This window comes from Pezoporus occidentalis, unplaced genomic scaffold, assembly GCF_034315485.1.
Source record: "Pezoporus occidentalis ecotype Australia unplaced genomic scaffold, CSIRO_AGI_Poc_V1 ctg89, whole genome shotgun sequence".
NCBI classification, from domain to species: Eukaryota; Metazoa; Chordata; class Aves; order Psittaciformes; family Psittacidae; genus Pezoporus; species Pezoporus occidentalis.
The window spans coordinates 3,358,764-3,585,751 of NW_026916253.1; the positions used below are offsets into that span (position 1 = coordinate 3,358,764).

Consider the following 226,988-nt stretch of genomic DNA (forward strand, 5'->3'; position numbering starts at 1 on the left):
GCCATGGGCAGAGACACCACACACTGAACATGATCACCTAAGACTCTGTCCAACCTGGCCTTGATACAATACTTAATTTTGGCTCCAGATTAATGGACAAAGCCCTGTTTTAGACACTATCATCAATAAGCTGTTGAATTTCAAGGAAATTAGTTTATGCAGAATGAAGAAGTTTTTTAATATAAACTGGAGCAAAATACCACTTTCAGTACCCTAGTGGTGCTCTGTTCTGGTTAGACTTCTGCAGAATTAGGAGGAGGAGGCAGGGAAGTTAATTTTGCCTTTCCTTCTGTCAGGAGTAGAGAAAAGACTAGATCCTTGAAGGCACTCTTCCAAATACTGCATTAGTGGCTTCAGGCATTCATTTTTCCCAGTTCCTCTTTGCCTACCCATACGCTTGCTCTTCTTAGAGAAAAGGTCTCCTGCACTGTAGTATCTGCTCTTTAAAATGGTAGTTCTGGGTTTCTTTGTCCTGTTTCATTTCCTTATTTCTTCCCCTTGGTGATTTTACTCACCTTTTAAAACCAATTGCTGGGATTTAGAAGAGTTACCTGCATTGTATTAAACCTCAGCAGAAAATAAGACTCTGTTCCTTAGGAAGAAAAACAAAACAAAACAGAAAACCACAGCAAACATGTTTGTATTTGGTTTTTTTTGTTTGTTTTTTTAACTAAAACACTCTCTTCTCCTGTCTTACGATCTGAAAGAATGAAACTTCTGCACTGTGCACAAATTAAACTCATTTGCAAGGTGGCTATACTGGCAGACAGTTGAAACGCAAGCCACAGGAAGGACACTGGCAGCCAGACTGGAAGCAAGACCAGCTTTATTGCACACATAGATAATTCTGATTCTCTCTGCATCGTATTTGGCTCTGCAACTGAGATAACACAGGGGTAGACCTTAATATCTGGGAGACTGTTTAACACATTTCTCTCTAAAACAAGGTTTGTCTGACCACTTATCTCCCAGTAAGATTTCTCCCCATGCTCAAGAGCATCCTCTCTCATGTTGAAGGCTTGGTTTTGCACTTTTGTGTCTTCAAAATCCCCACTGTAGCAGTCAGGGGGTACAAGAGACATAATACTGCAATGTGTGACTGGAGAATATGGCACCACAATAAGAAATCCTGAGCTGCTAGGATTATGCCATGAAGTGGGGAACAGGGTCTAATGCTGAGCAACTAAGGTCACCATCGGCCCTACTTAGTAAATCCTGAGCTGGATATATGATTTCACCATAAGTTTCAGCTGATTTCCTAAATATCTAGAAAGCCTCTATATTATACGTGCCATCACAAAACCAGAAATAACAGGAAATGCTGATTTATCAGCACAGAAATGTTTCTAAGTTCAGCTTGATCTGATTTTCTGCTGATTATTCCCCCAGATTTTTGGAAGATGAAACATTGCTGGCTTGAGATGCTCTGTGACCCTCTTCACTTGGATGGAATAGCATTGGCTAGGCAAAGAACAACAGAGTTCATAGGTATATGGGTGAAAGTATTTTATACATTGCAGGATCACCTGTTAGTTCAAACTAAATTGTTTTTTTCCCAAAATTACTATACATGGATCCCTAGCATTTCATCACTAAAAGATACATATGCTGCCTTTGTCTGATTAATAGCTATGAGTCTTTAAATTGGAATTAAGATTACAATGTCCCTTCAAAGTACTGGATTGAACAAAAGCATCTGCCTTTGGCATTTTCATCATGAAACAATTCTGAGTAAATTTTCCCTCAAGCACTAAATGTATACTGCTGTATTGATCTTTGGGATCTTGAAACAAAAGTGTGATTTTCCCAAAGCTTCTGTGAACTAAGTTATTATAAAAGACAAGAAAGGTAAAGCATTACATTGCCTCATTACTCTCTCCATTGACATTCACTTTAGAGTAAGAAAACCTCGTACATTCACAATGTCCAAATCAAGCATCAGACAGTCTAAGGTAGCTACTCACTGATCTTCACAAAACTTTATAATTTTATTTTTTGAGTGGTTTGTGTTTTGGGGGGCTTTTTGTTGTTTTGTTTGGTGTTTTGGGGGTTTGTTTTAGGTTTCTGTCAGTATAGACTGACATTGTTTCATTTGAAGCAATCTGCCCATCTGCATTTATAAGTTGCTGCCACAGGAACTATTATCTCATAAAGATATATTAAAACAGCACTATAAAACTGCTTGTAAGACTCCATTCTAGTGGGGGTTTTGGCTTGTTAGTTTTTTGAAGATTAGTGGTCAATGTTATGATCTCAGTAACGTTTCTCTAATATCTGTGGCAGCTTGAAAGAATCAATTTTTTGTATATTGCAACATATTGTTTTGTTTCAATAACAGCCAACTTCTCAAAGACTTTCAGTCTGTTTGCTCATATATTGGTTTTTTGCTAACCCATGGCCATGAAGGCACAGTTTACACCTGTCTGCATGTCCTTTGCACAGTGCCCAGCACCATGACTCCTTTTTGTTTCTCTAAGACGTGTGTGCCCTTGTACTGTGTAATACCTGCACATATGAACATACAACCAGTTGTGCAATGGGAAAGCATCGCTTCCCATGCAAGTTCCCCATGCTACCACAAATTTACCTGAACCCTTGCAATACATTGTACAGTTACAATACAGAACATGTTCACAAATCTTAATTTTTTGTTCATTACTGTTCATGTAATATATTCTTTACCCCATGCATAACAAATCCCCCAACAAGCTTGTAATATGTTTATATAAATATTTTCTCAAAAGATTGATGCCTTCAGGATTTTGAAGATTATGATTTGTATCGTCACACTGATTTAAAGTCAGATTTCCCACTTATTTTTTCTAAGAAAATCCTCTTTTATTATTTACTGTTTAGATGGAGAGTATTTTCCACTCTGAGATCTTGCATTAAAATTTTAAGCCACTGGTGTCTCAAGATCTGCATTTCATTGATAATGAAGAAATTGCTTTCTCTTACACAGACATTATCTGAAATGAGTTCTTACAGGCTTTGCATGGGCAAAATTTCCTTTTTTTCTGCTTGAAATAGCCCTACCCTGCTTGCAAGGAAAGAAAGACCAGCTTCTTCCTATGCTGCCTTCTAATGATAGAAACTATCACTTCTTCAGCTTTTCCTTTCTTATACTGTTCCATTATGTGGCTACAGTTGGTCTGAGAGGATCGAGTGACAGCAAGGTTGCCATGGAGCCATGTCTGCCACGGCGGTGAACTTGATGGTGTGACTGTTCCTGGCCAAAAGTCATAAGAAGGGGCTCCCAGGGTCAGCCTTCAGTGCCAGCCACAGAAGACGAGATACACAACTTCCTGTCCATGCACAGCACTCACCTAATCTCCACTACATCCAACTGGAAATTTAACCCAGCTGGCTCCTGGCTTCAATTTAAAGCCAAAGTAATAAGCAACTGCCATCAGATTATCTAATCAAAACTTATATTCTGTGACTGCAGCACTGTTTCAGTTAGTCAGACCAGGTAAACTACCTAGTGTCCAAAGCCCACTCCCATGAGCAAGATCTAAGCTGGGAGCTTAGGAAGTAACAGAGGGCTTTGTGCAGCAACCTGCAAGAGGACAGAGACGATAAATACCAAGAGCTTGTGAATCAGGGAATTCAGTTGTCTTTTGAACTGTAAAGAAATGGCTGGTTTACACAAATGCTCTCTCCCCAAAAGACAAAATACAGCCTTTGTCACAGGCAGTGGAAACTGTGCCAGCAGTACAAAGTGCACTATGGATATAATATGCCCCTTCGCCTTTTAATGAATCAACTGACTAACATTTTAAAAATGGGTCATATTTATAGGCATTTTTCAAAGACTACCAGTTTGATAAGAGTGGGACTCTGTTTATTGCAGAGACACTCAGCCCTTGTTTCCAGAGCATGTACCTGTTCATCCTTTGCCCAGCTGCCTCATGCTGGCAGCCTCCCTGCAGCAGTTACACTGGGCACAGGTATCTACAAAGTGACTTGGAGGCATGCATAAAAATTGGGCTGAATGAAATTCGACTTGGGCAACACAAATAATATCCACAGTCACCATCCTCTGCTGCCTATTCAAATACTAACATTGGCTTTAACTTCACAGTCGCAAATGTAGATGTGGTTTCTAAGAAGTGGTTATTTTACATCTCAAACTGTTTTGCTAATCTACCCTTTGGTTCTGTAAAAGTTGAAACTTGTGAGGACAGCTTCACTTGGTTTCTATCACCATTAGCAGTGTTAATGCAATTTGTGCAAAGGAGGTTCAGAAAGGAAGTTCAAAATAATGTGTGTGGTTTAGAAGCTCAAATAATGTGTGTGGTTTAATTGTGTGTGCATGTGTGGTATTTTTAAGCATCCTGTGCTGCAGGTGGCATCTGTCTGCATCCTAGAAAATAAAAAGGCTCATACAATTTCACTAACACAGTGCTACAGCTGTGCCATTTTTTCTGCCTTAAGCCCTGACAGTCATCTTTGTTTGCTTGCATGCAGGGGCTGTGTTTGAACTGCTGCCTGGTTTGCATGCAGGCGGGAGAGGTGACTTCTTTGGTTTGTTTTCATTTTCAGAAGATGTGGTAACTTCATTGTTGCTACTGCTGCTGACAGCAACAACTCTTCTAATCCAGGCTGGTATCATAAGATGGCCAGAGATGAAGAATTCAGCTTCAGAAAATAACATGGGCTCTTACTGAGTTCCAGAACTGGGAAGATGCTGAGCAGAAGCCAAGAAGGTGCAGGCATCACGCTGGGATGCTGTCAGCTTGTAGCAGTCAGCCTGCTCTCCTCCAGCCCCAGCTTCCTTCTCAATGAAAATACTTAGGGGTTTATATGGAACATAAGGAGTCATAAAGCAGGTATAAACCAGAAAAATTCCAGGATTAAACATGACACAGCAGTGCTCTTTTATGACCTGACTGTATGCTGATTTACTTCCTACTAAGTGCATGTTTCAACTTTGCAGCACCCCTTTTGTGACAGCACCCTTTTCACTGTATGGAGTGGTAGACAGACAGCCAATAACATTTGCTGCTTTCCCAAGACTGACAGGAGGCAATTTTCATTTGTTTCCAGAGATACAAATAAAAGAGAAGGAGAAACCTCTTCAGCCTCAGCCTTCTTTCCAAAATCACGTTTTAGGGCATTTTGGTTCCAGCCACCAGCTCATCAGCAGCTCAGGGCTGTACACAGCTCCCTCACTGAGTGAGGTTTTCCCAGTTTCACTTTTCTGCATAAGTATGGAAAAGCAAATCTCTGAGTCACACCACAAAGCAGGCCCGATGACAGGCTGACTAATGGTGCTTTGACAACATCCAATAGATTTTACACAGATTAAGGTCTCGTCAGAAATTTGTCAGCAGTAGTTTAGGAAACACTTACTGAAGATTTGCAGAGTTAACAACTCGGTGGGTGCTTGCTGTTTGGCTATCTACAAAAACAAACAGCTGGCACAGCTGGAATAAGTTGTTCCTAATTTAGACTCTGGGCATGTCTGTGCTCCAGGCACAGCAACGACTGTGCTGGGACATACTGGAACCCCAGTTATTTTTAAAGCGCCTAGCTTGATACTGGAGGAAGCCATCTACAGCAGCACAGAGCTCACCATGGATTCATTTACACATCTTTCTGACTCCAATACTAGGGCCAACAAGATTAGCTAAGCCCTTTTAAAATCAGAAAAAAGGAGATATAAAGGACTTTTAGCAACAGTCTGATTCAAAGAGAAAACTCTCAGTTGCTCACATTAGGAGCAGTGACAGGCTTCACAGATGAAGACAAGCTGTAGTGGACAACAGGGAGGCAGGAAGCCAGTAAATGCAGCAGCCACTGTGGGGAAGGGTCTGGCCTTCACTGAGAATCCTTTATGACATTGCAAATGGAAAATGTCACATGGAAAAGAAGGCGACTCCTATTAATAAAGAGTCACTGGAGTAATGTGCAGTAGAAGAGGAGGAGGGATTGTGTCTGGACTTGTTTATCAGTGAAGAGCTTTATATGATGCAACAGCTCTGACTTACTGCTTCTGGAAGACTTCTGACTTCAGTGTCAAAGTTCAAGAACCCTTTCCACATCCCCAGTGCTAGCTGGCAGAACTATCCCTTTGTTTGTAATAATTCCTTGTCAACAGTGACTTGTTTTATGCATGTCACTCTTGCTCCTTAGGGACTGGTCAGACAAGCAGGACAGGCAATTGCCCAAGGCAGTCAAATGCTCACTGCGTCGTAACTTCTGGCTAAGAGGAAGGACATAGTCCCACTTACCTAATAACCTATTGACCGATCCTTAATCTTAGATTTGTTCTTTTCACTAGCTTGAGAGTCAGTAAGATTAAAAAGTGCAATAAACAAAAATGTAAAGTATGAAATGAAAATATGCAGTAAACTTCAGACTTCCACCAAGAGCCATACTGCTTGCTGAAATTGCAGTCTGTGAGAATAAGACTTGCTGAGAAAAGCAGTTCCTTGGAAGAGACTGCTGCCTTGTTCAGAATATTTAGGGCCATGGGTAAGGCACAGATCAGGGCTAGGAACTCAGAAAACCAAAATGAAGACTAGAGAGCTGTACATTAAGAAGCTTCCTAAAGCTATGCCAAGCTGAGCCGAAAGCAGACTACAGTAGAAAATGTATCCAACTATTAACTGAAGAGGAGCACAGTCCCTACAGTACACTGAAGAAAGAGCGAGGAATGTCATTCCTATGGCACAGTATAAGCCTGCCAGACTCTAATGAGACAGGCTGACTAACGGGGGAATGATATGGGAGATGTTCAGCAGGAGCAGGCCTCAACCTTGGAACTGAGCCCAAATTCTGTAGTGGAGAGTAATAATGAGAAAGGCAAGATCACAGGAGACAGCTCTAACAAAGAGGCAAAAGAGATAGGTAAAGAGATGAGAGCACTTACCAAGTACATGGTTTCTCAGTCCTTTGCTTTGGCCTTGACTTCATATTCTCATGAGTCTCTCTGCTATTGTCTCTGTAAGCCTGAACCCAGTGAGCAGGGACATCCTGTAGCTGGGCTGGTGTGGCACACTGTATACAGTACACTTGCTTAATACATTCACAGCCATTATGCATGGGTAATTTTAATTACCCACAGGCATTTCTCTTTTACATATCCCTAGCTGCAATTTTACTGAAATCATTTTCTTTTTTATTGGTCTCTTACATTGTTAGAGTGCCCATGATTTCCCCAAGGTTAGATGATGAATGACAGCACATCATACAAAGACAAAATACAGGCATTTGCCAACTATAAAACCAGATTTCTTTCATTTGATATGTTTCCTTTTCTTGTGCAACAATGATAAGCAACCTTGATGAGATGAACAGTACAAATAGAAGTTAAACAAGCTCTCTTCTGAATCCAGGACCACACAAAACCAGGTTCAGTAAAGATACTAGATTTCTGCTAACACGATGGATCTTCAGAAAATGGATTAACCATTTTAAAGACAATTTCAGACATAATCAGCTGTGTTCAATCCTGCAATTAGTTGTGTCTGGGCAGCCAGCTGAGTCCTTGAGAGGTTCCAGTGACTTCAGGAAAACCAGTGGGAATGTAGAGAGACATAACCTTAAATCTCTGTACTATCAAATGCAGGCTCAACTCATCAGCAGCTTAGGGATCTCCTTTTCCCCAGGCCTCTCCCTCAAGCCAGGCAGCACAGAGGCCCTACCAGTCACTCACAAGCAGGCAGTGTGCCTCTTTCTCTCCTACCCTTTCCTCACACCCTTCCCTCTCCATATGAGTGTTTGGTAGCAGCAGTAGCTCCTGGCCAACCCCATGCAGGAGGCAGCTTTTGTACAGACAGTATTTTCTGTTCAAACAGTCATTCCCAGCTGCTCCCAGGGAACAGAACATGAATATCATTGCTTTTCTGGCTGAAGTTATGTAATCTTAGCCAAGCTTCCATCTGACCAACAGATCTTTCTTTAAAAAGCCAGTAAAGAAGCAGCAAGCAATGTGTGGGTGTCCAGGCAGGTACCTGGTGTGGCAGTGTTGCCATACCTGCAGATGAAAGGAGCTCAGGGACGTTCCAAGAAAAGACAGAATTGATCCAAATGTGCAAACAGATGTTTCCTCTAAAACACATGCAGACTGTATGGGCAGCAGTGATTTGGACTCAAAAAAAAAGAAACTTAAATTCAGATTAGAAAAACACTGTAAAAGATAGACGATCAACACTTTTAATATGTTAAATACTTCCAAAAAATCCAAGTATCAGAATCTCAAGGTGAACATTATTAGGTTCACCAGACTGAAGATAACCATTTTGGTGGCAGAATGGAAAGATATAGGAATCCAAGTGCTCTAACACTACAGAAATACTTCAAGTCGAATACTATACATCTGGTGACCTACACAACTCTGGAAGGAGTGCAGGTAGCCAATTTTATCTTCATAGAATCACAGAATGGTTTGGGTTGGAAGGGACCTTAAAGCTCATTCAGTTCCAACGCCCCCTGCCATGGGCAGGGACACCTTCCACTAGCTCCAGATTGCTCCAAGCCCAGTCCAACCTGGCCTTGAACACTGCCAGGGATGGGGCATGGGATGGGGATCTTGCTTTCTTCACTCCTGGCTTGTTGCCCAAACAACCATGCTGAGGGCGATGAGCTGCCACTGCAGTTACTTCTAACTCCCTTTTTCAATATGTTATCCAAAACTCAATGAAGTTCACCGAAGGACTTCAACTCATCCAAGGCTTTTGGTTGAGCCTTGTAACCTAATTTCTTCTATTAACAGGATGTAAAGAAAGTGAGTCTGTTGTTAAAAACAAAACCAAACAAAAAAACCCTCAACAGAATAGATTTTCAAAGCATCAAATTTAACAAACAGGGTTTTAAAAAGAAGGTCTAAGCAGAAAGCATAAATAACATGTAACCCAGAAAGATCTTAGCAAGGAGTTACGTGCCTGAACTTTTGAACTCAGTCTTTCCCCTGTGCTGTCATAGAAATGACATGATTGATGGACTTGAAAGCTGCATTTCAAATTTTGCAGATGAGATTAAATTAGAGAAAACATCCAAACCATTTCTAATACAATGGAGGTGTTAGATTGATTACACTCTTGGATTAACAGATGGTAATTGCAGATACACAAAGATTTTTAAGTCTTCAAGCAAAAAACCTGCAGAAGAAATAGCTATTATTTGGAAAGGCACTGGAGCAATCTACCTCATAAAACAGATAAAACTTACAGTGTAATATTGTTAAGGTTTTCAGCCAATGTACATATGAAATGAAAAATAGAAAATCAGATTGCTTAAGGAATAATGGAGAGATAAAAGGAGCGACAGTTTTATTGTGTGAAGCATTGGTTAGAGATCACAGAGACTTCAATCACCTAAATGAAAAAATATTTTCACTATACCAGTAGTGAGCAGAGAAAGAATAATGTAATTAAGGGTGTACTCAGACATGCAGTGTCAAACCTCTGCTATCACTTGGAAAAGCCAACACTAAATAAGGCTGTTCCACAGAGGGAGTCGAGTCTAAGGTGTGTGACTCCCTAGGTACAGCCAGCTCAGCACAGCTCGCTCACCGAAGAGCAGTAACTCAGGTGCTTGTGCCTGTCTTGCAAGTACAGGATTGATGGCTTTGCATCTTGCAGTATTTGTACTCTTCACGAAGACCAGACATGGTATCAGGTTAGCACAAAGTATCCAAATAGTGTGCAACTCTTTTGCTAAGTGGTTTTTTTTAGACAAAAGGGAAAAGGGAATCCCCAGCATTTCAGCATTACGTGGCAAGTGAAAAGGATCCAAATGTAATAGCTATAAAATCTCATGATTGATCTAATGTTTCTGTGCTTGAAGTAGGCTTTTATATCCAAGGTTCTGCCAATCATACAAATTGCTGACAAAACCATGAAAAGCAAAACTAAGGGTATAAAAATGCAGTTTTTCTGGAGTGATCATAATATTGATAAATAGACAGGCTGGGTGATACAAATGCACAAGCCTCCCCATCCCAGGTGCAAGATTTCTGTTCTCGCCTACACATACATAACCATGGCTGATTCTCTCACCCATGTTCCTTTGATTAAAACTATTTATTGGGCATTTTCTAAACTCTTCATCAAAGCAGTGCATATGCTGTGGAGAAGGGAAGTGATCAAAGAATTTGCAACAGCTACTACCTTGTGTAGTCCTGGAACAATCACAATCAATATGGATCATAGTATGATCCAGCATTACTGTGACAGACCGATGTTGTGAAAGCTTAAAGAAAGGCAATGTTGGATCAGTTGTGAGAGCCAACAGGAAACAGATGCTACTCACCAGATTTTTTTAAATCTAAAAACTGGTGTCCCTTTTTTCACATGCAACAATGATTATGAAGTTTTAAATCTTGGCCTTGAGCATCCTGGTCTAGTGGAAGGTGCCCCTGTCTGTGGCAGGGAGCTTGGACCTAGGTGATCTTTAGAGTCCCTTCCAACCCAAACTATTCTGTGATTGTATGATCTGTTTATTTCAAAAATGCTATGTGATTTCCAAAACCTTCCCTACCCTGGTATTTGCAAAAACTGAAACTTTCATGCTATTCAACAGGGGTGCTAGAACATATACCAAGGTTTTGTGTAAAAGTAGGAGCATGCAAGCTTCAGGAGTTTGAATTCAAGCATGGCCTTTATTTGTTCACATGTGGACAAATATGGAACCTGCTGAGAGAAAGCTAACTGGAAAATACCAGCTTAAAATACAATCCTAAACTTACATGCCTCAGACAAACATCTGGAATGTAGGAGATGCGAGTTCATACCCTTTTGGGGGTGAAGAAATCCTTGTCGCCACACCAACACCATGTCATAAGAAGAAAATTGAAGTGGGTGGCATTTTGCTGGGGACATTCTGTGGTAGCAGGGTGACCCATGCAGACCTCGCCTCCTGCTCTGTGCCTTGCCTGTCTCTGCAATAAGAAATACCTGGGTTGAGACAATGCCTGAAAATCCTGCCTAAATCCCCCTCTCTCCTGAAATCACTCCAGTCTGCTAAAAATATTTTAGCAGTATCTCAGTGGGAAATGATTTCTTGTGCAGTTTTCTAAGCACGAGGATGACACACCTGCACTAAGGACTTGGGCTGTAGATGTTAATCAGGAAAACCTCCTGCCAATGTAACTGTGTCAAGACCACCAGATCATACTCTAACACCATGGATTTCTTCACAGCGGCTAATGGAGGGGTGTGCACATGTGTAGGCGCAGCATTGCTTTATTATTTCCAAGGTTCAGTTGGGAAAAAACCAAACAAAACCCACCAAAGTCTTAGATGACTGAAACTGATGTTTATTTTTTGTTTTCTGTTTAAATATAGGTTTAATACAATTTCCCCCTGTAAAACAAACTCACAATCTGGAAAATAGGAATCTTCTTATCCTCCTTTATTGCTTAAACCAGACCTTCTGGAGACAGTTCTTACTTTGCAAGAAAAAACATGTTAACACTGACAATAAGACTGAGATCAATGTTTTATTAAGAATAGACTCCTGTTACAACCTGCACAGATTATTTTAAATCATGCCTTTGTATCTAAATTACAATTTTCATTTGAATAGTATTTTTGGATAGAGAAAGGGATTTGTTCTCAGTGTCTTGAGTCCCTGTTGGAGTACCAGAAATATAGCAGGAGCTGTCAAGAAAGTCTGCATTCTTATATTAAAGCTATTACTCTGACCAGAGCTTGCATATATGCAAAGTACATATACTTGTAGCTATCTTTATTTCCATTTAGATATGGTCTATAGCAAAAGCACCTTTGTCCTTCTAGCCACTGCAGTAGCATTGAAGAAGTTTTGAAACAGGAGCAGACATAAAGGATTTAATTATTCCTACCTCAGCTGCATGTTCACACATTTCTCTCTTGAGAAAACAAGAATTCTGCACATACAGTTGTTTGCAAACTAATGTTTTAAATACATTTCTGAGTGGAAGTTAATTTGCTTGCACATTTGCAGTAAATTATAGCCAAACCTAAGCTTGGATTTTCTGAATAAAGCAGTGTGTTTGAGACGCCTATGTATGACACAATAGCAAATATTAAGTTATGTGCACTCATGCCATATCAGAGGGCAGGTCATTATGGGAGTCTGCACAGTAGGAAGCCATTTCAGATAACACTGTACTTGAAAAGTTGCATAGATTTCAGAGTGTAAAACCAATAGGTATTTACATTTTTACTTATTTATAAAAGGCATCTAGATCACATCTAATATATTAAGCATGGCTAGCTGCTCATACAGTTACAAGTATCAAGCCTGTGGTCTCCTACCACAACTGCATGGCTGGAATGGAATAGCTGAAGAAAACCTGCCCACAGATTAGCTCCTGGTTTATTTTGGGAGATGGACAAAAAACTGCGCTCTGCAAAAAAATCACTGTCCTTGCAGGGGAATCCCTTCATGTTATGTGCTGTACTGCTGCACAGATACCAAAGCAATTGGTGACAGCCAGCAAGGTCCTACACCTGGGTTGGAGCAATTCCAGGCACAGCTACAGGTTGGGCAGAGAAGAGATTCAGAGCAGCCCTGCGGAGAAGGACTTGGGGCTGTTGGTCGATGAGAAAATGAACATGAGCAGGCAGTGTGTGCTCGCAGCCCAGAAAGCCAACCGTATCCTGGGCTGCATCAAAAGCAGCGTGACCAGCAGGTCGAAGGAGGTGATCCTGCCCCTCTACTCTGCTCTTGTGAGACCTCACTTGGAGTATTGTGTGCAGTTCTGGTGTCCTCAACATAAAAAGGACATGGAACTGTTGGAACAAGTCCAGAGGAGGCCACGAGGATGATCAGGGGACTGGAGCACCTCCCGTATGAAGATAGGCTGAGAAAGTTGGGGCTGTTCAGCCTGGAGAAGAGAAGGCTGCATGGAGACCTCATAGCAGCCTTCCAGTATCTGAAGGGGCATATAAGGATGCTGGGGAGGGACTCTTCATTAGGGACTGTAGTGGCAGGACAAGCGGTAACAGGTTAAAACTTAAACAGGGGAAGTTTAGATTGGATATAAGGAGGACATTCTTTCCTGTTAGGGTGGTGAGACACTGGAATGGGTTGCCCAGGGAAGTCGCAAATGCTCCATCCCTGGCAGTGTTCAAGGCCAGGCTGGACGGAGTCTTGGGTGACATGATTTAGTGTGAGGTGTCCCTGCCCATGGCAGGGGTGTTGGCACTTGATGATCTTAAGGTCCTTTCCAGCCCTAACTGGTCTATGATTCTATAATTGGAAAGGTGCAACCTAGGCAGGCAAAAAGATCTGTGAGGTTTGAGAATGACTGCTTAAAGGGAAACTGGGGCAGTTGCATGGAGGAGTGTAAGGCCACAAATCCATCCTGAACTGCATCAGGACAGTGTTGTCACTGACAACCAACTAGAGATCTCCTACTTCCACCAGTGACACAATACTTCAGTTCAAAACACATGAAATCTGGGGAACAAGGCTGAGGGGGCTGTCTTGTCTGTGTGCAGATGACAGAGCCACACCACCCTGCTAAACAGCTTAGTGAATGCACAAAACTTGATTTGAACTGAGAAGTGCCAAAACATCACTTCAGATTTTAGGACTACAATTTTAAAAGCCTGGTTGAGAATTATATCAGAATATGGAAATTACATGCATAAACTTAGTTGCTTTGCAAAAGTGGCACATGCTTCAAAAGCCTGCTATTGACATGTTTTCTGTGCTGAATTCTCTCTTGAAGTTGGAAAAAAGAGAGCTCCCAAATACAAGTTTCTGACTTCCATTCTGCTATACATACTATATTTGTGCAGATTATCATAAATGCAAACTAACATTTTCATAAGTGAGAAAGATTGTATTAAGGTCATGGAATGGGTATTTATAGTCTTATTACTCATCAGTTCCTGGTAAATAACTATGGTATAACAACCACCAAAAATAATCACATTATGTGACCTTATCACACTTCTACTAGTTACACCATGGAAAGTGATAACAACATGCTTAAAATTTTATCCATGGAAGCTCTTAAGAGAGGCCAGAAGAAGGACAGAGGAGGATGGTAAAGTACAGATCTGAAGGCACAGCACATTCCACTGTCTCTCTGTGTGAAGATTAGTGGCCCACCATGCCCCAGTGGAATTGCTTCACAGTTGTGCTGTTCAGAGAGAAGAAAGCAAAGAAAATAAGGAAGTGCCATTTGGATTTGTATAGTGGCAAATAATATATCTCAAAAACTTCTAGGCTATGATTCTGACTTGGGTTATGATCATGTGAACAAACAGTTCTTCTGGTCTCTCATGGATTTGAGATATCTCCAAACAGACTCTCTGAGGAATGAGATGCTCACTGTGAGCAGTGAGGAGGTGTCTCCAGCTCTGCTAGTTATATTCTTCATGAGATGCTTTTCCTCCCTTCCACAGCACCCTCCACCCCCATTTTCTCTCCTTCTTTGCACATATGCATAGCAAACGACAAACTTTCTTCATCCTCCCATTACGATACCACATTGTTTTGCTACTTATGTGGAAAGATGGAGCCAAGAGGCCAAAAGTTTAGCTTCACTCCACAGCAGAGAGATGGGGAAAACAATAAATTTATGGCAAATCACGAAGTGTTATCCTGCAAACTGAAGAAGGTGCAAAGAAGAGCCATCTGGCAGTAACTCCTTCCTCCCTCTGAATCGCTGTCACATTTCAAGATCAGCCTGTGTTTTCCATCAAAAATTATGAACCCATAGGCCACAGGCTGGGAAATATCTATAGAGTAGGTGGAATGGAGGGGGAGGGGAATGCAGGAAGCTTGAATGCTTACTTGATACTTTATTTTGTCTTGAATTACTTCCAATTACTTCCAAATCTGCTGCTTCCACTTCTCCTAGGAGATGAGCTGGCAGCCAGCAGGTAGGCAGGCAGGCAGTCCATCCTTTGGCCGACACCTTGAGTGCTGGAGTTGGGAGGCAGGATCAAACCCTAAAATTTCCTGAGGGTCCTTTATTTCTCTAAAGTCATGAGACCAATGCAGTCAGTCTAGTGCAGGAGACCTCTCCTCTAGGGGAAAATCTCCCCCCCCTCCAAGCAGCAGCTATGCTGACATTTGGCTCTGTATTGCTGCATTTGAGTAAACAAGCTTCTGCAGAGAGATGGGGAGGAGAGTGAGCACAAATTCAGCTCTTTCAATGAAAAGAGAATTTCTCTGTGTGTAGGTATGTGACTGTTTAGGCCCCATTTGAACAGAGCGCATTGATAAGCATGTGTACCCATGACAACGCAGCACTTAGACCTGGATATTCTACATGGGGATGATGGGTTAGGACATCCACAATGAAAAGAATCTTATAATGAGGGATGACGGCAAATCACTTCCATCTGTGATTTAAAAGAAAACCTTGCCATTTCATTCTACATGCTTGATCTCCTTTAAGTACCTTCCCATTTGTCCTATAAATGAATAATTGTTTTATTTTGAGTATGCTGTTCTTGCAGGTGAGTGGAAAAGGCCTGTTCCCTTACCAAGAAGGAAAAATATATTTGCTGCAGTAATGTCGACAAAGCAACATTTATACCCAGCAAACCCTGGGAAAGAAAAGAAAATGGAAAAATGCTAGGTAGAGTAGCTCCACGTTTACTTTGCTGTTCTTATTCTTCTGTTAACAATCCAAAATTCTTGAATCTTTAGGGGTAAAATACTGGCTTAACTAGCAAAACAAACCTACACTGTAATCACAGTCATGACCCAATTATTTCACTCTGCTTGGCAATCATTCCGTTCCCACAGGTGAGGGCTGCAGTGTAGAGCACTTTCACTTTCTGGAGTGAAAAAAAAAAAATAAAAAATGCACAAGGACAGGATTATGCCCTTTTTTTTTTAAAATTTTGTTTTCCTATACATGCAATCTCCCTAAGAACTGTCTTGATACAAGTCCTTGGGAGGATGCAGTAAATGGAGGCATGTACTTCCATGCATTTGCTAATGAGTCACAGAGGACTTACATCATATCTTAGTTCCATATCTCTTCCATAGGACCACCATTATTTCACTATTTTCTTTCTTATTTTCTTTTTTTAAGCACAAGCCCTAAAGTCTTGATCCAATTACTGTGTTTAAATGGACTTGCTCTTATGTCAGAAGCTACATCACAACATAAAAAGACAGAACATGTCCTTTAAATGCTATGGAAATACTGCCCTAACAAAGATGCTCAAAATGCCACAGAATGTAGAATGCACTTACATCTCTCTTATTCGTGCTGAGATCTTTGAATAGTTTTCCTATTGCCATTTATTTTATTGGGGCAGCATTTACTGCAAAATATTCATGCTAATTTTCAGGCCATTGCCTCAGACCGATTTATATTACAAGTTCTTTCTTTTTTTAAGCCATTCATGCAGGCTTTTCATTAAAATAGAAGAGAATCTATAATGGATTCAATATGTAATGCAAAGATTAGCTTTGAAAATAGACTTATTTCTGCCCAAGTCATCAAATATTACACGTACATGAGTCTAGGTTTGAGAAAGCCAAGTGAAATGAGAAGCTCTGAAGATGATACTGTGGGTGCTGGGTATTAGAGAGATTTTTCCATTTGTTCAAGGTCTCCTTTCTACTTCTGTACTTGGATCTTCCTTCCCAAATCTGTATATCCTCCGTTTCTGTTTCTTGCAGTCTCTTTGCTGCCTCTGTTCCCTGAGACTCCCTGAGACTTTGGTGATCTTGTGAAAAATATGGTTATATGGCCTTCAGTACTCTTGCAGTATCAAAACTGGTAACTAGCCAAAACCTTTCATCCTATTCAGCAAAGCTTCCACTGAAGTTAACAGAGTCAATGAGTGATTTTGCCTGATTTGGCCTTAAATGCTGCTTATATTAAAATGGAAAGGAAAGCAAGGAGAGTCTGTCAGTTAGCATCCCCGTATTTCGATGCAAAATTAAGAATCAAAGTCTTTTCTCAAATTAGAGCAGACATGCATTCTTAAGAATAGGGCAGAACCTACCAGCAAAACAAACAAATGAGTTCTGAAAAGCTATTTCTAGTAATAATGAGCTGTCAGTCCATCTGGACAAGATTTTTAATTTCTCAGGGACATTTACAGGCTAATAACTAAATCAACATGGGTAACAAGAAGACCAAGGAACAGAAATCTTCAAGGCATCAGCTACAGTAAATGTAAGCAAATGGGAAGATATTCACCGAAATTATTTTTCAGCAAACAGTTTGTTATAAAGGATCTGCCCAGGGCATAAGGTAAAATTGAACACTTCAGGAGTAAACCCACCAGTGACATACACCTGTTTGGTTGTCTAGCAATGTATAGCCAAAATGAGCAAAAAAATATTCATGAAGAATCTGAGCAGTTAGTAATAACTGGCCTACAGAATTTCAAGGCTGACACTATATGCACTAGTGAGCCAGGCTAATGCCAATTAAGTGTGCAGCTCTCTGACATACTACTACAGGGGACCAAACCATTGCTCAGTTCATATTTGACAAATAATTGATCTGGCAACTTTATTTATTTGGAATAAGGTGCATAATGATTCACCTTCCTCCTTCCCATCTTTATTTTTAGCTCATAGAGCTGCATAAATGACTAGTGGATATATTCATGGAACATTTTATTGGATCGATTTTTCAAAAAGGCTTATAGACATCCAATGTTTTTTCCTTTTCATTTTATTGCTCATGTCATGCCACTACACTGAGAGTTATGGATGGCCAGGAGCACAGGAATCGGAGCCTCTGGGAGCCCCCAGCCTTCTTGGTTACAAACAACAGCAGCAAGCACCTCTTCATTAGCAGCTAGGAGAGGACTTACGACACACAAGTGGAAACCCTGACTCCATCTATCAGGATCATCCCCCTTTTGCCTTAGGAACACCCAAACCTCTGCAATAGCCTTGCAAACAAGAGAATGTATATTCGCATACTGCCCGGGTCTCAAGTATTCCAGTGACTGAAATTTTAGGATGCTTAACACTCTGCATTTATTTTTAACGCTACTCTGTGTAAAATCAGAACCATTCAAAATCTTCATGTAAAGGTGTTTCAGTAAAAGCTTTTCTGGTAAGATGAGAAGATTCCTGTTGTTTAACCCCCCACATCTCCACTGTATTTTTCCTGCTGTTCTTGCTGCTTTCAATGCTTTCTCTACTGGCTCAGTAAAGCAAAGCATGATGTTAGTAGTTGTTTAAATATATTTTGGGGAAAAATATAAACCCGCTACAAAACCCTAACTAACAGGATTGCTATAAGCCCTGAGGAGCTGCAGCATTGCCTCTGCGTGTAGGTGGCCTGAGCAAATGCACCAGAAACCTAAATAGTACTGCAGAGCTGAGGATCAAACTCTGTTCAAGTGTTCAAGCTACATCCAAATCTACATCAGTAGCTGTGCCTGCTTTTCCCAGAATGGTTTTCTGCCAACTGCATGTACCAACAGCATGTCTCTGCAGTCAAGTCTGGCCAACCCTCCAGAAGGCCCTGCTGACCAACAAGGAGAGACTGCGCTGGAAAGCTCTGTTAGCCAAAACGGGCCATTTTACAAACATTATCATTTAGCAGTACTGTTAATCCTCCTGTTCATTATGAACTAGGAGTCTGTACTGCTTGGGAAAGGCTCAAAATGATTCATTCCAACTGACATCTTTGCATGACATGCTTACATGTCACCTTTCCTCTGCAGGGAGTGAGGTGAGGACCAGATCAGAAGCTGGAACTTCAGTAACGGGCAAGTTCCCCCGAGATTCTCCTCTGAAGCCCTAGCACAGCAGGTACTACATGAAGAAGCTTGCAGGATGCAGAAAATCAAACAGCAGTACAAACCTTATCAAAGCCCAGCTCAAAATTGGTGAAGATTGTGCCATGCTCTTTTTAAAAGCCTTCTGTTCTGCATGGCGGAGATTACAGTGACGTTGGGTCAAATCCTGAAGCAGATCAAAGCTCAGAGCAACTGTTCTCACACATAGACCCTACTTCAAACAGAGAAATCAGAGAAGGAGAGCAAGTGATAAAACATACTCCAAATGCCAAAATTCATCCCCTAGCTACTGCTGAGCCAGAGGCGCAGATTAACTTGCCATGACATACAGGGAGCCACAGCATCACCAGAAAAAGCAATCCAACTTCAGTGTTTGATATTGCTTAATCAGAATGAAAGATGTTTGGCCTGTCTACCATGTGGCCCCCAATCAAAGATTCTTCACACTTTTACAGCAGGCCTACTCATCTTTCTTCGTAAAACAAATAATCTCTCAGTCTCACTGTAAACCACCAGTGACACTTAGTATTCTGATCACTCCATGCAAGTCCACCTGGTATATAGCGTTTTAAATCCAAACACTGTTATGGCTATGCATTTTCACTAGCTCCATCATACAACACAGTAGCTCTATTCACTAAGAAGTAAATCTAAATTCCAATCCTCAACTCATGAGCTTTATATAGGCATTTTATTTTTTTTTTAGACTTTTATGCATCTTGAAGCCACATCTGTCAAAACACGTTAACTAAACAATGGGATACTTAAACACCCGCTGCAATATCAAGAAGCTTTTTCTTCTTCCCATTTCACTGGTTACAAACCTTTTTGATCTTAAACAGTGACAAAGGATCATTGAAAAAGGCCCCACTGTCTGGTAATGCCTGGAAAACACTATTTATCCTAGACAGGTTATCAATGCATCATTTAGTTCAAGAGGATTATAAAAAGGGATGAAACAACCAGCTCCAGAGAGACACACCCCCCTTGGCTCATTGCTTGTGTGCCCCCACATTCCTGCAAAAAATGATCCTACCAAGATTTCTATTCTGATGCTATATGGATGGAGCTGTGCAATGCACCCTTTTGCATGGCAGTGGATGAAATCTCCAGCCCTACTTCCCCAAGCATGAGAAGTGTGATCCCAGGCCAAGAGGGACCAAGAAGCGTACAACACTTCAACAGCAAATGGAAGCAAAATACAGGGTCTACTCCGCAGACCACTAATATCACCTGGAGTTTCTATAGAGTCCTTTGTGGTTTTGCTGTTCTTTAACCTGATAAAAGCAGAAGGATAGATGTGAGCCTGGGTATGCCTAATCTGCCATGTCTAAATGGTTTCATGATAAAACGATAATAGTTTCCTGTAATCCTAGAGGCTCTCCTTACACCTACCTTACCTCATTTACCACTGCCCAGGTTTCCTAGTTGTAGGTACTGGCCATAATTCCCCATTAGCCTCTATAGCAAAAAGCAAACTTTTGTGTCACATAACTCCTTGCTGTGATTTATAAAACTATCTAACTTGTTTTCTTCCTCTCGTATCTCATGTAACTTATTTGTCTTTTGATCACAGCATCTTATCTGCCTTTTATTTGCTGTAGCCATTTATCAAGGGCTTACAATACCTATTTCTCTAACTTTGTTGATGCGGGTGCCACCACAGTCAAAACCTAGGTTTCATCACAGGCTGGCCATACCACCATGATTCCTACAGAAGAACAGAAGACAGACACCCCTGTGGAGCAGTGGCATCCCTGACCAACAATCCCATGGGGTACCTTCACACACCTCCCACCTCCACATAAGCAGCTTGTACACATACACCTCGGGTGAAACATCTCCAGTTTGCTCTGTAGGACACCAAGCACTGGGAGATGCCCACCATGCCTGTTCCCACAGAGATTAGCAAGGCAACAAGCATACACCCACCAGCAGCCATTTTCTGCAGCTGATGAGAGTTCGCTTTGATGTTTGGAGACTGACTCAGACTCTCTCCCTTAGCTTGTCCATTGTAAATGAGTTATACTGGTATTTTGCTGCATGACAGAACATTTACAAGGGTTAGATCATTCAGTACGTAGAGCCCTCTGGAGATGCGCTTAGTTTTATTACTCTATTGGCAATACTGTTGCTGCAATAGTTGCACTTATTTCCAATCAAATAACGTGCTGTTCTGCATCAGTCAGCAACAGCTTTTTGAGGCTGGTTTTGGCTCTAATTTGCTACTTAACATCAGCTTTAAAGATGTAATGAAAAGCAAAATAGTGACAAAAATGTTGTTTAACATTTAAACAAGGTAACAGAGAAAATGCTTCTTAGAACACATATATATTTATATACATGTACACATACCAGGGGGCATAGAGATGTTTCAAGGTGTGTGGTCAGTAAACCATCTTCCAGGCATTAGCTCTCCCAGACAGAAGGACTTTGTGGTGTGTGCTGAGAATGCAAAGCACAAGCTCTTTCAGAGGCTTATTCTGCGTGTGTGATACTGAAAGTTGTCTAAAACTAAAATCCATCTAGCTATGTGTTCACATTACAAGATCTCTTGAAGCTTCTCCATAGTACAGAGATGTCAGTTTTGCCATCCTGAAAAAAGCCAACAGGCACCTGCAGTCAGGCTGCCTAAGATACCCTGCACTTTGACCAGCCAAGAGATGCTCCCCCAGCTGCCTCAGGCGCCAGGAACAAATCTGGCAGTTTTGGGATATGAAAGGACCAACCTATGTGGGAATTTGCTGCCATGCCAATGGCTCGAATATCCTCCAGGATGAACTTCCCTGAGAATCTGCAGCCAGCCAGGGAAGCTAGGGACAGGGCCATCATTAGCACACATGACCTCTGGGGAATATAGAGTCCCACACAGGGTGAGATGGCTCCTAGGGCATTTTTGCTGGAAGGAAGATGAATCAGACTGAAGTGGGACACTGGAGGATGTATCCCACTGCAGTTGTGAGAGGCCAGGGGCTGAAACAAGAAGGGGCATGTCAGAACCTGTGAGTTTGTCTCCTTTAAATTCTCCAAAAAGGTTTCCTCATGCACTGGCTGAGCCCACAAAAATTGCAGTGTCAGAGAGATGTGGATGGCAGGGCAAAAGGAGAGGTCAGGCCTGAACAAGGAGAAACAAAAGGCAGTATTTTTTTCTGCAGCAGAAAAGCAGTGGGATGCTTTAGGTACCGAGTGACCTGACAGGAGAATACAATAAGCATTATTAAGTATGCAGTAAGGAGGGAGAATAATTTCTTCTTTTCAAAATCAAATTCAAGTAGAAGCAGCCTTAGCCAAAGCCACTTTATATAAATTGACACAATTCTTCCATATATCACAATGACCAGTTAGGCCAGAGGACTTTCATTGTCTTCAATTTCCTCCCAGCTGCAGTCCTTTGGCTGCAACATGCACAACAACAAACACAATATAGTGGCTCAGCATGAAGACAAGGGCTGTCTGTGATATTTACCAGTTCCCTTCTGCCTCCTAAATGGCAAAATGAGGGTCAGATTATCTAATTAGTCTGCACGGACTTAGCATAGACCTAGAACAAGGGATGGAAGAGACTTTAAGACATGCTTATTTCTGTCTGATTGCTGAGGAACTCTGGACAACCAGGAGGGAAGCTGGTAGCAACCCCCTGGTGCACCCCACCATGGGTTCTTTACAAAGTGCCTGACCCTACTAGGGCAGGCATTGAAAAATTGCAAAGTAGGCTGAAACAAGGTCAGGGAAATCACAAAACACAGTACAATTACAAAATTTGGTAAGTAACAGACTGATCAGAGGAAAATCAGGAGTGTCATACTGCTGTACAGCAGAGGTGAACCTAATGATCTCCATCAAAGGGTCAACACCATGGAGACAGTTAACAATTAAGACCTCTGATGGAAGTAACTATGTTCAGCTATGTTAAGGGAAAGGAAAAAAGCAATCCAACCCAATCTCAAAGTTACTTAAGTTAGATCTTTCTGATTGCTTCAGCCCATTAGTTCCTGAGGTAAAAGCCTCTAGGTCGTTATTCAGAACCAGTCAGGGGCATCATTAGGAGTTCACCTTCGAGAAGTCATGAAAGAGGCACAGGACAATTGGAAAATGACATTGCTCAGTAATGGCAAAAGATGGTAGTGTGAGGAATAAAAGGGCAGTCAAGAATGCTGGAACAAATAAACAAGTGATTTGTAAGGCCATGGAAGCCATGAAGGAGATAAACAGCACTGTGCCCGAATCTGTCACATAAAAATAATGTCAAAACAATATCATTTAATTTTGCAACAAGGTAGCAGACCTTGTGCAAAGAGAGAAGGATAAATATACTTCATCTAGTAAGTCTCTGACACTGTTTCACATGATATTTTTATATAAGCTATGGATACACAACGTATATTACACTACTGTAGGTGGACGTAAGAAAGACAGGGTGACTTAAGCCAGGGAGGAGTTATTGATTGTTTACTGTCAAAATAGAAGGATGCACAAACAAAGGTAATTCCTTGGGGATTTGTCCTGAGCCAGCTCTGTTCAATGCCATATTATAGTGAACTGGAAGGTAGGGTATAGAGTATTCTCAGTACATTTGCAAATGACCCCCAGCCAGAAGGGACTGCAAATGTGCAGGAGGATAGGATCAGAATTGCAAATGGTCCCAACAAGCTGGGGAACTAGTGCAAACAATAGGGTGCATTTCAATTAGAGCATGCAAAAATACTCCACTGCAGAAATACAGGATGGAGGAAAATTGATAAGTTGGATGCTTTTTAGAAAAAGAATCTAGCAATTATAGTAAATTACATGGAGTGGGAACCAAGAATGCCACAACTTTGAAAGAGACAAACATACATGAATATATAAGGGGACAGTCTGCACTTTGTGCAGGGTAACAAGGCTTTTGTTGGGAAAGTTTAGGCAAAGCGTGGGGCATTGCCCTCCAGGAGAAACCTGGACCACTTGATGTAAGAGTCTGAAGGAGAGCAGCAGGAAAGGTCAAAGTCCAGGAAATGGGCCTACATAGAAACTGTGAATGAGTATTTCTGTTTAGCCTAATGTTCTGGTGCAAAGACACAAGGAATTAAATGCTTTCTTTGTCCACAGCTGACAGAATAGGAAGCAGTGGGAACCCAGCGTCGCTGGCCCTGCACAAAGGAGGCGGCAGCAGAGCTGGTTAATACAGACACTGCAGAAGGGACCTTTTCTTAGAAGAAAAAGAAATCAAACCCTCACAGGTAATCTGAAACCGGCTTAGCATGTGCTCACACAACTACTTCAGACTTCAAACAATCAATCCTATGATGAAAAAGGCATAGCCAAGATCCACATACAATGATCAGGGAGTGTTAACCACTGAATACCTGAGTTCAAGGTGTGCCAGTCAATCAAGGGGGAAAAAATAATGCAAAACATATCCTACCTCAAGGATAAAAAAAGCTCCATGATTTGTATGTTCAGGTGATTGCAATATTATTAGATGTCATCACACTGGATATTCATAGATTGCCCTAGGCAAAGGCTTAAAGTGGTCAGAGAAGTCTCTGACTGCCCAGCAATATAATTTTATTTGTTCTTAATCAAATTTTAGGATCAGACAAGCTTGTGTAATTGCACCTAAAATGCTCCCTTGCTGGACATCTATCCCTTTCAGCCTCACCTCTTATTGTCTAACCTTGTTTCTTAGGGACTGCTTTTGCATTGGCTGCACAGACCTACTCCAAATCCTACAGAAAACAGCTTCTGAAAATTCAGGCAGTGGCAAGGAGCCACCTCAAACTCCTGCAAACCATCAAAAAGGTCAAGCTCCCACCAGCCCAGCCATCACTGTTCTGGAGCTGTATTAAACCATCTAGACACAACTGTAACAAGTCAAACTCAAGACAAACCTTGATTCCCAACCACCTTGCTTTTTGCTGCTTGTAGCTATAATGATAATATTCACCCTGAGGAACTCCCACATCTTATTCTTTCAGTAGTACATAGCACTGTAACATTAATGAATTAGCAGTAGAAGAAAACTACTCATCTGGAAGAAGGCTTCTGGAGCAACATAAAGCTGCAGGAAACCTGCCTGATTTGTCTTTTGGCAGGTTCTGCTACTAGCTTTAAATTAACACTGCAAGTTTTAGCAACTGATTCTCAGTTGAGTGAACCTGAGCGCACCTGTAATTGCATGTTGAAGTTACACAGACCTCAGTTTTCTGTCTTAGAACAAATTAGTTTTATTTTTAGGGTTTGCCTCTACTTGAATCCAAAGCTCCAGCCACAGCATTTTAATGTTAAACACACAAAGGTCAAAAACCAGGAAAATTATTGCAGCAGCCCTTATAAAGTGAAACATGCATTTTACAGAGCTCTGTTAGTAATGTTTTGTTCCGCTTCTTTGTTCTTTCACAATTCTGTGTGCAAAGAGCATTTCGACATTGTCACTGTATTCTGTCAGTGCTGACTAGGAACAGCTTCTCTAAGCTTACACAAGCGTTTTAAGACTATGACGGTTTTTTAGTATGATCTTCACTCCCCCTATGTCAACTTAGCAGTGATTGGCAAGAACTAATTGGGTTCTTTGGGTTTTCCTTACCTCTTGAGTACAATAGCAGGGAATTATTTGTTTTACCAGATTAGGGTGGTTTAAGACATGTCATAAGAGCTAAGGAAATTTTTAAATTATTAAAGTTTCTGTATTCTTAGTCATATATGATGAACAGAAGGAAACATAAACACAGGGTAAAAATTTTGTGAAAATCTAATAAATTTTAGAAGTAAAATTAATAACTCATCCAATATACTTGCTACCATTGCCAAGAATAATCTGGAAGTCAGAGTTAACGAAACTCTCACCTCAACTTATACGTGCCTCAGTCACTGTCAGAACCTCTCAAGTATATCAGATTTTCCAGTCATCTCTAGTTAAGAGTATTTTGGAGACAGAAACAGAATTTTATTCCTCCTAGTCTTGATAGCACAGAACCTGCATTTTCTCTCATCTTCTCTTTACATGTCAATGCTCTTTCACCTACCAGCTTCATGGTCCCCACTGCCTGCTAGCCTTTGTGGCACTCTTCCAGAGGGTGGCATTCACCATAAACATTCAGAACAACCTTCAGACTGTTTTTACTCCCACCAAGCAACCTACCTGATGCTAAAGAAGCAGAAAATTGGGCAGTCATTCGCAAGTAATTTGGTTAAGCTGGAGTGGGTTCAGGAAACCAAAGCAGCAGGTCCTGAGACCCTTCATATCTCCAGCATGTAGCTTCATCACCTAGAACAAATCTTCCTGTTTCTCAGGGAATCAAAGCTTTCTGAAGAGAAAAAAGCATTAGGTATGCTTTTAAATAATCTTATGGTCCATGGAGCAGCTCAGATCCCAATGTGCCGTTAAACGCGAGAGACCATAGAACAGCATACCTCAAAGCACACCACTGCCCCTACCTGAAACACCATGTTAAAGTCCTGTCATCCTCACTTCTCTGTCCCAAATCATTGGAAAGTTTCTTAAAGTATTTGAGCTCATTTTGGGAGGAATATCGCAGATGCCTTGAAAAATGGTATCATGCAAATCTAGCAATCTCTGTTAGGAAGCACCTTAACTATGCACCACTGCTCTGCATGACATAGGTCTAATTCCCATTTGAAATGCATTCAGCTTCCAGCACAAACATCAGATTCGATTACCATATGACTTTTAAGAAATGGTAAAGCTACCAACTAGCAGAAGTCTACCTGAGCTATTTCAACTGGTTTTGCTTAAAGCAATAGTGCATGTCTTCCTTCTCTATCCATTACAAACTTCATCCACCTCCTGTAAGTTACAAAGTTGAGATCTAAAAAGGCAAACCCCCCCTAAGTTTATATAGAAAACCACCTTGCCTTATAATGTGAAGATAGGAAGAAGCAAATTTCCAGTTCAGCAAGTTACCGACCCATCTGCAGTTATTGCATGTTAAAACTCTATGTGCACCAGGCAAAAAATTTGTCCCTAAACAATTTTAAATTTTTTTTCATCCTGCAAACTGCCAGAATACTAAGCAGATTTTTAGGAAATTGCTCTCAGTGGTAAAAATGCACCATCTGATCTCCAAACAGAATTATAAGCCTGAAACACAGAGGCCAGATACAGCTCTCTAATTAGGAGTAGGTAGGGATTTTCTGGCAAAACATACAGCCCAGCAGTTCTGCTCCTCTCTTTGAGGAGCAGCAAATTAGAAGGCTGTCTCCTCTACTGCCCTAAAGCCATCGGGACTGGGTGCTTAATACTCATCTACTGGTGTGTGGCTCAGTCCCAGTCTCCTCAGTGTGAACTGCTAACTAAGTGAAATCATTTTAAGTCACCACGAGGTTTGGCTAAAACAGAGGGTAGCTTTTGACTATGGCAAGTTATTTAAGAATAATAAATCATACAGATTTGCCATTTCTTCTGCAAAATGCGAGAAAGGCTATCTGCCAATCTCTCCCCTGCTCGCAGCACTATCAATATCCTACTCTCTTGACTAGACTTTGGCCAATACATCACAAACTGATGTTCGTAGTTGAAATTCATTGAAAGAGACATGTCTGTGTTGCTTCTTTGGTAGGAATGAGATTTTCTTCTGCAAACTGAGAGCTGATAAAAATTCCCTTTGTAAATATCAAGGTTGCTTGAAATTTTTCCTTCTATTTTTCTTTTATGAATGTGTCAGAGAATTTTTGCGCAGGATGTCTGAGGGGAGGGTTATAGAACAGATAATGGCAGAAATGTTGGGGTGTTTTTCCTCCTGAAGCAGTCTGCTCTTTATGGGAAAGCTGAAAACATTTTCATTTTATCTGGTTCTGAACTAAAAATATTTATTTTTTCAGCTTCTTAAGGCTTCCACAAGAAATCAAATTTTTTTTTTCCAAAAGATAATCATTTTACCAAAGCAGGCCAGTGTCTCCCAAAGGAATGAATAGCAGCCTGTTACTCACAGCTGCGCCTCTCAGCCATGCTCAGCACATTCTGCACATCAGAAAGAGAGGGAAATGTGAAGAACTATTGATCGCCACTGCTTAAATGCACTGAAATTCAGAATTTAACAAAAGCACAGTTCTGACACTAGAAACTTCTGTATGTTCCCAAGAAAAGTGCTTGGTATAAGCACAGTTTGTGGAGACTTGCTCATGGTGCCCCAAATTTAGTTATTTTCCTCAGAAACAAACCTGCCTTGGTCCTGTTGCAGGTCATAATCAGGACCATCCAAACAGGCTGTCAGTTTATGTTCAGCTTGGGAGATTTTTATCATGTCAATAAAGAATTAGATGGTGGCACTTGCATGCCAAAACAAATGCGAATGATATACAGTCAGAGTAAGCCTGAAATAATGCCTTGCTAGTAACTTAGCCATATTCTTTTAATTCTTTCTAGATCTCTGTGCTCATGGAAGTCCCAAAAGAGAAAATCTAAATAAATGAATCATAAATATAAATGTTCTTTATGTAATTGGTAAATGATGCAGCAATAAGTGAGCACTGCTTATTCCTACACAAACACAAATTAAATATGGACACTGCAGCAAAGACATGCACTTTGGTACTCCAAATTAAACACAGTTCAAAGATTAAGCATGCTTGTCTAATGGAAGGTGTCCCTGCCCATGCCTGGGAACCATATGAACTTCAAGATCTCTTCAAACCCAAACCATTCTGTGATTCTGTGATTAGAATCACAGCCCACTCCTACAATTTGCATCTCTTTCTCTCATACCAACCCTTCCCATCTAGGCACACCCACATACCAAGGGTCCCAAACTGGAATTATGGATTAGGTATTTTCAAGAAAGCAGACGAAGTACATTGTTCACATTCAAAGTAAAAAAGGAAAGGGCAAGATAATCCGTCAGCAAACTGACCTCTTATTGGGATCATACTCAGTCCCATTACTGCTGTGACAACTAGCTCAGCTGCGAGCCAAATGCCTGGAAAAGGCCAGCCAAAAATCCATCAGCAAAACCTCATTTATCACTGCTAAAGCTCAAACCAGTGCTGCCATCCAAGGCCTGCATCCGCAGAGCCAGCCAGCCCCTTTCCACAAAGGCCAGGCTCCAGAGCACAGGTCCACGCTGCAGAGTGAGCCTTCAGGGCTCGTCACAGAGCTGCTCCGGACTGGAAACAGCCGTGTTTCTATTCAAAGCAAAATCTATTAAAGCAGAAATAATAGTGCAGGCTATAGTAATTTGCAAAGTTCAGAGGTTAGCGTGCTGTCACTGAGTCACTCTGAGCCTGCTACACAGCAAGGACCTGCAATGCATTGATTTTAATATTTTACCAAATGAACTTCAGAAATTCATCAGACGGATTATTTGGTGGAGCCTATAAAGAGTAGCAAGTGGGGGTTTTGAGAACATCCTAGCCTTTTTTTTCAACTCTGTACTCTGAGGAAGCACAATGCAACCATACCTTTCTTTTAAAACATCTTTCTTAGAGACCTCAGTGCTGGTGGAGGTGCTGGATTGACAGCTCCACAGATTCATTCTGCTGTTTACCCACTGAACAGGCATAACGCAGGCAGCACAGACTTCACTGAGCCTGCCCTATCCATGTGCCTTTGGCACTTATTAAAAAATTTAACACCTTCAAATACAAAGTATGTGTTGCAAAGGGAAGCAGGCCAGAGCACCCAGTGTCTCAGCTGGCAGCAGTGACCCACTTTATTGCAGCGTTAATCCCACACGGATTGACATCCTATGGGCATTCCACACCCCAGTGTTTTCACCTGAGATCACAGGCAGTGGAGAGATGCAGATATTCTATTTCTCAGTATTGCTGGTGTGCTAATGTTAGTGTTGATGCACTGCCAAGCCCCAGGGAGGGTTTAGGATTGGTTCTTTGTTTGCATCAGACTCAGACCACAGTGAGTCCCTCTCCACAGACAAAGCTGCAGCAATGTTCCTGAGAGGCAATAGCATTTCTTCCCTATTTGCCCAGACACAGAGCACCAAGGACACAGTGGAGAAGCAGTGGGACGTGGCCTGTCAGGGCCAGGGATGTGGGTGCACAGCCATGTCCTTGCTCCTTGTCCTTTTCAGAAGAGCACTGCTGCACCACTGCCCTCCTCCCTCATCACACTGCTCAGGCCACTTCCAGACCGTATCCCAAGTCTGAGCAGGACAGAAGGGCACAAAAGCCACACAAATTCATAAGTCTGCACTCTCAGCAAGTACCCACGTCTACCCCCTTAAAACTGTGTCAGGCAATTTGCCCAAGGGACCTTGTACATAGCAAATTCTCAGATTCACACGGTTTTATTTCAGCAGAAGACTCACAGGCATTACAAAAGCAAGACAGTGACGCAGGAGTCGGCAGACAAGAGCAGGAGATGGAAGTCTGCTATTTAAATATCTTCTGTACGCTGTGTGTAAGCAGATACAAACTCAGCTTCCTCAAATTGCTTTACTAACCATATTAACCTCCGGGACTCCCCTTTGTTTCCTGAGGTGAGTGAGTAATAACTCAGGGATACAACAGTAATGGCTGAGCTCACTTTCCAGTGAGTATTGTATGCAATGACTGCTATAGCATGCCCTACATCTAAAGCTGTGGGTTTCAGAAATGATGTATTATTAGCCCTGCATCTGAAATAACCCAGTAATTACTTAATGCTTTATATTTACATGGGCTGTACATTATGTTTGCTCTGAGAGAGGGAAGGAGAGCTAAGCAGAAAAGGAGTTTGCAATAAACCTACAGTAAGCAATAAAGAGCTATAAATGGTAATCTGTCAATAGCATCAGCTTCACTGAGGGCTTGATTCAGGAAAAGAGGAGCATTCTCAGCTCCCAACAGATCTAAACCAGCCCAGATTGGATGTAGTAGCTAGCAGGATTGAGCCCTTCCTGAAGGATGAGCTATTAAATTTAAACATATATAAAATCTTATTTGAAAGATCATATTCATTATTAACAACAGGAAAGATGATCCTTCAAATAAAGCACCACTGTGCTGGAACTCTGCAGTGAGCTCTAGCTCTTCCACAGATTCTGTGCGTCATCTTGAATGACTTCCTCAAGGTCCCTGTTCACATCTTTACCCTCACAATGGGGATAATTCCTCTCCCGTACTGGGATGTACTGTCATTCTATGAGTGGGTACAGTTCTTGAGTAAAAGCAGACCCTCCAGTTCAGCTGTAAAGTAAAAAAATGATTGGTAGTAATAATTTCTGAGTATTTCTTCTTTGTTTCTATCTCAGTAATTGCTTCCTACAATACCATACATCACAGTAATATTCTATTACAGTGGATTGGATTTATACAGTGAGAGAAAGGGGCAAGAACCCATTTTATTTCATTTGTGTAGCAAATGAATAATTCTGCAGGGTTCACCATATTCCCTAAGAAGCTAAGACTAAACCAGCTACTTGCTAGGTTGTCATTTTAATGTTTGGTCTCTTCTGAGTTTGCTCACTGGGAAAAGAAGAACAAAGTCACATACACCGACTTGTGGGTGCTCATCTGTTTTATACAACAAAAAAATCTGCAGATTTTAATAGCAAAACTGTCTGCCCTGAGAAATAAACAACCAAACCCTAGTAAGTAAGCATGTACATGCACATGTGTGTGCAGCGTAATGTGAATGCAAACTCAAAGAGGCAGAGGGTAACCAAAGTTTGCAACCTACTTGTTTTCCAGGTCTTCAATTTATGTCACATTGAATGCAAAATGAAACAGCTCTTAGCTGTGCACGCTAAAGAATGCCTCTGAACTTAGCTGTAACAGGTAAAAGCTATTAGGTCAGGAATTTTTTATGCATGTGCAATGGTGGAAAAACCCACTGGAGAGAGTACTCTGCATGAGCCAGCAGCTGTGATAGAGGGTGGAAGGGTAAGTAAGACAAGGAGCACTACTCAACCTCCCACCAACTACGCACTGCCATATGGCATACGGTACTGCATAGAGAAACTTGTATAAGGATATAGGAAAACTGGGAGCTATAAAACTGTGAGGATATTATACAAGGATTACCATGTTACACGTATCACGGGCTACTTTTGACAAAAAGGAAAAAAAAAGAAGAGAGAAAGAAAGAAGAAAACCTAGCCAAAGCTAATTCCCTTAATTTACATACAGTTGTGTCTTGCAAGTAAAATACAAGATTCAGCTACTCAAAGCTTCTTGTGATTCCAAGAGAAAAGCTGCTTGAGTGGTAAAAAGGTCACACAGGGGTGAGCAGCAACCAGAGCAGAAGGAGAAGCCATGATAAAAATAAGAGTCTGGGGTAGGAGGGAGAGAAGGGCACAGATCCAAGATTATAAAACCCAGGCAGATCTTTCATTAACATGACAATTGCCTCCTCGAGGGCCTGCTGCCTGTACAAATGGTGCTGGGACAAGAAGGGCTGGTAGCTCACAGCTTCCCCGTGCCCATGGGACCAGGGTGGGCAGCACCCAAAATACACAAGCAATCAGCACGATGCCAGGGCACAGTCAACTAGCCCAAGACTGATTCCTTAGTACTGGCTCACCTATTCAGGGGTTATCTCAAAGTATAAACTTCCATGCAAAATAAGTTACAAAACAAAATCACTTTGGTCCTGGTCTTTGGGCTGCCCCACTGGTGCCCAGTGCTCCCCATGGGGATGAGCCACCAGTCAGCCCATCCTTCGTGCACTCAGGCAGTCTCTAGGTTGAAATCCAGCATGATATTATTCAGGACTTTGGTAGTACAGCATAGGAGTCACAGCCCTGGCTCCCCTGACATCAGAGATCACGATAGGAGTGACAGCTTAACTGTAAAGCAGAGCTCTCCTTTCACTCCTTTTTAGTAAGTCACACATATGACGATGACTACAGAATAGCCAGGAGAGGTGACAGGACTCCTTTCTATGGGATCATGCAAAGGACTTCCACAGCAACAGCACTGTAGGAAACCCTGTGGGAGATGCCAGCATACCAAGTTACTGAGAGAGATTTATCAAAATTATAGGAAGAAGGAACTAATTAGCAGTGAGTGGTAGGAGCAGAGGAACTTTTTTTAAAGGGAAGACCTTTTAAAAGGAAGACCTAGTTTTATACCTATGGCACCTCAGTAGCAAGCAGAAGGGAAGAGAAATATAGAAAGTATGTGGGACTGATGAGAAATTATTTGAGAATTCATACAGCAGGGCTAGGCATTTAGTTATAACCAATAAACAAGAAATGTGTTAGCTGCTCCATCCCAAGAGTCACTGCACAGAATGAAGCCTCTCCGGCTCCAGCATGTCTTTGCTGGGGCAGGGATTTTCTGCAGGCATAGAGACAAGAAAAGGAGCATTTCTAGGTGTAGCACCCTAGAGAGGGTGCCTGTATCTTTTCTCACCAAGGAGGGGCAATAGCTGCAAATACCATCCAGTGCTCGGGGAATGAAAAAGGGATCGTATTGACCTGACCAATCAGCCAAAATCAATCTGGGCCCTAATAAAATGTGTTATGGATTAACCCAATGCACAGCAAACACAAAGCAAAGAACTCACTGACATCAGTGGCCTAGTTGCACGTGACATTTCCCAGGGGCAAATGGAGGAATATCTTCTCAAAACACCTATTAGTGGGACAGTCAGCAAGAGTCTGCACACAGTTAAAGGGGAAGCAAACTGGGGCCTTCGTGGTGAGATAGCAATGGCGATACTGAAAAGCTGCCTTCCCAGTGTGCTCTGGTCCCAAGGCAAGGCTTCCTGACAGTCCATGGACAGCACTACAAAGAATTGAAGAATCTGGCTTAACAAAGAGAAAAATATTTCTTGGAAAAAAATCCTCAAGCCCACCCCACACTAAAAGCTGTGCAAGAAGATACCATTAAAATAGCTTGTGGGAAAATCTTCCAGTTGGTCAGCCCAAGCTGGGGATCTGAGTAGCCTGAAAAGTCTGTATATATTTAATTTATTATTTTCACCATGGAAACGCTCAACAAAACTGACCTTTTCAGTTTCAATAAAACTGGATTTTCCTGTAGGTCCCCGGTAAGCTGCTGCAATAATAAGTGGAAATGCTAAAACCTGGGGTTATTAAAAACAGAAGAAGGGTACAATGGCGTCCAAGCCCTGCCACCCTGGATCCAACCGAAATTGTTCTGCCGGCAGATGCATACTCTCCTTCAAGCATTTCAGAAGCATCACCCCATTCCACCTGTGTTTTTGCTGATGCAAATCTGGAGCATATGCTAACTTCCAAGAAGTTAAGCCGGGCTTTCTGGGTCCCACTCAGAGCAGGATATGACCAGTGCTTCGCTGCTGACACACTGCAGCTATGTTCATCTAGGGCATGCCATTTATGGGGTATCTATCTTTGGTACTGCTGACTATTCTGGATTATTTATCCTTCCCCATTATGCTCTTCATTTACTTGGTCATACACAGAGCACTAATACACAGTCTGCAGGCACCAACAAAGATGTCTTTCTTCTCTCTCTGAGATGCTGTTTCCCTCTGGCCAGGGCAATAATAGATAGGGGTGCAGATGGGGGAACAGAGCAGGATGGGGGAGATGGAAAAGAGCATGGGCTATAATAATTCATGGAATTATTTTTTTATTATTATTACCATTAGTAGTATTTCAAACCCCAAAGTTTCTTGTACTTTTTACCAGGGAATTTTGGCATGCCTGTCCTTCAGACTATGACCAGTCTCAAGAGCAATAGCTATAAAACATGGCTAGAAAAATATTGAGTATGTTTGTTTAGTTGTGTGCTTTGTTAAGTATCCCTCCTTTGGCAGCAGTTGAACAAAGAAATTATTTCTCCCTTGTGTTTAACTTCCTTCAGGGGGTGGGCAGCCTGTCTTTGTTCAGGAAGGTATCGTCAAGCCTGATGAAATGCAGTTATTCACATCTGAGTCAATGCTCCTGGAACCAGGTCGTTTTGAAGTATCCTGATCTATATTTCACATGTCACATTTTTAGAAAAATATAGATATGGGTAGACAAAACGTAAATGCAGCTTTTAATAACCCTCTCAGATCCCAGGCAAACCACATTATTAACAACAGCTACAACCACCTTCCAGTGTGTCACTCTCTTCCCCCACGCTGCACGCTGTATTAGCTCAAAAGGCTGTATTTTCTCTTGAGACTGGAAATGAGTTGTTAACACGCCAGGTGTATTTGATTCAGTTATTTCATGTGTCAGACAGACAACAATATCTGACTCCAAACAGGAGCCCTTGCACACAAGCAGGGTGAGGAGTTGCTGGGTGGCTGCTGATGGCACAGAGAGCCCCAGAGACACAGCCCCACTTAAGCAGGCTCACACACCGCTGCTCTCTGTGCCTCCCTTCCCCTTCCATAAGACACGTGAGACTGCATTAAATCAGGACTGCGCTTTGCTATGCTTTCAGTAAAACACTGCCTGGCTATGAATGCAGTATATTACAAGGACAAGATATGGCAATTATTGGGTATTAGCGATGACATTTCCATTTGACGTGTGCTTTGAAGCAGGCTTCCATGCTCACTACCTGCTTGCCTAGAAGAAAGGTGCAGAATCAGAACGAACCTTTTTTCTCAGCAGCTTTACTGTCCCTTTGGACTTCCCAAAATACAGATCATGCAAGTTTCTGATCTCACGTGATTTTCTTTCTTTTTCCTTTATACAGAACTTTTGGTCCTCCTCATTCCCACAGTGAAATTAATCCCTGAAGGCACAACCTCAGCTGAACCTTATTCAATATTTGTTGGCTGGGGCAGCAACAACAGAACATGCTGCTCATTAGAGAGGCCACATCTTTCAGTGGCACAACTCTGCTTTTCATGTAAAGTGACATGAAAAGAGAAATACCTTCTGCTCCCAGGTACCATGGACCAGACTGCGATGGAGCACCACTTTGTATAGATTCCTCTTGTCTCTTCCCACTGCCTCTTGATATCGAGGTCTCCCAGCCAACAAAACCAAAACCCCTTTTCCTGTTTCTCACTCTAATTTCTGGAAGCATTTTACAGCAAAATGGCTGAGGCAGTTGGCATGGGAATAGCTCTCAGCTATACGATTGCCTGAATGTCGCTATCATGTCACTGTGGTTACATAGGTGCACATGCTGCAGCAGCTCCTAGAGTGCAGCTCCATGGGATGAGATGGTCCATTCCCTGGAGAACTTAACAGTGCAGTAGTGTCATGGCACCCTTGGGGCTGCTGGGATGTCTTCAGGAAGGTCTGGGTTCAGAGAGGCCGAAATAAAAGCAGCTTTTAGAAGAGTTAACTCAAAATTTTAAATTCACCAGAATGAGTAGCTTTACGTGGCCAGCCAAGAGCCCCATCTCTGCCTGCCATGTCTGCACTTACCTTCAGCAGGTAAGCTATCAGGCTTTGCCAGTGCAGGGCAAATTACAGAGATAAGGATTTAAATGATTTCATATCCCCAAAACTTAAAGACTGTTCCTGCAAAGCTGTAGCAAAGGCAGCTGAAGAACAAAGGAAATAAAGGAAGCAAGTGAAAAGCTAATCCTGAAGTAGGCATGAGGATGAGCCTATCCAGGAGCTCTGAGGGACATTTTATTTTAGACCTTTCATCTTTTGTTTTGTTCTGTTTATTTTAGACCTTTCACCCTACCATTGCATTTGCTAAAGGCACTATGGAGGATTACATGCAATACATTTCCTCTACTGGTGACATTCAGACACCTCTCCGCCATACAGCCAGCAGAGGTGTGAGCAGGAAGCTGGATGAGAATGCATCAAGAGATTGCTCATCCTCTTGGAAAGTCCACCTGGGGCAGTGGTGTGTCATTAAACCTCACACCAGATGGAGAGACCAGGGCACTGTGCACAAATCAGGAATGTGGTTGAACTGTCATAGTTCACAGTTTAGACAGGCAACCCAAGGCATGAGGCTGGAGGCTCATGCTCTGATAAGAAACGTAAAAAAACAACCCAGGGGTCTTTAAAATAGGCATGACACCCAAGGCAAACACCATGGCAGAGAGAGGGAAGATTCCAGAGCCTGTACATCCCAGGCTGCGTGCACTCAGAGAAAGGTTTTTCGAACAACACCAGCCTCTTTCCATAGCAGAGATGTTAGCACTGAACTACCTACCAGCAATCTGGCAAGTGAGTCAGAGCTAATTTTAAGCCAAGTGCTTGTGGGATGGGGGTGGGGTAGAGGAGAAACCTCTTCACAGTTTATTCTGCAGAAATGAAAGGTCTAACATGGTTCTTCCTTCCAGCCCCGCTTGGCAAACACAGCATCTTCAGAAATAGGTTTCTTCACATACACAGCCAAACACAGTGCTGAAGCCACCCCATTGCCCCTGAGGTACACAATAGTGGGCTGGGCCCCTCTGTCCCTTAGGAAATGGGATGACTCTTGGCTTCCCAAGACAACTTTATATGAAGCTGGGCTCAAAGAAACTGTGCAAAATCAAAGTCTGCCTGGGGGAAATTAAGCAGGCCCCTTTCTGCACGTCATTAAACCCAAATTTGAAGGAAACAACCTTGTGCATTTCAGTTTCTTTCACATCACTAGTTCTTCAAATGATTTTTAATTACATATGCTCAAATAGAAAAAGAATGGCAGTAAATAGAATGCTGTAACTAAACATTTCTCCCTAACAGTTAGCAGATGAAATGCCAGCTATACCATGCAATGGCATAAAATCTAAACAGATTTCCCTCATATTTCTCCTTCAATTTGATTCAAGAAAAAGAGGACTCCTATTTGCAGCCTATCATGGATTGCTCTGAACACTGCTTGGTTTTTCCTTTGGGTTCCTTATTATTTATCTAATTTTCTAAGCACATTTCTCAAGAATCATCCATGGACATGTTAAGTTTTTATATATTTACTCCAGTTTTAACTCAATCCCAGTATTCCTATAGGAATTGAAGCAACAGAACACGGAATCCTCACCCTTGCTGATCTTAATGGTTTTGAAGTGACACAGCTCTTTGGATGCACAAAGAGAAGACTCCAGACATTTGTTCTACACTGCAACCCATCCTTCTCACCCCTCTGTGTAGTCATTAGCTCTGGTCATCTGTTACCTGCTCCCTGGGTAAGTTTACCATGCTGCATGACAGGGCAGATACAAAGAAGGTGGGGGTTTATGTGATAACATATTGTTAGCATAGACAAGGCAGAAAGGATGACCTGGGCTAAGAGGAGCCCTAGGTGAGAAAGTCTGAGTCCTTGATAAATCCAATTACAGCCACTAACACCTGCTGGTGAAAAGGCCCACACAAGGAGGGCCACCACTAGGATTACAGTGGGAGAACCTCTAGCAGTGTTTTGGCATCTTAATGCCAGCTGCCATTGGAAGTCTGAGCAGCCCCTGCTGCCACAGGCACGTTCCCTGAAACAGAGATTTCAAAAGTGCCCCAAAATAAACACTAATAGCTGCTGGGTCTATTTGCTGGCCCAATGGCCACTGCTATCCTGTGCCAGACAGCGGGGCTGTGTTCTGCTACCTTCTCTACTTTAGCTTGACTACTTCATTAAGCATGCTGAGGAAAAGACACTTCCTTTTATAAATTAGGCTATTAGCTCAGATTCACTTTCTCTCTTCACTTAATGAAAAGCAAGTTTCTACAGCATGTCAAATAAATAGCTCATAAGTACAACATAGTCAAGTTCTTTTAATGTATTTCTTGGAAAATGGAGAGTTCTCATGGTAGGCTCAGGCTCTCATTTGTATCCATCACAACCCCCAGCAAAAGGATGACCAGTATCTTTGTATACCAGTGCAAAGCACCACCTCCTTCTTGTTACCAGCTGCACCTTCTTTCAAAAGTGAGCAAGGGGGAATGGCTTTAAACTGACAGAGGGGAGATTTAGATTAGATCATAGGAAGGAGTTCTTCCCTGTGAGGGTGCTGAAGCACTGGCACAGGTTGCCCAGAGAAGCTGTGGCTGCTAGTCTGATGAGCTTTAAGGTCCTTTCCAGCCCAAGCCAGTCTATGATTCTGTGGTTCTTGCTCACTGCTCATATCCCCTTTACATTTTTTTTTCAGTTTTTCCTATTGATCCATTTTTCTCTTCTCTCTCTTCCCTTCAACTCCTTGCTCCTCTTTTTTATTCCTTACCCCATCCCACTGAAGCTTTCTGGCTAGATATATTACCTACTGTGGTGAGAGGAAGCAGAGGATGAGAATTCAGGTTGCACTATAAAGCAAAAGCAATACTATGTATGCTAGATACCTACAGAAACAGCAATACATAAACTTAGTATTCTCCCCTCTCTGTGCTAAATTCCCAAGTCCAGAAGCCTCCCATTACCAACATGATTTTAAATAAAGCTAAGGAGAGAATTAAATGGAAAATAAATTGGTCATTAATGTTCTGATTCCAGAACACTCGGCTCCTTTCACTTCAATCGCCATACCACAAACCTTTCATCAGGCTCTGGCTCTGCAGATGTTTTGCTATTTGCCTGCATGTTCCCCATTCTTCCAAAGATGATACAGACACCTTGTATTGCCAGATAAGCAACACATGTCATTCTTCCTTGCCTAAGATCAAAACGAGTATGTTAATTCATTTTCTATTGCAGGCTGCAGCACAAATAAGAAAGGGAAAGGGAAAGGGAAAGTGTTCTGCTCTCGGCATTCTGCTCAGAATCACACATCACCCCATGGGCAGACTCTGCCTTCCCCCACACACATGGTTGACCAGTCTCTTGCTTTCATGGTAAACCCTCAGATACTTCTGCATAAGGTGGGCATCAATAAATTACTACTTTGAGATTACACGATTTTATGTTCTTTAGACCAAAAGCAACTGACTCCTAAACTACCTTCTATCCACAGCCTTGTGGGATATACCCTCATCAGCTGGTGTGCTGGCAGAGCACATCAGATGACATTATTCCCAACATAACCAATACAATATCATCAGTGAAGTGAAAGTGTTTTAATTGAAAGCCATGTCAGAAAAATCAGAGTGATACTGAGAGAACAATTTTTCAGCCCTAAAGACTATGAGAATAAAAATGTAGAAAATAGTTGTTCAGAGGGTGAAGGAGAACTAGCTAGGAGATAATACTGCAAGTTTATACCTTCTGTGTATTTACTTTCTGTTTTACAGAGAATCATTTCTAAACTGGCTGTCACCCGTGTGTGAATTATTGCATCAGGCTCAGGAGGTTGTAGATACAGACAGACTAAACACACGTACGCTGCACCCATACATGCTGATACGTAACTTACTTGCACTGCTAAACGGATGCAGAGAAAGTAAAAAAGAAACATGCCTCTCACATTTAAATTAAATGTCAGAGAAGGAAACTCTTCCTGCCAATGAAAAACTAGAGAATATTCATAGAATCATAGGATCATAGAATAGTTAGGGTTGGAAAGGACCTTAAGATCATCTAGTTCCAACCCCCCTGCTGTGGGCAGGGACACCTCATGCTAATCATATCACCCAAGGCCTCATCCAACCTGGTCTTGAACACTGCCAGGGATGGAGCATTCACAACCTCCCTGGGCAACCCATTCCAGTGCCTCACCACCCTAACAGGAAAGAATTTCCTCCTTATATCCAATCTAAACTTCCCCTGTTTAAGTTTTAACCCGTTACCCCTTGTCCTATCACTACAGTCCCTAATGAAGAATCCCTCCCCAGCATCCTTATAGGCCCCCTTCAGATACCGGAAGGCTGCTCTGAGGTCTCCACGCAGCCTTCTCTTCTCCAGGCTGAGCAGCCCCAACTTCCTCAGCCTATGTTCATACAGGAGGTGCTCCAGTGCCCTGATCATCCTCGTGGCCTCCTCTGGACTTGTTCCAACAGTTCCATGTCTTTTTTATGTTGAGGACACCAGAACTGCACACAATACTCCAGGTGAGGTCTCATGAGAACAGAGTAGAGGGGCAGGATCACCTCCTTCGACATGCTGGTCACGCTGCTTTTGATGCAGCCCAGGATACAGTTGGCTTTCTGGGCTGCAAGTGCACACTGAAGCCGGCTCATGTTCACTTTCTCATTGACCAGCACCCCCAAGTCCTTCTCCTCAGGGCTGTTCTGAATCTCTTCTCTGCCCAACCTGTAGCTGTGCCTGGGATTGCTCCGACCCAGGTGTAGGACCTTGCACTTGTCATGGTTAAACCTCATGAGGTTGGCATCAGCCCACCTCACAAGCGTGTCAAGGTCCCTCTGGATGGCATTCCTTCCCTCCAGCGTACCAACCAAACCACACAGCTTGGTGTCATCGGCAAACTTGCTGAGGGCGCACTCAATCCCACTGTCCATGTCACCGACAAAGATGTTGAACAAGACCGGTCCCAACACCGATCCCTGAGGGACACCACTTGTTACTGGTCTCCAGCCGGACATTGAGCCATTGACCACAACTCTTTGTGTGCGGCCATCCAGCCAGTTCTTTATCCACTGAGTGGTCCATCCATCAAATTGATGTCTCTCTAATTTAGAGACAAGGATGTCGTGTGGGACAGTGTCAAATGCTTTACACAAGTCCAGGTAGATGACATCAACAGCTCTACCCCTGTCCATCAGTTCTGTAGCCCCATCATAAAAGGCCACCAGATTGGTCAGGCAGGATTTCCCCTTAGTGAAGCCATGCTGGCTGTCACCAAGCACCTTGTTGTTTTTCATGTGCCTTAGCATGCCTTCCAGGAGAATCTGCTCCAAGATTTTGCCAGGCACAGAGGTGAGACTGACTGGTCTGTAATTCCCTGGGTCATCCATTTTCCCCTTCTTGAAAATGGGGGTTATATTTCCCTTTCTCCAGTCGTCGGGAACTTCACCTGACTGCCATGATTTTTCAAATATGATGGACAGCGGCTTAGCAACTTCATTCGCCAGCTCCTTCAGGACCCGCGGATGGATTTCATCAGGTCCCATGCACTTGTGCATGTTCAGATTTTTAAGATGGTCTCGAACCAGATCCTCTCCTACAGCGGGCCCAAGGTCTTCATTCTCACAGTCCCTGAATCTGCCTTCCAAGACTTGGGTGGTTTGGTCAGAGCCTTTGCCAGTGAAGACCGAGGCAAAGAAATCATTCAGTACCTCAGCCTTCCCCAAATCCAGGGTAGCCAGGTAGCTCTCCCGAGAGCTTCCTGAGGGGGCCTACATTCTCCCTAGTCTGTTTTTATTTGCTAGGCACCTGTAGAATCCCTTCCTGTTATCCTTAATACCCCTAACCAAGTTAAATTCATGTGTGTTCATATACATGCGTACACACAGAAACACATGTACCTCTACATGCACTGTGGGAGAGAACGAGGGAGAATGAGACATGGAAAAACCCACTAAGATCTTCCTGCTGCCACTAAATCACAGTAGTCCTGTTAACAGGAAAAAGATCCAGTACACAAGCAAATCTCTCAAGATGCAGTCTAACACGTATCTTGTGCTTTCTATTTAGATGTACCCTTGGACTACTGAATTACAGATTTAAAACACGCAGAATCAGCATAGGAAACTATGGGGAAATGCAGAAACAGGTTCCTCCTGAATACTCAACTGAATTACTCTGAAAAGATTAATTAAAATTGAATTATGTTTTGACACAAAATCACCTGTTTTCTAGTTGTTGGTATGTCTATTACCTGGTTTCCATTAGGAGATATTATACTCTGTAATGAAATAAACTTCAAGGATACTGTGGGAGCAAACAGAAAGTTTATTGTATTCTGACAGCAGCAGCAGTGAGGTTACTATGCAAGCTGGCGTGCTTAATGAAAAAGGGTTGACATAGTATCGCTGAGCCCCTACCAGTGATCTCTGTCATTGCTTTTTAAGGTACAGAAGGACAAATACTTGAATGTTTTGTTGATTAGGAAACTGCTTGATTTGCAAAGTGACAACCTAGAATGAGGTCTTCATTCAGTCTCGCCAAAAATCTGGGGAGAGGGGAGGGAAAGGAGGGGAGTTTTTTCAACCCTAAGAACAGCTTTATAACTAGAGTAGGAATTGTTAAAAATGAAAGGCCATTCATTAGCCTTTCCAGAATATGGCTGTGTTTTTGCCATTAGTACTTGGGGAAGCCATCCAAGGGATCACCTGTATTAGGAACCAGCGTGAATGAGTTACATACAATAGTAAGAGCATTTACATTGCAATTGGCGCCTCAGGTCTGCCACTCTATAAAATACTGCTTCGTGCTTTACCATATCACACTTGGAGCCTAACAAGACATCTGACCATCCAAAATGCATGTGAAGGCAGAGTCTGGCCCTAGGTGGTATCAAGAAGAATTTCAATGCAGTGAGAATTAACAGCAGCACAAAGAGTCACTGACCACTTTCACTGTACAAGGAAAATCAGTTTGAGAGAGCCAGAGCAAACATTTTTTGTTTCTCCTCTATTTCTGCATATTCTCTGGTATTTACAAAACCAAATTAAAATCCCCAGAGCCATAAGCCTTTGCCACAGAAACTGGCACTCACATCAGAAGGATAAATGTTTGTGTGTTGGCTGCTCAGCGCACTAAAACAGGGTCCACGGAACAGGTACTAGCCACATCCTATATCTGTGCTTCCAGCTACACAGCCAGCAGCCTTGCAGTGGAAAGTTAACATGTAAACACAGGCTGCTATTTTAGGGCAATCTCACAAATGCAGCAGCTTGTATTTGCTCTTCCTTTATTTCCAGAACAGAGAGAATGCTTAAATCATTTTTCTTTTTCCTCCTGTTTTCTTTTTCTTCCTAAGTGCCTGGTCAATTAAATCTTGCTCAAACAAGTAACTCTTACTTGCCTTATTCCTATAGTGACAGTTGACAGTGTTCAGACTAAAAGATGCCAAAATCTGTTTTTCCCTACATAGTAAAATCAAAACCAAGCAGACTACTAAAGGATTATAAGAGCTGATAATGCTTTGTGAATCTGAAGGGTTACATTGCTTGGTTCAAAATAGAACTGAAATCCTGATTCTACCCTGAGCTTTTGCCTCCCCTTTTCACAACGCTTAAAGGGCATTCTTCCCCTTGTCATATGGATAGTTGTTCACACAGGAGTTCACTGATATCACCTTGGTCATCTAGTCCAGATGGCCCAAAGTGATGAAAATCCAAAGGTGTTCCAGAAAGTGACCTTGGAGATGCTTTTGTGATTCAAAATCTGGGGAAGACTGGAAGCCTCATGCTGGAAGCATCACTGCTTTAGCTCTAAAGAACACCAGTGCACCTAGGCAGCAGCTAATTTCTAAAGGACAACAGCGGACTTTCCCCAGTTGACAAGACATCTGCTACAGTATTCCGCAATCCCCAATTTACAAAGGAAATAACAGCTAGTTTGCATCATGTATGTCAATAGCCAGGATTTTTGTCTTTTTACCCTTCAGATTCTATTACCTCTAATGAGACACAATGACAATGCCTGTTCAGAAATGAAAACTGAGAGGGAATAATCAGGGGAAAATCTACAGGACAGTTTCCTTTCTTTTTTAATCTTTTTTTTTTTTTCCCCTAAATTTACCTGCCAGCTTTCCTTGGAGAAGTTGGCCAAACTAAAAATCAAAGGTCTGTGCTGCTCTCATCTGTGTGTTAAAATATATAATACCTCTGTCCAAACCACACCCAGCTCTGTGAAATAAAAATTAAATCAACAGGGTTTTGCAACACAAACCTCTCGCTTTTGCTGAGTACTATTTGAAATAAAGATGGATCATAATGTGAGTCATTTATCTCTCCTCTCTGATGCATTCACACACACGCCTACCACTGCAGGGGGATTGAGAGAAGTGACCTGAATCTCAAGCACCCTTGGGTTTGCAAGCAGAACCCAACCAACAAGGTTATGCAAAAACCAGACCTAAATCTACAGCTTCCCCTTTACCCTTTTTGTCTCCCCTCAGCATTTCAGCCAGTGAAAATACAGGAGAAACAAAGAACGATATCTTATAATGAAACTGTGTACCAAAAAGTGGTTCCAGTCATTCCCATTTCATAGGAGGGATATCCAAGCAAGCACACTAGGTGAAATCCCAATTGACCACACTACTTGTACTTATTTTAGTTGCTTATTAAAAACAGCATGACAGATGTAAAAGAAAGATAGAAGGAAAACTCAGAAACATTGGCTTTGTTCACAGGCTCAGCCCACCTCCCTGTGAAGTATGCACAAAATCAATTCTTCATATTGTATGGTAAAAAAAAAAAATAAATAAATAGAACTCGTAATAGTAACATGGAAAAGGAAAGACAGCAGCAGCAAAGGGAAAGAGAAGAGGTGGGAGGGAGGTCTGGTCAAAGGTGGTTTTGTTTTTGCAATAGGATGTGGGACAGATGGCGCAGAGGCATGCTCCCTGGTGTAAAAGAGCAGAAGACAAAAGAGGCTGCAGAGAGAGAAGGTCCATAAGGGAGCAGAAGCCAGGCCTAATGTGAGGCTAGGAAAAGTATTATATGTTACACTCTGTAGTTATTTTGGTTTGGTTGATCCTCAGAATAGTTCTTCAGAAACAGCCTTACATGCCTGCGCTGTGTTCCCTCTCTGCTGAGTCACACCACCAACTTACAAAACATATAAAATCAAGAAGAATGAATGCAAGTGCCAGGAAATCTGCCCCTGTTCTTGGAAGCCTAAAAAGAACCTTGTTTATGTTACCTATGAAAGAGCTGTGACACATTTCCTCAGTGATGGAGCGATCCCTTTAGGATCCTTTTTGCTGGCCAGCATTAAGCCTATTTCTCCCCAATTAATCTTTCCAGTATGATTCATTTCACTTACCCCCTTGGAAAAACATGCTCAGGGTCATCCCAACCACTGCACTGCAAAGTCCATCACTACACTGACAGATCAGAGTTCCATTTCTAGCCCAAACATGAACAATAAAGAGCTGCATATGAGATGCATACAGATTCTCTCCCTGAGGTTTAATCTCTCTGGAAATGACAAAGTTAATCCATCCAGGAGACCCAAGTCATTTTTAAAGAGCCCCAAGCCCCAAATGCCAAAACTGGATGGAGTGGAGACCCAAAGTTAGAACACTGCATGGTTTCACTCACCATAAATTACCAAGCCCTTCAGGTTCAGTCCTTCAGAGTGCCATCAACAATTGCTCCATCTCAACCACCATTCTTCCAGGAAGGACAAAACAGAAGCAGTAAAATACTCCAACCCCCTGTGACCTTATATGCTGTTGGGGGGTGGGTAACTCAATATGCATCTTTGTATGTCCTGAAGAAAGAATCCCTTTCAGCACCTTCCCAGTGTAATGAAGACAAAAGCCACAGCTCCTGGTTACTCCAGGTTATCGATGGAGTTTCCAAAGAGTAAAAAGGCAGTTTTTGGATTCTGAGTCTGGTAGGTCTGGCTGTTCTCACTTAGACTAAATCACATGCTTCTCAGGCTTCCTTGTCAAAATCGTATTGTTCCTTCTGGGCCTTTTGGCTATATTTTATGAAATAACTGATGTTCTCTGTCTCTAGGGGACAATTTGCTGTTGCTACCAAAGGATGAACTGTATGATCTAATACAGCTCTTCCAATTCTGTCTTTTGAGGTTTTTATAATTTTTCCAGAGATTTTCATTTTGTTCCCAAAGAATGGTTTGTGTACCCAACAAATTGTCCCATTGATATTCTTCAGCCTGGTAGATACTTCCTCTCTGTAGAAACTTTGCCACTCCCACCTTCCAGATACTACCCATGCAGAAGCATTGCTCCAGGAGCAGAGTGTATGGAATTATTTCATATCTTCTTATTTTTGGTAAACTCCCACAAAATTCACTTTTATTCTGCTTTCTTTTATCCCTAGCATTACCTACCACTGCTCTTTTCCCCGTTCCATGACCCTAGCTGACACTAGCATTCCCCAACCTGCCAAGCTCACCTTACTGGCTGTCTGCAGCATAAGCAATTCTCAAGAAATAATCTTGAGAGGAAACCCCTGTTTCCAGTCAGGCATACCCCAAAGCAGCATCGGTAAAATAATATCAGATCCTGGGACTGCTCATAGAAGAAATTTAACTCTAGTCCAAGTGTCCATGTAGTTCCACATAGTTGTTTACCGTAGTTTCACTGATCATCTGGGATGCACCTATTTCAGCTGGGCATCAAAATGAAAGGAGCCTGCAAATGAGCTTGCTTCCCAATGAGTTTACATATGGGACTCAATTCCAGGTGCATTAGCATCCCATTATGAACTGCTTTTCCAAGGAAGAATCCAAAGGGAATGAAGGATTAGAGATATGGGAGGCAGTCTGGCCTACATTTGCTTTAGACTTTCCTATCAGGCTCTTAATTTGCTGCTTTGTTGCACTCTTCTGGACGCACCATTCAGGGAGCTTTATTCACAGGGTCTGCCTTTGGGTCTCTGTGGTGCTCCAACACTGGGGGTGGGGGGAGGAGAGGAAGGTGTAAGGAAAAAAAATGAACACTTAGGTTTTTCTGGCCTGAGGATTTGTCTGATCTGAGGAAATCTGCCAGGTTGCAGATAAATACATATATACACACATATATATATACACATTCCCCTCCCCCAAAACCCTCCACTGCGTTTGCTGCTTCTGTAGGAGGTTGATTTTGAAATATCCCTTCCAAAGCTGGGATGGATGTTTCCAGTGTTGAGGTTTATTAAGTTCCTATGGCAGCTATTTCCAAGGCTGCTTTGTCATGTATTTCTTTGCAAGAGACTTTAAGAACGGCAGAGAGGCTTTGCAGATAAGGATTTGAATTGCAACCTTTAGACTAGAAGTGTAATAGGAACATCAGGGAATTAAATAAAATTATATTTTTCCTAGATGTCTGCTTAAAAAGGAAATTCAGGATTTTATGGATGCCCCAGAGACAAACTATTACATTACATTCCCCGCAGTTCTTATTTGAGTACTGTCTGTTTGAGCACCTCAAATAGCTCAGAATCATTCATAAAGAATGGGCAAGAGAGACTGTGTCCCATCAATATTTCAAGCTTGGCTATCAAATCAAGAGAAATTCATGAGTTCTGCTCCAGCTCAACATTTGCAGGTTTGATACTATTGTTTGACAGTTTAGGGGGGTTTCCCTCTTCATTCTCATTGTCTTTAATATTTTATATGTTCTCCCAGTTGATGCTATTGTAATATTTATTAATTTTCTTTCCTCTTTCTTTTTTTCTTACTTGGCTGCACTAACCAGTTTCCTCTTTTCTCTTTCAGCAGGGAGAAATTCACACTCATTTGCTATTTGTGGGGTGATGACACAGTGTGAAGAAGCAGTAATGATGACTGACTGATAGAAGACACCATATGTTCTCTTCATTTTTCTCTGTGATATTTTCTGAGATGAATAAAGACTCAATATAAGATGAACTTTCCTATAATACTTAATAATAAAAAGATTTTTTTTTCTTTTAACATAATTGTCAGAATGGGGGAAATAATCTTTTTTAAAAGCATTCAGATAGTATTACTATAAGTACCAGGCTCTAAATCACCAAGATAAATAATTTTCAGTCTTTTCCACCAGAAATATGCTACATGTGTCTAAGCACCAAATCCAAATTTATAATTAATTTCACCCCCCAAATGTTTTCCAGCCTTTCACAATGCATTTTGTAAATTGCATTTACTTATGAGAAAACAAAGGTAAACAATTCCTTTGCATTTTAAAAGAAGTAAGATTATAAATAGGATTCTGACAATTTGTAACATATGATAACCACAAATCCTGACTATAAGCACAGTGCTAGTATCACTAGATCACAACGAAAATAGTAGATTCTATGCTGGGATGTTTCCTTACACCCTGAGTGGACGAGTCTGTCCAACTAATGCAAAAGATCCCCTTCAGTAAGTATTACATTCGCTTTAATATGTTTTAATCTCAGAATAATAAGAAATCTCATTTCAAATGAACACCTGTATGAAAATCTTTTACTGTTATAGCATAGATACTTACCAGGTATATTTTCTTACATATAATTATTAAATTTTTTCCATTCTGTCCTTTTATTTCATTCTACTGTCTCAAAACCAAGGCTTTTTGATTGTTGCTCCTCCTCCTAACTTCATAATAGCCACTAACTAGCACCAGCCTACAGCCAGAGACATACATATAACTGCTCAATTTATTAGGCAGTCAGCAGCAGAAACAAAGAAGTAAACAAAAGGGATTCACGTTGCCTTCTGTTCCATTGGAGACAGAGTGGGGAAAAGATAAAAATCAATCCTCTCAAATACAAAAATAACCCCCAGAAATCCTTGTTTTGAATACTTTATTTATCAAATTTCCAAGAATGCTTTGCAAGTGATGGAGACAAAAATTGAAGAAAAACTTAACGGTGAGTCCTGCCAGGGCTCTTCTTTGAGCTTTGCTTTCAAGGTCATTCATTTAAAGCAATTTTCATAACCCAACCTGAATAAAGGATACAGAGCCAGCTCTGCTCACTCTATTCACAAAAGAGAGCACCATGCATGTAGCAGGTGCAAGTTTCCTTATGTCACACGAACAGAAGCCAGCCCTCGGAGGACAGTATTATCCTTGGTCACCTGCCATAGCAACAGACATCTAGGAATGTTTGACATTTATAATCTGTAACTCGATGCACTTTCCCCAGTTAGACTATTTATTTGTGCTGTTAAAGCATATGCACCCTGCATCAGAAAGACTATGACAGAAGATGCTCAAGTCAATCGATGATTGCAGTTTTCACGTAAGGAGCATGCGTTATTCTTCCACTGAACTTCAAGTGGCATGAATGCATCTCCCCCTGGAAAGCTGTATTGTGTGCACTTTTCTTTCCTATGACAACAGAATTACATAAAGTCTGATCTCAAAACTCTCAACCAAACATTCCATTCATCAGCAAAGACCTGGCTTACTTAAAGACTACAGAATTGGGTCCCTAATCAATACTTTAATAAATAACACCTACTTAGTGGGAACAATTGATTGCTAGGGAGCAGACTGAGTATAATGTATTTCTGTTAATCTAGTCAAAGGATAAATGTCACAGTTTATTTATAAGACACACCTGGAACTATTCAGAGGCTTGTAGGTAGGATCCATCTTGACATGCATTTAGCACTGTATGTGCACAACATCCTGTTAAGGACAGGGACATCAGCGTAATACACTGGCTTTTTCTGCTGGCGATTCCTGATGCTAAAGCTCAGCTCCACGACCCCTGGCACAAAGGGCAGCCTCTGGGACCCGCTGCTCCAGGAGCTGAGGAGTGGGCACAGAGCACTCTGGGAGATGTGGGAGGCTATGGGAATACTCTTTCATTTCATCTAACTCTAGTGTTTCTTGATTTCATCCAGTAGCCACTTCATTACACTAAGCAACAACAAGGTGTGCCGGAGAGGCCATTCTGGGAATTATAGGTTTTACTGCTTTTACTCTTACTAGACTGCTCATTGTGCTGTGGGAGAAAAGCCCCTCGGTATTTTAGAGTGGAAAATAGCCAACAGAGAGTGCAAGAGGTACCTTCTGTGCAGTTAATCCACAGTCCACATCCCAGCTCTAGCCAAAGAACCTCAGTCTCCACCGTGGCCTGACCACAGCACACAATTTATTGCTCGGGAGCATCATCACTTCAATTCTCTTCCAAGTACTAATTCCATTTCTACCTATGGGGTTTGTGTTCACAACAACCTTCTTTTTTGGGAGTAAGTGTGGGCCACCGATCTTCCCAACTAGACTCAAAATACGCATATTTCCCACGGTATTGTTAAATTGCAGACCGGAGGACATGCCCAGAAGGATGCTTGTACCCACACCGGGGATCGGGGATGTGTCTCCCTGCCCCTTTCCTCCCAGGAAACGCCCGCTCAAGGACGCAGAATCTTTCCCGGCGCCTTGCCGGGACCTTTCCTCCTTTCCCCGCAACTTCGCGTTCGGGGATCTCAATATTTGGGTCAGAGACGCCCAGGCACCCGCTCCTGATGCGGCTTCCCGGCAAGGAGCCGTCTGCGCGCCTGTGCGCACACACAGGCTCCACTCGCAGCCCCGTGCTCCGCACGGCGGTAATTTGCCCTTCAGACAATGCATAATTCAGCAGCCTTCAAGGCGGCCGGCGCCGCCGAAACGTGTCAAACTTGAGAGGCGAGCGGCATCCCGGAAAGGCGGCGGCACCGGCACCGCCCGCGCTGTCCCCGGGCCGCGGCGAGGGACGATGTGCCGAGGGCGCAGCAGCACCGGGCCGCGCTGCGCTCGCCGCCGGAGGCCTCCGCACCGCTCCCGGAGGTGCGCAGCCGGGCGCGGCGGGTGGGGACCGCGCTGAGCCGAGCGGAGCGGGGCCGGGGCGAGGCTGGGGAGGGGGGGCGGGAGGCGGGGAGGGGGGCGGCGGCCTCCCGTCTCCGGGCGGGCTGTCCCGCTTCGCTCTCTCCTCCCCGCCGAGGATCTTCGGCTCGGAGCCGTGGCTGCGTCGCGCAGAGCGGCGGCAGGCAGGCAGGCGCGGCGCGGAGGATGCGCTGAGTGCGGGAAGACAGCACGGCTGCGGTACAGGTCAGTGGCGAGTTCCCCGTCCCCGGGCAGGGCTGTGCCGCCCCGGCACCCCCGTTCCCCCGCATCCCCCGGCTGCTCCCCAACTTTTCCCCGCTCCACTTCGGGAAAGTGCCCAAACTTGCGGCGGGGCATCCCTTGTCCCGCGTTCCCCCCTGACCCCGGCGGCGCGACCCCCTCACCTCGGGGCTGCCCTCCCAGCCCGCAGCGTCGGAGAGAGCGGGCGGCGCCGCAATTAACAGCGCCGGTAATTGCTGGGGTTGCGGGGCAGGTGCCGCACCCGGGGCTGGGCTCGGTGCGGGCTGCCTCGGGGCTGTGGCTCGTCCTCCCTCCCTGGTCCGATTCCCTCGCTCGGGCACGGGGCTCCGAGAGGCGCCTCACAGGGAGCCCAACTTCAGGTGAGGGATGGAGCCGGGGATACGGGGCTGGCTTGAGTGCCTGGAAGGAAAAGAATGGGATCCAAAGCAAACTAGTTAGTGAATGCCGGCATCTCCCTAGGCTGGAAATCCAGATGACCCGAGTTCAATCTGTGTGCAAGCAGGGGCGGGTGTTAAGGCACTTTCTTATTACGGGAGTTGATCTCCAGTAATGGGGAAACGGGGTTTGTTTTAGGTGCTGTTGTACCACATTCCCTTATAAGTGCACCGCTCAGCAAGTCACACGTTCCCCTGCCCAGTGACACTGACAACTCAGACCTTGCAAAATGCCACCTTACCCTGAAGAGGATACACATTCAAAACACGGCAACCATACAGCAAAGAATAATTTTGCATAAGTGTGTTAGTACTAGTATGATACCGCTGGGCAACCAGACAGCCCAGGCACCACGCTGGCATCTGGGGTTCCCGGAGTTGGCTGGGAACAAGGTGATGCCCCGTTGTAGCTGCGTGGTTGTTTTTTTTTAAGCCTTTTGGGGGATTAGGAAAGCCCCTTATTGTAACTGTATTCTAATGTTGCTTTCTGGCTGCAGCTGACTTGTGTCGTGGGCAGATTAACACGCTTAAAAAACCCAGAGATGCTCACTTTTTTATGTTACCCTGCTTACCCTGAAATGCTCATATTTTATTGCAAGATTTAAAAGTTGCAGCTCTTCAGAGAATAGGCTGTATATACAGTACCAGTGGGGGGGGGGGGGTGGGGGTGGGGGGTAAATGGTAAACCCAGATGGCCTGAGAAGTGAAAATACAGTCGCTAAATCCATTTTGTTTATTAAAGATGGTCACCCTCTGATGAGAAAGCTACCCCCAGCTTATCCCGGGAAGATTTCCTTTTGTTAGATGCCTCGTGTCTCATCAATTCCTTTCGTGTCCTCGGGATTTTCTCTTTTCCAGGAGCAGGCCACAGCAGCTCTCTGTGTTAACAGAGGGGATAACAGTTAAGCTCTTCTTTTGAATTCATGAGCTTCCAAATTAAACTTTTGCTGACACCTGCTACCTACCCTGGTTTAGCAGAATGACAGCGTCACCCAGGCTCTGCCACCAAGTGAAGTAAATCACAAAGAGGTGCAAAATGCCCTGGTTAGATCACACAGTGATTTGGGGGAGCTCTGGGAAACCAGGGCTACTGGAAATCTAATCAAAGTCTGCTTCTAATGGAGCAAACTTTCCAACAGCAACCACAGGCAAGAATTAAATCCACAGAGAAGACAGCAGCGGAGATTAATCATCATCATCATCAATTAGCTGATGGAATCAAACAGAACCAAATGAGGGTAAACAAAAATCTGGCTCCCCCTCAGATCTAGCCCCACCTTTATTTATCCAGTGTCAAGGATCCCTCTGCTTTCCAGTGCCAAAAAATTTAGCAGGTGTCATAACATAAGGTCAAGACTTAATTATTTATATGGAGACATCAATCATCATGTGGGGATGATTTATTTATAAATCACCAGAGCTGTAAAATGAGACAGTGAATTCTGATTTTCTCCTGCTCATTGTGAAAGGGGACCAGGAAGGTCCAAGCTGTGGCTGAGTGACCTTTGGAGCCTGCAGAAGTTTCTGCTTGGCCCCACATGGAGGGCTTTCTGTGCTCTTTAAATCATGTAACCAAAATGTCACTAGGGAAATCTTATGCATATTTGCTACATCTCAGTAATGAACATTTACTGATTATGGATTATCTGGAGAATTTAGCTTTTTAAACATTATTCAAATTTTTATGTTTATGTAAGCTAATAAGACTAAGGAGATTCAGTAAGTACTCTTTGCCTTACGGTATTTGAAAAGTATGTCCGTTGGGCTTAGCTCAGCATCTTCCAGAATTGCTTTTAAAATACTAAAATAGAATTTTTCTGCCTAAAAAAAAACCCACCACCCTATCTGTGCTCAATATAATGCTCCTTCCTCACAATTAATGCCAAAAATCAATTTTCTAACATGCTTTTTATGTTTCTGCTGATCACAAACAGAATGGCACAGTAAAAGCTTTTACTGCCATCTGATTAGTCCACAGTTGTGGTAAGTGAATAGCTTGGGCTAGTCTGACTGCAAGGTTCCCGAGCTGAATGCAGTGGATACAGAGAAAAGCATGGGGTGCAAAGCACCAGGAATAATCCTGCTCTGAGTCATTCAAGGAAATCTTTATCAACCATATGAGCAGAAGCAGGATCAGACCCATAGGTTTTCTGATAGCTGGACAAAGTAACGAATATGTGCTTGGGATGTTCCTGAATCTCCTTCTCCTCCAGGTTTCTGAGGAAAGGTTAATGACAGCCAGAGTTTCTCAGAGATTTGTCATTTATTTATCTGTTCATAGAAATGGTGCTGCTGATCTTATTTACATGATTGAATTTCAGATAGGGAGGTGATGATTAAGTTAGACTGAGTCAACCTTGTCAACCAGATAAGGTCCTTTCCAACCCTAATTTTCCATAATACTGTGATCTCAAGTTCCCTCCCAACCCAAACCATTCTGTGAAACTGTGTTTTTTTTTTAAAAAAAAAAAAAACCAAAAAAAAACCCAAAAACTTAGAATATAGGAAGAGAGAGATGGAAAGGGAAGCTACAGTGAAGATGAGTACAGCTAGGATGGAAGGTTTCCTTTGATCTCCTCTCATTATCTCAATAAAACTCTGTGTAGCACAAACCCATAAGCTTTACCATTCAAAAGGACTCTTCGAAGCATGAGGAGTATCCAGGGCAGCTCGTGATCCTTCTGAACTTCATGGCAGGACTCTACCTTGGCAAGAGCAAGTCAATAAGCAATCCTGCACATCCATTATACTGTTCCCAGGGATCTTAAAAGATGACCGTTTATCACTGTATTTCAGTGATAGAAATACTAAAATAATATCTCACTGGGTTTGCAAAACCATGCAGATTATGGGTGAAAGGATGGATGAGCTGACATCTTCAAGAAACAATTAAGACATTAAGAGTGGGGGAAAATATTTTTAGACATCAACCAATCAGTGAGAAGACTGGAATTTAGAACAGGATTCAGTTATGAAATGTTCCTCAAGCACCCGCTGGATCTTACCCAGAGCATATGAAAAATGAAAGATTAATAGTATTTCTCATAGGCAAGACCAGTCAGCTACTTGTGTATTTTTATGGTATGCTGGGTACATTTATAGCAGTTAGTAATGCCAGCAAACGTTCAATATGAAGAGTAACAGATGTATCATGAAACAAGGCACTGGCAAGGCAGGTGGGAAACGATTTCCAAAATATTGCAGCAACCAGGCTGCAAGGAATGTAGTAAGATGGTAAACATAATATAATAGACCTAAGCAGCTTTAACCAAAGCCAGGGTTAAAGCCTCAGGTTGAGTCCCACTGATGCAAGACTGAGCCTGACTCACACGTTACACAGAGGAGGAAAGCCAGGACTTGCTGCATGCAAACCCCAGCAAAAGCGTCTTCCACACCACACCATCCCCTGTGCTTCAAAAGGCGAAAAGTGACAATGAAATCACCGTTGAGCGCAAACAGGAGAAAGGAGAGGAATGAAATTGCATTGGCTCAATAGCAAGAAACAAATCACAGACTTCCTTCATCAGACAGATGATGCCTAACTAGGGCACAAAGTGAACCACGAAGGAAGGTGCCAGATTTCACAAACTAGTCATGGCAAAAACGGTGAATTTCACAGCTTGAAGTGAATTCATGTTATAGGATGAAACAGCATAAAGTGATTAAGAGTTCTGACTGATAGAAGTAATAAGCATGTGAGCCTTAGTCATCACACAGCAGCTGACATTTCTCCCTGGCTTCAGCTGAGCCATAGGAGCAACACCTTCACCTGTCTGTTTCTGATGTTGAGTGAGGGCTAGTGGGGGACATCCACAAATAAGATATTTCCAAGAGTTTTCTGTCTCCAGGGGGCACAAGTATAGTAGTCTAATGGGAGTTGGAGCCACTGTTCTGAAGGCACAGTCTCCTCTCCCAGTGCCACAACTGAAATCTGGAGCTGTGGCCTCAGCGGTAGAAAGCACGCTGTGAGAAGAGGTCAGGAGACAGCATGGCCCTGTATTTACAGCATCACCCCGCTGGTGGAAGAGCAAAGTGGGAGGACAGCTGAGAGAGATTGGAACAAGGGGGTAACTTGCAGCACACTCCCTGCCATGCTGGGGACAACCTTCCAGGTCTGACAATGCCACTCCTGGAACCGTTAGGTGCTGGCATGTGCCACCTCATGGTAAACACGCCACAGCATGCATCCCTAGTAGTAAGCAACCATTAAACAGCCCATTCATTGGCTTTCTTCTGAAAGCCACCCAATTACCATTCTTTTGGGGATAAAAACCAAAGTCACAAGCCTCTCCCACAGGTGCTGTTACCCTACCTTTTCTGGCAAAACATTTCAATAGTTGTTACATTGCATTTTCAAGGAAAACTCTTAATAGGTACTGGAACACCACCCTAACTTTTGTATTCCTACTTAGACAAGGATAAAATTTCTGGAGAAATATGTCACCATTATATCTTAATTCTTTTGTTTCAATGCAAGCCCTTCTATCATAGTTCTTGAAAATCAGAGAGCAAAATGGAAGCAAAGTGAGCTAATACCAACCAGGATGAGGCCAGCCCAGAGGATTCCTCCTCTGGCAGCATAAGCCTCCTTCTAACTCACCCAGTTCAAGGCACACCGTTGGGCAGGCTCTGCCAGGCCCCGGCATCATGCCCCAGAGCAGAATGGCTCTGCAGGCTGCCAGGAAGGTTAACAAACCCTAGCACTGGCAGACGGAGCTGAAACTGCAGCAGAGTCATGAACCCTTCAGAGAGCAGAGCGTGCCAGCTTCCCTCTGTTTATTGAGGGTGTTCCAGCATAGTCGGGTCCACTGAGCGCAGCTGTATTAACATCACACAGGGAGAAGGGAAGCTGAGCAACTTGCCAGGACTGAAGCCATAGAGGAATGTAATGGGGCAGTGCCAGTTCCTTCAAATCCCACCTGGAAGTTATTAGCCATGCGCTGGAGGCAGTGGAGCACCTGCATCCCAGAATATCGAATGTGCATCACTTGCACAGAGCCCAGCTGAACCCTGGCTGGGCACTGTGTGGCCATAGCTCCAATATTCCTGACTCAGAGCAGGACAGGATTTTAAACTGTGCACCAAAGAAACACTCTAAGATGAGCTGATCACTCTTGAGCAAGGATAGGAAAATAAAGTTTGAAAAGATTCCTAAAGCATTTCTGAAGGAATGCTTTTGGACTCCTGGTAGGGAACTAGACTTTAAAAAGGCAGGATGGAGGGAGAGGCCCTCTTCTCCCAAACTGATTTCAAAACTTTGCAGATTTAAGAAACCTTTCAGTAACATTTTGCGGATCAATGCTAATTTGATGCATCGGAGCTCAGCACGGTGCCAATTCACTGTCAAACTGATATTAACTAGGCATGTTTATAGCTCAAGGTCCATTAAATATGCAGATGTGACAATTATTGCACCTCCCTTATAATACTTCATTTGATATGTGTATCACAGCATCCATAAATGGTCTTTCAGTCTTCATCAGAAAGATGCCTGTCTCACTCAGAGGAGTGAGCCCTTGCTGCGGAGGAGGGCTGAGGCTGTGCCTGTGATGAAGACAGAAGGCAGGCAATGGGACTGACTACTGCCTGCAGTGCTGCCAAGAGCAGTACGACCACGATAAAATCTCCTAGGGCCTGATCTGCCAACCCCTATTCATACAGTAACCAGCCCCATGGAAGTCAGTTAATGTAAGTAAATGAGTAATTACTCACGCTGGGAAAGGTGGCAGGATCAGTTACATAAACTTTCAGAGTGGTTTTTGAACTCGAATGCCTGCAATCTTACATCCACTTATAGCTAGGAGCTAAATAAAAGTTGCTTTGTTTTTTAACAGTTGCTCATATGAACCAAAGCCCCAGGAGATCCTGGGTTTAAAACCTGGGTCCCTTTAATATCTGCACAGAAACAGTTTAAGAAATGTTGGTTTCTTATTCTATAAAGTGTGACCCTCAAATGCAAAAATGATTCCCTTCTGAGTTGTGAGAATCAAAGCAGTAGTTAGCTGGTGACATGTATTACTTAGATGATTGACTTTATGCACCTACGTTTGAATATTTGATTTAATATGCCTTCATTTTTACATCCTGGCATAGGGATACTACTTAGCTCAAAGAAGAACAATTAATTTTTCTGTTGCTTTTAAGTTCTTTAAAGGAAGGTTATATAAATAATTATTTAATATACTTTAACAGCGTTTTTTGGTGTGGTTTTTTTTTTTTTTGCATGAGCTGCTTGATCTGCTTAAAGCACATAAATCAGTATGAGACGAATTAGAAAAATAAGTTCAGAAATCTGAAGGGTGCATCAGAAGTTAGACTAGTGCATAAGAAGGGATTAAAACTACATTGCTCTTTCATTTCAAAACAACACAGATTGTTTTGTGGACCTTTGGACATCTCATTTCTTAGGAATCACAAAATCCATTTGTGAAAAGATCTATGAAATAAAGGAAGAAATTGTAAAAGTGGTATCCAGGTCAGTAACACATGAATTTGCAGGCACATACATGGGAGATGCCATGAATCTCCTCTTTGTGTTACCGTTCAGAAGAGCAGTTATTTTCTTCATTTTTACAGATGCCAAAGGCTCAGAGAAAGGAGTACTTACAGAATGCTGCCCTTCTTTTCTTGCAGCAGAAATGTATTTGCCTGCTTTCTCACGTAAGAGAAGAGACAATCCTGTCCTATTCGGCACTGACTGAAACCTGCTCATCTGGAGGTTATCACAGCATCAGGTGTAAACCAGAACATGACCAACTATTATTTCATCCTTGCATCTCCTGCTCCAGAGCTTACACATTTCCACACCACTAGTTCTAGGGAAAGTTGCCTCCCTGCCATCTCTATGATGTTTTACAAATACTTAGATGCTTTTTCCCAGCTTTCTGCAAAAGTGTATCACACATCCAAAAAACAACTCTCCAACTGCAGAAACTGATTTATTATTTTTCTGGCTTTACAGCTATACAGATCACAGTGTTAAGTGTTTCTTGCTACTAGTACCTTCCCTCATTGCAAACCCCCTTGACAGTGTTTCAGAGAATCAGTTACAACTTACTATCAAAATGGTTCACATCTACTTAGTTATGCCTGGATGATCCATCTGGGGAAGCTGCTGTCCAATGAATTACTACTCTTGTCTGCGTTCACACAGCCATCCCCAAACTCCCCAGCATCTCTTCTCTGCTTTCTATCACCTAACTTAGTGCCAAGATGGAAGGGTGGCAGCTGTCTCAGCACTTAATGTCAGTATTCTTCCTTTGCAGGCAAGGGGAAGGGATTTGCTTTCAAGCTGCCCCTTTTCCCACTGAGACAGACAATGACATTATCTCACATCTTTAAATATGGGTCTTGAAGTTAATGGAGTGACAAGAAGATGCAGAGGTTTCATGTTTATGATACAGAAAATTTACATGGATTATTTATTTCTTCCCCCCCCCCCCCCCCCCCCGATATTTAAAATCTAAAGAAACTTTTTCATTCTTAAAATAGTTGCATGTAAAATATGGGAACCACTGCCCAAGGAGCCTATAACTCACATAAAGCTCTTTGAATTCTACATCTTACACAGAAGGTCTACAGCACTGATGGCAGTCTGTACATAATATCCACACATAATAAATAATCACACTTACCTGCACTGTATTGTTCTAACTACATTGCTGTTAACATCTCTTGCAGTGCTTTCAGTTCAAAATACTAAAATCAGCTTGTTGTTTAACCTATAGTTTACACTGGGAGAAGCCTGAGCTTAGATTAGTGTCAGGAGTTTATCTGAGGTCTTTGTTATAATATCAGCATGTCACTAGCACAGGAATTCATCTGGTTTTCATAAATATCTGATAGGGCTCTATCACCATCCTCATCATCATTTTAGGCTGGTTGGAAGAGGATCTCCCCACGATTGCAACCCCTTTCCGAGTTGTCATGGAAAGCCAGTTGGTGGGTGATATTTCAATCAGAGTGTTCTTATAACAAATTCCATTCAAATTCTATCTGAAAGGGAGTTAAGGTTTCATCCTGCTGCTTAGAGAATGATATGCTAAATGCAGCTTCCCACGGGCTTGGCTGCAGTCCAGCGCTTTGTAATTTATAGTTCTCCTTCCCAATTCTGGCTGTGACCTTGGGACCTAACAGTGAAGTTCCCCCGGCCGATGGCATCATTGTAAAGATGGGAGTCTTCACCCACTTCCCACCCGGCACAAGGCAGGAGCATGGCAGCAGATCACCAGCACTCCCACAGAAAGGCAGGTGGGAGCAGGGAGCCGAGGGGAGTGCTCATTTTCTCGCTTTTACTAATAGGAGCAAATCATGGAACATTGTTCTTAAATGACAGAAATTATTAGCCAACTTCAAAGCATGAAATGCATTTACAGAAGAGGTTTAAATTATGTTCGCCAAAGGCATTTTCTGTAGAGACAGCCACAAAAAAAGCTCTAATTGGAGATCTCCAAACAGCTGTTGTGCCCAATGTATTTATATTGGAAAATAACTTGAAAGATTATGTTAACATGCAATTAAAAAAAAAGTTTAACATTATTACTGATCTTACTGATAGCATCCTGAGAAACATTGATACTATTGGACTGAGAAATGTGTGTGTCCATGGCCAGAGGAGCTGACAACCCAGATTGTAACACATGCCATTTTTAACAGAAAAATTGTGTAATTGAGATAAGTTATTGCCCCTTGAAGATTACATTCATTATAGATTGTAAGAGAGATATGTCTTTAGAATGGTGTAGTTCCCTTCAGTTAAATAGCTATTCAGAAAGATGATCATTTAAGCCTATGTATGTAGCTGTGGATTGTTTTAACAGTTATTGAAGGAGGGCAACTTGGAGGAAGGTGAGTAGACCCACACAGCTCTTCTGTTCCTTTATTCTTTCCAGGTTTTTCCAAGGACATACCTTCTGGAAATACTTGTTTGCAGGTACCTATCTGAATACCTCAGGATAGGGAATACTACTAAAATAAAAAAGGGTGACATTTAAAAACCGTGATTTTAAAAGTCTTTTAGATTTTTTATTTCACCAGTAATTGTCAGGTATTTTCAGCACAGCAAATGTTACAGATATAACTTTAAAACCAAAGGAAAGCAAAACTTTTCACTGTTTCTGGTCTTCAAGGTATTCCTTGTGATAGTTTTAGTGATTGGCATTTTCCGTAAACAAGCCTTTTCTGTAACCCAGTCAAAACCCTGAATTTATACAGATCAACCTTGAAATGCTTCTTCTATGATCTGTGTTGTAGACATCAGAGAATCATTACATTAATTAGTTTTTTTGTAAATAAGAAACCAACAAACACAAGAAACTCCCTCTGCAAGATGGTGTCACTAAGATACCACTGGAAAAACATCCTTCAGCTCTCTGGATCGGTCTGAAATGTGGTGACCCTCAACTGGAGAACTTCAGCACAGATTCATTAGGCTTTTCTGCTTAACTACAACACAAGTCAAATTAAACCATTAAAATGGTACAAAATTGTTTCAGATACAGTGTTGGTACTCCAGTGCTTCTTCTGGCCTGGCATTAAAGATGCAGCAGGCTCACATTTAGCATCTTGTTTGCTTTTGCACTACGTGCTGCAGCTCTTGTTTTTCCTCAGTTGCACAGGCACTGGAGGCAGCTGCAGAGCAGTCCTGCAATGATGTCCCATGGGCACTGCATTGCAAAGAAAGCACTGGAGAGAGGCGTCTCCTGCGAAAACACATGTATTTACTGGCAAGTTAGGGGCAGTGCCCACAAGTGAGCTTTATGGAAAGGACCTTAGATGGCAGCAGCACTGTGTGTGCAGGTACCTTTGCTGTGGTTCCTTGAAGGCAAGGGCGACCAGCAGTGTTTGTGGAAGGTTTCTGTGGAAGAAGTTTTTTTGTGCTGTTCACTGAGTATTTATTCTGGCAGTAGCTCTGTAACTGTGCTGTAAACCTCCCTGGGTTCTGGTTGCTGTGTACCCAGGAGTTTGACTAGATGCCAACCAACAGCAAGCTCTGTGATAATTGTGTATCATGTCGCAGTGGGAGCCCTATGCCTGTGGGTAGCAACAGTCTTTCTGCTTCCCACCACACTTCTCCGAGTAACTGAGCCCCACTTCCAGAGTGTCCTCTGGACTGTGAACTCGCTGTCATTTATAATTAGCCCACCTCATAAAATGTGCTGGGCATGTGTTAGAAACACCTTTCCCTCCCATGTTAGAGAATTAATATCAGCTTGTCTCAGACCTGGCTGACCCCATTCCCTTTCATTTCAAGGGCAAAGTAAAGTAGCGGGGAGAGCTTGTGCAGTGGGGACCCACCACTAGACTCACAGGGTCCTGCTCGCTCATTTCCTCCAGGAGAAGCTTTCTCTTCAAAAGTTGTCTATCAGCCCTGGTAATCCTCCCATTCTTTCAATGCAGACTAGAGTTGGCTTTTGACGCGCTCTGAACAGAGGCAGAGGTTTCTTCCAACTTTCAGTGTTGCAGAGAGTTTTTGATATGAACACCAGTATTATTCGTGCAAACCTCCAGCTCCTCATCCTTAAATGACTTTGAGATTTTCTTCTATAATCCGTCATATCAGCAGCCCTCTTGGCTGGACTTGCCTTAGTAACACCTGCTTCTTCTTCCTGCAGTTCTCCTGACACCTCTGTCAGCAGGATGGAAAGCCAAACTTAGTAAGAGCGGATGACACGGAATTCATCCACATTTAGATGGGAAAGAGGGGTGCATGATGGATAAAGGAAATAGTTAAGAGAGAGCAACAAAGGAAGCAGCTGAGCTAGTTCAAAAAACCAGTTCTGCCTTGTAGTTCCACGTAGTGCTCTATGACATTACCCAGAACGTAGCCTGTGAGACCAAGAAGTACTCTTTCAATCTGATCTGGCTCTTGTGTGTCTGATTAAAGTCTCTCTCTCTTTTCCAGTGATATGCCACCTCACTGGTTGCATAAACCTGGCAGTTATGCTCCACTGGGCTCCTTCCCTGTTCAGCTATCAAACTGCCCTGTCACTTTCTTTTGCCAGGGCTTCTTTCCACCCCCCTAATATCTCACCTAAACTTTTTCTTTCTTAGCTTCAGGCCATTGCTCCCTGGCCTACAATTTTCTGAGACTGTGAATAATTCTCTCCCTTCATTTCTATTGTTACCTTGGAGGTATTTATAGACTGTGATCATGTTTCCCCTGAGCCACCTCTTTCAGTGGACTATGAATTTAGCTCTCTCAGCCTCTTCACATGTTATGTTCTCTAATCCACCTATCATTGCTGTCCTTTGTTTTAATCTTCTTCTTTTGAAGGTTGGTTACTAGAAATACACAGCATCATGGTTTTACATGGCCGTTATTTATATTGATTTACATGCACTTCCCCCAGTTAGTTGTATTTTCTTACCCAGTGGAGCTATTTTTGTTTATATTGGTTTACTTTACGAAATTCTCTCTCTCCTCTCCAGATTTAATTTTGCAAATGAAAATATACCAAATAACTCTCCATTTTGCTGCCAAGGTATCAACAGAAGGCAGTAAGGCTGAAGAAGGCAACTGACCGTGAAGACTCTTAAGATCAATTCTTGTTTGCTGCAAGCACCTTTGCCAGAGTTAGGTGCAGCGTGCTGTGCAGGGATGCTGCTCATGCAGCCTCTTTCCAGCTTGCTGCTTTTTCTAAAGTTTATAACAAATCTACAGATGACAAATCTAAAAAGCAAAAAGCCTCAGGAAAAGGCTGATTCATGTCATAGAAAAGGAGACCATGACTGGGAGTGAAACCTTTATATGGGGAAAGAATCACATCCTCCTCAGAAGGTTCAGATGAAGGGAGAAGGTTGAACCTAATTTTTTAAAATTAGGCCATACTAAGATTTCTAACAAAGTCAAAGTACTGGAAGATGGAAAAAAACTTCCCGCACCGTAGCATGTATTGCTCTGTGGATATGCCCAGGATTAGATTGCTGGGCACCTCACAATCACTCTGATGCCTGTGTAGAACCTGACACTAATGATGCCCCTTGTAAGAAAGAATAATCGATCAAACTAACCAGCTTCTTCCTTACACTTCCCCATCACTTTGTACCAGTCCTTTGGATTTACTTAATTCTTTATTGCCTGAAACAACTGTCTCTCTTTGTACTGGATTTGCAATTACAGTCTCGGTTCTGAAAAATTCTGAAGAAAAAAAATACCTGTAGTAATAATATTGTGTTTAAAATAAATGTTTCTTATTTCTACATGGGTTTATTGAAATAAAACAAATCCTCCAATAACTAACAGTAGCAGTGTGTATGAGGACTGCAGGCATAAATGATGTGACAAACTTTCTAAAATATCTTCTATCTTCATACTGTATAAATATTTATTCTTAGCAATACTGCCAATTTTTCTAGCACTTTACCTCACTCTGTTTCAGCAGAGCCATAACAGGCTTCATGCCACAATACAATGTGGACAACTAACGTATGCAAGGCTTGTTCCTGTGAAAGGAATTAAACACTCTCAGTTTTTCTGTTCAGTGGTTGAACCAAAATTAGTGGGGGAAGGAATCGCTTTAGGTATATCCAAAAGACAAGTGACTGTTTTGTTTTTATCACAGAAATCTTCAAAATTTAAAATAATCAAGACAAAGATTTTTCTTTTCTTAGAAGTATCAAAATGAAACATTTGGTTGGTTTTGTTTTTTTGTTTATAGTAATTGTTTAGTCAGTTGCTACTCTCATTTAACAAAAAAAAAACCTAAGCAAGCTTTAGCAAGAATGCAAGAAGTTATAATCTGCCTTTCAGAGAGTCAGTGTTTATAATGGACAGCAAAACACACTCTGGAAATCAGCTGCTGCTTCTGTCTTTTGGGTAATTGTTAAACTCAAAATGTTTGAAATATGCATTGTAAGATGACTTTAATTTTCCCAAAGACATTGACAGCTCCTGGATGATACCACACCAAACTTTTCTTTCTTTTTCCTTTTAATAACCACTGATCCACACAAATTTGTTAATTCCTAAATAGGAGCTCATCACTCACATTGCTTGTGATACCTCTGTCAAGGGCTGAGCGTGGTGCAGAGGATTTCCAGCTATGCAAGTTTGCCATGTAATCCCACGATATATTTGATATGATTTGGACTCTAATTTTTTGTGGCTGTTCTAAATACAACAGTGTACCAAAATAACACATCTTTCCTGCCTGTGCACTGACAGCATTCAGAAAGGAAAGGTAAAATCCTGTGATGAAACATAAGCAAAATAAATTTGGAAAGCAGTATTTGCTGTCTGTCTCCAAGAACAAGAACCTCTTCTCCATCTCCACCCTCTCTGGGCAAAAATGTCACCTAGTTCTGAATTTATTTAAATATTAACCAGCCCACTTCTTCATGCAATAGGAATACGAAGGTCTTTGTCACCCTTCAGTGGGTGACAGGGATGGCTTAGCTTGGGCAAGACAAAGCAGAAGCACAGACTGGGACCCCAATGCAAGCCCTTCACTGAAACCCAGGGAGCAGGCTGTGCCCTTTGCTTATTGAGCAGAAGGAGCTGCCTTGTGGAAGGCAGGGAGTGCAGGAGGCCAGGAAGGGTCCGAGGAGCACATGGTCTGTGGTAAGACACCAATCCATTAATGGGTTTTGCTTCTTCTGACCTGCTGTCGCTGAACATTACTCTCAGCATAGCCAGTCCTGTATCCCCTCCCAGACACCACGCTGACTGCAAAATATACAAAATAAAATCAGGCAAAGACAGCACATCGTGCAACTGCTAAAGGCAAGAAAAGAGGGATCTGGGCTGTCCAGAGGCTCTAGTGAGGCCACAGACACAAGGCAAAGGGAGAAAAGTGTGCAAGAGGAGGGTGTACTGAGACTTAAATGCAAGAGTGAGGAGCCAGGTTAGCTTAAAGGAGACCCATCATACATGTTCCATGCGATTCCTGGAGAATTGGAGGCTGACTGGCCATGAAAATCTCCTTTCAAGAAGGACAGGAAAACAGTTTACAACAATTCTCAGTGGTTTGATGAGTTTCCCAAAGCCTGGACCTTGGATCAGTCAAAGCATAGCAAAGCCTTTCTCTTCCCTCTCATTGCCCTAGGTGCTGTCGAGAGTCACGAATGTTATGAAAGCAAACACCTGCTGGAAATTAACTCATAAACTGTGGTATGGGAGCATACATGAAGCCCTGAAAAACCACTACTGACATTACAAATTCGTGTCTTAGAGGGTCTATGCCAAGAGGCAACTGTGGCTTCCAGCTGTTTGTACAGAACCTTCTGGGACAAAATCTTCTTTACAACTTTAGGAAGAAAAAGAGATCAGCATTTTAGTGTGACTTCTATCCTGAGTCCTATAGGGAAAAGAGATAGGGAAGAAAAGGACTCTTAGTCCATTCCCAGAGAATCCTCTAGATTAGGGGAGGAGAGTCCTTCAGCATCCCCACAGAGACCACTACTGCATTTATTCCTTTTCCAGTGACTCCCAACAATCTTCACAGGTTACCACCCCCTTAGGACAGTACTGTTTGCAGACTCATAATGCTCAGTTTTCTCGTTCCTTCCCTCAGCATCTCTTCTGAGATGTTATTTCTGGGCAGGAAGAAGGTTTACAGTTCTTTCCCCCTTTTCATCCTGTAAACTGTACCCTGATCTCATTCTCTGCTGCTATGCAAAAAAAAAAAAACAGGCACCTGAGCATGGTTTATCTTAGTAATATTCCATTTCTCTGTCAGACTTTAAGGTCACGTGGTAATTTTGGGTGAGGTATTGTCTGCAAAGACAACAAATGCAAGAACAATATTTCTCCCAGCAAAGGATAAACTGGATGACCCAAGTGATTTTCTCTGTCACTACTATCTATGTTCCTATTATGGAATAAACTACTGGACAAGGAGAAGGATTTAATGCTTTGAATATATTGATAGATACTACCAAAAAGCTCAACTTAGTTCATCTCCACACTGCCTTATAAGGGGCACTACGTGGCCAGCAAAATAGCAGCATTTCTCTTCTCTGCAGAGGTGTAGAGCATAGCATATCTCCCAGAAGGGTATCAGGATTGCAAAGATGCTTGGCTTGGATGGCTCGGTATTGAGTATCTGTCTGAACAGAAGAGGTAAATTTTTGGCTTTTCTTTCTTAATTTTTAGTCTTTCTGAGGTATATTTCAGTCTGGAATGAATTTTTAGGACTTCTGTACTGTCTATACAGCTCTAGAAATGCTAAAGCAGGGAAAAGAAGTTCAGAAGAAATGAAAAAGAGGTTACAGCATTTCCCATCCCTGAAGCCTGAGGACTACCTCATGCCTGAAGCACACTCATACATGTTCATTACCCATCTCAGGACAGGAAGAAAGTTGAGCTCCCGATGAAAGCAGAAAATTCCTTAATCGAACAGTCTATTATTAATATCCTATTCATTATAGGGCAGGGGTCTTACAGGTCAGTCTGGTGTATTACTTTTCAAACAAGAATACCATTGTCCAGCTCTTACCAAGAGCAAGCTACAAGCCCTCAGCCTTGGATACTTGCTTTTCTAGGCAACTGAACTAAAAAACCTTTCTGAGTGGGTTTTACAAAGGCAACCAAAGATAATTAAGTTTATGAATATGAAGGTGACTCGTGGATGTTTATACTGCCAAGACTGAGAAATGTTGTTAAGGGGAAAAAGATGTCCAGATTCTACAGCATCCTATTTTTTTTTTTGACGCATAACTCCAAAACTCCATAGTATCAGAGAGTGAACAGCTTTATTCTGCTGTTAGTCGCTCAGTTCTATTAAGAAATTCTTGAATATTACTTCCCTTTTTTCTGCCTCTTCTCCCTCCCCACCCCCACCCCCGCTTTTGTTAACCAACTAGAGAAATACTTCACTCAAAAATCCATTGTAGTCAGTGAGTGTCACTAGCTGACACTGGATAACACTGTCATTATGATTTAGGGTTTCACTGATTGTGCTTTATTATTTTTGTATTTTGTAGAAGGCTTTAACTCTCATTTTATGTGTTCATCAAGTTGTTTAAAGTGAAGGGGCTCTCAGTCTCCATTGCCATACTAAAAGGAAATAGAGGAGCTTGCTGTTATTACCATGCAAGCTAGACAGTCTGAACGGTGTCTTTTAGCCAGATGTAAATCCACAATTATAAGTCACCATGGAAGGGGAATGGCAATCGCTGCATTTTGATGTATTGCCACAATACTTTTCATATAAATATAGTGACCAGAATAAGGAAATTAGATTTAATTTGTATGCCTTTATGCAGTAAAGATATTTCTTCAAAGCATCGTTTTGTGCTAGAAGTCAAAAGAGTATCTCTGAATAAGAACTGCTCACAGAAGAAAGAAGAGATAGTGCCAGGGTTATGCACAGCAGAGGGATAAAAAAAATCTGCTGCGTGGCATAACTATGTAGGGCTGTATAATTTCTTCAGATTGGGATGTACAGCATGTGTAGTTGTGTTCATGTAATGCACAAAGAGTTTGCCCTGCTTCACATAGAAGGGCTATCCTGGGAGCTACAGGGCAATCAGTCTTAGTTTCTACTTTTCCATAGACTTCTGTGGTATTTTCTGCAAGTCATTTCATTGCACCTAAGTTTCTTCATCTGTAAAATAAATCTTTCAAATACAATTGGATCAGCTTCATACAGCAAATTACATCTGATGCTGAATCATGTCTTTTATCTTTCTCTCTGCTTATTTTTATTGTGAGGTCCTCAGGGCAAAGACTATCACTTGAAGTCTCATATATAATAAAAGTCTCTTTAGCAACACAGATCCCATTCTCACGGACTGGAAGCTTACTGTAGTAAAAATAAACAAATGTGTTCACCCACTGGAATTAAAATAAAGCCACCAAACCAAAGAAAATCTATACTTACGACCCTTTCTCATAAATATACTGGCCCCCAAACCAGATATACTGTTTAGGTACGTCCCAGGACAGATGTAAAGCACTGGCTACACTTCAGCCTTTGGCCAATTGGAAGTGTTAAGAAAAGCTTTCCTGCCACAGCAGAGCCACTTAGGGATAAAATAACAAAGACCAAGGGCTAGGAAACAGGGTACTAAATAGTTCAGTGGCCTTAACAAGGGACTGGAAAGGAATGTTGAAAACTGAATTTTCAGTTGTAGGAACAGGTTGGCTAGTCCAAAATTACCTAAACTGGAGAAAAACAAACTAAAGAGGGATTTTTGTGGTGATAGAGATGCATGGGAGAGTATCTGGAAAAGAATCAACAACACAAACAGGTCTGACTGTTCCTAGAGCCAGGGCTACAAGCCAGGTTTTGTGGCATGGCCACACAGCATGGAAAGGCTCATTAAGAGTGCTTTCTTAGAAAACTGAAGCTAAAATCTTGTTCTTACTGAAATGTCATCTGATACAGGTACAGAATAGAGATGCAAAATGAATAGAAATATGAAAGGGATTTGGTCTGCTGAGCAGTTTCACCATACTTCACCTGGTTAAAAATAAGAATGGCAAAGACGGATGTATTTTCTTTTTTAATGCCTAGATTTGGTAGCTTTGAGTATTAATTACAAATAGAGGAGATAATAGGCTCATTAGGCCACAGAAACACTCTTGAAAACTGTGGGAGGAGGTGCTGAATTGTTGAAGTCAGTCCCTTCCATGTAAGCATGAGCTTTTTGCTCAGACAAAACTTAGTGTCTCCCACCAGAGTCTGGTTGCAAATCCTGAGCCAAGAGTTGTGCCCTAATGGTAGGTTTGTGATACATAGCTCGTTACTTTTCATACATATTAAACTCATTCTGTTCAAAGAAGAGGTGTCTGGGGTCAGCAAATGCCTCATGATGCTCATTCCTTTTAATGACGTTAACATCTTATGTGGCAGTCGTTGCGTTTTTGCTTGCTGTGCCTACATTTTAAAGAACGTTATTTTTTTTTCCAGAAAAACATTTCAGTTCTTGCAATTAGTGCTTATTTTTGTAAATTAAGAAATGAAATGTGCCAAATTGTTCTCCTCTTTTTTCTCTCTTTGAGGGTTATTTGCAATGTAGCTTATGTTACTGTGTATCTACTGTGTGCTTTACAGGAAAATGAAATCATTACACAAAACACAAATTACTAGACCTCTTTCATAATCACAAACTCTTAATTGTCATGTAAGCACTAAGATCACTGTAATACATGCAGTAAAATGTCTCTGACTAATTTTTTTCTCCCAGGTTTAAAGGTCAATGAGAATATTTTTCTTTAATTTGACAGGCACACAAGAAATAATGCAAGACTCATTTATGGTCAGGTAATGCACAAAGAAATCTATAAATCAAGCTAAGGGGAATATTAGATCATGCTCATATCTGAACCCATCTGGCTTAGTTCACAAAAGAATCAATAAGAGGCAGAGAGCTCAGTACTACTTGTGATTTATACTCTTGCATCTAAGGGGAGAAACATTTGCAATTTTTAAGTCGCTTCATCTGAAACGAAAGGATATGAAAAAGAAGCTACAGATGGCTATTACAACATATGCATTAGGTAAGTAATCTGATGACGGATTATAGCTGCTGGAGGAAGGGATGGTTCTAGTGGTTCATTCCACTTAATGACTCAGCATATTGTTCAGTATTTGGATCTTCCTCCCCCCAAGTGTATTGATACATAGCTGTCGAGAAATACAATTAGCTGGGTTTCCGTGTGGTTGATTTTCGTAAATGAATTGCAATTGATAGTTCTCAGGCACAGTACAGCTTATTGTAATATACATAACACCTAGCTTTTCTTCACCGCCTTCTTCCAAATACTACTTCCACCAATCAACCCCGCACCAAAAACGTATCATGGACCACTATTAATCCTACCCCACACCATATTATGCACGTAAGCTTCTGATCTTTTTGTGAACATCCAGGATTTACATGAAAGCTTTCTACCTATATAGTACATCTCTCAACTAAATAAAATCTCCAGCTGGCCTTAAGTTTAGTCTCCCTAAGAGGCAGGATGAAAAGTGTCACTGTGTTGCAGTACGCTGCATGAATGCACAGGGGTGGGAGGCAGAGGAAGAGCGAGAGATTTCGCAAAGCAATTAGAGTATGAAAAACAGATATTGCAGTGATGGGTGCCTTAATAGTATCAGGGAAACTGGGCAAGTAAAACATCCATTTCAGCTACAGCGATTTGTTTTACATACAGTGCTAATATCCTTCATACAAATACTGACTGCAGCTTAATTCAAATCTAGAAAGACATTTAGACTAAAGGGAGAGCCTGACATATTTTTCTCCCAGCTAATGTGTACAAGTAGAATCAATAATTTTCCCAGTATATGTTGATAAATTATTACATCAGACATTATTGATCCAGCCAAAGAAGAAGGAGGTCAAAATAATGGAAATCAGATGATTGTGATTAAAAATGCTTGGGATATTCAGTTGGAAAAGGCTGATAACTAAAACGGTCTATGGGCTTTACACTTATTGATTTAATAACTAGAATAAGTCTTGCTGATCCAAAACAAGGTTACTTGTATAGGTATTTCAGGGAGTCTATATGTTTTCTGTATGTGTTCGAATTACATTTTAGCTCAGCACACTGAAAGCATTCATTTTAAACATCTGTTCCTTTCAGCCACAATTTTCTACTGCATTTTGCTGCTGAGAACCCTTAGACTTCATTCTGGTTGTAGGCTTAGTACTCTTTCAAGTACTTATTTACAAGGTTTTCATATGTTTTTGTCATTATTAATAATGAATATGTTCATTAGTTTACACATGCTTTATAAACACTGGGCAGGATCCAGAAGCCTCCCATGTGAGTGGTGATGTGCTGAAGCTATGCTATTGATTCTTCCTTGCATATATCCTAGCAGAGAATAATACATCAGTGTTCCACCTTTCAACCCAAAAGATCCAAAATGTTTTCCAAACCAACGAGGACAGTGTGCCTGCTAGCAAAGATTTCATCATCCACCCCTGGAAGGCACCACCTTTAAGGCACTGTATGGCAATGGTCTGGTAATGCAGAGCATTCAGAGGCTGCACAGGCAGAGAACAAAGAATGCCATTATCACTCACCACACACAGCAGAGAAAAAAGTAGATGCAATTTACGTGATGGGTCACAGCCAGCATACAAAATCCACAGCCTTCTCGCTCCTTGTCTTCATACCAATGGAGTCTCTTGTATTTTGGGAGTCCTACTTGTCTCTTTTTTTTTTCCCTTATTAGCTTTACAATCCAGGCTCTATTGCCCTACTGGGGGCTCAGTTTCCCTGTTGCAATCTCAGCCACCTACTTTCACACTTTTGTGGTTAACATGGCCTCCAGGTGCCTCTTTCCCACAGCACTCCTGCACCTTACATCCTCCAGCCAGCAATCCCCTATTTGCCCTTCCCACCTCCTCTGGGGTCGGATGACCTTTTTGCAGTACCACTCACCAACACCAGACACAGGGGTTTTGCTCTCAGTGCTGCTGTCTCTACCTTATGGCCTCAGGAAGTGAAGGACAGAGACTAGTGACAAAAGAGCTGCAACACAGACAAAACAACTTCACCCCACACCTTGCAAGGACTTAGAATGCTTTTGGTTAGGGCCGTACCTACCAGCTGGGGCTCGTAAAGGTGGAGTGGACCAGAGTCTGTTTCACCTGTTCCCTCACAGGTGCCATTTTCCCTGATACCTATAGAGGCAAGCTGGAGTGGTGCCTCTGGGAAGGGTAATTTAGCTGAGTGTATAATGCAAGTATTATTAAAATAGCCCTGAATTACAAAAGAGAAGCAGAGCTCCACTACATCTCTGGGAAGGGTGGGGGGTGGTCATGTCTCATCAGTTTCAAAAGTTCTTTTAAAATACAGTAACACAGGAAATGTGTATGTGCAGATGTGGCTCATTGAAAGTCAAAAATTCTCGTTCCATTTTCTTTCCACACTTGGGATTTTTCCAAAGTTTCTCTTGAGCATGAGAAACCAAGAATACTTTCCATAAGGTCTTCAGAAATTCCTTACTTTAGTTCTGGTGTAATGAATACCAAATGACTGTTGATTTGACAGTAGTTACAAAGCCTGGGCCACATGGGACAGCAGTACAGTGTGAAAAATGAAAACATCCATATGTACTTCTCGTTTGCTGCAAGTAGAAGGTGATCCTGAAAATGAATTCTATATTTCTTCCCAATCATCTTTCATCATGGCCAATGCCTAAAAAGCTGTGTGTTATCCCTTGCCAGGAGCACATCTAGCAGTCACAACGGCGGCATAGGCGTTACATTGCCAGGGTGACAAAAGTCATCATCTGGGTAGAAAATGATACAAGCTCCAGAGCACATGACTGGATCTGTCATACCTGTTCTGCATTATTTAAAGGTGTGATAGCTGAGCACAAGTTATATTGGCTAACTCAGTAGAGAAGCATCATAACCTTGATACTGGGTTATAGTTATGAATCTCCCTTAGACAGTACAATGCAAATGTTTCTTTCGGATAAGACCTACTATACTTGTTACCTGCTCTATAAGATGACACTTCGACCAACATTATCCCACATCACCTTTATAGGTTCTTTTGCCTGACCAGGTTGTTTCATCCTAAAACTCTCCAAAATGGGCAGCATTAGAATGAGAAAGGCTGTGAAAGAGAGCAGAAACACTAATTCCCTGTGCCTGTACATGCTGTAAGAGGAAGCAGACTCTTGAGTTACAGTAGTAACTCAAGGGGTATGGCAAAGCTTTCTAGTCCTTCTGAAACAGCCCAAACCTTACTGCTGTGAGGCCAGTCTGTAAAGTATATGATGACATAGGGTGCTTAAAAGGCCATTGCTAAACATTTCCTTCTCTTTCCAGGCACTAAATTCAGCTTTCGACATTTACATTCCATAGTAGTTTAGGATTTGAGTAAGAAGCACTTCATGTCTGGGATTACACCCAAATTCAGGGAAGTCGTTTCAGATCTCTGAGGAGGAGTCATAGCCTAAAGAAGAAATGCAGTTGTCCTGTGCGCAGTGAGATGCCGAACACTGAGCACTTACAAGGCAACAGAGAGTAATTTAGTGTCCCTCAGCTGAAATGAGATATGATTTCCCCAGTGGGGAGTCCAGTATTTGTGCTATATTCAGGTGATAGTGTTTATGTATTGCTGTTGAAATGGTGTATTATGCCCAATGCTGCTATTTTTCTGGCCAAAGAGGCTAAACTATTATTTCTTGTTCATATATTCTTTGTTTTGGTTTGACTTTTTTTCCCATGCAAAACCTCACTTCTTTAATGCTTGTTATTTAGAAACTTTGTGTTATGTAAATAAAAGCTGTGACCTTTGCCTTTCCAGGGGCTGGAGCTAGGTTAATGGAGAACAGTGCCAAGAGAAAGTAGGAGCAAGCAGGGTTAGAACACATTTTAAAATGCCATTTCTTGCTTGTAATTTATTCTTCGTACCGCTAGCGTTTCTCTGCAGAGATATTTATAAAAATAGGTGTTCCATACACTGTATATCACAGGTTTATTTAGGACTCTTGTTGAAGATTTACACTACTCAAAAGAGCAGTCATACCAGATAATTCCATTTGCAAGCTTCAACAGAATGTTCCAGGAAAAGTGCAGCTATCACTGTGGAGAATTTTAATGATGGCACAGTTTACAGACAACTTATTTGGCAAACAAGTCTGCAGCAACAGACTCTTCAGCAAGTTCTTTTGCCAGTGGTGGTTTTATCACTGTTTCTGCTGCCTGTTAAAACACACCTCACATCTACCTCCCAGCCCACTCCAGAAACTTCAGAACTGCATTTATCCTGCTAACTCTGCTCCTCATAAAAACACCTATCAGGAACTCAACTAAAAATGTTGCTGAGCAACTCACAGACCTGACTGCGGAACTCGGCCACTGCTTGTTCTCTCATAAAATTTAAGTAAATGGAAGTTTTGGCTTTGCCCTTATAATAAGGAAAATAAATAATAACTTCACTAATAATGTCATGTATGCAAGGTGACACTGGAAGAAGCTATTTTCTGGGAGATGCCTCACTAATTCACATCTTGCTAACCACAGGATTCCCTATTGCAGGATGGTGCTTTAGTAATCTGTTACCAACTGCTGGAGGGTGTGAGGAAAAGGGGAGCTGGTAACTCCCTCCCCTTACAGTTCCCACTTAACAGAGACCCTTTCTGTGCACATTTAGACCTGCAGAGACTCTCCAGAGGGACAGCCGCGATATCCTTGCTATATACTGCACATAATATGTAATAATAATAAAGTGCTATATATTGCACTTACGCAACTTAGATTCCCTTCTCTACAGGGAAATTGCTTTTCTGTGCCACAGCCTTAGTAACACCTAAGAACCTTCTCGCTTGACCACCTCTCGGTTACCAGTGCAGCAGGCTGTACCTCTACTGAAAGAGAAAGACACTAAATGTACATGCCCTTCCCTTCACGACCATTCACTGGTGTCTGGAAAAAGAAATCTGAGCTACTCATTCTCACATTGTTCCTTTTCTGTAAATACATCAGGTTTTGCTGTTGCCAGTGTGACACCCCTTCATTAGCACAAGAAAAGCTCGTCAGTGTAATCCTATGTATATTGCACTGGAAAGCTTGCAAGATACCACACTACTCCCCAGTGATTTTCTTCCTTTCTCTCGTTGCTTTTATACTGTCAGCTAGAACAAAAGGAGTTGCAGTTAATTATCTGAGTATTTGCTGAAACCACTAACCTACATCCCAGATAGTGTGAAACAGTTGCTTAACTGAAGTGCTTGGCAGATTTACACACCTTCTGGTTGTAAGTTTAAAAAAAAAAAAAATCTATTCCTGTTTTCAAATTTGCATATTCAGTTGGCTCTTATATAAAAAACCAAACATTTTACCATTTTCATTATTCTCCAGTAACTAAGCAAAAGGAGGAGGATTCAGTAGCTGGAATATTAAACTGAACCGTGGAAGGTCCAAACTCAGCCTCTTCTTGTGCACAGATTTCCCACTTCTCTAGGCAAGTTCTTCAGGTTCCTCTGCCTCAGCTTCTCATTTGTAAAATGCAAACAATAATATTGTTTTCACAACTATAGACTGTGAAAATCTCAGCTATGACAGTGACAGGGACGGTGCTGGTAACTATACGGATAAACTGTACTGCAAGAACAGAACATGGAGGGGTTTAATTTAGTGCTTTTGAGAATATATTTATCTCCATGAATATGGCTTACTTTCAGTGCCATTCTTTTGTGATGGACTGTTTCTCAGTTGAATCAGTTTTCTCAGTTCACTTCAATACCCAGCTCAAAGACATTAGGCTGGTGTAACGCAGAAGGCCGGACGAGACAGCTAGAAGTATTAACTGCTCGAGTTGTGTGGCCACCAAACAGCAAATCACAGCCCTAGAGTTTCATGGATCTTTTTTTTTTCTTTTTGCACAGTAGCACATGACCTAGCTAGAACTCAATTAATGTGTCCACAATTAATGTGATTTTGCATAGGGCTGTGACCTTGCATACAATATCTGAACAGATCGCATGCGAAGTCACAGCCACCTCACTGGCAGATACAAACTGAATGTCACCATCTATGCACCCACCATGTTGTCCTCACCCTTGATGATAATTAAATGTGATTTTTTTTCCCCCTGGGCAAAAATCAAACATCTGCAAGATGTGGAGATTTTATCATGGGTGTGGAGGAAGAGGGTTCAGATGTCTCTCTTCTTGCTGATAATTGCTTAGTTTAATGAGGAAATTTTGCAGGTTTTTTAACCACTGCTTCTGTGCCTTGTTTAATTATTTGCATATGGCATCATCACGTTAAAAAGAGTGTGCATATACAGCACTTCTTTTCATTCTTGTATTAGACATTAATGAAAGGAAGCATGAGGATAAGGTTCTGGCTAATGATGATGGAAAATTAGTATCCAAACCCCAGAGGTGTCTTGAAAGATATACCAATGATAGATAAAGGTCCAAGGAGAGGAATTCAACACAAAATATTGCCTAGGCCCTTTTGAGCTGCTTCTCCTAGAGAGAAATTTAGTTTTGTAGTTACAGGGGAGGGTGGCAAGGAGCAAATACAGAAGGATCTAAGAGACTGCAACATGCACAGCAAGCGAGGCTGATAAACACAGCACAGACTAGACAACGGATGCCAGCATGGCATATGCAGTAAAGGTTACACGCCTGGAGACCTACAGCCAAAGACAGATTCATGGCTTTTCTTTTTTTAAGTTTCAAGCTAGTGAAAAGTTGAGTGTCTGGAGAGGAACAACGGTTTATGCATTAGTCATAACATTTTGAAGGGTAGCAAATCCACAGTCAGAAGCACAAGGTAGGAGGAAAACAGTTGCTAATTCTTTTCCTCTCTCATTCTGCAAGATTTAGCCTCCAACTCCTCTCAGGCATTTCAGCCAAACAAAAAGCCAGTTCAGAGAGGATCACATTCTTCTTACACTGTGCTACTGTATGCTTCGGCATCTCATTTACGATCTTGTGTATTTCTTTTCTGATAAGACTGAGTTTTAGTGTGAAGGGAAGAGATAGTGTTGATCATTAAGACTTACTGTTTTAGTCAATGGTAAGCAAGTGTGTAACAGAAGCCACATTTAACAGTAAGGGACTTTTTTGCCCAGCTTCACCCTTTCCTGCAGCTAAATAGGGAAGAGTCGCAGAAGTGAGGGTTGGGTGATGCTGCTGAGAGGGCTTGACCATTTCACCACCTCAGACAGGTCTTCACTTTGGGGGGTTGTTTATTTTCCTGATTGATAGACTCCTACTTTTTTTTCATAGGTTTGAATCCCTCTACAGATAAATAAGTCTACAAAAATACGGCTGCTTTTTTAAGATACTTTTCAGAACAGTTTAGAAATATCTTATGTACACTCAGCTTGAAAACTCCTCCACCACACAGCTGCTGTTCTCTGCCTGTGGTTGCTGTTTGTCTGCATCGTCTACCAAGTCCCCTGGGTTATCACTTTAATGTCTTTAACATTAAAACACTTTAACAGGAAGTTCCTCATTATACATATGCAGAATAGGAAAAAAAAGGGTGAGACAAGAAGGTGAAAAAGATAATGGAGGCAGCAAACAAGCTACCGCTAGTGGTTCAAGTCCAAATAGCTTTTCTTTATGTTTCAGTAGGTCCCTAAAACACAAATACATCCTAACCATTAGCCACAGGATGCACAGATTACTTACGTTAGTCTTGATGCTCTCAATTCTTTCTGGTTTACTGATCTCTGACAATATTTTGCACACAATTATCATATTGCAATTAAAGCATTCTTATGTGGGAAAGTCTTTAGTGCTTTCTTCATGTGCTGTGTGCTGGAAGCATGTTTAAACTGAAGCTAACGGTTTGAAGAGGTCTCAGATCCTCCCTGTTTTGCAATGCAGCATTTAATAATAAAGTCATTATGCTACTGAAAAGGGATGCAAAATTTGTATGTAAAAACAGATGATAAAAAATATTAACTTTTCTTTTTTCCTTTCTCTTTTTTTTTTTTTTTCCAAAGTAATGGAGTGGGCTAGCTGGAAGCTGGGGAAGTCCAGAATGAAGTCTAAAATGGTGCACTTAACCCCTCTTTTATACCTGGTTATTTGATGGATGTAACACTGTGGTTCAGCCATTCTTAGCCTCACACAGCAAGATAGACTATGGGCAAAGCTGTAATTTTCACCATGGTGAAGGTACATAAACTCCAGTCATTGTTAGCCCTGAAGAGGGCTGCAGAGCTGAAACATTGCTATCTGGAACCACAGGAGTTCCTTTAATGGTTTCTCTAGTTTGTTAGATTAAACTTTTACAGCAACATGTGAAACCCAGAGCAGCACAGCTAAGTTTCAGTTTTAACCACAGGTTATTACTAGTGATCAGCCCACACATTGCTAATTGCAAGTGGGATAGAAATAATGTGGAGCCTGATTTGACTTTAAAAAAAATGTATTCTCCTCAAATCCTACGCTGTTTTTCCTCTGTTGGAGTGACACAACCATGAGCTGTCATCTGATGAGGCAGCAGGACATACAGTAATTACCAAAAGGCAGATTTCAGGCTCTGGGTATTTCCATCTTGCTAGGATAAGTAGAGGCATCGTTCTGGAGAGAAACTGCTAAGGAGCCAGAAGCTGCTTGAGCAAGAATTTTGACACCAGCTTAAGGCATCAGGAAACATCACCTGAGAGACACCAAGAATGCTAAAATTCGTCGCCTAAACCCAGAAAGATGAAGGGATTTCCTTGTGAGTTACCACACAGAAAAGCTAGGAGGATGATCAGGGGGCTGGAGCACCTCCTGTGTGAAGACAGTCTGAGAAAGTTGGGGCTGTTCAGCCTGGAGAAGAGAAGGCTGCGTGGAGACCTCATAGCAGCCTTCCAGTATCTGAAGGGGGCCTATAGGGATGCTGGGGAGGGACTCTTCATTACGGACTGTAGTGACAGGACAGGAGGTAACGGGTTAAAACTTAAACAGGGGAAGTTTAGATTGGATATAAGGAGGAAGTTCTTCACTATGAGGGTGGTGAGGCACTGGAATGGGTTGCCCAGGGAAGTTGTGAATGCTCCATCCCTGGCGGTGTTCAAGGCCAGGTTGAACAGAGCCTTGGGTGCCCTGGTTTAGTGTGAGGTGTCCCTGCCCATGGCAGGGGGGTTGGAACTGGATGTTCTTAAGGTCCTTTCCAACTCTAACTATTCTATGATTCTGTGATTCTGTCAGACAAAGAATGAGACATCCTGAAATTATTATTTCAGAAAACTACATGTGCTTGGAGTATAAATTACACTTGACTTGGTAAAAGGAACATACAAAGAGGGTTTTGTTTTCGGTGAACCTGTTTGTATGGTTTGTCATTCATGCGTTTATGCTTATTTTACTGTATTTACTCGAGCAGAAGGTTGGCTTCCAGTAAAAACAGAGCAAAGTAGGGCTGGTGGTGGCCGAGAGCTTTCAATCTGGGGTGTAGTTCCTTTCACTTTCTGTGGCATCGTTTTCCCCCTTTTCTGCAGTTCTGCAGTTGTGCCTGTTCAGGTGTTCATTCAGCAGGGCTGTCATTCAGGGCAAGTGGGAGCAGTGGAAGCACAGGAGCTTCTCCCGAAGAACATGAACTGTGTCCACTAGATCACTCCTAGATCACATTCCCTTCCTGGCACGCTCATTGCTTGGTGTCTCCTACCTTAACAAAGTACAGTATTTGACACACTGTTACAAAATATTTCTGTCTTTCAGAGTGCTATTTGTTTTCCTGTAAAAAAATAAATCATAATTTTGATAACAGCTTATAAAATTATTGCTTAAGTAGAAACATTTTTCCTTATCCTATCAATAAAATGCCTGGCTGAGCAATTTTGGAATCAGTCAAATGATTCACATTATTCTTTACTGTGAGGGTGGTGAGGCACTGAAATGGGTTGCCCAGGGAAGTTGTGAATGCTCCATCCCTGGTGGTGTTCAAGGCCAGGTTGGACAGAGCCTTGGGTGACACAGTTTAGTGTGAGGTGTCCCTGCCCATGGCAGGGGGGTTGGAACTGGATGATCTTAAGGTCCTTTCCAACTCTGTGATCATTATTAGCTGTACATCCTTCCAGTATAGTGGAGCCCCACCATCTGAGAGCTGACATGCTCTCTCTGGCATGCTTAATAGACACACTCTAAGGAATCGCCAGTAGCCGTTACATGGTGCCTGTGCTCAGGCAATGCAGATTTAGTCCTGTTGGCCTCAGTGTTGAGACTGGAAGGCATAAAATGTGCTGTATATCCAGAATTAATCTAGCTAAAGACTGTATAGCGACAGGGCAGGATCTGGATCAACCTAATGAAAAAATAACAGGAAGAATATCCTTCCTTCTTAAAACCAGGACTTCCCTCTGCTGAGAAGTGTTACGGTTTGCAGTTACTGCATCAAACTGATACAGCTCCATTTTCTTCCCTGGAGGCTGAAGTCCTAAAGAGTATTTTGTATCAATACTGTACGTATGATGTAACATGTATGTATTACGGAATTACAGTAATATTCACCATATTAGTTTTGGCAATATAGGACACAGAACTTAACTTTATCAAGGAAAGCACCTCTTACATCACAAAATTATGATCAAAGAACACATTTTCTGAAAGGTATCATTTTGTTAAAAAGCCATTTTGCCAAAGAAAATTGACTTGTTTTAATCAAAACTACAATGCTATTACAACATGGAGTAATAGAGATGACTATACTTTCATGGGTATCTGGGTATAAAACGGTGAAACAAGATTACCTGTGAAATGAAGGAACGCAAGGACACTTGCTGTTACCTACCCACTACTCTACCTATAGGAGGGAGAAATCACATTGGAGAGATCTGTGTCAGGGAAAGAAAAGTCACGTGTCATTCAATTTTCCTGTTTTTCTGATTTCAAGTGTTCAAAATTCTCGAATGATGCTCTCCAAAGTAATGAGGTTTAAAAAATAGTAAATGTCATAGCGCTTTCTGGATTTTATTCTACAATCAAAATAATTACAACACTATTCAAGGTTAAGTGCCTTAATATTATTAATCATTCATTACATATGATTGAACTAAGGGCCAGCAGCATTCAAGCCAGTCCTGCAGACACTTGCTAACTGTGTACTACCACTTTCCTAATATAAGTAGCATAACTTGGCTGTCTCTAGGGACTCTAGCAAAACATTAGCTTTTGTAACATGACTGGAAAGTCACCAAGCTTGGTTATTTTCAGTCTGTGTGGGTGTAAGTTCCAGAAAAAGAGCTGGTTGGGGAATTCTCCAGCAGAAGGATATTCAGTAAGAAAATGCCCTTTTCACAGAACCCAAGTTTACTATGTGGAAAAACAAAGTCTGGAATTTTTCCCTGGGAGAATCAAAATGAAGGCTCGCCTGGCTGCTGCCTGCCACACTCTCCTCAAAGCCCACTTGCGGCAAGAATTGAGTTTAACAGTTGCTTTCCAGGGAGGCTGCTGGAGGTTAACAGTCCCCAGCCCTCTGCCCTTCTGGAACGCGGACAGCTGTGAAGGGAGAGGAAGGGGATGAAGTGGGAAGAATGAGAGCCCTCTGTGTGCCTAGAAAACCCTTGGCAGTTCACAAGTTGTCCAGGTGGTTAGCAGACAAACACAATGAGAACACCACTTAAGGGCCCAATAAATTAATTTTTTCTGAAAATCTATTTCTTCAAAAACCTCACTTTGACATTTTGTCCTGATTCAATGCACCCCTTTTCCCCAAGGGAAAGGGTTTCTGTTTTCCAGACACTTCTGTCCAGGTATTGCAGGGCTCTCTGGGGACCCCCTTGCACCCACTCCTGTGTGTTGTAATGATGGCATCTGCTGGAGAGACCTTTCTGGCCATGGCTGCTGCCGCGTTGCATGAGGAAGGTCTGTCCCCAGGATGAGGCCTCCAGGGAGATGTTGGGGTATCTGATAGCTGAGATCAGAAAAGTTCAAAACCACTGTACCAACAGAGCTATGAAATGTTTGTTCCAGCCACAGCATAGAAGCATAGTTTTAATGGCACTTAAATAAATGGGCATCCTACAGCATTCTAGGCCATGAATGTATTCATCTCTTTGCTTAGTCGCAGGAAATTGCAGTGATGGATTGACTTCATTTTATAATTGCACGCGATGCATAACCAAAACAGAGGGCTCAGGCAGTGAGCTGCATTCTAACTAAATTCTCAATATTTGTTGACAACAAAAGTTCAGCTAGCATGATATAAGAACTGCATGTATAGTATGAAATATTAATTTACTATGCTTCAGTTGAGATTTTTAAGGTAGTCATATTTTCCTTGAATGCATGGGTTTATCATTATCAACCTGAACAGAACTAGCACTCTTCAAGGTTTCTTGCTGAAAAGAAATTGAGCGTGCAAATACTCTTTCATCATAATCACACTGGCAGTAGAGGGTAATTCATAAAAGAGCCAGAAATATATTGAAATTCAATATTTTTTTAGTTCAAATCAATATTAATAATTGTTTGCATTTTTAAAGTGCAATTTACAATTTAAAAATGTAAGGAGATCAACATATAGTTGCTAACACATCAAATTTTCCTATTAAACATAAAGGCACAGTGAATTTACTTAAAAATGTTTCTTATAAAGCAGGAGAAGGCATTGATCTGTGAAAACAGCTATCTATTATTTATATCTACAACATTAGAATGGCTTTTAATTATAAATGAACTAAAAGGTCAGTAACTTTTATTTTTAAGGTCTTGATTTTAAATTTGGATAGCTTAATACAAATATTTATGCACAGAAATATTTGGCTGTAGCCATATGGGCTTAGAAATTCCTTTCAGTGGTGGGAGGCCTCACAGTGGAAAGCACACAGAGGGATCAAGCACACAATGCAGCATCTACAGTCAAAACCCAATTCTTTTGGAACTTTTTACAGAACCATGGGAGTGACTTTGGAAAAGTTACAATAATTTTTCTAATTTCAGTAAGGGTCTTTGAATGCAAATGCCTCAATTTCACTAACAAAGGCAAATATTTGTGTTTGTCGTAACGTCCCCCGTGCTATCAGCCACAACTTGATGAGTGTCAACTCACAGGGACAAGACAGTAATGCCAGCCCTGAAAGCCAGCCCCTGTCATGTGAGTAACCCAGCGTGGTACAGGGCTAAACATACCAGACAGGAAAAGATTCCTGGTTTATATTATCTTTGCTGTTCAGTTACCCGAGCCTAATTCACCAGTACCAACATGCTGGTAAGTGTCTCAATAGTACAGCCAAGAGCACACTAGTGCTGGGGAGAGGAATACCAGAATATCCTTTTTCTACCCCAGAAGGATTCCTCTGTGTCACAAATACATTGGCAATAGCTCAGTCTCCTAAAGGTGGAACATCATTATGCCTGTCCACATTACATTAAAAAAAAAAAAAAAAAAGAGGAACGCACAGAAGATTGAGGCTGTGTCCACCTTCCCCTCACTGAATGCAGAAGCTGAGAAAGGATGGAGTTACAAAATGAGTCTGATGTCAAATGCACCGAGTCAATAGAGTATATCCATTCCTACAGAGTATCAATGTAACAACAGGAACATTCCCAGTGACATTTAATGATCTCCGATATTTACAGCACACAAGTATGCCTAGCAGCTAGTTGCCTTATCTGTTCTTATTACAAATCTGACAAAAAGTTTTTAAAAATAATTGAATAACAGCAAACCCAATAGTAATATTCTCCCACTGTACCAGCATTACAGAACTGATTTTAAACATAGTTCATGCCCATTCTGGGTTCTTGTTATAGCTCAATATTGAAAACCACCTTCTGTTTAATAGGCTGAGTAGCTGCTCTGAAATCCATGTGTTTCCTCTGACTACTCTGAAATTTTGAGTGCCTGATATCCTGGTGCACAGTAGCATACAGAGAAGAACTGGAAGTGGGTTGCATGTAGGCATCTCAGTTCCTTATACACACACTGGTGTTTCCACTCCCCTGTGTAAATGGGCACCGATTGTCCTTTGCCAGACCACCTTGCACCTCCTTTCTCACGCAGTCCTGCAGTTACAGCAACCACCACCTAATGAAATAGCCACATTTCTGAACACAGACTGTGTGGCTCTGCTAGCAGATATGCACTCGTGCCTTTCAAAGTATGTATGTGCTGAAGCTGCAGGTGGTATTGCACCCCTTCCCCAAAGCTGACCTCTCGAAAAACCAAAACTTTCGGAAGTCAAGGAGCACAATGGTGTGGCAAATGCTCATCACCATATGTAAGCAATGCTTCAGTATAATACTGATAAACTTACCCTCATGCTGCCTTCAAATAGGCATCATCTACCCCACATGCATCTTCTCCAGAAAGTCCTGACCATGCCACAGCTCTATGCCTCTGCAACTCCACCAGCTTCCACAGGTACTTTCCCTCAGTCACCATTACATAGAACCATTTCACTCCTGTTTAAGTGATGGCAAAGCCCTCAGATACTTCTTTTTCCCAATACACACCTAGGAGATGTCTCAGCTTGCAGATCTTCCCTTTAGTCCTGTGTGGTATGGGAAATGAAGGGGCTCAGTCCCTGCCACAGACCTGCCAGCCCATGTAACAACTATGTCTGTGCACACACAGCCAACTAATGCTTCAGTACGTAGTGCAGCTTTCCTTTATACATTGCAGTAACATGATAGCTGAAGTAAAAATAAAAACTCCGTTTCTTTTTGTTATAAATTACACTTCAAAATCAAACACAAGCATTTGTTTTGATTTCCTTTGCAATATATCCTAGGTTAAAATTTTCATCTGGTAAGAATATGTAAGAGGCATTTCAGAGAAAAAAAAATATTTTTCCAACTAGATCTACTTACAGAATATTTCCTTTCAATTAGCTGCTGTGCTTCAACCGCCCAAATCAAGAAATAATTTAGCTCTGACATACGAGCAGTCTAAATGAAAAAGGACCTTGACTCAACATCTTTCATTAGGGAGAAAACATTTGTAAAATTTCAGTAAGAACAAATTAGTCATCATGGCTCTGAGGATTAAGACGTGAAAACAGATGTACACCATTACAAAAGTTGTTCAAGTCAATAAAGGAACCCTCTCCACTGCCCCAGCAAAATGTTCCATTGCAAAGTTATGAGAGCTATTTTCTTCTTTCTGAAGCAACCACAGTAGCACCACAATGAACTAGACAAAGTGTGAGCAGGAATTTGTTTTCTTTCTGCTTTTGCAGAAACTTTGCTGTGTTTTGTTAAGTGCTAAATTAAAACCACCCTCACCTGTGACAAAGCTTTTAATTCCTAGCTTACAGGGACTACTTCACAGTTTTCCTGTTTCTTTTGCTTGATTACAACTCCCAAAGAATCTCCTCCTCAGATACTTCTATTTTTTAGAAAAAGGAAATAACACTGGAGAATCAGGAATCTCCACACCATGTTACATGAACTGTGTTAGATATGGCACAAAGTTAAACCATCAAGTTGGAGGACAGGGCACTACACACATACATACATAAAGCCACTTAAAATTCTTGTTACAAGAACTGTTCAAAATCTCATGATGTCAAGAAGTTTGGAATGTGAATAAAACTGTAACACAATGGATAGGAGCATATTGTTTTTATATATATATATATACATATATATAAAACAGCTCATAGAATCTCTTAAGTTCTATCATCTTTTTTTCCTTGCCACAGCACCTCTAAAACTGCAGAGAAAACAATAATTTATAAAAACAAACTCCAGTGTACATTTGTTTTACACTGACATAAAGGAAGGGACATATCTGGAGTGATGACTTGTTTGGTACTTATGCAAGTCCGGCTTATTCTAGGTGCATCATATCTTTTGAAAGAAGGTGTTTTCTTCTGGAATGGACAGATGATTCAATGGAAGAGACAAATGAAGCACCTTATGGACAACTGAAGAAGAGTATTTCAGGGATGGGCAGCCACCGCTGTCATATGACGGTGCAATGATCTAAAATTCCCTTTGAAAATGTGATAGTTACTTTAAACAGAAGAGAGATTGAGGCAAGCAGAGAGAGGGGGAAGCACTTCAAATCAGGGTCTAACTAGAACCAAGTGGGCACCTGAAAAACTAGGAACTTTTCTGCTGTATTTTACAAGAGTTCATTGCTTTCAGCACAGTTTCCTATACCAAATACTGTAGGCAGGACAATATCCCTATAAATCCTGCTGCCAGGTAGCGACTGGGAGGGCAAGGCTGCCTGTGTGCAAGATCTGCCATGCAAATTGTGTGCCTCCACTCTGGTGTGGAAGAAAGCTGGACAATTTCATTTCTGACACTGACTATTTACACTGTCACAGCACAGCTCCTGTGAGATGTTAATTTGAAACAAAGCAAAGCAAACTTTTTTCATTCCAATTGCAAACCATTTTAAATACTATATTATAGCTTAGGAAAAGTATCATAACCCCTTTAGGACCTTGGAGAGGTGTGTCTATTAACTTGCTAAGGACCTGCTGCAGTACTGAGGAGATTAGTAACACATGACTCTACAATTTGCACCCAGAAGGACAGGAAAGAAATCTTCTCAACTTTGAAAGGATTATTTTGGTTGTTTACTGAGTGCTGTCCTTTTTGGTCTTAAACTGTAGATAAAAGTGGAAACCAGAAGTGCCTGTTTCCTATTGCAATGTGTGATGGAAATTAGAGAAGCAGCTTTAGCATCTTTGCCAGGGGGTTTGAAATGGGAAAAAGGGGTCATGCGTTATCACTGTGATTTCAGCCACATAAAACAATGTCATAGCTTTTTGCAGTTATGCCAAAATTCAGATTTTGGCACATTATGTGGGTTAATATACCTTTTAGCAGGATTGAAGGCCAAAACTGGCATATGTAGCAGAGTAGAACTGGACCCACTGACGCTTGACAAAACAAGTTTCCATCAGAATTAAAGAAAGCCTCTAACCCCCTTTTGCCCACTCTTTGTGGTATATGGATTCATATGCATGTGAACAGAAGAGGGTCCTTTAATTCTCAGGATTCTCTTCATGTTGAGAAATCCCTATCTTGCATAATCGGAGGAGATGCTGAAAGCTAAGATGCATAATGACATCAATGACTGGAGAAAAGAATAGTAAGGCAGTAAGTTCTGCCTAATTTCCTACAACACTGATGGTGTGTGCTGGGTGGCTTTCAACATGGATGGTCAGCTCTGCATGTTCCTTCAGGATCGCTGGGACAGAGAAGAGTCTAATTCAGCTGTGGGGAGGAAGAGATGCCAGCTCATTGGGCAGGTCAGTGGGTCCGATTCCCCTCAGTGCCAACTCCTGCCTTGATCAGAAGAAACTTTAACTTCACCGGTGACTTCATCAAAGCAGGTTTCATTCTTTTCCCTGTATGAAGGAAAAATGTGAATCCAGATCTTTCCAGGAAAGAATTTTAGGGAGAATTTAGGGGCAGGGCATTTTGAACAGATCCAACTTAAATTTCTTATTTTATTCTGCTTCAAAATACCTTTTTTATTACATAGAGAAGAACACAATTATATATGAAGTTGCAATAAGCCAGACAAAATGTTTTGATTTGAAATACCAGCTGGAAACAAATTTGTCCTTTCCAAATCTCAGGGAAAATCAAAGATTTTTTTCTATTGATACATGAGCAAGAATTACAGTGTCAGAAAATTCAGCACCCAAAGATAACTGTTTGGGGAATGGAAGCAGCCACAGGATTAATAGTTCCCTACTTCTTTTTATACTAAAGAAGCTAGAGGATTTGGGACATAATACTTGAGATTCATTTGCATTTCCTATTTCCAAGAAAAAGTGCTGACAGATACAGAATAATATAACTTTTAATATCTCCACCTCTACTACAGTGCCTGCCTTTGTAAAAACTGCCATGAAAAGTCAAGTTTACTGGTGAATATGAGTAATGTTTATAAATCCTTTTTTCTTCTGTAAATGTCATGACAAGCCTGATCTAGGCAGACAGTGGACACTTGAGTAATGGGAAATTGGTGCCATGTGTGTGAAGGCTTTTTGTCTCTGCATGTGCTTTGAAGCAAGGAAATGCATGGTTGGCTCAGCTGCAGAGATGAGCAGCAGTCGTTGTTCACCCAACTCATAGAAACACAGCTAATGCATCTAGAAGTGAGCGTTTCAGTAACAACAGCAAATCTTATGTTCATGTAGTAAGAGTATTCCCTTTTCTTTCTATTCAGCTAATTGCCCACTGTCACTGTCTCAGTCTCTTGACTACATTACACAATCTAAGTAAAATTACCTTAATAACGCGTAAAGTGCTCCATTACAGCACCCTTTCAGAACACACAAAACAAAACCCAGAAGACAGCAAAAAACCCATCACAGCTCCCAGCTGCCAACAGCTCCCAGTTAAACTTCCCCAGATCAGCTACAGCAGTCCTGAAATTTAACAGAGTGTTTTATTTCTATCAGGTAATGGTTGACTTACACTTCTGCATTTATAACCATCTCTCTCTGAACTGGCAGTACTACCAGTAAATGAGTGCCGTTAACTGGGGTCACTTTATTGAACATAAAAGGCACTGCTGAGGCTGTGCCTGCATAGGGGCCATGTTTCTTCATACAAAGAGCCTGGGCACTGCTACAGTGGACCCATACTTCTCCAGACAGCTCCACACCACCATGGAGACAGCTCAGTTTGCCTCTCAAGAATGGTATAACCACAGCAGCAGGAGCCCCTACCCAAGCTCATCTCTGCTGCTTAGGACCTGGTTATTCAACAGCACACAGAGCACATCAATCCCTGCTTTCAAAAAGCAAAGATATTCAAAGGAAAGCAGCAGAACGCTGCTAAACAGTGGGCTTTGACCCTGCTCTAAACCAGCAGCCTGCTATTAACTAAAGGAGTATCAACTAAAGCTCACACAGCATGCAAAATGAAGTTTACTGTGCATGTGGTGGGCATTTACATTCATTCATAGGTGATTTGTAATTGTCCAATTTAGCAATCAGTAGATGTTTGCAAAGAACTTGGGTGTTTTGTTGACTTGCTTATGTATATGGTAATGTAAACCTGACGCTGGCATTAGTTTGCATTCCTTGATTCACTGGGAGCTGCATTTGCACCTTGCAGTGAAATCCCAGGGAAGGGAGAGTGTAAAGGTGCCCTGCAGTGGGCATGAGTCTTACAGTGTCTCTGGCCTACCTCCGCCCTTCACTTCCCCTGGTCCTACATAGGAAAAGAGCCCCTTCTGTTTTCATCTTGGCGCAGCTCCTTTCATCTTCAGGCCAATTTAGCTGGGCTAGTCACTGACTATCTGGGGTGTGAAAGCACAGCAGCACACAGTTGGACAGGGAGTTTGGGTTCTGCCGGGTCTCCATGAGCAGCCAACAGAGAGAAACAAGGGGCTATAGCTATCGTGTGTGCCCTGTCCCTACTGCTCTCCATGAGTCACCAGGCTCTTAGAAAGCAATTGTTGGTAGTGCTGTGAAAGCTGCATACTCTGACATCATGCCAGTCTCAGATATGCTACCCACGTAAAAAGAAGGTAACCTCAACTAAAGATTGACAGACCTTTTCTTGGGGGCAAGTTATCCTACAGCTTTGCTCTGCAAGGCTTTTTACTTTACTTTGAAGCATCAACATAGCTCCTGTAAGGGAAATACTGAGTTCTAGATGGACCAAAGGCAATCCTCTGAGTTCTCACATAAGAATTACACCATGCCCTTAGATTACTATCTTATCAATGCCATTCTTTACACAGGCTTGTGAGCAGACAAGAGACAGAATGTCACATCTGCAGAACTCACGAATGAACAGCCATGTGCTATCAAACAGCTTGCTGACCCACCTCAGATGAGGAATCAGACAACAGAAATGTTGGTAGAAAACAGTCTCTTTGTCCTTCTTGGACTGATCCATTATCATAACATCAAATTGCTCACAGAAAAACTGTTCAGCCCTTAGGCTTCCAGACAGTTACTGCAAAAACATAGGCTTGCAAAGCACTGCTTCCAGTGTCAGTCTTGTCAAAAGATTTAAATAAATCCTTCCCATCGTATTGGTTTGCAGTGCACTTCAGTACTGCTTAGGAGCAGGGGGAATCAGCCCTGCTTCTGTGTCTGGAAGTAAAAGGTTTGGTGCCTGGAAATTTTGCTATAATACTAAAATATTTTCCACAGACATATTTGGATGATTTTTCCTAAAACTATACATGTTTTTCCTTAAAGGGCTTGCTTTAATGATGCAACACCTGTTCTCCTACCTGATGCTAGTACTTCCTAACCTCACAATTCATAGGAGTACTGTGGTGATTAATGAATGTCTTTGAACTGGAAAGTGCTATCTGAGTGCTAATTATTATCCACATACACACTTACTTCTGCTGCTTTCAAGGGCAGAGCATACACATACCATGGTAATAAGAAAGCTTAGAAAAACATATATATTGATACATAGGAGTTTCATTCACCAGAGAAATTAATAAAGGAAGATTAAATTAAAAGTTAAATGTTTCAATTCATTATTGCACATTTTAGTGAACATTACTCCATCTGTTTAATAAGTTCAGGACAGCCAAAAATGGGAGCTTAGGTTGGAAGGTGCTCGCAAGCTTATCTTCTTGTGCTCTCAATAATACTAATAAGAATTATAAAGATATGTTATTGCTGGTTGTGAGGAACACAGTTAAAGTGTGTGACTGCAAATCCAAAGTGTAAGTTGAAGGCTCAGAAGTTGTTAAAATCCTGCCTCCCAGATGCTGGGGATCAATCAAAAGCTCCCACATACAGCATCCCACTCTCTCCCATGCCTGAGGAAGCATTGCCTGAAGAAACTGTTATCTGATGCTCCACTAAGGTTTTTTTGTAGGTTTTTTATCTCATCCATCTCCAAAATGATGTGATTTGAGTGTAAATGATATTTTCAAATGTTTCCTTAATGAGGATATTTGTTCACATTTATCAGCCAGTGCTAACTGCTTTCAGAGTTTCTCTGCTCCTGCAACTCAACAACCAGCCTGGGAGGGCTTAGGAAGCACATGCTCAGCATGTATAAACCAACCATTCCCATTCACCAGCTTTCCTCTCATAGGACACGTTAATTAAAGTCAACTGATTGAAAAAATAATTACAGGAGAATAGAGAGTGGAAAAGCCTAGACCCTAATTTAAAGATCTCTGAAGTTTGTGTTTTGTTGAGAGGTAATAATTTTGTTGAGAGTAAAGAGGTTCTCTTTTCTTTTTCCTTCTTGGACTCCCTCTATATTCACTGCTTGCAAAGACATGTAATGGTAACAGGCCATAAGCAGCGGTCTTTCTTTACTGTTATAAAGCATATATTCTTTCAATACATGCTTTCTTCTAGCTTTTGTTACTTCTGTGTCTTCAGATGCCCTGAAGACACTGTAGTATCTAACCTAAACAGTTATGTGAACCTGTCTGTAGGATGTGGAATAATGCAAACATTTTAACTGTTTAAAACTGCTACTGTAGCATTTCTCACACTAATTAAAAGCTGGCTAGGGATCTTCTGTCTTGATGCTGCCTCTACTTCAAACAAGAACACTTCAACAAATCAAAACCAGGGAAAACAGTTTAGCATCTTAAGCTAATAACAGTTGTTTTAGAAACCCTTATTTGCTCAAGGGTATAATTCATTCAAAAAATGACCTTAAAATTCCACGTTAAGGAATATAAACCCCTTGTTCTTTGCAAGTGGATGTTTTCAAGCTGCTCTTTCTCAAATTATGATGGTGAGTTTCTTGCAATCTCTCTGTTCCACCAGCTGCAAGGGCATTCCCAGCAGAGAAGGGAGCACTACCGAAGCCAGCCTCAGGGCTGAGAGACCCTTCCACTCTCTGCTGCACCACAGCCTTTATTGTACAACCTTGGGCAAGACACTCCCAGTAAACTCGGGTAGTGGCATCCTCCTCCCATGGACATGCAGAGACCATAAATTCATTACAAAAAGGGAGAAGTTTCTATTAGGTAATTAAATACAGCTCTTAGAAAGCTCTAACTGGATGGTTTCACAAAATGATTGTGTGATTTTGGTGTTGTATCAGCCTTGCCACAGGTGGATTTGATTGAAAGTACCCATTTATCTATACCACTAAGTAGCACAAATTCCATACTGAAACAGAGAGAGGGGTTCATGTTCCCTAATTGTTTGCTTATAAGAGCAGTGGTTTGAACCGCAACACAGCTGCTTTGAAGGCTAATCCTCCTTCCCTAATCTGCCTCCCCTAAGGCTTTAGAGTTAGTATTTGATCTTTAAGTATATATATTAAATATATGTGCAAAATATACACATGCACACAACAGGCACAGATGGACCTGCACAAGGACCAATAAGGACTTGGCTTTGTTAGTGCTGGAAAACACTAGTAACATTTTCATTTAGCTTTACTTTTAAAGGGTGGGAGATATTTAAGGCAAAAAGAAAAAAAAAAGAGAAGGAAAAAAAAAACCAACAAAAAGCAAACACCAACCCAAACCCACACAGTTAATGTCTGCCATAATTTTAACAGAAAATAAAGCTGAATTCACCTATATATAGGGAGAACGTACTGCTCTGCATTCATTTAAGATACAAGCATCCACCAGTGCTCCTGGCCTGGAGGTCAGGCTGCTTTACACATTAAATAACCATAGCTGCCATTAGATAACCTCACCAATAAGAGGCACAGAAATTACTTCATCAGGACTGCACAATGCGTATTCTTCTTTGTTGCATTTTAGAATTTTGGAATGCCAGTTCACTGCAGAAAATTAAACACCTGCTATGGAAACCATGAAAAGCAAACACGTTCTCCCCGACACCAAATATTCCAGACACATTGAGAACAAATCTTTAAAGACTTTTTCTGGTATAACTACTTTGAATTATCATTTTTCCACAATGCACCCTCCCTGAAAACTAGTGTTACACAGTCTCTCTGTCCTTAAAACCTCCTTTGTAAAGAAACACCACCTTCAGAATCCTTCCTTCAGATGAGGTTGCATTTACAATTGGAAGATGAGAAAATTGAAGTGATTGCCACCCCTGTGACTTCTGCTGATCTCCAGCCTGAACTTTTGTGTTCAAAGATTTGCTGGTAAGAAATCCAGTTACATTTTCAGTAACCAGTTCCACTGCCTGTGCTCTAATGCACTTTACTTCATGTTACTAAAAAACACAGGACCAGCATTAACTCTGTGACAAAAACATTTATTTTAACTGATAAAGCCATGTGGCACACTAATGGTATTCTTCTCTGGTTCCCTTCTTTCGTTTTTTCACTTCCTGGTATCTTACCAGAATGGACATTGGTTCCAGTGGGACTATTCATGTGCTTAAAGGGAAGTATTTGCCTTATGGCTGTGCTCAGCAAGAGGTTTAGAATGACCTACTACTGACCCACTTGGGACTGGCTGCTGCCGTTTCACTGGAGCTGCACATAATGGAAAGTGTTAGATTGAATAGTAAGAATTCACTGAACCAAGCCCAGAAACGTGCTGGTTGTTCCCAGGAGAGGAAAGGCAGCCCTGCCCATCACCTGCACAGACGGTCCACTTGCTGCCCACTTTCTGTTTTCTTGTGCGTTCTGCAAGCCAGGAAAGGAGGTCCAAGCACTGTGACCAGTACTTCCCTTGGAAATCAGTACATCTGCAGAGCTTTTTCAACAGGCATCATGGGGACCTGTAGGGTACCAGTTCTGTGTGACTCTTTTTACCAAGGGTGAAGCAGGAAGCTGCCCGCTGTTCATCCTTCTCCTCAAGTTTGACATGCAAGTGCAGCAACTGTGATCATTTCACCCACATTAGATCACTTTATGCTTTCATATTGTTTAACCAGTGAAAAATAGAAAGCGACACATGCTTCACTTGAAGCAAGCAAATGGTAGTGTGATTATTAAGAGGGGGTTTTGTGCAAATTGCAGCCATGGCATGACCATTTCTCCTGAACTGTGCTCTTTAATGATATTCTACATTGCCTTTTCAAGATGTTAAAAACAGTGACATACAATTAAAGACAAACTGATGGGGCAGAAACTGACTGGATGATTGCAATTAACTGTACCAAAGAAATTCTAGAGAAATCAGTTATTTGGTCTAAAAAAGGACTTAAATCTACTAACCTGCATTGAAAAATATAAATGATCTGCATGTTAAGTTTTAGGTTGCTTTTTTACCTCTTGTAGATGTATTACATCAAACTTCCAGCTGAGAGGATGAGACTATGAGTGAAAAGCGTCCTGGAGATTGTGTGCAGTTCTTTTCCCGGGTCAGAACTGGATTGATCTGAGAACAGTAATTATGAGGCTGACATGTATGTTCTCCTTCATCTTGCTGTTTGGAGCAGCTGGACTTGTTGTCTTCATTCACCTGCAGGATCCAGAAGAAATAGTTCATCAGCAGACACCAGGTTAGCATTCGTCTTTCTATCTGACTCACCCACTCCTTCATGTTCAACATTTTGTACTTATACCCTTAACATGTTTTACATATTTCACAGAGGTTGCCTCAACAAAGGTATGTAATTTTTTAATGACGAGTATTTTGAAATCAATTTTAAAAAAAACAAAGAAAAAAAAAAGGAAAAAAAAGGAATTTGCTTAAAAAATTGTCCCAAGAACCAATTAACTGATTATGCAGGGATCTTTGCCAAGGTGCACAGGGTCCAGCTGGACGGAGTCAATTTTCTGCTGAAGTTGAGACGAACTTCTGCTGCCAGCTATGCCACTAGAAATATGAAATTGGGAAATACTGCCAAAAGTTCAGTTCCTGCAGACATGTTTTGGAATCTACCTTTGCCTGTATAGGGTATTCAATGTGACAGGGAGATGCAAAATAAGAGATGCATAAATGACTCATGCAAGAAACATACAATATTTTGGGATTCATTCTTTTAATGTGCTTAACTTCCATTAAAATTTTCATAACTTTAATCCAGATGCACACCATCTTCGTGTGCTACTCACTTTAAATTGTGAAGAGCCACAAAGACTACATCAATGTAAGAACTGAACTTGTGGTTTCCGTTTAAAGGAGAGGCACACAAGAAGTATGAGAAAGCACAAGATCTCTTGATTTACTTAGTCACTATCTCTTTGGCTAAGGCTGTAACAAAGGCTGGTTGGGAGCCTAGACAAATGCCAGCACAGTTACTCCAGCTCATAATAATGCCCCTGTGTGCCAAGGTCTGGTCACTGTTTGCTTTTATATACACTGAAATTCTCTTTTGACTACGTAAGTGCTTTATAAAAGTCCTGTTCAATAGATACCTTCATTGTACAGTGAACACAACTGTGTAGATTTTAAAGTATTACTAATATTTTTAATAGAGCTGAACCCTAAGAGGGAAAACTCTTACATAATTACATTAAGGCTAATTTCTGTGTCCAGGTTTATTAAGTACTTGTTTCCATGTCACTAAACAATCTGTACATTAATATGTTTATTATTTAGTCCAACTGCACACCAATTTTTAAAGCAGCCACTCAGCTGAAACTGTAGAAATAATGAATCATCATCATTGTGCAAAGCAGAGAATTAACCAGTCACTTCAGTGCTTTTGCAATTGATTTTTCTATACTTACATATATTTGACTGAAATTGGACAGTAGGTAGGGGGTGAGGGGAAAGACATATGGACAGTAAACACAGGTAGTACTCTAATGCAACTAAGAATGTGTAACTTTACATTGGAAAGTTAATTCTTTGCTTCTGAAAGGGAAGGAATTTCTAGTGGTGTTTCCAAATCAGTACATTTTTTCTCCTTTTTTTTCATTGTTGGTCCCTCATCCTGACCTGTCGTACCTCTTGAACACCAACTGCTGATTGTAGTACACTGTTGAGTGATTTTTGAGAGCGATATAACTGCAGAAACGGATGGCCAAGAACATTTAAATAAGAGTGAGTTTGAACAGTGCTCCTGCCTCCAGCAGGTAAACTTTAACGGACTTGATTGCCGTGAGCAGGGTTCTGCATAGATAAAACACGAACATCCCAACAACGCTATTATTGCCAAAGGTGTATAATCAATTGATCAATTCTCACATTCAATTACTATTTATGTTAATAGGAACCAGAACTGCACCCCTGAGTAAAAGGTGCTCAATACAATTACTCTTATTTCTGTCTGGCTGATTTTTGTGTGTGTTAAGTGCTTTGAACTTCCAGTGGTCTCAGATACTACTCATAACCACTGCTTCTGAAAATCATGCCAGTTATCACTACAACCTATTAGGTGGTTTAAAGGACACAGGAAAAGAAATATTCATTTCATTAACTACAGTGGTAGACATATTTCATTTACAGACAGTCTCCTGTGAAAATCTGTCAATCACAAGTGACATTTTTGGCATGCTGAGAAGGATCCTTCCCCTTAAAAGGGCCTGTTTTTAATGGAGATCGGATATTGCTATAATTTGCTTGTCTGATTGCTCCCTAAATAGAATTGAACAAATGCATGTGTGATTAAGCTACATAGGACAACAGATTCTGCATGGCAAAGTTCTATTGGATTAGCCTTTGCTTTTGTATCTCCTGTGCATTCACTATATAGTAAAACATATTTGCCAGATGCTGGAATCTCATCAGGAAGACTACAGAAAAGTCAGAAACATTTATTTTCCACAGAAAAGCAGAGTAGGGGAATTTTGCATTGTCCAAAAGGACATTTTTCATTGTTAGTGTGTTCAGTCATTTTTAATTTAAGATAGTACAATTTATGAAACAAGATTAATAAAAATACTTTGGTGCTTTAGTTTTATCTGTCTGTTCCAGAAATTGTTCTTGATTGTTTTAGTCCTAGCAAGCATGATGGTGAGACCTTGATGTACTACTTAAACCAGTATAAAATCCACAGCCATAAAACTTTAAGTAATGCTTACATTACTTTCACTGAGCAAAGTACTCCTGACAGTAGCTGTTTGTGTTGATTTGTTACTATTCATTTATTCTTTCCCTGTGCTTCACATTTCTACCTAATTGTGATGCTGTACTGAGAAAGCAATATCAAAGTAATTTTCCACAACATTAGTTACAATTTTCTTCTGATCTTTCAAGTGAAAAAATCCCATCCTGTTGGCTTCTGTGAGCATATAAACCTTGATTACATTTATCTGTTGGAAACGAATGCTTACAAAGTATATGTGCCCAGGATAGTGGGTGTAGAGCCTTTTTTGCTGATTGACAAACATGCTGTCTGTGTAGTTTTATTTATATAATGCACATCACTCTGAGCAGATATATTTAAGACAGACAGCCATTTAGGGCTGGCGAAACAGATTTCCTAAGCCAATATATTAAATTCAGTAGGTATTCCTGTGGTCATTAAAGAGACAATAACTTCAGTTACGACAGTCATTTTCTCAGCATCTATGAAGAGTGGTATTACTGTGGAGAGTGCAGGATAAAGCAGGGGTGTGGGGTGAGAAGCAGTATGAATTATAGTCATACACCATACAGAAATGCAATGATCTTGTAATAATTCTCCCTGTAAAATATATATATATATACCCCTGCAAATCAGTTGGGGCAATTCCAAGCACAACGAGAGGCTGGGCAGACTGGATTGAGAGCAGCCCTGAGGAGAAGGTCTTGGGAGTATTGCTTGATGAGAAGCTCATCACAACCTAGCATGCATCCAGCTGTGGAGCTTCTAACACAAGTAGGGATAGGACAAGGAGTCATAGCTTTAAACTGAAAGAGGGTAGATTTAGGTTAGGTATTAGGAAGAAGTTCTTCCTGTGAGGGTAGTGAGGCACTGGCACTGGTTGCCTAGAGAAGATGTGGCTGCCCCATCCCTGGTAGTGCTCAAGGTCAGGTTGGACAGGGCTTGGAGCAGCCTGGTCTACTGGAAGGTGTCCCTGCCCATGGCTGGGGGTTCAAATTAGATGAGCTTTAAGGTCCCTTCCCTTCAGTTTGTGAGTCCACGATACAAAATTTGGCTTCTGCAGTAAAAGCATTGGGATTCTGCTATATGGTTACTAAATTCACAAACCTGCAAGAGTTTTCAGTTAGAACTTTTAAGATGAATATGTATGGGCACACACTCCTCTGGGAGCTCGTAAAAAGTGTAAAATACATCTCAAAGGATGCATGTTGTGAGAGCTACAAAAGGGTGAAAACAGGGAGTAGAATGGAAATGGCTTTGCAGTCTGACTATATGAGAATTTGAAAGTCAAGTACGACTATAACCAAGTCTGAAACTCATCTGACTGAGATTCTGCAGTGATTGCTGTCCTTACCTCATCTACCAGTTTCTAACATAATACTGTCATCTTCTCTATTTTCTGCTTTACTCAGGGTGTGATAGGGAGGAGAGGGTGAAAGGGAAGATGACGGTCTGAAGGGCACCATGCAAATGCTATTGCAAACATGATGCCACAAAGGAGCCACAGCATAGAAATCTTACTGTATTTTGCAGTAGTTTTAGAACAAATACCAATATTATAGCTATACTGAAATTTTCTTATTTACTTATTCAGAGCACATACACCTTGTTATTCACAAATTACAGTCCTAAGCACATCTCCACGCTCCCTATACATTTCCATAATACTATCCTAGCACACAATGCACTGGTTGTTTGTCACACTGGAAACTTTTTATAACTACAATTGAAAATGAACTAGCATTGATATATAATTTCAGAAGGAATTTTCTCACAATTTGCAACTTACTGCTTTTTATAAACTGGACACTGTTTAATCTGCTTTTCAACTGACAGCATCAGCAGAAATCATGAACAAAAGAAGCTGGTGACTGTAGCTGAGGCAAGCAAGGTCACTGATACTCTTTTCAAGAAGAAGTGGCACACTGTTCTGTGCGTAAGGTCAGCTTCCATCAACTCAAGAGTGAATGAACCTTCTGCTCTCATTCTCTTGAGCCTTCTTTAGCTGAACTTCCCCCAGCAAAAAATTCCCTGTGTGCAGACTCAGTTCCCAAGAGTCTGCAGTTACTGGGACGAAAAGAAAGAGATCTATTTCCTAGTCTGCAGTGGCAAGGCACTTACATGAGGGAAATGCAGTCTTACAATATATCCATTTTGTTGGTTAAAATGGTTGTTGTTTAGTCTGACTGTGACTGTGAACCTGGTTATTTTTCCATGAAAGAAGTGCTGGCAATGACTTAATCAGTCTGTTGCTATAGGGGGATCAAATGCGGTCCAGGTGGTTACAAAAGAAACCCTACCCCACACTGTCAGTGCAGACCTCTTCAGAAGTAATTTCTAGTGCTGAAAGCAATCACGTATAAGCTGTTTTATCACTAGTAATGTATAGAGATTGTCTCCTACAATGCTTTTCCTCTGCTTTCATGACTATGCTGTATCTTTGGCAGTCTTACGAAAAACACAGCATTTATTTATGACACGCTATTGGACAGTGACACTTTTTTTTTCACAGTTTCTGTTAACATGCTTTAGCCTAAAGCCCATTAAAGCAAATACAGCTCCTAAGCTATAACACTGCAGGCCACTATTTATAAGACCCAGTATTTCCTGTTGACCATCAGCAAGTTCTTCACAAGAGTCAGAACACTTCGGTGTTAGACTTTGCAATTGGGATCCAAAGCCTCTGCAGTTTCTTCCTCTCCTGCCATACAACTTATAGATTGTGCTGTATTGTGTTATATGAGGCAAATCACCTGCCAAATATCTCCATTTCCTATTCTAAAGGAGCTTCTCTGCAGGGGCTTCAAGATACCTAAGGACTGCTAGATCCTACTACAAAAAGGCAAGATGAAACCATATTAACTGTGACATTATCACAAAATCCAGTGCATTGCTAGCAGCAGTTATAATCCTACTGCAGTGGTGTACACATACATCAGATGACTGAACCAGATCCACTGCCCATTTATTTGATGGCATAAAGTCCATGTCACCTAATCCCAAATGTATTTATCAGCATAAAACTGGAGTGATGCAGTGCTAAACCACTCGCATAGTGCAGCTTCCACTCCCATAGGTTTCCCTATCCTCTCTTATTCTGTGAGCACTTCTTCTCAGGTGCTGACTGGTTAAAAAAGAAAAAAAAAAGGTTTGATATTTCTTTTAAAGCCTGCTTTAAAAAACTGTCAGAGGTTGACACTTCTTTGTTGTGTCTGGCAAAATAAAAAGTGACCTGCCATCTCAGAGCTGCATTCATTTATGGTGCTTGGCAACATATCACAGGCAAAACTCAACCGCACTGTGATATGTCAGCAGTCCCAGAGTGGCAGCTTTATGAAAGTATATTCCTAGGCAACAAGCCTGGATGCTTCTCAGATTCCCCTGGAATTTTGCAGAGGAATTACAGAAGCGTGCAAAAGTTGACCAGCAGACTTTCATTTCACCTCAAAATGTTTATTCTAAATGTAAGACTATATTGAGCTTTTCACAGAAAATGTGTATTAGATAGCTTTCTTTCATATGTCAGCTATCATTCAGTTTGCTTGATTTTTAAAATTTGATACCACACTGAGGAACTGAGGTAAGTTTAAAATACCTGCTAGATTTTCTAAAGTTTATGCCATTTTAGACGTGTTTTATTATATATGTTTCCATTTCTCAAAGTTATTAACGTTCCCCTAAAAGCTTAACCAAAACTTCCTCTCTCTAGCAGTATCATCCTTTTTCATTTAGTAAACATTAATTTTCCTTTCATGATTCTAGTGGAGCTTGAAATTAAAGGTGGCTTTCTTCTCTATTATGGCTTGCTTTGTGTATCAGCATCATAACTGCCATTTTACTGCTTTAGTACCAGTCAAGAGAGCATAAAAAGCAAATAACTGATCTTGTATAGGCCCTACACAAGAGCAACTTCATGTGGACGTGTTTATAATTTTCTCCAAATTAATTAGCTATTTTTGAAAATAAGGACTGGTTTTGAATCTGTCACCACTTGACATATGCAGGGTCATTAACTGATTTTAACCTTGCTACGTACAGGCCCTATCCTACAAGATGCTATCTCATAGCATCAGTGCAGAAAAGCACTTCAGTATCAACTAAGTGGCACAACCGTTAGTTCTGCTCTGATGCCTGAAGTGATCTGCTGCCTGAGGGTCAGAGTATTCCTCACCTTGCACAATTAAGTCCCATCTTTGGGTCTCAGCCACTTCAGAAGACCTATGTGGTGATTAAGGGGAAAAATGCTCCAGCCAGGCTCTTCCTCATTGCCACTTCTGGACATAAGGGCAATTCAGACATGCTCTTTCCCTCCTTTTTTTCAGAGTCACTATCCACTGACTGTCTACACCTACAGAAATGGAGCCTTTCAGGGCTCCTGTCCTTGCTTTTTTGGTTCAAAACCACATGTTTTCTCATAAATCTCTTTGCAGGGGCTAGATGTCTGATGTTTTGCACTTTGTAGCACATTTGCCAAGAGATCAGTGTTTTCTGACTTTGGGTACTCCTAAATGGTGGAAGTGAAATGTGCTGTGCCACCGAGTATGTATGATCATATGCAAAGGAAGTTACAAGGTCTGGGAGGCAATCAGGGGACACCCAGTCCCTTTCTGGAGCAGTGGGAACTGAACAGCCTCAGGAGGGAAAAAAAGTAGGTTGTGAATGAAACTACTCACCCCTCAAAGGAGGTGCCTACGGTCCAGTGCCCTGTTCCTTCTCTGTTCTAATTCACTTACCTTTCTCCTTCCGTTTGGCATGATGATTTGTAGTGCTGAGCTCTTTGTAATGATGGCACAGATAATGACTGGGACAAACAAAAGTGTATTTGGCTTTAGAATTACTTTAGGCTTGAATTCACAGGAGTCTTTGGATGGCCTGCACCTGCTGCAGTCAAAATGTCTGACACGGAAGCAGATGAGATGATACACGAATACTTATTACTGTGGCCAGGAGGACAGAAAGCACAAGCCTAAATAGAGGAAACTGGTCATTTGCCCAAGTGGCTATTTGAAAGGGGTGTGAGGGGAGACTCCTTTTCTCAAGGTTCAGGTAGTGTACAGCGGCCAAGATCCTACATACCTGTTTCCAGTTTGTTGCATTTTTTTCTTTACTCGTTTGACTTGACATTATTTGTTAATAAAGTTCTGCACAACTTAATACCCGTAAGTCAAACCACAGAAGAAATTATAGACAGCAATCACTGCTGCTGTATGTGAACTGAATGCAGCTTTAATTGGGTCCTCCTAATTGTGCATGCAGCTGCTAGGAACAACATGGTGATGCTTATCTCATACAAGAAAACAAACTCCTCTCACTGCTCCATTGTAGCCAGTGTACTTCAATGAAAAGGTGTGTATCCAAATAGGCACAAAAGTAAACACAGACACCTGCAGGCAGATACCATGTATTTTATGCCACAGCAAAGCAATTCTGTACTCATTGAGACTTTAATGTAATTCACTGTAATTGCTTAAAACACAACCTAAAGACTGTGGTGAGAACTTAAGCAGGGCTGGGATGCCATTCACGTGCCCAATACAAACATCGGCACCTCAGCCACTAAGTTCATTTAGATACTGTGAACAGCCAAGTCTAATTGTGGAAACCAAACTGGGTTTTCATAAGCTGTTAAATTGAAACCTGCCCCTCCATCCATTTACTCAAGAGATGTTACTACCTGTAAAGAGGAGGCATCCTTAATTCACTACTTAATTAAAATTCCAATTATTCTGCATTTATGAGCTGCTCATTCTTATGCTATTGAAGGGAATTAAGTTACTCAAGAATGTACAAAGTCAAGTATTAACACCTACATATTGATGATGTATTCAGTGCTGCATGTTAAACCAGCTATGTCACTGCCTGTTCCACTACCACATTTCACCAACGCCTGCAGAATGCATCTAGCTAATCATTATAACAGCATTTGGAAAGAAAAGCATGTAAATGGGAGAGAAACAAAAAGGGAGAAAAAAAATGTGTGCAGCACAGAAAGAATGGTAGGAAAGGAAGTCTGAGAAACAAAAGTTGAGATAACTTCCTTTTTTGTTCTTCACATTTGGAATTATTTAATGAAAGGAGCTTTGAGGGTTTTTTGGTAGAAAAACATCCAGAGAGACTATATACTTTAAACATTTTTTTTAAAGGAAAATAAAAGCATTGTATTAAACCAAAAATATTTAATTAAATTAGAATGTAACAGAAAATTTACTGCAGTTTTATAAACCATGTTAATAAACAATGGGCCCACAATCAGTATGACTGAAGTTCCCAGAGGTGCTAAAATGGATACAAGGGAAGTAGTAAGGAAAATGAATATTTACTACAGTAAATTTACAGTAGTTAACAAACTTAGAAAGAACACCTTGAATTTTTAAGGACACTAAATATTCTTAATGAACAATAATGATCTAATTATATTTTACTTCCAAATACAAATCTTTGCGACATAACACGTTCTTAATGTCTACACATTTGCACACTATATTTTTCCTCTTGCTTGTTTCCAGATATCAAATTATATATTCAGTATATTCTGATTGTTCTCTGCCTTTTCCTCTAAAGGCACTGGCTTCACTTCTTAATTGAGACCCAGTGGAGATAAGTTCACCACAACATAATTTAATGAACGATGGAAGAGTTACCTTTTACTGCATGAAGTATCAAGCTGCATGACAGAGAGGGAGTATCTCCTAGGTGACGTTTCAGTAGATAATAATTAACTGAGACATCTCCTAAAATAATACCACCCCACACAAATGCAGTCCTTCCCCCCCCAAAAGTGGACAACACATAAAGCAAATTAATTAGCCAAGGACACAGTTCCTAAAAGGAGTTCAGTGACACAGTTTTTTCCTCCATGAAATCACAGATTGGGTATTTGAGACCTACAGTACAGACGAGTGTGTTTTACTCCTTTCCCCCCTTCAACTTCAAAGGCTGAATTGGACTTGATTTACCCTTCACATTAATCTTGAATATGCCATCACCAGAGTGATGATGATTCTCCTTTTTGCTCTGAATGGTTCCAAGCAGCCAGCAGCGGTACTCTCACCACACACAGCTGTCAGCTCAGCACCTCCTGACACCTTCACTTCAGGCCTCTGGGGAGACACTTCCATAGCATCAGCCTCAATGTATTTTTTGTTTTATTTACTTATATTTTTGGGTAGGGGAAAACACTCTGTCTTTTAAATGTCTCACACAACACAGCGTGGGGAGCAGGACTGAGCAGCTTACAGTCCCCATTGCAAGGACATGGCTGACAGCACACTGCCATTCTTCCTCACTCCCTCATCCAAGCATTCTGCTTCCAGCCCTGTCCCTACCTTAAATAGCAAAGGCATCCTTCTGTTCCTTGATCTTTGTATATTTTTGTTGCAATTTAATGTTACCTAGATTTCAAAGTCCTGAAATTAGGGAGCGTGAGTCAAACGCTGGCTCCGACTGAGTTCAGTGGGTGTGTAGATTTATAGGCATTTCTACAGCATTCAGCCACTTTGATCACAGCCCTCCATACCACCACAGTCAGTCAGTCATTTGATTATAATGAAAGATGTTTCATAAAGAACTGCTGACACAGCATTTCAAAAATTCTGAATATTTGCATATTCATTGTTTCTGAGATTCTGTTCTTTTACTATTTCTTTACAACCACTGATGCTGTAAAAACATTCAAGTGAAGGGCGAATTGTTAATTCCAAGGGATAACCTATTTGCTATGAGAGAAGCTTTAATTAGCAAGACAAACCATCTTCTTGTAGTCATTTAGAGGAATCAGAGGCAAGCACAGCAACACAGGTCTTGGTTGCTGTCTCAGCGGAGAAGGTGCCCAGAGTTAACAGTTTACCTTGGGAAAAGGCAATTCTGTTTCATGGCTTGGACTTTGCTCCCTAAATGAAGCACTCATTAAATCTCTTGCATGCAATGACTGAATCTTCTTAGCCTAGTTGCATGAAGCTGTCCGTCTCTACTTTTTTCATCTGGCAAGCTGAAACATTCTGTAGTGGGAATTTCACAAGACCAACATTTCTTGAATGCATAGCTGTGTTTGGGTCCTTGTGTCCATTGATGAGTTATGTCTCAGATGCAGGGCACCTGCAGGGGAAATGGGAACCCAGGTGCAGGCAGCCAAGAGTGTTTTTTAGACTCAGAATGGGACAATCCATAAGTCTGATAATGTTCCTGTCACAAGGAGAATAAAATTGGTATAGACTAATAAATACAGACTTCACAAAGTGAACTCACTGCTTAACAGCAAACTGTCTGCAACAGGTTTAATAATTGTGCAATTCTCTGAGCAAGATCGGGTCCTAAAGATGATAGGGTTTTATCCCTCAGCATAGAAGTTGTAATAAAAGACAACTGGAAGTCTCTCCATCCTCACAGTGGGCCACTGTTGTGTCAGTGTCAAATATAACTTGACAAGACGGCTGATACCAGCAGGATTCTCAGAGATGGCGAAGGTAATACAAGATGTTTCACCAAATAAAATCTATCATGTAGGTTATTTATATTAAGGGGCAAAAAAACCTCCTATTTTTATTCTCTGCATTTCCTGGACTTAATACATTGCAGTGTGTCTTTTAAAAACGGATGCTCGAGAGCTACAGAAACATTTTGCAGTTAGCATGCTACCCATTGAGGCCGTAACATGACTGCCGAGTGCAAATTCCAAATAGCTCATGTCACTGGCTGTCCCTGATAAATCACAGTTTAAAACAAATACCGCTCAAGCTTATCTTCTGGTAGTAGATCAATACCCTGGGGCAGTGCCATCTGATAACACTCTGCATAGTCCAAGGGAAGCTTTCTCACTGTTCCCACTGGACAGCCAGCCAAGCCCTTTATTCTTCAAATAATTAATTTGAGAAGTGTAGTTTCAACCAAAACCAATCTTTCTAAATGAATGTATTTGAAATGTAAATTTTGCAAAGTCTCATTTCTTGGAGGGGAGGGAGAGAAGGGGGAGGTGGCCCTGCAGGGAAACAATAACAGTTAAAACACATCCCAAACAACAGGAATGAAACATTCTGGATTAATCAAAGTGATCCACACTGAAAAATAAGCATCATTGCAGCAGAAATTTCCCAACTATTTTTAGTTTAGCTGTCAGTTCAGAATCTTGACACAGTCTGCTTAAGTGGCATTTCAAAGGAGATCTAATATTTATAAAGTAAACCATCACCCTCTTCTAGACATGGCATTAAATAAAACTTGCTCTCCCACTGTGAGCAGGAGGCCTTGTCTTTGCTTTCTACGATGCATGAGCAATAAATGGGTTTTTTGGGGACCTACCTGATATGAAGTGTGAGATATAAAAAATGTGTCTTAATTTTAGTTAGAGAATTCTATTAAGGTAAAGGTATAATCCATTCCTCAAGCATTCTAGTTTTAAACAAAGTAATTACTGCGGAAGAATGGTTTTGTTTTGTTATTTCATAAAATATGTAAACCAAAAACACACCTCCAATCCCACCATCCATAAAGTGTGTTGCAGATACCCCAAAAACACCACCACCACTGAAAAACTTTCTCACTGGTGCCTGTTTTCAAAAGCAAATCCCTGCATACACACATACATACGAAAACTAATGAACTCCAACATACAACTTCAAAATGTTTATCCAAAGCTTTATAGAGAAGCTAATAGTTTAAGTGCTACACAGATTTATTGAACTGAAGAGTGTATGAACATTATATGCTAATGAAATCTTCATTTAATAAGATACATATCCATTCAAATTCTCTGTACCTTTCATCAACACAGCATACTGGGAAAATGAAGTACCAAGACTGCAGTTTAAGCTGATATAAAATCAAATGATCCATGTTAACAAGACAATTACATAACTGTTGGAAACTAAAAAAAATAAAAAAAAAATCAGAAGTTCACCAGATAGAAACTGGTTTTGAATGATGTGAGAGCTCGGTTGTCAGAGCAAATTGAAAGTTGCTACTGTGATTAGAATAATATCAGTGGTAAATTAGATTTCAATTTTATTATGAGAAAAGTCTAGCTCAGGTGCTTCAAAAAAGAAGGCAAAATTGCAAATTACAAGCAGTTTACGTTGGCCTCTTTCAAATGACTGGAGAATGCATTACAGGGAGATTAGCATTTGGAAAGGTTATTTGAAGGTAGTAGAATAAGAATTGTTAACAGCTACTCTTCTGCTGGACACAGCAAACAAAATGATGCACATTTTGTGCCATGAGGCGCATATGTCACATAAAGGTTTGGTAGATACTATTTTCCACAACAAAACATTGCCATGCAAAGGGTACAAACCATGGGAATTAACTCTTACACTTAAAATTCAACAGCTTTTAGCTAGTAATATCGTATACCTACAGTCTGAAGATGCAGTATAGGGATTTCTCCACAGCAAAATTTTATTCTAGAGGCAATACATAAACAGTCTTATACAGCTCCCTCACAGGCACGTTTGTCAACTTATGCAAAAACAGCCAGGAACTAGGATGCTTGGGAACACTGTGGAGTTGATCTGAGTACAGCTCACAGCTCTGGCAGCCCTGCTTCTGTCTCTCCACAACCACTTCAGAGCAGTAGCTGTCAATAAGTCAGTGTGGTCTGTGGACCCCTGAGAGTCCATGGATTGCTTTTCAGTTAACTCAGAGGTCCAAAAAAAAGTTAAGAGAAGTAAGATTACATCTAGCAAACCTCAATATAAAGAGGTCCGTACGTCCACAGAGTAATTTCAGATGCTCACAGGCTTGACAAAGGTTGAAACTACTGCTTTAAGGGTATAAGTACCAGAAATGTACATAAAGTTATGCGTCTGGTTTGAATTACAAAAAAGAAACGATATCTCCAAGAGGAAGTCGTAGTAAAACACAGTCCTTCCTGGGTGTGTAAGTAATAGGAGTGCTCCACGCTAGATACAAATAAGCACACAGCTGAAAAGTTGCATTACCTCAGTAGGCAAGCACAGAAGCAGGTTTAGCAGTAAATGTGCCTGCACTTAATGGTCTTTTTTGCAGCCTTACACTGTCTATCCAGGAGTGTGCAGGGCTCTGCACAATTCCATGAGAGCCAGACACAAGAGCAACACATTAGATACTCTCCGGCTGTTCGTGGCAACCACATTTAACCCTTCTTCCAAATGTACATCTTTCAGATCTCTTACTCTAACATTTACTTATATATCTGAAACAACAGAAAGGGAAAGCTTTATCTAGGAAAATAACCAAAATAACCAAAACTTCAGAATGATCAGTTTGGTTTAAACTTCAGCTTCCCCGGAAGTAATGCACATAGACTCTGCTACAGCTGCTGGCAACCTCATCCTTTAAGCTGTGATTCAGTTCAGCAACTGTCCATCTGTCCAGGCATAAGCACTCATGGAACTGAGTGTGACTGGACAGGAACAGTATCTAAAAATTCCACAGGCAAGATAGAGTCTTCCCACTTCAACACTTAAAAGTGATCAGTCTCAGCAGGTTCCAAAATCACCTCTTCTTTCAACCTTTCGGTGCATTGGGCACACGGATCTTTCTCGGATTGCTTTACCCTCTCATACACATAAATAACTGTATTTGCTCAATGACTGTGTTAGCTCCTAGTGCAGGTGAAGATTCAGGTATGTAGGTGCTTCAAAAATAACTTTGGAAAACCTAATTCAAAGGCCACTGAAGTCACCAAGAAGTTTTCCACTGACTTGTTTTGGATTATATCCCAAGTACTTATGAGTTCCTTCAGCCCTTGTGCTTCAGTAGAGTTGAACTCAGCTTACTAAAGATGATACACTGCTTTCTTTCTTATTACTGGTTGAAATTCATATTCACAGTGCAGCACTTTGAGTCAGAGGTTTTCCCCAGATGCTTCTGATGCTTATCCTCCTTTGTTAAAGAGAATGCTACTTCATATAACAAAGCTGGTAGCCTCTATTCAGAATCTACCCTGCTGCAAAGAATGATGTTGTCAGACAGACGGATCTTTCTCCAATAGCTTTTGCAGCAGTTTTGTTATAAAGATGTTAAAGATAACATTGAAGAGAAAAGGAACAGATTTAGAGTCTTGGGACAACAAAATAGAAAGCATAACATAGAATCATAATACTGATACTTGTAATTGGAAGAGCTACTGAGAAAGCATACCCTGGGCTTTGGGGAAGAATAAGGAAAACGAGTAATGTAGGCTGTTAAAAGAACAAATAGTTTTTGTGAAAAGGGATAAACATTTTTGAAGGACTGCTAATTGTTTTTCTTCATTGTTGTAACTGAGATTTAATTGTGGTAACAGGAAAAGGCATCAGCCCAAGACAGCACACTCAAGACAGGAGTGATGCCCCCAGCTCACAATGAAGTTAATCCAGGCAGCTACTAAGTACAATAAAAGTCCAGGAATAGCATGTATATCATGACAACAGAGATTCACAGCAGTTATTCTAGCTCTGTGAAATAGAAATGATAATGAACAGATTTTAAAATGCATTGATATCGAGAGTACTTAGAAACATTACACTAAAATAACATTACAATTTGGCCTTTAAGGCCAAATTCTGCTTGCATAGTCAAGGCTTGTATGTAGACTGTTAGGTGGCATTTTCTAATGCAACAACAAAATCGCGATCTCCCACCATTAACAAAATTTTGAAGAGTAGAAAGTTACATAAAGGAAAGCTAGTTAAATATAGAAGGCACAAAGTACAAGATCTATTACACAAACTACACATATCCAGACAGTTTATCCAAGAGTGGAAGGGATTATTCTTCATTGAAATCATTCTACGCTCTAACTAAAGTACAGGTTGCACTTAACTCATTTTGGTTAGATGTCCTATTTCTTGTAGTTAGCTCTTTTCCTATGAGAAAGACAGACAAAAATAAAAAACCCAAACGACAACAAAAAAAAAACAAAAACCCAAACAAACAAGAAACCCCAAGACTAGCTACTGTCAAATAAAACCTGGTTTTATTCATTCCAGAGTAATTGCCACACTCTTCAGTGTGCACCAATCTGCAATACCTAGAGAAGGGCTCTTGGAGCACAGTGATGGTCTGTTTCATGGCTGAATGCATTACAGAGTACAACCGGGCTCTCTGGCATGCACTTCTGCAGTGTTTCTCTCTATCTGGTACACCTAATGAGCAAGTTTAAAAGGATCAAATCACCAAGTGGATAATGTACCTAGTGGGCTTTCTCCAAGTATGTTTTTCCTTGCTTTCTACCTTTGAAAACAAGTTAAAAATGCAACAGAGAGGAAAACTGCTCGTGACTTCAGACCTTGCTGGCTTTCCTATATCACCACAGCTTGTAAAAAGCCACTCTGAACAGCACAGCAAAGTAGTTATGCCAATTAGAAGGGCTGGAATAATAATTTTGAAGTAGCAGATGTCTGACATGTCATTCCTAATTGAAGTCTTCTAGCACAATTTCTGTATTTTTTAGTTTGTTTTGGTTTTTTTTTTTTTTGCACAAAGTACTGTAGCCTCCAGAAGCTTTGTATAATTAAACACCTATCATAGTGAGCACAATGTAGCAGAGTTGAGGATTAGGTGATCTTACTCCTGTAATAGGATTTGTCAGCTAATTGTTACTGAAATGACAGCAGCATCTCTTAATAGGAGCACAAAAATTGTCATGGTGGTTCAGATCAGGAGCCTATCTACCCATTAAAATACCCTGTCTTCAGCAATGGACAGTATTGATATTACTTAAATGAAAATTCAAGGTAGACTGCTATGGAATAAACTACTATCTGGTAAAGTTTCTTCAATATTCTCATTAGTGAAAAATAGGTTATGCTCTAACCCAGGAGCACTCATATTTCTTACAAAGCTCCTTTCACTTTGGCTAAGATGCCCAATCTTTTTCATTTCCTTTCATAAGATTTTCTTTCTGTGACTCCTGAACAGTCTCATAATTCAGAAGACAGACAGTGTGCTGCCTCCCCTTGCTCTTTAGTTGAATTTGTTTGTGGCATCACAGTCATACCCAGACCAGCTCACGGTGACTGCAAGGTTAGAACTCCAGGAAGCACAAAACCCAGAAATAGACGGGTTCAAAGAGAATAGAAATGTGTGACATGGTGGTGCAAAAATTGAGATGTTTAGAGAAGACTTTCCAACAGCCTGTTGCTGAAATCATCCAGTTCAAGAAATTTTGGAATACACAAGAGAGCAGCAATGGCAGTGGAAACTGCAACTTAATTCAGTGGTAACTCATACTGACTTTAGAAGAACAAGCTGAAATCTTTAGGTAGGGCTGTCAAGAAAGATGTGAGAGCTACAGCAGCTTCCATGGGCAGCCTCTCAGTAGCAAGGGATCCAGAAGGAACAAAGAACCACCTTTGCTGCATCAGCATGGTCCTGCCCTGTCAGCCTATATGTATAATGTTCAAGGAAAGAGGATACTGAAGAGGGAGAGGAATAGAGCTGGGTGATGTGAGAAAAGCAGCTCTCTACTATTTCTCTCAATGAGGCTCCAAATACTGTTGCCCATGGGCAAGGTCACAGAGGAGTCAGCTTCTGACTTCACATGTAAGCCACAATCATTGAATCATTTGGGATTGTTTTGTTTTACTCAAAAACCCAAACAAATGTTCAGAAAACTTACACCGTGACTTTGGCATTATTGTTTCTACTGCAAGAATAAAACAAAAACAAGCTCTGAGAGCAGTACACTGCACTATCAGATAATTATATCGCAATAGACTCAAGCTCTTTCAAATAACTAGTTAGTCAAACATCTGCTGCAAATTAATATTGGGCCAAACTTGTCTCTTGGGTAATTCGATGGACTTCAGTACAATTAGGCAAGGAATGATCTGTTCCAACACATTTACTGTCTATGGATAATTTGCTCTGGTTTAGAGCTCCTTCCTTGCATTGCTTTAGCTTGAAATCCTCTTGCAGTGCAGTTGCTATTTGCTAGCTTGTGCTGATGCATCCACTTTTTCTGGCTTAACTCAAGAAAATTCAAAATGCACACACTGCCAAGGAAATGAATTCATTCAATAAGCCCTGCGATGTCAACTCTTAGTAATTCTGTAATGCTGGAATAAACAAAGTCAGAAATTATACTTGGCTTTCTAGCCCAAATAAAACCTTATAAACCTGTAAGGACTCATAAATTTCACTGTACAAAAACTGATACAAAGGTAACACTTAACTTGGAAAATTGAAATTGCATTTTAATTCAGATCCAAATTGTAACAAATGAAGCTAGTATGTATTGACTGCATTAACAATTCATAAATGCACAGAAATAGCTAAACAGACTTTATGATGTTGCCATGTCTTTGAGGCATTGATTAAAGCCTGTAGATGCCAGTCTGTCACTCTAGCAGCTATTCAGTATGTGCAGTGTTTGCCCATCAATGTCTTTTGTCATTGGTTTGACTGTTCTGCTCCTGCCCAGGTTGGCAGCTATTTCAAAAAATGAACTGTCACCATGGGATAATCAATTAATGAAGCATGAATTGCTTGACTGGGTCTTCTAATGAATGCTAACATGTAAACACTTGTCAGACCACAGGGTCTGTGTGGTTATATTCGTGTCTGTGAAGCTGACTGGCAGCAAAGCCATAAGCAAAGACTAACTTTACTGTGTTAATAATGCACACTGCTTACAAGTGCTTCTTTAAAATAGATTAGCTACAGCCAGAATGATTTTGTTGATTTTAAGATCTTTTTCCCTTCTACGGAAATTGAGTGAAACTTTGCAGGAAGAAGCTGGTACCCTACAGGAGTGAAGCGAGTATACACCATCTTACACTCTGGTGTGGAAGGTTAATGTATTTTCATAAGCCATTACCTCTTCTCACACACCTAAGTAACTTATATCCAAACCCTATAGTTACAGTACTGCTTAGCAACACCTAGAAAATTCTATTACTATTTCAGTGATAAGCCTCTTTCTTAGGGTTTACATTTGTCAAATTAATAATAAAACTGCAACAGTTCTCTGTGAAGATGTACATTTTAATTATTTTATAAATACACTGGCTTAAATCATTGTGGCTGTTATTAGCTGAAGAGTGGAGGTAAATATTTCAGTAAGCGGTATTAATTGTCTCTAAGACATATGGGATTCTGAGGCACACTAAAATATTTGTTCCCCAAACTTATTCTTGAACCTTTACATAAATAGTTTTATTATCTAAACTGGTAAACAGAAAGTGGTAAAGACTTTTTTAGACAAAAAAAAAAAAGCATTTTCTTTCTAAGGTAACTGGATTTCCACAACAAAACACTAGATTTTGACCCTCAAAAGTTTTGTTTCTTTTTTTTTTTTTCCAACTGAAACCTCCAATAAACCCCACAAAAGACAAAATTCAGTATGTTATTTTTCTACATGTAAGCACAATAGTTTCACATATAAATACACATCTTTTTGGAGCACTTCCCTTCATGAATAATGAGCAAAACTACATTTTCCTAAACCAGAACACTTATTTAGATGAAGAATTATGGAATTCAGAGTCCAGCTTTAATCAGGCTAGTTGTAAATTCAGAGCTTCTAATCATGTATTTCCAATTAAGAGCTTCACTGTGCCAGTTCATAAGCAGAACTCCCTTCTGGTTAACATGGGGATGTGTGCTGGAGACAGGCTGAATGACACAGCCAAGCAGCAGTAAGACTTGCATACAGAAAGATTTTACAATATGTCCCTTTTTAAATTCAAAATCACGATTTATGGACACGAACTATCTTTGAAATATTTTTTGTAAATACTACCTCTGCTCTGAGCACATTTTTGAAAATGCATGAAGCTAATTTAAACATGCAAAATGTGATTCTCTGTGCCACATGTCACTGTGTGCGCGTCTGCAGGAAAGGGCACCCATTAGGTACAGGAACACACAGGATGGATTCCCTTCTTGTACTGGCACACATGATTTAAACATATGGAAATGTATGCGACCCACAGCATGCATATTAATCTGGAAGATCTGACATTTATAAACTTGGATTAAAATGCTTCTCGTGATTACAGATTCATGTTTCTGGATGACTTTACCAGGAGCGTCTTGGGAACCCTATGGGACTGTTTCACAAGGCACCAGAAGGGTAGAAGCATGCCTAGTACACTTAGATTTCTCTGTGAGTAAATGACACACAGCAATCATTCTAGGAAAATGCCATTTTGATTATAATGATTCTTAATATAGCAAATTCCATTTATGAAAATGGCATGCAAGTACTGTGGAATAATGTGCTTAGGGCTCTTTCAGGTACTTAGGACTCCAGTAACAATGCATGGGGATAAAAGCAAGGTTGCTTATAGTGACGGACATGCACAACCTAACTTAATAATTCTGAAGAACTCTAACTGTAGGCATGGCTATAGAGGCAAGTTTACATATCTACACGTTTGATAATTTTGAGAGGAAATGTATAGGTAGCCTACACAATTTAAAAAATAAATTTAAAATCATAAAAATCTTTGTTTCTAACTTGCAATCCTATGATTGTCAGTGACCAAACGTTTGAATGTACTTTTGGGAAAATGATGTATTTTGCAATAACAGATCTGAGGTCAAGACTGGACTTCAGTTTAGGAAGTTAATCCCACTGAGATCCATGCATCTGCTTCTCTGCCAGACATCACTGTTCCCACATTTTGGCTGGCCAAAACAATTTCATGAATTTTCATTTTCAGTGCAGTCAGACAGTTGCTTACAGAACTGTTACAAATTAAAAATAACTTTTTTTCACTGGGTTAGAACAAATCCAACTCTTTTTCTCCAGCTGCTTCACCCTCCTAGATCTATCATTCTTTCACCAAGGTTAGCTGCTTGAACCAGCCTAGTTCCCGGTTGAAAAGAATCATCATGCAACAAACCTAAGGCAGTGGCAATCTGGACACAGCCCAGCCATGCCTAGGAATTAGTCTAAACTTGCCTTAATTTAAGCCACCAATAAAGGTGCTTTGAACTGAGAATACTGATTTAACATGAAAATGCCTGATGCAATCAAACAAAAACAAATGGATAAAGCGTAGCAGCATCTTAAAATGCCACGGTCTCTACTACTTATTATCTGGCAACTCAATTCCCAGAGTTGTTAAGAGATAAAACACTGCAGTGAGTACATGGGTTATTCTGTTCTGAAATGAAGCTGTATGTTCTTTTATGCCCCCCAAATCACACAGAGTAATTAATCTAATACAAACAGGACAGAATGAAAATGGCATTGAGACAGTACATATCACACTATATAAATGCTCTTAAAAGTGTAAGCTGGGCACTGAAAATACTTTCCAAGTTCTTTTAAGGCTTGTTACCCTATTTCATTTTTTTTTTTTGCTACATTATTGTAGTAGAATATTTACTTACAAACACATTATTTCATTCATTGCAAACACCTAAATTCAGTTTCCAGAAAGAGATCAAACTTATAAACCTTGGGCTTTATCAACTTTCAGGTTTCCAGAGCTTGCAGTTAGATCAGCCAACGTGCAGCTATTTTGTTTTAATCAAAACTGATTTTTTAATATTATTGCCACTTCTTTTGATTTTCTGGAGCTGCATGAGTGATAGGGCAGAGCAGCATGTTTCACTCATTCCTTAAATTACAGTTTGTTATGTAAGTGCTTCTTCTGAATATCCATGAAATTAAAATGTATGTGAAGTACTACTTATTTTCTCAAGAAAAAGAAATGCCATTGGAGAAGTGGAAAGCTGGAAAATCCCACCCAGGCTGCACAAAATGCTGCCTATCTGTGCCTTCCTGAGTGTGTTCTTCAGGATAAAATGAAATAGAGAAAAGAGGCATTCAAGCATTACAAAGATGTATCAGTTAACACAGCTATCAAGTTTAGTTTGTTTAATGTCATGGAATCTGATTCGCTTTTATGTGTTTCCACTATAATTTATAGCTTGGGAAAGTCCCATGCAAATTGCTATAAAGTACAGAGGGGTGTTAATATAACTAAAGGCTCAAATAATGTGTTGGGTTTTTTTTCCCCATAGAACAGACTGGGATCTTCAGACATTATATACAGGTTTTATTTAATGTGTTGGGGTTTTTTTCCCCATAGAACAGACTGGGATCTTCAGACATTATATACAGGTTTTATTTAATGTGTTGGGTTTTTTTTCCCCATAGAACAGACTGGGATCTTCAGACATTATATACAGGTTTTATTTAATGTGTTGGGTTTTTTTTCCCCATAGAACAGACTGGGATCTTCAGACATTATATACAGGTTTTATTTAATGTGTTGGGGTTTTTTTCCCCATAGAACAGACTGGGATCTTCAGACATTATATACAGGTTTTATTTAAGAAACAGACATTTTTGCTACTTCCCTGGATTTAACAAAATCAGTAGAAGGTATACACGTAAAGGACTGAAAAGCCATTCCCTAAATTGATGAAGTCTGGGATCTCCCCATATGGGATTCTCAATCCTTATAAATTCCATGATGGCATTGCTGGGTTTATAATAACTGTTCTACAGTATTGTTCAGGTTCTGTTCCCAAGCCCAATAAAGTCTGCAATATCTGTAGAGCTGCAAAATAATTTTAAAACAGAAAGGCAAATTATAGCAAGTACATTAACTGAGTGACTTCAGTGGAACCACACTGCTGTACATCAGCACATAATTTAATCCACTGCCTCTCTCAGATCGTCTAACCAGACATCACCGTGCATGATTTCCTGTCCTATTGAGGTTTCACTCATTTCCAAGTGGCCCATAGCATGTGCAGATGTATTCAGCAAACCCAGTTTAGCCCTAGGTTTTAATGAAAGATGGCCAGATTAAATGTGCCTGAAAACTACCTTGCACTGATACTTGAGAGTACCATCTATTTTCAGCAGCACTCACTTTCAGTCACAGAAGAGCAATGAGGTTTCTGACACATGGTCTGTTGCTGTCATAACATTTTTTCTTAACCTTTTGCCAAAAGCAGCTGGGGCTGGGAGCTCCGCAGTACCTACCACTGTGCCTGCTGCGTTAGACAAGCCATTCCAACATCCCCCTTTAAGCACCCACCCAAAAGGAGCTGCCTGGGAGGTTACTGCCTGTCAGCCTCCTACATTTTGTTTTCTAACAAAGACTTGACTCTGAGGAGTCTGTGAGATGTATTTCATATGGTTTCAAATCCATTTCCATACCTTCTAAAGTGCTTTATCTACAGCACACCTATCATTACCTAACACCAGATTGCAGGGATTTTTTTTGGAAAGACTTTGCCTGAAGCACTGATTTTGCAAGTCATACATGCTAAACCTTAACCACGTGCCTATTCCCGTGGAAATCAGTGAGACAATGAGAATATTTGCTTTACACTTAATACACTACAGAGTGATAGACCAGGGACAGAAAAGGATCTCTATGTAAACAGACTACGGATTGTGAGAAACAAAAGCAGAGAAACATTACCCACACTTCTCCCTTGCACTGTTATTGCAAAAGTTTATTCTCTCTTGTGGTGTTGGTGTGTATTTCAGTTTCTACTCTTCTAAAGCTCTTTTTAATTCAGTGTTTTCATTTTAAAATGCTGGCTGAAGATATAAAGAACCCATAGCATCAACATTTGGAAGGCTATGGGAACCCACAGTACCAATTTACAAGATTTTTTATTCTTTTGTATTTATTTGGTTAATCTTTACATAGTAGAGGTTTTTTTTCTATAGTCATCTCTCATATTTTTCTGTTAATATGAGGGCAGAACACTTACTTCATGAAAAATAAAACAAAAACTACTCACATAATCACCTGATTGCAGGAAAAAATATCATAATGTTTAAAATATGACATCTGGTAATAGTAATAACAACAACAATAATAATAATAACAACAACAGCAACAATAATAACAGCAATGTTTGCTCAGGCCTTGACCACAGAGTAGTGCGAGGTGCTCTGCAGCGCAGTGAGCTTGTGGGCAGAATGTCAGATTTAGTGTCCCACCAGGGGAAGGGATGCAGGAAGGATGCACAGACCCTGTCCCTACAGATTTAACATTCCCCTGCTGCTGCCTAAAAAAAAACCTGGTTTGACACAGAGCAAGGACTGGACTCAAAGGTAAAGCAGGAGTCCAGCCTGTCAGGAGGCTGACCGCACCACATCAGCAGTATCCTCAGACTCCAGTAGCACGCCAGACTTTAATGTCAGCTTTCTACTGCTGTTCTGTGAGATAAATACAGTATGCTCCTTAATCCTACCAGTGCCTTAGCTGTGCTTTTCCACTACCTACAGCTCACAGGATCAAGCCTGCAGTTGTTAAACGATCCAAGTGAAATACATTTTGGGATTTTCCTAAACCTTCAAGCTTTGCAAAAAGGCTGTTGGTGAAAAAGACAGTGAATAATCATATTTGTTCTGCTATTAAATGGCCAAATAATAAAAATTATCTATCTGAAGCATATCAATTCAAACTGTTTATGCTGCTACTGAATGCCACCTAAGTATAGCAGGGTAGATAGCTTGGAAGATTGGAATGCACCTCAAGTTCAGAACTGAAAGTACGGGCTGCATACTGTATGCACTTGGTTAATCCTCAGAAACCAGCCGCATGTGCAGGCAAAAGGAGAGTCTGAAACAGCAGCATAGGAGAACTGACTCAGGTCTGAAGTTGTGCTGCTGGTACTCATCTCTAAGAGGAGGACATGCTATAGGAAGTAATGGATTGAATTAAATTTCCATTCAGAATTGCATGATTCCTGCCCAGCTGGTGAGGTGCACGTTACTGCCACTACCATTCCCTTCTCCAAGTTCACCCCAACCATTACTCAGCTGCACACCTTGTTAGGCAGGTGTCGTCTTCATATAGATGTTTACACAAGAATGTATTTTGGGCTGCTGTTCAGTGGAGCAGGCATTCCTGTTTGAATATACATCGTAAAATTTAGTTTAAAGTTTACCTAATGTGTAACGAGTAACAGGATCAGATCTTCAGTTACTACAAATCTGTCAAATAAGTTGTTGCTGGAAGCTAAGGAGGTAGTTACCAGCTTGATTTCTTCAGCTAATTAAGTCTTCTCTACAAAGCATTGTTTTGCAGACAACATTGCACACATGCTGAAAGAGTAATAATCCAGTAGAGCTGTTCCTGTTAAGTGTTTGTACTGCTTAACACGTTTGTTAAAGAAAGCATAAATCTATTTAGGAGAGGAATCGCTGCCATCATACAGGAAATTAGATCACAGATAGCTTATTTTTCAACTAAATATATACCTGCATATCTCATTCATTCTGTAGATATAGCTATAAAAGAATGAAAATAATCTTCTTTGTGGGTCCTTGCTCAAAGTTAACACCTTTGTGCCTTTCTAAAAGGAATGCTAGCACAGTTTATGAGCTAGTACCATAAACCTCAAGGATGCTGTAGCTTTTCACTGCAGAAATGAAAGTTGCTAGAAAGACCTCTCAGTCAGTAATTCCACTTGCAGTACAGATTATAATATCAGCTGATTTCTTTTGCTTGTTTTGCTGCAGCAGTTAAACCCTTGCAGAAATGCACAAATGCAATTTGAAGTATTAGATAAACTCAACTGTTTCCTAGTCTATGCGCTTAAAGGCAAAGGGAGAAGTTCGTCATCCTTTTAATGACATGACAACAATGTCCCTCTGACTTAAAACTTCGGATAGAAGATTTTAGTACCAGTAGTGTAGAAGGTCTCTCAGTATCATTAGCAGACCTTCTAAAAACCTAAAATTAATGTTACCAGGGACCCTAGTTTTCGTAAATGTCACAAGTGCTACAGAAGAAAGGCTGCGTGCTATAGTTAACAACCAGCACATGCAGGCATGCTGCCAGCCTTCACATGGGCCAATGGACACACAGTAAATTCTTGCAGCTTTACTGTTTACTTCATGTCTCCTTTGAAAACCACAGTGGCTAACTATGTTGATGGAAGTCTTGCCTCAGGTCCCCAAACAGTCATTAAACTCTTAGCCTTCTGTTCAATATAAAATGACGTGCTCGTTCTGCATTTCTTTCACTGAGCGGCTATGGAGGAGCCATGATTCGATTGATATGCCTGGCTCAAGCCCAAAAATGATTGCATTGCACTTTCCTGTAGCAGGCTGTCAGTTCCCATTCAGAAAGCCATACAGGATGCAATTCTCTGGTCACTGAAAATAGCTTTGGTGCATATTTAAGCCGTTTCAATATGGCAATATGAGAATTAACTCTCTCTTTCTGGAAATTCATCATTTGCATGGCAGTGCTGTTCCATGTGCTGGAATCATTGCATCCCACAATATGTTAATATTTCAGTTTGTTATCTCTTCGTTTATTTTTAGCAGCCGACTGTCCTTGTGTGAAGCTCAGAACTGCAGCAAGATGCTTAGGCATGTTCTGTGCATGGTCAAGGACGTACCATCATACTTCTGCTCAGCAGGCTGCAGCCTTGTCTATTATTAAAGTGATCTTGAATTGCTACTGTAACACATGTAATCATCAGACACAGGATGTCCTTTCCCACCTGCTTCCTATTTTTTACCCTGTAATCCTACAAGTTTTAACAGTAACTTGCTTTTCAGCACTTAGAACTAAGACCCCCTACAACAAAGCACAGAGGGTTTTGTGATTTTTAATTCTTTTTTCTAGTTTTTTTTAGTTACTAGAGCATATTCTCAACTTTTCAGTATGCATTTCTATTTTTACTTTAAGGACAGGGAAAATTATAACCATCAAATATAATTAAATAACAATATTCTGGATTTACAGGCAAGTATCACATTTAATGAACCAAGTGGGTAATGGATTCTATTGCTTTGTCCTACTCTTTGAAAACGCACAGGCTTTCTATAGGAACTGAATATTAGAATATCAGTTTGGAAATGGATTTATGCCAAATTTTATAGCTCAAAAGATCAGTGGTTCCCAGCTGAAATGTTTGCTGCTTTCTTGTGTCCTAGTAAAGGGTTCAACAAGATTTATAACACATTAGCTGCATATATTACTTGCCAACATAGTAGCTATCATCTAATTTTTCTACTCCTTGAGAGCAGAACTGTAGCATTTTGACAAATTTAACTCAACCCATGTAGGAATTAAGGAGTAAATTAATTTTATTATTTCCCTCCTTCCTGTTCGATACAGAGAGAGAGAATGGGAGTAGTTGAAACTATCAGCAAGCATTAATGTTACAGCTTTTGAATTTACTAGGCATTCTCTCAGAAAACAAGGGAAATAACGTCACTGGAGGTGCCTTGCAGGCTCTCAGCCTCCCAGGCTTCACCTTCAGGAACCAACCTTTCTCAAATTATGGCTTTATTCATTTAGCTACCTTGCCCTCCCCAGCTAACAGCATTAGAGTCACTGTTCTCTGGGAGAAAAATAAAAACAAAGGAGAGAGAAGATCGGAGCTTTCTGGGAGTACGGAAGGTAAATTCTCATCTTCACCTTCAAAACTGAAACGAAGGGTGGAGAGCTGCTCCATGGTTTTGCTAACACGTAATTTCTGCCTGGTCTTACTGTTCTGCATTTCCATCATTGAGATGAGGATACTTCCCAGAAAGTACAGGTACCAACCCAGAGGAAACCCTTCACAGTCAGCAACAGCCCTTGCACAGCACCTGCTCCTTGCCTGTTCCCTGCATGGAAGCAGCCAGCCTGTGTGTCCTTGCCCACAAGCAGAGCTATGGGGACAGTCTGTCACCTCCGCACCTTGCATTCCCTCCCACCGTGTCATCCCCATTCCTGCAGCCTCTACTGTCAAAACATCCGATCCCGATAAAGCAGATAAAAGCAACATGGCTGGAATTGTTGTCCTTACACAGAGGTCAGAGCTATCTGGTAGCCCTCCCCTGTGACGGCTGCCTGCTAGAGTAGTGGAACAAGAAATCTTTGCACCAGTTGCTCTCTGCTTCATACAGAGCAGATTTGCATCACCACTAAACCAGAGGCTGTGGCACGTATTTCAATGGATTGTTTATAAATGTACTGTCTTGGTTTAAACTAGGACGCATACTAAAGCCAAGGGATGAGAAAACAAGATTCAGAAAACAATTTCTAATTCATGTATTTCACAAAACAGCTTTGTTTTTTCACTGGAGGAAAACCAAAGTGGTGGATCCTATAGATGTTATATGTTGTAGAGATTGTTATCTATAGTGGAGGTTAAGTAACTATGTTACAGAAATGCTAATGAAGTACTGTTTATGCAGCTTTTGCAATTTCCAGCCAATTTCAGCAGGTTTTTATTCTTCTTTCTTCAGTTCCTACTTACAGATACATTCTCATGTTCAGCAGCTCACACTGTATATAATGCCTGAAGTTTTAAAATTAATATATTTTAGCAAAAAAAAAAAAATGTCTTCTTTCTGTAGTTATGATGTGATGCAACAAATACCACCAAACAGGTACAAAAGGAATTTAAAATCTGAAGTCATACTGTGCAAATCAAATAAGATGGCAGTTCTTCCTGAGCAAATCATATTCTCAAGGAAAGAGACTCACATCTGTACTATTTCCTAATAATAATTCTGTAATTATTCCATGCCTCTATAATAAATTACAAATTCAGAGACTCAGTATCAGACTATCTATTCAGAATATAAGAAGCATATAATAAAGTTTTTCTACAATTGACTTAGCACAGTAATTTTCAGGGAGAATATGAAAAACAATTAATTGGTTCATAATTTATTAATTAAAAAGTAAGGAGTTGAAAGGGATGGCTTTGTTTAAGATACCTAGACTTCACTGTAACCAAATGTTAAAATCTCAGCAGGACTGCTTTTAAGAGGAAATGGGATAAAATCACATAATTAATTAACTCATAATTTATTCATAGGAAAAATGGTGTAAGAGACAGCCTTGTTTAAAACATCTAGACTCCACTGCTACTGAATATTACAGTCTCAGTAAGAAAATCAAGTCCTTCATTCCACCCAATGTGTAAGCCAAGGACTATGCCAATTCCTGTGCAAGCATTCAGGTGGGGTGTGTGCCTGCACCCGCTCTTTACACAGAAGAAACTGCAACTAATAGTCTTGCCTGTGTTTAAATGACAAAAAGATGGCACTCCCCAGAAAAGGAAGATTGTGCTGCGGTACAGGTACAGCCAGACTGTCCCTCCCTCTGCTGCAATTCCCAGTATTTCCAGTGAAAAATGTGGATACTTGCTCAGTTAAGGTGTCAATGTATGAACTGTCTCAGGAGTTTTTAGGCTGAAAAAAAAAACCTGGGCTAAGTGCTTAAACCTAGATAAAAAAGCACAGCATTTATCAATTCCAATTGATAATGGCTGAATGCAGCTCTGAATCTAGCGACGCACTTCCATGCATGGTAAGCTTAAAGTAAGTAATTAGTTTTGCTTAAAAAAAAAAAAAAAAATTAGCTGAATGACTTATGTAAGTAGCATCAGCTCTGGAAAACTAAGCTGAGGGTTACTTTGAAAAGATAGATTTCCAAAAGCACCCAGCATTTTTGTTTCCCTCCCTTTCTTCATCCCTCATATTTCAACCTCATTGTTAGGTCTTGTATAGCAGATAATAAGATATTATGACACTACATCTGAACACATCCATTCACTGTTTAAAGTCACTGAATGTCCTAAACAACCCAATAAACAAAAGGTTTCAGGTGCTCAGCAGCACTTTTCAGCATAAGGCTTGTAATGAGAAGCAGCTCTTTGTATGGCGTGTTTGCTCAGTAACGAATGATAAAAGATGAAGAGTCTTGCTTATACTCATCTACAGAAAAATACTCCTGTCTGGAGACTTCAGCTAATTGCAAAATCAGGTTCCATTGTTGAGAACAGGTAAGAAAGCATCGGAGCCCTGCCTGAGAGAAGAGCTCTTTGTCATTTGTTTCTTTTTTCTTCTGACAGTGGTGGAAGTATGGCAAAGTTGAGTACTATGTTAGACACCTAAAGTAATTCAATCAGTCTGAGCTCTTCTGTTTGAGTGTGTTCTGCAGAGTAGCTGTACAAAGCACAGAAAAAGCCCCGTGAAAAAAGGGCAGTATTTATCATGGCTTCAATGGCTTGCAAACAATGGATTCATGACTGAGGAGCATCATTTGAAAGAAGTGTCATCTGCACCTCCCTACAAGCATATGCACATGCCATATATTGTCCAGGAAAGTGTTTAATACATATTTAATAGACTTGTTCTGTAAACACATACTAATGGAAGCAGCGTTCACTAACAAGGCAGTCCCATCCATGGCTTTTAGCGGTAATACTCAACGAGTAAAGTGAGCTTGTACTTTTCCATGCTAGACAGATGGACCTCAATGCTGCACTGCAAAGCCTGTGATCCCAGGTAAAAGTACACTGAGGCTGGTTTTCATATCCCACTGTGAAGGCAAATGCCATAGTTAACACATGTCCCAACTCGGGAAAATCCAAAACTGCCAACAAAATCTCTGAGTATGATCTCCAGAGAGCTTTCCTAACCTTCAGTGTCACAGCCTTAGTGAAGTATCTATAATAAATTAAATAATTAATTTAGATTTATATAGTGCCATTCCAAGACCCCAGTTCCAGATAAAGAGGGGATTCATTTAAATTACTAACCATAAACATGGTGAAATGATTGTAGACCAAACCAGTTACCTCACCACAATGTGCCTGACCACAGAAAGAGTCCTACAGCCCCTGAGTAGGGGGACAGCACCATTCACAAAACTTGAAAATAGAGATACCCAGAAATACTAGCTGGGCTAACTAGGAGGAGCTGCCCTAGTTTCATCCATGCATTGCAATTATGCTACATTTTTTCTCCAATGCAATCCAAACCAAACTCCACAGCCCTAATGAAACGCTCACTGAAATCTGGCATCCTTCTAGAGCAATCAGTGAGGCCTGTGTATTTCTGATGGAGCACAGGTTTATATTGAGTTTGACTTTCTCATGCAGATTCATTCCCACAGGCTTTTCTTTCCTATTGACTATAACAATTCACAGCAACAATACCATGTGGTAACTTACGATACACTTGCAGAGTTTTGCAGCAGGAGCTAAATGAAACAGTGTCACCAGTGAATGTTAGTGCAGTGTGATCAGTACCACTCCTATTAAATACACATATTAGAGTTCCCTTCATGTAAATTACTGTGAGACAAACTCTTCTAGTGCATGAATCACATTGGCATCAAGGGACAAACATGCAGACAGATGCTGTATTAGTTACTAAATCTCAAAACAGCCACGTTAAAACCACTATGATAGGAGAACCAAACTTCAGAAAACAGTCACCTGGCCATAGTATCTGCTAAAAGAATGTTTCTTTCAAAACCAGCATGCAAGCTTTTAGAAAACTAAAAGGAAATATAGTTTTCAAAGCATTTAAATATTTGTATATTTGCTGATTTAAAGGAAAAAAAAAAAAAACAAAAAAAAACAAACCTGCCACAAAAGCCTGAGAAATGGAGCATTCAGGAGGATAATGTAAACCTCTGCCCTGCTCTGTGCTGCTTGAGGTAACAGGGAATTAGGCCCCTGTATTTAATTTCCCCAGAAGGCTGTGCAGATCCAAACAAGGTCAGAGATGCTTTTTTAAGGAGCACTACATAGGACAAAAGGGGTAGTTTGCTCAACTAAATCCTTCTGTTGTTTTCCCTAGCAACCTGATACTTGCCTTTGATTTTTTTTTATTAAAACCTAACAAGGGTACAGTGAGACAAGAAAGGGTTAAATAGAAAATCTGGTCTTCATACTTTTTTGATTTTGTGAGCATGAATCTCTTTCACGGAACAGCTGTCAAGTCAGCCAACAAAACAGGTCTGCTTAGGTCTCTTGATAATACCAACTGCTGTTGTTCATGTATCCTCAGTGACAGCAGCAAGATGAAAATCGAAATGAATCGCTCTACAAATGAGACACTTTTCTGCTTTGACTTTCCAAATGTGACAGTGTTGTTTGTTTTCTCAGTCAGCAACACTTAGAGATTTTAGAAGGCTTTGGTGTTAGAAAGTTGCTCAGGGACAGTTAAAAAAAAAAAAAAAAAAAAAAGGAAAAATCTGCATAACAGTTCCTTGCACAATTATGTAATTACATTTAAATTGCTGTCCATTAGTACCACTTCCATGAAATTGGACTGTAAAATACTCCTAGCAGTACAAACTACTGCAGACTTTGAGTGGCAACTGTTAACATTTCATGCCTCTCTACAAAGTACTTATTCAATATCCTTACTGTGCTACAGATGCAAAATGTTGATTCTCACCATAGAGCTAGTGCTCCGCCTCAGCTCCCACTGAGGGGCTGCAGCAACATAAGGCCATCAGCTTCCGCCTCTGCTCCGGAGAAAAGTGTTTTCCAACAGATCACAAATTACAGAGAAAAAACATTTTTTAAATGTGCTTTTTTCTTTAATATGAGTTTGAAAAAGTAATGTTTGCCCTTCTATCCAAAGAACTGAAAACACCCTCCAAATATAAATCAATTAAGTTTCTGCTGTGTATGTGAAATAACTATTTCTCTCCAGCTTGCACAGGAAGAACCTAAGGCACAGGTTACCTGCTGGAACTCATCAATTACCCTCTTGTTTACTGCAGTATGCAGCTAGAAATAAAAATTAAAGTTGTAAAAGACTGATTTGCTTGTTAACAATTGCATTAAAACTCGTGAGCCATATTGAAACACTGAAATAAATTCTTATACATCCAAGTGAAAACTTCCTCTTAAAATATATCTCCACTGTATAATTTACCTCTGTATGTAACACCAATACAATGACTTAAACATGAAGCACAACCCAATGTCCAATTTTCCCATATTTTTAAGGGCAGAAAAATTTCAACACTTATCTACAAAAGAAAAATACTTAAAATTAGGAGAAGGCTTTTAAAAACACATTGTGTATCTAGCTTCATCTGACTTCAAAGGAACACAGACCTGACAGATTTATCTACATGATGGTTACAGACATGCCTGGTAGAATAGATCAGTTCAGGGCAGTACTGCACCAACACAAAGAAAAATGTCTCTCACATGAGTACGGTTTTGCAGTATGCTGAAGGATTTCATGTGTATCTACCCCAGTTACACAGTGATACCACTGGTCTCCAGAATCTTTTGGAAGTTTTTCTCTAAATGCTGAACAAGTGCACTGTTGCTAGTAAAGGGAAAGTGCTGCTGTTGGAGATTTACCTTTTGTTCTCCTCATGCAAAGGTACTCGCATACGACTTCTTGGTCCCACCAAAGAGAATTTATTTGTATTTCTAAGTCAAAGAGCTGAGGATCAATCCAAGCTTAGGACAAAGAAAAACTCAGATCAGACAGCTAACAGGATAGTCAATTATATGAAATCTTTATCAAATGATTGATGATACTGCTGATAGCATGTTTTCGCTTCTTGATTTTAGTCCTAATGCTTGCGCATCACAAACCTCAGTCCATCTGTGGAGGATGCCATGGCAGAAGTATTAAGTATTTTGTTTAGGCACTCTGGATTCATGCATAAACAAGCCTGAGGTAGCTCAGTTAACTGACAGACAGACACAGAACAAAGTAACAAGCAACCCTGAAGTGTATGCAGATGCTTCCAGTGCTGATCAATCCCTTCACATCCCTTCCTGAAGAAAACAGAGCCAGTGCCACTTGGCACAGTGCTGGCATTCCCAACTGCTACTGAAATCATCAGCTCACATGCAGAACCCCTGCCTTGGCTGCTGCAGGGGAAGCTGGCAGTGCAACACAGGCACTGCCCACTGCCAAGGGGGGCTTGAACAGTGCCAATGCTCCCTTCCGTAGTGAGAGGCTGAAGTGCTAGGCTCCCCACAGGCATGGCCATTCTCCTGGACACTCCAACAAGTGACCCTATAGGCAGAGAGATATGTGACAGAGTAATTCTGGGATTTTTGGCTCACTAAGTGAAAAACGAAAGAAAAAAGAAGCAGCAGGAGCTTCCTTGGCTGATAGCAAGAGAATACTGCTCTCCTCCATGCAAGCCCTGTCACAGGGACATACACATCAAATGAGCATGTAAGCCACTGAAGATTTCAACCTATTGGTATCAGGCCATTGCTTCCTACCCTCAGATAATTTCAATGTGTTGCAGCCTCCTTCCTAGATCTCCAACAGCAATAGCCTCTTTTTTTGAAGCCTCCCCTGTTCCCCCAATGCATATAATCCCTTCCCATCTGACATCCCTACTAGTAAAGCAATCTCAGCCTTGGGATATCTCTGCCCTCTCCTCACCAGCTGGAGTAGCAGGACCAGCAACTGCAAATTACTGTGCCCCAAAACTGGCAGCCCAGCTGCTGGCTGATGTGTTGATCTACAGAGAATACTTCAGTCCTGGCCCTCTATGTGCCAGTCTGGAGCAGAGATGGAAGAGCAAGTTTGGCCAAAGCTGGTCTTTTACCAGGGTCAGTGTGGATATGCCAAAGGGATCACCCCAAGGACATCAGGTTTGCCAGCTTGCCCTATTCCAAGATATCAGTTTGGGTTTTTTCATAGCATATAAAACTGAAAGAAGTAGAAAGAAGTTGCTGCTGGAGAACCAAGTTGGGTTTGGGACTACAAAAAGGAGGAAATTTCACATCTGTCAGATTAATTTAAATAAGGTTGGTTAGTCAAAGCAGTTCAGTGGTTTGGAAAGTCAAAATAAGTCCATAAGAGATGACTGGGACCTCAGGGAAATTAATGATAAACATACTTACCAGCAGGCTACACAATTTCCTATAATGTATTATATACATGAGTGTGAAAGCCATGTGTGTCTCCACAATTTGCATGTGCAAACACACATCCACAAATCAAACTTTAGAGTGAGGGGTCTTTTGTCCCTTAACATATTAAAGCTGAATGGATTTAATCAACAGGTTGATAAATGATACGCCTGCTCAATTTGCTCAATTGCCAGGGCATAGATTTTGTGCAGTGGCTCTGGAAAATGGATGAATGGCAGAACCACAGCCATGGAAATGGCACGCTTAGTCCCATCCACAAGTAGCTAACAGGCATGCAGGGGTATGTGCTACCATGAATTTCCTGCTGTGTGGTCCTTTGTTCGTTGCAGAATGCCTCCTTGCTACAGTGTAATCTCCAAAGTAGTCCTGCCTTAAACAGCTTTCACACCATTTTACTGCCTTGAACTAGGTATACATTTGAAGAATCTGTATCATAATACAAATTTTAATGTCACATTTAGATATCATATTTGAGATAGAAAGATGTAACATTGACTTTTCCCCAGCATTTTACAGCATGCTTTAGAAGCCCAGAAAACCCAGGATCATCTCCTCTTCTTTCTACATGAGTATTTATTTTTCCACCCAAGATCTAGTTTGACTGCCTTTTCTGCATGTAAAACCATAAGAAGTGTTTCCAGGATTACAAAGTGGGTACTTCCCAGGGTTCAAGCATCAGCTATTGATCTTCGCTCTTACACTTCATTATAGTATTATGGCAGCCCCTAAATAACACAATTGTGTTTCTAAACTACGAAGATGCCATTTGTACAGATTCTCTGTGACAAAAATGTCTGTATATTACCGAAAATTAACAGACAGGAGTAAAATACACTAGACCAGAAGGTCAGACTGGACAGGACATGGGGACAGCCACATTCTCTTAAGCCATAAGTAGACCCTGATGTATCCTGTGCAATTCCTACCTCCGCACTTAGCGCGGGCAGAACCTTACTTCACAGGAAAGAATCTCTTCTTAACTTTTGTTAAAGATACATGAAATAACTGTTAAATTTAAATTACTTCTTGCAGATATTCTGGTCCTGTGATATATTTTAGGTATGATAAAAAGAAAAAAAAAAAAAAAAGGAGGTACTGATCATATAGACAGCATACATAGTGCAGAAAAGTTTCTGACAGTGTAGGAAGCAGTGACTTGAATATACAGAAGATCTGGAATCATTACTTCTATTGCTGTTCTCTTGATTTGATTTTACTATTCTCTTTTACTTTACTTTTGACATATACTGGGTAAACTGAGTTGTAGTAAAAAAATTGCAAATAAGCTACTGCCTCTGAAGCACAGCAGAATCCATCATGCTCGCAGTTCCTACCACCTTCACAAAGGAGACATTTCTGGGAAGCTTTTTTCTCCTGTTGCCACTTCACTATTCTGTTGTGCTACAAAGCAGTTGTTTTGGGAGTTGTGCTTCTGAGAGTAAGCTAACTTTTCTCAGTACACTGCACACTACATTTTTTGCACAATAAATTGAAGAGAAGGTAACCTCGTTATGCAATCATTCTTGTGAACATTAGGAAAGCTATTAAAATTTGTTGTGATCGTTTATCACAAACATAGTTATTACAAATACTGATGCAACAGATGTAATTATAGTTTACAAGTCAGTGCTACAAGAGAGGATGAGATGTTAGCAATTGTTGTTTGTCACATGTGGCTTAGAATTAATTCATATCAAATAATATTTTAAACACATTACTTTGTTTTTTCCACTGTGGAAGAACATCTCAGATGGGTGTTTGTATCCTAATAGCTTCCTGTTTAAGTTCCATAAATAGTTATAACTTCTAATGTTAAAATGGGCAAATTACCAAACAACACCAAATATTACTGCTCCACTTGTCAAACACAGTTTGATACAAAGAATTGGTTGTGAGTTTTTTACACTGCAGAGCACATTATGCAAGTTAACCAGCTTGACAAGAAAATGTCCCTTCTGGCTTGATTTTAGAAAATATTTGCTCTGAAAGGGACTTATTAATTTATTAACCCCCACCCCCCCACCACCACCAAAACAGTCCTATCATAGGGTTTCATTTCAGACATGCAACATCAGTCCTGCAAGCTCTATTAGCCACGAATATTTGCTTGTCCTATGTCATCTACAAAATCTTTGTGTTCTGTGTTTACGTTTTGTACAGCTTCTTTTAGACATACGTATTTGCTAATATCAAACTGCTAAATAGATCAATAATATGTCAGAGTTTGCACAAACGGATTGGGTGCCCCAGCGTTAACCAACTCACATGATTGACAGTTAATCATTTCCTACCTAGAGATCTATAGGTAAGCTCATTTTTGCTTTCATCTAGATACCAAAGAATATCCAGACAGCATCAGAAATACCTCTTCTACATTGTCATTTATAGTGAGTCTTGCATTCAACTGAGCCAATAGCCTCATTCATAAAACACTATCAAAATTATGCAGCTAATTAGAGCACTTAAGGAATTACCAGAACTAGTTTCTAAGGTCCTAGTTGTTACCTTTTATTATCTGTAGAAGCAGAAACATGATCACTGTCAAATATAGACAAATCTTTAAAATTTAGAAGATGTTTTTTGGTGCCACCCATAATTCAAGCAGTTTCCTATCCTACATGTTCTATCTGGTTTCCAAAATTGGTTGCAATGTGCAAAATGCAGAGGTTCTTGAATGATGTCCTTAAAACCACAAGGAGAATGAGTCTAAACACCTGGCAGAAGGAAAATGGCGTTTATGGCTATATGAAAATACCCCAGTCTTTGAGTTGCTAAAACAGAATACATCACTAATGCCCTCCCTGAGGCTCTCTGCAGTGCCAGCTGATGGTTACCTTCACATACTCCAAAGCTTATAAGCTCTGCTCAGAAATATAATCACAGTAAATGTTAATATGCTTAAATACATAATGATTTATGAAGCAAACGAAGAGGTAAAGCTTGGCCTTCTCATAGCTTTCAGTGAAGATAAATAAATTATAAGATTTTGTACCATAAATAAATTTTAAGGGTTTAGCCAAGTTTTTTCTAGTTTGTGAGACCACAGGAGTTACAGTGGATAAGATGCTGCTTTCACTTCTGACAGACAAACACTGGGTAAAACACGGGTTTTGTTCCACCCAAATGACAACTTTAGGAGAAGAGAGGGCCACGAAGACTCTATGGCTTGATAGGTGTGGCATTCGCTTTGGGTACAGATGACCTCAGATCCTGTCCTTGCCCCAGATTAAACACAACAGGAGGCTCAGTCTGAGTGTTGTGCATCCCTGTCAGCCACACACTTTCTCACTGATTTTCTGACTCATTATTTAGTTCTTACAGAATAGGGAAACTGTTGAAGGGGATTCAGTTGAGAGCAGGAGCCAGTACTCAACGGGCATTGGAAGGCAACCCAGGCTTGAATACTCACACCATTAACAACCAGTCAGTAGTAACCCTGAGAAGCTGAGCTTCTGACTGATCAAACTCTTATTAAGGTACCATCCATTACCACAGACATTAAAATATATTCTGTCAGCTATTTAGTACAGAGTACACAGTACGCTTCCCTAGACAAAGCCACAAACACTATACACAAATAAAATGACACTAATTTCCAAATCTGCCTGTTTTGCAGCCAGTTGCTAATCTGTACATGTAGCTGAACAAGACCGTGTTGGCTGCTGCTCACACCTACCCACTACAGCATTACCCGTATTCCATTCCTTCTTCCATTTGCCACAAGCTTCTGCATTCCATGACTGTACTCCACAGTCACCCCAGGAGCACAGGCAGCAGGGCTGGTGCATTTACCTGCATTCAACACGGTCTGCCTCAAGTAATTGCTGAGCCAGATCTCTCTTTCATCTGCCTCTGGTATGGCTAATAGCATCTGTTTGCTTTGGAATATACAGGTTTGGTGGCAGGACAAAGAGCACGCTTCGGTATTATGGAAATGCTACTAAAAGTCTTTTCAAAAGTCACTTCTGTGGAAAAGGAAAAAAAAAAAAAAAGAAAGGAAAGGCGAGTTTTGTGAACAAAACAAAACCCTTTGAGATGACACCAAGCTGTGTGGTTCTGTTGGTACCCTGGAGGGAAGGAATGCCATCCAGAGGGACCTTGACACGCTTGTGAGGTGGGCTGATGCCAACCTTATGAAGTGTAACCATGCCAAGTGCAAGGTCCTACACCTGGGTTGGAGCAATCCCAGGCACAACTACAGGTTGGGCAGAGAAGAGATTCAGAGCAGCCCTGAGGAGAAGGACTTGGGGCTGTTGGTCGATGAGAAAATGAACATGAGCAGGCTTCACTGTGTGCTCACAGCCCAGAAAGCCAACTGTATCCTGGGCTGCATCAAAAGCAGCGTGACCAGCAGGTCGAAGGAGGTGATCCTGCCCCTCTACTCTGCTCTTGTGAGACCTCACTTGGAGTATTGTGTGCAGTTCTGGTGTCCTCAACATAAAAAGGACATGGAACTGTTGGAACAAGTCCAGAGGAGGCCACGAGGATGATCAGGGGACTGGAGCACCTCCTGTATGAAGACAGGCTGAGAAAGTTGGGGCTGCTCAGCCTGGAGAAGAGAAGGCTGCGTGGAGACCTCATAGCAGCCTTCCAGTATCTGAAGGGGGCCTATAAGGATCCTGGGGAGGGACTATTAGAGACTGTAGTGATAGGACAAGGGGTAATGGGTTAAAACTTAAACAGGGGAAGTTTAGGTTGGATATAAGAAGGAAATTCTTTCCTGTTAGGGTGGTGAGGCACTGGAATAGGTTGCCCAGGGAGGTTGTGAATGCTCCATCCCCGGCAGTGTTCAAGACCAGGTTGGACGAGGCCTCGGGTGATATGATTTAGTGTGAGGTGTCCCTGCCCACGACAGGGGGCTTGGAACTAGATGATCTTAAGGTCCTTTCCAACCCTAACTATTCTATGATTCTATATTTTATTTGCCAAGCAATGTACACAAAAAAAAATGATTAAAGTTACATTCATATATTTTAAACAGTCTTAAATTATTCATTTCCATTTTAAAAATATATCCAAGCACATTTGCTTCAGTAATAAATTTTTAAGACAGTGGGACATTTTACATCATATTGTTCTCCAGAGACCTTTCTCTGCGTGTTGGGGTCCTTATTAAGCTAGGAAGAGTGGAATAGAAAGGAGTGGACAACACTGGGCAAAACATTTCTGGATCTGGGCAAAGACAATGGAAGTGGTTGAAGAGGAAAGAAGGAATTGGAGGCTCCGTGTGCTGTTGAGCTGTCACACATTTCAAGACTAAGGGCCAGCATTAAGTGCTATACCACAGGGGTGCCCACGGCATGTTTACTACTGCAGGCAGCTGCTGCAGTAACTGTCTATGTAGAGCACAGTAGCTCAACACAGAGCTTATTGGCAGAAGCAGTGAATTTAAATTATTTTGCCCTGCTGCTGTGACCCTTGAGTGAGCCTTCCAACCCCAGGCCTAGAGAATGCTCACCTCCATGCCAGTCTGTGGACTGATATGAAGTCCCCAACACCACTTCTCTAAGAAACTGTTTATACTATACCGATGCTGGAAAGAACATTCTTGCTTAAGCTAAGAGGCAACTTACGAAGATTTCCCACTGTTTCTGTGGACAAACCAAGCCACCCTCTTACAGGACAGCATCTCTTGCCATTCTACAATTGTCCAAAGCATTAGGATAGATCAGTAAGCTACAAATCAGCACAGTTTTTAATATAATGATGCATAGTACTTTACTTTTTAAGCTGCAAATCCAGTCAAGTTTTACACAAAGGTGATATTCAGAAAAGTCTTCACAGTCTGAGATTTAAATCAGCAAGCTCTTGCAATTTGTTTTCAAAGACTATGGACAATAAAAACCATCTAACCTGCCTCTCCCTAATGCCACAGAATGAGCAGAATGCGCAATGAAGCACTGAGTTGGTATTGACATGAAGTACAGCTACCAAAGCTGAACCTTTTAAGCTTTTGACAATTAGAGCTCTACCCTGCCATCCTTATTCAGTGAAGCTGATGGGATTTTTGCCTGAAATTGGTTCTGTGAAGCCAGCAATGTGAGACTGCCATGAATATTTTAAAGTAAAGGAGTTGGAATACTCTAATGATCTTATGTAAATCTAGTCTAAGAATTTCACTGGAAATCTTTTTGAATGGGTCATTAGGCAGGGGAGACAAGGTTGGAAAGCAGCCTGAAAAGAAGAATATTTTCAAACGCCAAAATACTCCCCACATTCTTCAGAGCTATCCAATTAGTCTAGCTTGGGAAAGTCAAAGAACAACAAAGTGACAGAGCATCAAGCATATGAGTAACTATAGGCAGACCCTCCAGTTCATCTGGAGATGGCAGAAAGTCAGTAATATGTAGTTGGCATGCTTAAATGCTAAATTTTAATCTTGGATGCACTAAAAATACCTAAGATTTAGCATTTTCCTCCTTATCATTAGATAAGAGTAGAAGTTCTGAAAAAATTTGAGATTAAGCAACAGTAAGAGGAGGGGTGGTGATACCACCGGTGAGAGTGCAAGTGCCTTGTGGTTCCCTTTGGGCCATGGCACCTGGCTCACCAGAAGCATTCACCAATGCAAAAGCTGGTGCAGGATACCTGCTTGATTAGCTGTTCAACTAATTCTGTTTTGTTGTTGTGGAGCAACACAAATATTTTCGTAGGGAATTGCTTTACAAAAAGAAAACAACCAAACACCTGTCCTTGGCTGATGAAGGACTTTTCATGCCTGATTTCCTTAATCTTTATGTGAATGCATACTGTTATTTGTACTGTGAGAAGAGCATATTTATGAATATTTTTGGTGAAGAAGTGATTAGGATAAAGCTATATGTGCACAGTAGGCAAACAATTTTACAGTATGTGTCTGGCACAGCTCACTCATTAAATCTCATCAGTTTTTTGTTGACTTTTCTCTTGAAGATTTATTCCAGAAGCAGTACTATGTCGGCAGCATCTATACTGCATTAGCAATTACTTTTATGTATTTGGAATGTTGCAATAAATAATACTTATTCAGTACATGTCCAGGTAAAGGGCATTTTCTCAGTAAAAGGTCTTACTTAGCTGTACTCAGACCCATAAATGCTGTCCAGCCTTATCCAGGTGCTATAATAGCTTTCTGCTCAGGTTCATGAGTTTCAAGCTGAAGACTGATGGCACCTTGTGCCCAATTTTAATTTTGATTGCAAACATTGCTTGTTCAGGGAGGAAGAACACACCAGTATTTGGGATATGTTTAGATCCTCCCACATATGGATACAAGAGAATATTTTTCTCTAATTCCTGCTGAAAAAGTTTGCTTCCTATCTGGTGCTCATCACCACAGCACAATGACCAAGTTTCTCACAACCTCCAAGACACCACCTTTACCTCTACGAAATAAAAAAGAGCCATTATCCTCATTTGATAGCAGGGAACTGAGGTTCTACAAGGTTAACTGGACCCACAAAGGCCACAGTGCCAGCAGAGAGTGTGTACCTCTGCATGTTCAGTCTGCATTTGCCTGGTCAAGCAGCAGTCACACAATCATTGTAAAAGAGGCCACAGAACAGTAGCAATGCACGGATTTAGGAGCCGTCCCTCTGCATTTCTAGTGATCAGCAAAATTTTCAGTGCAACAGTCTTGCATCGTTAGAGTGGATCAGCTATTACACATGGTTAATACCTGAATTATCTTCAAAGTGGTAGATGTCTTTGAAACAACGATGCTAGTGTAAGTACCAAATGATTTTTTATGAGGAAAAAAAAAAAAGTTTTCATGTTTTTACCTAGAGGTAGTGCTGATGGCAGCGATTCTGGGAAAAGACAAGTTTGGGTTTATGTGACAAGCAAAACCTTCCCAATTACACAGGCTGCTTCGTCAGAAAATGATGACCTCCTGAAATTATCCATGCAGTATCACTGGGTCATTCCAGTGATTTAATGGGACAAAACCAATGCCAAGTACAAACACAAGTAGTTTGGAAGAAAACATAGCAGTTGAGCCTCCTGCAAATAGCTAATCCAAATGATTAAGCCAGAAATCCACTAAAATAGGTAACATCCCTTGTAACACATTTAAAAACTTCACAAAGAACTCAAAGTACATGGAAGGTGGCATTTATGTATTCTATAGAGAGAACAAATATTCAAAAATGTGCTCATGATAGACAAAAGTGTTTAGGCTGTTTTCAGAAAGAATTAAGGGATCTGGACCACTAAGTAACACTCAGAAAGGTGAATAAAAAAGCAATTTCAGTGACATGTTGTGAAGAATACCTAAAATAGATCAGAGAAAGTTTACCTAAACCACCAATTATGGATCAGATATTTGGTAACACCATTCTCATGCCTCTGATTGAGGAACTCAAATTCCTTTCTGTCTTTTTTCCCTGATAGCAAGTGTCTGCTTTGGTCTCTAACTGGATACTCTCCTCTATGAGGCTTATTAAGCAAAATAACACTTCCCAGCCATACATCAAAAGGTAAATTTGTAATGGAAGATGGCAGTTGAACGCAAAATGACTTAATGCTAACACGCTTAATACATTTTCTACATAAATATTATACTCGAAAATACCATGCCTATTAGAATTTTTACATGCCATTAAGCATCATAAACTTTTCTTTCATTCTAGTTAGGAATTAGGGAGCAGGAAATGATTCTCTATACTGTTGAAAGGGATGGAAACTGTTGCCTATATTCAGACAGTAATCTCCCTTTCACATTCCTTTAAATAGGTCAGCATGTGTACTACTGGATATTTATAAACTTCATTAGTTGATTGCTTCTTTCCTCCCTCCCATATCAAGTTGCACAAAGAATGAACAGCAGAAGAACTCACGTAGGGCCAAGTTATTATTGATCATAATCATAACATTATAATGTTAATTCCATACATTTACTACTATACTACATATTAATAAGAGTTAACCCTAAGTTATTGGCATTATTAAAGAAATAGAATATTACATTCCTGTGTAAATTCCACCTTTTCATCCTGCAAATATCAGTGCTTGTTAAATATTTGAATTTTTACTGCATTAAAGTTTCTAAAGTTCAATGGTAATTAGTACAATCAGGTACAAAATGATTCAGTTCCCAGGACAGCAGTATTATAGAAGGAACTATGGCAAAATTCCAGGGACTGAGTCTGTAGTATAATTAGTATAAAACTCACATTTTTAGCATAATGTAATAATTATATAATTTGTTCAATGTACTTTGCAAAGCATTACCTATAAAATTATTTTTGAAGTACCTTAATTTGACAAAAATAAGAGTTAAATTACATCATAATGCTGATGTTAATGTTTGAGGGAGAATACAAATGACCTTTGGAAAAAGCCTGGTTAGTTTGGTAGCAAAATTCAGAAATTAAAATGCCATTTAATTTTCCTTAATATTTACTTCAACTCTGATTTTCTTCCCACCAGACTCATTTCAGTTTCACATGTTTGATAATGAACAGGCTATCAGTGACAGGTAGTACTTCAAAAACAAGAGCATGCCTGTCTATTGACCAAATGAAAATAACTGTACAAAATAATTAGCAGCCATTGATGCAAAATCTAATTTTAGACACTTGATTCTGGAAATCCTGACAAATATTTATGATCTTACTCATATGAACAGCCCTAAGGGATCACTGAAACACACAGTTAAGACCTTGCATGTTGGGAATCATGTATTTCTGGACATCATTTGATTCCAAAGGTAAATTCAAAGATTCTCCATTGGTTATCTCTTACTAAAATCTCCACAGATAATATTTTAATTAAAGCAGTATCATACAGTAGGTGTATTTAAGGCTTCTATCACAGTCTCTCAGCAGTGGTCCATTTAGGCTGGCCTTAGATAACAGTGGTTGTATGGGGAGCATTTTGCAAGCACTAGGATTAATGAAGCCCTCGTTTCTTACAGATTTGCATGCACATCATGGTTGACTTGAAGGACCAAGCTTCTCACGCTTGGTTCAGATTCAGGTAGAAGTTTTTCTAACAGTTGGGTCATTTATTAAGTCTTTTTGCCTTGTGATTTCTTGCACTCTTATGTGGTATGAGAGCTCACACGGCCACCTTCACTTGCTGGGGGCCATTTTACACAGTTGTGAGTTTCCATGAAGCAACTCTATGGACCATGCATGCAGTGACACTAGCTGGGAAAGACTGCATAGGGTACTCTCTCTGGTTTAGTGACATGTGCAGCTATCTGCTGTCAGTGTTACGATTGGAAACATGTAACTAACAGCTTCCTCCTGCCCTACTCCCATCTTTAATCAATGTCCCTCAGCCTTGCTAGGGTTGTCCCCCATGGGAATCAATACAGCACCTTTGAATCCTATTCACTCCAAAAGCACATTACAGTTCAGCCATTCTCCCCAAGTAGCCTTGAAGGGGGAAATCATTACAACTTTATTATAAATGATGCACTGATCAAGGTTGTTCTTCATCATTTTGTATTTCTGGGACCCATCTTTTTAATCTTTCTCAGAAGAGAGTTACATCATGGGAAGTTAAATAATCAGCTAATCTAAATGGAACTGCACCATGCAGATACTTTGTGTATCACTTAATTGCCTTGCCCAGCTAAAAAAATTGACTAGGTGTGCAGGGCTGATCAGTACTTAGAACAAACTAACCTGAACACTATTATATCTGTCAAGAGCTGCATTTTTTATTAGTAAGTTTCACAAAAAATTCATAAAATATGTAATCTAAACTGCAATTTATTTGATTGATAATTTAATATGTTTTAGGATTTTTTTTAATTTTTTTTTTAATCTCCTGAAGAAGATTCACCAATTCAAATGAAGTGCACTGTGCTTTTAATCAAATGCCAGGTTTGAACATCTCAGCTCAAGTCCTTTGGCGGAGTGCATTTGGCAGTTCAAGGCCTGTCAAATCGAATAGAGCCATAAGAGTCTAGTAGAGGAAGAAAGATCCCAAATACGTTCTCCTGCTTCAAGGTTATCTCTTAGATTGCAGATTAGATGTTCATTGCCTTGGCTTATGTCAGGGAGTGCTGTCCTAGACTTAGAGAAGGACTTCTGTTCCCTCAAAGTGTAGACTATGCTATATTTAGGGCTTAAATCTTGAACAAAATTAGGTACCTTGGGGGAGAAAGGAAACAACTAGACAGAATTTACATTCAGATACTTTCCTACCACTGCAAAACTTCAGTCGAGTCTCACAGTAAAAATCTCTCACCCTTCCAGAGAAGGTTTATGTAAATCTTAATTACCACATCCCAGTTTCAATATTTACTGACACACTGTAAATCCATTGTGTACAAAGCAGACTAGGATCCAATAATATAGAGGCGTTGTTTAATTATATGTTTATTAGAGCAGTAAAACTAATAATCCCTAGTAAAATCTTCGAAAATTATCCAATCATGATAGAGTAATCACTCACCTTTCAGTGCCGGGTAAAAGCACAGCAAACAGACATTGCTGTATTACAAAGCTGTATCAGGCACAGTTACACAGTCCCCAAAGCCCAATTCGCGTTGCCAGCCTCCCAAAATCAGCATATTTAAAAACATGCATTAGAAAAGCAACTGTTTTGACGCTTGTATCAATTTCGTTTCAATGGGTCTCACTCACAGGGAACAGATTCTAGAAGCTCATTTCATACACACAGCTCTGATCCAAAGCCAGCAACTGTGAGGGGAGTTTCTTTTGTGTCAGCTGTCCATGGATGAGGCCTCTCTGTGGCAATTCATCAGGTTTCTGGCAAGGGTTTTTTCATACACACAGAATATGTCCCTGTTCAGACAGATAACATAAGGGCATTTCGCTTTTTGCAGGTTTACTGTGCAGATGTCCTCTTGGTTACAGTGTCCCACAATGCATGAGAGCCTGCAAGCTGGTCATGTAAAAGTGAAAATCTGTTTATCACAGGCTTTCCTGTAATTTATTTCTAACAGGGAGGAGAACACTTAATACAATGTGCATGTACTTTTCCATGTGGAGACAAAGCATCAATGTCTCTTTATCCGCTTGTGAGTTAAGAAGCCATTCTTTAGCTTGTGGGATGTGGCTGTTGCTAAGACAACTGTGGTGCAGCCACTTACAATGTCCGTGATCATGCACCACAAGCTGTAATTTACCCACAGGTACCTCATTTATTAGAGCAGAGAAACAGCAGGACGGTCGCTGCACCATGTCCCACGTAATGCAGGACGGTAGGGGTGGCTGTCACTACCTGCTCTGGGTCTAAACTGATGTTGCATTTGAAGGAAAACCAAATGCTGCAGTAAATGCCTTGTCAAAGCAAAGTGTAATCTCTCTGCCTGGGAAGAGGAATGAAGGAAAGCCCTTGCACTTTGCAATTGCCTCAAATGAAATACAACTTGCTACATTACATTTGAAGAGCTTTGTAGATTTTGGTGCATGCCTGTAAAGATCTCATATGAGTGCTTCAGAGCCCGGGGAAACAAAACCAGCACAGTCTGGGGCTTTAATACTTGGTCACTCCGTTGCATGGCAAGAAACAGCATTTGCATGAAAAACAAACAGTACTACATATAGTGTGTTCTACCACTTGGGAGGATGAGCTAGTATCAAAACTTCTTTGCTCTGCGGGTGGCCTGTGCCATGCTGTTCACCAACACCCGTGTAAAAACTTGTCATGAGGAGCACTCCTACAGTAAACCCTTTCTACTGCTAGTAGGTTTCTACAATGCAGAGAGTCAATTTGGCCATTGTAGTTTTACGTTCCTGTGCTGGCTAGCATATAAAATTGTTTGGAGAGCATTGCTAAAGCCTGTATGTTATGATCGTATGTCAAGGCAAAAGTAAACGATAAGTCAATTGCTAGATGTTCATCAGGTCAGAGAGAAAGGTGAGAGAGGCAATGCAAGAGGCTAAGCAGACAAGAGAAACAGAAGAGCACATGGACATACACAGATTACTGTTCATTGGAGGAGCTATTAGGGCAGCAGCACCTCTATCTGAATCCAGTAAAGCACCTTGATAGATCTGAATTTCAGTTTTAAAAACTTCACAGCACTTGCAGTGCATAATGGTGTCACATCATCACTGCAATGACACCAAGACACGCAGAAAAAGCTGCTTCTTGTCTTGTTTTATATAGCCAGTTTTAATAGACATGCACCTTGTGTTCAGTAACATGGCAGTACTGAGCAGTCATGTCTGCATTACTACTGGTAACAAGAATCAGTAAGGAAAGAATTGAAAGACAACCACAGAAGATAACTATGACATGCCTGTCAAATATTCATTTTCTTGTAATCCAGTACTTTCATTTCTCTCAGAGTGCCACACATTATCAAGACATTTGTAAGTACAGGTTCCTGCTCAGATTTTCATGTGGACAACAACTAAGCCAGTCATGTCATGTGAACAATGGTTCATACCCTATGTACAGAATGTAGGTCTTTTAAGAATCTTCTACCTCCTTGTCATGTATTTATTCTGCGTATAACTATTTTAGTTTACGGCAATAAAATCCATTCTCCTTAAGGCATACTCTCTAATGAACAAATAAGAAAATGTTATTTTGTTGGGAATGTGTTATGAAATGCTTAGGATCAATTTTAAAGATGTGTGAGTAGCTTTTTAAAGGCTTCTTATTTCAGTTATTTCTAGTTGCAACTAAACCAGAAAAATGCTTTTAAATTATTCTTATTAAAGCATTTTCAGAGGTTTTAGCAATACTTCAATGTGCCATCAGTATAACATTTTAAATAACACACCTAAAAATAGAACTGTTTCTAGAGATCATACAGGAAACATGCCGTAAGGGAAATATGCTTATGATAAAAGAGAGTTCCTATACATATTCTTAGCTTCATAAAGCCACTTGAGAGTCCTAGCTTAGCGACAGGAAAGTTAGGTACCTTAATCCTTATTTATGTTGCTTTAAAATTGAATTGATGTTCCAAGCAGCTCATGTTTAAATGCTCCTGTTAAGCCTGTGGACGTTCCTAAAGGTTCAGCACTTGGGGAAAATTCCTGTCTTGAATGGCACCAATTTCAAATGTATCTTTTAGGTATTATTTTCCATGCTTGGAGTCACAATGGAATGCAGTATATCCAAACTCAAGTGACTTGCCTGAATCTTCCTGCAGTGATTCACATCTTCTAGACTTCAGTATATACTTTAATAAATCTTTTCATTCCCTGATTTCAGCTTCATAATGGAATTCCCCAAATTCCACTGAACTCCATGGGTTTGCTGAGCATGAAAGAATGCCAGAGCAGCAGATGAGGTACACATATATGTCCCACTGGAAGTCTTTCTCCTTCCTGCATCACTTGCCCTTTTCTGAAGAAACATCCAGTAGCTTAAACAAGTATATGTTAGGGCAACAGAAACAGACAGGCAAGTCTGTTGGGCTCCACAGATTCCCTTGTTCTTCTTTTTCATAGTAAGAGAGAGAAAAACTGGTTTTAGGTAGAGGAGAGTGAGTGTTTGACACTTGTTTGAACTCCAACTGGAAATACCAACCTCAGTAATGCCTACTAGTGAATGAAGACCCAAGCATATTCCAGTATTTCTGTTCCTTACATTCACCCAAAAGCATGCAATATGACACAGCATGATGTGAAAGGATACCAAACGCTGTCTAGAACGCTTTTAAAAACAACCATTAAAAAGGAATTTTCAATTGTTTAAGAGCATGGTCCAGCTCCCCTTGAAATACACTCAAGCACATGTATATGGTCCTTCTTTTTCCTGGTAACAGTACTTACAAATAAGCAATAGTCAGCTCAAGGCCTATCATAATGCCAAAAAAAAAATTAAAAAAAAAAAAAAAAACACTTGGAAAAGGAATGTCTTGTGTGTGCCTGAACTGGGAGCTGTTCTTAGGAAGAAAGAAAGAAGAATGACTCCTGCTCCTTCTTCTACCTGGCCGGACAGCTGAAGATGATGAATTTTGGCATGGGCAATATTAATGATAGACTGCTTCTGTAAAAAGACAAAAGCTGACTCCTGTCTGCACCTATCTTTTGAGATTACAGTATAGATTGCTGTCTTTTTCCTGAAGGAAGAACAACAAAAAATCCCTCTAAATTCACTTAGACGTGTGTATTCAGCTTTCTATACATCACTCTGATTTTATTTCTTTTTAATTTTAAGCACAGTGTGTCATTTCTATTTATCAACAACTTGACTTCCCAGCTAAGGTGTTACATTTAAAAATCCATTCAAGAGTATATTACGTAATTCAGTTTGACAAAACCTGATGCATTAAGATATTCTATTAAATCCTTACAAGCATCTTGTCTGTCAGTACTGAGCATTATGCTGGTGCATCCTGACTTCCCATCTTCTTCTACTCAGAAAGGAAAGACCTAATTGCAGCTCAGAAGAGCAAGGTCCACTAATTTGATTCCTTTCTTATTGACTAGTTCTTTGGTTTAAATCAGTTTAAAGACCAGGTGCTTTGTTTCGAGACCTGAATCACAGTTTCTTCTTCAAAAGGAAACCCCTGTTAATCTTAATACATGTAAAGTGGTCATGAAAATTCATATCTGGTTGGATCCATATAGGATGATATTTATCTCTGTTGGGTCCACTGCTAAAGTACTCAGTGTGAAAGTAAAAAGATGTTATAAATGTCCATAAAGGCTGGGTGAGGAGCATTTGGAAATAAAATAAGATTAAATGGGAGTAGAGAGCCCCCAAAAGTGCAAGATTTCTTTATATAATTATACAGATTAAAATAGTGTATACACAGATTTTATTTGAAGGGACGTATGTATAAGTAGTAAGTCAATAATTCAAGGAGGAGAGAGACAGCAGGGAGTTCAGGGAACTAATAGCCACCAAGGAAAGTTCATCTCCCAAGACTAAAGCTCAAACTTCTAAAGACATGCAAATTTCCAAAATTTGGCATCTTATTTGTTCCAGTCTCCTGTGTAAATACAAAACTTATTTACTGACAGAGAGGATTCTTTAAATGTCGATATGATTGTAAGTTAATTATTCATGACATTTTTTTAAAAAAGGCAACATTGGTAACACTGGTGCACCTTGATGGAAGAAAGGAAAGAGTGACTATGAAGATCTATTTTCCAAGTGTCTTTGGTGAAACTTTATCACTAACAAAATCCAGATCATCAAAGTGCTTGCTATGGGTCTGAAGTGTCCCAAATAAAAACAGATTATTTTAATTGCAAATCCCTTAACACAGTTAAGGATCTTTGTAGTTCAGTAAATCACTCCACTAATGGAGGAAATGTAACAAAACTGGCCTAAATAACTGCCACCAGTGAACTATCAAAAGGCACTAATTTTTAAAATGCCTTAATTAAAAACAAATATAAAGTATTCCTATAGAGCAGTTGTAAGATTCTTTATATCTGATATGCTTTCACTAATGAGGAAAGATAATAGAGTTAATTTTTATAATTGTTCTTGTCATCTAACGTTATTAAATTGGACCGGCTTTCAAGGGGCTTATAAGCAATCTATTGAAACTGAATTAAAAGGTTCGTGTACTGAATTGTAAGCAGTATAAAATTTGGTAACAGAGACACAGAGAACATTTCTCGTTCCTATTATTATTTGCTATGCAAAATATGTACCTTGTATTACTCAGCAACAATTTATATTTGAAATAATATTGCTCCCCATGTAACAAATAAAATTGCAGCAAAATCACAATAATAGAAGAAATCTATTTTATGTGTTTGTATGAAGGACATGCACATTAGAGTCTGGTGCTTGAGGAACATTTAACAAGCCTATGCTGATAACATTCAAAAGGTTACTCTTCTGATTAGCAAACCAAAAAAATACTAGGTATTTGTTCAAATAAAGGACAATATTCTTAATAGTTACATTTTTAAAAATTAGTTTCTTTAATATTTATCATCAGTAGTATGGGAACTTGCTAGTATTTCCTGGATCTAGATATGAAATCCTGAAAAAATAAATTAAAGACAAATAGGTGAGATTTTCTCAATATCTCAGTGCAGACTGCACAGTGATGATTTAGGCATCGAAAGAAGTGGTCATGTGGTATGAAAACTGTTTCTGAAGTGGTTATTCTCTCCTATTTCTGAAGTTTATGTGTAATCGATGAAAAGGTTTAACTTACTTTTTTGATGTGGTCTCCTTTTGTTATCAACTAGGTAAGCATTTTAACAGGAGCATATTGTGATCATGAAATAACATTGGAATGTAAGAACAGCTGACATATTGCACATAAGTGTCATTCATTAGCATACAGAAAAGGAAAATCCAGCCACAGAGCTGCAATTTTGCTTATTACAGATTCAACAGATTTCGGTTTTACTTCCAAAGATTCTGTGATAAGCATTGTTATTAGTCAAATTCTCTTCTCTCCTGCCCCAAAAGTAGCTGGTGCCAACAGGCTTGCCATGTTCCATCCATCTCCAAAACTGTCTAGCTCCTCTACGATGCCCTGGCCCACATAGACTTTACATTTCATCCAACCAAGTTTGGGAGTACTATAAAAAGCTATAACCAGGACAGTTTTGTACAAAATTGGGTTTTGTTATTAGAGATTTGTGCAGCTGTAAGAGCATAAAACTGCCGTAATGTGCATACAGCTTTATAATTTTTCTTAAACTGATTTAAAACCAGCTCGTTTTCATCAGCTGTGGCAATACACAAAGTGTATTGTCATGTTATCCTGCTCCCATCTTGCATATATTTTGGTGAGGGTTTTTTGTAACAAATTCTGTGCCCTTATCTTTATTTTTTCCCTTATCCTACTCTTTTTCTTTCTCCCACCCAAAAAAGTGTACAGTTTAATTTATTCATAGCAGAAAAATATGACTGAATGGAATTCCATGAGGTTTTCAATTTCTGGTTTGGGTTTTATTTTGTTATTTGAAGAGGGACACCTATTAAGCCTTACGAACTTTGACATTGTCACTTTAACTTAAGACCTGTAAGCAAACTGGTTGCCTTGCAAACAGCCTATATGGCTGTTTTAAACAAAATGGACATAGTCAGCAAACACAGCCAACTGAAATGAAAACAGTCTCTGAAGGGCACTAGTTACGGAAAGAGAGCAATTTCAGACATCAGGAGCCAGAAGAAAGAGTGCTGTCAAGGTACCTGTAGAAAGGGGTGATCTGTAGTACATTCATTTAGAAAAGCCCAGTACCCTACTGCTCCTTGAGTTAAAAATTTAGACACTAAAAAGTAGAGGCCTGGCACACAAGTAACTTTCAGAAATGAAAAGAGTGGTTTTCAAAGAAAATTATTAAAAAGCAAAGCTTGTAGCAGTAAATAGCTTGGTTTCATCTTAATGGTCTTGCACTCTACTGAAAAGCATCCAAACAACACCACACTGCCCAGTATTCAAAACACAGCACTGTACATACAAACATCTGGGGATACCAGTTTTGTAGAGCTCGTGGAGAGGAGACATATAATCAGGTGGTGATTAAACCATTTCTAATGACTTGATAAGCAATAAAAATGGTGCAGGAGAGACAGTTGAAGTGATTAAATGAAAAGGTGTCAGATACAGCACTGAGGGTATGAGAGAATAAGGAATTTAAGCATTCACCAAGTATTTTAACTCTCTCTGGAGATGCACGCCCCTGTCAGACAATGTCTGCAGCTTGACTCCCCACAATTTAGCCTACAGATCAACCTCCGAGCAAATCAGCTCACTGTGGTTTAAAAAAAAAACAAAAGGAAATGACTTTCTTCCCTATGCTGCAAGTGACAAAATTTACCCATAATGTGAATCATTTGACTGATTCCAAAATTGCTCAGCCAGGCATTTTATTGATAGGATAAGGAAAAATGTTTCTACTTAAGCAATAATTTTATAAGCTGTTATCAAAATTATGATTTATTTTTTTACAGGAAAACAAATAGCACTCTGAAAGACAGAAATATTTTGTAACAGTGTGTCAAATACTGTACTTTGTTAAGGTAGGAGACACCAAGCAATGAGCGTGCCAGGAAGGGAATGTGATCTAGGAGTGATCCAGTGGACACAGTTCATGTTCTTCGGGAGAAGCTCCTGTGCTTCCGCTGCTCCCACTTGCCCTGAATGACAGCCCTGCTGAATGAACACCTGAACAGGCACAACTGCAGAACTGCAGAAAAGGGGGAAAACGATGCCACAGAAAGTGAAAGGAACTACACCCCAGATTGAAAGCTCTTGGCCACCACCAGCCCTACTTTGCTCTGTTTTTACTGGAAGCCAACCTTCTGCTCCAGTAAATACAGTAAAATAAGCATAAACGCACGAATGACAAACCATACAAACAGGTTCACTGAAAACAAAACCCTCTTTGTATGTTCCTTTTACCAAGTCAAGTGTAATTTATACTCCAAGCACATGTAGTTTTCTGAAATAATAATTTCAGGATGTCTCATTCTTTGTCTGACAGAATCACAGAATCATAGAATAGTTAGAGTTGGAAAGGACCTTAAGAACATTCAGTTCCAACCCCCCTGCCATGGGCAGGGACACCTCACACTAAACCAGGGCACCCAAGGCTCTGTTCAACCTGGCCTTGAACACCGCCAGGGATGGAGCATTCACAACTTCCCTGGGCAACCCATTCCAGTGCCTCACCACCCTCATAGTGAAGAACTTCTTCCTTATATCCAATCTAAACTTCCCTTGTTTAAGTTTTAACCCGTTACCCCCTGTCCTATCACTGCAGTCCCTAATGAAGAGTCCCTCTCCAGCATCCCTATGGGCCCCCTTCAGATACTGGAAGGCTGCTATGAGGTCTCCACGCAGCCTTCTCTTCTCCAGGCTGAACAGCCCCAGCTTTCTCAGCCTATCTTCACACAGGAGGTGCTCCAGTCCCCTCGTGGCCTCCTCTGGACTTTTTCCAACATTTATTTACAAAATCTTTTTCCTTCTTTCCCAAGATGCTACATGGTCGTATGGAGGCCAAGTTTTGAAAAACACTCAGAAAAAATGCTCAAATCTGCACAAGTTATGTTTACAAAGAATTTAAAAACTGCCACAATTTGTAACACTGCAAGATGAGAAACTCATGGGTATTAAAAAACAAAACCAAAACCAAAATAAAATAAGTGGCTGTATACTTGATGCCCCCCCAAAACCACACCTTCTACTGCAAAGCAAATTGAGGCCACAGGAAGCACTTCTGCCAGCTTTTGTGGGTTTTAATGCCAGCTATTGCAGCTCTGCAGCCTTTGCTGCAAAGTTGTAGTTGGGATAGAAATCATTAGCCAGTGTAACATCATTTTATTGGTTATATTTCATGTTTAATTGTCATTCTGTTTTCCACTTAAGGGTTATCTATTTTTACCTTTCCTCTACAGTTCATTACAAAAAGCATTCAACAATGTGTTGTATTAATGGCACTGATTTTACGAATTCAGACTGCCTTTATGAAAAGCTTGCTTTTAATTTCAGGTGAGGGTAGACATTAGACTACAGCAGGCTCAAAAGCTTTTATAACAACGGTCATTAAAGGTGCCAGGTTGATACAATTAGTAACTGATATGTTGTATTTATCTGCATAAAAGATGCAGCTGAGAAAACAAACTGAGAAAACCTTCCTATACCATAAACCATGCCCCAGCTGCCATTCAAACCAGCCACTGCAGAGGCGAGGGAAGGTGAGCAGGCCTCATCTGCTCTATCAAAACTCAAATTTTGAGAAATGAAAAAGCAAGTGGGGTACATCTCAGCAATACCTGCATAACAAAAAGGTCTTCATTTGGGCATATGCAGTCAATTTTTGATTCCATGTGATCTCTTTTTACTATAGACACAAATTACATCAGTGATATTACAGTTTCAATTTACACATTCTGAAGCAATTAATGTTGCTCAGGTTTTATCTAAGTGAAACTATACAAACACATTCTTGAAATACAGATGAGGAAAACTGATCTCCCTTATACAACCGAGCCTGTGTATTGCTAAAAGGGCGTTTCAGGCTACAGCAGGTACCCTCAGCAGATGGTAAGTCACTGACAGCTTCAGCTGTTCTAAATTAAATGAATCAAGATAGCACTTGTTCCAAGCAAGTGGGTGGTTAATCACATTCACCCTTTGTATTGTTGACAGATAATGTTGATTTTGGTAATAAGAAAACCGATAATTTTGCAGAAGATGGAAATGTGCTTTAAATGCAGAACAAAAGGTCAATTTTACACTTATAATCAACTCTTTCATTCTCCTATCAAACCACATTTGAAATCTGAAAAAAAAAAAAAAAAAAAAAAAAAAGGGCAATTTAAAAGGTAGAAAAATCTGGGGTTTTCCAGAGTGAAGGCCAGGAAAAAAGTTGTTAAAAGTTTGTGTGCGACTGATTACTTGTTTTACTCAGAACCACAGCATAGATTATCATCTCTGATTTCAAATTTTTAGGCATGCCAATCCATGATGTTCAATTACCATATGAAATATCATGGCACTCATTTGTACACATCTATTTCATTACTCTCAAGTTAATTACAGAAATTTGAAATAATCCTTCATACTTTACCTTGCATTAGAGTCCTTCATATATAGAAGGTTTCAATAAATCCAAAATTAAAAAATCATTATTTTGTTATTCATATGTTCACACACAAAAATGAAGCTATGAATATATAGAAGTCTTTAGCCTGATTTAGGTCCCTGAACAGTCAAAGGAATATGTTTCATGATCAATAGCATTAGAAGCACAGCAGACTACTCACTGTTATTCAGAATTCTCTTAATTGGGTTTTTCTCAAGGACAGCAATTCTGTTTCATGATACTGTCAAAAGCTGCTGCTTGACCATTATCGAATAGTCTGCTTAATGGTGACATTTGGTCAGTATTGACAAGTAATGTGGTATTTTACCAGGTGTTGATTAGGCATGAAATGTTCATCTCTGATCTTTTATCAAATAAGCTACCCTAAAAGGACTAAAAAAATACAAAACAAAGACAAAAATACTGTGGCTATATTATGAACTTGTTTTAACTGATGCCATATTTTACCTTTTTAGACTTACAAAACACCCATGAATTCTTTATGCCACATATGAACATGCTACATCCAAAGCTCTACAGAATAAATTACTTTCCCGTTAAGGAGATAATGGGGTTCACTGTGGTGTCTCAATGAACAGAATTCTTGCGTACTAATTTTATGCTTCCTAATTGAGGCTCAATTATGGCTCTAGGAGGCTGGCCTGGACTCAGGTTGAATAACAGAGAATTGGAACTGCCAAGGTCGGAGACATTCAGCCTTCTAGGTTATAAGCAGCCTTAACATCTCCCCAATGTGTACTTGCTAGAGCAGTTATGCTGCAGGTAGGGCAGATGTAGTACAAATGTACAGCACACACCCCTGAGACAGTCCTAAGCTGCCTGCCAAACTTACTCACGTTATCTTCACTCACCCTGAAGACTGAACCCAGCTCCAGCACCACTGTGACCACCAGTCCTTTCTGACAGGTTGAACAGGTCTGGTAAAAGCCAGACTCTCAACCTTTGAGATGGGTCTACAGGGAGGTGAAGCAACCCCTTGCTTACAGAGACCAAGGGGGGTGGGGGTGGGGGCGATGGGGACAGGACAGCAAAAACTTATACCTTTCCAGTGATACAATTCTAGCAATTAAAAATTTTTGTAAGAGACCACAAATAATGCAACATGCTCAGGAAAAAAAGACCAAGTAATCTGTTTCCTGTCACTTCACTGAAATAGTCGTAAACACTTTGTATGTTGCTGAAGGACTGCCCAAAAGAACACATCTGCTTTGTGTTAAGAATAGTAACAGGTATTTATTATATGTCTATACTGGAGACAAGGTCAGACACTGAAGTAAACCTTCCAAGGACTTCACTGGTTTGGAAATGTGTCCCAGGGCATCAGGTAACTGAAGCCAACTACAACCTTGGTAGCAGCAGAAGGCTAATGTTTTCACAAGGATGAGCTAACTAACTGTTTCTGAACAAATTCTCCTATATATTAAGGCACAAGTAGGCACTGATACAGAATCAGCCACTTATGTCTTCAGCTCCAAACTATTTTCCCCAAGTGGACAGATTTATGGGGGCCAATACAGAATGTCACTGACCTTTTACATTTGAGGTCTTGCTCTTCCAGCAGCACTGAAGATTACTGCTGGAGGACATACGCACATATGTATTGAGTATGTACAGACACACAAGAGCACATCTATATGCATTTGCCACGTTTGGCATTACTGAGCCACAGAACAGAGGTCTGATAATCCATTTATAGGTCTGTTAACTTTCCCAGTGCCAGTGAATCCATTTACTCATCTATGTGATGCTAAGGAGAGTCCTCAGAGATGACAGCATGTATTCCCCCAGCTCTGTCGATCCACAGCTCTCCATGTGCCTCTGCAGCTACCACAATAGTTACCATTACTGAATGTCTGACCAGCCTCCTGTCGCCTCAAAACTCGTTACCTCCTATGGACAGTTATTTCAGAAAAAAGCAGAAAACACTATAGCATGAGAAAAAGAAAAAATAGAGCTGGTAGGGTTACAAAGTTTAGATGGGTTTGTTAGACTGGGAACAAAATTAGGTTTCCTGTTACGAAAGAGAGAGTGAAGAGGCATGTTTCCAACCTTCATTTTAGAGCCTTCTGGAAAGGCTGTAATGGGTTTGGAGGAAAATACCTTCCTCAAAGTGTTTTCTACTGCTTCAGTTGAAATTTCACCAGGTAGTCTGGAATTATGCTAGAGAGACCTGCCACATTTAGGGTTTTTTTATGTTATAAATAAATAATATTATGAAAGAGAGAAAAATGCAAACTGAAATGTCTGTGTTTACAGTGCATGCATAAGAATTCGTGGGCAGAAATGGAGAAGCTGTCAAAGCATGGCAACAGAGATGCACCTCTTTTGCTGTGACACCTTTCTTCATTTTCCAAGCATGATAGGGGAGGAAAACAAGCACAGGCAGAGAAAACACACCAGTTAGTTATTACAGCTACAGTTCCAGTATGAATGAAATACAATGAAAATTTAAGCACCCAAGAGCAGTAAATCTGGTTTGTCTCCACATTAGTGTAACATAAAATGAGTACAAACTGTATCATTGTCATGTAACTAAAACTTGTATGTGCTTTAACAGATTCAAAGGGTAGCTTGGCTTCTAATACTCCCATAGCCCAGGAATATATTTTAATTAATCCTTATTCTAAGTCTCTACTTGGAAAAAAAATGGAGCAGTGTAATTCCACTACTAAAATATAGCTCATGACACTGCAGTTTCCCATTGTGCTTTGTTTTGCTGTGGATCCAAAGGTATTCACACCTTCTGATACGCCACCTCTTTCTTCCTTGAATACACAGAAAGCCTAGTTTCCTAATGAAAATACCTAAATTGGCTGCCTAAAGAGAGACACACACAAAAGATATAAATTTAAAATCCAGAACTCATAGTTCTGTGGGTAACTTGCATCTCTGGGAGTAGTACAGCAAGCACATATATATCCAAAAGCAAGAAGTAGTATGAGTCCCCAACCTATGAATAAACAATATAGATTCCCCCCAAATCTCCACACCCATGCTGTAACTTTTGCAGTCTAGATACTAAGTTTTTCTTTTAAGATTTTGAACCTGATGGAACAGACCTTTGCTCAGTGCCACATGGGGGTGTCAAAGGCACACAACCTCCAACAATCCTTGCAAGAATATCCAGCTGAAGGTTAGGATGCAGTTTGGCATGGGCAGTCAGTGACTGCAGTTTTTCTTTCGTTTGCTGCTGTATTTACATGTTACAAAATAACTGACTGTAGACTGGATTCTCAAAAACATCTTATTGACTTTCAAGTCAATGGTACTTATGGGCTTAAACTACTTAAGTGCTTTCGGAAATCCAACACAAGTCTGTAAATCACATTTGTTCTGTCCAGTTTGCCCAAGAGGCAGCACTTTCAAGCTTGCTTCCAATTCCCAGAATCAGTATTCACCACAACCAGTTTCTTTATTCCTAAATACTCTCAGTCACATACAGAAATGAAAACTGCCTGAATGAAGAAACCTGTAATACTTCAAACTTCAGAAACTTATGCTTCAGTTATGACACATGACTACTTTACATGGTTTTGCTAAAAATAAAAATTAGAAACAAATCTTTATGGAATAAAGAAACATTTAAAATGATACATTAGAGTCCAAATCATTGGTCTTTCCTTGCTAGGAAGAAAGCAACACTAACTGGGGGGGCACTGAGTAATATTCCCATCCTTGCTAAGTACTTGAATTTCAGGTGTAATCTGTTGCTGTGGCAGAGTGTGTCTGCTCACTACATGTTCAGGTAAGATGTTTTTCGACCATGGAGGGTCTGGTTTGTTTGAAATGTCATTTCCATACCATTTTTAAAAACCTGATCTGACCTTTCTGCTGTTCCAATGAGTCACCTGTGCCAAACTCCAGCAAAAGCAGAGCCACACAGGGAAACTGCTCTGTTTGTATGTGACTACCCTGCTGAGGGAGCAATACCTACACTGCCAGAACCGAGGTGATGCAGGATGAGGCTGCCAGAAGTGCTGCAGTAGCACAGTGATGCTCCCTTCATGTTCCGTATGGTGGCAACACCATCCCAGCCACCAGTGTGCAGAACTCCCCAGCACCTAGCATGGCTTTAGCAATACAAGACATGAGTCAAATTACATAGAACTGTAGAGTCATAGAATAGTTTGGATTGAAACAAGATTGGATATAAGGAGGAAGTTCTTCATTGTGGGGGTGGTGAGGCACTGGAATGGGTTGCCCGAGGAAGTTGTGAATGCTCCATCCCTGGTGGCGTTCAAAGCCAGGTTGACAGAGCCTTGGGTGACCTGGTTTAGTGTGAGGTGTTCCTGCCCATGGCAGGGGGGTTGGAACTACATGATCTTAAGGTCTTTTCCAACCCTAACTATTCTATGATTCTATGCTTCTACTGTAAGGGTGGTGAGGCACTGGAATGGGTTGCCCAAGGAGGTTGTGAATGCTCCATCCCTGGCAGTGTTCAAGGCCAGGCGGGACAGAGCCTTGGGTGACATGGTTTAGTGTGAGGTGTCCCTGCCCATGGCAGGGGGGTTGGAGCTTAAGTTCCTTTCCAACCCTAACTATTCTATGATTCTATGAAAAGGACCTTAAAACTCCATCCAGCTCCACCCCCGTGCCATGGGCAGGGACACCTTCCACTAGAGCAGGTTGCTCCAAGCCCCATCTAACCTGGCCTTGAACACTGCCAGGGATGGGGCAGCACAGCTTCTCTGGACAACCTGTGCCAGTGTCTCAACACCCTCTTCCTAATATTAGATATTTCTTCCTAATATTTAATCTAAATCTCCCCTCCTTCAGCTTAAACCCATTCCCCCTTGTTCTATCATTACATGCACTTGTCAAAAGACCATTTCCAGATTTCTTGTCCTCCCCTTTAGGCACTGGAAGCTGCTCTAAGTTCTCCCCAGAGTCTTCTCTTCTCCAGGCTTAGCAAACTTTCATTCAGTTTTATGGGCTATCACTCTTTCTGATTCAGAAGGATTCTTACTGAAAAGCAATGTGTGTGCAGCTGGATACACTGTTCCAAAGACCCTGGCTGCGGATTGCCCTGTAGACAAAGAATTGAATATTTTTATTTTCTATGACACTTGTTTCATCCAATACACCTGCACTTGCACCATTGTATTTGCCTTAATCTGGCTAAAATGCTTAGTTTTGTGCATTTCTAAAATCAGTAGCAGCATCAGACAGCGGGCGATCCAGCTTTTAGAGCTCTTTCTTTCACGAGCATCTCTATGTGGCTTTACAACTAGCATTTGTATGTTTACAGCTATTTTTTCCTACTGCAAACATACTTTTTTTCTGAATTTAGGTTTCCTCTGGCCTCATAAATTAACTTTCTCAGGTATTTCAACATTTACTTTCTCTAAAGAGTTTCTGACTGCATATAATGATGACTGTGCTAAGGACAGCATGATGTAGACAACCTACAAACAGGCAGTTCCCACCTGCTGAAAAAACCCTCTTGGTCTCCAGACACTTGAAGCAAAGCTGCTCTTATTAATCTCAGAGGTCAGGAATCTACTTGAGCTGTGCCAGAAGCACATCAAATTCCAATCTGTGTGTTAAAATAATGCAACATTTTCCATGAACTTCCAAAGAAGACAAAAGTATAGTCAGAATTCACTCAAAGCTTTGAACTCTCATAGTGCCAAAGGTAGCAGAGAAGTAGAGCAAAGAATTGCAATTCCTACCAGCTTTTGTCAGCCAGAAATACTGGTCATGAAATGCAATTGGCAGGATGAAAGGATTTCAGATGAGTTCAGAAATTGCCAAGACAGACAACTAAATAATTGCCAAAAGGATACCTACCGCAGCACCGCCTTACCCTCTGTTCCCAGAGTGCTTCCTGAGACTCCATCCCTCTTGTACACAACTCTTACCAAAGCAGCCCTGGCTAAAATGCGTGCAACTGTTGGGAACATAGGTGCAAAATCCGTTACAAGAATCAGGCTTAAAAATGCCCTTTTAAAATTGGACTAAAACATGCAAGATTAAGGCTTACATCAGAATTCCTACTGCTCCCATCAAACAAAACAGGAATTACATTCACTAAGTAAATTACAGGATTGTAAATGGAAAGTGATAACTGCAATTATATATGGCAGAAAACAAGCTTGCAAATGCAAATAGGAATATTATGTGAGGCTTCCTTTGTATTTCCTGCCCACCTTTTCTTGTAATAAAGAAGCTGTTACTGGCAGATGAAATTAAGAATGAGATGCTTTGAATGCTTTTAGTCTGCCACTTGGCTTTACATTGAAGAGCTGACACTGAAGGTAACTCCCTTCTAATAACTCTGCAACATAATTCCTGAGTACTAGTTCTCTAATAAAAAACCTGTGGGCACTTCCCAAATGAAGTCTGACAGACCTTAGAATTGCAATGTCACTTTAAATACTAGCTGACAAAGTCTGTCTGCTGCATGTGAACTTCAGGGAGGCATAAACTTGTATTTTCTTCAGTTACAATTTGTGGATATCTAAAATCAAGTCCACAACGTTAGGATAGCTGCTAGCACTATTACCACTAGCTTCTTGCATTTGTACAATGAAATAGTTTCTATCCATGGAATTCAAAGCCCTTGGGAAAACGTCAGTGGGGTAGGAGCCCAACTGCCTGTCTGCCAACACTGGCCCATAAGAGAAAATAGAAGGAGCAACTTCTGCCTGACTTTGAAAGCATCTATTGCTTTCTGTTAACTGCATACAGAACCTTGGCATGGACATGGAGGCCTGCTGCACTGACTCCCTAAAATACACGGATATATGAGGTGATACCTATGTTGGGGCAGGCAACACTTCTGCAGTACTGCATCTTGCCTTTTCAGAAAGGTTAACTAAAATGAATACTGTTAACTGCCATCACACAGGAAATTCCTGGAAGAGGTAGGAATAGGTCCTGGGAGTTCTGACTCTTGAAACCAACCAAGCTGTCCTTTTATGTCATCTGCATTCAGCTCCCATTTGATCACTAAGCAAGCCACATTGTGTTGAGAATTACCCAAATTTTAAGAAGGTCATGAGATGTTCTTCTGGCGGACCTAGACCCCTCCATGACAACTTCCACATACAACATGAACATGCAGTGCCAGAGTCTGTTATAGCACCGAGCTCACTTTCAGAGAAACTCATAAGCCCGGCAAATCCCTTGATCTACACAGTCCTAAGGCTGACAACGCAGTTTCCAGCAGCCGTCACTGATAAAGAACTTTTTCCTTTTGTTATGAGACTGTTGCATTAAAGCATGATACAATTTATATCTGCACGAAGTCAACAGTGTAACTGTGTACTGTGTCACTAGAGGGACAGGCTGCCATGTATACCTGCCTGCGGATATCAGAGTATCGGCTCACACGATGGCATTCCCTCCTACACTGACTGCTCCACACTTCATGCTCTGATGGAATATTGACACTTATGCTCATCATAAATCCTCAAACACTAGCTTATTAGTATTATGCTAGGCAAATGTTCTTACTTACTGAAGTTATTGAAGGATGGATACTATGTATACTCTTCCTGACAGCAACCAGTGAAAATGTTCACAGCTGTGGCTGCAGAAATGAATATCCACAACAGGTACGGCAGCTGCTGAACAAGAAGCATCCTGTGTTGGCCACAAACTGCTTGAAGAAAGGGAAATTAGCAGGCATAAGCCAGTTATGGATACAGCAGTGACACAGCCATAACTGCATAAAAAACAGCTCTAAACCATAAATTTGCTTGCCATAACCCTGGCAGGCTCCCTTCCCTTCTGTATCTGACAAGCTCTCATTCCTAGCATGGACAAGGAAGTATCTTATCAATTATATTTATCCTTAAAACAATATTAGAAAATATCCTGTGCCAAGCCTGCAGCAAAGAGATGAGATCACCTGAATATTCCTCAGCAGAAAATAACATTTCTGGAGGTAACAAAGTGCAGTGTTTTCAAGCATCATGGTACAGAATATAAGAAGTCAGATAGTATGGTAATTGACTGAGACTGGAAATCAAACTGAGCTCAGAAAACCTTAACTGCACTTTTTAGTTTCTTCCACAGATTTGAGAATTCAGAAGACTGTGATCCTACCACCACCACCAATTTTCGCAAAGATCCCTTATTTTTATTGGAAAGCAATTATGTACCTTATGTAGGTAGAAAAGCCTTATTTGAGAAAGGCATCTACAATGTATTTCATTTAATCAGATCCATTTTTCAGTCTATACATTTGAATACATTAATAAGTGCAGACACTGTCAAATTCATCAACATTCAAGAAAATGATAAACTTTTCCATTTAATTAAATTTTGATTATTTCACATATCTTTCACCTTGTATATTTATCAATCTCTCAGCAGCTGCAGGGATTTACAGGCTCTGGAAACAGTTCAGCTGGTACCAAAGATGCAGTTTGCACTGCAGCGTTTTAACACTCTGACTTCAACTTGTAGAAATATATGTGATCCTAACAGCTACCTAAATACTGGAGGTGTCAGTGTCATGGTGAATGTGAAGCCAAAGTGTTTTTGTATATAACACCTTTTTTTAACTCTCAAGTTTCACACTCACAATCCAGAGCCCTTCCTATTAATCTTTCAGTTTTTAAGAAATTTTAACTATGGAGATTTTCAGACTTGTTAGCAGACTGTTCCTGAGCAGGTGAAGCTTGACTTGCAGCATAAACCTGGACTGATGGCTATGAGAGTGAATGTTCTTTTGCTGGCCAGAAGCTCATGTGCTGACCAGTAATATAAACGTATGGTGTATCCCACCAGCTAATGAAGTTTCACATCATCAAAGATGTCTTGAAACTGGAGAAAGAAAAGACCTGCATGGTTATCTAAGCTATCATCCTCAAAACACTGGACTATTCTTGGCAGCATTGTTTTGAAAAGCAAGTTTTGAAATAGCGAAGTGATTATCTTTTTCAGCACTTCCCTTGCAGCAGAGACAGGATCACCCCTGGCAAGCAGCATAGAAATACCAAGGTCCTTCATATTGGTATAATCTGGACAGCAGAGACAGCCCTGCCAGCTACACTCATGCCAGGGATGTCCCTGCAGTACAGTGCCAGAGGATGGCACAAGCTGCCACCACAGGAACCTAATAAATATTTTCCATGGCATCAGTGAAATTTTAGCCAATGTAAATCCAAAGATGCTGCATTAATTGCCATTCCATTAGGGGTTTTAATAGGTTCTGAGTGGAAAAAAAGGAGAGAAGAGAAAAATATTCATATAATGGGAAAGCAACTCCAGAAAATCTTCCAATATGGTAACTGCTAACTGAGTGACCACGTACTTGCCTCCTAAGAATATTCTTTGCAACCATACACATTTTTTAGAGACTTTCTGGTGTACCATAGGTTCCCTAAGGTAACAGTATAAAATTAATTTTTTAGAATTTTCAGCCACTGAAAGCAGAAAGAAAGAAGTAGAGATGCAGGTGCATTTCAGACCACAGTGCCCAAGTCTATCTTTTTAACTTTAGTGCCGCTCAGATCAAGTCTTTATTTTTTTCTTGAAGTATGGTAGGTGGCCACTTTAATCACTACCCGCTTGTGACATTCCTTTGTGCATTCACAGTATTGTTCCCTAATACAAATACAGAGGAAATTGTAGCTTAAAAATAAATGAACATTGTGCAACATGGGGAGCTGATGTCAAAGTAGACTGAATAGGTTTTTATCTAATACTGAAGTCTGTGCTTCCTAAAGCTCCCAGCTCAAGGCATAGTAATTCAATGGCAAATTAACATAAAGTAGACTCATAACAGACTTTGAAAATGAGCATTATATGCCTTGCACCATGTAGACAAAAGAAATATCTTGCTGTAATATGTGAGATTTTCCAGCTCTGATACCCTGGCGAGAAATAAAAAAATCCTCACATACCCACCAAGTAGTATCATAGCTTAGCCATAGCACACAAGAGCATGCAAGAAACAAATACCTCTGGCAGGCGGTGAGCTTTAGAAGAAAAAGGAACAAGATTGACTCAGAGTTGAAAAACATGGAGCACTGTTGCAAAAGCAGGAAATGTATTTGTAATCCAGCAATGTAAACCTACAAAGAGGAGTGTGGCACGGGTACAGCCACCTGATCAAGGCATAAAGGCTCAGGAAAGTGTTTAATGGATGCCCTGGTTGAGAGAACACTGTGGAGCTGAAAACACTTGAACTAACTTAGCAGGTAAAAAAGCAAAACTACCATGCAAGGGAAAAACATTATCTTCCACCTCTTCAGATGATAAACAGGAGTTCTGCAGTATGGCATTAATATAATTTACACTACTGCAAACAAACTGCAGTCCAGTCTCCTTTCAAGCCCCCTGTTCATGCAATCCAAAGACTTACTGAGCCCTTGCTTTCTGAAATCAGAGAAAATTCCTGCTTTGGAAAACAGTTTTTTCCATAGCTCCCTAATTTTACATGTGATTTTGCAGTCACCAGTGTTTGCAGCGCCCCACCCATGCCATCCACAGGTTTTAGTATATCTACTTCTTCCGCACACATCGTTAGTTGATAGAATAAGCAGGCTTAAGCCAAGGCTGATCTCTGAAGAACATAATTAGTAATTTCCACCTGATACTCCTTTTAATAGGATCTGTTGCAATCCTCTCTTTAGTTTGTTCCCCCTGCACATTACAATCCTTGCATTGATCGATTTGTATCTCTTCAAAAGGAGAAACTGCATCTGTAAGTATCAGACTGTCTGTAAATATTTCTCATTCTAGTTTTGTAAACCAAATGGCAAGCTTGTTAACTGCCCATAAAAATTCAGGATATGCATTTAAAAAAATAATCCTGCTCCTTATTTGTTTGTAAAATTTGCCAAACCATTTTGTTGCCCAGAATTTTGAAGGTGCCTGCTGTTGACATTGCTTCAGCCAAATTTATTTCTAATTTAAAGTTACTACGGAATCTCTAATCCCATATTGGATTCCTATTACTGGGGGCTCTAATCACAATTGGCTTGGCAGGAAACATGTTTACACAGCTACAGTCTTAGTGCCAACCTAGCAACACACTCCATTAAAAATAAGCACCTTCGGGTCAGGAGCTACCTTCACACACACACAGATGTGCACTCACCCACAGTCAATTATTAGTGTCCCTTGAAACAGTAGGTTTTTTATTGCCAACATTACAAAATCAGGATTTCTTGGGAGTTGTAAGATATTAATAGGAAAGTAGAAAATGTTAAATTTTTTTTTTTTTTCTTTCTTCTTTTTCACCTGGGCAGAACCTCTTTACAGATTATGTTTTATGAGTAAAAGCTAAAATAAATAGGAGATCTCTAATATGCCATGTGAACCATGCAGGTTTAACTTCATCCTTTCAAGCAGAAACACCACTGTATAACTGCATTTGATGTGATTTAGCTATTTCTAAAAGTATCTCCTGTAGATATCTCACTTTTTTCCTTTCTTCACACACCCAGAGCTTCCACTTGCACTGTTCAATTCATTCATTATCTCCCTCTCTCCAGTATCAGAGTCGCAGCTGAATCTAAGAAACATTACATCTTTTCCAGACTGCTCCATGCATTTAATTTTTAAAATTCTTGATTGCATCAAAAGGAGCGTGACCAGCAGGTCGAAGGAGGTGATCCTGCCCCTCTACTCTGCTCTTGTGAGACCTCACTTGGAGTATTGTGTGCAGTTCTGGTGTCCTCAACATAAAAAGGACATGGAACTGTTGGAACAAGTCCAGAGGAGGCCACGAGGATGATCAGGGGACTGGAGCACCTCCCATATGAAGATAGGCTGAGAAAGCTGGGGCTGTTCAGCCTGGAGAAGAGAAGGCTGCGTGGAGACCTCGTAGCAGCCTTCCAGTATCTGAAGGGGGCCTATAGGGATGCTGGGGAGGGACTCTTCATTAGGGATTGTAGTGACAGGACAAGGGGTAATGGGTTAAAACTTAAACAGGGGAAGTTTAGGTTGGATATAAGAAGGAAATTATTTCCTGTTAGGGTGGTGAGGCACTGGAGTGGGTTGCCCAGGGAGGTTGTGAATGCTCCATCCCTGGCAGTGTTCAAGGCCAGGTTGGACGAGGCCTTGGGTGATATGATTTAGCATTAGATGTCCCTGCCCACATCAGGGGAGCTGGAACTAGAATATCTTAAGGTCCTTTCCAACCCAAACCATTCTATGAATCTGATTAATCATAGAATCATAGAATTGTTAGGGTTGGAAAGGACCTTAAGATCATCCAGTTTCACCCCTCCTGCCATGGGAAGGGACACCTTCACTAGATCAGATTTCTCCAAACCCCATCCAACCTGGCCTTGAACACTGCCAGGGATGGGACAGCCACAGCTTCTGTGGGCACTTCTGTGGGCAACCTGTTCCAGTGCCTCACCACCCTCACAGTAAAGAACTTCTTCCTTACATCTAACCTGAACTGCTCCTGTTGAAGTTTAAACCCATTACATCTTGTCTATCTCTACCATCCATGATGATGAGTCCCCCTCTGGCATCTGTTAATTTCAACTGGAAATAACTGAAAACTTCCTTCCTGAACAGGATGAGAAATATTTAAGCTAAAGCAAACTAATTCATTTCTAATTTCATGCCTGCCCTTTCCTTGAAGCTTGTTAAACTACCACAGAGAACCTCAGCTTTTCTTGAATTTACTGATCACATCTATGCTACTCCAGGTAAAGGTCATTTTACAGGTTTGTGTCAGTCTTCATTTAAAGGAGCTCTTGCTTATAGCTGCTCCACTGTACTCTCAAAATCCAAAATACACAGCGTTGATGTTGTTTCTTTGTCCTGTTTCTCTTTCTGTCTTTGGCATAATTTTCAAAGCATTTCACTACAGACCTTCATGTCAGAACCACTTTCAGCATCTGTAGGGGGTTCTGAGAGGGCAGCAGCAGGGTCAAGTCTTTTAATCCTCACAGTAATACCCTCACCATCAGACATCTAAACTATAAAATATTCAGATGTGCAGACAATACAGTTTATTGCAAATGTTATGTCTATCTCAAACATGCCCTCTTCTCCAGTGACACAGATGATCAATAGTTGGCTTAATAATCAACTAAAAACTCTATTCCAGCCCATGATTGATACGGTATGATGATTTTTTTCTGCCAAGACATTCAGTCCAGTACTGTATACACTCAAAATTCTCCTTCAGCCTGTGTTCCATTTAACAAACGCCTTAAAGCAAAATCTTGGAAATATCTTGTCCTTTAACAAATACATGGTTTGCACGATGAACATTATCCTGATTTTAAAAGGCTCTCTATGAAGAGCTAAATATTTACTCTTGGTGCTACATACTGATTCATATAAGGTAATGGAGTAATTTTCATCCTGAAGAATAAGAATCAATACTTTTCATAAGTAATTTTAATCAGCTAACATAGTTAATAGAAAATGTTGTAACATGATTGGGGTGGAAAGCTGTCAACTTAAAATTTTAGTCCCTGCACATGGATATTACAATGCACATGGTTCTACACCTATGTGAAGGAATTTTATTTATTGGATTGATGAAAGTTCAGAGGTTGGAGAGGGCAGGAACAAAACCAGATACACCTGAGTTCAACACAAGCATACTTTTTTCCAGCCAACATTCAGAGAAGGATGCAAAGAAGAGTATATACCTAAACAGAATGTGAACTGACTCCCTTGTCTTCAAGCATCAAATGAGAGGTTTTTTTAGTTAAGCATACTTGCACATAATAGAACTACTACATTATGTACTTACAGTCCTCACAGTACAGCATACTAGCTATATATTATTATTATAACCATGCTGAAGTGCCTAACTGTGCATTAAAAAAGGAAAAAAAGATGCTAGGGAATTTGTTTTCCTATTTAAACAAAACATTTGCTCACACTGGAAGAGAGATATATCATGGCAAATATACATAAGCTATTCATTTGCTAAGATTTATACTTAATGTCTAAATATATTACTAGATGGGGAGCAGAGAAGAAAGGTCATCATTCACTAGGTAAAATGAGGAAGGAAGAATTCATCTGATTAAAACATTAGCATATAAATATGATAGAAATCCTGAACCTCAATGCATTCCAAAAACAGCCACAAGTTTTTAGGGGTACAAGTTACCCATGGCAAACATAATAGCAGCAATCAAAATGGCATAGATTCACTAGTAGGAAGGAAATACACCAAGTTTGAGAAGAATGACAGCTTTAACATAAGCCTTTCCAAAACTTTGTGATGCACTATTGGAATGCATCATAAATTCCAGAGGCTGTAAAATATATTGCATGGAAAGAGAAGTGTACAAATACACAACTGAAGTACAATTGAATTACAAAAGCTTTATAAGTCACTGCTCTTCATCTCACTTGCAACTAACTGCACAGGCTTTTAAACTGCTTTGGTGCACTGTAAACCTTAACAAAGATCCTTTCAGCAAATAAATTTCAGTTCACCATTGCCATGAGATGGAGTGCGTCCAAACACAGCAACAGCAGCTTAGCTGAATATAGGAACATGGGAAAACATCATAACCTGGTCACATGCAACTGCAAGCCCACCACCTTAAGGGGATTTGCTATGAAGTAAAGGGAAAAAGATTTCAAATCCTCCTTTGGATTCATAAAAGACTTCATAAAGGAAAATGTTCCCTTACCCAAACCCAACAAACACATATTCTACTTTATATCTAGTTGGTGACAACAGCCTAAGGTGAAACCATGTAATTCATATACATAAATATCTGATAAGAAAATCTCAGTATTATCTCCGTATTCCTTTTTTTCACTGTAATAAATTTACTGCTGCTAAGGAAGGCTGCACATAAACCATAATATTTTCACAGAGAGTTCAAAAACAAATTTCATCTCAGCCTTTATTATCTTACATCTCTGCAGTAAGCAAACTCATCCATGGAATTGTGAGTCCTGCTTCCTAGTAAGAGATTAGGTATCCTAATGATCCCTACATGCAGCAAGAAATAGTTTTAATTGCTTTATGCACAGTTCTCCAGCTTTCACAATCATCCAACAAAAACAAACAAACATTTCCATCTGATATAACTAAACTCTCCCTAAATCCACCCCTACAATTATCTTAATGTAGAGATAAAGTAATAATTGCATTGCACTTCATGATCACAGATCCAGAGATTAAAATGAACACAATGAATAAACAAGCTGTGGTTTGCTAAGCACTGCAAGCCAAATTCCTCTTCTGTTTAAGGTATTGCCAGGAATATTGTCTATCAAGATACATTAACAGGAAAGAGGAAGTAATCAATCTTATCACTTGCAGAAGAAGAAATCAGTACCAGAAATATGCTGCTGTGGCCGCCACTGGTTAAAGCACTGGTTAAAGACACTGCCAATACAATAAAGCAAAATTGGGCTGATGCTAATTGCAAATAAAGCAGAAGTGCTGGGAGGGCAATGGGCAAGAATACTAAGTCACAGGTTCAGCATAGCTGCTCAGAGAGCAACACTAAAACTCCAAACCACGTTGTTGAAACTTAAATATTTGTTTCAGTTTGTTATTGTTAAAAATAGAGTTCTATTCACTTAGTTTCTGCTTCTGCAAGGAGTCCTCAATGAGCAAGGCCAAGGGAAACACAACTGCACAGCTTTGCACAAGGCTGTGGGACAGAAGGACCACACAGGAATCCTCCACGTTCACTGCAAAAATGAAGGTTTGTTTTACTGCTGGCTAGCAGGGTACGAAGCGTACCTTGTTCATACCAGGGGTCTGTACCTGGAAATAGATTTGACTTTATCCCCTCATTTGTGCACTACTTCAAAGCAGCTCTTACAGATTCAATAATTGCAGAATATCACAGTAAGTTTCCTTCCTGCATAAAAAATAAGTCATATTTCTTTTTCTTCTCCTTTGCATAATTGGTAACATTTTTCTTCAGCAATTACATTTGTATGTAAATTAATTTCTTCAGAAATTAGAAACTGGACAGCCTCTTCAAGCTAGAGATTTTTATTTAAAGTATTTGATAGAACTGGGACAAAGCCAGAAAACACATTTTCTTTAACTTTCAGGCCTTTAAGTCAAAGGTCTTCAAAAGCTTCTTTATTTTTCTCATATTTGTAATTTATGAAACATCTTTCAAAACCACAGTTGGACACTTACAGTTTGTTAAAATTACACTTCCAACATAACATTACAGCTACAGACAAGTATACAGATGGAGCCAGACCTTGCCTTTAGTTTGTGAAGGACACCATCTCTCATCAGCTTTGTTCTAGAAAACATTAGTCTCAAGTGACCGCATCACCATACTGAATTTCCGCCTTACTGGGTGGGATTTTACAACTGTAACAGAGTCTGCCACATTACATAATGAGATTCTCTTCAAGTAAATCATTATCTCTTCATTTACAGATGATCTCAGAACACAAAGAATAGTTCAGTCACTTGGGAATTACAGCAAACCGTCATCCCTAAAGATGATTAATACCCTAAATGCAAAAAATGGAATGCTCTTCATACAGCCCCAGTGTTCACTGAAGGTTGTCAGTCAAAATGTGGGTCACAATAATGAAAAGAAATTCTTTGAAATATTTATTTCAGCATTTGTTGGAAAATAACTATTCAGTGGGATAACTACAAGAGCAGGGAAGGAACTGGCTGTCATCTTTGAAAATTTAATCATTTAAGAATTGCTTCATAAATTATTGACCAGGTAAAACATCTACATTCCATACAGTCCCTAGAGCTTACCACTGGCATGTGAATGCTATGGAGAGCAGAAAAAAGTAGTGATAGAAAACACGCATGTTTTCTACCTGACCCTGTGCAAAAATCTGCTTTTGGGGAATTTCCTTTGTTCCTCAACACCAGTCCTGTATACAGCTTACTGCATTTGCTGTCTCTGAGCATTTTATAAATAGAGAAGGAGCAACCTTAAAAAAAAAAAAAAAAAAAAGAATTAAAAAAACCGCACAGTAAGGTATTACTGTAAAGACTAGTTACAGAAATTAAGATAATCCTAATTCAGGAATTTTTACGTTTGGCTCAGGAAATGTTCAACAGTGGCTATATGAGGATCATGCACACAGATTTGACCAAACACACAACACAATCAGGAGAATCTTATTTCTGTCACTGGTTGCTAGGACCAGGCGTCCTGAATATCTAGAGTCTGAGGAGAAGCTGATCTTTATGGCTGCCAGGCACACCTTGTCAGAGCAAGCAGAGCAGAACAGGGAGTTTCAAAGAAGTTAGTAAGAATGTTAAAAGATTTGGAAAAAACAAGAGGAAAATTCAAGGATTCAGCTTTCTTTTTTTTTTTTTTTTTTTTTTAGTAGAAAAGAGAGGATCAGAATCGCCATGAGACGAATCATCTTAATGTAAAAGGCTCTTACTAAAAGGGAGTTTGATGAGTTATACTCTGCGTCTGCTGGGGAGAGGACAAGACATAATTGGCTTAATTTTCAGTGAAAAGGACTTAGATTGGGAAAAACTCTGTACATCAAAAGATAATTATAATGGAACAGGCAGCTGTTGTGGTTTAACCCCAGACAGCAACTAAGTACTACGCAGCCACTCGCCCACTGCCCCTTATGTCCAGTGGGATGGAGAATCAGAACAAAGCTAAAGCCCAGGGTTGAGATAAGAATAGTTTAATAATTTAATAATAATAATAATAATGACAATAATAACATAATGCGGGAAAGAGAGAGAGGGATAAAACCCAAGAGAGACAAGTGATGCATGATACAATTGCTCACCACTCGCTGACCAATACCCAGCCCATCCCTGAGCAGCAAATGGTGGCTTCTGGTCAACTCTCCCCTTTTTATATACTGGGCATGACGTGCTGTGGTATGGAATACCCCTTTGGCTAGTTTGGGTCAGGTGTCCTGTCTCTGCTTCCTCCTGGCTTCTTGCGCCCCTCCTTACTGGCAGACCATGAGACTGAAAAGTTCTTAATCAGAGTAAGTGCTATTGAACAACAGCTAAAACATTAGTGTGTTACCAATGTTAGCCTCAGACTAAAGCCAAAACACAGCACTGCACTAGCTACTAGGAAGAAAATTAACTCTATCCCAGCCAAAACCAGGACAGCAGCTAAGCGAGATTATGGAAACCCTATCATTCTTTATCTATTCTTTATACCTAACCTACAGGTTAGGTAGGCATCTGTCAGGCATCGTGGATGTATGTCATCCTCTCAAGAGCTGCTGTTCTTAAGCCTAGAAAAACTTTTTACACAACTAGATTTCAGCTTGTCTCTAGATCAGCCATGTGACCCTTTATAAAGCATTTTGAAATTAAGAAAGTGTCAAAGAGGGATGAATTTACGGACCTCCTCTCTGGACCTTCCAGGCCCCTTTTTGCTCTTCATACGGGGGGGGGGGGGGGGGGTGCGGAATACGTATATATATATATATATATGGTAAGATCCCATAATAACTGATTAGTTTTACTGATGTCTTTGATTTCTTCCTGCTTTAGCCATAGTTGGGGTTGTGTCTGTTTCTGTCAAGGGATCACAGTCTCCTCCAGCTCTGCCCAGCTCTCTAGAGTGACGGCTGTGGAAGGGCTCCAGGCTCTCTAGTCTTTCTCTGCACTTTTCCAGCACAGGAAAGGCAACATAGCAGAGATAGGAACCATTTCACTGAATCCCCTTTGCAACAGGCAGGACCAGTCCCGCCAGCCGGCACTTGCAGAGCTCTCTTTCTATCCTGCTCGGTGACATTAAGATAAGGTACTTAGTTCTGTCTGGAAATGGAAATGTGATAGAAAAAAAAGGAATCCATGGGATTTCCTCATGCCTTTAATGAGCAGATGGGCATTTAATGGTTCTAAGTCAATTTAAACTGGCTGGTTGTCCTTCAAAACCTTAACTCCTAGTACTCCCTCCTAACTGAATACCACAAAAATGATTATGAATGAAGTTGTAGCTCCAACACACCTACTTGGTGACTCAATATCAGGCTACACAGGGGCAGTGACGAATCACAGCACAACACGAATATGTATTGCCTGCATATAATAGGTGGAATTTAAAAAAGAGTTTCAGTGACTGGTTAAATGCATGTGATATATGGTACTAAACAACCTACCAACTGGCCTTGCTAGATATGCCGGTCAGTCCAGACTAAGAGAAAAGGAGATTTCCTTGACAATTTCCTTGTAATTCATAGATTTAAAAAACAAAACAAAATAAAAACAAAACACAAAACCACAAACACAAAATAAAATACCACACCCTGAAGCTACCATCCAACTAGGAATTCAAAGTCAAATGTATAAACAGCCATTTATGTTGATATCCAAGGGTATATACGAAACAAGTGTTTCAGTAACAGCCCAGTGAGTAAAGACATACATGGGACTGTAAAGTGATGATAAAGTGATGGTAAATTTTTTTTTTAAGTGCCACATTATTTAATTTAGCTGCTATAATCCACATACACTGGTGAAACTGTACTAAAAAGGATTGTATTTTTTTTGTCCTTAGACAAAAATGACTAAAATCTGCTTTACTGATTATCCATTGTCGTAAAGAGGCCATGCAAGGATAAGAAAGCTCATTTAAAGCTATTTGTAAGAACTGGGATTTGCACTTTTGTCTTTGGTAATAATTATGACCACATACTTATCCTGCCGCACATAATCTATCATCTGATTATTACTGTCCACCCACTGAATTTTAGTGATGCCAAATGCATCTCATTACCAAGGATGCTGGGACTGGAAGGCACTGTAAAAGCATAAGACAACACTATCATAAACAGTATCAACACCCGTAGGTTATTTTGTAGGTCTTGCACCCAACCCTGGTATCTCTTATGTATTGCTTTCATTAAGTAAATCAGAAACGTGAAGTGATTTCGAAATTTGTAACTGTCAAATCAGACAGATTTCTGACCTTGATACCTCAACACTACAGCACCTGGAGAGCAAGCCAGAGGAGGAAGGGCAGAAACACTCTCCAGACATCTGTCAGTCACCTGCTGCACTGAAGATTAGTGGAACATCAAAACTTTTACTCTCCTCTTCTCTGTAAGGAGCCTTGCAAATCAGCCCTGGCCCTAGACAGTGTTGGAGCTCTCCCACCTTCTTTTCATTGATCTGTTAAGTGTGCAGGAAGCAGAGAAAACAAATCACCTGTACTGCAACCACTAAGGAAAAAAACAGTTTTTAACCCATGAAAGAATAAATGTTTTGCTTGTACTCAGCTGAAAGAACTACTTAGGAATGACAATATAGGGTTTATGTTTTCACAAATGTAGGAAAGCCCCAAAGAATCAGAGAGCTCTATGTCAGTAACTGCTGTCTTCTGTCTCTTCTTGCTGTGGGATGGGTTTGGCCACCAGACTCTAAACAAAGGCTGAGGTCTTTAGTCCGAATGCAGTCTCTAAGCCCAGTTCTTGTGACAGCAGGTAACTAAGGTCCATGCAAGACCTTCTGGAGATTTAAATGAATGCCGGGGAACTGTCTAAAATATACTGTGTAGTACACAAGTCGGGACCAAGGTTACCGAGCTCTTTCACCACTACCAGGTTTCTAAATACTCTTCACTTACAAGATAAAGCAGAAGTAGAAATGAATTAGAAACCAATTAGGAAACACAAACCAGGGCCATCCTAAATTCTGGTGGTCAAGGCTTCTTTTCCCTTGCTTTACCAGACTTCTTCCTCATCTTGGGCTAACTATTTAGTGTGGCTTCCCTCTAGCGCATTGCCTTTACAGCCTCCATCCCTCTTAATTATGAATTCCCCTGATCTGACACAGTAGGCACTTGCAGATCTCTAATTCTTTCTCTGATGCTCAGAACTCTTTCCTTCTTAAACCAAAGTACATTCTTACATACTGAAGCACTCCAAGTAAACCAGCCTTCAGTGCTGGCTCTTTGGATCTTTGAGATACCTGTCCAGAACAGGGTTGAAAAAGAACAGAATAAAAGAAAGCAAAGATACTGGATATTCAAAATAGAGTGCACAGACTGACAGAGATGCCCAAAAATTACCTCAGTATCACACAGTATCCATGAGTTGTGCATTTCCTAAAGCATTACAATCATCCTCTTAAAAAAAAAAAAAAGAGCTATAAAAGGGAAAAAGTAATAAATATACTGAAAGTAGTTCTTGTAAAACATAGTTCTGATAAGACAAGCCTATTTAAGTCTATTTAGCACTGCTGTAACAGATAGCAGACCCAAGTGCGTGACTGAAACTATACCATCCTTATTCACAAGCAATGTTTTTACACATGTGATCAGTTGCAGCTGATCATGACACACAACAGGAGTATGAACCCAGCACTCGCAGAAGATGCTTTTACGGGGGCTCTCCTTGTACCTCAGCAACAGGAGAGAAACCCCCAGGTTCTCCTCTGATCTAAAGAGATCCTAGGAAAAACAAGATGCACCCTTTCCCAATACAGACACCAAAGGAATCTTACTTAACCAATTCTACTAAATGAAAATTAGCATTAATTGTGCTGCTTAAGCTCTTTTTGGGTTCAGCTGGAGTCAGGAAAAGCCAACACCTACTAAGGGTCAAATGCTTGGAACAGAACTGCTGCCAAGGGAATTGCATTAGGAGCTATATGCACATTTCTATGTCATTTATTAGAACTCCCTTTTGTTACTATTTTAAACATTGCCACAAGTGTTAGTCTAGGAAATAACTGATGTTCTATGAATGTTTCATTCCATTTGTTTCTAAATATCTAGAAAAAGGGGGGAGGTAGGAAAACAAATTTGCCAGTGTTTTCCTCCCACAGGCAACTGTCTTCACCTCTCAAACATCTGTATCTGTATTTGCCTGAATTAGTAATATGTTGCTGGATTAATCTTTCTTATCTTTACCTGGGTTGGTTCTTAGTAAAATCACTATTTCACCTACAGTCTACCAAATCCAGTGGAATACTTTCTTTCTCATCTGTATCAGTGGTCTTATATTGCTTGTGTCAAAGACTCAGGTTATGGTTCAGCATTTAACTCATTCCTAGAGAATTCTTTACTGTCATCTTCAGTGACAAGTGGGTGCAGTTTTCATAATCACAAGCAAAAGCTGTAGCTGAGAAAATAGATGTGTGACTTCAACCCACAGAAGGAACATCTTGACATTTAAATCTAATTACCCTTTCTCCTTCCTGATGAAAATATGATACCAACTTGTGGAAATTCTACTAGACAAATATATCATATTCTCCAGTTCCTATGAACTTTTCAGCATCACTTCTGGTATTATACATTTCATTCTTAATCAATCATTTTTGCAAAATAAAGGGTTACAAGTATGTAGTAATTGATAGGTGATGCCAAGAAGTCCGTAAAAATTTTGTTTGGAAAGTCTTCTCATAATGATGATCATCTCCCCAGTTGAAATCATTAATTACAAAACTGAAGTGAACTCCAAGGTATAACAGACTACTGCTCTTTGTAATAAATTAAACTGTCAATCACTCAAAGCACCCTTAATATCATACTATTTCCCCAAGCTCTTAAATTACAGGCTGAATTTCATTTATCAGTCTGCTGTATGTGAAAAAGGATTAATTAAACTCATTCCAGTATTACAGTAAGGCTCTATTTCTCTTAGCACTGAAGAATAATTGACTCCAAATGAATTGGAAAGTGGGTAAGTAATTGTAGTTATTATTCTGATGTAAATATTAGTTCTCTTCTGACATTGCAAAAGATTTAGTAGAGGTACTTCAGCGATAAGACAGTTCATTATCCTGGCTTGGAAGAAGAGATAGCACAGGGAAAGTGAATTACAATAATTAGTTTATGTATCTAAAAATACTCCTACCATTTTTTTCCACCCATATAGTTATGTATCTTACGGTACATTTTCATTAACTGTTGTTCCTGATTTATTGTATGAAGTATACTGCAATAAAGTCAATGCATTGTATCCTGCTGCTTTGGAAGGAATTCAGAGGTAATATGAGTTCTCATACTGGAAGAAGAATCAGTGGAAAGTTTGTCTCAGAGACAGTCATGACACTGCCAGTGCTACAAAATTCAAATAAATTGTCATTGTGAATGTCTAGTTGCGATGAAAAAAAAAATACCAACAGACACACCAAATGGCAAGAAATCACCTTTTAATTGGACAATCTGACAAGCTCAGACAAGAAATGGCAGCACCTTTGGAATAAAGAAAAGATTTGGGCATTGAGAATTATGGATGAGATCACCAAAGCCATTTTCTAAATATAGCACCTCCTAATATTTCTCTAGAGATCAGGGCCACACATTAAAACTCAGCAGCCCAAAATTTAGTTTATAAGTAAGTCTGCATTTTCATTTTGGGGTAGAAAGACTGATTTCAGTGGTCCTTTGACCACTGAAGACTTTTTAAAACCATGCTGGTAAAGCAAAGCCTGAAAAAAAAAATACCTGATTCAAAGCCTCTGAATATTTTTTATTTATTTTTTTTTTCAGTTTTGCTTTTTTTCTCCTTTTACTTCTCAACTTCTCTGCAGTTTTGATTCTCAGCCTCTTGATACAAGATCACAAGAGAACTTCAAAGCAGTTTTAGCAATCTGGCCTTTTGAGCAGTGATTGAAATCTCGCATTTCATTCCCCAGGATGACTTAGGACCTGTCTGGTTTAACTGAATTGTCAGCACCAGTTCTGCACTGTTCAGGTTATTAGCATGAAGCAGCAGTTTAGACAGGCATGGCTTATTATTGTTTATTTCCTGCTATTCTTTTTCCAGGCTAAAACAGGCTGTTTACCTCACAGAACTTTAAATAAATGTTTCTTTCCCAACTGCACAACACACGAACCTGCCAAGGGATTTCATATGCCTTTGAAAACAAAGCATTATAAGAGATAGATACAGCTGACTATTTGGTACTGACAGCCTTTACAATAGATTTTGGATAAAAAGAACAGATAGACAAATGAAGGTAGCTTTGAATTATCATAAGCATGCCTGAAGGTAGAAGTGGAACCAGAAAACCATTTAAATCACTTAATACAGGTAGTCAACTAGAAGATTAAGACTGTGCAAAGAAGAATCTTGCACAATCAGCGGTAAAGGAACATTAGCAAAAAGAACACTTCTTCACCAAAATTTAAATATAAATGCAATGTTTATCAATAGCTCAAGAGAGTCAAGCTATTATTGAGAATAAATATATGAAAAATTAGTATACTAGAGTGGATAATTTATTTTCAGCTATATTCTAAAGACCATTAATATCAGTGAGTTTTGTATTGCCTCCTTACAGATATTAAAACTTTCTGCAATTAGATAACAAAGTTTGTTCATATTTTGTTATACATTAAGGTAGCAGGTCAATGTGGCCATTGAAGCAAAGTGATTCTTTAACGTTAAAAACAGATGTGTCTGTAATTTGTGTTTTGCCACTACCTTCCCTGCCTGACTTGTCACCAACTCTTTGGCACTCAGAGCCATCATGAGATAGTTTAAAAACCTAGCTGAAGACAATTAACATAACTCTATCCTCATTACATTAATTCCCCCAAAATACAGAAGCAGGCAAAAGGAGAAATAAGAATAGATTATAAAGAAAAAGTGATCACACAACTGATAAAACTGCTGTAAGACAAATAAGCCATAATGCTAAGGGCTGGTCATTTACACTCCATGGAAAGCTCAATACCTTACATAAACTTTCCAAAGAGTCATTTAAAGCCCTACAAAACTCCTCTTACATAGCAGAGAGTAAGAATCTACTTGAAAGTACAAACCACAGGATCAGATTAATTTAACAAACTTGTGCATAGGATCATAAATTTTATAAAAGTCTGTAGCACTCTCTTGGAAATTAGCCCCTATTCTTATTATGAGAACAAGGAAAAGGAAAATTCATAGAAATCCCAGAGAAAACATACCAAAGATGGATTGAAAAATAACATTAGCCAAATAAAGTTGCACTCAACATGCAGACATACGAAGATTAATGTGAAGGGTGACACTTCAGATAAATCAGTCATCACTCAATCAGAATCTTAGAGAAAGACGATGAAGAATATTTTCAAAAGTAGCTTAATTTCTAGGTGCCAACATTTGGCTGGTAAAAAAAAATAAGGAGCTTCAATATTTTGCCTGAATAATATTTACTGGCAGATGGGTAGTAGGAAACATGGAGCAAACTCTTTGATTACTTCTCCTCAGAACATCATCTACTTTGCAGAGAGAAAGCCTCGGCATAACTTTCACAGCCTTGTGTCTTTTTTTAATACTTCAGTTGGTAATATCATGCAGCTCCACGAAGTCATAACACCCTGCTGCAGAAACCATGCAATATAAAACCACAACCTTTAGCCAAATCCTGGGATATGTTTCTAGAGAAATAATTCAATCCAGTGAAAACTGGCCTATTTCATAGAGTATATAAGATTTAAGACCCAAGTTTCTCAAACATCTGAGAAATAATAGAAAATGATGGAATTATGGCAATGAAATGGTAAAGCAAAACTGGAATATGATTGCTTAGTGGGGGTCAGGATTGTCAGGTCCTCCTCCTAGCTAAGCATCATTGTAAATTGCTGATTTCAGGTAAAATGTAAATTGGTGATTTCAGGTAAAACCTGTATCTTTATGCCTCTGGTTTCCAACTATGTAGTTTGGAGAAAATCTCCCTCTTAAAGATCCCGAGATACTTCAAAAAGTGATGTATAACACAAGAGTGCGTTAGCATCTTCCCGGGTCTTCCAAGGGTAAACACATGGAAGTAGAAACACAAATAAATGAATCTAAATTGAAGCAACAGTTACAATTGTGGAAAGCCACAAAAATGCCTTGAGGCTGTCCATGTGTAGTAACCAGGCAAATATCCAGAATGAAATAAAGAGTCTTTCTGGCCCAGAGTAGCTCAGGCATTTATTCAATAGAAGCAGGTATAACAGCATTCTCTTTATTTAAATAAGTTATCATAAAATTAAAGTAATATTTGCATGCCATGCTGATTCAAACTGTATCAGCAGAAAATAACTCATTAAATAGAATTAATATATGGCCCATTTGATTTGATTTGATAGTTACAGTCTTGATTACATAGAACATGGTAGCACTACTGATGCTTATACCATGCATAGAGTTTGAATTGTGAACTATTCAAAACTTCTAAATTTTAGTAATCTTAAATTTTAGCATAACAGGTAACAACTAGAATCTGCATCTATCCACTCCTATTCCTTTGTGTGTTCTGAATGCTTCTTCAGCAGGAACCTCTTGTGAACTTGTGAACAGCCTTGATTGAAGTGTATCTATCTTTTTGCCTCCTATTACGCACACTAATCAATTACAAATACCAGATTAACAGATAGGGTGCTGCTGAGATTGCACAGCACGTTTCAAACCCATTAATGACATAGCTAAGGTTAATCACATTGTTTAAAATTTTCATTGCATAAAGAATTCAGGAGAATCTTCAGCCTGCAGTCAAAAGCGAAGGCTTAACAATGCCTGGCAGGCTTCTTTCTTTTGTAGTTACATTTTGTGATCTTCTTTTTAGTGACACCTCATTACCCAAATAAGCAGTACTGCCAGCTTTAAAGTTTATCAAGCTTATGCTCATCGTGGACTTTGATCTAATTGTTGTACATGCGCACAAGAGACGGGAGAATTCTTTTGTATTCAGCTGTCAGTTTTTCCTCATATCTCCCTTCTTGTTCCACAGTTGACTGACATACTCTCGCTTCTGCCTCTGAAGTAGCCCATCACACCCTTCTTATTTAACATTATATCCTTCTCCTGTGATCTTTAATAACACAGCAATATTATAAATTGTGTTTAGTTCAAACCAAAAAGAAAGCACCGTTCTTTCTTTTGCCTTCAAAAAGATGCAAGTCAAACAAATTTCTATGACAATGACTCATTTTAATACTGACTCAAAGTACAATTTTGTGTGTCTTTCAAAAATTGAATGCCAGGACCCTGCCAGGAGCTGAAAGACATCATTCCCTAGGGTTCAGGAAAGCCTATGTGTCTTTATAAAAATCAGTTAATCATTCCTTAGCACATATCTGAACTGGTCAAGTCAGTATTTCAAATGAGTTTCTAGCTCAGCATGTACTGCTCACTTCAGAAGAGACTGGCTTTCAGGAAATGCATAGGCAAAGGCATCTAGTCACAGTTTAGCTATCTACAGAGTCACAGACACTATGAAAAATATTCCCAGAACTAAACAGTCTGCCTAGGTGTATGCTAAATATATTGCTCTGTAAACTACAGAAGCCCATATTGAGTTCATTAAAATTATGTTCCCTTTTCTTCCTAAGTTTCCTAACATTTCAATATTGCTTCATATTCAAAGGAAGCCTGATACTGTCTCAAGAAGGTGGAACACACATAAACATTGCATGTGAACTGTTTTGCTGTTCCACTATTCCCCCAGCTGAGGAATATTCTACCAAGTGGTCTTTTCACTTATGCTCCTATTTATGCTACAATATTTCTTCCCACGTTTCCAGTTGTTCACCAGTCCAAATACTGAACTAATATTCTTTAAATATATTTCTGTTGCTGGATATTACATTAAAATATGATCACATTCAAATCCTGCTGCATTGCCTAGGCTGAAATACAAAACCAAATTAACTTTCTCAGAACTCCAGGCTTCACAATGCAGGCAAGCCATGTACACAAACATAAACACAAAAGAGGCCTTGACTGAATTGCTTCCTAGTTATTCCTAGAAAAAACTTAAAATTAAAATGGTGCATGCCTAATAGCTGTGAAAAATAGTTCTTTCAAGAACTGCCCAAAGACAACATCAAAGTTTTTGTGTGTGATCAAGAATTTACATGGAAACAGGAGGTAAATAAAGATGAAATTAATCTTGAAATTGTATTCCACAGACTCATGCTTAAAAGATCTGTAATTCTACTACTATGAAACTGGGCTCCAAAACTACTTATTTGAAAATATCCTACAATAGTTAGAAGTTTTAGTAAGAATGGAACATCACATTAGTCAAATAATTGCAATCTCCAAGTGGTCTCTAGGTAGTGCACATTTTAGCCTTGATGCATTGTTGTGCCTATACCTAGCCCACAAGCTCTCTGGAGCCATGGCTTTGAATCCCAGCAAGATTAGCACAGTTCAAATGCCACATCATCTTTGCAGCAATCATCATGAAACTGATTTTATAAACTTACCCTACATTTGCAGAGAAGAAATTCCCCAGAAGGGATATCAAATGCAAGTACAAAACCCAGCAATACACCTAATTATTGAAGCATGAACGGTTCTGTTAGCAAGACATCCAAATCTCCTTTTTCTCCCCCTTACAATATACAGCACAGAGTAACTGTTCCTAAAAAATCAGACTCTACAAAACTATTGGCATCTTTGGAAAGTTAAAAGCTAAGTCCTGCTCCTTTGAAATCAATTCAAATTTTGTCATTGAGTTTAGTTTGTCCCATTACCAAGTATTTCCTCCTCCCAGCCCATCTGAGAGATACCCAGTGAGTACTTTGGACAGTGCAGGCTGAAGAGATAAAGCTATGCAGTTACTTTTCAGATTCTGGGAGACGAAGGCATTATTTTTCACAGTGCTGTTTCAGAACTTTAGAAAAAAATTATTCAACATTTTGACTGCTAATATACATACATAAATCCAATAATCCAGGTGGCAGAAAAACTTACTACATAGGATCAAAACAAGGGTGGGGATTTTGGTCTGGGTGTTGGGTTTTGAGGGTTTTTGGTGGGGTTTTGTTTGTAAGTCCAAATTAAAAAAAAAAAACAAAACAAACAAACCAACAGAACCTTTTTTCATGGGTTTAACATTAATCAAAAATACACGGATCTCTGCACTGACTGCAGTATGCTACAGTGATCATTTCTTTTCAGTATGTAACTTCATAATTTCCTTTGGGTCAGTTTAAAAGTCTATTACATTAAAGGAGGGAAATGTACCACTTTGATAATTATTCTGTTTACACTCAACCAAACCACACAGCTTTAACCACAAGATGGATAAAGATTATTTCACAGGTGAAAAACGGTTACATCCATGGCAAAAACTCACAAGCAACATGACAGCATTACATAATGCCTTTAGATCAATTCTATGTGCATGTCTGCTGCTATAAAGCAGGAATTACACTATTGAACTTACAGTGGAATAACACTGATGGATATTACATGTAACATTCATGTGTGATATGTGCCTTACTGAAATTAGTGTTATCCATTGCTGGTTTTGACGAGGCAAAAAAAAAAACAAACCTGGGTCTTGGGACTTCTTTTGATTTTTAATGAAACTTCTTCAAACTCACAACCAGAAACTTCTGTGCTTGTTAACACAATGTGAGTTATAGCAATACAAACAGGGAAGATACTAATCTTATTTTTAACTAATCACCTTTTTATTAAGTGACCAATTCACTTTAAAAAAAAAAAAAAGAAGATTTAGTTGTATAGAACATTAAAACGCCAGTGGGGATCTTTCTTCAAGACCCCTCTGGTTTATGATCTCTGATAAATTACGGGAGAACTTGTCTGTCCTCTCCAGGCTGATGTGACTAATTACAGAAGGTGTTAAAAGACTGTCAGCACTAAAACATTAACCTCTCAGCACTAACTTGAATCCTCATGAAGGGCCACAACAGTAATTAGCCAAGTTACAGTTACTTCAGATTCAGGGAATTCAAATTAAAAGCATTATCAGAGTAAGCTTACAGGATTTTTTGTGTGACTGTGACTCTGGTTAGGGATAAAACCATACTTATGAGCTCACTTCCCTCTTTCCATGAATTTACGGCAATTATACCTGATTCTCTCACAGAAATCCTCCTGAATAACTATTTTAAAATATTGGAATCTGAAGTTTCTTATGCTATTTCTAAATTCATTCTCTGAATTACTAGGAGGAGAAACCGAAAAATCCAAAATGGGAGGTGCTCAACTGCATTAGAGGGATACTTGTTACAAAGTTCAAAACAGTATTCTGAACTTCTCAAAACTGGTGGGAAGAAAGGTCTATAGGAAATGCCAGGTGACCTATCAGAGAAAACAGATCCTTACGGGATGATTCCAATCTAGACACAGTTGGTTTCAACATTCAGGTGCAGACCATCCTTACTAATATGACTGTTGTTTGCGCACTGTTTGAGCGCTTATCAGTGCTGCACAGAAGGCTGACAAAGCTCCTTTGTTAAAGTCCTGATAACTTGCATGTAAGCTTGAAATTACTTCATTTTGTTTTTTTTTTCATGGATCCAAACACCTCATACATTAAATCTTCCATAAGTAAAGCAAAGGCTCATGTCTGTGGCACTGCTGGCAGTTAAGTTAAGCCACTGACTTTTGTGGGTGATCAGGACACAGACTGAGCACTAGCAAAGGGAATTCTATTATGTGAGCTATTTCATTAGTGAAGCTTCTTCAAATGGCAGAGGAAATGGAACAAAGTTAATTGGATAGAAGAGAATGTAGACTGAAATATGCAAAGCACAGAGAGATGAAAGAGGTGAGAACGATACAAAATCAAATTGTGAACAGAATAGAGGAGGCACGCTGATAAAGAGGTCAGGAACCCTGTGAAGAAAGTCACGAAGACCAGAGGGTAAAAAGCTTATTATCTGTTAATATACAAATAGATCTGAAATAATAAGGTAATTGTTTTAGGAAACAAGAGAGACTTAGACATACAATAATGATTCTGAGTACGGAAAACCCTTTGAAATGTTTAATTCTTTATTTTTTAAAGACAGCTTTATACAATACAAAGAACTAAAAGGGGAGTGAAGCTGTGATGGGAAAAAGAATTCAGAAATTGCAAAAGGCGTCTGAGAAAAGGGAAAGCTACAGGAAAAGATCCAAACGTGCAATGCATTTAACATCAGCTGCCCAGCATCTGCAATGTCACAGTATTGATGTTTGGTGTCCTGCAGCTTTCCCTTTAAACTGAAGGGGAAATCAATTGAACCTGAAATAGCAAAACTTTGGCTCTGCAGAACATGGCTCTAGGCACCACTTATAGGCAAAATTCTTGCAAAAAAGAAACAGCAGACAGGCAATTTAAATCATGATCATATGGAATTGAGGAAGGAAGCACAGCTTCAGAGCAATCACCTCTTAAGTACTAGACTTGAACTTACATTTTTCTTTAGAATAGCCTCCTGTATTCACCTTCTCCTGCTGACACCCACCAGCTCTCTAAGCCTAGACATGTCTTGTAGCTCTGGTCAGAAATGCTGTTGAATGTAATTCATACAATCCCTTTCTAATTCTTTTGGGAATCATTGAAAGTGCAACAGAGACCTTAATGTTTCCAAAGGAAGATAAAGTATTTTACTGAGGAGCCATGAAAGGTAGCATTAAGCAGTACAAAATATGAACCCAGTAGAAATGTGAAGACCTGCTAAACTGCAAGGGTGTCACAGAATCACAGTAAAATTCAGATTATAGGGCACTTCTGGAGGTATCCAGTTCAAGCTCCTGCTCAAAGCAGAGCATGCTTCGAAGTTAAATCAGGTTGCCCTTGCCTATCATATCTTCATGAGTGACTGATTACCACAAAGATTAAGGATAAGCAGAGACTTCTAGGAGCCAATTTTTTCCATTGTCTTTGTCAGATCGGAAATAACTGTCTCTGAATTCTGCAAAGCAGCCTCACCCACCAGAGAAAGATTAGACTTCACTGGTAGTGGGGCAAATGCATTCATATTGAGTAGATGATGCTTCATATTGATGAGGCAATAGCCCCACTCTGGTCAATGGCATACATCTCTTGGATGAAAAACTGTTGGGCTGCAACAACAGTGAATGGAGGCTATTATAGCACTTCCTGCTATGAACTCATTCAAAGCTATGCACAAGTTCAAGAGAACTGAAAATCGCATTATATTGACATTTCTGCTTGGAAGAAGAAAGTGAAGTGCTGCTGAACCCAGGAGTAAAGTTTTGTAAAATCTGCTTCTCTCAGATATAATAGATTCCTTGCCGTTGAATAAAGCAATGTCATCATAATTAACATGACTTCAGAGGAAGATGAGAGTGGAAGAGGCAAATTCAGTCCCCGTACCATCAGAATCCCAGAGGATTTTGAGGCTACTTAAATTGTAACTAAGATGACCTTGATACCTGAACACACTAGTGAACCATACAGATGCAAAGTGTACTGCGATTTCAGCCCAGCACCAGGCTCCCAGAAACACAGAAATAGCACAGCCTGCTGCTAAACATAGCCAAAAGGGGGAAGAAAGGAGAACAGTGGCTTTGGTAAACACCCCATCTCCCCATTAACTAACTAGATGGAGTCACTGTGCTCACTGAAGAAATAAAAAAAAAAAAAAGTACAACTTTTGCAAAACAGCCACTAGTTCCTTGGAAAAGATGTTAAAAATAAGTCATATTGAGCACAGTAAAAGCTATAGGAGAGCTCTTTTGCCTCTAGTTTTATCAAGACTTCCATTAAATGATGCTGTCATGCAATTACCATACTGTTAAATAACAGGCTACTGCTGTGCTTTGTCTAAAGGCCACTAATGTTTTCACTGGCAAATAGGCACTGGATCGTTGTCAGTGCTGAGAAAGGCAAAGAGAGAACTACAGCCTTAGTCAGATTGTGTTGAACTTCTATTTAGCATTGTTTTCACAAGCAGTAAAAGTCAGAAATAGAAGTACAGTGGCTTCCACCTCTCAGTCAGGCTATTTGACAATCCAAAGTGATGTTTCATTAATAAGTCTGAAGAACCAGGGTGCAAAGGCTGCTAAGAGGAACCTGAACATCTCTCTGAATCTGCTACACTGTCAAGTGATTGGCATTGTTTAATAGAGGAGTACAAACTACAAACCAGTCTCAAACTTGCAATGATATTTTTACACAGATGGTCCTTTGCCACCACAGTCCTCTGACCTGTGCTTTAACCCAAGGAGCTAACACAGCCTCTCTGCAATCTCTATTGAGGACAGCACAACTGAGCTGCGCAATTGCCGTAGCTTGTGTTAAGAAGTAATTCCTCTGTTCCACCACCTGGAACCAGGACAATCTGGCTTCCACAGTAAACTCTGGCTTAGGAAAGAAACTCATAGCCATTAATCACATATATATACACACAGGAGCTGAACATGCAGGTTGTGCAACTTCAGAAGTGCTTCCGCTAATCACTGAAAGACTGATAAGAAAAACTGGTGGTGAAGGAAAAGTATAAATGGAGCCTGAGGGAATGAACAGTTTAGACACGTGTCACTTGCAACCAAAGAGAGCAGAGTCAGTCTGTCGGAGGTTCTGCTAGGAGATACACATAATTCCTAACTGCAGTTATTAATCGGGAAGTACATATCCCAGTGTCTGCTCATCCTGCAGATATCATCATCCATCTTGCAGTCTGTGATGGGGCTGATACCAATGAGCAGGCTCCAGGGAAGACTTCTGCACCAAAGGGGGACTGACTAAACAAGCTGGTATTTTAACTCAGGCTATGATGCTGTGTCAGTTCTCTCAAATTTAAAATGTTTTTGATCAGATAGAGCAGCACTACAAGGAACTGTTGCTCACTCATCAATGCCTCTGAAAGAAGACATCACAAATGAGTACAATTTAGGCTGTCAGAACTGTCACTTTCCTATGTGTTTTATTTAATGTAGATTTATTAATCCACATTAACAATGAAGAGAAAACCGTTTGTTACAGTGAGAAAGAGGAAAGGGATACTGGAAACCTTTCAAGCTCTTATGAAGGCTACTAAACATAGCACAATATTATGAAAACACTTATTTCACAATCCCTAAAAATAATTAAGCTGTTTCTCATATGAAACACATTAAACTCTTTCATTATTTAAAGTTCAACATGAAAGAAATATCTGCCGAAGGCAAAATTTTATAAACAGACACTTAAAAATATTTGAGCAGGAATCCATGGCTCTCTTTACAGAAGCATTTTTGTTACAGACCCATCCTTGTTCCCTGCACAGACACCAAGGGAGCTGTCTGTGGGCTGGGATGCTGCCTCAGGCTGTGGACTGGAACAGCAGAGTCCTCTGCTGACGTTCAGCATCAGCCACCTCCCATTCTTGGCTCCTCTATTTCCATTTTACAGCTCTTCAAGAGGCTCAGCAGCAGCAAAGCACAAAATGTCTGCCCATATCCCACATTTCCCTTAGGCACATTACAAATGCACACAAAGCCTTTAGAGCAGCAGGGTGTGCTACTGGGCATTATAGCACCTGTGGTTTACAGACCTCCTGAGGGCACACTGCTGCATCCCACTCCAACACTGACAGAGTCAAAACTGCACCAATCTGACTGTCTTTGGGATGCAGTTTGTCCTTATTGGGCTTCATTGTCAAAGCATAGGTTTTTCAGGCTTGAGCTATTTTAACTGGGGCAAAATGACCGGATATGTTACACCATGTAACAGAAAAACACAAATTGCTTTGTTAGGCTTACAAACACTGACAAGCTAGATTTCATTCAAGTCTGTCATGATCCCTAAGAGTCACTGAATCTTCCCAAACACATCACCACCTTCAAACACAACCATGCAATGAGACACTCCAGCAGGTTTTTTATAACTCTCTTGTTGACTAACAGAGGCTTCTCTTACACCGAATTGATTCCTTGTGTTGTTGGAGCTCTGAAATAAGCCTCTCACAGCAGCCAAATGTGAGAACCTGACCCTCTTCATCTGCCTCACAAACATACACTTTCAGTTTGCTGTACTCTAGCAGATCATATGCTGGAAATCACAGTGCTGCATGTAACAGGGCTAGCCTCGCTGTTCCATACTTTAACTGAAAGGCAAATCTACTGGAAGTAAGGGTACCTACTGTGCTGCACTATAGGATGCCTTTCTGTTCATGCAGCATAGATATAAAGACACCACCACCTTGCTCTGAGAGAATCCTGTGTCTCTGCACAGGCATCATGATCATGCGTAGCAGAAAGAAGAGGGAATCAAGCCCAGAAAACTGCTGATCAACTTGCCATTTGACATGAGACTTGGCAAATGCCAAGTGCTCTTTTTTGAGCAAACCGAGACAAAAGTAAGACATAGAAGCTGGAAATCCTACAACATGAGCTGTTGGAGCTTTAGTTTTGTTTTGCCCTTCTTTTCCTAATCTCAGTACAGTCTATGAACCTATACTAGTCAACAAGCAAGCAAAGGGAATTATCATAAGGTTTTCCAAAGTTAATTCAAGATTCCTTTAGGAAAAACAGGAATAAAACCCCAGTGATAGATAAGCTTGCCTTCTTAATTTCATACTTGGAAGTCAAAGGCATGATGCTCTTCTGAACCTGAGTCCTTTGAACCCCAACCTGTTGTACTTTTGTGATCAGCCTTTGTTGCTTGAAAGAAAACTGAAGTTTGGGGTCTTTTTTTCCAACAGAGACAATAATATATATTGCAAGTCTACATTTATTAACCTTATTGAAATGACACACAAATCAAAATAATTCAGTTACACCAACTGGGTTTACTTCTGGCTTCAGCAGTTGCAAGATGTACCTATATTGTAAAATGCATTTATTTTTTTCTTGGAGATTAATCGTGATCTATCAATCCCCATTTCAACGGTGTTTGGATACTACTATGTTTTTGTAATATTAATAACATTATAATCTTCATTAGTATGCAAATCTATACCATCAGACAAGCCCCTGTTCTCTTCCATGAGTTCCTTTGTTGTCGCGGACTCATGAATTTCATTATCAGGCTAGATTATTATCAAACAGTAGAAAGGGGGGTTGTGAGGAATGGAGAGAATGACATGGAAATTATAATCTCTTGTTTTAACCATGAATCCAGTTTCATATTCCAGTTCTTTCTTACACCAGATGCTTCTGAGAGAAAAGGGAGCATTAGGAAGGAAATCCTTACAAAACTGCTTCTGCACAGTAACCTTTGCAGCAGATGTCACTGGAGCAGTGGGCTGGAGGGAGACGTTCCCCAGCTCTGTGAGTCACATTTCAGATAACAGCCATGATTCTATCCATGTATTTTTGCAGTTCATAGCTTTACTGACAGCAAACGAAAACAAAAGAATTCCTGCCATTCAAAAACTGGAGGCCATTTTCTCTGCAATTAAACTGATACCAGCAAACATTCTTGCTATGCAATCACAATAATTATCTTAAAAATATAATTATTCTTGGAGCATTCTGTGGCTGTAAAAATAAGGACAATTTGACAGAATAGCAAAAAGCTTAAAGGAGTGCAAACATTCTTTACTGTCTGAAAACACCAGTGCCCCACCTCTTGGGCACAGCACTGATTTCCAGATTCCAGAGCAGCTTCTTGAGGAACCAAGGTTGTGTCCCCCCAGTTCCTCTTGATGACCTGTCATTCCCAGCTCCACCTTGATGCCATTTGTCTCATCCAACACCTGGGTACTTTCAGGCTGTAGGGAATTTAGTTAGTAAACTCAACAAGAATGCTCAATTTTAAAAGATATTTTGTATTATTTATCAAAAAGAAGTATGAATTAATACATTGTGACCTACAGCATAAGATTTCTTCTCCTTTTTTGCTATTTAAAATATATATTCAGATGCTAATATAAAAAAAAAGTTTAGATTTTAAAATGCAAACTAGCAATTCATAGTTACACATTAATTAAACCACTTCCAGTTTTCCTATTTTCCTAGTGGGTGCTGTCAAAAATCAGAACTTTTGTCATACTGAAGTCACACCAACACCCTCAGAGTTGTTCCCTTTGTTCTTCTCCTCATTAAGGAAAAACCTGTCATTAAGAGAATCTATTTAAAGCAGGCAGGGAAATGTGTTTGGACTTTGATTATGGCAATTAAAAAATACTGCAATTCAAAGATGGGGCTTTTTTATTTAAATGATGCTTTATATTCTTCTAAGACATTTTACTAAGAAGATTGTTAAATCAGGTGATAAAGGGTTACTTTTGTCTTTGACGCTGAAATATGTAACTATTATTTCTTATCTGTCTGGAATTAGAAAAGCTTCAGTATCATAATTTTTAAAGGAATCATTATCAAAATTTGCCAGGCTTCATAAAACAAACAAATGCTTCACTTCCTGCCCTTGTTTAATCCCAGTCAGACAATTTCTGCATTTTGAAAAGTAATATTTCTTTCAGTATTTGACAGAGCAATATCTTTGTATTTCAAATTGCAGAGACTGTGGTTGGGAAGCCATAACTGCCTTCTTTTCAAAGCATGAGAAATGGGACTGTTGTCAGGGATGTACTTTAGGAAGAAGGCTCAGATAGAATTGGGTAGGTAAAGCAAAGCAATGTTCTTATCTTTTTTTTTTCTTTTCTTTTTTTTGAAGCCAGAACAAGACTAACATACAACTGAAAGTGGCCAAGTAGGTCAGATCACAACACAGAAGGAAGTACCATGACAAAACCTTAATTCTCTCTGCCTCCTACAGATTTGAATGTTGGCAAATTATTCATACCACACACAAAGATTTCTACTGGCAAATACACTGAGCTGAAAAATCCCACGATGAATTACATTTTCGTATACTTTCAAAGTTCTGACAAGTAATCCATCCTGCTGAAATTATATCATTCCAGATCTCTAAGCAGACTTGCAAAGTACTGTCAGTTTTCAGATAACCCAACATTAATATTTCCATCAATGAGCTTCAGATCTATATTTCCCACTAAAATCCAAATGATGTTGGTCTAATGATGTCAGGATGCTGGTTATTCACTCCTGGACAGATAAGTAGGTGGAATTATTTATAACACGGTTTGGATCAGAAGTAAAAGCACAAAATCCATACCCAACATATAATGAAAAAAGACAAAGCAAGAGTGTGAAGGATAAAGAATATACATGTACATCAACTATATTTATATTTTTCCAAATAAATGTGTGAACAGTCACACAAAAGAAATTACATAAGGTGTCTCATCACTGCTGAATTCCAGCTCCAGAATTTGTCATCCCTCTGTTTATGTAAAAAAAGCTCTATACTGCAAAATAACGAAAATGTCATAAAAACATACACTGGATTGCCTTCATTGCCCTGCAGACATCACTGAAACACTTGCTGGTCTTCTGTCAGTGTCAAGAAAGTGATAGCTTCAAGAAGGAACATGTTTGTATTTGACACTGCCCAAGTCACATGAACCTGGAGAACTGGCAGCAGTACGCTTAACAGAAAACACAGAGATCAGAGGTTCTGCTTGAGCCCTGTATCCACAGGGTCCTTACTGCATACCCTCAGAGCCAATCCTCACTCTCTCCACGGAAGAGAAAGGCGGGCACCTCTTCTGCTAGCCTCAGCTCAGCACTGTGGGCTCCAGCTACCGTAGGTCAGCACCACAAAAGAATTGCCCTGGCACAGACTCAGCTGTCATGATATGCTTCCTTCGATTTACAGGAATTTAGTACTCCCAGTAATACCCAGCATATGTGCAACTACCAATTCCATTATCATGATACCAGTCAGAACTGCTCAGCAAACATCTGAGTAGTATGCCCTTATCCAGCAGTCTGAATAAAAAAAAAAAAAAAGAAAAAAAAAGATAGAGTTTTCTTGATTCTTCTCCCTCTGCCTTATATCTTTCCAAAATGATCCACTGCCTTCTTCCAGGCTTAACCATCCCAATCAAATCCACTGATAAGCCATTCCAGTGCTAACAGTTTTGCCCGTGCTGTTTTAGCATTTACAAAGGCTGAATATTCAGTCATCAAGAGATATAAATGTAAAATAGAAAGCCTCTAAATCCAACTGCTAGCCCGTATCCTAACTGTTTTATGGACTCTGAAGCATATGTGACTCACAGCACATTAAAATTCCCAACATTTCTGAAAGAGTAACTAGAAGGACAAGAGCTTGAGTGTCAGAAAAGCAGAAACTGGCACACAGTCTGAAGAGAGGTAGTCAAAAGTTTAAACTGATACAATTTTCTGGCATTTGTTTCAAAAGTTATATTTTCAGCCTTTTAGGGCTCACCCATTTATAGCTTTACCAATGAAAAAGAGAAAAGAGAAAAGAGCTAAACTATTTTTCAGTGATAATGCAAATTAATGAGGAACTGCAAAACACATTAGACTATTCTACCTTTCAAACTCCATGCATTTAAAAGGCATAAATGGCTTAGCATTGCACTTTAGAAACTCAGCCCTTCTTAACAGGTTTTATTCTGCGAGTTTGAGTTAAATAGGATTCTTCTCCCTTCTTGTTGACTCCAAAACTGGAGAATGCCAACCTACTATGAGTGTTTTTTCTGAATACTAGCAAAATATTTTCTTTTCGTCTGTGCTTGAATGACAGGACATACACCCTTTTACTAGACACTTAATAGCAGGAAGGTTTTTGAGATCCAATACACTAAGATTGTCTTGCAGTGACTACATGCTAATACACATTAAAGATTACAGTGACCTGGTAAATATAGTAATTATAAATGACTTAATCATAGAATCACATAATAGTTTGTGTGGGAAGGGACCTTAAAGCTCATCCAGTTTCAACCCCCTGCCATAGGCAGGAATACCTTCCACTAGGCCAGGTTGTGCATGGGCAGGAACACCTTCCACTAGACCAAAATTCCTTGAAACCAATAGAGGAGAAATACTTCCTTTACAGTTATCAAAACTAAAGAGTTTTTACATCTAAAAAGAAAAGAGTCTGTCTTCAAGAACTGTCTCCACATACAAAACCCAACACTTGATACTCGCAACGACAAACACTATGCATTGGTATTGCACAGAAAATCCTACCTTTTTACTTTTGACCACAAGCCCAATATGCTTATTGGTATATGGTACTGACACAGCCCTACATCATTCAAACACTTACAAAAAAAAAAAGGAAAAAAATAGTAGAGAACCAAAGTAAATGGGAAGCTAACAACTTAATGGCTTGCTGAATCTGCACTTATGTTTATTCATTGAATTTGCCTGGGTAGAGCCCTCTCCTATAGGCAGTTAAATGTCTCTCTGAACTACAGTTCGTGCCAACTTCAATGAGAGACACAAACTGAAGTTCAGATCTAAGTTGCTCCACCTAAAAATCTAAGAGTCGGAGCAGGTAAGCAGCAGCCAGCTTATAAACATGATCTTGTCTACTAATGGCAAGGAAAGATACTAAAAGGTAAATCTCATACAAAGCTATTTTGCACTACGAATAGTAAAGAAAATACTTAAGAAATACATAAGAAAGCCTTTATTTGCTCCAAAATCTCTAGGACAGACTCTAAAATTATAGGTAAAACACACAGTGTTATAGCTATGAAAAGTAATTCACAATTTTGCATTTAGTAATCATAAATGTGACCATAACTCTGACATAATTCAGACTTTGGCCATTCAACAAAATGTTAAGATTTGAAAGCTGCAAGTTAGCAGTGATTGAATGGTAAATACTGTCAGACCCTTAACTGAGCTGCAGTCATAATGCTGTGTAACGGAATTCAATAGTTAATGCTGACATTGTAATTTATTGTAATGTTAGACACAGTATATATCAATATATTGTATATCAATATATCGATATATTGTATTTCAATTAAAAAAAAAAAAAAGCTAAAATCACTGTGGCTATAGCACAATGTATTCACAACCAGAGGAAGTGGGGGAAAGAAAATAAAATCATATTTTATCAATTATTCAGACACAATTACCACCACTACTACACAGTCTACCCAGACTTTTTCTATTACATCTCACCCCACCTATTTCAATATGAATTATTTACTAAAGCATTGGGAAAATAATACCTAGTGACAAGCTAAACACTTTGCAAAACTGTGTCTGGTTTGACAGAAAAACGTCAGACAAAATTAGTAGACATAAAAATGTATTTCTCAGTCTTAAATATGTTTCAATTTTCCTCAATAAAAATAATTCTTCATTTCAAAAGCCGGTAATGATGATTTGTGAAAAAAATTTTGAAAGAAACATTCTGAATTTATAAAAATATCTTGCTTATCCCAAAACAATATTTACATAATTTTGTAAAAATTACAGTCTCTCTAAGCAGGAAGCTTTCTCTTCAGTCTAATTATTTCAAATATGCCAAAGCATTCACATTTGGCTCTTGAATTTTGTGACTTTGCAATCCTTGTTCTTGCAATTGCTCCTAAACCAGGGAAATACAGTATTTGTTTAAAAGGAAGATAAGGCATAACTAGTAATCACACTTTATTTAGTAAAACCAACTGTTCTTACTCAAGTTATCAAAAAGAAAGCTAGCTAATCCCTGAGAAAATCTTGTGTTAAATTGGACTAATTAAACCAAATATCATTATTTTACAAAAGGCATTTTGTCCTATATTTACATCCAGCACACTCCAATTCATAATTAGAACAAATGCAATAAATGCATCAAACGAAAACAATTTAATGCTTAAACCTTTAAAAATTATTACTTCTTCCTATTAATAAACGGACCCAAGAAGAGTGTCGTCAGTAATACATGGCCTGTGATCAAACATCTGCCATTAATTATGGTATTTTAATTCTCCAAAACAGAATTTTAGGCAACATCTCCACTTTCTGAGGATGTTTTGTGAAGTTCTGACATCTGCAGGATGTGTTATACTTCAAAGGAAGCAGAAAACCATTTTGGGATGTCTTTTTTATTCCACCTCATTGTGACCTCCTGCTACAGAGACAGCTATCCATGAAACTGGACTGACACTGCATCTGCAAGCTGACTGCTCCTATTTCACACAATATTTCTGGAGATGTTACGGTAGAGACAATGAAATACATCAGCCTTAAACAGAATAGCTCAAGCTTTTGAAAGGCTCTCAACTTTATCATGAATTAATTTCTCATATAGTTTGGGAACAAATACAGTTAATGTTTTCCAACCTTTCACTGTTTCCACTGTCTCCAAGTTTTCTCTTAGACAGTAAGATCTGTAGAGAATAGACCCATCTTTTGATTGTGTCTTGAACTCCTAGGATGCCAGAAATAGTATCAATAGCTAGAAGTGCTTAAAGGAGTTGCTTACATTAAAACAAGACTATCAAAGTTCCCTGTAAAAGCTTACCTCTTCAAAAGTCAGAAATAATGAAGCGTATCTGGAGCTATATCCAACAGGTCTTTAAAATGACCACCTAATGAACTGCTACCAAGAACTCTGGGACTGAAAGGACTTAGTATCAAACTCCAGAGAAGTTGCTTACATCTGCTCAAGGATGAGCACCTCTGAAAGACAGCATCGGCTAGTTCCAGAGACTATATTTTTTTCAGTCAAATAAGGAGAAGTTTACTTTGGAAATTTAAATCTGAGATGTGCCTTGGGATTTTTGACTTCATACATTTCTAATAAAAACAAAAAATCATCAGTATTTAAAGGGATTTCAATAAACCAACTCAGAATATTTTTTCATGCATTTGTTCCTTTTAAAAGAGTACTTTGTTTAATAAGCAAGATACCAGTGAAAAATAAAACAAATCTCATTTTAAATCCAAGCTGATGCATACTTTAAAAAGAAAAATTACTTCCTTAGACATGCTTATAATCAGCTCAACACCATTATGCAACAGCTCTCCTTTAAACATTATTCATACCACAGTGCCTGTTTACTTTCAGAGTTTTGTCTCATGTTGACTTTGTTCCCTTCTCCCTGTTACTTACACAAAATACAACACAGACTCACAGCTACGTATCAATAGAGCAATTCTACATTAAGGATATCTGGCTAACTGCACTCATACAAAATCTTCAGGTACCTTTTCTTTGTGTTTAAGGTAGATGCAAATATATCCTTTTTTTAAACAACCACCGATTTTATCAAGAGAAGATGAAATGCACAGAAAAATATAGCACAAAAGACCAACTTAGTCACCAATTCAAAGATATCGCTGCTTCAAACTTCATCACTTATGACACCAAATGAAAATATTTTTAATTGTATAATACTGACTCTAAATAGAGTTTAGAAAGCTTTTATGCACATTTATTTTCTTATGTTTCTTGAGAGGGCAGAATTTTTCTGAGTTGTTACTACTTCAGGTACAGCCATTTTGACTGTTTGTAAAGCTAATAAATAAGGGATATGTGGAAAAAATATATACCAGAAGATGCACATTTTCTGAAGTGTGGTACTATTCCCCTTAGCTGGTAGCACTCTAGGAGCTTCCTCTTTCTGTTCATGTCAACATTGTGGATTTCTTAGATTTGTGTGCTGGCAATTCGCGTTAGCTAATGGATCCTTCAGAACTTTTCCTCCTATGGCAAAGCTGCAATATTACTCCAAATTACCATCCCACGGATGTACTCCATAAAATTATGTACCTTTAAAATTTCATTTTTATTGATTGCTACCCCCTTTCTGCAATGCATAGGTTATCCTGCTGCCTCACAATCCTTCCAATTCTAAGATAGGAAAATGAGTTTTTAACATCTATCTTTGTCCTCATCTCAATTTCACAGGCAAAGGGAAGGAAAAGTTAAAAAGGAAAAAAAAGGCAAGCAGAAAAAAAAAAGAACACAAAAAAAGAGGAAAAAGAAAAAACATATTTTTTGGTCAAACTGAACTCCCAAGACTCCCCTTATACAATACAAAAATCTGAAATGCATGCTACTCTTGCTATTCTTCATATCTCCATTTCATTTCATCAGACTTTCTTTCATGTAGCCATAAAGTGATTCAAACAACAGAAATGATCCGCGTAAATACAGAGTTGGTTTTCATTTTATGCCAGGTAGGCTTGCAGATATGAAATTTCAGTTATTACATTTAACATAGAGAACTACAGCCTTTCAAACATACAAAGTTATACTAATCTCAAACAAATGGGACACTGGCTCTCACTCAGGGTAAATCATCATGGAGTGCTACTTCCATAATAGCTTTAATTAAATCTGTTCTCATTTTGGTCAGGTTGGAGACCATAGAAGGGCATTATTGGCTGTCTGAGCCTTTTAGCTATGAGAGTACTAATGGCCAATGCACTGCACAAGCCAGTGTCAGATTTTAGTATGCCTTGCTAAGGTCATTTCTACCTAAAGTACAGTAGCAAGAGGCAAAAAGAAACATAACCAAGGGCAATGTATGTATTTGTAGCTGGCCAAGTGAAAAGTTCATTTTGTTGTTGCACCACAGGAGAAATAGCAGCTTTGCTAAATGTGAAAAACACCTTTTGTCTTAGAACTTGGCTAACAGAGCTGCCACTGATCATGGCTTGTATATAAGTGCTTCTTTCACTGGGGGCTTATCTTTGTAGTTTTTTCTATATACTCAGGTACCCAAAATGGATCTTTCTCTGCTCATAAATAAGCCAAATTCCATGGGCTCAGATGCAGTTTTAGCTTGGATAGAAACAGTAAAAACGATTATGATGAACCAGATTTGGTTCAGCTCCATGATAGTCCTCCCCAACTGGAATCCAGTTTAGGACTCAGTGGAGTTAGTGTGGGTTGAAGTGCTCAAAAATGTTTCTCTGGCCAAAAGACTTTCCATCTGAGGCAGAAAAAAAGCCAAAAGAATCATTATTCACATTTGCAGGAAGGAATGACTTGCACAACATGCCACAGGGGACCTGGAGTAGAAATACACCTCAAAGCTGATAAGCCCAGCTTGCTCCATCATCTGCCTGCAAAAGATGGTGCAGACATGATACGACTGTTTAAGACTCTGAAATTAAAAGGATTTTGGCCCCACACAGAGCCATAGGCATTTATATCCATGAGAAATAAGAACTACATAAGAAGGATTAAGCAAGACAGACAGAAGGAAAATGCATATGCTTTTATGGAGGCTGGTGAAATACTTTAACTACGCTGTGGAGCTCAGTAGGAAAGCTGATTTATCCTGTGAGTGCACAGCAGTTGCTCCCTGCTAGAACTGCTGTTTAAGTTTAATTGGAATACACAGCGCTTTTATAACATTTATATCACAGAAAACATTTAAGAAAAAAGACCCTTTTCAACACACTTATTTCTGTCATGATCCTGATCGTTGAACCCAAGTGGAAATATAAGCCACAGAATTATTTCATTGCTGCCTGTTTCAGTCAGTACCTCCAGAGGCAGAAGTGGCTGCTCGCAGAGAATTAAAACATGCCAAGACTGGCTAACTCAGGGGACTGCAATGGAATATGGAGCCTTTCATCTACAGGTCACTGCTCTGAATCCACAACAGGGCTGTAGCAACCAAAAAAGTTATTTCCATCAAAAACAGGTCCAGTGGCCACTTAAAGAAATCACTTAAATGGCTTCAGCTTCATCCAGGCACTCACAGCAGAGAAAGTATTATTACAGTTAGCAGAACTGCACAGTCATCTGCCACATGGAAGCTTTGGGTGGGTTTCTGCATTCCCCAAAACAGAATGGTATCGGTGAAAAAAATCTTAGAATCATAGAATAGTTAGGGTTGGAAAGGACCTTAAGATCATCTAGTTCCAAGCCCCCAGCTGTGGGCAGGGACACCTTACGCTAAATCATATCACCCAAGGCCTTGTCCAACCTGGACTTGAACACTGCCAGGGATGGAGCATTCACAACCTCCCTGGGCAACCCATTCCAGGGACTCACCACCCTAACAGGAAAGAATTTCCTCCTTATATCCAACCTAAACTTCCCCTGTTTAAGTTTTAACCCATTACCCCTTGTCCTGTCACTAATGAAGAGTCCCTCTCCAGCATCTCTATAAGCCCCCTTCAGATACTGGAAGGCTGCTATGAGGGAATCTTGTAATGCTTCTTTTTATTTATTTATCACTAACCTGCAGACTTGAGTTTTTTTCAATTTTTATCATTATTTTAGTTCTATTTAGCCTCCTTTGGTAGTTTTGCCTTTGTCCATGCTGTAGATCACAAGATAAAAGTCAAAAAAAAAAAAATCCTAAAATGTTATTTACACAAATATTGCAAGGTAAAAAAATGTATTATTTTCAAAGACCAGGGAAGGAAAGAATTCTTCTGAGAAAACTGCAACAGCTTCCTGGGAAACAAAATTATTAACCAAGTGTATCTACCTAAAGCTAAAAGTCCTAGTTAGAAGTGCAGCCATGAGTCCTGACCAGAGTCAACCCTCAGACATCCCACACTCCTCCAGCCATGAGCAGATTAGACGGCATCTGCCATTCTGGTGTCTCCAGCCATGGTAGGGCATCCACGTGAAACACCTGGTTTATCAAAAGGAACAGTGTAACACATTCAAACCAGAGCCTTCCATTGTTAATATAATTGCATTTCCTCAAACATTAAACACAAAGAATTAATGGAAAACTTCCCATTTTCCAGAGAATTGTATGTGTGTATGTAGTCTATAAAATTTCAACAGAAATTTTAGCAAATGCTCCTACTGAGTGACTGTAATATCAGAGCCTAAGGACTACAAGTGATTAGGTTTGTGTCTACCATATATCTGAAAAAGACTTTCTCTACACCTGCCTGCCAGTATTCAATAGTCAGGAACTGTGATAATTGGGTGGCTCTTCAGGACATATGTGACTTCCTGCAGCGTTCACATTGCCTGTCTCAGGCTTTAATGATTTTGCTGTTTTTCTTAGAATCACAGAATGGGTTGGAAGAGACCTTTAAAGGTCATCTAGTCCAAACCCCTGCAATGAGCAGCAACACCTTCCACTAGTCTAGGTTGCTCAAAGCCCTGTCCAACCTGGCCTTGAACACAGCCAGGGATAGCGCAGCCACAGCTTCTTTGGGCAGCCTGTGCCTGTGCCTCAGCACCCTCATAATAAAAACAATCTTCTTTATATCTAGTCTGACTCTATGCTCTTTTAGTTTATAACCATTTCCCCTTATCCTATCATAACAGGCCCTACTAAAAAGTCTGTCCCCATCTTTCTTATAAGCCCCCGTAAGTACTGAAAGGATGCAATAAGGTCTCCCTGAAGCCTTCTCTTCTCCAGGCTGAACCCCAACTCTCAGCCATTCCTCTACAAGAGGTGTTCCATCCCTCTCATAGTTTTTGTGGCTCTCCTCTGGACCCGAACCAAGAAGTCCGTATCTTTCCTGTTCTGAGGACTCCAGAGCTGTATGCACTTCTCCAGGTGGGGTCTCACCAGAGCAGAACAGAAGGGCAGAATCACTATCCCTGTTTACTGAAACAGTAACCATCTTTGCTTACAGATGTATGAATTGCTTCAGTCCACTGAAGTCCATTGAAGCCCATTGAAGCCTAAAGCACTGCTTATTAATCCTCTAGGCAGCATAACACTGGTTGTCCCTCTGCTTCCATTCAGAGCACCACACACACAAAAAAATGGTTAAAAGCCTCCCTGATATTATAACAAATAAAGTGCCACAAACAAGCACCTTTCTCTCTTCCCCTCCACCGTTTTGAACATATCGCAGAATCAGCTGTAGCAGTCTGGTAAGAATTCTGTCAACCCTTTGCATTTAATTATATCACTTTCTGTGACTAACACTAGGTCCGGTGAAGTGACTCTACCATGGCTTATCCATGAGACAGCAGCATCCTCCAGAATCTCTGCACAGCATTACCATATCCTTCTCAGCTGAGAAGCAACTAACCACATTCTGCCACCAAAGCTTTCAGGAAATCTGAAGCCAAGACCTGATGCAGGCATACATGTTCCTGTTATATTTTGCATTCCAGTTAATATTCCTGATCGTATCAACCACAATTACGTAGGTGCAAATGTTACAGGAGAAGCTACACCAATATTCAGAGTTTAATAGCTAAAGAGATGCTTGTGCTAAATAAATTTGTGCAGTTCCATTGTGAAAACTCTGTTTTCAATAGGTCTCATCAAATTTTCTTTCCTGGTACACCTGGACTGGTTTAATAGCATGTTCAGCTAGAGAACAGAACATGCAAGGGCAACAGTTCAAGAGTCTTGATCAGTCCTTTTCTACCCTGCAGGTACATGTAATGTTTCTGCAGTTAGAAAACTCACACATATATACCATGCCCAGCGGATTTCTTTGTTGATGAAAAAAATGTTTCTGCATATTTATGATAACAGCTCTGCAAAGCACTCTGAGTATTATGCGATTTAGAACCTTATGAGTACCTAAATGTAAGATTATTTTTAAACAGAAATAGCTGCAAATATTTACAAGATGCAAAGAGACTGCTGAAAAGCTATCAGTATATGACAATAAAAATGCAATATTCACTGTGAAACTTTACATACTTCACACTACAAAGCATTACACAACACTAAAGATATGTTAGATAGGGGTATGATAGATACCTGAGTCTATAAAAGTCACTCCAGGAAGCATCCATTTAGGTGCATCCGCAAAGCAAATAATGCCTTTCCTATTTAAGAATAAGATAGAGATTACAAAAGAGCCAACCACTAGTGAAGCATATGAATGGAAATCCCAAGGTTTCCTTCTAGAACTACAGAACTATTAAAGCAAGCTGGGATTTTGCAAAGGTTAGGCTTCACAATTCTGCCTTTGATCATTTTGCGATAAATGGTCCATTTGTTTGAACTTTTTGGTTTCTTTTTGACATATTAGTTAAGTGCACAATGTAGTTTGACCTATAATTCTCAGCTCAGCAGCCAGGCATACCTCATATAGCCATATTTCTTCACATTTAGGTATGTCTGTAGAACAACAGTCAGCTCTATTATATGAGCCAGTTTTAAGCACGGTAGATAAAAATCTGGTCCCAGTGAAGTGAGCATCATGGCTTCAGCAAAACAGGTATTTTACCATTTATTATGTAATTATACTCCTGTAGTGTGGAAGAAACAAATAGTATCCCAATGAACCATAAAAGCAATTAAGTTAATTGCTATCCTGTAATGTTTTAAGAGAATTCCATCCTTTTCCAAACTCTTTTGTAGGTTTCCACAGCAATGACTTTTTTCCTGTACTCAGCTTTGTAGGATAACTGTAAAAACCTACAGGAAATCACTAACTTGGATACAGAAGGAAAGACTGCTGACCTACACTCAAGCAGGGACTTGTCTTTATTAAATTAACATCTGCGCTCATTTACATGACTATCCTTAAAATCCTTAACCTTCTGTTAAAACAAAATATTGAAAGAAACAGTATCAAGAGATGAGATAAACACCAAGGTAATAAGGAATTAATGATACATGAAACTGCATCTTTTTGCTTTCTAAGTGATCCTGCAAATAAGAGGTATCAAACAAAGATTGGGAAAATCACACTTGGAAAGCTACAAAAATAGACCAGCTAGGGAAAAAAAAATAATCAAAAATCTCACTATCATATCTTTTTAAAACCCATACTTAAGTATCTATTGCAAGGGTTACACCTGAGTACTAATCTCCATTGATCTATAGTTTGCTGTCAGGAGCTGAGCAAGCCATAAATTTACTTAAGGTTTTTTTTGTCAATGAGCAAAATACCTCGAAAGCAAGACAGCTGTCCCTGTTGCTTAGAAATTCCTCCGGTGTCTTAGCATTTCCCACTTCATACCCACCAGGTGCACATTTCACACTCAGCAAAAGCATCAAAACAATGTTCCTACATTCAAAAAATCATCGCATGTCTCAGCCCCTGGGAAAACAACCACCCTTTGGTAAGGTGTGGAAACCCAATTTTATAGAATAAAAGGCTTCTTAATGCCATCAATGTGTACAGTCTGATCCTGGCATTCCATGACTGAATGCAACAAGCATGGTCCAGAATTACAGGGCTTCCCTGTCTGAAACGTGAGGGAATCATACAATCCCAGACTGGTTTGGGTTGGAAGGGACCTTAAAGCTCATCCAGTTCCAACTCACTGCCATGGGTAGGGACACCTTCCACTAGACCAGATTGCTCCCAGCCCCGTCCAGCCTGGTCTTGAAAACTGCCAGGGATGGGGCAGCCACAGCTTCTCTGGTCAAACCTTCACTGGTGCCAGTATCTCACCACCCTCACAGGGAAGAACATCTTCATAAATATCTAATGTAAACATCAGTTTAATGCCATTCCCCCTTGTCGCACCCCTACACACTCTTATAAAAAGTCCCTCTCCAGATTTCACATGGTTCCCTTTTAGGAACTGGAAGACTAAATACTCTGCAGCCTGCTACAGTCAGCCAAATTCCTGAAATAGTTAAGAATTTACTGTGCATAATTTCTCCCATCATGTCAGAATAATCTAATTTTTTCCCTCAAGTTGTTTCAAAGTATTCGTGAGAAGGGAAAAATATTCAATGCTGTAGTTGCCTTGGCACTGTTGATCTGCTCAGCAGAATGCTAGGCAAAGTGTGAGCTGGGAGCACAATGTATGGCTACACAGTGTCTAAGAGTTCACCAGGTATTAAGGACAGCTAGGATTGTATCAGTAGCCTAACTACCTCATTTGCTCTGAAGTTCTACTGGGTAAAGCTGTGAGAGAACAAGGGGAAAACAACAAAAAAAAACAAACAAAAATATCCCAACAAACAGGAAGAAAAAGAACAAGACCCTGCTCCAAATGAATCCATTATTTCATTTTCAAGTGAGCATCTTACTGCATTCTCCAGGGCACCAGAGAGCAAACAAGCAATAGCTAATGCTAAAACTCTCATAAAAGCACAATCAATAATTGAGCTATAACTGGGGTATGCTTCGTACACTGTTTGAGTTTCAAACTTGATAATTACTTTAGATCATTCATCAATGATTGTTTGCCATTTGCAAGTTTTCTTACATTGTCAGTTCAGTGGGATCCCTTCCTCTTGAAAAACAGGCTTTTCTAAAAAACATTTGGTCAGGCTTACATTAATGTTTGCCTCAAATTTATCCTATAGTATCAGGAAGAAAAAGAATTGGGCAATAGGTCAGATGAGGTACACTCAGACACCCTGAATTTTCCCCTGGTATATGCTTAGTATAAGAAATAGTAGATATACAGCAGCTGTACATAGTCACTTGTTAATAATTAAGTATTTATGATTTCATCACTTTGCCAGTTTTACACTGCATACCAAAGGAGGCAAACTGTATTAATCTGATACAAAGACCTACTGTTTGGAAAAATAAAATCTCTCTTTATGAGATATGCACAGCCATCTGCAATATTGTTTATTTACCTATTCAGTACTGTTTAATATATATTTGGGCCTGTAACATACCATTTAAATGCTCTCTCTCAAGTGTAATATTCTTTTCTACGTTAATTGTGGAAAACGTAGATTTTTGTGCACAATAAGAAAGTGAAAGAAGGTCATGACATTCTAGTGGCCTTTTTTATGGTTTATAAAACCTTCATTAAACTTTTAGAAGACATGGCCTTGAGTGGCTTGGGAGAAAGCAAAAACCTCAGAGTGATTCTAGGGAACATCACCTGTAATTTATTCTCTTTGAATGCTTTCTATGGTGCAGCTCAAGACAGATGCATGACATGATTCAAACTTCCACAAACCTGAGGCATGAAGTAATTGAATCCATAACCAGAAGCTGGTAAATGGGTAATCTTACGAGATACTCTGTAAGTGCTGCATGGAGAACAGCTTGCTTCACAATCGTTATTTTGCTGTAGCGCAGAAATCATGTAATGAGGACTTCATGCTGTTAGGATCCTAACCCTTGATTGTTAGCACATTTCAGTCATATTAAAAAAATGATATATTGCAAGCAGATAGGGAGAAAAATAGTAATCGGAAGCTCAGCAGTGGGTTAAAGCCACAATTTATTTTCCATTTCCCTCACATTAGATGAAACATTAACAGGATTATTAATAAGGATTCAGCATTGAGTTTGTCACATAGCAGCAATGTATCAAACTATTCTGCTACCAAAAGCATGTTAGTATACTTTTCTTAAGGCTACAGAGAAATCTTATCTCCCCTAAAATTACTGAGAAATGTTAATTTTTATAGTTGCTTGAATTAGGATGAGACCTTTAAAGTAGAGAAGCACAAACAATACATCCATCCAATGGTATTGATTTCTCAGTTACACAAGGTGAATGCATTAAGGAAATTGAATTACAAATGAAAATTCAGCACTGATTTATTATAAATAAGGTGCTGATGAAAAGTGATTATCTTTACAAGATGCTTTTCTAATTTTCACTGCAACTGCTATCACCACTGTAGTCACAAGGTCCCAGAAAAGCTGGTTCTATTTTTGGTCATGGAGTTATAATTCAGAATTGTTTCAAGGTTTTTTGTGTTACTTCTCCATCTAATTTAGCTTGTTTCTTTGACACTTAAAAAAACAAACCAAAACCAAACACAGCCTCCTTCACCAGTTGCTCAGATGCCCAGAGCAATTTCAGAAATGGGAAGGGAGATTGATAACTTTGACCTCTGCAAATGTGAGCATATTTTGCTATGGTAACATAATACATCTTAATAGTTCACTTATGCATTGTTTGCCACTCGGACTTTAAAGACAATTCCCTGTTTTAGGATAAAAAGCAACAAAAATATTCCTCTTGAATATATCTTAAGTGAAATCAAATTGATTCAGGCTTCTGTTGGGGTGTCTTCTCAAGATAACGTACTGCATGGCTTTTATTTTTAAATTCCTGAAATGAAATCATTAGAGAAACTATTCATTTTAATAGCTCTGAATTAACTGAAAGACAAGCTCATAAAAATGTGTATATAACATAATTACATATAAAAAACACCCTGTAATTTTTAGCTATTCCCAGTTTGTTTACTTGAAGGAAAAATGTACTTTGGAACAGATTTTGGTTTGTTACTTTTATATATGTATATATATGTGTGTGTGTGTGTATACATATATATATACAAACACACACACAGAGCCTCTTTTTAAAAAAAGAGTAATACCCTTTAGGTCAGTCTAGAACACTAACTTTTAAACATGAACCCAGCTGCTGCAGATAATGATCAGTTGAAAAGTCACAAAACAATAAACAGGAAGACTTCTGATCTCAGGTTAGGGATGAGAAGGAAGCAGCTTGCTTTGAAATAATTATTTTACTGCAGAGCAGAAATGGCATAATGAGAACTTCACGCTGCCAGAAGCTGTAACCCGTGATTGCTGGAATACAGCTGTCACATTAAAAATGACACATTGCCAGTAGACTGGCATAGCTGCAGTAATCATAGACCTCACATCTGTGCTACGCTTGGCCAATTAAGGAGATTCTTCATGGAAGTCTAGGCCAAAGTAAACGGAATTATTTAATATGCTTTATTGCAGCAGTGTTGTCGAAAGAAATAAATGGAGAAGTACATTGGGACTTATTATTCTGATTGACAATAGAAAAAAAATTGAAAAGCCAGGACCTGTTGCTCTAACAAAAACCATCTTTAAGAAACTATTGCACAGAACCACAGGTAGTTTAACCAAAACGTTCAGTTACAGCTATATACGTCAAAGATAAATGCTTAAACCAAACCAACCAGTTTTCATCATGACATGGATTAGGGAAAACAAACTTAAGCACATCTTCAATGGAGATCACATTTCTATATAAAATTCTTCATTTCTGTAAGAAATCCTATTCCTTTGAGCATGAGTCAGGCAACCTTCATTGTATCTCAGCTCTTTATTATACAACTCCAAATATAAAGAACATAAGTGATACTTGAAAGCCTGCAACTGCAAACGGGATTGTAGCTGCCAAAAAGAACAACGACTGGTCTAAGACTGAGCTATAGTGGTTCGAAACAAATGCAAGTCCTTTCATTGCTGACGCTGTCATACCCACTTACAGAGAAACTGCTTGTAAACTTCCACATTCCAGAAAGAGGGGAATAAGACACTGAAGTTTTATCCAGCGGTATTTCCTTAGTGTGAACATCTTCATTATCATGATTATAATTTTTTTAAATATTTGCATATGCTTCTCTAACTTGAGGACGGGACAATCCTTAGCTCTTAGAGTTAACAAATACCTTAACTATAGTTCCTACAGACACCCCTCATTTGCAGCACTTCTTCTACATCCCCACACCCCAAGACAGACAGCACTTATCTCTGGTATCAATTCCATCTTCCCTGCCTGCAGGAAAAAAGTACTGGGTTTCACAGAAGGAAAACGAGAAACGATCATGCAGTTAGATATCCAAGTGTCGCATGAGAGGAACAGAAAGAGATATTGCAAATATAGACTCATAAAAAGGGCTTGGTTTGTAAGGGACCTTAAAGCTCCTCTCGTTCCAAGTACCTGCCACAGACAGGGCCATCTTCCACTAGACCAGGTTGCTCAAAGTCCTTTCTAACCTGGCCTTGAACACTGCCAGGGATGGGGCAGGCACAGCTTCTCTGGGCAACCTGTGCCAGTGTCTCAACACCCTCACAGAGAAGAATCAAATATCAATAGCAAATCAATATCAACTATGAAATACCTTTGTGAGGCAAAAGATCATTTACTAAATGTCCTGCTGCAAATTTCAACTGGGCAACTTGAATGGGTCCCTGATTTCAAACCTTGAAGTCCATAGTAGTTTACTGGATTCACCAAGCAGTGGGTTGGACCTGTTTACCTGGGGAATGTAGATGCTCTGAATTGCCTGAAGAAATGCAGACCTATTTTTGTCCTATGGCATTTGTTTGTCAAGTCTGCACAGATAATTCAACAAACAGCTAATAGATACATTTTTGGTAGGTTGGTCTAGATACAGAAGATAGCTTTTCCACTGAAAAATTATCTTTTGAATTGTAGCAGGCAACAGGAAGCTTATTAGTCTGTTATTGGGGGGGGGGGGGGGAACAACACATGCTTGCAATGAAAAAATCATGCCTCAAATTATATAGCCCAAAATTTATCTTTCTGTGTATATACTTACCTAGACTGAGTTAGTACTATGTGCAAAGCATTTCATGCCCCCTCATGATGAATTCTCTCTCTGTCTCACTACAACTTGGCAATAACTGAAATAACTGCTGAATAACTTGAATACCAACAACACCTATCAGGATGAATGAAGAACCTCTGTAGTACTTATCTTGTCATAATGTGAGCATACTAACATGCAGTGAATAAAATCAGCTGCAGCATAACTGCGTGTAACTACACTAATTTTCAAATTATTTGGTCTTGAACCCATTACCTGGTACCAAAAAAGCTTTGTGAAGTAAGGAAATTCAGCACAACTGTGCTTCCAGATGTTACGATTTTTATGAAGATATTTCTACCAGTATGGACTTAGCTCACTGAGCAGTCTGGCATTTGCATGCTCCATTAAATGCACTGAAAAATGAGGTACTTTAAATATTTTCTAACCTATAGCATCAAAATGTATCATGCATTGCCAAATAAAAATAGTGTTATCAGTCTTTATTTGATACGGTGCTACAAACAAAGCAGTGCCAAGCCCAGGGCACAAAGATGCTGCTACCTTTCTGCTGAGCAGCCTGCAGCTATTTGTGGGCAGGCTGTCAGTCAGAAGCATGCGTTAAAACATTCTTTACAATGTGACAAGGAAGATCAATGTTATACTCCATGTAAGAGATGTTGTTTTCTCCAATTTCTGTTCCTATTACTTTATTTTTCCTATATTAAGTGTAGAGAAGGCTATCTGGGCAACAAGGATTAATAAAGGGGTGGGGGGGGGAAGACGCATTTCCAATGTTTTGCTATTAGGCCTTACCAAAGAATTTAATAAGTTGAATTAATACAATTGAAAATTTAATGAGCTTCTTAATTCATGACTTCACTAGGCTTGAATTATAAAACAATAACACAAGCTGCACTCTTATTGCCTGAGTGTGCCCGAAGATGACAGCACGTTTAAGCTTTCACTTTAGCATCTAATCTAAATATATTAACAAAGAGCACAAAAATCATCCAGTTGTTCAAAGAGACAGGACAGAATTAATTATTTTTGTAACAAACCCATGCTATTAAAGCATTATCCTTACTGATATATTCCACATTGTGGTAAAGAATCTCCAGGCTCTTTGCTTAGTATTAATAAAGTTTTCTGGCACCCATGAGAGCTTGTTAAGAAAGATTATTCCCAAAAAAGCCCATAACTGGAAACAAAAACCAGCTGGTAGTATCATGAAAATGTAGGGTCTGAGCCAGGTCTTAGGAGGTACTGGATGTACTCAGATCTTCTAAATGTGCCTGGAGATGTAGACACACACCTTTTCAGAAGACAGAGCCTGTTCTCTGCACTGTTCTGTGGTATTGCGTGTTTTTTTCTTGAATGACTTTACCACTCATTTCAGAACTTCCTGGGGCTGTTCAGTAACCGAAAAGGTCACTTCCTACCACAGGTCAGCAAAAGCATTACAGCTTGGAGTCCCTGTAGGCTAACAGAGGTCACTTTCGTGCCATGTCTTAAGCTCTACCTGATCTACACCGTACAGCATATAAATAATAAACTGAATATTCCCGAAAGCTTCCCAAGTTAATATGGTGTCTTCGTTTCACCAGAAGTTGTGTTCAAACCCTGAGTCAAAATCCTGTTTTTACCTGGATCTGAACTGGAAAAAGCAGTACAACAAGTTTTTATGTTGTCCTTGGGAAAACAGCTTAGTGCTTAATTACACCTACCACCACACTTTGATACCAGGAGTAATACTATTCATAAATTGGAGTTGTTATTGTACCCATCTGCCAGTCTTCCCATCAGGTGGTGGTAAAGTTGGGGCAGACCCAAAAGTTTCAGAGATCAAGTTCATTCCGGTTCAACGCAAATCAGCTCCTTACCTGACATATGTTAACTCTCACTTGTTGTATACCAATAGTTCCTTCTCCAACAGCACAACTGGTAACTTTTTTTGCCACAGAGGTCTAGAAATTTTTAAAAGGAGCAGATTTTTGGACTTTCTGATTGCTGTAGGACTGCATCCCTCTTTCAGTCATACTCGCTATGCTATCAGATTTATTGGAAGAATACAATAAACTTGTTGCAAATGATCTCAAAGGCATAAGGTAGTTCCTGCTTCAGGAGACAACCTACCTTCAGATGTTTACATGCATCATTGTTGGAACTAAGTAATCTGGAAGGCTATGCATCACCAACTGATCATCTAATACTGCTTAATTTACTACAAAGACAAGCAAATGGTTTGTACCAGTCAACTTGCTGTTGTTTTTTTTAAATGGTAACTTCTAGTTTTTGCAGACAAGCTAAGAGTTCAAGGAAGGGGAGGAAGAGAAGGATGTCATTTATACGCATTAGTATTCAAGCTGTCTTCCCCAGCTTGTCCCTTTTTCTTCCTCCTTCCTCTAAAGAAAGCGCTCAGGGGAAGAATATGAACAGAAGTAGTTGCAAGGTCTAACAGTGCCATTTGCCTCTGCCGATTCATCAGTGATACAGGATTATAAGAGGGAACAACTGAAAGGTTAAGGATTTATCTAGAACATCTGAAGCAGATATTAAACTGAGATTTATAGCAACATGTTTGATGAAAATTAATGTTTACTGCCATAGCTATTGTACTACTGGAAACAAAGAAACACTCCTTTCCCAGGAGCCACCACTGACCTGCTCCACTGGCTAGCACACCTAAGAGCAGGTACATCTGTTTAATGTTTTGCCTGTTGGCTTTAGTAGGCAGAAACTCCACAAGGGCGGAGCCCCATAAGTGCAGGGGCAAAGGCTTCTGGTGATGCCTGTGAGAAACAGTTTTTAAGTGCCTAATTGTGGTTCACTGCCTGCCAAGACTAACACCCTATGAGCAATAAAGACTTATAAAAGGTAATAAAGGCAGCTTTATTGGTTTTGTACAGTCACCATCAGCATTTTCCTTTCAATATCTATCTAATGGAGTACTTTTAAAAAGAGTTATAGGCTTGAAAAAGCATTAAGAGATATTTAAAAGACATGTAGTTAGGGACACAGTTTAGTGGTGGATTTGGCAGTACTGGGTTAACGGATGGACTCAATGATCTTAAAGGTCTTTTCCAATCAAAATGATTCTACGATTCTTGTAAAGATCAATATAAAAATAAAAGACCATGACCAGAAGCATTACAAGCCTGACATCTTCACGCCCATGCTGTTATGCAGGCTCACCTTAATCTGATGAGAGATGGTGGTACTATCACACAAGCTTGCTTTTAGGAAGTGAGCCACATAAACCAGAAAGTTTTTAGCTTTCACTACATAATCCAGTTATGAACTGCATAAAATTTTAGAAGAGTACTTTTTTTTAAAGTATGAAACTGCAAAATCAAAGGCTTCCATGTACATTAAAAAAGCAGCTTCTGCTATGAAAACAAAGAAGAGAAAAGAAAGAACATAATCATGGATTTCCATGTTGCGCTTTCTGCAATATACCTCATGCATTTTTCGCCAAGTTTAGACAATGAAAATCACTATAATATTTTCTGCTCTTATTTAACTATGCTTAATAAGATTTAGGTTCTTAGTGCTATAGCTTACTATCTAAAACACTACACAGATTTTTGTTTAATTTAAAATAACTTTTACTTGCAATGAAATCATCTGTATTCTTACTAAAAAAAATAGAGGAGATGATGGGCTCATTACTACCTCCCAGTTTCAGTAAGAGTGATGCACAGAAGAAGGGAATTTTTATTCAATAGTTTTAAATGAGTAGCAGCATTTTACATGCCAGGAATGTCTGGACATTCATTTTCATTAAAGGAAACATTAAATACAGATAAATACAATTAAATAAAGTTGAAACAAATGCAATTCTTCACTTGACCCAGAGTTTCTGTATTACTTTATTATTCAATAGTTCTTTAATTCAGTAACAAGTAAATTAGGTATAGTGTTAAAGCAAGAGAAATCCCTATCTGGATTTCTAGTTATTTGCAAGTTTATTTCTTAAACAAAGCCACATGCAGATAAGGGAAGGCAGAAAAATGTTCAAAACATTAAAAATCCTAATAGGCACTTTTTTTCTTCAGGTATTTGCTTATATTAATTTTGGTTATTGTGATACCTTTAGGGTGTTGAAAGAGAAGAAAGAGAACCCTGAGAACAAGGAGGTGGCACAGTTCTATGGGGACAATTGTTACACAGCAATAAGATACCAGTTTCTTTTGGAGGACTCACAGAGGAGTATGATTTAAGCAAAGATACTACAGCTAGTTTTAGATCTCTGTAGCCTTAATATAACAGGGAAGAATTTCTTTGCATTATTTTACTGACAAAGGTGAAATCATCACAAAAAATTACTGCAGTGGGTTTCTTTTCAACAGTTAGGAAGATTTTCAGAATATAACCAGAAAGTAGCTTGTCAAAACACATTAAAAACTCTTGATTTAATAGCCACATATCCTATCCACATCCAAATTCATTTAAAAGACTTTACAGAACCAAACAAAGCTTCCAAGCCCCCACACTAAAATCACGCAAGGGGTTCATATAAACACAAATCTCACTTTTACAATGAATACTTAAATTCTATACCGGCTAGTCCACTGTGACACTTCAGGTGAAATAAGATGTGAGGCCAATCAACTGCATAATGATATTTGAAAACCTATCCTATCAAAGGTGTATGCAGGGTCAGAGCATTGGGAAAATATCAACACTATGTCTATCAACATTAACATATAAACACAGAACTTTTAGGAAATTCCAAGACAAAGAAGGTAGCACAAAATACAACAGGAAAACCTTAGTACTGCTTGTGATAAGCAATATAATCCTCAGTTAAGGAGACCATCATTAGGTATGCAGATCACCAGCCATTTATGTTCTTGGCCAATCAGTTAACATGCTCTGCACTCTGAGGTAGGCACATTCTTCCTATTTCACAGCTGTGGAGACTGAAGCAGAGAGATTTAGTGATGAACCAAGCCTACAGACCAACTCAAGTATGCTAAACTCATAATTTTATTTTACACAGGCTTTGAAACCTAGCACTTTGCAAACTGTTGAAAACTAAGCCCATTTAAAACACAATCAGAAAAACACAAAACTAGTGTTACCTCCATTGAGTAACTGCTGTGATTTTAATCCCAGCCAACAATTAAGCCCCACACAGCTGCTCACTCACTATCCCTTGTGGGGATGGGTTTAAGAATCAGAGTAAGAATGAGAAAACTCATGGGTTGAGATGAATACAGTTTACTAAGTAAAGCAAAAGCTAAGCACATAAGCAAAGCAAAGCAAACCAAGGAGTTCATTCAGCACTTCCCATTGGCAGGCAGGTGTTCAGCCATCTCCAGGAAAGCAGGGCTTTAAGAGGTATCGGGGAACACAAATGCCATCACTCCAAATGTCCCCCCTTCCTTCTTCCTCCCTGAGCTTTCCACGCTAAGCCTGATGCCATATGGTATGGAATATCCCTTGTGTCAGTTGGGGTCAGCTTTTCTGGCAGTGTCCCCTCCCAACTCCTTGTGCTCCCCCAGCCTCTTCCCCACTGGTGGAACGGGGTGAGGAGCAGAAATGTCCTTGACTCTGTGTAAGCTGCTCTGCAGTAACTAAAACACCTCTGTATTACCAACACTGTTTCACCAGATTCAAAACCCAGCCCTATGCCAGGTATTGCGAAGGAAATTAACTCTATCCCAGACAAAATCAGCACAGCAACGACCTCAGAAACTGCCTGACACATACTTAGCCATTTAGTAACTGCAGATTAATTTTTCTTCTATTAATTCAGTCCAAGACAATACCTGTCATCTTGTGATTTGACAGAATGGGTTTTTAAGAAACACACCATTATGAAATACAAAATTAGTCACTACAGAAAAGATCTCTTGAGGACCCAGTGTTGCAAAAAAAATATGTTCAGACTCTATACCAGAGGTTCTGTCTCTAAACTTCAAAGATATTATTGGCTCTCTGTAAAAATAAGGTATGCAATGAATCATTTAGTCTTTCAGTGAGTTCCCCAAGCTAATACACCAGTAATGAAGCTGGAATGGCTGGCAGCTGATTTCAGTACATCAGCAAGAAACAAGCTCACTAAAGACCACATTGCCTATCTTTCCCACAGTGTATTTCTGTTATTACAAATGTAGTTTGAAAACCTTGTCTCAAGTTTTTGACAGTCACCAAGGAAATCACTCACATTGCTTCTCCCAGCACTTGCTGTCAACAGCTTTGCAATTACCACTTTCTTAATAGGGGGTAGGAGGAAAATTATGTCAATTTATAGTCTGGAGTCTCAATTGTTGACAAGCAAAACAGAGCTACGGATTCAAATTTAAGAGGTAGTAAACTGAGACCAGATCAAGGTTCTTATAATTTTATTGATTTGTTTTTATTAATGTAAGATACATTCTTTTATAGGATTATCAGCCCTGCACCACATACAAACCATAAAAGTGAAAATGCAGGTTTCACAAGTTTCTCTGTGGAACTGGCATGAGAGATTCTCTGAAGAATATATACTGAATTTCACTTCTGTGCAAAAAAAAACAAATGCACAAGCAGTTACGGGACAGGATTCAAAGCCATGCTATTACGTATTTTCTCAGGATAAATGGAATCTCTATGTCCTGTATAGCAGAAGGTACAGAAAAGCTATCTAAAATTGCACGTACTGTGCCTTTGCAAGGTTCAGTTTGCTTTAGCTCCACCAAAGAAAGTTCAGAGCATCTGGAAAAACACGATCTGAGATTGCATGAAAATCCTGCCAGAAGGCCTTAGATTTCGGTTTTCGTCTTAACGTGACTAAAAAGGGTCAAATAAAAAAAAAAAAAAAAAAGAAAAAAGAAAGGAAAGCTAGAAGCTAGATAGCTACTTTTGCATCAGGAAACAAAAAGAGACATTTAAATTCATTCTAAACTACGATGCAAAAAATGTTCCTATCTCACTTAAGTCCTTATGTTAGCTTTTGATCTTCACTTTTTGGATAATTAAAGCTTCTCCTACAGGGCATTATGACAGTTTAAAAAATGCAGTCCCCTTTTATGCAAGGAGGACAGGTTGGAAACCAGCGAGAGTATGTGAAATAGTGATGCTCTTTTCCAAACATCTTCCCAATGGCTTTAATTCTTCTTGAGGCATAGACACAATGAGATGAAAACATGTGAACAAGAAACTTGCTTTTTGCAAGCCCACTGCAGTTTTCCAAAATACATGGTTTCAGTAGAGCAGCACTAACATCCTCGTCCTTTTGGGGAAAAGTACAGCAAGAAGACACAGCATGAGTGAATAGATTAGGAGAGCAGTTTGCCATCACTTGCAGAAATCGATAATGCATTACTACTCACTCACTGAGGAACTGATCCTGTACCCACAGAAGGAAATGCCAAATTTTTCATACTTGAAAGACAGTGCTATACACTCAAATAACTGTTGCTTAAACAGGAACTGTTATAATACTGTAACAATTTTTTTTTTAAATCCGCACTTCCAACTCCAGTTCTCAGAGCAACAAATCTTCACACACTGGAGTACAGAGGTTTAAAATATCCCATTTCTGAATAACAAGTAATTATGCTGTAGAGAACTCAGCCATTGGAGCAAAAATACAGATATTATTTCCCCCCAGTAGATCAACTGTAAGACCATGAGAAGACCACTAAATCAGATCAGCTGGCGAATGAAGTTGCTAAGCCACTGTCCATCATATTTGAGAAATCATGGCAGTCAGGTGAAGTTCCCAACGACTGGAAAAAGGGAAATATAACCCCCATTTTCAAGAAGGGGAAAATGGATGACCCTGGGAACTACAAACCAGTCAGTCTCACCTCTGTGCCTGGCAAAATCTTGGAGCAGATTCTCCTGGAAGGCATGCTAAGGCACATGAAAAACAACAAGGTGCTTGGTGACAGCCAGCATGGATTCACTAAGGGGAAATCCTGCCTGACCAATTTGGTGGCCTTCTATGATGGGGCTACAGAACTGATGGACAGGGGTAGAGCAGTTGATGTCATCTACCTGGACTTGTGTAAAGCGTTCGACACTGTCCCACACAACATCCTTGTCTCTGAATTGGAGAGACATCAATTTGATGGATGGACCACTCAGTGGATAAACAACTGGCTGGATGGCCGCACACAAAGAGTTGTGGTCAATGGCTCAATGTCCGGCTGGAGACCAGTAACGAGTGGTGTCCCTCAGGGATCGGTGTTGGGACCGGTCTTGTTCAACATCTTTGTCGCTGACATGGACAGTGGGATTGAGTGCGCCCGCAGCAAGTTTGCCGATGACACCAAGCTGTGTGGGTCGGTTGATACCCTGGAGGGAAGGAATGCCATCCAGACGGACCTTGACATGCTTGTGAGGTGGGCTGATGCCAACCTCATGAGGTTTAACCCTGCCAAGTGCAAGGTCCTACACCTGGGTCGGAGCAATCCCAGGAACAGCTGAAGGTTGGGCAGAGAAGAGATTCAGAGCAGCCCTGCAGAGAAGGACTTGGGAGTGCTGGTCGATGAGAAAATGAACATGAGCTGGCTTCAGTGTGCGCTCGCAGCCCAGAAAGCCAACCGTATCCTGGGCTGCATCAAAAGGAGCGTGACCAGCAGATCAAAGGAGGTGATCCTGCCCCTCTACTCTACTCTTGTGAGACCTCACTTGGAGCACTGGGTACAGTTCTGGTGTCCTCAACATCAAAAGGACATGGAACTGTTGGAACAAGTCCAGAGGAGGCCACGAGGATGATCAGGGGACTGGAGCACCTCCTGTATGAAGACAGGCTGAGGAAGTTGGGGCTGTTCAGCCTGGAGAAGAGAAGGCTGCGTGGAGACCTCAGAGCAGCCTTCCAGTATCTGAAGGGGGCCTATAAGGATGCCAGAGAGGGACTTTTTATCAAGGACTGTAGTGATAGGAGAAGGGGTAACAATTTGTAAATTGTAACAGGTTTGTTTCTGAGGAACACTATTCATTTTAAATGTAATAGTCACAGTTACAATGAAGTCAACTTTGAGCATGTTAACATAATCATAGAATCATAGAATAGTTAGGGTTGGAAAGGACCTTAAGATCATCTAGTTCCAACCCCCCTGCAATGGGCAGGGACACCTCACACTAAACCATGTCACCCAAGGCTCTGTTCAACCTGGCCTTGAACACTGTCAGGGACGGAGCATTCACAACTTCCTTGAGCAACCTGTTTCAGTTCCCCATCCCTGGCAGTGTTCAAGGCCAGGCTGGACAGGCCTTTGAGCAACCTGGTATAGTGGAAGATGTTCCTGCCCATGGCAGGGGGGTGGAAATGGATGAGCTTTGAGGTGCCTTCCAACCCAAACCATTCTATGATTCTGCAATAACATCAAAAGTGGATATAAAGACTGAAATGACTTGTCAAAGGTAAAATACTCTCAATAAATGCAAAAGATTGACACTCAGAGGCTATCTAGTAAAGCTGCATATACTACTCTAAGATTTAAAAATAGGTCTTTTCTACACATACCAGTGCAACCTGTATGCATTCTCAACAAAAACTCAAAGAGGTATTAAGTTAAATGTCCACATCTGAAGTGAAAGATTTGCATTTCAGATGAAACAGTCACACAGATAAAGTCATCCTGTATGTGCATAGTTTTCTGCTACAATCCTGGGGTTTAATCAGCATTAGAGCAGAGGCATTGAAAAAAGAGTTACAATATGAAATTACACTGTGTAAGCCACATACCCAGTCAGCGGTGTGCTCTGTTGTCAGGAAATCGTTCCTGTTGTAAGATGATTGTCTCAGAAGGCTGAATTAGAGCGGCAGATTACTTCAGAAATCCCTTAGCCAATGCATAATGGAGAGAATAAATTGTATATACCCAGCTCATTGTATGCACTTAGTACATTACATGCAATGTACTGAGTAAGCCACAAATACCTTGAAATGCTCTGAACAATGATCATGAAAAGCTTTCAATGAAATCAGACATATTCACACACTTTGATCACTCAAATAAAAATTACATCCTTAGTTAACCATATTCACCAACCAATTGGCTCCTCACTGTTTGTATGCATCAACTTACAAAATCAGATGAATCAACTGTCATAGCAATTGTATGCCAAGGTTGGGTTGTCAAGGTAGATGCAAAAAATTAAATCTCTCCCTTCATATGGCTGCTTCTTGGGGTGATGCACCATTCTACATTGGAATACTAGAAAAATTAGGAAGTGCTATTATGTCCAAATGAAAAAAAAAAAAAAGCAGATGTGGCCATAAAATGGCAGTGGCAGAAGTGCGCTCACTTCAGGTGCTATTAATGGTTCATAGTGCCAGAGAGTCAAATATACTAGAGCCCTCCAGGTTCCTGCAGCCAAGGCAGACAGCTGCACAAGAAGTGGCACCTGTAGGAAACAGGGAAGAGTGACCAAACAGAGAATACCTTTCTCTCTCATTTTGAGAAAAATGCCTTTCCTCAAGCACTGTCCCTTACACTGCGGTAAGAAAATATTTGACAACTTATACAAAGTCGTGCTTTCCAGGTGGCCTCCTACCAATTTTCAGTGACATTTACATTGCCAAGGAGAAAACATAAATACCAAACTGCCACTTTACTGATTGAGAAGTGCCTCCTGATATGCCTGGTGGCCTCCATGGACAATAACAGTATCTGACTGCCCCCCAGACCTGCTGGCATTGTCTTGTCAGGCATAGACATCACTCACTCTGTATCTGATTTTTGATGAAGTTTCATGTCATCTGCCACCAAGCCTTGCATTCCTTTGACATATCAGTATGTTGTTTGGGTTTTTTTTAATTGATTTGAGAACAATTTAATTTGTATTTTGACTTGGTTATCTTTAATTCCTTAAATCTCTTGAAGTAATATTCAGAGGCATGTCTGCATGGATCTACCTTTTAAGTTTTGCCTGCAGTCTCCTCTCTTAACATTTGTGCTTTCTCTCCCAAAGAAATGTCTTTACAGAATGACATGAAAGCAGTCCAAAATTCTACCTGTATCACTTTGTCCTCACTCCAGTAGAAAGACCACTGAAGCTTTAGTGTCCTGATCACACAATTTCTTGAAATGTTTCTAGGTTCTAGGTGAGCTGCTCTAGCTAACTCCTGCTTCTCTACAGTCACAAATTACATCAGGTGCTGGCTTGAGATTCATTGAAACTCCTCCAGTTACCTGAAGAGTTCTTACAGGGTACTAAATATAAGTGCAGTGCTATATTTTTAAACCTTAGCTTTTACTTCCTAATAAACCTGAATAAAGCATAATGTCCTTGTCAAAGTCATGCTATGAAGGCAATATGCAAATATTACATGTATGAGAATGGAAAATAACTGAAAGGTATTAAATAGAAATTGCAAGTAACTGCTGACAGTGCCTGAAAGCTAATGATGCTAATTAACTGTATTCCCAGAGATAGGTCCACAGAAGGAATAGGGAATACAATAGCATAGGCTTGACTTTTCCACTTTCTTCATAGAATTCTTACAGAATATAAATTAAGCCAGAAAATGGCAGTCTCTAATTAGGATGGATAAAGAGCAAAGAGAAGCCAGAGTAAACAAGTAGTAGTACTTTCCTCATCATAAATTCACAAACAGCTTCTTGTATTCACTCGGTTAAACTTGCAATATAAAGATACCATGCATTTCCCTTTCCTTTTTATTAGCCTTCAAGAAAACAGACCAAGTGTAAGTTACATGATTATTTAGTCAAGGAGATTGATTCAGTATATTTTAGAGCATAAGAACATTACGAAAAAACACAGTAACCTTTGTCTTTCTTGAAGACTCTCTATTCCTGTTCTATTAACATGCTGCAAGTCAAAGTATCAGGGTTTTCAAATTCCAAGCAATACGAAAATCTTCTCTTCAAACAACTTATGATTGCAATAGTGGAGTAGAGGACAGATAAAAGAAAGCCTCATTACAAAGTCTAAATGTAAAATAATAACTTTCTGGACAAGATTAACACCACCCTTTCAAACACTCCAATAAAGTCACCGTAGATATTTTAAGGGGGGTAAAGGAGGGGGACGACTTACCAAGAAGTCAGAGCAACACTTTAATTGGGTTTTGATTCAAAAAGAATGTAGTCCTCTAAAATGCTACCATTTGTTTTTCTGCTTCTCTCTTGCTCTGACCCCAACGAATCCTAAAATTTTCAAGGCAATTTTATTTCTCAAATTAAGTTGTGTTTAAAATACTGAAAAATACCAGTTTCAGTTACTGGTATTTCTTACTAGTACACTTAACACAAAAATATGTACAGCAGAACAGGTGCAAGTTCCCAAGAGACCTTATGAGGGGGAAACAACAGTAGGAGGATAGCCTGGGTATTCTGCCTGAGAAACAGTGTGGACATAAAACCTGTATTCAGGTGGCATCCACATTTGGAAACAGCAGTTACCAGCTCCATACTCTTTTACTCCAAGAATCTCCTACTGGACAAAGCAGAGAAAGCTGTGCATGAGGAATGGCCTACTTTAAAACATCAAGAGGAACATTATGCCAAGAGCATTTGTTACAAGGGAGTTCATGAGGTAATCATGAGGGAAGCAATGGCAACATGGCAGCAGCCACAAGTCAGCAAGTGCTGTGCTTCAGAATGACGACTTCATGCAGTTTTGCTCAATTCAGGTGTACAAGATCAGCTACTGGTACCACAAGTGAACTGGGAATATCAAGTTCCTCGACAGTATAAAAGTCATCAAGTGGCAAATATTAAAAGTCACTTAATGTGTCTACTGATCTCTACTTCGGTTCCCTCATTTGTAATTTTTTTTTCTTTCAAACTGGTGGATGAACCAAATGCTTTTAACTATACCCGGGGTATGCCCTTCAGAATTGCAATTCAGCTCTCCCCTCATAGCATACTTCTGCCCAGAGACTCCCTTACTTCATGAAGATGGAAAGTCATTTCAACCACAAAAAGCCACAGTAATCATGTTTTAATCAACTGAGGTGCACATAAGCTGCTACCATCCTAAGTACTCCATGACACAAACACAGCACAATACTGTGTTGCCTGCTGCCAATGGGATGGAGAAACTGCAGATTTGCCTGGTGTAGAAATATGAAGCTAGCAGTTTCACTTATGTTCAACGCCTACCTTGCTGAAGCTGGCTCAGATTGAAAAGCACAAGATCAATATGAAGTAATTCAGTTTGTGCACATTATGGGCACGGTAGATGGGAAAATTGGGATGAACGGCTATCTTTTGGGGAAGTAGAATACTTTGTCACAAACTGCTTAAGAATAAGCCTCAAGTCAGAGTTTAAAGTTCCTCATATAGATTACATTTAAACCATTAAATTGCATGCTGGGCAATAGTAGGATTGAAACAAAAACTTAAGAACTCAGGAGGAATGAGTTACCTGATTTAGAAAGGAACGTGCATATGAAAGGAGGCCTGTAAGGACATTAAAAGAACGCTTACCCTCTGTAGCTTGGCAAGCTATTTATGCTTTCCCAAACAAGGGAAAAAAACAAACCAGCTCTTTACTCAGCTATACTTACAGCTCCAAAGGGCTACTTTGGAGAATAAGAAATAACCACAGAAACATTCCATCCATCCCCTGGTGTGAGAAGGCCATAACCATCAAACCTGTTGAAGTTTTCAGTTCCTTTAACTCAGTGAGATAGACTTCAGAATCAGGTTATTTGCCACAAAGTATAATGGGAGATTGATGTTGCATACCAGAACCATGGGCGAGTGAGAAGATGAGGTTTAACATCTGCACAGCAAACAAACATCATTTTATTTAACTGCACTCAAAAAAAAAACATAGTTTTTCTATAATTTTTACTTCAAATGCAGTATATTTTGTCAGCAATCCTGTCAGATGTTGCTGCTAATGAACATACATCTGACGAGTATGAAATATGCTGCCTAGGTTTTCCCTAAAAGAGACTTTTTTTTTGCATTAACATTGCTGGCAAAGACAACAGTAACAATAAAACTCAAGTAGGTTTCAAATTGAGAAGGATCAATTAAAAATTAGTTTATCAAATGCAGACATTTTTGTTTCTGGAAATATTACAAGCCGCCTCAGAAGTGCTGGATCACAGAGTCAGAGCAGAGACAGAAATCTTTATACAGGGAAAGAAAGGGAAAGGGAAAGAAATTTTTGGAAAGAATACAAGCATGAATATTAAGAGCAGAAGTACAAAAAAGGGCTGTAATTATTAGCCAAAACCGGAGACTGTAGAAGCACAGAAGAGAAGCCTATCATTGCAGCTGGAGAAATACTAACATAGAATCATAGAATGGTTTGGATTGGAAAGGACCTTAAGATCATACAGTTCCAACCCCCCTGCCATGGGCAGGGACACCTCACACTAGGCCATGTTTCTCGAGGCTCTGTCCAACCTGGTCTTGAACACCGCCAGGGATGGAGTGTTCATAGCCTCTTTGGGTAACCTGTTCCAGTGCCTCACCCCCCCCCCCCCCCCAGTAAAGATCTTCCTCCTTATATCCAATCTAAACTTCCCCTGTTTAAGTTTGATCCCATTACCCCTTCTTCTATCACTACAGTCCTTGATAAAGAGTCCTTCTCTGGCATCCTTGTAGGCCCCCTTCAGATACTGGAAGGCTTCTATGAGGTCTCCACGCAGCCTTCTCTTCTCCAGGCTGAACAGCATCAATTTTAGCAGCCTGTCTTCACATAGGAGGTGCTCCAGCCCCTGATCATCCTCATGACCTTCTCTAGACTTGCTCCAACAGCTCCATGTCCATCTTACATTGAGACCACCACAACTGCACACAGTACTCCAAGCAGGGTCTCACAAGTGCAGAATACCATCAGAGCAAAAAGAAGTACTCTGAAGTTAACAGCACTATTCTCCACAATGGCTTTTAAAAGCCAGGAGTCCCTAGGAACGCACACCACCTACCAGGGGCAAAATTGTATCTTTCTCACAGTCAGGCTCCTCAAGAAGTTGAAGCTTTATATTGCATACAGCCCATGTGCCCTACAATGGAACTTACTGAAGGATCCTTCTCTCAGCAGCTCAAGTCAGTAAACTACTGGCCAGCTTCACACAAGCCAGAAATGCTTCTACAGCCCACGGTCCGTTGACATGTGCATATTAAGGATATATGGCATCCAGGCAGCTTGGTGGGTGCAAATGCGCATTTGATCCAGAGATGTGCAGCAGAATCTGGGCCTCAAAACTACAGTGTTCAGTGGATAAACTGCATCTCACTACTTGAGAAATCATCTACAATGTGGTGAACTGAACACCGTGATTAGAAGTCAGATACCTGCATGCTAATCTAGACATTACTGAAGACTCACCATGTGAGTCTGAATTTAAACTTTTCAAAGTAAAACTTGACCAGTAATATGGGGGTTTGAGACAATCAATTATTGAGTTTGTAATTCAAAACATGACAACCTAAAAATCAGATCAGTTTGGCAAATGTAGCTATTAGTCTCTGCTTCTCACATGTGAAAAGCCAGAATAGTAGTAAATAACTTACTACACTTTGCAAAGTGAAGTTTAGAAAAAATCACTAGATGGTACATAGTGTAGGAATGGATAGCAGAATAAAACATTCACAGTAACATATAATATCCTTCCAGAAAAGCTGCATTACAAATACATTCCACAATAATTTACTCTTACAATTCATACATAAATAAAATCTTTTTTCTCATACATATAATTATTCTGCCACCAAATAAAAAAAGGTGCCATAAAAGCAATGGGTGCTATGGAGACTGCTTAACTGCTTTCACTTGAAGAGTGACAAACAGATTCTTTGGTCAAACTGCAGGAGGCTCAAGTTTTTCCTGCATGCAACCCCACATTGATAGAGAATACAGTGAAATCTGGTTGTGCTATCTTTACTGTCGCAACAATTAGTGTTAAACAGACATGAAAATACACTCTATGTTTGAGAAATACATGACTTCACAGCTTTCTGTAAAACACAGTGATGCATGTCCTGTCACTAAGCATTTTGGTTTGACAACAGCAGGAGTGTATCATTTAACCAAAGCATTCACTGTAAGTTTACTCATATGTGGGAAATGACACCATATACTTATTGCTTCACCAGGGACATGAAGAGGTTAGATTATATAGATTCACTATATAGGTTTGCTTCTTGTTTGATGCACAACTGAAGAGGTGCTAAAGTTTTGTTAAGCCTTCTTTATGTTATTAATTTTGTGTGTGTTAAAATGAGGTTCTGTATATGTTGCTTAGATGGGAACTTCAAAGGGAATTTTTCCTAATCAGATAAACTCAAAGTTCTAGATATAAAAAGGATATATACATAGGATACAATTAAAAGAGGTACATACATATAAATTCTACTAATTAAGAAACAATTTCAAAATAAAAGCATTTTCTTCCAAGGGGTTATATATTTTTAAAGTATTCCAAATACACATGCTACATGTATTTTATATATACAAGAACAAATAATTTACAAAAGTAGTAATCTTAAAAATAGATTTCTTTAATGAGCAGTTTCATTCAAATATGTAGAAAATTAGACACCAGAGTAAGTTAGGATCAGAAATGGGCAGTTCTTCTATACCGTACAAGCTAAAAGTTCATTTTAAATGATATATATATATATGAAAAAAGATGACCTGATATGACCAGTACTTTAAGGAAAATACTTTACAGACTAAATTTTTTTTCATGCTCATCAGAATTCTGAGTGCTAGTCTGTTACTCTTTCTGCAATTAAGTATATGTTCCCGTCTCTGAGTAAAGACCTAAGGCTGGAGTGCATGAAGACCAGATACTTGACATAGATATGCATGCAATGACAGTAACAGCCCTTCCAGAGTGTATTTCACACATCAGTTAGGATGAAGCAAAGAAGTATACACTACTCACAGAAGCCCATTAAGGGATGGAGTCACAGATGCAGACTTGAAGTTCTCATTTTTATTAAAAAATATTTCAGCTGTAGTGTAGTCTCAGAACAGAGGAAAATACCAGAGACAAACCAAAATTAGGTCTTCAAGAGAGACATAGGAGAAGGCAGAGAGAAAATGCTATATAATATTACACAGGGAAGATGAAGGCCATTTTATTGTGTTGCTAGTAGCATTTTAAAAGAAAAAAAAAGCTCACAATGGGTTTGACTACATGGTAGGACTGGCTGAAGCGCAATGCTCGTGTTTCATGAAAGAAAACAAAAACAGACATAAAACATAGGCCAAGCTCAGGTCTGGAAAGTCATGGTTGCGCAAGTGGAAGAGAAAAGAACATCATGAAAACTGACATAAACAATGTAAAATTGATGGAATGATTCTGTCTCCCAGCTACTCTCTCTCTGAGCATTAATGAGATGTTGGTTGTTGCGTCTGGCACCAGACATTTAACGACCATTAATTTGCCTGTATGCGGAGGACACCAGTGGTTTATTTATGGCAAAAAAATATACAGCCATTTAGGCAACAACATCTGAGACCTGGCAAGTTAACATGTATAGTAAAGATGTAGCATAACATCAAATTTAGATTTGTATTAGTATAGTAGATCTGTACAACATAACTTCCGAGTTCACTGCACTTAAGAGGCTTTTTTCCTTGTAGCTTTAAATCTGAAGTGACAGACTGCATCATGAGAAAGACAGCTAAAACAAGCCAACTTTAGAAGTCAAACTCAGAAAACATAGAAGAGATTGGCAAGTGCTTCAGCAAACATTTACATTAAACATGAATTGTTGTCTGATTACATGTTAAAGCCAGTAAATGAAGAAACATTTCTTTAAACAGTTACTCATCTTCTACTAGCATTTGTGTTTAACTTCAAAAGCACAGCATATCAGTGTAAAGTATAAATCTCTCAAGTTACCTTTATGAAACACTACTACAAAAATGTAATTAGTTGTAATTAACCACTGCTAGATAAACTATAACAGCATAGAAATAACCATGACAATTTTACTTATAAGCACAAGTTTGTAGATCGGATTTAAAAAACAAAAAAGAAAAAACCCAACAAAACACCAAAACACAAAAAAAACCCCAAACATGACTGATCATGCGAGTTGGACTTGCATGAAGTATGCATGCACTGTGTTTTGAGACCTTTCATAGTTCCATGAAAATTAATCCAAAGGGACTGAGCTAGCCCAGTGATGCTTCCACTTACAATGCTCTGCAATACCTTTATCTGCAATTGCCCTTGTCAAAAAGGCTGTGGATTCATCATGTAGACTGATTAAACTGAAGTCTTCAAGCAAGTGAATTTCTCAAGCAAAAGTAGCAGTGATGACAGCAGCTGAAAAGCCTCAAAATAATTTCATAATTAAGAAGTGTTTTCCATTATACATTCCTGTATTAACTTATACTTAGAAGAGGTTAGAATAGTAAATAGTTCCCACACATCTGCTAAAGCTGGCTTCTAGGATTTTCACATCTTTATTATTACATTTTCAGGCAGACATAACTAGAAACCAGAAGATATGGCAAAACACAATTCTGCATTGTTTTGTCTCTTCAGAACTCCAGAAATATGACTTCACTTACACATAACTTCACTGTATGTTGCTGTGGTTTAACAGCAAAGAATAATACTTAATTCAAGCTATTACTAAGATTAAGTACCATACTATCTGAAGTTGCAGGGGGAGAAACCACACAAGCTTTGGTAAGTACACAAAGAACAGCATTTTTTTAGAGCTCTAACCTAAGATAGCAGATTTCAGCTGCTTCTTGCTCTGCTACTGACCTTTTAGCTGAGGTTAAGCAATCGTTTTTCTCCATCTCAGTTTCCGTGTCTGTAAAAGAGAGGTAGAGCCATTCACTCCATTTCATAATTATTACATCTGTAAATAAATAGGCCTTCCATGGAGTATTGTTAATATGAAATACGTTTATTATGATTCAACAGTGGCCTAAGATTCTATGATTCTATTTAACTTTGCCTTAACAGAAGTTGTTCCTGTTTTCCTTTTAGTTACTGAGAGGACACACTGTTATCAGTCCAGCAGAAAATTCAACCAATGTTTTTATTTTTACTAAATATTGTCTTCAATTTCTTTTTTTGTTTAGGGATAAAACATAACATGGGATTCCAACCACCAAGAAAAGTAAGTTTTCAGAACTACATAAGGAAAATTATACACATATTCTGAGTATAGAGCATGGACAGAGATGGCTGAGATAAGGCCATCAGACTGGAGATGAAGTATTGAAAAGGAAAGATGCATCAAAGCTTTGCCATGAAGTGCAAATTTTCCTTTTAAAACATAAATATGATAAGATATGCAACTTCAATGTTATGAGGTTTTTCCTAGACTGGATACTGCTAAAAGATACCATAAACTTTGCATATATTAATATCCTGCATGAAATAACGCTGATCAAATTATGTCTTGAGATGCAGTTTGAAATAGGCGAAAGGGAAAACCTGGTAAAATTCCTCCATCTAGTGGCTGTTGGGACACTGACAGCAGCAGGGAACGGCTGTGGTGGGCAGCTGCTAGCTCATGGTTAAGGGTAAATGCAAAATATGAAAAGGAGCAATTGTGCAGCTGCCAGCTGTTACCCAAAAGCCATTGCCTGGTGAAATCAGTGATGTGAGTGACATCACTCCATCTTTACAGCTCCAGCTTGACCTTCTTGATGAAGGGTCAACACTGCAGAAGACATTCAAATCATGGCATTTGAGTTCCTCAAAAACTCTAGTTTCATTGTCAGTGTCATCGTTTAAAATATGAATATCTAGGAAGTCTGGATTTTAAAACCTTGAAATATCAGTCACATCATGAGTAAATTAAATTGAATTTCAGCCACTTTGTAAAGGGTAATATTTAGAAATACATGTGTATTCTACATAAAATCTTCAATGCACCTCTGACTACCAGAAACAGCCTCTGAAGGTAAGAGCAAAGTGCAACAAGCACCTCCAACAATTGAATACATAGCATCTTGCATGAAAATTATCACCTGGTTTCCCAGTCCACACATCATACACCACCCCCACTACAAGATATTTTAGAAGCCCATGTTCTGCAACAACTTGCATAGTAGTCTAAAAATTCTGCTTAGTACTTACCTGTTCTATCAGACTTTTGTATAATAGTTATCAATTTATGCAAGTCACTTAGAATATAGACAATCTGATTGTTTCTTTCATCACCAATGCTTTTTATAATGAATACTGAGTCCCTTTTTGAGACCTTTTTTTTAAGCCTCTCACCTTTAAGGAAGGATGAGGCAGGATATAACCTCCATGACAGCACAAGTTTTTTAAGTTACCCATAGCATCACTTTGTTCAGCCAACAGAGACTTGTAAACACTATCACAATTCAGGTTTAACCTGCCACCTTGAAAGAACATGACCCTGCTTATCCCCATACTCTACACCTTAAAATTCATTCAGTATCTTATTTTTGAAGCCAGTTTTAAATACTATCAGGGAGCAAATAAATACTGAAAATCAGAAATTTATAATTTATAAAACCTCTACAGAAACATCAAGTATTTTGGGTAAGCAGTAAATATTCTGCAACTACAATCTGCTTCCTCTGTAGAAATACTCCCTGGTGGTTCATATGCCAGTCAGCTCCCAGGTGAGCTCTCAAAACAGAAATGACATGTAGTTAAACAGTGTCCAGAGCCTAATTTTAGTCTTTGAGGCATAAATACGGAGACAGGGATTTAATGCAGCTCCTATGGGAAGCCCGAAGTAATGGAGCACATCTGGCCAGTATGTCAGAAGTAGTATTAACTAGTGAGATCCAACTAGTGAAAATAAGCAGGTCCCAGAAAACCCTTGTCCATAGAACCCTGTTGCCTACTCTGTTTTCAGTTGCCTAATCCCAGCCACAGATTCATTCCCACCCCTTACTGCTTCTCATCAAGCTTCAATCGCTTTGGTCCAAGGCTCACCTCACTCAAGCCTCCCTTCAGAGTCCTTACTCATGCTTATTAATCCACTTCTCTGCAAATCCTCCATTTTCTACTTCAGTCCCTTCTGCTTCCCTTTTCCTACTCTTCACTCCCTCTTGCTCCCTCTACATCTTCACTCCACTTTACAAATATTGTAAACCTCCCTTCCCTGTCAGGCTTCCCTCTGTGCACAACTTCCCACCCAAATCTGAACTGGAATTTGCCAGTTCAGGTTCACCGCAGCCTTTCACTTCCCTGTAAGCACAGAACAAGATGACAACAGTGCATACGACAATGCAGCCCAGCACTGAGTACTTGCAGCAATGCCTTTTGTTGTACAGTTCTGCTGAGCTCGGAGTCTATGAGAGATCCACAGTAAGTTGCACAAGCTGTTAACAGTGACAAACACCTTCTTATTTACTAACATCTTTCATCTATTTTTCTCATCAGGACTGCATTTCTAGCAACAACCATGATAGAAGTTTAAGAAAAAATACTGTAGACAGTGTAGCAACAGCAAAGCAGAGCGATTCATTACACTCATCTGAAAACATGGCCGCTAAGCTTCAAAGCACAGACAGAAGGCAAAGCAGCATAATGTTTGCTATGAAAGATCAACAGAACAATGAAGAAAATAATTCCATCAGGCTCCATAAACGAAGGAGGAGATTTATAATTAAAAAGAGCCCAATTTTTATTTCCATAAACAGCTCCGTTCTCAACCTGCCCACGCTTAAATCTGAGGATAGAAACAATGACAAATGGAAAAATCTCTATCAGATCCAAAGAGAAAGAAAGCAAATTATGAGAGAAACTTGTTCCAAGTACAAGAGTAATAACAGAAGAATAATCACTCCTTATCATGTTTCTAGAATATTTGTAGAAGATAAATACAGAGTTCTATACTGTGAAGTTCCAAAAGCAGGCTGCTCTAACTGGAAACGGGTGCTCATGGTTCTCAACGGGCTGGCTTCTTCCACAAAAGATATACAGCACAACACAGTGCACTATGGAAACTATTTAAAAAGACTGGATGGGTTTGATCACAAAGGAATTTATCATCGGCTCAACACTTACACGAAGATGCTTTTCATTCGTGAGCCTTTTGAAAAGTTGGTATCTGCATTTCGGGACAAGTTTGAACACCCAAACAACTACTACCATCCAGTTTTTGGAAAAGCTATCATTTCCAGATATCGTGTCAATGCCACCAAAGAAGCATTAAGGACAGGCGCTGGAGTCACATTTAAAGAGTTCATTCAGTATCTCCTGGATGTACATAGGCCAGTGGGTATGGATATTCACTGGGACCATGTCAACAGGCTTTGCAGCCCATGTTTAATAGACTATGACTTTGTTGGGAAGTTTGAAAGTATGGAAGATGATGCAAACTTCTTCTTGCACTTAATTGGTGCTCCACAAAATTTAACTTTCCCCAAGTTTAAAGATAGGCACTCCAATGAAGAAAGAACTACCAGTAAAATTACAAAACAGTATTTTGCACAGCTTTCCCCTTCTCAACGACAACAAAGCTATGACTTTTACTATATGGATTACTTGATGTTTAACTACTCAAAACCTTTTGAAGATTTATACTGATTTGAGAGCTGTGACATTTTCACAGTCATATCAATTGAATTGCATAACAAATCCAGGTGGCTTTTGTTTCTATATACTTGTCTGTTAGTAAACAATTGGTTGAAGAGCAAGAAAAACCCAATGGCTAGTGATGTTTACACCTTCACCTTAATTGCCTCCTTTTTCAAATCATATTTTTTCTATGATTTCTCCACATGAAATGTATGTACATATACGTATAATGTGTCAGGGTTCCCAAATAAAGCACATAATTTTCCATGCTGGTGTGGCCTGTGTTTGCACTGGGAGGATGGTTTGAAACTGGAGAAACTTAGCTGATGATTCTACAGTGGAGTCAGTATTTCAAGCTCTTCACCTTTTAGAAAATCAGTCTGAAAGTGACAGAGTAGCAAAAAACAAAACAACATATATACACACTGGGTAGTATTTACAGTTCATTGCAACATGCAAAGCAATACCCTAAACAGGCACCAGTTATCTGGAGTTGGTGGTAAGTTGCCATTTACTGAT

The 226,988-nt window shown here is 39.9% G+C and overlaps 1 protein-coding gene across 3 annotated transcripts; it reads left to right on the plus strand.

The window, feature by feature from the left end:
• Nucleotides 1–50,484: 50,484 nt before the first annotated feature.
• CHST8 (carbohydrate sulfotransferase 8) lies at nt 50,485–226,734 on the plus strand. 3 transcript variants are annotated; one of them, XM_062604857.1, is made up of 4 exons: nt 50,485–50,700; nt 93,893–94,116; nt 223,037–223,074; nt 225,330–226,734. In XM_062604857.1, the coding sequence occupies exons 2-4, from the start codon at nt 94,008–94,010 to the stop codon at nt 226,476–226,478; spliced, it is 1,296 nt and encodes a 431-aa protein (XP_062460841.1). In that variant the 5' UTR covers nt 50,485–50,700; nt 93,893–94,007; the 3' UTR covers nt 226,479–226,734. The 3 variants fall into 3 exon arrangements, with proteins under 3 accessions (XP_062460841.1, XP_062460842.1, XP_062460840.1); XM_062604856.1 differs by lacking the exon at nt 50,485–50,700 and adding an exon at nt 50,815–50,961; XM_062604858.1 differs by lacking the exon at nt 93,893–94,116 and having other exon boundaries at nt 50,487–50,700.
• Nucleotides 226,735–226,988: the final 254 nt, after the last annotated feature.

Excerpts from the sequence above, each read along its gene's own strand:
- CHST8 (XM_062604857.1), top strand. The coding sequence starts at position 94,008 with ATGAGGCTGACATGTATGTTCTCCTTCATCTTGCTGTTTGGAGCAGCT. Across the intron at positions 94,117-223,036 it reads AGTTCATCAGCAGACACCAG|GGATAAAACATAACATGGGA; the intron begins GTTAGCATTCGT and ends TTTTTTGTTTAG. Across the intron at positions 223,075-225,329 it reads GATTCCAACCACCAAGAAAA|GACTGCATTTCTAGCAACAA; the intron begins GTAAGTTTTCAG and ends TTTTCTCATCAG.